The sequence below is a fragment of the Bubalus kerabau genome, chromosome 10, assembly GCF_029407905.1.
Source record: "Bubalus kerabau isolate K-KA32 ecotype Philippines breed swamp buffalo chromosome 10, PCC_UOA_SB_1v2, whole genome shotgun sequence".
Taxonomy (NCBI): domain Eukaryota; kingdom Metazoa; phylum Chordata; class Mammalia; order Artiodactyla; family Bovidae; genus Bubalus; species Bubalus kerabau.
This window is the reverse complement of record NC_073633.1, coordinates 26,004,649-26,264,315: the sequence shown is the minus strand read 5'-3', so window position 1 is coordinate 26,264,315 and position 259,667 is coordinate 26,004,649. Positions and strand designations below refer to the sequence as shown.

The following is a 259,667-nucleotide window of genomic DNA, read 5'->3' as shown; positions in this document are numbered from 1 at the left end:
AAACCTAGAGAAAATGGACGAATCCCTAGAGAATGAGAATTTTCAAAAATGTAAAAAGAAATACAAAACTTAACTGGCCCAATTACCATAGAAAGATTTCAAGAAAGGATTATATAGCTACTATGAATTAAAACCTACGTTTTCAATAACAAAAACAGCTCTTCTACAAATGGCTAATAAGTACATGAAAAGATGTGCAGCATCACCAATCATTCAGTTCAGTTCAGTCGCTCAGTTGTGTCTGACTATGACCCCATGAACCGCAGCACACCAGGCCTCCCTGTCCATCACCAACTCCCGGAGTTCACTGAGACTCACATCCATCAAGTCAGTGATGCTAACCAGCCATCTCATCCTCTGTCGTCCCCTTCTCCTCCTGCCACCAATTCCCCTCACCATCAGAGTCTTTTCCAATGAGTCAACTCTGAGCATGAGGTGGCCAAAGTACTGGAGTTTCAGCCTCAGCATCATTCCTTCCAAAGAACACCCAGGACTGATATTCTTCAGAATGGATTGGTTGGATCTCCTTGCACTCCAAGGGACTCTCAAGAGTCTTCTCCAACACCACAGTTCAAAAGCATCAATTCTTCGGCGCTCAGCTTTCTTCACAGTCCAACTCTCACATCCATATATGACCACTGGAGAAACCATAGCCTTGACTAGACGGACCTTTGTTGGGAAAGTAATGTATCTGCTCTTCAATATTCTATCTAGGTTGGTCATAACTTTTCTTCCAAGGAGTAAGAGTCTTTTAATTTCATGGCTGTAGTCACCATCTGCAGTGATTTTGGAGCCCAGAAAAATAAAGTCTGACACTGTTACCACTGTTTCCCCATCTGCTTCCCATGAAGTGATGGGACCAGATGCCATGATCTTTGTTTTCTGAATGTTGAGCTTTAAGCCAACCTTTTCACTCTCCTCTTTCACTTTCATTAGGAGGCTTTTGAGTTCCTCTTCACTTTCTGCCATAAGGGTGGTGTCATCTGCATATCTGAGGTTATTGATATTTCTCCAGGCAATCTTGATTCCAGCTTGTGCTTCTTCCAGCCCAGCGTTTCTCATGATGTACTCTGCATATAAGTTAAATAAGCAGGGTGACAATATACAGCCTTGATGTACTCCTTTTCCTATTTGGAACCAGTCAATTGTTCCATGTCCAGTTCTAACTGTTGCTTCCTGACCTGTATATGGATTTCTCAAGAGGCAGGTCAGGTGTTCTGGTATTCCCATCTCTTTCAGAATTTTCCACAGTTTATTGTGATCCACACAGTCAAAGGCTCTCGCATAGTCATTAGGGAAATGCAAATTAAAATCATAATGAAATATTATTTTATAGCCATAAAGATGGATATTATTTTTTAAAATTTTCTTGAGCAGATTATACCAAAGTTTTGGCAAGCATATGGATAGATTAGAATTCTGGTGCATTGCTGATGAGAGTATAAAATGATTCAGCCACTGTGGGAAACATTATGGCAGTTCCTAAATACTGTAAACATAGATTTAGTGTATCATCCAGCAATCTCACTTCTAGACATAAACCCAAAAGAATTGAAAGTAAGGACTTGAACACATATTTTTATATCTGTGTTCACAGCAGCACTATTCACAACAGCCAAAAAGGTAGAAACAACACAAATGCCCATGGACAAATGAATGGATAAACTAAATGTGGTATGTACATACATTGGAATATTATTCTGCCTTAAAAAGAAATGGAACTCTGATAAATTAAATGCTACAACATAGAGGAAACTTGAAGACATATGCTAAGTGAAATAAGCAAGACATAAGAGGACAAATACAGTCATATTCCACAATATGAGGTATAGAGTGAGCAAAAAAAATCATAGAGACAGAATGTAGAATGGGGGTTACCAGGAAGTGTGGGTAGGAATAGAGAGTTATTATTTGATGAATATAAAATTTCAGCTTGGGATGATGAAAAAGTTCTGGACATGGATAATGGTGATGATCTCACAACAATGTGAATGTACTTGACACCACCAATCAGTACATTTTAGAATGGTCAAAATGAGAAATTTTATTTTATTATGTATTTTACCCAATAAGAAAAGTACAGATTCCAGGTCAAAAACAAAACTGCATTACTTTGACTTCCTCCCTTTCTCTTATTTCTCAGTCACTCCATCAGCAAATTCTGGGGATTATACATTCAAAATATGTACTAAATCTACCATTTCTTACCACCACCACTACCATTTTTGTCCATATAACCTTCCCCTTCCTCTAGGAAATCCATCGCTACCTGCCACACCAATCCCATGCCCATACCTCTGGAGGAGGACAGGGTTAGCAAACTCAGGTGAGGGGGAGGCGGATTTGCATAGTTAACACGGAGGAAGCCAAAACAACACACCCTTTCTCTCTGAAGATTTCCTGCCAGAAACAGGCCTTATGCATTGATAGAAATACAATTTACTTTAAATGAAGTTCAAAACTTTAAGAATTACATAGGACCGGACAATTAATAAACCCATTCTTTGAATAAATGGTGAATGAAGGACTTCTAAAAGTATACATATGCCCATCATCGCAGCACTGTTTATAATAGCCAGGACATGGAAGCAACCTAGATGTCCACCAGCAGATGAATGGAGAAGAAAACTGTGGTACATATACACAATGGAGTATTACTCAGCCATTAAAAATAATGCATTTGAATCAGTTCTAATGAGGTGGATGAAACTGGAGCCTATTATACAGAGTGAAGTAAGCCAGAAAGAAAAACACCAATACAGTATGCTAACGCATATATATGGAATTTAGAAAGATGGTAACGATAACCCTGTATGGGAGTCAGCAAGAGACACAGATGTATAGAACAGTCTTTTGGACTCTGTGGGAAAGGGCAACGGTGGGATGATTTGGGAGAATGGCACTGAAACATGTATAATATCATATGTGAAATTAATTGCCAGTCCAGGTTTGATGCATGATACAGGATGCTCAGGACTGCTGCACTGCGATGACCCAGAGGGATGGGATGGGCAGGGAGGTGGGAGGGGGGTTCAGAATGGGGAACACGTGTACACCCGTGGCAGATTCATGTTGATGTATGGCAAAACCAATACAATATTGTAAAGTAATTAGCCTCCAATTAAAATAAATTTATATTTAAAAAAGTAAAAATTATAAAATTATACATATGCCCAGAAACTTTGCATTACTGTTCTGAATTTCATACAAGATCAAAGAAGAAATAACTTCATGAAGAAGTTTAAATGAATTTTCAGGAAGGAGGTAGATGGAAAAATGTAAATTACAAATAAAGAATTATTTTCTATAATATGCAAAGATAAATAACCCAACAGATAATTGAGATAACTATATACATAGACACTGACAGTAAAGTAAACTCAAAGGACCAATATAAGTGAAAAGATGCTCAATGATATTAATGGTCATTGTTGTTGTTTAGTCCCTAAGTCTTGTCCAGCTGTTTTGTGACCCCAAGTACCCTACCCCACCAGGCTCCTCTCCATGGGATTTCCCAATCAAGAATACTGGAGTCAGTTGCCATTTCCTTCTCCCAGGATCTTCCAGACTAAGGGATTGATCTCGCATCTCCTGAATTGCCAAGAGGATTCCTTACCCCGGAGCCACAATCTAGTCAAGGTTATTGTTTTTCCAGTGGTCATGTATGGATGTGAGAGTTGGACTGTGGAGAAAGCTGAGTGCAGAACAATTGATGCTTTTGAAATGTGGTGTTGAAAAAGACTCTTGAGAGTACCTTGGACTGAAAGGAGATCCAACCAGTCCATCCTAAAGGACAACAGTCCTGGGTGTTCATTGGAAGGACTGATGTTGAAGTTGAAACTCCAATACTCTGGCCACCTCATGCGAAGATCTGACTCATTTGAAAAGACCCTGATGCTGGAAAAGATTGAGGTCAGGAGGAGAAGGGGATGACAGAGGATGAGATGGTTGGATGGCATCACCAACGCAATGGACACGAGTTGGGGTAAACCCCAGGAGTTGGTGATGGACTAGGAGGCCAGGCATGCTACGGTTCATGGGGTCGAAAACAGTTGGACACAACTGAGTGACTGAACTGAACTGAACTGAAGTGAGCCACCAGGGAAGCCCTTGTACTAATGGTCAAAATAACTCAAGTTAAAATAATAACCCTTTTGATGGTAAAGTATTTTAGACATCTAATCCAATCCCAAAGAAGGGCAATGGTAAAGAATGTTCAAACTACCACAATATTGCACTCATTTCACATGCTACCAAGGTAATGCTCAAAATCCTTTAAGCTCGGCTTCAACCATATGTGAACTAGAAATTCCAAATGTACTATCTGGATTTAGAAAAAGCAGAGGAACCAGAGATCAAATTGCCAACACCTGTTTGATCATAGAAAAAGCAAGAGAATTCTAGAAAAACATCTATTTCTGCTTCATTGACTACATAAAAGCCTTTGACTGTGTGGATCACAAACTATGGAAAAGTCTTAAAGAGATGGGAATATCTGATCACCTTACCTACCTTCTGAGAATCCTGTATGCAAGTCAAGAAGTAACAGTTAGAACTGGACATGGAACAGTCAGTTAATTAGTTCAGTCATGTCCGACTCTTTGCAACCTCCATGGACTGCAGCATGCCAGGCTTCCCAGTCCATCACCAACTCCCAGAGCTTGCTCAAACTCATGTTCATAGAGTCGGTGATGCCATCCAGCCATCTCATCCTCTGTCGTCCTCTTCTCCTCCTGCCTTCAATCTCGCTCAGCATCAGGGTATTGTCTAATGAGTTAGTTCTTTCCATCAAGTGGCCAAAATATTGGAGCTTCAACTTCAGCATTAGTCCTTCCAATGAATATTCAGGACTGATTTCCTTTAGGATTGCCTGGTTTGATCACTTTGCAGTGCAAGGGACTCTCAAAAGAGTCTTCCCCAACACCACAGTTCAAAAGCATCAGTTCTTCAGTGCTCAGCTTTCTTTATGGTCCAACTCTAACATCCATACTTGACTAGTGCAAAAACCATAGCTTTGACTCTATGGACCTTTGTTGCCAAATTATGTCTCTGCTTTTTAATAAGCTGTCTAGGTTTGTCAATGGTTTTCTTTCAAGGACCAAGTGTCTTTCAATTTCATGGCTGCACTCACCATCTGCAGTGATTTTGGAGCCCAAGAACATAAACTCTGTCACTCTTTCCATTGTTTCCCTACCTATTTGCCATGAAGTGATGGGACTGGATGCCATAATCCTTGTGTTTCAGATGTTGAGTTTTAAGCCAGCTTTTTCACTCTCCTATTTCACTTTCATCAAGAGGCTCTTAAGTTCCTCTTCACTTTCTGCCATAAGGGTAATGTCATCTGCATATCTGAGGATACTGATATTTCTCTCAGCAATCTTGATTCCAGCTTGTGCTTCTTCCAGCCCAGAATTTCATATGATGTACTCCGCATATAAACTAAATAAGCATGGTGACAATATACAGCCTTGACATATTTGACATGGAACAACCAGGGAAGTAAAGTAAGTTGTATTCCTTGCAGAGACTGGTACTGCCATACTTGACATGCATTCTAATCTTATTTGATGATACTTTTTCAGGCTTTCCTGGTGGCTCAGATGGTAAAGAATCCTCCTGCAATACAGGAGACCTGCATTCAGTCCCTGGGTTGGGAAGATCCCCTGGAGAAGGGAATGGCTTCTCACTCCAGTATTCTGGCCTGGAGAATTCCATGGACTGTAAAGTCCATGAGTTGCATGAGTCGGACACAAAGAGCGACTTTCACACCTCTTACACAAAGTATCATCTATGCACTGTACATCATGTGAAATGTGAGGCTGGATGAAGCAAATTGGAATAAAGATTGCCAGGAGAAATGTCAACAACTTCAGATATGCAGACGACACCACCCTTATGGCAGAAAGTAAAGAGGATTTAAAGAACCTCTTGAAGAAGATGAAAGAGGACAGTAAAAAAGCTGGCTTAAAACTCAACATTCGGGCTTCCCTAGTGCCTCAGTGATAAAGAATCTGCCTGTCAATGCAGGAGACATGGGTTCAATCCCTGGTCCAGGAAGATCCCACATGCTGCAGAGCCACTAGGCCCGTGTCCCACAGCTACTGAAGCCCAAGAGACCAAGAGTGCATATTCGCCAAAAGAAAAGCCACTTCAGTGAGAAGCCTGTGCACCACAGCCCCTGCTTGCTGCAACTACAAAAAAGCCCAAACAGTAACAAAGACCCAGCACAGCAAAAAATAAAAAAATAAAAAAAAAAACTCAACATTCAAAAAACAAGATCATGGCATTTGGTCCCATTACTTAATGGCAAATGTATGAGGGAGAAATGGAAACAGTGACTGCAGATGGTGACTGCAGCCATGAAATTAAAAGACACTTACTCCATGAAAGAAAAGCTATGACAAATGTAAACAACATACAAAAAAGCAGAAACATCACTTTGCCCACTAAGATCCATCAGGTCAAAGCTATGGTTTTTGCAGTACTCATATACAGATGTGAGAGTTGGATCATAAAGCAGGCTGAGCGCTGAAGACTGATGCTTTCAAATTGTAATGCTGGAGAAAACTCTTGAGAGTCTCTTGGACAGCAAGATCAAACCAGTCAATCCTAAAGGAAATCATTCCTGAATCTTCATTGGAAGGACTGCTTCTGAAGCTGAAACTTCAATACTTGGGTCACCTGATGCAAAGAGCTGAGTTACTGGAAAAGACCCTGATCCTAGGAAAGATTGAGGACATGAGGAGAAGTGAATGACAGAGGACAGGATGGTTAGATGGCATCATCAACTCAATGGACATGAGTTTAAGCAAACTCTGGGAGATAGTGAGGGACAGGGAAGCCTGGGTGCTGTAGTCCATGGATCACAGAGACAGATACGACTGGTGAATGAACAACAACAATGCACTGAGTGCTCCATCAGGACACTTACGGAATGAAGACCAGAATCTCAATGAGAACTGTATTAGCCTCTGGCTCCAGATATCTCATAAGGCTGTAACCAAGGTACAGGCCACGACAGTAGTCATCCCAATGCTTATCTAAGGGAAGATCTGCTCCCATGTTCACTACGGTGGCTGTTCATTGTCATTAAGTCCTTGCTCTCTATTGGCTGGAGACATGAGTCCCTTGCCATGTGGGTTTCTCTAGTGCACAGCTAATAATATGGCTTCCTTCAGAGCAAGTAAGAGAGCAAGAATGGACATGCAAGATGGAACCACAGTCTCTTTGTAACATTCTCAAAAATGACATCTCATCCCTTTCACTGTATTCCATTCGTTAGAAGACTATCACTAGGTACAGCCACACACAAGGGGAGGGGATAACACATGGACAGGAATATCAGGAGAGGGGTCATCAGGGCCACCTTAGAAGCTCTCACAGGCACTATGTCAAATCGATCTGTGACACCAAGTACATAGGCTATATCATGTCTAACTGAAAATTATGGAAGTTCTGGTCAACCAGACGAGGTATACAATTTCTACAAGCACATCTCAGCAGATGCCACCAGTGTGTGCCATGTACACTTCTTAACCTCAGCTATCCAGTCATATGAGCCTACTTCCTATAAGTTATTGATTAGTCATGACTCTTCACCAGGAATAAGGTGACTACACGTGCAGTTTATATGAGGTGACCAGGTGTTTAGAAAGTGAGTTGGTAGCCATCTGACTACATTAAGGATAGCCAGACTCTCAGGAAAGATTACCCTAGTCGGATTAACCCACTAATGCACTTAGAGAACTGAAAGCCTGTCATTCATTTGCCTTTTCAAACACATCATTGGCTCCTAGTCATAATATTTCTGACAGTCATGTTACATCAGCCAGTTTTCCCCAATCCACAGAATAGTTCGGTGACTAAAGAAAGTGGGATTACAAAGTAGTTATAGCTTGAATGGCCCAAGGACCAAGACGAACACAATTTCAACATCCTTTTACAAAGATTCACATAATAGAGAGGATACTCAACGGGTACTGGACACCATCTCTGTTTTGTTCACCACTCATGGTCATCTTCAGTACACAGTATAGAGTCTAGTACACAGTAGGTAAGTAGGTACTCAAGAAACATTTATTGAATGAATGATTAATTAATTAATTAAAGGCCCTTCACCTCCACACACACTCCAATTTATTCTTCAGGTCTCAAATGTATAGAGATGGAAATACCACAACACCTTACATGCCTCCTGAGAAACCTGTATGTAAGTCAAGAAGCAACAGTTAGAACTGGACATAGAACAATGGATTGGTTAAAAATTGGGAAAGAAATACATGAAGGCTGTATATTGTCACCCTGCTTATTTAACTCTTATGCACAGTATATCATGAGAAATGCCAGGCTGGAATCAAGATTGCCAGGAGAAATATCAACAACCACAGATATGCAGGTGACACCACCCTTATGGAAGAAAGCAAAGAGGAACTTCAGACCCTCTTTGTGAAAGTGAAAGAGGAGAGTGAAAAGGCTGGCTTAAAATGCAACATTCAAAATACAAAGATCATGGCATCCAGTCTCATCACTTCATGGCAAATAGATGGGGGAACAAAGGAAACAGTAACAGACTATTTTCTTGGACTAAAAAATCACTGCGGATGGTGACTGCAGCCATGAAATTAAAAGACGCTTGCTGCTTAGAAGAAAAGCTATGACAAATCTAGACAACATATGAAAAAGCAGAGACATTACTTTGCCCACAAAGGTTCAGAGTCAAAGCTATGGTTTTTGCAGTAGTCATGTACAGATGTGAGAGTTGGATCATAAAGAAGGCTGAGCACCAAAGAACTGATGCTTTCAAACTGTAGTGCTGGAAAAACCCTTGAGAGTCCCTTGGACAGCAAGGAAATCAACCCTGAATTATCATTGGAAGGACAGATGCTGAAGCTGAAGCTCCAATACTTTGGCCACCTGATGCAAAGAGTTGACTCATTGGAAAAGACCTTGGTGCTAGGAAAGATTGAAGACAAGAGGAGAAGGGGACAACAAAGGATGAAATGGTTGGATGGCATCGTTGAATCAACGGACTTGAGTTTGAGCAAACTGGGGCGGAGGGGTTGGTGAAGGACATGCAAGCCTGGGTGCTGCAGTCCATGGATCACAAAGAGTCAGACACGACTGGCGACTGAACAACAACAACTTTATGTAACTCGATCAGGAATACCTTTCATCATCCTGCAGTCTGATTCAGGATATCCTCTGAGCTCTTTTTCAGACACTAATCACAATAGTAATCAATATTTATCTGATTATTTCATGTCTGTCTTCCCCACAAGATACTGCCTGTCTGTGGCATCTAGAGCCATACTTATCACACAAAAGCACATCACAACACTTTGAATTAACTGTGTTTCTAAATGAACTTTTTATTAACTGTGTTTCTTTGTTACAGTTAAAATTCATTAGAGGTTTCACAGCTTCTCAGTCAAAACAAAGTAAACTTTAAATCCCAAAATTGAAGAAAGTAAGAGGTAAGGGACCTTCTTAGGTCCTATTACCACTGACGATAATGAATCTCCAGGGAAGCATAGCTCCAACCAGTAAGAGAATAACATGAATCTCTAGATTGGTTAAGTTTGAGCTCTGCACCTTCTGTATCTCTGAGCTTCCAAGGAGACCAAACAGAATCCCAAGCAGTCCAAGACAAAGAGTCTGCCACGATCATTCTACCCCAGAACTCTCTATGGACACCATACACCTGGAAGGGCCAGAAACTTCTTAAGCCCAACTGAAGATGAGTTAAACTAATCAGCATCTAATGATGTCTGTCTCTGACTTACTATATGAGGGATGGAAGAATAATTAGATAGGTTTTCATATCCATTTCCCCAGGAAAGTGGTCCATGACATGGTGATGGATCAGAAAATTAGAAGCTTCCTGAGAAACTACTGAAGTTCTGGGGGATATCCAGAGATTGTTACTTTCTGAGGACAACTGAGAATATGTGGATGGTGAGAGTCAGAGAATATTTCTTAAGAGAGATTGGTTGTTGGAAAATATGGATATTTGCAGACACCTGCATGTACTATATACAAGAGAATAGGACCTGCTTGTGTCCATGACCTGCAGACCATGTTTCAGCTCTGGCGTGTCCTTCACTTTGCATCTCTGGTAAGACTCCAAGAACCGTACTCCTCAGGCAACACTGCAGAGTTGGGAGTTTCCTGTGAAAACCAGGAGTCTCCCCATCATGAGAACTGCCTTGAAGACAACTGAGCATCTCATCTAGTATCTACTGAGGTAGTCTACATTGGTGCAATTTTTGCTGTGGGGAAGTGGACTCTGATTCCCCTGGATGCTCTGGCTGGAAGCCTGCCATCTGTTTTCAGGTGTCCACTGGTGGGCTGTGGCAGAGCTCACTTCTCTGACTTTTTGCATCATTCTCAGTAACCTGATCAAGAACAGCTGATCTCTCACAGAATCATTATGGCTTTCCTTCACTCTGTTCATGGACAGCCATTTATTTCCCCTTTGTCTCTCTCAAACTTTTTTACCCAACTCTTAGTCCAAATGGACTCATTGTGCTGGCTTCTTTTCTGATTTTGAATTTAAGTTACTTTATAAGCAATAATAAAAATAATAAAGAGACGGAAGAAAAATCACCTGCCATCCTCCCATCCTATTATGGCAATTATGCTCATTTTCCTGTGTTCTCATCCAATTCTTCTCCATATAAATACATATTTTACACAGCTATACTGCACTGTGTTATCATTTCTCTGAGGCAGGCTTATCACATTAGTTTCTACTCCTGTCTCAGAAAGAGTCAGCTCTTCTTCACAGAAGCTTGCCTTTACCTGTTGTTTCTATAAAGGACAACCAATGGCAAGAATGCCTACTTCTTTATCCAGATCTCTAAGTGAGTGAAGCCACTCAGTCATGTCTGACTCTTTGTGACCCCATGGACTGTAGCCTACTAGGCTCCTCTGTCCGCAGGATTTTCGAGGCAAGAATGCTGGAGTGAGTTGCCATTTCCTTCTCCAAGGGATCTTCCCAACCCAGGGATCAAACCCAGGTCTCCTGCATTGTAGGCAGACGCTTTACCGTCTGAACCACCAGGGAAGTCAGTAAGACACTGCTAAATAATGTAAGAACTAGAAAAAAGTTATTCAAAGCAAAGACATACTCTAAAATTGAAATTGAACCAATGTACGATTCTAAATATGAGCATTTATCATTATTATTCATTACGATTACTTAGGAATTTATCCGAAAAAAGTAACCGTGATGCCTAATTTACAAATACATGTTTTATTCCCACTGAAGAAGCAGAGTTTGGTGAAGTTAGAGAACTGGCCCCAGACAAGTTAGTAAATGATGGAGCTCAGGTACAAACAGGAAGTCTAACTCAAATGCCTCTGTAACAAGTTCTAGAGTAAATTTTCCATTAGTGCTTTTGATAAAGGCCTGTGACCAATGGATGCACCATTTGCAGAGGAAATATTTTACTTTATTTGAGAGACCACTTAAAACATTTGGACAAATATGGGGGGGGGCGCGGGGAAACATCTGATCAAGATTTAAAGGGACAAACACTTCCTAACAGACACAAGAAAAATGGAAAAAGAATTGGTAAAGGCAAAATTTTCCCCAAAGAATACCAGACAATTGAATCAAAGTATGTAACTTGGTGCTAACTCAGTGAGGGACCTGGACAACTGGCCTGACGAGGGAGGGAAAGGGACCTGCAGGTTGAAGAAATAAAGGATTCCTTCAGCTCAGAATCCCTCTTTCCTTTCAGTTCCAAGTGTCCTCAGATCCCCAGAACATCAAGACTCTGGATGCTGCACATCGCTGATTGGGCATCCCCAGCAGAGGCCAGAGGAGCCACGGGGAACCACACCACTGTCACCGAGTTCATCCTGCTGGGGCTCTCAGAGGCCTGTGAGCTGCAGATGCTCCTCTTCCTGGGGCTCCTCCTGACCTACCTGCTCACTCTACTGAGGAACCTCCTCATCATGGTCCTCACCCTCATGGACAGGTGCCTCCACACCCCCATGTACTACTTCCTCCACAACTTTGCTGTCCTAGAGATCTGGTTCACCTCGGTCATCTTCCCCAAGATGCTGACCAACATCCTGACTGGAAACAGGACCATCTCCCTGGAAGGCTGTTTCCTACAGTGTTTCCTCTATTTCTTCCTGGGCACCACAGAGTTCTTCCTACTGGCAGTGATGTCCTTTGACAGGTATGTGGCCATATGTAACCCCTTGCGTTATGTCACCACCATGAGCAAAAGGGTCTGTGTCCAGCTAGTTCTTTCTTCATGGATCACAGGGTTCCTTCTCAACATCATTCCAGGTTTCCTCACATTTCAGCAGCCGTTCTGTGGTCCCAATATCATTGATCATTTTTTCTGTGACAGCTTTCCACTCCTGGAACTCATATGTGCAGACACAAGTCTGATCGGGCTTCTGGGTTTCATCCTGGCCAATGTCAGCCTCCTGGGCACTCTGTCCGTGACGGCTACCTGCTATGGCCGCAGTCTCCACACCATACTGTGCCTTCCCGCAGCCAAGGAGAGGCAGAAAGCCTTCTCAACCTGTTCCTCCCACATCACTGTTGTCTCTCTCTTCTATGGCAGCTGCATCTTCATGTATGTCCGGTCGGGCAAGGGCGGCCAGGGGGAGGACAGGAACAAGGTGGTGGCTTTGCTCAACACCGTGGTGACCCCAGTGCTCAATCCCTTCATCTACACCCTGAGGACAAACCGGTGAAACAGGTGTTTTACAAGCAAATTTACAAGCTCCTCTCATAAATAGGAGCTGGATCTTAGAGGGTGGAGAAAGTTGGCTCCTTTCCTGAACCTCTCCAAATACTGCTGCTTCCCGATCTTCATGAACTATTTCCTCGCAGACAATTTCTTAGCAAATGCTATAATCTACAGTGGTTTCTTACTGGCTCATGCAATCTTGTCAGAGAGTACAAAAAACTCAGTGTACCACAACTGTGTCTGGTATGTCTTTCTGATCCTAGAATGTATCTTAGTGTTTTTTTTGGTTTCTTTGTTGTCAGGTTTTCGTTTTCGTTTTGGTTGCACTAGGTCTTTGCTGCTGCACACAGGCTTTCTCTAGTTGCACCGAGCAGGAGCTACTCTAGTTGTGGTGTCAGACTTCTCATTATGGTGGCTTCTCTTATTGCAGAGCTCTAAGGTGTCTGCGCTCAGTAGTTAAAGTCCACAGGCTTAGTTGCCCAGTGGCATGTGAAATCTTCCTGGACCAGGGGTAGAATCCATATTTCCTGCACTGGCAGGCAGATTCTTAACCACTGGACTACAAGGGAAGTCCTGCTGTCATTTTTGTTTGTATGTTTTGTTTTCTTTGCCCATGCCACATGGCTTGTGGAATCTTACCTAGCTCCTTGACTAGGGATTGAACGCGGGCCCTCAGCAGTGAAAGTGCAGAGTCCTTAACAACTGGACTGCCCTGAGTTTCTTAATCCGGCCTCATTTCAAATTACAATTTAACATACCTTCTTCACTAAAACCTTTAAAAACCAATGAAAATATTCTCAATGAGAATATATTTATTATAAACTTCAGAATTAGTATGTGTCCAGAAAAATTAATGAGGTGGAATAGCCAAGAAATATTGAACAAAAAAAGTGTCAGGTATTAAAACACTAACTTAAGAACAAACAAATAGAACAGTGGAATTGGATAGTCTAGAAAAATGATGCAGATTAGACATAAAGATCTAATAGAGGATTAGGATAGACTTTCTAGGAAATTCCCTGGTGGTCCACTGGTTAGGAGTACAAGCTTCCATTGCAGGAGGCATGAATTTGATCCCTGGGTAGGAAAGAAAACTAAATCTAGAAAGCCACATGGTGAGGCCAAGAAAATAATAACAACAAAACAAAGTAGACTTTCTAATCTGTAAAAAAGAGACAGTACAATGGATAAATAATACCAAGACTATTGGCTAACCACAATAGAAGACTGTTGTCTTTAAAAAAGATTGGGGTCTAGTACATTACTGGGGAAAGGTTAGAGCAGAAGATCAATTTAAAAGTGATACATGAAACTGTAATCAGAAATCTTCCAGCAAACAAAAGCCCAGGTCCAGACGGCTTCACAGCTGCAATCTACCAAAAATTTAGAGAAGAGCTAACACCTATCCTGCTCAAACTCTTCCAGAAAATTGCAGAGGAAGGTAAACTTCCAAACTCATTCTATGAGGCCACCATCACCCTAATACCAAAACCTGACAAAGATGCCACAAAAAAAGAAAACTACAGGTCAATATCACTGATGAACATAGATGCAAAAATCCTTAACAAAATTCTAGCAATCAGAATCCAACAACACATTAAAAAGATCGTACACCATGACCAAGTGGGCTTTATCCCAGGGATGCAAGGATTCTTCAATATCCGCAAATCAATCAATGTAATACACCATATTAACAAATTGAAAAATAAAAACCATATGATTATCTCAATAGATGAAGAGAAAGCCTCTGACAAAATTCAACATCCATTTATGATAAAAAGTCTCCAGAAAGCAGGAATAGAAGGAATATACCTCAACATAATAAAAGCTATACATGACAAACCCACAGCAAACATTATCCTCAATGGTGAAAAATTGAAAGCATTTCCCCTAAAGTCAGGAACAAGACAAGGGTGCCCACTTTCACCATTACTGTTTAACATAGTTTTGGAAGTTTTGGCCACAGCAATCAGAGCAGAAAAAGAAATAAAAGGAATCCAAATTGGAAAAGAAGAAGTAAAACTCTCACGGTTTGCAGATGACATGATCCTCTACATAGAAAACCCTAAAGACTCCACCAGAAAATTACTAGAACTAATCAATGAATATAGAAAAGTTGCAGGATATAAAATCAACACACAGAAATCCCTTGCATTCCTATACACTAATAATGAGAAAATAGAAAGAGAAATTAAGGCAACAATTCCATTCACCATTGCAACAAAAAGAATAAAATACTTAGGAATATATCTACCTAAAGAAACTAAAGACCTATATATAGAAAACTATAAAACACTGGTGAAAGAAATCAAAGAGGACACTAATAGATGGAGAAATATACCATGTTCATGGATTGGAAGAATCAATATAGTGAAAATGAGTATACTGCCCAAAGCAGTTTATAGATTCAATGCAATCCCTATCAAGCTACCAACAGTATTCTTCACAGAACTAGAACAAATAATCTCACAATTTGTATGGAAATACAAAAAACCTCGAATAGCCAAAGCTATCTTGAGAAAGAAGAATGGAACTGGAGGAATCAACCTGCCTGACTTCAGGCTCTACTACAAAGCCACAGTCATCAAGGCAGTACGGTACTGGCACAAAGACAGAAATATAGATCAATGGAACAAAATAGAAAGCCCAGAGATAAATCCACACACCTAGGGGCACCTTATTTTTGACAAAGGAGGTAAGAATATATGATGGATTAAAGACAATCTCTTTAACAAGTGGTGCTGGGAAAACTGGTCAACCGCTTGTAAAAGAATGAAACTAGAACACTTTCTAACACCATACACAAAAATAAACTCAAAATGGATTAAAGATCTAAACGTAAGACCACAAACTATAAAACTCCTAGAGGAGAACATAGGCAAAACACTCTCCGACATACATCACAACAGGATCCTCTATGACCCACCTCCCAGAATATTGGAAATAAAAGCAAAAATAAATAAATGGGACCTAATTAAACTTAAAAGCTTCTGCACAACAGAGAAAACTATAAGCAAGGTGAAAAGACAGCCTTCAGAATGGGAAAAAATAATAGCAAATGAAGCAACTGACAAACAACTAATCTTGAAAATATACAAGCAACTCCTACAGCTCAATTCCAGAAAAATAAATGACCCAATCAAAAAATGGGCCAAAGAACTAAATAGACATTTCTCCAAAGAAGACATACAGATGGCTAACAAACACATGAAAAGATGCTCAACATCATTTATTATCAGAGAAATGCAAATCAAAACCACTATGAGGTACCATTTCACGCCAGTCAGAATGGCTGCGATCCAAAAGTCTACAAGCAATAAATGCTGGAGACGGTGTGGAGAAAAGGGAACCCTCTTACACTGTTGGTGGGAATGCAAACTAGTACAGCCACTATGGAGAACAGTATGGAGATTCCTTAAAAAACTGGAAATAGAACTGCCTTATGACCCAGCAATCCCACTGCTGGGCATACACACTGAGGAAACCAGAATTGAAAGAGACACGTGTACCCCAATGTTCATCGCAGCACTGTTTATAATAGCCAGGACAGGGAAGCAACCTAGATGTCCATCAGCAGATGAATGGATAAGAAAGCTGTGGTACATATACACAATGGAGTATTACTCAGACATTAAAAAGTTCTAATGAGGTGGATGAAACTGGAGCCTATTATACGGAGTGAAGTAAGCCAGAAAGAAAAACACCAATACAGTATACTAACGCATATATATGGAATTTAGAAAGATGGTAACAATAACCCTGTATATGAGACAGCAAAAGAGACACAGATGTATAGAACAGTCTTTTGGACTCTGTGGGAGAGGGAGAGGGTGGGATCATTTGGGAGAATGGCATTGAAACATGTATAATATCATATATGAAACGAGTCGCCAGTCCAGGTTTGATGCACGATACTGGATGCTTGGGGCTGGTGCACTGGTATGGTGCACCATACCCAGAGGGATGGTACTGGGAGGGAGGAGGGAGGAGGGTTCAGAATGGGGAACACGCGTATACCTGTGGTGGATTCATGTTGATATATGGCAAAACCAATACAATATTGTAAAGTTAAAAAATAAAATAAAATATAAAAAAAACAAATGGAAAAAAAGTGATACATGCCTTAAATATTTATTTGAAATTAAAGCTAGAAACATGTATTCACTAACCTATAACTATTCTTTTCTTTGAGTATGAATATGATGATTGTTGTAGTCTTTTTTGCTTAAACCACATTCACAATATGAAATTTCAGGATTTGCTTCAGTGGTAAAAAAATTGTAAAGATGCCAGAGAAACCATCTGTGAACAGAATTCTAGAATTTTTGCATTTTGTTTGTCTGTTGCCAGTCTTCACAGTCCTTGCCCACACCTCAATCAATAATTTTTTTCATTATCTGACTTTATGGAATCTCTCACAAAGACTCAATTTTGTTTTCGCAGAAATAGCTTTGTTTTTATACTCATATTTCATTGGTTTATCTTTGTTTAGTTAAAAATGTCATTATAGTAACAAGTCCAATTATCAAATCAAGGTTTGGAAACAACTGATTCTTGGTACAAGCTAACTGGTGGGAATAAAAATATGCATGGGTACAACAGACAATTTCTAGCTGCAAAGGCATGCTGTGAACATCAAGGACTTGGGGAGGTAATACAGCACAGAGGCTGAGAACAGATACTAGAAGTCCACCACCTAGGTTTAGATTCCCAGCTATTAGCCATTTGAGCTTAAATAAGCAATACTTTTTGCATCATATATATTGAAGGCAGAAGGAGAAGAGGGCAACAGAAGATGAGATGGTTGAATGGCATTACCAGTCCAATGGACATGAACTTGGGCAAGCTCCGGGAGATGGTGGGGGATAGGGAGGCCTGGCATGCTGCAATCCATGGGGTAACAAAGAGTCAGACACAATTTGGCAACTGAACAACAACATATATATATGGAGATAATAATATATCTACCTCATGGAATCCTTATAAATATTATTAATGTATGTCAGAATGCTTAGCTCAGGGCCTGATAAAGTGCTATGTTAAGTGTCGGGTACTATATTTTACTGAAGGAATAAGCTGCATAAATGAAGATAAATAAAGAGATTACCTAGAACCTTGCAGAAAAAGTTGTTAGATCCTCATCTCATATCTTGCTGCTACTGCTAAGTCACTTCAGTCGTGTCCGACTCTGTGTGACCCCACAGATGGCAGCCCACCAGGCTCCCCCGTCCCTGGGATTCTCCAGGCAAGAACACTGGAGTGGGTTGCCATTTCCTTCTCCAATGCATGAAAGTGAAAAGTGAAAGTGAAGTCGCTCAGTCGTGTCCGACCCTCAGCGACCCCATGGACTGCAGCCTTCCAGGCTCCTCCATCCATGGGGTTTTCCAGGCAGGAGTACTGGAGTGGGGTGCCATTGTCTTCTCTGCATCTCATATCTTAAACAGAAATAAATTCAAGATAATTAAGTAAATAGATATAAACCACGAAAAAGAAAGTTTGGATAAAAATTATCTCATTAAAGATGCATAGGGAACTTCCCTGGTGGGCCAGTGGTTAAGATACTGTCTGCCAATGCAGGGAACATGGGTTTGATCCCTGGTCTGGTAAGATCCCACATGCCATAGGGCAACTAGACCCTGCACACCACAACTGCTGAGCCCAAGCGCCCTACAGCCTGTGCTTAGCAATAAGAGAAGACACCACAATGAAAAGCCTGGGCACAGCAACAAAGACCCAGCACAGCCAAAAACTTAAAAAAAGAGAGTTTGCATACCGTAACTAAAGATCCTGCAAGTGGCAACAAAGATGAAAGATCCCAAGTGCCACAGTTAAGACCCAGCATGCCAAATAAATATATATATTTTTTTAAAAGATGTGTAGAGAGTTTTTTCATTAGAACTATAAACATAAATTTATAAACTTGGCTATATAAATTTTTAGACTTCTTTATGTTAAAGGAAAAAAAACAGTAGTCATGTATGGATGTGAAAGTTGGACTATGAAGAAAGCTGAGAGCAGAAGAACTGATGCTTTTGAAATGTGGTGTTGGAGAAGACTCTTGAGAGTCCCTTGGACCGCAGGGAGATCCAACCAGTCCATCCTAAAGGAAATCAATACTGAGTATTCACTGGAAGGACTGATGCTGAAGCTGAAACTCCAATACTTTGGCCACCTGATTTGAAGAACTGACTCACTGAAAAAGACCCTGGTGCTGGTAAAGATTGAAGGCGGGAGGAGAAGGGGCCGACAGAGGATGAGATGGTTGGATGGCATCACCGACTCAAGGGACATGAGTTTGAGTAGACTCCAGGAGTTGGTGATGGACAGGGAGGCCTGGCGTGCTGTGGTTCATGGGGTCACAAAGAGTCGGACACAACTGAGCAACTGAACTGAACTGGACTGAACTATCTGCCTGAAATCTATTTCCCATTCTTAAAGTAGCAGGTCCCTGACCTTAATAAAGCCCCTCTCCCCTCTCAGTTCATGTAATTGACATGGCATGACGTCATCCCCAACCAGTTAGAGCATGACCATGGCTATTGGCTCAGGAAAGGCCATATCACTAAAATCAGACCAGTGAAGCCAAGCACATCTCAATTCTGAGATACTTACAGGAACTTGTGGAAGAACAGTTGCTCATCTGGACTTGAGGCTGAGAGGATGTTGGGGGAAAAGGACAGAAGACACAAATTACCAATAAGGGGAACAAGTGAGTAGACACCACTATGGATTCCTTAGGCATTAAAAAGTAATAATGGAACATTATGAACAACTTATGGTAATGTTTTTAACAACTTAGATAAAATGCATAAATTTCTGAAAAGACAAACTACCAAAACGGGAACTTCCCTGGTGGTCCAGGGGCTAAAACTTGCTTCCAGTGGAGGGGACCCAGGTTCAATCCCTGGTTCACATGCCACAACTAAAGATTCCACATGCCTGATAAGGGGTTAATATTCAAAATATACAAAGAACTCATAAATCAATAGCAAAAAAAGATAAACAATCCAATTTAAATGGGCAAAGGGCCTGAATAGACATTTTTCCAAAGAAGACACACAAATGGCCAACAGGCACGGGAAAAGGTGATTCATGTGATTAATTACAAGGAAATGCAAATCAAAAGAACAATGTGTTATCACTTCACACCTATTAGGATGCCTCTCACTATAAAGAAAAGAGATAACAAATGCTCTCAAAGATGCGAAGAAAAGAGAACTCTTGTGTACTGTTGGTGGGAATGTAAACCGGTACTATCACACAGAAAACAGTACAGTGATTCCTCAAGAAATAGAACTAGCATAACATTCTGCAATCCCACTTTCGGATACAAAGGAAACAAAAATCGTTGTTTCAAAAGTATCTGCACTCCCATGTTCACTGCAGCATACTCACAACAGCCAAGGAATGGAGACAACCTACGTGTCTACTAACAGATGAATGAATAAAGGAAATGTGGCATATATAAACAACGGGCTATTATTCAGCCTTTATCCTGACATTTTTGACAACATGGATGAACCTGGAGGCCATTATGTCAAGTAAAATAAGCCAGACAAAGACAAACACTACATTGTATCACTTACATGTGGAATCTTAAAAAAAAAAAAAAAAAAAAAGGTTGAACTAATAAAAACAGATAGTAGAAAAGTGGTTGCCAGGGGCTGAGGTGGAGAAAATAGGGAGAGGTTGCTAAAAGGCTGCTGCTGCTGCTAAGTTACTTCAGTCATGTCCGACTCTGTGTGACCCCATAGACGGCAGCCCACCAGGCTCTCCTGTCCCTGGGATTCTCTAGGCAAGAACACTGGAGTGGGTTGCCATTTCCTTCTCCAATGCATGAAAGTGAAAAGTCAAAGTGAAGTCGCTCAATCATGTCCGACTCTCAGCAACCCCATGGACTGCAGCCCACCGGGCTCCTCCGTCCATGGGATTTTCCAGGCAAGAGTACTGGAGTGGGGTGCCATTGCCTTCTCCATGCTAAAAGTCTACGAACTTTCAATTATAAGATGAATAAAGTATGAGGATCTAATATAATGGGGTGAATATAATTGATAACACTATATTGTGTAATTGAAAGTTGCTAAGAGTGTAGAACTCCAGTACTTTGGCTACCTCATGTGAAGAGTTGACTCACTGGAAAAGACTCTGATGCTGGGAGGGATTGGGGGCAGGAGGAGAAGGGGACGACAGAGGATGAGATGGCTGGATGGCATCACTGGCTTGATGGACGTGAGTCTGAGTGAACTCCAGGAGTTGGTGATGGACAGGGAGGCCTGGCGTGCTGCGATTCATGGGGTCGCAAAGAGTCGGACACGACTGAGCGACTGAACTGAACTGACTGAAGAGTGTAGAACTTATATGTTTTCATCAAATAAAAAGGTAAATATATAAGGTGATGAATATGTTAATTAACTCTGGGGGGGGGGGGATCCTTTAACAGTATATACATCTATCAAATCATCACCTCTGTACACTTTAAATACCTTGCAATATTGTCAATTATACCTCAATAAAAAGGGGAAAAAAAACACACAAAGGAGGGAGGGTTGAGAGAAAGTAAAATGGTCTTTGTTTGCAAATGACATAATCATCTATGTAGAAAATCCTAAGGAATCTACCCCAAAATGTTCCTAGAATTAATGAATAAATGTAGTAAGGTTGTAGAATACCAGATTTTTGTGGAGAAACATATGGTCGTGGTGGTTTAGTCACTAAGTCCTGTGTGACTCTCAGGACCCCACTGAATCTTTGCCAGTCAGGAATCTAACCCACGTCTCCTGCATTGCAGGCGGATTCTTTACCACTGAGCTACCTGGGAAGCCCTTATAGAGAAGCCTATGATACTACCTTATATGCTAGCAATAAACAATTAGAAATTGAATTTAAGAAAAAAAACATTTACAACAACACCAAAACATATGAAATACTTGAAGGGGTAAATTTAACAAAAGATTTTTAAGACTTGAATATGCAAGTCTGAAAACGATAAACCACTGAGAAAAAATTAAAGGCTTTTATAATAAAAAGAGAAATACACTCATGAATTGCAAAACATTATTATTATTAAGATGTCACCTCTCATAAATTGCTGGTGAGATTATAAATTGGTACAATTTCAGCCTTGTTGAAGCCAAGACAACAACATGGATCACCAGCAGCTCTACTGGAGCCATCTGAGACAATTCGGCCAGGGTTCTCGCTCTTGCCAGGTCTTCTCAAACCGGCATGGTCTGATCCAGAAACAGGCCTCAATATGTGTCCCTAGAGTTTCCGCCAGCACACGAAAGACATCGGCTTCATTAAGTTGGACTAACTGAACTTCTTTAAATGGATCATCCAGCACAGCTACCTTATGCAAAAACAATACCAGTGCTTTGCATATAAAAGTTTTTAAAACTTCAAAAATAAATAAATTGATACAATTTCATATTATCTAAAGAAGCTGAAGATCTGCATAACCCATAACCTACTAAAACCACCAAACCCAGCAGGTACCCTGGAGAAATTCTTACATGTGTGTCCAAGAGACTTGTCCAAAAACACTCACAGCACACTTCTAGAAATTGGGGGAAGAAACTGGAAACAATTCAAATGTCTCTCCACAAAGTAAAGGATAAAGCAATGTTACATAATAGGATAGTATACAGCCATGAAATGAATGAATGATAGTCACACATTTTAACATGGATGACTGTCAGGAACATAATATTGCAGTCAGAAAAGAATATACACAATTTGACACCATTTATATAAAGTTCAAAAATGTACAAAGATAAAAATGTACTCTTTAGGAACAATATTTCCCATCCCTCTGCCCATTGGTTCCAGCATTCTCAGCCTCTGGGTGCCTCCCTACCTGTCCTTTTATGATGCCACCAGCATCTTTCTTATAAAAGGAATTTAGTCCTTTCCCAGCGTCTCCAGGCTTTAATTCCCACATGCTGCTCAACAAACAACATTCTTAGGATATTCCCTTTTTATAGAGCAATAGGGATTATAAATGGTAAATTAATGTTCCTTCCCATTTTATTATTACACCACACTGCAGACTTCTATCTTAGTGCCCATCTCACTTCCTGCAGTGCTTATCCTTTAGCTTTCTCTAACATTCCATTAGGTACTTGCAAGTCACACTATTTTAGAAATCTAAGAAACTTCACATTGCTCATGTAAAGGGTTTAAGGCCTTCAGTACTAGAAAGTTAATTACAGACATAAGGTGTATATAGTATCTAGCTTTGTTCACACCACAAACCAACTAATCCAAATTCCCTTGGTATGAAATATTCATTCATTCAGCCAATCAGCCATCTATGCATTTGTAACCAAAATATCAACTGGTCCACCAACCCATGGAGATATGTGGCTACATGTGCTCATATTTTTTTTTTCCAGTTAATTATGTAAGCATCCATTTTCTGTATTGACATCAGTTCTAATATCTGTTATTGGGCCTACCTGTTTCTCCCCTAAAGGGTCCCTGAATTCCAGTCCTTACATAGAAAGACAGTTGGACAAGAGCCCACTCTCAGGCCCTGGATGGGGCCCCCTCCCTACAATAATATTACAGAGTTTTAACAGTTAAGTGGAATCATTCTTTGCTTGTTCCTTGGAAAAGAGTTGACTTAAACAAGTGGTGCTGGGAAATCTGGTCAACCACTTGTAAATGAATGAAACTAGAACACTTTCTAACACCATACACAAAAATAAACTCAAAATGGATTAAAGATCTAAACGTAAGACCACAAACTATAAAACTCCTAGAGGAGAACATAGGCAAAACACTCTCTGACATACATCACAGCAGGATCCTCTATGACCCACCTCCCAGAATATTGGAAATAAAAGCAAAAATAAATAAATGGGACCTAATTAACCTTAAAAGCTTCTGCACATCAAAGGAAACTATTAGCAAGGTGAAAAGACAGCCTTCAGAATGGGAGAAGATAATAGCAAATGAAGCAACTGACAAACAACTAATCTCGAGAATATACAAGCAACTCCTACAGCTCAATTCCAGAAAAATAAATGACCCAATCAAAAAATGGGCCAAAGATCTAAATAGACATTTCTCCAAAGAAGACATACAGATGGCTAACAAACACATGAAAAGATGCTCAACATCACTCATTATCAGAGAAATGCAAATCAAAACCACCATGAGGTACCATTTCATGCCAGTCAGAATGGCTACGATCCAAAAGTCTACAAGTAATAAATGCTGGAGAGGGTGTGGAGAAAAGGGAACCCTCTTACACTGTTGGTGGGAATGCAAACTAGTACAGCCACTATGGAGAACGGTGTGGAGATTCCTTAAAAAACTGGAAATAGAACTGCCTTATGATCCAGCAATCCCACTGCTGGGCATACACACTGAGGAAACCAGAAGGGAAAGAGACACGTGTACCCCAATGTTCATCGCAGCACTGTTTATAATAGCCAGGACATGGAAGCAACCTAGATGTCCATCAGCAGATGAATGGATAAGAAAGCTATGGTACATACACACAATGGAGTATTACTCAGCCATTAAAAAGAATACATTTGAATCAGTTCTAATGAGGTGGATGAAACTAGAGCCTATTATACAGAGTGAAGTAAGCCAGAAAGAAAAACACCAATACAGTATGCTAACGCATATATATGGTATGTAGAAAGACGGTAACAATAACCCTGCGTACAAGACAGCAAAAGAGACACTGATGTATAGAACAGTCTTATGGACTATGTGAGAGAGGGAGAGGGTGGGAAGATTTGGGAGAATGGCATTGAAACATGTAAAATATCATGTATGAAACGAGTTGCCAGTCCAGGTTTGATGCACGATACTGGATGCTTGGGGCTGGTGCACTGGGACGACCCAGAGGGATGGAATGGGGAGGGAGGAGGGAGGAGGGTTCAGGATGGGGAACACATGTATACCTGTGGTGGATTCATTTTGATATTTGGCAAATCTAATACAGTTATGTAAAGTTTAAAAATAAAATAAAATTTAAAAAAAAAATTAAATTAAATTAAATTAAATTAAAAAAAAAAAGAAAGATATACTGGAAAAAAAAAAAAAGAGTTGACTTATTATATTTTGGAAAAGGAAATGGCAACCCACTCCAGTATTCTTGCCTGGAGAGTCCCGTGGACAGAGAAGCCTGGCGGGCTGCTGTCCATAAGATCACACAGAGGCGGACACAACTGAAGCAACTTAGCATGCATGCATGCATTGGAGAAGGAAATGGCAACCCACTCCAGCGTTCTTGCCTGGAGAATACCAGGGACAGCGGAGCCTGGTGGGCTGCCATCTATGGGGTCGCGCAAAGTCAGACACGACTGAAGTGACTTAGCAGCAGCAGCAGCATTATATTTCACCTCAACAACCTGGAGAGAAAAAACTTGAGCAAAAATCCAGCTAGCTCCTCAGTCTGGAAGGCTCTTTCCTTGTCAGAAGGCTCCTCCTTAAGAGAATGGAGGTAGGAGCCCAAGGAGTGGCTCTCCTTCCTCCCTGTGCTGATCACAGTGGCTGCCTTGGAGTAACCCTGGAGAGAGGGGAAACAAGAATTGGGCACAGAGAAAACACACTAAGACGCTAATTCAAGTTCTCTTCATAAACACAGTCCTGAATCTTGACTCTCTGGATGACATCTAGGTGAAACCTTCCCTTTGGGTGAAGTGTGCCTCCCTCCAGCGGAAGAAAGGAGCCTCACTTCACCCTGCCATCCTTAGAAATAAGCACTGTGCTCAGTGGCTTTACGTGTAAACAAGACCTTGCAATCATTCATTATTTGTCCCACATTTTTAATGTACTCATTTAATGTAAAATAATTACCAACCTGTGGAGCTGAATACAATTCATAACCAAGATATATTTTAAAAGATTTTCCAATTGTCTGTTTATCCTTCTTAATCCTCCCTATCTTCTTGTCTTTTAGGTCATCTACCCCTTTGCTGTCCAACTCACTGGAAGGAGAGAAAAGGAGTCAGGGCAGGAAGAAGACGTGAGGGTAGGTAGTTTCTAACTAAACTTCTGCAGACAGTACAAACCAGCATTAAAATGGTGATGCTGCCGATGAAGTTATGTAGCATTTCCTAAAAAGGCCTCTTATCAATCAACCAGCAATTATTTATCGAGTCCCTGCCATATGCCTAACATTCAATCACTCATTCAACAGAATTTTGCACTGCCAGGAGCTGTGTTAGGGACTGAAATGCAAAAATGAGTAAGATATGGTATCTACTCTCCAATAGTTCTTTTCTGAAATAAATAAATAACCATAAGACCACCAATTCATACAACTGAAGAATAATCTGTATTAAATTATGTGCACGAGAAATGCATGTCCATAGACAGTAGAGCTCAGTGGACTGAAATTGTAAAGATGAAAAAAAAAACAAAAACCTTCTTAAAGGAGGAAGTGTCTGAAAAGAGCTTTGAAAGAGAAGTAAATAATAGATAAGCACAAGAAAGGAGGGAAGGCACCCCAGACTGTGGGAACAGCTTTGGCAAAAGCCAGAGGCTGAAATAGGCTTGAGATGCTTTGGGAGCAGCAAGGAAATGGAAAAGACAAAGTAGGCTCTTTATTAGCTCTGCAAACCAGTTTAAATCTCTTTCCAAAGGAATGGTGAAATTTTGATAAGATATTGTATGTGGGTTAAGAGTCTTTTAACTGTGGCAGCTTATAATTAAACCATTGTCTCTAGTCATTGTTAGACAGCTACTGAGAAAAGCCAGCTACCCCATGCTAATGTATAACTTCTTTGTTTCATGCAAAATAGTCAGCTCCAGTCTGAAAAAGAGCTGTGTGCCTCTATTGAAGTAGAAATGAATACCTCCTTCTGGTTGGATAATAAAAACCCAGGGCTTTCAAGCTCACAGGGCCTTTCCTGGACACACAGTCAGAGAATCATGTAATTTTCTCTCTTTTCCTTCTATGCATGTAGAAAAGAAGCAAAAATGCTCTGCATGCAGGAAAGTCAAGAATAAGCCAAGACCTGGCTGTCCCCACGCAAGGAATCATGCAGGCAGATGCAGCCACCCATCACAAAGGCAAAGAACGATATCAAGATACACTCCTGAGGAAAGGAAAGGAGAAGAAGGACTTTCAAAAAATCAAAATGAAAGGAAATATAAGGGAAGGGAAATCTAAATCACCAGGAAATGTGTCTGTCTATAAAACTAAAGTTCAGAGAGAACATGTAAAGATTGCGTGCTAAGTCACTTCGGTCATGTCCAACTCTTTGCAAGCCTAGGGACTGTAGCCTGCCAGGCTCTTCTGTCCATGTTTTCTCCAGGCAAGAGTACTGGAGTGGATTGCCATGCCCTCCTCCAAGGGATCTTCCTCAGATAAAGATTATCCAATCCCAATCCTCTTTATCTCTGTTACTCACACTCCTGAACTTTCTTCAGGAGTGATGAGAAAAACTGAAGAATGAATAGGAGAGGCCCAGAAATGAATTTTGCTTTTTTTAATATCAAAAATAAAAATCCTTGACACTAATAATTAGTTAGCTAGCCAAAGTTTTTAATGTTCACCCTAATGAAGCAGAGAAGGCAATGGCACCCCACTCCAGTACTCTTGCCTGGAAAATCCCATGGACGGAGGAGCCTGGTGGGCTGCAATCCATGGCATTGCTGAGGGTCGGACAAGACTGAGCGACTTCACTTTGACTTTTCACTTTCATGCACTGGAGAAGGACATGGCAACCCACTCCAGTGTCTTGCCTGGAGAATCCCAGGGACGGGGGAGCCTGGTGGGCTGCCGTCTATGGGGTCGCACAGAGTCAGACAGGACTGAAGCGACTTAGCAGCAGCAGCAGCACCCTAATGAAAAAGTGAAAAGGGACTTCCCTGTTGGTCCAGTGGCTAAGACTTTGCACTCCCAATGCAGGGGGCCCAGGTTCAATCCCACATGCTGCAACTAAGACCTGGTACAGACAAATGAATAAATATTTTTTAAAAGAGGGTAAAGAAAATTCAGGAGCGATGAGTAACAGTCAGAGAAAAAGAGGATTGGGGTTGGATAGTCTTTATTTCTAAACATGAGCATTTCTTAATGGTGCAATCTGTTATACTAACCATTAGAGTGAGTAACTGAAACACCCTACAAAACCTTTTCTGAGCTTTCACAGTAGAAAGGATCCTCTCAAAAATGACCTATTTTGGTAGGAAAAGTAGAGTATATGTATGTGAAGGATCCTTAAAGAGTCTGGAGCTCTTATGTTGCCAGTAGGAATGTTCAACAGTCTTTAATAAAGATAAATATAAACTTACCACATAATCTAGCAATCCCACCTTTAGATGTTTACCCGGAGGAAATAAAAAAGTATGTCTACTCAAATACTTGTATGCAAATGTTCATAGAAATTTACTCAAAAATAGCCCTAACCTGGAAACAACCCAAATATCAACTGGTGAATAGATAAATAAATCAATGGGATACTCATACTGTTAGGGAAAACACAGCGACTGAAATACCCCACCCTGGCCAAGCACCACAGTAACCATTTGCATGAGTTATTTTACAACAGGAGGCCCTGGTAAGGAACACAGAACTAACAAGTTACCGCTAACCAGAAGTATTCAGGAAAGTTTAAAAGGAGATGTCATGTGCCCTACCAACCTCCCAGAATCCTCACTGGAATTCTTGGTGGAGCAATGCATCCATCACCAGGAAGGACCTTGAGCGAGAATGACTGGCCAGAGACAACCCAGAAACTAATCCTATCATAATAAAACCCAAGACTGCAAGCCATGTGGCAGAGGCCTCCTGGGTTCCCTTACCCTCCTGCTCTCCTCCCGGGCACCCTTTCCCAGTAAAGTCTCTTGCTTTGTCAGCATGTGTCTTCTTGGACAATTCATTTCCAAGTGTTAGAACCCAGTCTCGGGCCCTGGAAGGGGTCTCCCTTCCTCCAGCAATACCACGGAATGCTGTGCTTGCATGCATGCTCAGTTGCTTCAGTTGTATCTGACTCTTTGCAACCTATGAACTGTAGCCCACCAGGCTCCTCTGTCCATGCGATTCTCCAGGCAAGAATACTGGAGTGGGTTGCCATGCCCTCCTCCAGGGGATCATCCGGATCTAGGGATCAAACCCATGTCTGCCTGCATCTCCTGCATTGCAGGCAGATTCTTTACCCACTGAGCCACTTGAGAAGCCCCATGGAATGCTACTCAGCAATAAAAAGTTATAACTAATGATATAGGCAGAAATATGGACTCATTTCAAAAGCATTTGCTAAGTGGAATAATCCAGACACTAAAGACTACATACTGCATGATTCCATTGATGTGACAGTCTGGAGAAGGCAAAGAGTACAGAGATCAGGTTGATGGTTACCAGGGGCTGCGGATAGGAAAAGGGAATGGGTTCCAAAGAGGAAGGAAAATTGGAAGGAGTTATGGAACTCTTCTATATCTCAATTTTGTGTGTGTGTGTTGTATTTTGAGAACTTTTCTCTGCCATGTGGAAGGTACACATATTGACAGCCAACTGAATAGACCAGGATTCTGAGCAGTCTTTTTTCTGACTGTGCCAACTCTCAGGGACTTTTTGAGATCTTAACCATTATTGCATCAGCTATACAGTGAAAGCCTTTTCTTTCTTAGACTATCCTGGGGAATAAATTTTCTGGATCTTGTATCAGTGGCATCCTTCGTGATCTCCTGTGGGTACACCTTTTATCTTATTGGTTTGATTCACTATTAAGATATATTTCATAAATGGCCAGATGATGGATCATTTAAACTGGAGAAACTTCTAAACTGGTAAATTTTTAAAGAGCTCTCATCATAAACAGCTGTTTTATTGGTGGAAAAAAACAAGTTAGATAGTGGGAAAATATATATATAATGGTTAACCTAAGAACTCCTTTAATTTGGAAACAATGGTTTGAGAATCTTTATTTGTGGTCTCTGCTTCTGCTCAATGAGTCTTATCGATGCTAATAAAAAAATTAGGATAATTAATATTAACTAAGTTTATTAGCAGGGAAGTAAGAAAAAACTTAAGTCTAGAGACTTTTTCCCAACAAGGTGGAAATTTTAAAAGAACTCATCACAAAAGTATAAAAATTTTTAGATTATTATTAAGAAATGGAATAAATAAAATAGATGTTAATAGGATTAAAAACAAAAAGTTTTGATACAACACTACCTAAGGTCGAATAAGTCAAAGTGAAGTGAAGTAGCTTAGTCATGTCCGACTCTTTGCCACCCCGTGGACTGTAGCCTACCAGGCTCCTCCATCCATGGAATTACCAGGCTCCTCCCTCCATGGGATTCTCCAGGCAAGAATACTGGAATGGGTTGCCATTTCCTTCTCCAGGGGATCTTCCCGACCCAGGGATAGAACCCGGATCTCCCGCATTTCAGGTAGACGCTTTAACCTCTGAGCCACCAGGGAAGCCCCAAATGGGTCAAAGGGACCCTCTATTGGTCCCTCACTGTGTGGTCAGTCCATTCAAGAGGGCTGTTCTTTTGCTCTCTGTGCCTCCCCTGATTGACAATCTGCTTTACCTGTACCCTACTCACACAAACCTCCTTACCCCTTAGACCAGAAAGGCTCCACCTGCTAGGAAGGAAAACATCTGCCTTCCTAATGGTTGTTAACCTGAGGGGCTATGAGGGATGTGCCCCAACTGCTGGTTTCCCTGGTAACTGATGAGCCAATCCAATATCAATTCCCCCTATAAATGGTAGCCTCCTTCTACCCGCAGCAGCAAAGATTGCTGTTGTGTCCTGCCTGCCACAAACAGTGGGATATCACTTCAGGAACTTGTTTCAGGTATGGAAGATCTCCTGTCTATTAAATCATTGATATCTCTTGCCACTATCTTGGGGCTATTTCTTTGGTCTTTTGAGGCTGGGCAACTACAAGGCTTGCAGGCCCATGGAATGCAACCCAATGCCAACTTTAAAGGGCCCCAAACAAGTCTACTCTATTCACCCCCGTTTAAATATATATTTATATTTAAAAGACTAGAAGAAAATTATGAGATACCTGGCCAATAATTTCTTGGGCCAATTAATCAAGTGAAAAAAAATAAGAAAAAAAATTTTTTAATTAAGTGGAAAAAATTAACTCTTTGGTCAACCAAGGAGTTGGATTGGGGACCCCAGAGCTTTATTATGTAAAATGGTCAAGATAAAAAGGATGGTTTCTGGACTCCTTGTAAGAGTAAAGCTTGTTGATGGGACCTTAATGGAGAATAAAGTTAAAAGTATAAAAGCTGATAGAATTGAGATAAAAGCTTATGAATATGGCATATTTAAATGGGCTTTATATAAGATGGCTACATCTCTTTGCCTAATTATATTGTGGGATAGACATTACATCTTATTGGGAAGTGCTTTTCTGCCTGGTACTATAGGACAGGGCATATGAATCTGATCCTCAGGAAAATCTAATTAAACACACTAAAGGAAATCAATAGGGTTATCTGGTGGTGGTAATTTAATCACTTAAGTCGTGTCCAGCTCTTTGTTACCCCATGGACACCTAGGCCTGCACGATATAAAGTAAAGACTGGGAGCAATATTCAGGGGCTAATAAAGATGATCACAGAGATTTGCTCTGGATTTAGCCAGTGAATTCAGAAAGAGGACCTTTGTTAAGTGCCTTATGCAAGCTTTTGAATGCATGATAAATTAAACCCTAAAATTCTATAACATAGAACTCTGAATTTCAGTTCAGTTGGAAATCCCATTGATACTAAAAAAGCAATAAAAGAAAATATGGTGGGGCAAATCAATCCTTCAATATCATTTAGGCAGCAAACCACTTCTTTGGAGAATTAAAATATAACCAATAGAATGGGAGAAAATATTTGCAAATGATGTGACTGACAAGGGCTTAATTTCTAAAACATACAAACAGCTCATATGGCTCAATATCAAAAAACAAACAATCCAATCAAAAAATGGGCAGAAGACTTAAATAGACATTTATCCAAAGATACAGATAATCAATAGGCACATGAAAAGATGTTCAATATCCCTACTGCTGCTGCTAAGTCGCTTCAGTCGTGTCTGACTCTGTGCGACCCCATAGACAGCAGCCCACCAGACTTCCTCGCTCCTGGGATTCTCCAGGCAAGAACACTGGAGTGGGTTGCCATTTCCTTCTCCAATGCATGAAAGTGAAAAGTGAAAGTGAAGTTGCTCAGTTGTGTCTGACTCTTAGCAACCCCATGGATTGTAGCCCACCAGGCTCCTCCATCCATGGGATTTTCCAGGCAAGAGTACTGGAGTGGAGTGCCATTACCTTCTCCGAATATCCCTACTAGAGAAATGCAAATCAAAACTACAATGAGGTATCACTTTACACCAGTCAGAATGGCCATAATCAAAAAGTCTACAAATAATAAATCCTGGAGAGAGTGTGGAGAAAAGGGAACCCTCAAAAACTGTTGGTGGGAATATAAATTGGTGCAGCCACTATGGAGGACAATATGGAGGTTCCTTTAAAAAAACTAAAAGTTACCATATGAAGCAGCAATCCCCTCCTGAGCATATATCCAGAGAAAACTCTAACCTGAAAAGATACATGCACCCCGTATTTACAATAGCCAAAACAGGGAAGTAATTTAAATGTCCATTGACAGATGAATGTATAAAGAAGATGTGAGATATATATATATATATATATATATATATATATATATATACAAAGGACTATTAGTCATAAAAAAATGAAATACTGGCATTTGCAGCAGCATGGATAGACCTAGAGATTATCATACTAAGAAAGAAAAAGACAAATATTACTTACTTACAGGTATTACTTATATTTGGACTCTAAAATACAAGTGAACTTATTTCCAAAATAGAAATAGACTCACAGACATAGAAAAAACTTATGGGACTTCTCTGGTGATCCAGTGTTGAAGAGTCTGCCTGCTGATGCAGGGGACACAGATCCGATCCCTGGTCCAGGAGAATCCCACATGCCAAGGCGCAGCTGAACCCTTGAACCACAATTACTGAGCCCATGTGCCACTGGGCTCATAGGTGCCCAGAGCCTAGGGCACTGAAGTGCCCAGAGCCTAGGCTCCACAACAACAGAAGACATCACAATGGGAAGCCCATGAGCTGCAATAAAGAGAAGCCTCCCCTTGCCACAATTAGAGAAAGCCCGCACACAGCAAGGAAGACCCAGCACAGCTATAAATAAATAAGAAAAGAAAACAAATTTATGGTTACCAAAGGGGAAAGAGGAGAGGGGGCTGGGGATTAACACACACCACTATACATGAAATAGACAAACAAGGTCCTATTTTAAACATGTGCTTGTGCGATCAGTTGTGTCTGACTGTTTGCCACACCATGGACTGTAGCCTGTAAGGCTTCTCTGTCCATGGAATTTTCCAGGCAAAATACTGAAGCAGGTTGCCATTTCCTCCTCCAAGGGATCTTCCCTACCCAGGGATCAAACCCGCATCTCCTGCATTGGCAGGCGTATTCTTTGCCACTCTGTACCTGGGAAGCCCTACTATATAGCTAGCATAGGGAACTATATTCAGTATCTTGTATTAACCTGTAGTGGAAAAGAATCTGAAAGAATACATATGCATAACTGAGTCACTTTGCTGTATATCAGAAACAACATGGTAGATCCACTATACTTCCAATTTAATAAAAGCTTCCCTGAAACCCACTGGGGACTTTGAATCTTTTTAGCCTCCCCATTCTCCTTGCTTGGCCTTGCAATAAACCTTTCTCCACTCCAAATTCTGACAAACTCTTCTCCACTCCAAACTCTTAGTTTGGCCTCTCTCAGAGTCCATAAAGCATAATTCTCAGCTCTTAGGCTGGGTATCTTTTCATTCAACACACTTTAAGGCAGTTATCCTAAGGATAAAACTATGGTTTTTGCAGTAGTCATGTATGGATGTGAGAGTTGAACTATAAAGAAAGCTGAGTATAGCAGAATTGATGCTTTTGAACTTTGGTGTTGGAGAAGACTCTTGAGAGTCCCTTGCACTGTAAGGAGATCCAACCAGTCTATCTTAAAGGTAATCAGTCCTGAATATTCATTGGAAGGATTGATGCTGAAGCTGAAACTCCAATACTTTAGCCACCTGATGCAAAGAACTGACTCATTGGAAAAGACCCTGATGCTGGGAAAGATTGAAGGCAGGAGGAGAAGGGGCCAACAGAGGATGAGATGGTTGGATGGCATCACTGACTCAATGGATATGAGTTTAAGTAAGCTCAAGGAGTTGATGATAGACAGGGAAGCCTGGTGTGCTGCAGTCCATGGGGTCGCAAAGAGTCAGACACGACTGAGCAACTGAACTGAACTGATCCTAAGGACATAACTGAAGATAATGTGTACAGACTTAATGAAAAGGATAACATTTTATACAAAAGTAAAAAACTGGAGTCAGCTAAATGCTAGCAAAAAATGACTAGTTTATATTATAACTTAGGAAAAGGAGTACATCAAGGCTGTATATTGTCACCCTGCTTATTTAACTTCTATGCAGAGTACATCATGAGAAACGCTGGGCTGGAAGAAGCACAAGCTGGAATCAAGATTGCCAGGAGAAATATCAATAACCTCAGATATGCAGATGACACCACCCTTATGGCAGAAAGTGAAGAGGAACAAAAAGCCTCTTGATGAAGGTGAAAGAGGAGAGTGAAAAAGTTGGCTTAAAACTCAACATTCAGAAAACGAAGATCATGGCATCTGGTCCCATCACTTCATGGGAAATAGATGGGGAAACAGTGGAATCAGTGTCAGACTTTATTTTTGGGGCTCCAAAACCACTGCAGATGGTGACTGCAGCCATGAAATTAAAAGACACTTACTCCTTGGAAGGAAAGTTATGACCAACCTAGATAGCATATTAAAAATCAGAGACATTACTTTGCCAACAAAGGTCCATCTAGTCAAGGCTATGGTTTTTTCTGTGGTCATGTATGGATGTGAGAGTTGGACTGTGAAGAAAGCTGAGCACCGAAGAATTGATGCTTTTGAACTGTGGTGTTGGAGAAGACTCTTGAGAGTCCCTTGGACTGCAAGGAAATCCAACCAGTCCATTCTGAAGGAGATCAGCCCTGGGATTTCTTTGGAAGGAATGATGCTAAAGCTGAAACTCTAGTACTTTGGCCACCTCATGCGAAGAGTTGACTCATTGGAAAAGACTCTGATGCTGAGAGGGATTGGGGGCAGGAGGAGAAGGGGATGACAGAGGATGAGATGGCTGGATGGCATCACTGACTTGATGGATGTGAGTCTGAGTGAACTCCGGGAGTTGGTGATGGACAGGGAGGCCTGGCGTGCTGCGATTCATGGGGTCACAAAGAGTCGGACACGACTGAGCAACTGAACTGAACTGAACTGAACAGATAATGGGATGTTATATAGCCATTAATAATCATGCACAGGGGAATAGTTAATGACATGAAAATATATTCACAATGCCCTAAAAAAAAAAAGAAAGCTTAAAAATAATCTAAAGTATATAATAATCCATTTTTTAATTTAGAAATTAATAGACATAGAAAGTGGCTTTCCTGGTAGCTCAGCTGGTAAAAAATCCACCTGCAATGCAAGAGACCCTAGTTCAATCCCTGGGTCAGGAAGATCTCCCGGAGGAGGGCATGGAAGCCCTCTCCAGGATTCTTGCTGGAAGGAGAATTCCCACAGAAAGAGGAGCCTGGCAGGCTACAGTCCTTGGGGTCGCGAAGAGTTGGACATGACTGAGCAACTCAGCACAGCATAGCACAGGCATAGAAAAGCTCTGAGAGGCCATCATCAAAATGGTAACAAAGATGGCTTTGAGTGATTTCTATTCTTTTCCTTTGTGACCTATATATCTTCATTTTCCATAATAGATATATAGCTTTTCCAAGCAAACTTCCATTTTTATTAATAGTATATACTTTTCTCACACCTCCTAGGAGGCACTAGTGGTAGAGAACACGCCTGCCAATGCAGCAGACATAAGAAATGAGGGTTCGATCCCTGGGTTGGGAAGATCCCCTGGAGAAGGAAATGGCAACCCACTCCAGTATTCTTGCCTAGAGAATTCCATGAAAAGAGGAGCCTGGCAGGCTACAGTCCGTAGAGTTGCAAACAGTCAGACACAACTGAAGCAACTGAATACACACAGTCCACTTTTCTCACAGGGCTGCTATGAGGATACAATAGATAATGCACCTGAGAAGCACTTTTAGTATTGAAAAGCACCATACAAATATTGGACTTCCTGGTGGCTCATCAATAAAGAATCTGCCTGCAATGCAGAAGCCTCAGGAGGCACAAGTTCGATACCTAGTTCTGGAAAATCCCCTGGAGCAGGGCATGGCAACCCACTCCAGTATTCTTACCTGGAGAATCCCATGGACAGAGGAGCCTGGTGGGCTACAATCCATGATGTCGCAAAAAGTGGGACACTACTGAAGCAACTTAGCACAGACGCACATAAATATTATGACCTACTCTACCTAAATCGGGGCTTCTCTCATAGCTCGTTAGTAAAGAATCTGCCTGCAGTGCAGGAGGAGACCCGGGTTCAATTCCTGGGTTGGGAAGATGCTCTGGAGAAGGAAATGGCAATCCATTCCAGTATTCTTGCCTGGAAAATCCCATGGACAGAGGAGCCTGGCGGGCTACAGTCCATGGGGTTGCAAGAGTCAGACACGACTTAGTGACTAAACCACCTCTTTCCCACCATTCATACATAGAATCTGTCTTCCTGTTTGAAATCTCCTTCCTTACAGTCTCTAGGTCATCTCCACATCCATTGACCACCAGACAATTAATTCTTCCCACATTTCTTCAGCCATCTTACCTTTGGCTTTTTTTTTTTTTTTGGCTGCCGAGTTCAGCTTGCAGGATCTTAGCTCTCCATCCAGGGATTGGACCTGGCCAGCCCTCAGCAGTGAAAGCACTGAGTCTGAACCACTGTACCGCCAGGAAATTCCTAGGCCTTCATTCTTTAACAGATTCTCACATAGTTAGCAAACCTTGGTGCTCTATCCTTTTTCATATATAATAGATTATTAAAAACCCAATGATATTATTCTAGTGAAGGGTCACGTTTCCATTTATTCTTTTCCCAACCCTTTCCATCATTACTCTGCTTTGTCTCTTCATATCCTAGCCTCTCCACCATGTTCACCACCCCCATTCCATTATAATCTGCCTAAGCCTGTAACTTCTCCTTTTCTTTCATTCATTCCTTCATCTATTCATACAAAAAATATTGATTGGTTACTTGATATGCAACAATCAATGACTAGTTGCTGGACCATAAAGATGAATAAAATACAAAGGAGGTGGGAAGAAGGACAGCATAGGTGTCAGATCAGTAAAGACTCAGAGGTGGAAAAGAGCATGTCATTCCAGAGACCTAGTTTTATTAGACAGTGAGTGCTGAATGAGGAACTGCTCTTCCCAGAACTGCTGCTTTTAGGAATCTGCTAGAAACTACTACTCATCCAGACCTCACAGCCCAGAATCAGTTGGGGAGCACCACTGCCAGTGTGAACACTCACGTCCAGGAAGCTCACACATCCACTTACCAATGCTGCCAAAAGAGAAGGGGGTAAATGCCTGGGCTTCTCTTCTGCTTTCCACTCTTGCCAAGTGCCACCATTGGCAGAACATAAACTGCAGCAAGAACCATGAGAGCAAGGGCATTTGGTGAATACTGTTCCCGGGTTTCTAGACTTATTGATACAAAAAAAAAAAAACGGGCGGAAGAGGCTCTGACTGCCCAGGGCACCCTTCCCCCAAGCCCTTATTACAATTTCGTTCTTTCCTCCAGAGTACTTCAGGATGCTGGATTCTGCATGTATTTCGTTCAGCCTCCGATTATCACAGCTGCTTTGTTATTCCAACTAGGTTGTGAGACTCTAAGAAGAAAGTCCTCTTGTTTGAATCCTTTCTTTGAATCCCCTCAATGCTTGGCAGGCATATTGCTTTACGTTCGGGAAGACAGACAATACATATTTGCAAGTAGCTGCAAAGTTGAAACTTGAATTTTGACCTTCTGGCTCCCAATTCAGAGTTCCACCCAACAACACTCACTCTTTCTTCATTAACAAGAGGGTTTTTTTTTAATGGGTGTTAAGTACAAGTTTGAAATTGCTTGGTTCAGTTTTGCTTGGCAGAGAAATTCCTCTAGAGTAAAAAGAACTGAATAGACCACAATGATTGAAAAGCTGTCAGCAGACACTGGTTCAGATTAGTGGTACATTAGTACCTATGAAAGCAGTTCCAGCTTCCTGGGGAGGTAATGATGGAAACATAAATGGAACTGAAGAAAACAGCAGCTAAACCCAACCAGCTATTTTTCTAAAATAGACTAACTCAATCTCATCTATCTCAAATTAATGGAGAAGCAAATAGAAGTGATCTCTCTACATTTTTAGTAGTAAGCTCACAATAGAAGAATCAAGACAAAAAAGCTGATGAGATTTATTACAGAATTTTTTAGTTAAGAATGAATCTGCAGCTTAAGATGATAATAACAATCACAACTGCAAACTGATCTTTATTGGGTGCTTCTCATATGCAGGAACCAATCTAAGAATTGTGTGTTGGGGACTTCCCTGGTGGTCCAGTGGCTAAGACTCCGTGCTCCCAACACAGGGGGCGCAGGTTCTGTTCCTGGCCAAGGAACTAAATCTGACAAGCGGCACCTAAGGAACCTGCACGCCATGACAAAGACTGCAGATCCCGTGTGCAGCAACTAAGACCCAGCACAGCCAAATAAATAATTTTTCTTATTAAATAAAATAAAAACCTCATGAGAGCCCCAGGTAGTACTTCTACAGATGAGGGAACTAAAGCACAGAAAAGGTAACTGACATGCCTAAAGACACACATCTAGTAAGCAGTGTTATCAGGATACACACCCAGGCAATCTGAGATGCTTCTCAGGCCTAGCCACTGTTCTACGCAGCCAGAAATGCGAGACCTGGCCAGTTATCTCCCACTGTTAGAAATTCAAAAAAAAAGAAAAAAAAAGAAATTCAAACTACATCTTTCAGATTGTCAGTAATGACTATAACAAACAAATCACTGTAATTAACATTACTCTGGTTCATTAACTTGTTAATTACTATCACCTGTTTACACATGAACCAAAGCATCTCACATATATAACTTTATAACATTAGATAAATGTCATTTAACTTGTCTGAGTTTGATCCCAGACCATCCAACTCTTATTCTTTCTAGTTTATTAAACAAAAATGTGGAAGAGAATCTGCCAAGGAGTTCTCTAAGTTTGCTAATAAACAAACAAGGCAATGAAAGTGGTTGGACCAGATTTAAGTTGAGGAAGATCACACAGTGCTCCTCTGCCCTCCAGAGGCCATTCTGACTCCAGCCTGGCTCAGGAGCCTGGGAATTTCAAGCAGCTTGCGAATTCTAGCCTGACCACAAGGCATCTGGGAAGACCAAATTGATTCCAAAACCGTCCTAAAATGTGCATTCCACTTCAGGATAGACCTGAAAACCTATCTTCCAACCCACTCCAACCAAACCCAGCCTTCCTATGGCAAGCTCACACTCTGGTTCCTATCAGTGCTCCTGCCCCATTCTCGCTGGGAAACTGACTTGAGCTCTATCTAAGGCCCAACAGGAGTGGTGACTGTTTATCCTTCACCACATTTTCTTCCCCACCTGCTGCTGCTGTTTCTCTTTCCCCTATTCTCAGTAAACAATGCTTAATCCTGCAACTGTTCAGTTCAGTTAGTCACTTTAAATCCTTAAATTACCCAGCACCCTGGGATTCTTAAGGGGCTAAACCCAGTGGGTATAAGTTCCTAAAGAGAGTTGAATTCTTATTAAGGAGCCATATCAATATGGCTCTTTGGCCACCTCATGCGAAGAGTTGACTCATTGGAAAAGACCCTGATGCTGGGAGGGATTGGGGGCAGGAGGAGAAGGGGATGACAGAGGATGAGATGGCTGGATGGCATCACTGACTCAATGAACGTGAGTCTGAGTGAACTCTGGGAGTTGGTGATGGACAGGGAAGCCTGGCGTGCTGCGATTCATGGGGTCGCAAAGAGTCGGACACGACTGAGTGACTGAACTGAACTGAAGAGTTAAAATAACAAGATGGCTCTTCCTCTCCCTTCTTCCCTGCACTTCCTTATTGATCTTTTGAAGGTGGCAGTGTGGCTGCCAAAATAACCACAGGGGAAAGTACAAACCAAAGCAGATGCTGGCCAAGGAGATGGCATCAGGGCTGGGACTGAGAAGCTGGCAGGACCAAGAAGAAGGTCAGCCAAGAAGGCAGTCTTTGTGGTTGGGAGATTGGTTATAAACAATGAGAAATAAGCAAATATATGATGATAAGAGCCCAGTTTACAGAGCCTGAGGAGGAATTTACACATTTGGAATGGAGGAACACTAGAAAAAAACTGGAGGCATTGGATTGGAATTGGAGATGTTGGTGTGAACTCATACTTGATACAATAAATAGATGAAAGAAGACTGGATGGATAGATAGATAGAAATAATCAGTGGATCCTTGTGATACATAGTTATAAGCATACTAAACACCAAGATCTTGGTTTCTAAATACCATTCTCCACTAAAAGAAACCAGGGCAGGGGAGGGATAAATTAGGAGATTGGGACGCAGTATGTAAACACTGCTGCTGCTGCTGCTGCTGCTAAGTCGCTTCAGTCCTGTCCGACTCTGTGCGACCCCATAGATGGCTGCCTACTAGGCTCCCCCGTCCCTGGGATTCTCCAGGCAAGAACACTGGAGTGGATTGCCATTTCCTTCTCCAATGCATGAAAGTGAAAAGTGAAAGTGAAGTCACTCAGACAGGTCTGACTCTTAGCGACCCCATGGACTGCAGCCTACCAGGCTCCTCCGCCCATGGGATTTTCCAGGCAAGAGTACTGGAGTGGGGTGCCATTGCCTAGATATAAAAGATATCTAATAAGAACCTACTATATAGCACAGGGAACTCTACTCAGTACTCTGTAATGACCTATATGAGAATAGAATCTAAAAAAGAGTGGATATAGATATATAGATATATATAAAATGATTCACTTTACAGCATAAACTAACATTGTAAATCAACTACACTCCCAACAAAAATTAATTCTAAAATAATAAAAAATAAAAGGAACCAGGGCTCCTCGAAGAAATAACTGATTCCAGGACTAGGGCATAAATGAGTTTGGAACATTCTATTGTATCAGAAAATAAGGAAGTGCTCAAAGAACACTTTGATATGTCCAAAAGACATGGGAGTCAGCTTGAGTGGGTTCACACTAGCCAAAACTGGAACATTCTGATCATTATAATAATGACAGTACCAGATCCTAATGCATTGACTAACATTAATACATCCATGATTCATTCCATACTGATATAAATAAATGAATGAATGAATAGGTGAATAAGAAAGAAGGGAAAGAGCTTTATGACAATTAAATCTTATCTAATCACATAGAAAGAATGATTGACTTTTAAAAATCAACATGTGGCAACCATGATATTAATGGCTGGTTTAGGCAGGAGTCATCAATGGATCCCACTCCAGTGTTCTTGCCTGGAGAATCCCAGGGACGGGGGAGCCTGGTGGGCTGCTGTCTATGGGGTTGCACAGAGTCGGATACGACTGAAGTGACTTAGCAGCAGCAGCAGCATCAATGGATACTAAGATTGGAAAGGTTTGATGAGGAACAGGATATTGAATAGTCTTGGGACTCTCTCCCCAGAAAACACTATTAAATTACAAATGGGAAAATGATGACTTCACAGTAGAGAAATTTAATAGTACTGTAGCAACTTAGCCCAGAGAAGGCAATGGCACCCCACTCCAGTACTCTTGCCTGGAAAATCCAATGGATGGAGGAGCCTGGTAGGCTGCAGTCCATGGGGTCGCTAAGAGTCGGACATGACTGAGCAACTTCACTTTCACTTTTTCACTTTCATGCATTGGAGAAGGAAATGGCAGTGTTCTTGCCTGGAGAATCCCAGGGACGGGGGAGCCTGGTGGGCTTCCGTCTATGGGGTCGCACAGAGTCGGACACGACTGAAGCGACTTAACAGCAGCAGCAGCAGCAACTTAGCCGGGTGATTATGCTTAACCTCATTAGCAATGGGACAGGTTGACATCACATGTTTCCTGATGTGATTCACTGAGATGAGCACGGCACCAGTTCAGAGGTTTCTCCTGCCAAGAACGCATGGCGAGTCTGGACATGAGGAAGCGTCAGACAAGCCCCAGTCAATAGTGCTAACAGAATGAAACGTGTATAGACTTTAAAACTGTCAAGGTCATAAAAAACAGCGAAACATTAAGGAACTATTCTGGGTTGCAGGAGCCTAAACAGACATGACAAATAAATGCAACATTATACTGGATTGGAGTCTAGACCAGAAAAAAGAGGGAGAGAATGGGATAGTTGTCAAAATTTTAACAGGGTCTATGGATTGAATAATAGTGCTGTATCAGTGTTGATTTTCTGACTCTGGTTAGTTATAGTCCTATCAGAAAGTGCTCTTATTTGGGGGAAATAGACTGTGGTATTTAAGGGATGGGTCATTGTTCTCCAACTTGTTCTCAGAAAAAGAATCATCATATACATTAAAGAGAGAGAGAAATGTGGTAAAATGTTAAAAAATAGGGACTCTAGGAAGAGAGAAAATGGAAGTTTTGTATACTGCTCTTGCACCTTTTCTCTCAATTTGAAATTATCTCAAAATAAAATATTTTCAAATGAGATGCCATAATGACTAAATTAAAAAGACTGATAATGCCTAGTGCTGCCGAGCCTGTAGCAGAACATATTTTACTGATAGAGGTATATACTGCGACAACTACTGTGGAGAACTATAAGGCGGTACCCACTAAAGTTGTCATAATATACCCTGTGTGTGTGTGCTCAGTCGCGTGTGACTCTGATGAGACCCCATGAACTTGCAGCCCGCCAGGCTCCCCTGTTCATGGAATTTTCCAGATAAGAATATGGAGTGAGTTGCCGTTTTCTACTCCAGGGGATCTTTCCAACTGAGGGATTGAACCCCATGTCCCCTACGTTGGCAGGTGGATTCTATATCACTGAGACACCTAGGAAGCCCCTCATGACCCAGTAATTCTATTCCTAGGTATATTCCCCAAAAGAGATGACCACATAAGTACATTACACATATAAGAAGATTCAGCCAGCGCTATTTGTGATAGCCAAAAACTAGGGGGGAAAAATCTCTATTAAATATCAATTACTGCCCAAAAAATTACCCCAAAAGTTAGAACCTAATTAACATAGCAGTAATATCTCATTTATCTAACTGTAACCCCTTCAGCTATGACAAACCTAGGCAATGTATTAAAAAGCAGAGTCATTACTTTGCCAACAAAGGTCCGTCTAGTCAAAGCTATAGTTTTTCCAGTAGCCATATACAGATGTGAGAGCTAGATATTAAAGATGGCTGAGCATCAAAGAATCGATGCTTTCAAATTGTGGTTCTGGAGAAGACTCTTAAGAATTCCTTTGACTGCAAGGAGATCAAACCAGTCAATCCTAAAGGAAATCAGTCCTGAATCAGCAACTTATTGGAAAAGACTCTGATACTGGGAAAGATTGAAGGCAAAAGAAGAAGAAAAGGACAGCAGAGGATAAGATGGTTAGATAGTATCACTGACTCAATGCACATGAATTTGAACAAACTCCAGGAGACAGTGGAGGACAGAGGAGCCTGGAGTGCTGCAGTCCATGGGGTTGCAAAGAGCCAGACTTGATTTAACAACTGAACAACAACAACGTAGACATTAATATCTTGCAGATTCCATAACTCAGGAATCCAGTATGGCTTCTTAGCTCAGTCTGTCATGATGCTGCAGTCAAGATGTCAACCAGGCCTGCAGTCATCTCAAGGTTTGCCTGGGGCTGAAGAATCTACTTTCAAACTCACTCATCTCTTATCACTTGGACTTCTGCAGAGAGCTACCTCAAGTCATGGCATTGATTTCCCCCAGGTAAGTAGCCAAACATCCTTGAATGTGAAGTCAAGTGGGCCTTTGGGGACATTTATGGGCTATATGAAGGTCAGGAAGCAACAGTTAGAACTGGACATGGAACAACAGACAGGTTGCAAATAGGGAAAGGAGTACGTCAAGGCTGTATATTGTCACCCTGCTTATTTAACTTATATACAGAGTACATCATGAGAAATGCTGGAATGGATGAAGCCCAAGCTGGAATCAAGATTGCTGGGAGAAATATTAATAACCTCAGATATGCAGATGACACCACCCTGATGGCAGAAAGTAAAGAAGAACTAAACAGCCTCTTGATGAAAGTGAAAGAGGAGAGTGAAAAAGTTAACTTAAAGCTCAACATTCAGAAAACTAAGATCATGGCATCTGGCCCCATCACTTCATGGGAAATAGATGGGGAAACAGTGGAAATAGTGGCAGATTTTACTTTTTGGGGCTCAAAAATCACTGCAGATGGTGACTGCAGCCATGAAATTAAAAGATGCTTGCTCCTTGGAAGGAAAGTTATGACCAACCTAGACAGCATATTAAAAAGCAGAGACATTACTTTGCCAACATAGGTCCATCTAGTCAAGGCTATGGTTTTTCCAGTAGTCATGTATGGATGTGAGAGTTGGACTATAAAGAAAGCTGAGTGCAGAAGAATTGATGCTGTTGAACTGTGGTGTTGGAGAAGACTGTTGAGAGTCCCTTGGACTGCAAGGAGATCCAACCAGTCCATCCTAAAGGATATCAGCCCTGGGTGTTCTTTGGAAGGAATGATGCTAAAGCTGAAACTCCAATACTCTGGCCACCTCATGAGAAAAGTTGACTCATTGGAAAAGACTCTGATGCTGGGAAGGATTGGGGGCAGGAGGAGAAGGGGACGACAGAGGATGAGATGGCTGGATGGCATCACCGACTCAATGGACATGAGTTTGAGTAAACTCCAAGAGTTGGTGATGGACAGGGAGGCCTGCCGTGCTGTAGTCCATGGGGTCACAAAGAGTCAGACATGAATGAGTAACTGAACTGAACTGAAGCAGACTAAGAAAGAGAACCCATTATGGAAGCCAAGTTGTTTTATAACTTAATCTTAAAAGTGAAATTCCATCACTTTTTTCCTATTCACTAGAAGCCAGTCGCTGGATCTAGCTCACACTCAGGGAGAGAGGATTACACAAGGTGATAAATAACAGGAGGTAAGGATTACTAGCAGCCATCTTAGGGACTGTCTACCACACAACTCAAATGTCCAACAGTGGTATAACAGGTAAATTAATTATGGTCTATTTAAATACAGTTAAATATTAAAGAAAACTATAGCTACTTGCATCAAGAAATGACTCACAGGCAAAATGCTGGGAAAAAAATAAGCACACACACAAAATAATCATATGGTATGATTCTAATTATATAATATGGAAAAAAAGGCAAAACTAATCTGTGACAATACAAATTGTATAAAGGTTGCCTTTGCAGAGGAAGGGCTTCCCTAATAGCTCATTTGGTAAAGAATCCGCCTGCAATGCAGGGGACCCCAGTTTGATTCCTGGGTTGGGAAGATACCCTGGAGAAGGGAAAGGCTACCTACTCCAGTATTATGACAGGGAGAATTCCATGGACTGTATAGTCCACAGGGTCACAAAAAGTCGAACATATCTGAGTGACTTTCACTCACTCACTCACTTGCAGAGGAAGGATGGCCTAATGACTAGGAAAGTTGCTTCCAGAATGTCAGTAATGGATCATGACTACATTGGCGGGGGGGTGCGGGGGTGGTAATTTCATAAAACTGGAGAATCTGCTGGTATACTTTTGGTGTCTGCACTCTTCCGTATGCTTACTATACTTCATTTAAAGGTTTTACTTTAAAAAATTAAGTCCTCAAAATTCAGAATTGTATTTATTTGGTAACTTTTTATTTTGATATAATTTTAAGTTTACAGGAAATTCGCAAGACTCATGCAAAGCACTCCAATATTCACCAAGATTCACCAAGTGTTTACATTTTGCCCCATTTGCTTTATTATTCTTTCTTTTAAATATTTACTTTCCACTACATACATTTACGACTGAGCGACTTCACTTTCACTTTTCACTTTCATGCACTGGAGAAGGAAATGGCAACCCACTCCAGTGTTCTTGCCTGGAGAATCCCAGGGACGGTGTGGAGCCTGATGGGCTGCCGTCTATGGGGTCGCACAGAGTTGGACACGACTGAAGCGACTTAGCAGCAGCAGCAGCACATACATTTAGGGGACTTCCCGGTGGTAAGAAGTGGTAAAGAATTATGATGGCTCAATGATAAAGAATCCATCTACAATGCAGGAAATGCAGGAGACTCAGGTTTGATCTCCAGGTTGAAAAGATCCACATGGGTGTGGCAACCCACACCAGTATTCTTGCTGGGAAAATCCTGATTTTTATATATTTATTCATTAACTTGTGTACATCAGTATGCATTCACAGATTCTTATTCTAGTTAGTGGATTATGATGTTACTATCCTTAATTCTGAGATTCTAATTGTTCTCCATTTGGCTATTCAGAGATCTAAGCTAAATTCTTGACCTGATTTATTTATTACCAGCCAAGTGACCTTATATTCTGAAATTCCCTCATAATGTAATAAAAGTAGATTGTGAGTTTGGACTTCACAATGTACCCAAGTACAACAAATATATAGGGGAAAGGCAGTACAACATAAGAAAAGAGGGAAAATTAGAGCAAGGCTATGAACCATAAGTTGAGAAATCTCCCTAGTTTTTATCTTTAAGTTTCAGTAATAAATGGTGAGCTCAAACTAAATGAAAAGAACAGGGATGGGTTTTTAAGGCTCTGTTAAAATATGCCATTTTTGAAATCAGGAATAAACAGTAGTTAAAGTTCACAGAGAAATAACTTCAGGCTTCTATTTTCTTTGTTGTAAAAGCTCCCTTTTCCATTTTCATTTGTCGGACACAACTGAGCGACTAACACACAAGGCTTCGTGATAAGTATCAACTAACAATAGTAAGAACTAGAAGTTCGCCTACAACTCAGCACAATACAAAAAGAAATTGTTTATAAGACCGGGTTGTTTTTTCCCAGTAGGATGTTTTTAAGTAATTGCTCTTTATTTATGGAGAGACAATTCTTCTCAAGTCAACGAGCTCTATTTTCTGCATCTTGAACAACAAACAAAATCTCTAAGAAGCATTCTACCTTTCAAAATCTAGATTATGCTAAATAACTCCTACATTTACGAATAAAAGCCTGTCAAAGAAAGTGGGGCTTCTCACATTGAACATTGGGAGCTGGCACCAAACACCTCCAGCACTCTAAAAACCCGACAAGTAAAATCAACACACACCATTAGGAAATGAAAAGCAAAAATCAGAAGAGAGAGTTTGACCATTGCCCCAGCAATGGAATTAATCTATCAGAGAGATTAGAAATTGAAAGATTTCAACAGAGAATTATAGAATTGGAAAGGTAAGCTCTGTTTAGGGAAAATACTACATAGGGAGCATTAATCTCTTATAGGATTGGTTACTTTAACCAGCCTTGGACACAATCAAATACCTAGACTTTCAAGAGAGGAAGCTTTGACATCACTGCACAGCATCCTACAAAGCCTAATGAACGGCAACTGGCTTCTGGTAACACCCACAACCACTTCATGACCCCTTCAAACTGCGAAATGGAAATGGAAATTAGGCTCAATGACATTTAGTCATCCAAACTGTTTTGAAAAGTTTAGAACAAAAAGATGAGAAGAAAATCATATGTTGTGCTATGAAAATCAAGAGAAGAGAGTTTTAGAAAAAAGGGAGATCAACAGTGTCAAATACCACAGAGGAGCTAAAACAGGGAGGGCTGGGAAAAAGCACTTTTGCCTTGTGATTAAGAAGCCAGGACTGCTATTCAATGAGCAATTTGAATCACAGGGACAGAAGTTGAAGGAGCAGGAGGAGTCAAGAGAGTAGAACCAGGAGCGACTGTGCATTAGAAAATAGAGTTTCATTCTTAAACCAGCAACAATAAAAGGATTAGAAAAGAGGCTAAGAGTTCCATCGAAGTCAAACAAAGGTTTTTGGTGTGTGTGTGTCTGTCTGTATGTTCCAACACAGGGAAGAAAGATTATGTATACAAGCAGAGGAGAGAAGAGGAAATTAAAAGTTCTCAAGTTAGGACTTCCCTGGTGGTCCAGTGATTAAGAATCCACCTGCCAATGCAGGGGCTATAGTTTCAATCCCGGGTCCAGGAAGATGCCACATACTTTGGGGCAACTAAGTCCATGCCACAACTACTGAAGCCCTAGTGCAGAGCTTGTGCTCCCAAACAAGAGAAGCCATCAGTGAGAAGCCCTCAAACCACAATGAAGAGAAAGCCCATAAGCAGCAACAAAGACCCAGCAGAGCCAAAGAATAAATTAATAAACAATACAGAGAATTATTTTTAGTAAATAAACAAAATGAAAGGCAACTTTAAAATTTTTTTTAAAAAGGTGCAAAAAGCTTTTTCACAATGGGTTTGCCACCAGGAACATGTGTCATAAAAACCATCACTAAATCTAAGCCAAAATGGGAAAAGAAAAGATTCATATCCACATTGCTATCACTGGACAGGTAGATTCAGGCAAGTCTACCACTACTGGCCATCTGATCTACAAATGTGGTGGAATTGACAAAGAACCATCAAAAACTTGAAGAGAGAGGCTGCTGAGATGGGAGAGGTCTCCTTCAAGTATGTCTGGGTCTTGGATAAACTTAAAGCTGAACGTGAGATATCACCATTAATATCTCCCCAAAGAAATTCGAGGCCAGCAAGTACTATGTAACCAACATTGATGCCCCAGAACACAAAGACTTATCAACAACATGATTGCAGACATATCTCAGTCTGACTGTGCTGTCCCGATTGTTGTTGCTGGTGTTGATGAATTTGAAGCAGTCATCTCCAAGAAAGGACAGACCTGTGAGCATGCCCTTCTGGCCTATATTCTGAGTGTGAAACAACTACTTGTTAGTGTTAACAAAATGGATTCTACTGAGCCACCCTAGAGCCAGAAGAGATACTACAAGGAAATCATTAAGGAAGCCAGCATCTACATTAAGAAAATTGGCTACAAGAGATACTACAAGGAAATCATTAAGGAAGCCAGAACCTACATTAAGAAAATTGGCTACAACCCTGACACAGTAGCATTTGTGCTAATTTCTGGTTGGAACGGTGACAATATGCTGGAGCCAAGTGCTAACACACCTTGGTTCAGGACTGGAAATTCACCTGTAAAGATGGCAAAGACAGTGGAACCACGCTGCTTGAAGCTCTGGACTGCCTCCTGCCACCAATTTTTCCAACTGACCAGCCCTTGCATCTGCCCCTCTAAGGTATCTATAAAATTGGTGGCACTGGTACTGTCCCTGTATGTCCAATGCAGACTGGTGTTCTCCAGTTAATGTTACAACTGAAGTAAAGTCTATTGAAATGCATCATGAACCTCTGAGTGACTCCCTTCCTGGGGACAACGTGGATTTTGATGTCAAAATATTCACTGTGGCAATGCAGCTGGTGACAGCAAAAATGACCCACCAATGGAAGTAGCTGGCTTAATCAGGATAGATCCGTGCTGAATACACACCTGTGCTGGACTGTCGCACAGCTCACATCACTCGCAAGTTTACTGAGCTGAAGATTGATGGTCATTCTGAGGAAAAGCTGGAAGCGGCCCCTAATTCTTGAAGCAGGTGATGCTGCCATCATTGATATGGTTTCTGGTAAGCCCATGTGTTTTGAGAGCTTCTCTGATTATCCTCCTCTGGGTCATTTTTTACTGTTCATGACATGCAATAGACGGCTGTGAGTGTCATCAAAACAGTGGACAAGAACACAGCTGGAGCTGGCAAGGTCACCAAGTCTTCCCAGAAAGCTCAGAAGACTAAATGAATATTATCCCCAATATCTGCCACCCCAGTCTTAATCAGTGGTGGAAGAATAGTCTCAGAACTGTTTGTCTCAATTGGCTATTTACATTCAATAATAAAAGACAGGGTTAATGATAACACTGCATCACAAAACCTTCAGAAGGAAAGGAGAATGTTTTGTGGACCATCTGTTTTGTATGCGCAGTTTAAAGTTATTAGTTATTAAAATCAGCAATTTTTTATTTGAACATTTTTAAATTCTTATTTTATATTTGAGCATCGTTGACTAACAATGCTGTGTTAGTTTCAGGTGTACAGCAAAGTGATTCAGTTATTCTTATACATGTATCTATTCTTTTTCAAATTCCTTTTCCCATTTAGATTACTGCAGAATATTGAGCAGCGTTCCCTATGCTATACAGTAGGTGCTTGTTGTTTATCTATTTAAATATAGCAGCATGTATGAAAATCAGCACTTTTTAATGGAAACAACTTGACCAAAAGTCTGTCACAGAATTCTGCGTTCCATTAAAACAAACCTTTTATTTAACTTTTATTTATTTTTGGTCATGCTGGGTCTTTGTTGCAGCTCAAGGAAGAGTTTTCTCTAGTCTCAAGGGCTTCTCTAGTTGCAGAGAATGGGCTCTAGAGGATGCGGACTCTAGTTGTAGTGTACAGGCTTTGCACGTGGGATCTCAGTTCCCCGATCAGGGATCAAACCTGAGTCCCCTGCACCGAAAAGCAGATGCTTAGCCACTGGACCACCAGAGAAGTCCTAAAACAAAGCTTGATGAGAGGGAAAAGTGCAAAAGATAGGAGACTTGCTCCCTGCCTCTAGAATTGTATAATCTAGAGGGGGAAACAGGGCTCATTTTCATGAAAAGGCAATAAAAAAACACAGAAAAAAAAGTCAGAAACAAGTGCAAACTAATATAAGCAGAACTCGGTTAGCTTTAGTAGTAATGAAATGTTTTCTGAAGTACAAAAACCTATTCACATAACATTTTAATTCATTTCAGTTATCTACTGCCACACAACAAAGTACTCTAAAACTTAGTGGCTAAAACCACAATCATTGAATTTGCTTGTATTCTACAACTTAGGCAGAGCTGGACAGCCTATCTGCCACACACAGAGTCATCTAAAGTATCAACAGCTACAGTAGAGGCTGAAGAAGCCGCTTGCAAAATGACCTTCTTCACATGGCTGGAGAGTTGGTTGTGACTGTTGGCTGGGAGCTCAGTGGGTGCTGTTAGCCAAGCCCTCAGCCAGGGTTCCTCCATGTGGTTAGGTTGGGCTTTACACTTTACACAGCATGGAAGTCCAATGCCACTTCCCCCTGAATGCAAAAGTAGAAGCTATTAAGCTTTCTTAAGGCATACAGTCAGTAAAGAATCTGACTGCAATGTGGGAGACCCAAGTTCGATTTCTGGGTGGAGACAGTCCCTAGAGAAGGGAATGGCAACCCACTCCAGTATTCTTGCCTGGAGAATTCCATGGACAGAGGAGCCTGGCCAGCTACAGTCCATGGGGTCACAAAGAGTAAGACACGACAGAGCAACTAACACACACACACACAAACACACACACACAGCACAAAGAGTCAGACACGACTGAGCTACTAACACACACACACACACACACAAAAGGCATAGGCCTAGGATGAATTCTAAGGACCAAAGCAAGTCATAGGCCAGCTCAGATTCAAGAGACAGGAACTATCAATGGTGCAAAACCGAGAGGGAAGATTCATTTGGGGCTACCAAAATGCATCACTAAAAACAAAGCTAGTAGAGGTGATGGAATTCCAGTTGAGTTATTTCAAATCCTTAAAGATGATGTTGTGAAAGTGCTGCGCTCAATATGCCAGCAAATTTGGAAAACTCAGCAGTGCCCACAGGACTGGAAAAGGTCAGTTTTCATTCCAGTCCCAAAGAAAGGCAATGCCAAAGAATGCTCAAACTACCGCACAATTGCACTCATCTCACACACTAGTAAAGTAATGCTCAAAATTCTCCAATCCAGGCTTCAACAATATGTGAACAATGAACTTCCAGATGTTTAAGCTGATTTTAGAAAAGGCAGAGGAACCAGAGATCAAATTGCCAACATCTGCTGGGAGAAGGCAATGGCACCCCACTCCAGTACTTTGCCTGGAAAATCCCATGGATGGAGGAGCCTGGTAGGCTGCAGTCCATGGGGTCACGAAGAGTTGAACACGACTGAGCGACTTCACTTTCACTTTTCACTTCCATGCATTGGAGAAGGAAATGGCAACCCACTCCAGTGTTCTTGCCTGGAGAATCCCAGGGACAGGGGAGCCTGGTGGCTGCCGTCTATGGGGTCACACAGAGTCGGACACGACTGAAGTGACTTAGCAGCAGCAGCTGGGTCACTGAAAATGCAAGAGAGTTCCAGAAAAACATCTATTTCTGCTTTATTGACTATGCCAAAGCCTTTGAATGTGTGGATCACAATAAACTATGGAAAATTCTTAAAGAGATGGGAATATCAGACCACCTGACCTGCCTCTTGAGAAATCTGTATGCAGGTCAAGAAGAAACAGTTAACTGGACATGGAACAACAGACTGGTTCCAAATAGGAAAAGGAGTACATCAAGGCAGTATATTGTCACCCTGCTTATTTAACTTATATACAGAGTACATCATGAGAAATGCTGGGCTGGATGAAGCCCAAGCTGGAATCAAGATGGCCGGGAGAAATATCAACAACCTCAGATATGCAGATGACACCACCATGATGGCAGAAAGTGAAGAACTAAAGAGCCTCTTGATGAAAGTGAAAAAGGAGAGTGAAAAAGTTGGCTTAAAGCTCAACATTCAGAAAACTAAGATCATCCCATTACTTCAGGCAAATAGATGGGGAAACAGTGGAAATAGTAGCAGATTTTACTTTTTTGGGCTCAAAAATCACTGCAGATGGTGACTGCAGCCATGAAATTAAAAGATGCTTGCTCCTTGGAAGGAAAGTTATGACCAATCTAGACAGCATATTAAAAAGCAGAGACATTACTTTGCCAACAAAGGTTCGTCTAGTCAAGGCTATGGTTTTTCCAGCAGTCATGTATGGATGTGAGAGTTGGACTATAAAGAAAGCTGAGCGCAGAAGAACTGATGCTTTTGAACTGTGGTGTTGGAGAAGACTCTTGAGAGTCCCTTGGACTGCAGGGAGATCCAACCAGTCCATCTTAAAGGAAATCAGTCCTGAGTATTCATTGGAAGGACTGATGCTAAAGCTGAAACTCCAATACTTTGGCCACCTGATGCAAAGAACTGAGTCATTGGAAAAGACCCTAATGCAGGGAAAGACTGAAGGCAGGAGGAGAAGGGGACGACAGAGGATGAGATGGTTGGATAGCATCACTGGCTCGATGGACATGAGTTTGAGTAAGTTCCCAGAGTTGATGTTGGACGGGAAGGCCTGGAGTGCTACAGTCCATGGGGTCACAAAGAGTCGGACAAGACTGAGCTACTGAACTGACTGACTAAAGTAACAGTCTATCACAGGTTGGTTTTTGGTTTTCTGGTTTTCAATTTTTTGCCAAGTGTTCTATAGCTGTATATTTGCCATTACCTCTGTATTAATTTTTCAAAGCAAGTTTTAAAAGCTTGTTTACAATGACATCCAACATATGTTATTAATATATCATAAAGATTTCGACAATAAAGACCATCAGTTATCTTACACAACAAAATCTGGAGACAGGTGGGTCTAATTCTGATACAGCAACAGCTCAATGACATCATCAAGTATTCGGGGATTTTCCAGGGGATTTTCTATCTTTCCATACAACCATCTTCAGCATGTTCACTTCTCATCTTTAAAGATTTGTCCCCTAGGGGACTTCGTTGGTGGTCCAATGGCTAAGACTCCTTGTTCCCAAGGCAGGAGGCCAAGGTTCATCCCTGGTCAGGGAGCTAGATCCCACATGTCCTGACTAAGAGTTCACATGCTGCAACTAAATACATATTTTTAAAAAAGATTTGTCCCCTCAATGTCACAAGAGGCTCCTCAATCAATCCCTAAGGAAAGCGCAAGATAGAGCCTCCTCTTGACGTTTTCTCTTTTTATCTGGAAGGAAAGTATTTCCTAGAAGCTACCTTCCTTCAATTTCTAATTCCAGACCATTCTCAAATTTCACTGGATCAGTGATTACAGGGGCTTCCCAGGTTGCGCCAGTGGTAAAGAACTTGCCTGCCAATTCAGGAGACATAAGAGACACCGGTTCCATCCCTGAATTGGGAAGATCCCCTGGAGGAGGAAATAACAACCCACACCAATATTCTCGCCTGAAGAATCCCATGGACAGAGGAACCTGGTGGGCTACAGTCCATGGTGTCGCAAAGAGTCGGACACGACTAAAGTAACTTAGCACGCACTGTAATTTGTTGTAGTTCAGTTGCGTCCGACTCTGCGACCCCACGGACTGCCTGCAGCACGCCAGGCTTCCCGATACATTACAATATTACCTAGCAACAAAAAATCAAACATCACTGGATACAGAAAACCCACACCGAGGACAGCCAAGACCCTCTGGAGAGTATTTTTTAGAGAACAGCGGATTTTAAGGATAGAGAGAAAACCGCTCAGGATTTACAGCCATAACAAAACCCGGTTATTAGGCTCTGAACTTCAATCTCCTGAAAACAGTATCAGCGCGATCTCGTTAATGTCCCTTTGCGGCTTCTTACCCACTTCAAATATGGCCGCCAAGCGCCAGTTTCCTTTACCTCTTGAGTGTGGTAAAGCTCTGACTTCACGCCCATTTCCAAAAGGGCTTCCTCCCGCGAGGCTGCGGTTCTCAGAGCGCAGACGCGAACGTACGTCCTCTTCCCGGCAAGATGGCGCTGGCGTTGATGTGCGGACGCCGGCAGCTTCTGCGCTTACTGCGGCCCCAGCGTCAGGTTAGGATACCCCGGAGCCGAGCGCCAGGATGCCTCACTGTCCCTGTGAGCCGAGCCAGGAGTGGCTTGTGCAAACGGGCATGAGTAGACGCTGACCTGCTCACCCGGACCTCCTTCTCGTGGCCTCGGGTCATATGAGGGCGTGGAAGGGTTACGTCCCAGACTCCGCGGGGTCAGCAGCCTCGTATTTTAGTCTGTTCCTGGGACAAGCGTCACCTCTTCTAGAGAAACCTCAGCCTCAACTTCTGGGCCCCGGGGTGGGTCTGCGGTAGCTGAGAAGCAGGACTCACAGCTTGCATGCTTTCAGGCTCGCAGTCTGAGCGCGGGGAGTAGAAGAGTCCTCACCTGTGGAAATTGGCTGCCTGTCTCCTGAGGGGAGGGGTGAGCATAATAAGCGATTTTACCTGATAAAAGGACTCCATCTCCCTTTTACCCACTCAGTTCCACAGCGTCGCAGGGCCCTGCCAGTGGCCCCGGAAACCGCTGACAGCTGGGCTCAGGTTCCCAGCCGACAGGTGCCTCGGGCACCCGCGCTATGTCCTGCTCATGGCCCCAGGCCCCCGCGGCCTCAGTACCTCTGCCGTCTCTTTTGGAGAAGCCCAGGTAAGAGACATTTCGTCCCTGAAATGTTAGGAATGGTGCTTCTTGCAGATTTTATTTTTATTTTGCTTTGATTGGGAGGAGGGGGAATATGGAGCTGTGTTCTTGTCCACACACCACCCAACTCCCCAAATGATAGCATCTCTGCTTGGGATAGATTTTCACATCAGTGGTAAAATTATTGAGAGCGCAGGAGGAAAAGTTTATCTTGTAAACAAGGCGTTGTTTGCCAGAATGGTGGCAAGCCACTGATGGTGAAATAAGATGCAATTCTGTTTGTATATTGGAAAAATTATAATTTGCATGTCAAATGTGGATAAAGAATGTCACCTGCCATATCAGTAAACAAAGGATGTTGAGGCCAGCAGTCCCAGTGGCCACCCCCAACAGGTGCACCCTGAGGGAATTGAGGATGGAGAAACAATACTAGCAGTAGCTAGTTAGGGTACATATTAAAGGAGTGATTTCAGTAAGCCCCAACTCTAGCATCTTTCCATACATAGAAAAACACTAAATTCATTAACTTGAGACTTCTGGTTTTTATTAGCTGTAATTTTTTGGTGTTGTAATTACCTGGTTGGGCTGGGACTGAGGGGCGTTGTTTGGCAAACTCCTGTATATCCTGGCTCCTCCCTTACCTCTTCTGAATAGTCCCTCAGAGCTGAGAGGCTGTGTCCTAGGCTTAAGACCCAAGTAATAATAATAAGTATTAGTCGCTCAGTCAGCTCTTTGCAACTTCATGGACTGTAGCCTGCCAGGCTCCTCTGTGCATGGAATTCTCCAGGCAAGAATACTGGAGTGGGTAGCCATTCCCTTCTCCAGTGGATCTTCCCCACCCAGGGATCAAACCCTGGTCTCCTGCTTTGCAGAGTGATTCTTTACCATCTGAGCCACCAGGGAAGCCCCTCAGTAATGCCCCAAATAAAACACAATTCTCAACTTTTAGGTCTTGTTTTTTTTGCAGTGGGCAGTTTGGGCTACCAGCGAAGGGGCCCAGAGTAGCGTTTTCCCCTTCCCCTGAACTGGGGCCTTGGTACAAGCAGGGGCCTCTTGTGCCTATCCGCCTCCTCAGAGAGTCCAGACAAATGTGGGTGAGTCTCTCCTGGTTCTCGGATCTCCCAATTACTGGTTGATAATCCTTGTATTTGGCAATGTCTAACAGGTACCTGGCTCCCCATTTGAAATATCCTAGGATTTTCTCAGTTGAGAGACTCTGAGCTATCTGAACTGGGTGATTAGATGAGAAGCTGGTCTAACATTTTTTCAGGAAGCCAGCCGGATTTCTGTACTTACACTTACAAGTATGTACTTAATTGGGAATTAAAGAAAATCTTGCCCTGAAAATGGCCAGTATGAGGCTTTTTTATTTTGTATGCAGTAAGAGAAAGCCAGCTTGATAAAACATCTTTTCAGAATTCTGACCTTACGAAGAAACAAAACCCCTTCTAGAGGGAACTTCCATTTTCTGTGTCTTTGAGATGTAAATGTCCTACCTGATCTTAGGCGCCTCAATGTGTGTATGTTTTGAGAAGTTGGTTTCTGCTATCCAGAAAGTACATGTATGGTGTGCATTCAGCAGCCAATCAAATAGACTGAGCTTCTGGGCAGTCTTTTGTCTGACCATGCCAATTCTCAGGGACTTCAGTCATCTTAATCTTGGTTGCATCAGCCTATACAATAACGACCTTTACTTTCTTATACTGTTTTGAGTAAACTTTATAGATCTTCTGAAGGCTACATCCTTTGTACTTTCTTGTAGGGGTACCTCTTTTGTCTTAATGATTTGAGTTATAATTAAAGTGCCACCTGTCAATAACCATTGATGCTTTAAATTGGAAAAATGTCTTCATAGATACATTTTTACAGAGCTCTCATTATATACAGCTGTTTATTGATACCTATGGGAAAAAAAAAACAGAAGGTGACTACACACACACACACACACACACACAGTAGTTAACCTAAGAATTCTGTTAGTTTTTTTGTTTTTTAAAAAAGGTATGGGCAACCTTATTTGTGGTTTCTGTTTCCCTTCAGTGAGTGGGTTTTACAGATGCTAATAAAAACATGAAGATAATTAATGTTGATTAGGTTGATTAACGGAGGTTTAAGAAATGAAGAGAAAGTCTAGAAACTTCTTCCCACTAAAGTGGAAATGTTAAAGAACTCGTGTCCCAAATGGATAAAGAAATCTTTAAGTGGTTATATTAAGAAATAAGATATATAAAACAGATGCTAATAGGATTAAAAAAAAAGGTTTCAACACATTACCTTAGGTTGGATGGACCAACATTATTGGTCCCAGTATTAGCTTTTATTCCCCCTAAAGGCTAGAAGAAACTTACAGAGATATCTGACTAACAGTTGCTTGGAACAACGATTATGGCAATTGATTAAGTTTTAAAAAATTGATAAAAGAGCCTGAGTCCCTTGGCTCAACCTCTCACTGGGAACCCAGAGCCTTTTATACAAAAATAGATCAAATGATTTTATTAAAAAGGAAGTTTCTGGACTGCTTCTAAGACCAAGACTTGATGTGATCCTGACAGAGACTAAAGTTAAAGTTATAGAAGTTGATAGAAATGAGATAAAAATTTATCAAAACTGGTATATTTAAATGGGCTTTATGTAAGATGATTATATTTCTTTTGCCTTATTGTGGGATAGACATCATGTCTCACTCCCCTGCCTGTTATTATTATAAGACAGGGCATATAAATCTGCTCCTCAGACTATAGTAATTAAGCATATTAAAGGAAACCAGTAGGGTTACCAGAGCACACACACCATAATGTAAAAACTGGGAGCTGATGTTCCAGGGCTAGCAAAAATAGTAATAGAGATTTGCTCTGGGTCTAACTGGTGCACTCAGAAAGAGGGCCTTTGTTGAATGCCTTATAAAACTTTTGAAGACATAGTAAATTGAACCCTAAAGTTCTATAATATAGAAATCCTGATTTTCAGTTTAGTTGGAAGTGAGTGATTAAAAAAGAAAACAAAATTTAGTTTGGCCAATCAGTCTTAGTATCACTTGGGCAATTGACCAGTTCTTTGGGAAATTAAAAGCAACTATTTTTGTCTTGAAAACAAATCAGAAATGTAAATATAGCCCCTAAACTAGTAAGTTTATTAATACTTGATTCAAAACTTAAGTTTTTTGTTGTTGTTGTTGGTTGCTCAGTTGTGTCCGACTCTTTGTGACCCCATGGACTGTAGTCCCCCCCAGGCTTCTCTGTCCATGGGATTTCTCAGGCAAGAATACTGCAGTGGGTTGCCATTTCCTTTTCCACAGAACTAAGTATTTTAATGAAACTATGAGATCTCTAGTATTATCTGTTTGTATGTCTGTATATATATTATGGAGAAGGCAATGGCACCCCACTCCAGTACTCTTGCCTGGAAAATCCCATGGACAGAGGAGCCTGGAAGGCTGCAGTCCATGGGCTCGCTGAGGGTCGGACATGACTGAGCAACTTCACTTTCACTTTTCACTTTCATGCATTGGAGAAGGAAATGGCAACCTACTCCACTGTTCTTGCCTGGAGAATCCCAGGGACGGCGGAGCCTGGTGGGCTGCCATCTATGGGGTCACACAGAGTCAGACATGACTGAAGTGACTTAGCAGCATATATATTATACATATAAGATGTCACTACCTCTGGATATACTTTTCAAAATTAAATTTATAAAAGGCCTCTATTTAATTGACTTTAAGTACTTACAAATTAACTCTTTCTAAATATAAAGGAAACTGGCCAGAATGAATTTCGGGTTCATGTGATCTAGGAAGTAGTAAATTAATATCTGGTGTTAAAGCTAGCTTAAGCATGCTGGCTTAATCAATTAGACATATCTTTTATTCTACCTAGGTTTACTAAAAGTCAGTAAGTTCATATTCTTTGGCAACGTTTTCAGCAAGAAAAAATAATAACTTGGTGTTATTTTCATAAGTTAGGAAAGTTCAGCTTCAGCATCAGTCCTTCCAATGAATAATCAGGACTGATTTCCTTTAGGATGAACTGGTTGGATCTCCTTGCAGTCCAAGAGACTCTCAGGAGTCTTCACCAACACCACAGTTCAGAGGCATCAATTCTGTGGCACTCATCTTTCTTTATAGTCCAACTCTCACATCCATACATGACTACTGGAAAAACCATAGCTTTGACTAGACGGACTTTTGTTGGCAAAGTAATGTCTCTGCTTTTTAATATGCTGTCTAGGTTGGAGCTTTTCTTCCAAGGAGCAAGCATCTTTTAATTTCATGGCTGCAGTCACCATCTGCAGTGATTTTGGAGCCCCCCAAAATAAAGTCTCTCACTGTTTCCATTGTTTCCCCATCTGATTGCCTGAAGTGATGGGACTGGATGCCATGATCTTCGTTTTCTGAATGTTGAGCTTTAAGCCAACTTTTTCACTCTCCTCTTTCACTTTCATCAAGAGATTCTTTAGTTCTTCTTCACTTTCTGTCATCAGGGTAGTGTTATCTGCATATCTGATGTTATTGATATTTCTCCTGGCAATCTTGATTCCAGCTTGGGCTTCATCCAGTCCAGCATTTCTCATGATGGACTCTGCATAGAAGTTAAATAAGCGGAGTGACGATATACAGCCTTGACGTACTCCTTTCCCAATTTGGAACCAGTCTGTTATTCCATGTCCAGTTCTAACTTGTTTCTTGACCTACATACAGATTTCTCATTAGGCAGGTAAGGTTGTCTGGTATTCCCATCTCTTTAAGAATTTTCCACAGTTTTTTGTGATCCACACAGTCAAAGGCTTTGGTGTAGTCAATAAAGCAGAAGTAGATGTTTTTCTGGAACTCTCTTTTTCGATGACCCAACAGATATTGGCAATCTGATCTCTGGTTCCTCTCTCTTTTCTAAAACCAGCTTGAACATCTGGAAGTTCATAGTTCATGTATTGTTGAAGCCTGGCTTGGAGAATTTGGGGCATTACTGAGGACTTAACTAGGATGCAAGCTCTTGGCTCTGAGGGATTGTTCCAAAGAGGTGAGGGAGGAGCCAAGGTATATAGGAGTTTTGCAAAACAAACAAAAAGGTAGTTGAAACATCAAAGGATTACTGTTAAAGAAAAACCAAGTGTCTCAAGTTTATGAGTTTAGCACTTTTCTGTGTAAGGAAAGATACAGGAGTCTTTTGTTCAGGTGCTCAGTGGTGCCCACCTCTTTGTGACCCCATGAACTGCACCATGCCAGGCTTCCCTATCCTTCACTATCTCCTGGAGTTTGCTCAAACTCATATCCATTGAGTCAACGATGCCATCCAACCATCTCATCGTTTGCCACCCCCTTTTCTTCTTGCCTTCAGTCTTTCCCAGCATCAGGGTCTTTTCCAGTGAGTTGACTCTTCACATCAGATGGCCAAAGTATTGGAACTTCAGCATTAGTGCTTCCAATGAATATTCAGTGTTGATGTCCTTTAGAATTGACTACTTTGATCTCCTTGCTGTCCAAGGGACTCTCAAGCATCTTCTCTAGCACCACAGTTTGAAAGCACCAATTCTTCGGCACTCAGCCTTCTTTATGATCCAGCTCTCTCAACTGTACATGACTACTGCAAAAACCATAGCTTTGAGTATATAGACCTTTGTGGGCAAAGTGATGTCTCTGCTTTTTAATACATTGTTAGATTTGTCATAGTTTTTCTTCCAAGGAGCAAGCGTCTTTTAATTTAATGGCTGCCGCCACTGTCCACAGTGATTTTGGAGCCTAAGAAAATAAAGTCGGTCACTGTTTCCCTATCTATTTGCTATGAAGTAGTGGAACCGGATGCCATGATCTTAGTTTTTTTGAATGTTGAGTTTTGAGCCAGCTTTTTCACTCTCCTCTTCGACCTTTAGTTCTTTAGAACCTTTAGCCCTTTAGTTCCTCTTCACTTTCTGCCATTAGGGTGGAGTCATCTGCATATCTGAGATTATTGATATTTCTCCCTGCAGTCTTGATTCCAGCTTGAGCTTTATCCAGTTCGGCATTTCACATGATATATTCTGCATAGAAGTTAAATAAGCAGGATGACAATATACAGCCTTGATGTACTCCTTTCCCAATTTGGAACCAGTCTGTTGTTCCATGTCCCATTCTAAGTATTGCTTCCTGACTTGTATACAGGTTTCTCCTTTCTTACAGGAGGCAGGTAAGATGTTCTGGTATTCCTATCTCTTTAAGAATTTTCTGCAGTTTGTTGTGACCCACACAATCAAAGGCTTTAACACAGTCAATGAAGCAGAAGTAGATGTTTCTCTGGAATTCCCTTGCTTTTTCTGTGATTCAGCATGTTGGCAATTTGACCTCTGGTTCCTCTGCCTTTTCTAAATCCAGCTTGTACAACTGAAAGTTCTCAGTTCACATACTGTTGAAGCCTCACTTGGAGGATATTGAGCATTGCTTTGCTAGCATGTGAAATAGGTGCAGTTGTGCAGTTTGAACATTCTTTGGCATTGCCCTTCTTTGGGATTGGAATAAAAACTGACCTTTTCCAGTCCTGTGGCCACTGCTGAGTTTTTCCAAATTTGCTGGCATGTTGAGTGCAGTACTTTCACAACATCATCTTTTAGGATTTGAAATAACTCAGATGGAATTCCATCACTTCCACTAGCTTTGTTTGTAGTAATGCTTCCTAAGACCCATTTGACTTCAAACTCCAGGATGTCTGGCTCAGAGTGATCACACCATCGTAGTTATCCAGGTTGGTCAAACTTCACTGCAAATGCAATAAAAGAGCCCCATATTGGCCATTTTCAGGGCAAGATTTCCTTTAATTCCCAATTAAATGAGTACTTATAAGTTTTGTACATACATAGACTTGGCTAGAGTGTTAGTTGGAGGCAAAGATGTTAGGCCAGCCTCTCATCTAATCACCCAGTTTAGACTGCTTGGTGTCTCTACTGAGCAACTCTCCATCTTTCATCTGGGCTCCCCTAGTATCTTTCAGCTGGGGAGCCAGGTACCAGTTAGACACTGCCAAATAAAACTCAGAATCATCAGGCAGTAGTCAGGAGATCCAAGAATCCCCCTGATTTGTCTGGACTCTCCAAGGAGGCAGACAGTCCCAAGAGGCCTCTGCTAATATGAGGCCGTAAGTCCTCATAGAGTTCAGGTGAAGGAGAGAGGTATACTCTGGATCCTTTTGTAGTCACCAAAATTGTTAACTGTAAAAAGTGTACAACCTAAAAGCTGAAGATTATGTTTTATTCAGTGAACTTGCTAAGGACTTAATCCTGGAAGACTGCCTCTCAGATAAGCTCTGAGGGACTGTTCCAAAGAGGTAAGAGAGGAGCCAGGATATATGGAAGTTTGGGGAGGTGGCGGGGAACAGGTAGTCAGAATATCAAAAGATTTTAAAAAAAAAAAAATAGTATTAAAGAAAAACCAGATATCTCAAGTTGATGAGTTTAGCACTTTTCTATGTATAGACTGATGTAAGAGTCTGGGCTTGTTGAGATCATTCCTTTGATAAGCACCTTAAGTATAGTAAGTAAGTGAAGTCGCTCAATCGTGTCCGACTCTTTGTGACCCCATGGATTATAGCCACCAGGCTCCTCTGTCCGTGGGCTTTTCCAGGCAATAGTACTGGATTGGATTTCCATTTCCTTCTCTAGCGGATCTTCCTGACCCTGGGATCGAACCGGATCTCCCGCATTGTAGACAGACTCTTTACAGTCTGAGCTACCAGTATATAGCACCAATATTCTGTTTTTCTCCATCCTGAATCCCCTCAGGGTATACAGTTGAGGGTAGCTGATGGCTGCTGCACCCTTTGTTTACTCATATGGCAGGCAACATTTTTCTTCCACATAGCGGTCTTTCACAGGCAATCTAGAGAATTTTAGATTATCAACAGGGCCTGATCCAAAAGTAGCAGTTTGAGTAGCCTATCAGCAGAATCTTTGCCAGATCTACACATCAGCCTTCCTAGTGCCATGGGACAAAACTAGTCATAATGCCTCCCAACTTTTGGTCAAATTTATGACCTGAAAAGAGGAAAAAAAGAGAAAAAATTTATGACCAAAGAATTTCACCTGCTGCGTCAGCAAACAAAGTATATCGGGGCCATCAGCCACTGCAGCCACCCCTGTAGTGCATCCTGAGAGGATTCAGGATGGAGAAGCAGAATACTGGCCCTAGAAAGTTAAGGTATATATCAAAGGAATGATTTCAATAAACCAAGGCTCTTGTAGCTTTCCATAAATAGAAAAGCACTAAATTCATTAACTTGAGACACCTACCTGGTTTTTCTTGAATTAGCAGTAATCTTTTGGTGTTTGACTACCTGGTTTTTGGGGGTTGGTTGTTTGTTTTGCAAAAATTCTTGCATATCCTTGCTTCTTCCTCAGACCTGAGAGGCTGTGTCCTGGGCTGTGTCAGTAATGTCCCAAATAAAACACAATTCTCAACTTTGAGGTTGTGCATTTTTTCATTTGACACAATTACAACTTGCATGTCCCTGATTTCATGGACATTAATATTTCTGAGCACCAAGTAGATATCATCTTAAAAACTGAGTTGTTTAAAGAAAAATTATAATAGTTTAAGTGTATGCAAAATTGTGCCAGTGATGCTCATGCAACTGAAATTTGGAAAATACTAATATAAGAAATAACTTCCTAACATGAAGGAGAGTCATGAAGTCTTATTCCGAGTAACTTATCTTCCTGCTTAGAGAGGAAAATAAAATATCCTTTTTTAAAAATAATGAACAGGAATATGTATTTAAAATAAGAAACCTTTACAAAGTAATGTTTTTTGAAAAACTGACAAATACCATAAGCATCATAAAACCTAGAAAAATAATTTTTAATTGACTTCCTGACATTAAATGTTGTTTTTAAGCTTTGAATTCTTTGAACAGTATAGGCTACCATGGGAGAACAAGAAATAGGGAGTCCAGAGAGTAAGTACCCCGGTGTTGGTTATTGTAAGAGGGACCTCGTTTTCTATGTGTCTGCACCCTGCTGAATATAATGTGCTTAGTCGCTCAAGCGACTCTCTGTGACCCTTTGGACGGTAACCCACCAGGCTCCTCTGTCCATGGGATTTTTCAGACAAGAATACTAGTATGGGTTGCCATTTCCTCCTCTAGGGACCGAATATAATACATGACTTTTTTCCCCCACAGGTTCCGGCCCCTCCAGTCATTCCTGCAACTCCCCCACCCACAGCAGTACCTGAAGTGGCTTCTGGAGAGGCCGCAGATATCATCCAAGCTGCTGCGGAGCAGAGCTTCGCTGAACTTGGGCTGGGGTCCTACACCCCAGTGGGACTGATCCAGAACTTACTTGAATTTATGCATGTTAACCTAGGCCTACCATGGTGGGGAGCCATTGCTGCATGTAAGGGGAACATATCTGTACAAGGGTAAAGGAAATGGGGGTTTGGGGTAGAACTTTAAAGATAGCAGCTCTATGCGTGGATAGAGGAAATAGTTGCATAAGTTTATAGCTGAGAAAAGCCGATGATGCAAATGAGTGAAAGAGGTTCATGACACTTAGATGCACGCCACTGTATATCTTGAGGGGCATTTTAAAACCACTAGATCATCTAGGATTTAAGAAGTGTAAGTTTTTGAATGTGAGGGTAGGGTTTAAGTATGGGGACCTCCGTAAAAGTGATGAAGCCTGATTCAAAAGAGCAGAAGGTCAGGTCAGATGGGAAGACACTCACATCGCTCCTCTTATAAGGTTAAAACTGCTTTAAATTCTGTTTTTCCCCATACATTGCTCCAGTGATCTTCTCTCCCCCATGTCTTCAGTTTCTCCATCTTTACTGCCTTCTCTGAACATATAGGTGTGTGCAGGCATACCATGTGTTTCTTAGTAAATTCTTTCCCCTCATCGTTAATTCACTTTTAACTACTACCCTTTCTCCGTCTCTTCATAGCTATCATTTAAAAGAGTATTCTACACCCAGTAGGCTTTTCTCTCTTTCTGTTCTGTGACCCTCAGCAGTCTGACTTATACCACCTTGTTCTAACTGCCAGTGATATCATTTCTTAGTCCACTTTTCACACTTGCCCTTTCTGCATCAGACACGGTCGAGTGTGGAACCTGCCCATTGGCTTTTGCAACTTTCTGTCCATATCCTCCCGTCTCCATTGCTCAGTACCCTACCTGCCCCTTCAGTGCTGGTATTCCCGGTTCTGTCCTTAGCTCCCTTCTCCGTCCACTTCACACCATTTATCATTATGGTGATAAAGCTTAAATGTATATCTCCCCCTTGTCTCTTCTCAGCCCAGGCCCACTTGCTTATCACAGATACCATCAACTAAATAAATATTTGTTGAAATGATCAGGAAATGTGAAATGTAAGAAAAGAAATAGGAAGGAGTTAAAGCAGTAGGCCACCAGATTACCTCCTATTCCAGACATTTCTAGGACAGCATTTTTCAGACTTCATTCCTGGGAGCCCCAGAGTTCTGTGAAAGTGCTTCTGAGCAAAGCAAATTCCAAAGATGGAACAGTCTTAACAGTCAGACAAGCCTCCTCACCCAGGGTAGCTTGATTTTATTTGTTATGTATATTGTGGTTACACTTAGAATTGAGGAAAAAAGGAGTCCATTAATCATAGAAAAGTTTGGAAACCATTGATCTATAAAAGTAGCTTCTGTCACCTTTTTGAGGAAATAAGATTGCTGGTCATTTGTTTGGAGAAGTTAATGCCAGACTTTTGATGTCAAAGCAGAGGACTGAGCCTCAAAGGAACTGAGTCACACCGCACCCTTTGTTTGGGGCCTGTGGGCATGAGCCACAGGGTGGGAAAGTCCAGGCAAGAGACCCTCTCAGGGAGGACCTAGAAACGTTTAGCCCAGCTACAGAATGGCTTGATGAAGAATGCAGAATGTCACTCCACTCCTAGTTTGTGTTTCCAGGCACAGTCCTTGCCCGCTGCCTGGTGTTTCCTCTCATCGTGAAGGGCCAACGAGAGGCAGCCAAGATTCACAATCACTTGCCAGAGATTCAGAAGTTTTCCGCTCGAATCAGAGAGGCCAAGTTGACAGGAAACCACACAGAATGTGAGTCAGTCGCAGAATGAGCATGGGAGAGGACCTGTTTTCCCTACATACAGCTGGGGGCAGGGAGGGGGCAATGGGTAGGAGGGGGAACAACTCAAATTGGGAGTTACTACAGTTGGGCAAGTTCTGAGATACACCTGCTTCTTGGGCCTGTTGCTTCCAGTGCCTGGCCAGAGTCAGTTAGATGTGACTCATGGGCCAGGTTATGAGGATGGTCACCTCCACCAACCTAGCTGTTAGCCCAACCATTAACTTCTACTCCCTTCCCAGTTTACAGGGCCTCCTCGGAGATGACATTCTACCAGAAAAAGCATGATATTAAACTCTTTAGACCTCTCATTCTACCACTGACTCAGGTGAGCAAAAAACATTTCCCCTCTAACTTCAGAAACAATCTGATTAAAAGAAACAACAAAAATTAAAAATCAGATTACCTCCTCTGTGTTTCCCAGGCAATGGCTCCCTACTCCAGTACTCTTGCCTGGAAAATCCCATGGGCGGAGGAGCCTGGTGGGCTGCAGTCCATGAGGTCGCTGAGTTGGACACGACTGAGCGACTTCACTTTCAGTTTTCACTTTCATGCATTGGAGAAGGAAATGGCAACCCACTCCAGTGTTCTTGCCTGGAGAATCCCAGGGATGGGGGAGCCTGGTGGGCTGCCGTCTGTGGGGTCACCAACCCTAAAAGCAGGTTGGCGGTGATATTATGCTACATAAACCCATTATGGGTTTCAATAACGGAGTAATTAAAATGTCCCCTCTGTTAAAGGGTACTGACACTGTTTATCCTGTGTCACAGGCCCCGATCTTCATCTCCTTCTTCATTGCCTTGAGAGAAATGGCCAACCTTCCCGTGCCCAGCCTGCAGACAGGTGGTCTCTGGTGGTTCCAGGATCTCACACTATCTGACCCCATCTACGTATTACCTCTGGTGGTCACAGCTACAATGTGGGGTGTCCTTGAGGTAAGCCTGGGTTCGTCAAGTGCCTGTCCTGCAGAGTGGGGAGTGAAAGGAAAGCAGTTGTATAGAATGGTCATTCTTCACTCCCTGGAGAAACAGAACTGATAGGTAAGAGATCTGAGCCAGGATCAGTGACATGCATTTGCTTGTCAAATGTATGTTCTTCCCTTGCTTTTTTTTTTCCCAGTTAGGTGCTGAAACTGGCATGCAAAGTTCTGACCTTCAGTGGATGAGAAATTTTATCAGACTAATGCCCCTGGCAGTCTTGCCCATAACTATCCATTTCCCCACGGTAGGTCATGGCTTAGGGGCTGTCTCCAAGTCTCCGGGCAAGGTGCCCAGAGATGCAGCTTCTGAGTGCCTTCTCTTCTCATCCAGGCAGTGTTCATGTACTGGCTCTCCTCCAACATGTTTTCCCTGGGCCAGGTGGCCTGTCTCCGTATTCCTGCTGTACGCACTGTACTGAAAATTCCCCAACGTGTTGTGCACGACCCAGAGAAGTTACCTCCACGAGAAGGCTTCATAAAGAGCTTCAAACAAGGTAAGGGCCCGTCCTCTGTGACAAGGACAGGGGGAACGTGGTCTTGAAATGAGTCCAGGACCAATGGTCTTCCTCTCCTTCACACAGGCTGGAAGAATGCCGAAATGGCCCATCAGCTACAGGAACGGGAACGACGTATGCAGAACCACTTGGAGCTCGCTGCCAGGGGTAAAAAACCCTTGCAGGCCAAATTCTGTCATTTGTTTCTTCCTTTTCTTCGTTCATCGGGATTTGTTTTCTCTTCTTCCCCAGGTCCGTTACGACAGACGTTTGCCCACAACCCTCTGCTGCAGCATGGAAAGAATGACCCTCCCAACACCCCCAACAGCAGCAGCAGCAGCAACAAAGCAAAGTCAAAGCAGCCCTGGCGTGACACGCTTGGCTGACCTCTGCTGCCTGCTCACACTGGCAGGAACTCTGTCTCTTCAGAGACTCAGCCTTCGAACACGATTTCATGCTGGGTCTTTGCGCCAGACCTAGAAACTGTGGGACATACTGATGTTCATTTTAAAATTGGATTCCACTACAGACTCTTCCACCTGATTGTGAAAGAACCCTGGGAGCCAGGGGATCTTCCCGTCCGCAGAGTTAGTAAACCTCTGTGCTACAACACTGCTTCCTAACAATTACTAAATGGAAATGGATTGAGCGCTTCAGAAAGAATAGCTTGGGTGATGACTGCTCTTGCTGGCCCACGATCTTAGGAGGCATCTCAGTGTTGTAACAGCATGAAGGGCTAGATGTGTTGTCACGCCCGTATTTGCCCCTTGTCATCACAGGTGTATGCCTGGTAAGTGGTGAATGTATATGGAGGAACCACATTCACTTATCCCAAGATTACGTATAAAATATCCTTCAAGAAGTAGATGTGCTCAATTTCTTAGTGATAAGAGGAACAGAAGTTGATACAGCTTTTATCAAATAACCTAGCATTTTGCTACAGCAGCATAGGTGTTCTCTTGGGTAGAGGCTGATTGCATCAGCCTTCAGCAACTGGGTTAAGAGGGAAGAAATGCTCAGATTCTTTCTAACATAAGATTGTTTTTAGTCTTCCTGCCTGGTTCATGGAAACTATCCCTAAGACACTGTATAAAAAGGATGGAGCCACTCAGAGTTTAGAAGCATACCCTTTTATTGTCTAGCACCTGTGACAGTTTCATGTCTCTAAAGGAGACAGGAAGTTAAAGCATTGTTGGATTTTCCAGTGGAAGAGGAGTGGGCAGGCACACTGGAGGTGAGTGGATATCTTAACACATGGGAATGTGCCACTGGAACATCCAAGCTCACACCTAGCATGCTTCCCATCACAGTCTGCTTTATGTCCCTTTAAAAGAAACCAGGAATAATATGTAGCAAAACAAATAAATTACTCTCCATCTCTCAGAAAGCAAGTTCAGAGGTTGCTGAAGCTGCCTACGAGGCCTCCAAAGAAGTGAGCTTTCCTTTTCAACTTCCTTGCCTCCAGCCAGCAGGAGATAGAAGCCCCTGCTTTCCACATCTCGAAATTTCTTGTGGTTATTTAGACTTGGGATCCTGTTGCTTGGACTGCTGTCCTCCATCTTCCAAATCCATCTCTGCAGCAACTGACATACATAGGACCTGGAGGTACCACGTGACAGAGGCTACAAAGAGAGGTTTGAGTCAGAACTGAGAAGAATTCAAGTCAACTGGACTGAGTCCAAGTGGCACTGAGTGGGGCTGGGCCCGAGGGGACAATTTCAGTTAAACTTCAACAACAGGTAGGGGCTATGGCAGAGGTGGCTTGGGAGAATAAGAGTTGCAAAAGGAAAAAAAACCAACCCTAAGCTGTACAACAGCTGAGCTGACTTAAGGATCCAAGGCTTACCCACAATCCTGCGGAGCCAAAGAGGTCGTTTGTGTTCTGGCACTCTGACGATGAAGAAGTAAAAGGGCAAGCCTGAGAGAGCAATGCCAATGCCGATGAGGGAATTGATGGTATCACTGTAGAGTGGAACAGCCACCAGGAAGACGGTGCAGAGGCAGAAGACAATGGGGAAGAACAGGCTGAGCTGAGGGCCCAGAAGAAACAATTGGAGGTTAAACAGGTCAGGGTGGACAGCCACGATAACCCCCCACTCCCGTAGAGCAGAGTGCTGAGCCTTCCTGTCATCCCCTTCATTTCAATGAGTACCACCCACAGTTCTGGGCCAAGGTTTCTGAGTAGGTGTCAGAATCCCTGGAGCAGGTGCAGCAAATGTGGGATGGAGAGGAACTACCTTGAGAGGACGAGGCCTGTCGGGCTCCTTCCAGCGCAGATAAAGCTGACCCACAATAGAGAGCCCCACGAAGAACCAGTAGCTGAAGCTGTAGTAGTTAATGAGCTTAAAGATGTCCTCCACACACAAATAGATCAACGCCATGAGACCCTGTAGGCACAAGCCCACGTCAGCTCCTGTCAGCCTCTGTCATGCAAAGCAGTTTCCAGTTCCCTTTATCCCACAGATCCACCCCCCTTGTTAAGTCCTCAGTTTCTCCAACTGTCCTTTTCTGTTCCCACCCCATTTGCCACCTTAACTTCATTCATTTCCTATCAAGTCAGTAGCCTTTTTCAGCCCGTTCTTCAAATCCTTGCCAGCTTAATCCTCTATACAACACAGCCCGAAACAATTCCTCAAATAGCTTTTTCCCCAGAACCTCTCCAGAATGGCTCCAACCTACACGTCCAGCTTTTACCTTCTACTACCCAACTCCACACCTCCAGACTGCTGATGCCATTTTTCTAACCTAAAGCCCATCAATATTTGCAACCCTAAACTTGGAAGACCCATTTCAAATTCTCCAAAGTCTGTCTGTCACTTCTACCCCTACAGAAATGACCATTTCTCCCCATAAACACTACATCATCTGCCACAGCAGCCGTTACAATGTATTCCATGACCATTGTGCCCCACCCTAGACGCCGAGGCCACCATTCGTTAGAGAAGGTGGGTTCTCTTCAGAACCACCGCAGCAGCTGGCACAGTGCCTTGCCCATGGTGAACGGTCTGATGATAGTTTTTCTATTAGAATATTTAGAGCTTCTTGGAAGCCAGAACAACTGTATCTATTGTTACTAAAGTTTCCCCATTACCTGGCTTTCAGCCCAACCTTGAGATCACTTACATTGAAGAGAAGAGCTGACACTGGTGTGAACCGCTCCACATGAATCATGCAGATGGTATCAGGGAGATGGCCTTCTCTTGAGCCCACAAAGAAAAGCCTATTTGGGGTAAGATAGGAGAGGCTGAAAAACCTGGGGGGCATGGGTGTGGCCAGGTTCATGTGCCACAAGTCCTTCCCTCCATCAAAAGGGTTTGATTAATTTGGAAAGAAGTTGAATACCAAGATGTGTGAGCACTGGAGGCTGCTGATGGAATTGAGGCCAAAGGGTTGACTATCATTTGGGGAGCATGGTGACTCAAGTGGATCCTGTAAGTCTGGCCCTGCCATAGCTCTTTACAATACTCCTCAGTAAAAGAAGACACTCATACCTAGACGCAGCCACGATGGAGGCATTGAGGCCACCAAAGCAGGATAATGCAACCGCTAACGGAATGGTCCAATTGAATATTCCAAAAATCTGGTCTGCAAAAGTCTAAGGGGAAGAAATGGAGAGGAGTCATTAGCAAGAGCCAACAGAGATGGAAGGCAAGGAAGAGCATGCCCCCTGGTCCCTCTGCTGGCAACCCAACCCTTCTTACATAGCATGGCTAACAGGACCTGACAAGCCCAGTGCCCTAAGCATACTCCAAGGACTACCGGATTTCTGGGACTCTGAGGAGTGACATCATACCCCAGAGCCCACAAACACACCCTCACCCTTCTGCTAGTGAAAATCCTTTACCACAGCAACAGCATCGCTCGCCAGGATGTCCCTCATGTTGAGCACAGTATAATAGGCCACATTGGTCAAGATGTATATGATGGTGACAATGGGCATGGAGATGCCAATGGAGAGGGGCAGATTCCTGCAGCCAAACAGAACAGGAGATCCATTAGTCCCACAGTCTCAGCCCCATTGTCCTTTGATTCTTAGATTGCCCGCACCAATCCAGGGCTGGGGCCTCCAAGGCAGTCCCCAGTGCTTTTGCCTTTAAGTTGGAGAGTGGCTTAAACTCAAGAACTAAAGAGCGTCAGGTGGAAGATATATCAGATTCAGAGAAAGGCCTACACACACAAAAAAGGGGGAAGGATTAACAAATAACCGTGTCACAGTGTGATAATAGCATGGGAAGGTTTTGTTTTGTTTTACTCGAGGTTTCTTAGTATCAGGCTTCCTTCTCCAAGATTATCAACACTGGAAAGTTTGTCTTAAGGTTAAATAGAAAAGAAATTATGGAGGGAAACTGAAATCTAATCTCTCTAGAGAGTAAGACAGGCCCTCAGTAAGAACAATATGTACACCTGAACAAGCAATCAGAAATATGCCCACCCCAGTCCCTTAGTCAGTTTGAGAACCTTGAGTGCTACCCTAGCCCTTGGCCAAGACAGCGCATAGTCCCTCTGGCCCAAAATAAGCCATGATCTTTATAAATGTTCTTTGCAGTGAGACTTGGAGTGGGGCTGGGGTAGAGAGGGGCAAATATTCAAGTCATTCAGCTTCTGTCCAGTAGGTGGAAGCACCACCCAGGCCTCCATCAGCTATTGTCTGCTCCCAGGGTTGCAACACTAGATGTATATCAAGAATGCTCTTGTTTTTCAAAGCCAAGAGGAGTTTATTATTATTTTGACTTAAAAATTTCAGAAACCTCATTTCCTGGCAAATCTTAGTTCCTAGAGTCACTGAATTTTAGAGCCAGGAAAGGCTCTGAAAGTCATATAGTTCAACTCCCTCAGTTATAGATCGGGAGCAGGCAGAGATGGCAGTGAATTCCCTCAAGGTCACCCAACGAATCAGTGGAAAGACAAGTCCAGGCCCTCTGACTCCCTGCCCAGTGTTCTTGTCACTCTCCGTGACTACAGGACAATTCAGTGGTGTCCTGAAACAAACAAATTCCTAAGTCACTTAGGAATTTGAGAAACATGGGATCAGAAGGAAAAGGTTTCTGGTAGTCTGTGACCTAAAGTTATACACATAGGAATAAGGGTGAGTGAAAATCTATCGAGGAAAGTCTATTTTTTTAATTAAAACACAAACACATGATACAGCCTACTTTGATTAATGCAGAAACGCAAGAACAAATGTGAAAAGCCCTATAAAATTTTTTTAGTACAAGAAAGTTCACCTCTTAGCCTTGTTACTGTGATCATGGAAAGCCCAGTTACTCGTCCAGCCTCAGGCCTGTCAAAATGATGCTGACAACACTGACCAGCTGTATGCCATCAGCACATAGTAGGAGTTCAGTAAATGACAGCTGTCATCGCTATGGAAAGTTGAGTGAAGTACCTACCTCTCAGGGTTCTGGATCTCTTCAGTGACATAGTTGAGGGTGTCCCAGCCAGAATAGGAGAACAGAGCCGAGTACAGTGCCAGAGCAATGTCACCCACTGAAAATGATGAACCCTCAAAGGAATTTTCAAAGTGAGTCGAGGCTCCTGGAACCCAGAGAACACAGAAGGCAGAGGGATTAGTGGCCTATACCCCAACTACAAGGTGATTCAGTAAGGGAGAGGAAGAATATGACAATAATAGAATGCCTGTGGTTTCGAACACCTTAGCAGTAAGGGTACCAGTGAAAGAATGGGGAGCAGAAGAGAGACACCTACAGAAATGGGCCAGAGTGCAGGGATCAGCACCCGGATCCTAGCAGGAAGGACCCTGGTGAATTTCTAGGGTAAAGAACAACAGAGCACAAGGGCTAGAGAACAGGAGTGATGCAGTTCTGTCTGCTCCCCTCCTAACGCCACACAGCTGACACGGAGTGGAGGAAGGGCAGGGATCAGTGTGCCCAGTCAACAGAGTAGTTACAGGCGTTCACACCTGGAAACTGGGCAAGAAGTGGGTACCACAGGTTCATTTCTGCCCATGCCCACTCCCAGGGGGAGAACAGTCACTGCCACAGCACTGGACTCGACAATCTGCAAAAGCTGGCTCAAGATCAACCTCCCCTGGGAGGCAGCATGCATAGACATGACAGGACAGGTTCGGGGGTCAGTCTGCCTGGTACAAATTTCAGCTCCACTATTTAAGCTGGGGCTTCCCTAGTAGCTCAGATGGTAAAGAATCCACCTGAGACCCAGGTTCGATCCCTGGGTCAGGAAGATCCCCTGGAGAAGGAAATGGCAACCCACTCCAGTATTCTTGCCTGGAGAATCCCATGGACAGAGGAACCCGGCGGGCTACAATCCATAGGGTCACAAAGAGACACGACTGAGCACCTAGCATGCACTTAAGCTAGGGACTTTAGAGAATTCCTTGGCAGTCCAGTTGTTAGGACTCAGCTTCCATTGCAGAGGGCACAGGTTCAATCCCTGGTGGGGGAACTAAGATCCCACAAGCTGTGGGGCATGGCCTAAATAAAAGGAAATAGTAACAGTACCTATTAAATGAAATCATGCACAAAGGCTACTTAGAAGAGTACAGCTCGTGGAAAATGCTTAACAAACATGAGTTGCTGTTACTATTATTTCTTACCCTGGCCAAGTCTAACAATGCCTGCGATGATGATGGCGATCAGTGCCAATACTTTAGCGTAGGTGAAAACATCTTGTACCAGGGTTCCCCACTTGACATAGGCACAGTTAATGAAGGTTAAGAGACCTGAAAGAAAAATAATGCTGATTGGTGACTGACCCTACCATCCAGAGGGCCTTCGACACCCCAAGCAATTTTTCTAGTACCCATCACAAAACAGACCCTTTGGCCAAAGACAGGTGTTTAGGTTCTGACCTGCTCTGTACTGGAAACCTCTGCCCAAAGTTTCCTCACCATTATCATTCAAAGGCACTTGCTGAGCACCTGGGTGCACAGCAATACACACACACACACACACACCACACACATACACACACACTCCGCACTTAAGAGATACAAAGTGACTGGATCTGCTTACACACAAATGTGCTCACAGCAATAGGAGGCAACTGGCGGCGGAACAGGATTAGTGATGTATTCTGGCTGTTGGCTCTGAAAAGTCACAGTCTCTCCCCAACTCCAGCCCCGTAGCCCCTTATGTGGGCCCAGGAATAAACACTCTCATGCTGTGGATCACTGTTAACCTTGATGAGCCTTGCTGTAACTTATCCAGTGTCTGGACCAGCAGGTCAGGATGTGTGACCAGGATTAGGTTGGAGTCCAGACTTCCTGCCTCTGCTGGCCCGTTCAGCTGCTTGTTTTCACACTTGGAAAGCTTCTTGAAACAGGTTCCTATACAAAGGAAGGGGGCATTTTTCCTGACTGGACAATGCAAAAGTCAGGGCCATGGCCATTCCTCAAGTCCTTCCACCCTGGGGTAGAGGCAAACTCTTTACCTGGAAGAGCTCCAGCAAATTTCATGGATTGCCCTTAGAGCCAGGGTTCTTAACCTAGGGCTTCCACAAGGCCTGGAATTCTCTGTAAAGTGTTATGTTCATATGTTCAAAGTATATGCATTTTTCTAAGAAAACGGGTCCATAACTTCCATCAGAATATCAGAGAAATCCACTATCCCTCTCCCACAAAAAAACCTACAATCTGCTACTTCAGAAGAAGAAATTCTTGAGCAGAAGCCCACACAGGCTGTGAGGTCAACCAGTAGCCCCAGGATGTGGCCTGGGGTGGCAGGGGGGAGGGGGAGGGGGGGAATCAAAAGAAACAATTCTGAAATTCAGCAGAATGTCCCTCAACCCACGCCCCCGAACCTCTTCAACAAGCAGGTAGGCACATACCCTGTAGCTTTCCTGCTGCGGTACAGCAGATCCCGGTACTGCTCCCTCCTTCCCAGCTCAGCAACTGGGGCACCAGGAGGAGGGCTGCCTTCCCAGAGAGAAAGCACTGGGCCTGCCTGCTTCTGGCCCCCAGCTCAGCCCCAGGGACTCCCTGTCTCCATTCTGGCGGTGGTGTGGCCTTTAGGGTCCCCAGCCATCCTGGTTTTTTGTGTCCTGGTCTCAACACACTCTGGCCCAGGACTACTTTCTCCTGAGGGGCAGGAAAGAGCAACCAAGCCGTCTCACCTTCTGTCTCCCCCTCCCTCACTGCCCAAGTCTCTTTCTGTTCTTCCAGAAAGGGGGCTTTCCTGTCCCAAACAAACATTAGGGCTTTCTGCCTAATAAACAAGACAATGAACAACCAAACCTTATCACAGGGCTGGGCAAAAATGCACCCATAACTCCAGGCCAATGCAGTGTTAAGTTAATAATTAAAGACACGAGTGTGTCGTCGCCACAAGCACCCCCACAAAATGGCCAAATCTTTCAGATCTGCTGATCCTCCTCAGCCAGTCACTCATCCTTCACTCCCCACTGGCTTCTGCCTCCAGCCATTCAGCAGCCCTCATGCCACTTCTCCCCATCCTGTAACCTCCACCCCTTACCCTCAGGCTCTGCTGCTGACACACAAATATAACTTAAGCCAGGCTGGATTAGAAACACCAGGACCACTGGAGCTGCCACATTCACAAAGGAACAGGATCCCATAATTAAAATTCACAGTTAGGGACTTCCCCGGTGGTCCAGCGGTTAAGAACTTGCCTCCCGATGCAGGGGATGTGGATTTGATCCCTGGTTGGGCAACTAAGAGCCCACATCCCTCAGGGCAGTAAGTCCGAGCACCATAACTAGAGAGAAGCCCCCACACACAACAACGAAGACCCAACACAGACATTTTTTTATTAAAAAAAAAAAATTCATGGTTATCCCTCAGCATCACCAGGGTGCCAGCACCAAACTGGGATGGGCGGGGACTGGCTCTAGCTCTCAGTCAGTCTGTACCCACGTGCCACAAGGTTCTGTTCTCAGCTCAGTCCAGGGAGCTGGACAGGGAAAAGCCGACCCATTACCCTTTGCTACAGCAAATTCTGAAAAGAAAATACAGGGATCGCTTACATTTTAATCCCTACAGCTTCTCTAGTCTACTTCCATATCCATCCATTCATAGCCTTTTGACTACCAGTGTTTCCTCCTCCCCGACTCCTGAGCCTTTGTTCTCAGCCACAGACCCACCATCACCCCCTGATCTGCTCTCTATATTGAGCATGGGAGGCTCCGTTTGAATGAAGAAGGGAATCCTCTGGACAGAGCGCCAGCCCTCATCTTCCCCAGCGCTCAGCTGCCTCCAGGGCCTCTTGGCCACGAGAGCAGGAAACGGGTCCTGCAGGCAGCAGTGCTGACTGAGCGTCCCCACCCGCAGCGGATACAGCTGACCGGTGGCCCCGGAGCCCAGCCAAGTGCACTGTTCTTGAAGTGGAGCCTGACCTCCTGCTTCAGAGGCAGGGAAGTGGGTGGGGTGGGGCCTGGGGTTAGGATAATATAAGGACAAGGGCATTTAACCTCAAGGATCAGGGATGCCCTACCCTCCTAGGTACAATTCAGTCTCCACCCAGTGCTGGGCGAAGTCCACAGGAAGATGACCTGAAAATCACCTCGGACCCTTGACTCAGGTGCACCTCCATTTCTGCTTTGACCCCTGCTTTCGAGGAAGAAGCAACTGTGAAGAAGTCACTCCTATAATTTCTAAAGAGATGCTCTCAATGGGCGTGAAACCTAGTCTCCATGGACACCTAGAGAAGGAGGCCAGTTCCAGCAATAAGGCCCAGCATCAACTGTAGAACTAAAAGCAAGGAGAGTACCTGCATGGGCTAATCCAGAACAGAACTCAAATGCCAATCAAGAGTAGAATAGCTAAATGAATACAACGGAATACCACACAGAAATAAAAATGAATCATCTACAACCACAGACAAAATCAGGAATACACTTCACGAACATTAAGTGAACAAGCCAGACACGAGAGGACATACCCTTTGTGTCCATTTACATAAAAACAGGCTAAATTAATCTATGCTACTAGAAATCAGAACAGAGATTTCCCTTAAAGTGTGCATGGTGAGCATGGGGGAAGTGACTTGAACACAAGAAAGGTTCAGGGGGCTGCTTTCTACAATCTGAGCACACATCAAGCTGTACACTTATAAAATGTGCACTGTTTCTTCTCTATATATACACTTGAATAAAAAATTAAAATTGAGGTTAGCTTGCTTTTAGCAAATCCATCCAGGTTATTAAAGATCTTCCTTTCTTCCCTTCATATTTTGCTAACCAGTTTTAACAGATGAGCCTAGAATTTGGGCAGGAATCAACCTCAGATTACCAGCGCAGAATGCTCAGAATCCACCTCTTTCTCTTTTTTTTGGAAAGCCAGGTTATCACTTGTGGTGGGCATAGTAGTGACCCTGAGAAGCAGAAGAGTCAGCAAAAGACTTCTGATGTGAGAAAGACTTGACTAGCTACTGCTGGTTTTGAGGATGGAAGGGGGTCATGAGCCCAGGAATCTGGGCAGCCCCTAGAAGCTAGAAAAGGTGAGAAAATGGAATTTCCCCTAGAGCCTCTAGAAAGGAACACGGCAACACTGACACCTTGACGTTAGCCCAGTGGGACCCATTTCAGACTTCTGACCTACTGAACTGTGAAATAATAAATGTGTGTTGTTTTAAACCACTACATAGGTGGCAATTTGCTACAACAGCAATAGGAAACTAATACATCACTCAATAGCTTCCTTTCTACACCCTTCCTATTCTCCAAGATCCTGGAGATGCCTAGTGGTCACTGTCATCACAACTAATTATAAATCCTTTCCATTTGCTTGAAGGGGGTAGTTGTTGTTTAGTCACCAAGTCGTGTCCAACTCTTCACGACCCCATGGACAGAAGCACGTCAGGCTTCCCTGTCCCTCACCATCTCCCAGAGTTTGCCCAAGTTCATGTCCATTGTAAGTGGGTAGTTAAAAACATTTAAAGCAATGGCATGCTTTATTACTATCTCCTCAATTCTCTTGGTCTTGTTTCTTTGTTGGCCTAGATCTATTGGCTTGTTGGGTTTTTATTGAACCCTTTCCTAGGTGAGCAATTCTTCTGCAGGTAAAGTTAGAGAAAAAGTGGGACTGTGGTGTCTCCTTTCTCTCTACCATCTACTATCACAGATCTAAGTGACCCTAGGGCATCCAGCCTTTCTCCTGCTCTTCTGACTCTGAGCATTGCTCTCAGAACCTTTTGTTGACCTTTGTCACTTCTTCAGGTCTTAGTTTATTAACCTTCAGGACACTCTCCTCACAGGTCTGGGCCACTCCTATATTTATTTAGTCTTGATTATGTCATCTCTCATTATCTCTTGTATATCTTGTTTCTAAAAATCTAAGGTCATCAAAAATCAGTGAGTTCAACCACATCATCTTCTTTGGATGATTCCCCTATTCTTCCTAAAAAAGATAATGTCACTATTTTATCAGAGTTTCATTTTGAAGACACTCCTGGCCTTTCTTGTTTTTAAATCCCTGGCTATAAAATATAATTCCTTGCCCTGAATTTTCCTGCAATCTCTTTGCCTAAAATTTAGAGTACATTTTGGAGGAAATTTAGCTTTTTTTTTTTTTTTTTTCTGGGACGTACCAACTCTGAGAAGGCATAGTCACTTCCTCACAAGGATTCCACATTTCCCCTGGTTATAGAAAATAATAATAATTAATCTTTATCCTTTATATATTCACATTGAAGTCTTTATGAACTACTTACCTTGATGTCTTGGATTTGATTTAAATAATCTAGTGGTGGGTGATAAAAGACTGAGTGGAGCATAGACAATGATAAAACAGTGGTGACAGTCACTGATCTGGTGTTTGAACCCTGAGAATTCATTGTATAATTTGCTCTACTTTTGTATATGTGAAAATTTCCACAACAAATCATTTTTTTAATGTAGAGAAGTACTGCTTCTGATAGAAGGCAACTGATTTTGGCCAAAGCAGCTCAGGGAATTGAAGTTTCCATTGCTACCATATCTTCCTTTTGTACAAATTTTATGATTTGTACTTGAGGAAAGCAAAATATTTATTCTCATCTGATGCTGTGCAGTATACTCCCACAATTACATCATTCCCACTTCTTTTTGCTTTTGTCCTCTTGCTCTCTTTACCATGCTTCTTCCTTTAGGGTGAGGGGTTTATTTCCATGCTCTTTACTAAGGGAAACCTTCAGCAGAAATCCCTAGGTAAAACCCAAGAGCCCTCTAATAGCACCATGTAATAATTCCCCCCATGGTAAGCAGACGGGATTAACAGAGGGCGGGCCCTTGGCACCCTTTCTAAGAGATGGGCCACATATCTGTATGAGGAAGAAAGAGACTTCTCCTGCTTACTTGTGAGGAGCAGCCCTCCTGTAGGGAGAGAACTGGAAGCAATAGCAGACAGTATTGTCCATTACATTGTAGGGAGAGTGAAAAAGGAGAGGGAAAATCCTCTCCAGAGGTTTCTGAATCTTGGCCCTGAAATTTCCCTCACTGCAATCAATCCCAGAGGGAGCAGGCATCCCTTATTACAGCAGATCCTCATACAAGTACCTCTCTTTGATATACTACAGCAGTCTCAGCTCTTCTACAGGTCCATCACTTTTGAACAAGGTATGCATCCCAGGTGGCTCAGTGGTAAAGAACCTCCTGCCAAAGCAGGAGATGTGGGCTTGATCCCTGGGTTGGCAAGATCCCCTGGAGGAGCAAATGGCAACTCAGGTATTCTTGCCTGAAAAATCCTATGGACAGAGGAGTCTGGTGGGCTACAGTCCATTGAGTTTCAAAGAGTCGGATACAACTGAGCATATACACGTGCTCTTTCACTGTCATAGTCTTATCAAATATGAAATTGCTTCTTCCCACAGTAAAAGTAAAAAGCAAATGTACTTATTAGCCTCACTGAATGCCGATGAGTCCAAAAGCATCACTCCCAGTCTTCTAGCTTCTGCAAATGCATTACTGAGCAACTTTTCACCTTTATTCTTCTTTCCCTATATCTCATAGCTTCCAAAATACCCAGATGAATACTTTTATCTGTGTATTTTTCTCCTTTCCCCTAAAATTTCAGTTTAAAGTTTTATTAAATGCACCTCTCCCAATCTCTATGAAATCTGCTCCTAACCAGAGTGTCTCTTTCTGGGTGTCTTAGCATTTACATTTCAGCACTCAGTTCCGTGTTCTTTTTCTTCCATATTCACAGCCTTCAAATGACAGAGATGAAGATCCCACCTGCCACTCAGTTTGCTATCTCAGACTTCAAAGTCAGCAGTGACACATCCCACATGCCTTCTGAATGGTGAAATTATTCACTCCTCAGTGGCCAACAGCAGGATAGCAGCCCCTGGGCTTAACTGGGGTGAGCAAGCTCTTTGTCACATGGTCCTCAAGAAAAACCACCCATCTCTGCATTAGGCCAGGCTGTGTGTAGTCAGTCAACTGCTACGGAGCAGCCTAGCCCCTTAAGTGGAACATCCAGACCTGCAAACCCCAGACGCCTCCAGGGTACTCTACCACCGTGTGTCCTCAGGAGGACCAGATGTAAGCTCTCCAAAAAAACCTCAGATCTGCTGCCCTAAGCCAGACATTTCAAGTTTTCCCTCTTTTCTCTCTACTGCTTGTTTTTTGTTTTGTTTTCTGGTTGTGCCACATGGCTTGTGGGATTCTTAGTTTCCCAACCAGGGATTAAACCCAGCGCCATGGTGGTGGAAGCACCAAGTCCTAACCCCCAGACCCCCAGAAGTCCCACCACTGCTGGTTTTGGTTTTTGTTGTCTGATGGTGGTTTAGGACTCTCTCAGGATCTCAAAAATCCCTTTTTCTTCTTAGCTTCCTTGATGGGTTATTTCTTCCTTCCAAGGAGCCACTGTATTTCCCAGATAACAGATGACCCTCAGACTCTTACTTTTACAGGCTACAGAAATTTTGCTTACTGAAGCATCATGTGTGACAGCATCTGGCAGGAAGACACACAGAGCATAAACCCCATGGGTCACTCGATCAGATCCCTCCCACTCTGCCTACTGGACTCAGCATTTCAGTCCCCGTGGCTCCGCACCGCCCAGCGGAGCAAGCAAACTGGCAGGCTCGCCTATTAAACCACTCCATCAGCTCCCATCTTGAAGCTAGCGAGTCCTGGTGAACTGGATTCTTATTGGTTTGCTCAGCTAGGTCCAGTTCAGGTTCTAAGAAACAGGACACCAAGCCCGAGTGAGCATCAGAATGGCCCAAGGAATGTGAACCTACAGCTCTGGGTCTCCACCTCTGAAATTCTCAGAAAGGCTGAGATGGGGCTCCCCTGGGGGAGCCTGGTTATCTGCTTGCCTCAGGCTACCTTAGCTCATGAAACAAAATCATCACATACAGAACTACCCAGATCAAGGCAAGCCCAAACCCTCACTGCTTAGCTCAGCTCTCCTGGCTCCACAGAGGCATCACTTGACAAGCTTTAACAAAGTCCAGTGCTCGGGCCCCACCCAGGCCAAAGCAGCCAAGCTCTGAGGTGGAGCCCAGGCATCGGTATGTTTTTAAAGCTCCCCAGGTGATTCTAAAGCTGACAGTTGATAACCTTTCTTCCCAAGGCCCCAGTTAGTTTTCCTCAGCAGCAACTTTCTGCTTCCTCAAGCCTTGTCCTCCAAGTCTATTCCCATTCTTCTACCCAGTGGTTCAGAGTTATTTGATTGATGAAGAAGAGAGGGAGAGGAAGGGGCCATGAATGTTTTTTTAAACCCCCTTGGTGACTCCAATGTTCAGCTGAGATTGGGGCCCAAGCTCCTTTACCAGCCTCCTCTAGGCCATTTCCTTAACCTCTTCTGAGATGGAGAGAAAGAGAACAGGAAAAGAGATAAAGGTGAACCCCTGAAAAGTCTTGGGGCTCAGGCCAGCACAGAGCCCCACCGCCCTCCCTGCTGGTGATGGGTCTGTTCCAAGGTCCATGGTGACGCCCTTCCAGAACGACTCTAGTCCCTGTGTTGCTGTCAATGTGGAACATGAATTGTAAGCTTCCTCGCCCCTAATGTACAATGGAAAACCCCTCTGGGAGAGGCAACCAGCTTCCAAGTAGAAAGTTCAAAGGGCAATAGGCAGTTGGGGGCCCAGCGTCTGGCTGTTCCACCTCATTAGCCGCAAGGACATGAAGTCAGTGGTTCTGGTACCAGAAGAAGCTGCCCAAGGGCAGGGGCCAAAGCTCTCAGAGACCTGAGGTCCTTGGGAGTCCACAAGCAGCTCAAGCAGTCGCCCTCCCCTCAGCCCACAGCAGCCATCTGCCCCACCAGCACCCTGAGAGCCAAGAGCAGGCAATGCCCTTCTCTGCCAAGATGAACATGGAGCCGGACCTTCTGTTTATTCCTCCAGCCAACATTCACTAAAAAGCACCTGCTGCTGCTAAGTCACGTCAGTCATGTCCAACTCTTTGGGACTCCATGGATTGTAGTCCACCATGTTCGTCTGTCCATGGGATTCTCCAGGCAAGAATACTCGAGTGGATTGCCATGCCCTCCTCCAGGGGATTTTCCCAACCCAGGGATCGAACCCACATCTCTTACATCTCCTGCATTTACCACTAGCACCACCTGGGAATCAGCTATGTGCATACATATAACCCTTTCCTCTTGAGAAAAGCACTTACTACACACAAATCACAAGGGTCAAGCATCAGGGACACCAAGACTATCTGATACTAAAGAGCAGTCTGTTCACAGCTCCCCCTCCAGCCCCACATGTGTGCTGCTAGCCGACCGGTACAGAACACACAGGAGATAAATCATCCCATTGACCAAAGGCAAGGATCTAGACCAAAAAAACTAGGTCAAAGGGAGGGTGAGTGTAGGCAAGACAGGAGCAGAAACATCCAGTGCTGCTAACAATGGGCCAAAGCAGGGAATTCCCTGGGGGTCTAGTGGTTAGGACTCAGTGCTTTCAGTGCCCTGACCCAGGTTCAATCCCTGCTTGGGGAACTCCCAAAAGCTAGAAATCAAAATAAATTAACAATGGACCAAAGCACATTGGCTCCAAAGAAAGGGCAGTCAGTCAGGGCAGTCAGTCAGCTGTGTGGAGCTGGGTTTCTGGACACCTCGTCCTAACAACACCACCTCCACCTCCCCCGCAAAGAGGAAGAGGAGTCTCAGCCATCCCTGCTGATCTCTAAGCTACTTAAGATTAAAACTGCTTTTAATCATCTAAAGACAGAATACAGAAAGTCAAGGTTTTAGAAATTAATAAGATGTATATGACTGTGAGTATAACTTGCAGCAATAGATACCATTTTTGACTGACAATTATGTGTTGGTCACTCACATTCTTACGTGTGTGCATGTGTGTGAGTTGATCAGTCGTATCCAACTCTTTATGACCCCATGGACTGTAGCTCACCAGGCTCCCCTGTTGATGGGATTTCCCAAGCAAGAGTACTGGAGTGGGCTGCTTCTCCAGGGGCTCTTCCTGACCCAAGGATCAAACCCAGGTCTCCTGTATTGCAGGCAGATTCTTTACTGTCTGAGCCACCAAGAAATCCCAACATTGTTACATACATTATCTAATTTAATCAAACAGAGTAGGTTTACTATCTTCAGCTTACAATTGAGGGAACTGAGGCTACTCACTGGCCAGCTCCAAGGCTTGTACACGTTCCACTATACCATATGCTCTATTTGCATGCAAGGATGTGGGCCAGGGAGTGGGACTATTGCCCTCTGGGGTATCAGGGCTTCTGGCTGCAAAGAACTGGAGCAATCCTCAAAGAGCTCCTAGAAGCCAGAGTAATTAGTTTCAGGAGGGACCAAATGCACACCCATCTGGTTGGGAAAAGTAACCATTTATAGCACCCTAGACAGGACAGCAAGGTTCCTTCAGAACTCAGAATTCATCCACTCATCCATTCATTCCCCCATGGATCCAGCCATCCAACAAGCATGTGTTGAGACTGAACCCACTATATTCCAGAAGCTGTGCAGACTCTGTTTTTAAGACCCAGTGCCCTGGGACTTCCCTGGTGGTGCAGTGGCTAGGACTCCACGCTCCCAATGCAGGGGGCCTGGGTTCGACCCCTGGTTGGGGAACTAGATCCCACATGCCATAACTAAGAGTTTGCATGCCGCAACTAAAGATCCCAAATGCCACGGGGAAGACTGAAGATTTCACATGGTGCAACTAAGACCTGGCGCAGCCAAGTAAATAAGTTTTTAAAATATTAAAAATAAAAACAGTCTCCAGCCTTCCCAGAAAAGTGAACATGGACAATTGCAAGAATCAGGTGCTGTAAAAGTCACTGAGAGGCAACCCACCCATTCTGGGGCAGCAAAGTGGGTTCAGGCAGACACCAGGGCCATTGCTACCTGGACTGCGTGTAGAGGCTCCATGCTGGGGTTGAGGGAAGGGAGGCGGAATTCCTGGCAGAGGGAGCACCGTGTATTTGCCCTAACAATGAAATCAGCAATGAGTGGAGTCACTCATGCATACCAACAACTTATTTATGCAATAATCGGTCAATGATTCCAAGATCTATTTGCAATACTAGCTTATCTAGGGCTGTAGTCAGTTCATCAGCAGCTTTAAAGGAAGATTATGCCTGTAAAGGAAATACATGCCACCCCGAAAGAAGTAAAATCTTTATATGCTCTCTCGAAATTGTCACTGATGAAAAGGATGAAAGTATGGTAGAAATATACATCGTGCTTCTAGAGGTAGAATCCCATTCTACAGATGAGGAAATCAAGGCTAATAAATTCAACCTGCCTGATTCCGTGCTCTTACCCACCATGCACACCACCTCTTAAAGGGGTGAGGGGATGCTCTGCACCATTCAAGGGGCAGAGATGCTGACTCTAGGCGCCCAAGCATTCCAATGAAGAAGACCTCACTGTAGGCTAAGAATACTTTATCCAAGTTGAGAAATATACCCCCAAACCAATATAAGGCAGGCCTGTCTTTCCCATAAGCTCCTCCCTCAGCCTGAGCCCCTGCCTCTAACAACTGCTCTTCTTGCCTGCAGAGTCCATCTTTTAGAAAGCACACCTACATTCCCTCACCTGCCCTTGTCTCCACAATGCAGCTCCATGACCCCAGTGAAAAAACTGCCAAAGTGCTCCTTGACTTCCTTCTTCCCAAGTCTAATGCTGTTCTGCTCCTTATCTTACTTAACAGTTCCTCCAAAAAAGACTAATTTTGAGTGCAAACCAACCTCTCTTGGGAGTGCTGCCTTTCTTCTGAACACTTTACATATCTGTTTCTCCCGTCAACTGTGAGCTCTGTGCAGGTAGACACTGGGTCACACTTATCCTTGTATCCCCAGGCCCTAACCCAGAACTAGGCATAGAGTAGATACTCAATAAATCTTGCAGGATGAATAAGCCATCTGTCTGAAATCTAACTCTACCCTCATTGCCCTGAAAGTTCCCTCTCCAAAGTCACCAGTGATCTTCATGTTGATAAATTCAACTCCACCTGGTCCTATCTAGCTTGACCTCTTAGCAGATTGGACACTGTCAGCCACTGACTCCTCAAATTGCTCTCCTCTTCGAAGAATTCTAAGAGTATATCCTAAGCCCTTTTCTCTTCCCTTTCTTATTCTCTCCTAGGATGATCTCATCTCCTACTGTGATTTCAACTATACATTGAGGATTCCCCAAAGTATATCACCAGCCCAACTGTCATGATTCCAGATACCTATGAATATCCAACCACCTACTCAGCATCACCAGGCACAAATTGATCCCAACAATTTCCAGCAAACCTACTGCTCCTCCAGTGCTCCCCCATAAGTAAATGGCAATGCCATTCACCCAGTTGCCCAAGCCAGATGCCAAATCGAAGTATCTTATCATCGACAACCTCTACCTGTATCTAATTGGTATCCAAGTCTTAACCAGTCTCCTCATCCCTAAAACATGACTCCAGTCCAAGCCACCATCATTTCTCACCTCATCATCTCTCATCTCTCTCAATATCATGGCAACAGCTTCCTAACTGGTCTCCCTGCTTTCCATCCTGCAAAGTAAGAATAATCTTTCTAAAAATCACAAGTTCTAAAATCTAAATCACAAATATCACTCCCCTGCTTTGAAAGCCCAAAGAGGTTTTTCATTGCCTTAGAAGAAGCCCACCAAGGGACTTTCCCAGTGGTCCAGTGGTTAACAGGTTAACACTCTGCCTTCTGATGCAAGGGGCACGGGTTCAATCCCTGGGTGGGGAACTAAGGTCCAGGAAAAAAAATGTAATTTCTCCCTAACTTTTAGGACTTCCCTGGTGATACAGTGGTTAAGACTTCACTTTCTAATGCAGGTGGTATGGGTTCAGTCTCTGGTTGGGGAGCTAAGATCCCCCACAGCCTCATGGCCAAAAAACCAAAACATAAAACAGAAGCAACATTGTAACAAATTCAATAAAGACTTTAAAAAATGGCCCACATCAAAAAAAAAAAAAGAGGCAACTCACCAAACTCCTTAATAAAGCATGTGCTATAGATTGTGTTTTCCAAAAATATCAAGGCAATATCTCCCAGCCACGTGTGCTTTTCATATACTGTGATTTTAACACTCTGCCCATCAAGAGATAGGGTCTGTGCCTCTTCTTTGGAAACTGGATGGTATTCTGTGAATGTTTCTACCCACATAGTACTGTAGCAGGAGGGATACCATGCAACTTCAGAGGCTAGGTCATAAAAAGCAAGGCAACTTCCACTTTGCTTGCCTGGATACTCATTCTTAAAGCCTTCGGTCACAAGTAGAACAGTCTGACTGTGCTGAGGCTGTCATTATGGGAGGAAGCTCATCATAGTCCATAAAGAGAGACCACAGGGAAAAGCCCCAACCCAACTTGAGAAAGCCACCATCTAACTACAATCACATAAGGGCCTAAGCCAGAACTGCCCCCACTTCAGATCAGATCAGTCGCTCAGTCGTGTCCGACTCTTTGCGACCCCATGAATCGCAGCACGCCAGGCCTCCCTGTCCATCACCAACTCCCGGAGTTCACTCAGACTCACATCCATCGAGTCAGTGATGCCATCCAGCCATCTCATCCTCTGTCGTCCCCTTCTCCTCCTGCCCCCAATCCCTCCCAGCATCAGAGTCTTTTCCAATGAGTCAACTCTTCGCATGAGATGGCCAAAGTACTGGAGTTTCAGCTTTAGCAGCATTCCTTCCAAAGAAATTCCAGGGCTGATCTCCTTCAGAATGGACTGGTTGGATCTCCTTGCAGTCCAAGGGACTCTCAAGAGTCTTCCCCAACACCACAGTTCAAAAGCATCAATTCTTCGGCACTCAGCCTTCTTCACAGTCCAACTCTCACATCCATACATGACCACAGGAAAAACCATAGCCTTGACTAGACAAACCTTTGTTGGCAAAGTAATGTCTCTGCTTTTGAATATGCTATCTAGGTTGGTCATAACTTTCCTTCCAAGGAGTAAGCGTCTTTTAATTTCATGGCTGCAGTCACCATCTGTAGTGATTTTGGAGCCCAGAAAAATAGTCTGACACTGTTTCCACTGTTTCCCCATCTATTTCCCATAAAGTGATGGGACCGGATGCCATGATCTTCGTTTTCTGAATGTTGAGCTTTAAGCCAACTTTTTCACTCTCCACTTTCACTTTCATCATAAGGCTTTTGAGTTCCTCTTCACTTTCTGCCATAAGGGTGGTGTCATCTGCATATCTGAGGTTTTTGATATTTCTCCCGGAAATCTTGATTCCAGTTTGTGTTTCTTCCAGTCCAGCGTTTCTCATGATGTACTCTGCATATAAGTTAAATAAGCAGGGTGACAATATACAGCCTTGACGTACTCCTTTTCCTATTTGGAACCAGTCTGTTGTTCCATGTCCAGTTCTAACTGTTGCTTCCTGACCTGCATACAAATTTCTCAAGAGGCAGATCAGGTGGTCTGGTATTCCCATTTCTTTCAGTATTTTCCACAGTGTATTGTGATCCACACAGTCAAAGGCTTTGGCATAGTCAATAAAGCAGAAATAGATGCTTTTCTGGAACTCTCTTGCTTTCTCCATGATCCAGCGGATGTTGGCAATTTGATCTCTGGTTCCTCTGCCTTTTCTAAAACCAGCTTGAACATCAGGAAGTTCACGGTTCACATATTGCTGAAGCCTGGCTTGGAGAATTTTGAGCATTACTTTACTAGCGTGGGAGATGAGTGCAATTGTGCGGTAGTTTGAGCATTCTTTGGCATTGCCTTTCTTTGGGATTGGAATGAAAACTGACCTTTTCCAGTCCTGTGGCCACTGGTGAGTTTTCCAAATTTGCTGGCATATTGAGTGCAGCACTTTCACAGCATCATCTTTCAGGATTTGGAATAGCTCAACTGGAATTCCATCACCTCCACTTGCTTTGTTCGTAGTGATGCTTTCTAAGGCCCACTTGACTTCACATTCCAGGATGTCTGGCTCTAGGTCAGTGATCACACCATCGTGATTATCTGGGTCGTGAAGATCTGTTTTTGTACAGTTCTTCTGTGTATTCTTGCCATCTCTTCTTAATATCTTATGCTTCTGTTAGGTCCATACCATTTCTGTCCTTTATCGAGCTGATCTTTGCATGAAATGTTCCTTTGGTATCTCTGATTTTCTTGAAGAGATCCCTAGTCTTTCCCATTCTGTTGTTTTCCTCTATGTCTTTGCATTGATCGCTGAAGAAGGCTTTCTTATCTCTTCTTGCTATTCTTTGGAACTCTGCATTCAGATGTTTATATCTTTCCTTTTCTCCTTTGCTTTTCGCTTCTCTTCTTTTCCCAGCTATTTGTAAGGCGGAGGCGGCGGCGACGGGCGCGCTAAAGCTCGGCCGAGAGGAGCCACCCCACGTCCGACGTCAGCAGCGGCGGCCGAGAGTAAACAGGCTGCGACGGCGCAGGAATGGCCGAGAGGAGCTACCCGGCGTCCGAGGTCAGGGGCGGCGACGAGAGGGGCGACCCCGCGTCCGAGGTCAGGGGCGGCGACGAGAGGGGCGACCCCGCGTCCGAGGTCAGGGGCGGCGACGAGAGGGGCGACCCCGCGTCCGAGGTCAGGGGCGGCGACGAGAGGGATTACCCCACGTCCGAGGTCAGGGGCGGCGACGAGAGGGGTTACGTCGCGTCCGAAGTCAGGGGCAGCGGCCGAGAGTAAACAGGCTGCGACGGCGCAGGAACGGCCAAGAGGAGCTTCCCCACGTCTGAGGTCAGTGGCAGCGATGAGAGGGGTTACCCCGCGTCCGAGGTCTGGGGCGGCGATGAGAGGGCTTACCCCGCGTCCGAGGTCAGGGGCGGCGACGAGAGGAGTTACCTCGCGTCCAAGGTCAGGGGCAGCGGCCGAGAGTAAACAGGCTGTGACGGAGCAGGAACGGCCGAGAAGAGCTACCCTGCGTCCGAGGTCAGGGGCGGCGACGAGAGGGGTTAACCGCGTCCGAAGTCAGGGGCGGCGACGAGAGGGGTTACCCCGCGTCCAAGGTCAGGGGCGGCGACGAGAGGGGTTAACCGCGTCCGAGGTCAGGGGCGGCGACGAGAGGGGTTACCCCGCGTCTGAGGTCAGGGGCGGCAACGAGAGGGGTTACCCCGCGTCCGAGGTCAGGGGCAGCGGCCGAGAGTAAACAGGCTGCGACGGCACAGGAACGGCCGAGAGGAGCTACCCCGAGTCTGAGCTCAGGGGCAGCGACGAGAGGAGTTACCCCGCGTCCGAGGTCAGGGGCAGCGGCCGAGAGTAAACAGGCTGTGACAGCGCAGGAACGGCCGAGAGGAACTACCCTGCGTCCGAGGTCAGGGGCGGCGACGCGAGGCATTACCTCGCGTCCGAGGTCAGGGGCAGCGACGGGAGGAGCTACCCCGCGTCCGAGGTCAGGGGCAGCGGCCGAGAGTAAACAGGCTGTGACAGCGCAGGAACGGCCGAGAGGAACTACCCTGCGTCCGAGGTCAGGGGCGGCGACGCGAGGGATTACCTCGCGTCCGAGGTCAGGGGCAGCGACGGGAGGAGTTACCTCGCGTCCGAGGTCAGGGGCAGCGGCCGAGAGTAAACAGGCTGTGACGGCGCAGGAAAGGCTGAGAGGAGCTACCCCGCGTCCGAGGTCAGGGGCGGCGACGAGAGGGGTTAACCGCGTCCGAGGTCAGGGGCGGCGACGAGAGGGGTTACCTCGCGTCCGAGGTCAGGGGAGGCGACGAGAGGGGTTAACCGCGTCCGAGGTCAGGGGCGGCGACGAGAGGGGTTACCTCGCGTCCGAGGTCAGGGGAGGCGACGAGAGGGGTTAACCGCGTCCGAGGTCAGGGGCGGCGACGAGAGGGGTTACCCCGTGTCTGAGGTCAGGGGAGGCGACGAGAGGGGTTAACCGCGTCCGAGGTCAGGGGAGGCGACGAGAGGGGTTAACCGCGTCCGAGGTCAGGGGCGGCGACGAGAGGGGTTAACCGCGTCCGAGGTCAGGGGCGGCGACGAGAGGGGTTACCCCGTGTCCGAGGTCAGGGGCGGCGACGAGAGGGGTTACCTCGCGTCCGAGGTCAGGGGAGGCGACGAGAGGGGTTGCCTCGCGTCCGAGGTCAGGGGCGGCGACCAGAGGGGTTACCTCGCGTCCGAGGTCAGGGGCGGCGACGAGAGGGGTTAACCGCGTCCGAGGTCAGGGGCGGCGACGAGAGGGGTTACCCCGTGTCCGAGGTCAGGGGAGGCGACGAGAGGGGTTAACCGTGTCCGAGGTCAGGGGCGGCGACGAGAGGGGTTAACCGCGTCCGAGGTCAGGGGCGGCGACGAGAGGGGTTACCTCGCGTCCAAGGTCATGGGAGGCGACGAGAGGGGTTGCCTCGCGTCCGAGGTCAGGGGCGGCGACCAGAGGGGTTACCTCGCGTCCGAGGTCAGGGGTAGCGGCCGAGAGTAAACATGCTGCGACGGCGCAGGAACGGCCGAGAGGAGCTACCCTGCGTCCAAGGTCAGGGGCAGCGACGAGAGGGGTTAACCGCGTCCGAGGTCGGGGCGGCGACGAGAGGGGTTGCCCCCCGTCCGAGGTCAGGGGCTGCGACGAGAGGGGTTGCCCCGCGTCGGAGGTCAGGGGCGGCGACGAGAGGGGTTACCCCGCGTCCGAGGTCAGGGGCGGCGGCCGGGAGGCGAGACCCCACGCCCCAAGCCAGGGTCAGCGGGCTGGAGGAGCTACCCCACGCCCCCATGCCCGAGGCCAAGGGCGGCGGCCGGGAGGACCAACCCCACGTCCAAGGAGCCGTGGCTGCGGGGGCGTAGGAGGGCCTAGAGGAGCTATCCCACGTTGAAGGTCAGGAAGGGCACGGTGAGGAGATAACCCTCGTCCAAGGTAAGGAGCAATGGCTGCGCTTTGCTGGAGCAGCCATGAAGAGATACCCCACGCCCAAGGTAATAGAAACCCAAGTAAGATGGTAGGTGTTGCAAGAGGGCGTCAGAGGGCAAACACACTGAAACCATACTCACAGAAAACTAGTCAATCTAATCACACTAGGACCACAGCCTTGTCTAACTCAGTGAAACTAAGCCATGCCCGTGGGGCAACCCAAGGTGGGTGGGTCATGGTGGAGAGATCTGACAGAATGTGGTCCACTGGAGAAGGGAATGGCAAACCACTTCAGTATTCTTGCCTTGAGAACCCCATACACAGTATGAAAAGGCAAAATGATAGGATACTGAAAAAGAAACTCCCCAGGTCAGTAGGTGCCCAATATGCTACTGGAGATCAGTGGAGAAATAACTCCAGAAAGAATGAAGGGATGGAGCCAAAGCAAAAAGAATACCCAGCTGTGGATGTGACTGGTGATAGAAGCAAGGTCCGATGCTGTAAAGAGCAATACTGCATAGGAACCTGGAATGTCAGGTCCATGAATCAAGGCAAATTGGAAGTGGTCAAACAAGAGATGGCAAGAGTGAATGTCGAGATTCTAGGAATAAGCAAACTGAAATGGACTGGAATGGGTGAATTTAACTCAGATGACAATTATATCTACTACCACGGGCAGGAATCCCTCAGAAGAAATGGAGTGGCCATCATGGTCAACAAAAGAGTCCGAAATGCCGTACTTGGATGCAATCTCAAAAACGCGAGAGTGATCTCTGTTCGTTTCCAAGGCAAACCATTCAATACCACAGTAATCCAAGTCTATGCCCCAGCCAGTAATGCTGAAGAAGCTGAAGTTGAATGGTTCTATGAAGACCTACAAGACCTTTTAGAACTAACACCCAAAAAAGATGTCCTTTTCATTATAGGGGACTGGTATGCAAAAGTAGGAAGTAAAGAAACACCTGGAGTAACAGGCAAATTTGGCCTTGGAATACGGAATGAAGCAGGTCAAAGACTAATAGAGTTTTGCCAAGAAAATGCACTAGTCATAACAAACACTCTCTTCCAACAACACAAGAGAAGACTCTATACATGGACATCACCAGATGGTCAACACTGAAATCAGACTGATTATATTCTTTGCAGCCAAAGATGGAGAAGCTCTATACAGTCAGCAAAAACAAGACCAGGAGCTGACTGTGGCTCAGACCATGAACTCCTTATTGCCAAATTCAGACTTAAATTGAAGAAAGTAGGGAAAACCACTAGACCATTCAGGTATGACCTAAATCAAATCCCTTATGATTATACAGTGGAAGTGAGAAATAGATTTAAGGGCCTAGATCTGATAGATAGAGTGCCTGATGAACTATGGAATGAGGTTCGTGACATTGTACAGGAGACAGGGATCAAGACCATCCCCATGGAAAAGAAATGCCCCCACTTAGCTCTTTTCAAATTCCTGAGAAGAACCATGAAAGAAGAAAATGACTGTTTGAAGTCACTTAGTTTTGTGTGATTTGTTACACAGTGATAAAAACAGGAACAGTTTATAAAGACCTGAACAACTTATCTGAAAGACCTTCATCTACCTCTACAAGCCAACTCTCAACATTTCCTACCTTAAACTCAATATCTGAACCCCTGAGACTCCCCTGGTGGTGCAGGGTTTAAGAATCTGCCTGCCAATGCAAGGGACATGGGTTCAATCCCTGGTCTGGGAAGATCCCACATGCCTCGGGGCAACTAACGCCATGCACCAAGGCAACTGAAGCCCTCACACCTAGAGCCTGTGCTCCACAGGCAGACAGACCACCACAGTGAGAAGCCTGCACACTGCAATGAAAAACAGTCCCTGCTTACAGAAACTAGAGAAAGCCTGGGTGCAGCAACAAAGACCAGTGCAGCCAAAAATACATAAAGAAAAATCTTTTAAAAGTAAACAAATAAAGTTTATTAAAAAAAAAAGACTCCAAGCTTCTACTGCAGGGGATGACCCAGGTTTGAGCCCTGATCAGGGAACTAAGCTCCCATATGCCAAGCAGCCAAAACAAAAACAAAAAAACTTGAAACTGAACTCCTTTCAGTGTCTCAGAGATGTCCTTTCTTGTCTTCAGGGTTTCATACATCTGTTCTTGCTGCTTGAGATGCCCCTCTTCCCTCTGTTGCTGCTGCTGCTAAGTCGCTTCAGTCGTGTCCAACTCTGTGCGACCCCATAGACGGCAGCCCACCAGGCTTCCCCGTACCTGGGATTCTCCAGGCAAGAACACTGCCATTTCCTTCTCCAATGCATGAAAGTGAAAAGTGAAAGTGAAGTTGCTCAGTCGTGTCTTGACTCTTAGCGACCCCATGGACTGCAGCCTACCAGGCTCCTCCGTCCATGGGATTTTCCAGGCAAGAGTACTAGAGTGGGGTGCCATTGCCTTCTCCGTCTTCCCTCTCTACTCTCAGTTAATTCTTCTTTATCTAGGTGCCAGTTTAAACTTCCTTTTAGAGAGTTTTCAAACCCCTAGGCTAGTTCAGTTTTCCTCCTGTAGCTCCCTGTGCCTTGAAAATCACAATGCTTATCATGATCTATTGTAATCTTGAGTTACCCATCCTGTATACACACAAGCACAACACACACTGAGACCTTCATAAAAACAATGACCAGCGCTGGGGAAATGGCAAGTGTTTCGTGAATATTTGCTGAATGTTCAGTCTCAGTCCCATCTCTTCCCTGAGCTCCCAAAGGGCACATCCACCTACCATTTTACAAGTAAATTTCAACTTCAACATGATTCTCTCCTCCCCTTCCCCATAGGTGATGCCACTGTCTACCAGCTGCCCAAACCAGAAACCTCATCTCATCATTGAAAGAAGTATGTATCAAGCTCCTCTCTGTTTCACTGTTGGGTGTACAGTGGATCATAAGACAGGCTCAGCCCCTGTGGCACAGACTCACAGGCTTGTGGATGTTTTCTTCATCACCTGCCTCTCTTACGCTAGGCATTCCAGTAAGAGTTATTGGTTGCACAAGTTATAATTTCTTAATACTCTCCTATCTATCCTGTACACCTCACCTACCACTGCCCTAGTTTTCAGGCTTTTCTAGTTTTGCCTAGATCTCTAAGACAGCTTCCTAACCCATGTCTCTGCCATCAGCCTTGCTCTTATGTCCCACCCTGACTGCATCCCTTCCTCCTTCAAGTCCTGTAACAGCTCCTTGTATGCTTCGGAAGAAAATCTAAACCTACTAGGAAGGTTTGGCCTTGTGCACTAACCCCTTACACCCCTAGTGCCCTCACATCCCACAGTCGCCCACACATACCCCACACCCCGACACTTCTTCTCACCTTATCCCTTTACATTGCCTTTCCCTGTGCCTAGAATTCCTTGCCCCTTCTCCACTTAACAGATATTTACTAAGTACCTAGCAGACATCAGTACACAGCACTGATCAAGGTGCCAGAGACTCAGTAGTGAGCAAAACCAAGTCCTTACTCTCATGATGTTTATACTCTAGAGGGAGAGAGACAATAAGCAAATACATAATCAATGTCAGGTGGTAAGGAGTCTATAGACAAGAGACTTCCTGGCGGTCCAGTGGTTAAGACTCCGCACTTCCACTGCAGGGGGCACAGGTTCCATTGTTGTTTGAGGGAACTAAGATCTTATATGCCTCACTGCACGACCAAAAAAAAAAAAAAACAAACAAACCTCTACAGAGAAAAATAAACCAGCTAGAAGACTGAGAGTAAGCATTTTAGACAAGGCAAGCCTTCAGCAAGGTAATATTTGTGCAAAGACATGAATGGAGTGAGGGAATAAATTCTAAGGGTATCTGGGGGAGGAGTCTTCCAGGAAAAAGGAAAAATAAGTACAAAGTCCCTGAAGCAGGAATGTTCCAGGCAAACTGGAAGAAAAGCAAGGTCAGAAGCTGGAGCAGAGAGTGGGGACAAGAGGTCTGAGGCAAGTTACTGTCAGATGGCATTGGCCTTGTGGGCTGTGGTGAGTGGGTGTTTCATGGGCCCCTTGACTTCTTTCCATCCTTCAGTGTTGAGAGTGGATCTCATCTCCCACTCCCAGAACTCATTAGCCCACTCCTCCCATTCCCAGCACTCATCATATACAACTGACTACTTTTGCTCTTCCAGTCCACTGACTGTGAGCTCTGGGAAGGAAGAGCTCTTACCTTTCAGCTCCATATTTTACAGAACCCACCACATTCAGTAAATTTTCCTCAAATAGTCAAAACTTTCTTTGTTCTGGTTACATGCCCTGCAAACAATTCCCAGATTACAATTAATAGATGGGTTCCCCAGTGACTATAGTATTAGGAAAGGGGTGTCTTGATCATGAACATATGACTTCTGGTCATTAGAAACCATACAGGAACATTCACCATGTACACTAATAGGCTGACATCATCATGGACACATCAGCCTCTTTTTAGGTAAGTGTGGTGGTGATGGTGTAGTCACTAAGTTATGTCTGACTCTTTGCGACCCCATGGACTGTAGCCCAACAGGCTCCTTTGTCTATGGGATTTTACAGGCAAGAATAAAAGAGCAGGTTGACATTTCCTTTTCCAGGGGATCTTCCCAACCCAGAGATCAAACCCACATCTCCTGCATTGGCAAGTGGATTCTTTACCACTCACTGAGCCACCAGGGAAGCCCAGGTAAGTGTGACTTGGTGGGAAAACGACAACTCTGCGTCACAACAAAGGCATGGCTCCTGAAAGGGCATATGAACAGCTCAGCAGAAGCCCCAGACACTCCCCTTCAACCATCAGTCATGACTGACTGCCCACCTCCCTATTTCAGAAGGTAACCCCATCAACCTTCCATCTGTCCAAGGCTGAATCCTTAGCATCATCTCTGAGAGCTCCTATGTCCTCCACAACCAGAATCAGAAATTCTACCTTCTGACTATTTCTTTATCTATTACTTCATTTCCCTTACAGTGTAGGCCATCACCACTCTTCAGGTTTCAGCTCCCTAACCTGGTCTCCCTACCTTCTATCCCTCACTTTTTTCAAAAACATTCTCCACAAAGTCAGAGTTCCTCTTCAAAGCAACTCTGATTTCATGTCTCCACTTAAAGTCAAAAGTTTTTGCCTGCTCTCAAGATAAAGTCTAACCTGTTTAGGCAGCACAAACCACCCCCGCGGAGCTGGCCCTGAGGCTACATTCCCAGGCTCTCCCTTCTCACCCTTCTACCCACATTCCAGCCACATCAACCACCTGGAATTCTTGAACCTGGACTGGTTCTGTGCCTTTTTGCACCCACTACCTTCACACGCAGTTCCCCCTGTGAGAAGTGTCTGAGGAGACAGCTATGTATATATTCAAAATTCAGTGCAGACATCACAGTCCCTGTGCTATCTTCCTAAGCACTCCTCCCCACAAGAAGAAAGCCATCTTGTCTGCTCCTAGAATGTCTCTTTCCTGGCTGCTTGTAAACCTTTTCTTCTCCTTACTTCTTGGTTTTCTCTTGAAGGATTGTTGTTGTTTAGTCACTACGTCGTATCTGAGTCTTTCGCGACCGCATGGACTGTAGCCTGCCAGGCTTCTCTGTCCATGGAGTTTTCCAGGCAAGAATGCTGGAGTGGGTTGCCATTTCCTTCTCCAGGGAATCGTCCCGATCCAGGGATTGAACTCGGGCCTCCTGCACTTCAGGCAGTTTCTTTACGTACGGAGCCACCAGGGAAGCCCTCCTGAAGGGTCATGGTTAGATAAATGACATATTACTGCCTGGATGCTATCTGGACAGAATGTCTTAGCATCTGACTTGCACTGTGTGTGTTCCGTTGCTCAGCCGTGTCCAGTTCTTTGTGGCCCCATGTACTGTATAGCCTGACAGGGTCCTCCATCCATGAGACTGTCCAGGCAATAATACTGGAGTGGGTTGCCATTTCCTACTCCACTGACTTGTACTGAGTGCTCATTAAACAAGAGCTGAAGGAAGAAACTCATGAATCATATGCCCCTAAATTCTTACTTACAATCTCAGTTGCCCTTCTGAACCTTCTTGCAGATCTCTATGTGCCTCTGAAGATTATTAGAGATAGAACACAGAGATAGAACAAAGTCCTAGAAGCAACCGGGAGAGGGCAATTTTAAACATCACAATCATTAAAACGGTACACTTGAGTCATGATCTATGATTTTTCACTGAATCTCATGTCATGCTCCTAGAACCTTGGAAGTAACAAGTCACTACACACAGTTATTGAGCCAGCCTCAAACACAAGTCTGGTATGCTTTTCACTCTATCGGGCTTATCTCAAATATGCCATAAATCCAGGCACAAAACTCTGTCTTTTATTAACCAGGGAGCTGTCCAGACTAATCATAACTGGCTACTTAACATGTATTCTGAGGAGGACGCACATGTGTACCTAGTGCCCAAGAATTTGAGTACCTCCCTACTCCCAAACTAAAAGCAGCAAATTAAGAAGACTACTGAAGGCAGGCCCAAGGTCAGAATCAAGGAAAAATAGCTGTCAGAGAAGACACAGATCAAAATCATGAGAGGAGAAAACCTGAGGCCCTGAAGTCAAGCCAGTCCTCTGAGGCCACTGAAGAAGCAAATATTCATCCCCACCCAGGGGCCTGGAAAGGCCTTCATCATATAAGCTTTGACATGTACAGTGGGGTGACCTAGAGTCACACACACGAAAGAGTCACATTATGCAGGCAAGAACACACAGCGCTGGTTTGAAAGAGATTTCAATCAAGACGGCTAAAGTAGAATTCCAGTGCTTAAAGGAATGCAGCCATCTTGGAAATCTTAGGTGGAATAATCCTTACTCTACACAACATATGTAACTATATGCCCACATCTGAGGGGACTCCAAGACCAACAGATCCTAAAATTAGTTTTATTAGTAAGTCATCCTACCAAATCATCTGTAAATGATGCCAGAGAAAACTACAGATCGCATTTAAGACCTCAAGGGAAAACTCCCTCCTACAACACAGGGCAGTGGCTTTGCCCCTCCCTGAGCACTGCCAGCATGACACACTGCCCCGCACACAGCCCAAGCCCACCAGGGGCACACACAGCGCAGGAGGCCCCACAGAGCACAGCGGCTCTCTGCACAACCATCAAAGGAGGGAGGCTGGAGGGGAAGCTAGTAGGAAAATGGGGCAGCAGAAAACCTGAAAGGGAAGAGCTCACGAGGGTGACTGAGGCTGGTCCAGCAAGCCGACGCCCACCAGGCACACACTCAGCGGTGCCCCATGGCTGCCCCAAATCAGCTTCCCCACAGCAGGGGCAGGGAGGGGTCTCCAAGGTCCTAGGGCCTCCCACACGGGGAGGGCACTTTTCCAGAGCAGAGGCAGCTGAGGGATGGGGCTGCAGAGGATCAGCCCCTGGGCACCCTCACGTGGCTTTGCTAAATGTACAAATTTAAATAATATTTATGAGATAGAGAAAAGGCCAGGGTAGGTTGAAATGATAGTTTTAAGAATCTAAGGACTTCCCTGGTGGTCCAGTGCCTAAGACTCTGTGCTTCTAATGCTGGGGGCCAGGGTTCGATTCCTGGTCAGTAGATTCCACATGCTACAACTAAGACCTGGCTCAGCCAAATAAATAAATATTTAAAAAAAGAAGAAGACTAGCCCACAAAGAATGTAAACTGGTACAGCCACTATGGAGAACAGTACAGAGGTTCTTCAAAAAAAAACTAAAAACAGAGTTGCCACATGATCCAGCAATCCCACTCCTGGCAGATACCTGGACAAAACTGTAATTCAAAATGATACGTGAAGCCCCGTGTTCATAGCAGCACTGTTCACAATTGCCAAGACATGAAAACAAACTAAATGTCCATTGACTGACGAACGGATGCGGTGTATATACACAATGGAATATTAGTCAGCCTTAAAAAGAATGAAAGAATGCCATTTGCAGCAACATGGATGGACCTAGAGATTATCATACAAAGTGAAGTCAAACAAAGACAAATAACATATGAATCACTTATATACGAAATCCAAAACACAACACAAATGAACAGACTCAAAGAGAAAACCTGTGTTTGCCAAGAGGGAGTGGGGAGTGGAGGGAAGGTTTGGGAGTTTGGGATTAGCAGACATCAACTATACATGGGCTCCCAGGTGGCACTAGTGATTAAGAACCCACCTGCCCATGCAGGAGATGTAAGACATGTGGGTTCAGTCCCTGGGGTTGGGAAGAATCCCTGGAGGAGGGCATGGCAACCCACTCCAGTATTCTTGCTTGGAGAATCCCATGGACAGAGAAGCCTAGTGGGCTACTGTCCATAGAGCTGCAAAGAGTTGGACACAACTGAAGCAATTTAGCACCCACACAACTATTATATATAGAACAGATAAACAACAAGGTCCTACTGTACAGTACAGGGACCTGTATTCAATACCTGTGATATTCCATGATGGGAATGAATATCAAAAAGAATGTATATGTATGTATAACCAAATCACTTTGCTGTACAGCAGAAATTAACACAACCCTGTAAATCATACTTCAATAAAATAAGTTGAAAATAAGAAAAGAATCTAGCCCACAAAAAACTCATGCAAACACAATAGGATATTCATGGGAGTGTTATCGGTAAGACTGAAAAACTGGAACCAGCTGAAATGGCTATTAACAGAGGCCTGGTTGGTTAAATAAACAATATAGCCTTAAAATTAACATGGAATAACTTGAAGCTTTTTTTTTTTTCAGTAGATCTGTACATCGAAAAGAAAACTACTGATAAATTCTGGGAAAAAAAATAACTGTAGAAATATATGTGTACTATAACCCCATTTTTGTAAAACAGAACAAAATTATATCTCTTGAAGGTAAAGGTCAGCAAGGGCAGAGACTGTTAATGATGTTTACAGTGAGAAGTTGGAAGAAAGGATTTTTTTTTTTTTTTGGACACTAAAGCCCTTTGAATTTTCACACTTAGCACACACATGAACAACAACAAAATTGTTTGTCCGCGGCATTCCTTTCCAGTTCCTTATCAACTAAGCTGACTCACACCCCATCCCTCCTGCCCCAGCCCCACTTACAGATGCAGGCAGCAGCCAGCAAGCGGACAGCAGCATAGGGGGCCAAGCAGTTTGGGAAGATGGGCTGCACCAGGTAGTTGGCAAAGGTGATGGCGATGACGGCCTGGCTGGTGGGCTCGATGATGAGGAGCGAGGTCCAGAGACGGACGAAGGCAAGGAGTTCCCCAAAGGCCTCAAGGATGTAGGCGTAGCTGGCCCCAGATTTCTTAATGGTGGTGCCCAGTTCTGCATAACAAAGTGCACCGAAGACAGAGAAGAGGCCCCCGATTGCCCAGATGACCAGGGAGAGGCCAAAGGAGGCACTGTAGATGAGCACGCCTTTGGGGGAGACAAAGATGCCCGAACCAATCATGTTCCCCACAATCAGGCACACGCCATTCAGCAGCGAGATCTCCTTCTTCAGCTTCACCTGCTCCGACTTGGGGCTGGCCTCATTGGCCAAGGGGGTGGCGTCCCTCTCATGCTGGGAGGCCACTTCATATTGAACGTCGTCAACCATGGTGGAGGAGAAGAAAGCCTTTACCAGCTTCCTGGCATTGCCCTCTAAGGAAGAAAGATAAAGATATATATCAGGTTGGCAATTACAGAGAACTCTGCGCCCCAGAAGCCAGCATAGGCAATCCACCCACGCCCACCATTTTGGGGACCTTTTGCCTCTGAATGGAATCTCTTCTCCATCTGGCTCATCGAAATGACCCCAACTTGAATCTTGAAAGAAAGGCACTCATTCCCCAGAGAGAAAACATGTTTCTCATTAGGCCGGCGCTTCCTGCCTGATTTACAAAATAGAAAACTAAATCCTGGTTCTATCTAAGCTCACTGGAGACAGGAAGATGAGCAATTTGGCACTTCCGAGGTGTCACTATCATGACGTCAGCCTGCGTTTCAGCCTTACCCCCTAAAAGTCTGTCTTCCCTCCAATTTCAGCCTCATCTGTCACGTGATGAGATGCAACCTTGAAAACCAAACTTGGAAGCAGCTAACCTGTGGGTTCTCAACACAACACTGCCCTTTTCACCCAAGGACCCTGACTCTGGGAAACCTAAAAGCTTCAGAGATCTCTTTCTCTGGAAACTCACAGCCATGCCCCTGCTCAGGGAGCATCCTTTAACAACCATCCGCTGAACTCTAAAGTCCTAGCAAAGCCCAAGCAGCCCAGCCCCATCCAGAAAGAAGACAGGCCCTTCTCTTTTCCATGCTTTTCCTTTCCCAAATACCACAACCCCTAGTACTGCAGGCCTCTAGCCATCAAATCCCTGCATAGTTGCATCACCCAAAAAAAGGACGGATGAGAGATCGGTCCTCCAAACGTACAGTCCAGCTAGAGATGACTGGAGGCTGCTGATGACCACTCCCCACACAGATGTTGCCGCTGCAGAGACAACACCAAAGCCGAGGCAAGGAAACAGCTGAAGGGGTAGCAAATGCCAGGCATCTCAGAGCAGGAAAAGCTAGGAGGAAGACAGGCCAGGCTGGCCAAGCAAGTGGACAGATTCTAGGGCTAGAGGCTCTAAGGAAAGGAAGCAATTGGACACTGCAGAGCAGTAAAGGGAGACTGGGCAAGATGAGGAGGGCTAAGAGGAAGCGGGGAAGCACACTCACTCCCCAGCCCTGAAGGAAGCAGGGCCCCGGCAGCAGCCAGCCACACAGAGACCAGCCTCTGGGAGCTGTGGTCTGATCCCTCCTGCGTTTCAGTAAAAGGAAAGGCTAGGCAAATGCTTGTGGATTTAAGTCAAATCAAGAAGTCAAGAAGGGAGGAGGGAGGAAGAGAGAGGGGTGTTAAGCAACTGTCTGGGTCCAAGGTTCACTGGCCTTTCACATCTACAAGAGGAAGGCTAGGAGCTCTTGGCTCAGCAGTTTCTGCGATAAGAAGGCACTCTCTCAGGAATCTCCTTTGTCAGCTCTGCTCCAGGACTGGGGGCCCAGAAGAAAGGACCGATGGTCAGCTGAGTGCAGTTTCTGCAACCCCAGGGAAGTTCCCCCCCACCCCCACCGCCAGCTGCCATCCCCAAGCAAATCAGCTGAGGACAGGGCTGCGGCCGAGAAGGAAGGCACAGCCCTCTCTCGGTCCTCCACGCCCCACCTTAGCCCCACTTCTCTCACCCCCAACAAGAAAGGCAGGAAGGCGGCACATTGTGAACAGAGGTTTGTTCATATGCAGATTAGAGGAAGTGTAAGTACAGTCCAACTCGTGATCAAGTGTCCTAAGAGAACTCTGCATACTTCCCCACATACAGTGACAGTGGCTGCCCGAAATTTGTGCCATGACCGGAGGGCTGGGCCCAGGCTGTTTCCAAGACCAAAATATGAGACTCAAACCTCTGGCTGCATCTGTGGCCCACTCACATGTCCTTTCATCCTTGAGAAAACATACCAGGATCTCTGCATAAAGTCCTACAAACACCTTCCCCAAATACAAGTTTACTCCAATTTCCTAAAAATATGGGGAAAGAATTTTTTTTCCAGAATTTTATTCTGGAAAGAACCTCTCCAGAGCTATACTGGAGAGGTCCAAAACAGAGGAAGTTGAGCATTTGGGGGAAAGCAAAAATTCTGTTTTTAGGGGCTACTTAAATTTGGTATTCCTGGTTTCTTTTACCAATAGAAATGTGTTCATTTTGAAATGCAACTGTCTTTCTATCCCTTCTCATGCCCTTTCACACCCTCTTTCCTTATTCAATTATCAGAGAACTAAGATCTAAAAAGCCCCAGGGGGCCTTATCTCCACCCTACAACTTCCCAATCTAGTCCCTTAAACCTTTTTTTTTTCCCCCAGGAAGCTGATTCTGCTGTTAGACTCCCCAGAGATCACATGTCTCCCAAGCCACCCTCACAAAAACATCTTGAAATCCATCCAGAAGACTGTCCTTTTTTCCCAGCTTCCCGCTAAATGCTTCTATAACAGTAACTGTCATTTATTGAGCACTTACCTGAGCCAGAAACACTGCTAAACATCTACATGCCTTATCTCATTTAATTCCTCCAGCAGCCCATAAGGCAGACACTAAGTCACCTCCCAGGATGCCAAAGTAGCAAGGTAGGTGGGCAGGCTAGCCAACACAGCCCAAGCTCTGTCTCTTCAGCCGCCCCACCCACTCTGACCTGCCCAGTCTCTAGCCCTCCTCTTAGGCAAGAAAGCACTTTAGATGGCTCCCTAATGAATTATCTAGAGGAGGATGTGATTAGATTAAAAGAAAGTCTCCGCCATCCTTCAGCCTGAAGTCCAGGCTAAAGACTCCAACAAAGCCTGTCCATCTCCTTCCTGATTGCTTCTTCCCTTTCTCATCCCTTTGCAGGGATGAGAGGCAATTACAAGTCCTCCTGGCAGTGCTGCTATTGCTAGGGTGCCCACTTCTAAAGCAAACAAAACACACGGAAACGCATCATCATGCCAGGCTTTTTAAGATCAAATTCCCTGGCACCAAGGATGGGCATGTGTCCTAATGGGACATAGTGGAAAGGGATGAAGGAAACGAGGGAAAGGGAAACTGTGACAGTAAGTGGGAAGAGACATGTGCAGGGTTTAGTTCCTGGTTGGTGGTATCTGAAAAGTGAAATCATCACTCACCGGGGGTGAAACTCACACTCCAGCAAACAGCACACCCTAGTGGTCTCACCAGGAAATGCTATATCTATAAGAGTAGAATCCTCTTCCTAGCCTACTCTTCAATAAACCTGCACAAACTCCACAGAAGAGGCTAACGAGAGAAAAGATGCCCCATCTTTTCTCAGCTACTACCCAGCACCAGCTCTGTGGGCAGGAAGGCACATCCTTGGTGGTTCACATTCCTTCCTAAGACCCCAGCTCTCAGGGTAATGCCTCCAACCATTCAGGCACCCTGGGACCAGCATGACCTGCCCTGAACTGTTCTCTTACCCCAGGCTTTACAAGAGAATCTTGCAAAGTCTAGAACCTCAGAAGACAACCACCATTCCTGAGGTGCATACATCTCTGAGGACCTAGTGGAGATTACAGGACAACACATTCATCCAACAGAAATTTCAGATTCAGGGCTTCAGGGAACACAAGAAGCAGGGCTCAAAGCAGGCAGTGCCAGGCACAGCAGCCAGTGAAGCCCCTTGCCCTGACCCCTCCCGTGAATGGCAAAACCCAAACACACTTCCTCCAGGAACCAGCATACAGTTCCTCAGTCAAGCTCAGGTTGCTAAGGTGAGAAGGTTCTTTCTCCCCCAGATACCATGTGCTGCCATCCTAGCTCCAACTGGACTATGCTGGCTCCCCAAACAATAGAAACAGACAACAGACACACTCTGCTACAGCTGAATTCCCCCATCTCCCCAAGCTGGAAGCTCAGCTCCTCCCTTCCCAGTTCTCCATTTGTTTTTCTGTATTTCACTACAACAGTCCCTTAAAAAAAAAAAAAAAGTGCAACAAGCAAAAAAGGATTTACTTCAATGACCATGGCTTCCACTAACATAGGGCTGAAGTCTCAGGGCAGAGGGCTGAGACTGGGGAAGGCTGAGGCTAGGAAACAAGCAATTTTCAGGACTCACTCCATTCTCCTCCAGCAAGACTTTCCCTCTTGCCCATTGTCCCTCCCATCCCATCACTTACCTGTCTGAGACCTTTGGGCAGGTGCAAGGAGGAACTACCAGCACTCTGGAAGAGGGGCCGGTGCTGGGAAAGGGAACAAGGGGTAAGGCTCAAGCTCCAGCAACTGTTGACTCTGAGGAGCAGAAAAGGCAGAGGGTGACTCCGGGGACCGAAACGGAAAACAGGAAAACACATGTGTGACTCTGGCCGGCAGTGGGGAGGGGCCAGGGAACGAGTTGGAGCTGGGAATGCCTGTTCAGACCCTGAGGACCTCAATGGCTGCCTGCCTCCAGGCACCTTCTCCGCTCAGAGCCTCAGTTCCTCCCCCCAACCTGCCTCAGTCCCTGAACTACCTGGTTGTCCTACATTTACTGAGTTCTTAAGTTCTCCCAGTGACCTAGGGTACTCTCTTGATGCCCTTTGCATGCGTGCATGCTCAGTGGCTTCAGACTCTTTGTGACCCCATGGACCGTAGTCCACCAGGCTCCTCTGTCTATTGCATTCTCCACGCAAGAATACTGGAGAGGGTTGCCATGCCTTCCTCCAGAGGATTTTCCCAACCCAGGAATCAAACCCATGTCTCCTGTGTCTCCTCCACTGCAGGTGGATTCTTTACCACTGAGCCACCAGGGAAGCCCCTTGATGCCCTTTACAACTCCCCTAGCCCCTCATTCCATTCCCTGCTCAACTCCCACTCACATACTATCCTTGGTCCTGTGGAGGGCACAAGATCCATGGTTAGGGCATTAGAACTCTGTGCTCCCATCTCAAAAGCTGCAGCCACTTCAATCCCTATGTAAGGCAACACATGCCAAGGAAGGCCAGTTGTAGGGGGCACAGCCACACACACACCCAAACACTAAGCAAACCTACTCACACCTCAGGTCCCCAACTGGTTCAGGTGATACGTGGCAACCCAGGTAAGAGCCAGGCAAGTGGACCAGAGTAAGCCCTGGCACCCTGGGCAAGCTAATGAGTTGGCACCCCCTCAAACCAAGATTATTTAAATATCTGTTGAATGTTTACTTAGCAGAAGTGGGGGAATACCGACGGAATAAAAATTGGAAGCCTCATTCTTTCTATTCAAGAGTAGAGTTTGAGGCATGAATTCATTACATGCAGTTTTCTGAAGCAGACAGTTTCTTGGTAGGCATATCAAATGATTTTGAATGTAGACAATAGCACAAGTCTCAGGGAGTGGCACTTCACAGCGAGGTGCAGCATTTTCTGAATTCCAGCTGTGACCACTGCCTTTAGGCAACTTGTATTAATACCTGTACCTGCATGTTGCACAATTATTCTAGAGACAGGTGGTCTAGGTAAGCAGTCATCAAGGATTCTTCAGTGGAAGGGAGCCAACTTACAGTTCACCAACAGACAGAAATCAGAGCTCATTGGCTCCAAAAGTCTGAATTACTCCAGGATAATTCAGTGCCCTTTTAGACCCAGGCTGCTTGCCCAGCTGGCCTGCACCTTAATCCCACCCTGGACTCAGGTCCAAGTTGTAAATGAGGGAAATCCTAGGAAGACAGTCCTAAGGCTGCCCCTGTTGGCACTGGCCCCTACTTTCCTCCCCTCACTCCAGCCACGCTGGCCCCCCTTGTTGTTGCCACACAAGCCCTGACATCTCAAGGCGTCTGCATTTGCTGTTCCCTTGGCCTGGAACATTCTTCCCCATGATATTGCTCCTCTCATTCCATTCAGGTCTGTGCTTAAACACCACTCTCAAGAGACCTTCCCCGAGGAGTCTCTGAAGGAGTAGCTTCTTCCTTCAGCCAATCTCCATCCCCTTCACCATGCCTGACTTTTCTTCAAAGGCACTGGCTACCACCTGGAGTTTGTTGTCGCTTCCCCCACTAGAACGCAGCCCCACTAGAGCGTCTTCATTCACCGGTACCCCCAGCGCAGGGTCCGTGTAGACAGTCAAAAAAGGGTTTGCTGGAAGAATAACTGGATGAATAATGCCTTTCTTCCTAGACTGGTTTCCAAGTTGAGCTCCGGGAATGTCTTGCACTTGCTCTTCAGGCCCTGCTATGCTGCTGCTGGCCTGGCTCCCAAGCAACTTTGAAAAGTATCTACTCTTTTTGATAGTAATGGGTTGAAGGGAAGGAAAAAGTATAGTTTTCTCAGTTTTACTGGGAGGCCTAGAATGGTTTGAAAGGGACTTTCTGTTTGATCAATGGGAAAACAAAGACAAAAAGCACCTCATTAACGCGCCTTCCCCGATCGATCGGAAGCTCTGTGCTGCAGTCCCACACCCAGCTCAGGTGGCCGGTCTGGGCGCGGCGAGAACAAGGCGCGACGTCCGCGAAGCGGTGAAAGGGCAGAGGGGACGAAGGCGGAGTGAGGCGAGTGCTCAGGTTCACGCAGATGCAGGTGGATTCGAGTGGAACCGCAAACCCTTCAGCGGGAACTCTTTTCCCAGACCCGCCCCCGCAGAGCCCCGTGCCCCTCCCCCTCTCCCCTCCGCCCCCGCCGGGCCGGCGCGCCGCGCTCACCTTTGCCCGGGTCTCCCACTCTGCCCCCCAGCCTCGCTCGCCGGCCCCGCCCCTTGACGTCGTCCCCGTCGTTTCCCGTTACTTCCCTCTTTCGGCCCACGGTTCCGTGTCTGCAGCCCCAAGGTCTCGCCTTCCCAACCCCGACCCAGCCACCGCCAGTCCCCAAAGCCCTCTGGAGAGCTCGGTTAGCACCCGATGTCCAGATCTGGCTGCGGAGGCCGAGGCGGGCTCTGCGCTGGGGCACCAGGGCCTCACTACACCTGGACCCCTTCGTTCCCTACACCTGGACCCCTTCGTTCCCTCCACCTGGCCAAGCAGCCCCCGCCCCTCCCCGGGCTGCAGGAGGCGCTAGAGGCGGGGTGGGGGGGATTGTGGTGGGTGCAGTCGAAGATCGCAAAGGTTCGAGAACCGAGAGGCCTCGCAACCCGCTCCCCTGCCCTGTCCTCGCTCAGCCAGAGCTGCGCTGCCCTTGGGAAATGAAAATGACCGCGGATACCCTTAGAGGCGTCCTCCGCCCCCACGAGCGCTCAGCTTCCTCTTCCCTCCCTCCCAATCCAGCTCGAGCTTGTCGGCCCAAGGTGGGTCTGGGCGAGAGCCCCAAACCCTGGCAGCCCTGCCTCCAGCCCCGAGACGTTTTCGGCTGAAACTCCGGAGGGACTCTGGACCGCAAAGCCCCGTGGGGGAAGGGAGGGAGATGTTCCCGCTAGGAGCCAGGGGAGGGGTCTCCCGGAAGGGCGACTCAACTCTCCGCCCCCTCGGGGAAGCTGTTGCGTCAGCTTCGAGATCCCAAATTAAAGCAAGTGGTCTCCACCCGGCTGGAAGGTGTCAGGCCGTAGAGCCGCCGCCAGGAGGCAGCACGTAACCAAAGATGTCAGAGCAGAGGCTGGAGTCCCCAACGCACCTTTCTTGGACCCAATAAAAGAGGGAGTTGCTGGGCTAATTCAAGGAAAGGAATCTGGAAATGTTTCACCACGTATTAAAACTAAAAGATGACTTCTAAATAATACAATTTCCTTTTGTATACCTTATGGACAGTCCAGCTTTGACATCTTTTAAAGCCAAAGATTCGCTACAGGGATTCATAGCGAACCAACCACCTTCAAGACCTGTCTGGTGGAAAGGCACATATAAGAGACTTCCCAGGGACAGGCAAGGAAAAAAAAAAAGTGTAGCCCTGAGGTTATAATTTACCCATCTTGAAGCTGGGGCATTTAACACACAATTTAGCCTATACTGAATGAGCAAGGATTTGACAGCAAGGTAAAAGAAAAGGAATATGTTACAATAGATTATATAAGCAATAAGGAAATAATACGCAAAGCTATGTATTATGTGAGTGGGTGGTTTATAACTGTCAGTTCCCACAGTTCTTGCATAGAGTGACAGTGATTTAGATCTTTGTTGAGCTGTCCTAAGAAGGAATGTGAAACAAGACACTTACCAAATAGTTCGCTCTTCTTCAATCTTAGAATTTAGTCACCGAATGCTGAAAGGGGAAGAGGTTGCAAAATGAGGTGGAATTAGCCACCCAGAGTCAGCCTTACTTATGTTTTTTCTCCAAAGTCATCATTACTCATCACAACAGTTTAAAAAGAACCAAAATTATCAGTGCACTTGTACAGAAATTACTGTATACAGACCTGACAGAACGATATTTGAATAAACGTGTTGGACAAAAACATCAGTGGTTAAACAAAATGTTAACGCCAAATACAGGCCACGGTGTGATGCCCTTGAGAAGCAAAGGACTTTTAAGGGGAAAGACATGGAGCTCAGATTCCTGATATTTCTCACCATTGTTACCTCCAGCCTTTGCCAGATGAAGTCCAGAGGTTGAAAGACATTGAGTTAGGGGATGATAAAGCTGCTTTCCTGTGGCTTAGAGTCTGGTGAAGTCACTGAGGAGTGCTGTCCAAGTGCCAAACCCCTCTCCACCCAACAGTGTTCCATAAGGTCCCTGAGAATGTTGATGATGTTAGCTGTCAGCACCTGGAGTTCTCTTTCTCTCTCCCTCTCAAAATCCTGACACCTATTTCCTGCTATTTACAACCCACAGATTGTCCCCCTGCCACATCAGTCTAACCACGTCAAAGGCTGAACTTATCTTCCTTTCCAAGACCTTTCCCCCCCGTATTCCCCAGTTTTTCAGATTTAGCTTCCCATCCTGCCCTGAAATCCTCCAGCCCTGGCTCCTCGACTCCCTCAGCTATTAAACTAGTACATGTGTTCACTTTTGCATGTGGAGTTCATACTGTCTACATTTTTTTCTAACATTTATTTATCTTTGGTGATTTCTTTACAATTTGATTTGATTTATGTCATACATTAACATAATAGCACCCCACTCCAGTACTCTTGCCTGGAAAATCCCATGGACAGAGGAGTCTGGTAGGCTGCAGTCCATGGGGTTGCTAAGAGTCAGACACGACTGAGCAACTTCACTTTCACTTTTCACTTTCATGCATTGGAGAAGGAAATGGCAACCTACTCCAGTGTTCTTGCCTGGAGAATCCCAGGGATGGGGGAGCCTGGTGGGCTGCCGTCTATGGGGTCGCACAGAGTCGGACACAACTGAAGTGACTTAGCAGCAGCAACATGAATTAACCATAGGTGTACATATGCCCCGTCCCTCTTGAATCTCTCTCCCACCTCCTGCCCATTCCCACCCGTCTAGGTTGTTACAGAGCCCCAGTTTAAGTTCCCTGAGTCATTCAACAAATTCCCATTGGCTTTCTATTTACATCTGTTAGTGTATATTCTTCCATACTACTCTATTCATCTCACCTTCTCCCTCTTTTCCCCCACCCTTGTCCGTAAGTCTGTTCTCTATGTCTGTGTCTCCATTGCTGCTCTGAGAAGTTTCATCAGTACCATCCATCTAGAAGTCATATCTATGTGTTAATATATGATATTTTTCTCTTTCTGACCTACTTCACTCTGTACAATAGGTTCTAGTCATCCACCTCATTAGAACTGATTCAAATGTGTTCCTTTTAATGGCTGAGTGATATTCCATTGTGTATATGTACCACAACTTCTTTATCCATTCATCTGTCGAAGGACATCTAGGTTGCTTCCATGTCTTAGCTATTGTAAATAGTGCAGCAATGAACATTGGGGTACATGTGTCTTTTTCAGTTTTGGTTTCTTCAGGGTACATGCCTAGAAGTGGTATTGCTGGGTCATATGGTGGTTTTATCCCTAGTTTTTTAAGGCATCTCCATACTGTCTTCCATAGTGACTATATCAATTTATATTCCCATCAGCAGCGCAGGAGGCTTCCCTTTTCTCCACACACTCTCCAGGGCTTATTGTTTGTGGATTTTTTGATTATGGCAATTCTGTCTAGTGTGAGATGATTTATCATTGTAGTTTTGATTTGCATTTCTCTAATGAGTGATGGTGAGCATCTCTTCATGTGTTTATTAGCTATCCATATGTCTTTGAAGAAATTATCATCTACATTATCAGTTCACCTTAATGCATGTGGCCTTTACTATGATTTTATACCCATAGTGTATGAGTTACTAGAAGACAGGAGTATTGCTGGTTTAACTTCTTTATATAGTGTTGATGGTAGTGCCAGCCTGCTTTCCTATGAATCTTGAACACACCGACTTTATTTTTCCAGTCCTTGGTTTCTACTACTTGATTCTCCAACTGTAAATTAGGTAATGGGATTTCAGTGCTGTCTGCCTCAGCTGCCTCTCAGAACCAGCCAAAGACACATGGAGGCTGGCTTGGGAAAGGTATTACTCAGTCACTGTTGCAACTGTAAAATAAATCCACATCCACATTTTGGTTCAATTTCCTGATCTCTGAAAATTACAAGCAATCTCCATAGTGACTGCTTCCTGATCTGTCTTATCTACTTTATAGTTTTATTATGAAATTTTAAATAGAAGAGCTTATATCATTTATACAGAAGTGTTTTGATAACTGAAAATTAAGTGTACAAATGTAAAATGGTAGTAGTACTCTATTGTCTTACTTTCCTTGCTAAGTTTTTGGGTCCATCCATTGGCTTATAGCCAAGGTTATTTTATTCTCATCCTTTTTTCTAGTTCAGCCCTCCCCTGTACCATTCTTATTGTTATCCAAACAGCTGCCATTTACTTCTTAAACCAGGATCCACCCTTCCCCTCTTTCAAAGTGCAGTTCAGAGCCACCTCCTGTGGAAAAACTTCCCAGTCTTGCAGGAGGAAATGATAAACTTCCAGATAGACCATTACACCACTCCCTCAGGTTTCCCCAGTCAGCATGTATTTAAGTGTCTAGCCTAGCACAAGAGTAATGGACACTTCTGTAAAAGCTTCACCATTTTTATAGCACTTTCACTTACGTTATCATTTTCTAAATGTTTTCATAAATGTGATATATTCAGTTTTGTCAATGAAGAAATTAAAGATAAATGACTTCCCCAGGGTAAGTACAGGCATACCTCAAGATAGTTCAGGTTCAGTTTCAGACCACCATAATAAAAGAAATATCACAATAAAGAGAATGACATGAATTTTTCAGTCTCCCAGTACATGTAACATTACATTTACACTACATTACGGACTATTAAGTGTGACTAGCATTTGTTGTTTGGAGAAGGCAATGGCACCCCCCTCCAGTACTCTTGCCTGGAAAATCCCATGGACGGAGGAGCCTGGTAGGCTGCAGTCCATGGGGTCGCTGAGGGTCCGATACGACTGAGCGACTTCACTTTCACTTTTCACTTTCATGCATTGAGAAGGAAATGGCAACCCACTCCAGTGTTCTTGCCTGGAGAATCCCAGGGGCGGGAGAGCCTGGTGGGCTGCCGTCTATGGGGTCGCACAGAGTTGGACACGACTGAAACGACTTAGCAGCAGCAGCAGCATTTGTTGTTATTGTTCAGTCGTGTCCGACTCGTTGCAACTCCATGAAATACAGCACTCCAGGCTTCTCTGTCCATCACTCTCTCCCTATCATTATATCTTAAAAAAAAAAAACTTTAATTGAAAAAGTGCTAAAAAAATGTCAAAACAAATTACAAGAGTAACATCAAAGATCACTGATCACAGTTCACCTTAACAATAATACCAAAGCTTGAAATACTTCAAGAATTACCAAAATATGACACAAAGGCACAAAGTGAATGAATGCTCTTTGAAAAATCTGGCACTGATAAGACGTTCTATGCAACGTTGCTACAAACCTTCAATTTGTAAAAAAAAAAAAAAAAAAAAATTGCAGTACTTGCAAAGCACAATAAAAGTATGTCTGTAAGTGATTTAAAATAAAGAAGCCACGAGATCGGGGTTTGCCACTTACTAGTACCTGCCTCACAAGGCTTTCGCATGGATATTACACAATGTGTGGTGGTAGCTTTATAAAAATGGAATCAGAGCTTAGCGCCAATTCGGCTTCCTCCAGAAAGCCGTCTTTGACACTATACTCCAGATCAAGTTTTCATATGCTTACAAGCAACACCTACTTCCCTTCCCAGTACTCATCTCAGCTGTAATATTACTGTAATATGTATGATTACTGTCCTCTTTCTCTAGACTTGGAGCATAGGGACCTTTGCTTTGCTCTCCACACTGACTACAGTGCTCCTCACATGTAAGCTCTTCAACTTTGATAAATGAGTGAGAACTGAAACCCTAATTTTGATTCACTGTAGATTTCACTCCGGCTAAGGAAAACATGTTAGAGTGATGCTAGAAGACAGAATGAGGTCACGTGGATGTTACTCAACTGAGATAAATTTCAAAGGACTAGTGGCCGCGGCAAGGACATAGGCTGTGGGGAGACAGTTCAGAACGGTTTCGTCTGAGAGGACGCGACTTCCACAAAGTTGTACCCAACACTAAGAACACATACTCAGAACAACCGCTCTCCTCCAAAACACCCTGGAAGCAATTTTGACCCTCTTTTCCGTACGATGAGCCAAGATGGCGGGGCCCGTGTTTGAATACCAGATTCAAGATGGCAACTTCCTGCTTCCCGCGCAGCGTCGCGCGTGGCCAACGAGGCCACGCCCACTTCCGGCTCCTGCGCCTCAGCATGGCTGCTTTGGGTATGCTGCTCTCTAGTAAGTGGGTGTGAGGTCGGTGGGCTCCGGAGTTTCCCGGGGTGGGCCGCGGATCCCTGGGCTGGCTGCGCGGCCTCTCTCCCAGCTCTGCCCCGTTTTCCCAGCAGGTGTCCGGAGACTGCATTGCGGCTCCGCGGCTCGGGCAGGCAGCCAGTGGCGACTCCGGTGAGTGCCCGTCGGGAAGAAACTGGGGGGCCAGAAGTTGGCCTCAATCCTCACCGAACTGTTTTTCTCCATCCAGGCAGGGCCTTGCTGCCAACCCCTCCGGCTACGGGCCCCTTACAGAGCTCCCAGACTGGTCGTACGCGGGTGAGCGCTGATCTGAAAGTTAACTCCACTTCGGAGATTTTCACCCTGAGGGAACGCCCCTGGACGTAGCGGAGCTGGGAGTGGGGGGAAGGAGTGTCAAAGTGGAGGTGTGTCTGAGCGGACAACTTAATGAACTTTATGTTTGGAGTTGGGAGGGAAGAAGCCCTGCTGTTTAGTTTGTGAATTAAACTACACCTGTGGAAAGGAAAGCTGGACGGAACCTCTCGGCTTGTGGGGATAAGCAGAAAATAATTCTCATTTAGGGGGTCACCGGGGAGAGACAAGACTTTGTGTTGTCAAAGAGAGACGTGAATTTTTCAAAGTTAGGAAGGGGACTTCACTGGTGATTGAGTGGTGAGGACTCCGTGCTCCCAATGCAGGGAGCCTGGGTTCGATCTGATCGGGGAACTAAATCCCACGTGCCACAACTGAGAGTTTGCCTGCAGCAGCTAAAGATGCCGCAGGCCACCCACAACTAAGACCTGGTACAGCCAAGTAAATAATAAAAATTTTTAGAAAGTTAGAAAGAACTGCCCTTCTGTGTGGGGAGTACATTGTTGAGAGTTTGTTATCCTCTGAGAGAGGCTTAGAAGAGTGAGGGCAGAGCATGGTGGGTTCCCTTTGGAAAAAGTTTCTTCCTTTAAAAAAAAAAAAAACGCCCTAAAAAAGAAGGACCTTAGAAAATCTGAAGCCATTCCCCACTCCACTGGAACTCCAGTTCAGAGGTGGGAAAACTGCCTGGGAGCACACAGCTAGGTAATAGCAAAGCCAAGACTAGAACTGGGCAGAGACCAGGCAGGCCCCCTTCAACAGCACAGAGTATAGTTTATAGGAGTATGAAAAAGAAATAGTGAAAGTCAGTCGCACAGTCTTGTCTCACTCTTTGCGATCCCATGGACTCTAGTCCACCAGGCTCCTCTGTCCTTAGAATTCTCCAGGCAAGAGTCCTGGAGAGGGTTGCCATTTATAGGGATATAAACCTATATAATCAGATATGTGGTGGGTTAATCAGATATGTGGTGGCTGCGGAGGATGGTGAAGATTTTTTCTACTTGTTATTTACTGTAGGAAGTCTAGGATTTCTTGAGATATTGGAAGGACTCTGGAATTGATTTTTTTAATTTTTTTTTAATGCGGACCATTTTTAAAGTCTTTATTGAATTTGTTACAATACTGTTTCTGTTTTTTTATGTCTTGGCGGTTTTTTTGTTTTTGTTTTTTGGCCTCAAGACATGTGGGATCTTAACTCCTATTGTAGCACAGCACAGGCTTAGTTGCCCCACAGCATGTCCCCTGCATTGGAAATAGGATTCTTAACCACTGGACCACCAGGAAAGTCCTACAATTGATTCTTAACCCAGGCTTGCTTCTCTACTTGGTAACTTTATGGCCTTGGACAAGTTACTTAATTGTATCTCAGTTTCCACTTCTGTAAAAGGATACCTATCTCAGGTGGTTCTTGTAAGGAGAAAATAAAACATCCACTGTAAAACACCTGATGTACACAGTATTGGTTCCCTTTCTTGATGAATAATATCTCTTCTTTGTCTTGCCTTCGAACTTTGGCAGCATTTTCACTCTCTTTGTAGAAAGTATCCCTTTATTCTCCATTATAAACTACTTGAGATCAAGATACTGCATTTTTCTTTTTTCCAGCAAATCAGCAGATGGTTATGAGATGTTTATTATGTGCCTACACTATTTGTATTACAGTGAAAGTAAGGGATATAGTCCTTGATCCTAAGGAACTTAAAGTCTTAGCTGGTAAAACAAAGCATGATATTTTAAAGATTAATTAATATTTCAATGCTCTGCCCCTTTCCAGAAGAATTTGAGATAGCTAAATAAGACTAAAAATAATCAGTAGTACAGTAAATGTCCCCAAGTAGTAGGTTCCTCTGTCCATGGGATTCTCAGGCAAGGATACTGGAGTGGATTGCTATTCCTTTCTCCGGGGGATCTTCCCTGAGCCAGGGATCAAACCCAGGTCTCCTGCATTGCAGACAGATTCTTTACTGTCTGAGCTACAGGGAAGCCCTTCAGTTCAGTTCAGTTCAGTTGCTCAGTCGTGTCTGACTCTTGGCGACCCCATGAATTGCAGCACACCAGGCCTCCCTGTCCATCACCAACTCCCAGAGTTCACTCAGACTCATGTCCATTGAGTCAGTGATGCCATCTAGCCATCTCACCCTCTGTCATCCCCTTCTCCTCCTGCCCCCAATCCCTCCCAGCATCAGAGTCTTTTCCAATGAGTCAACTCTTCGCATGAGGTGGCCAAAGTATTGGAATTTCAGCTTCAACATCAGTCCTTCCAATGAACACCCAGGACTGATCTCCTTTAGAATGGACTGGTTGGATCTCCTTGCAGCCCAAGGGACTCTCAAGAGTCTCCTCCAACACCACAGTTCAAAAGCATCAATTCTTCGGCACTCAGCTTTCTTCATAGTCCAACTCTCACATCCATACATGACCACTGGAAAAACCATAGCCTTGACTAGATGGACCTTTGTTGGCAAAGTAATGTCTCTGATTTTTAATATGCTATCTAGGTTGGTCATAACTTTCCTCCAAGGAGTAAGCATCTTTTAATTTCATGGTCGCAGTCACCTTCTGCAGTGATTTTGGAGCCCCCAAAAATAAAGTCTGACACTGTTTCCACTGTTTCCCCATCCATTTCCCATAAAGTGATGGGACCAGATGCCATGATCTTAGTTTTCTGAACGTTGAGCTTTAAGCCAACTTTTTCACTGTCCTCTTTCACTTTCATCAAGAGGCTTTTTAGTTCCTCTTCACTTTCTGCCATAAGGGTGGTGTCATCTGCATATCTGAGGTGATTGATATTTCTCTCAGCAATCTTGATTCCAGCTTGTGCTTCTTCCAGCCCAGCGTTTCTCATGATGTACTCTGCATAGAAGTTAAATAAGCAGGGTGACAATATACAACCTTGACGTACTCCTTTTCCTATTTGGAACCAGTCTGTTGTTCCATGTCCAGTTCTAACTGTTGCTTCCTGACCTGCATATAGTCTTTAAATGTCCCCAAATAGACAAATATTAAATGATGGAGATGCATTTCTTTCAGAAGGGAGTGACAGAGTTGAAGAGGTTAGAGAAGGGTGTCTGGGACAAGTAGGGCTGGGGTTAGGCCTAAGAATGAGAATTTGGCTGAAAGGAAAGGAAAAGAGGATATTTCATTATGGAGTGAGATAGAATTCAGCAAGGACTCAGTGGTGAGTAGAACAGTAATCCAATTGCTTGAGTGGAGTGTATCTGAAGATAAAACAGGAGATTCAGCATCACAAAGGACCTTGAATTCTAGGCTAATGATGGGTAAGTAGAGTAGGAACATGCCTTGGAGCTTATTCTTGGTGGTTCTGGCATACTTCGCCATTGAAGATGAAGGAAGTGTTCTAGGGGAATGAAGCTACAGTGAGAGGAGCTTGAGATTGGTTCTTCCCTGTTTTGCTGTCACAGCCACTTGGCCAGGGTACTGTAGGCTCTAACACTTGCCTTTCCTTTCACTTCTATCTGCAGATGGCCGCCCTGCTCCTCCAATGAAAGGCCAGCTTCGAAGAAAAGCCCAAAGGGAAAAGTTTGCGGTGAGTGGCTAGATCTCCAGCCAGGACAAACTGTAACTGGCTGGAGAACATTTAAATTGTAATTTGTCCTGAGTTGGCACCTAAGCTGACACGTACCCCTCACTTGGAGGTTTTATGCACTGAAGGTTTTAACAGTACTGTGAGAAGGGAGACTAGACTGGGGCACTCTTAAGGCAGGAACCAATGGTAGACACCCACTTTGCTTCCTTCCTCCTGCTTGCCAGCGCAGGACCTGGTTCCACCCCTTCCCCAGTCAGTGGTGTCACTTTCCAGCCGAAACCTGACTTTGATGTGTGAATGAAAGGATATATGGTGCAGAGCTCAAGCCCCAGATGTTATCCACACTGTTTTCCTGTCTGTTTCAGAGACGAGTTGTACTGCTGTCACAGGAAATGGATGCTGGATTACAGGCATGGCAGCTCAGACAGCAGGAGAAGTTGCAGGAAGAAAAAAGGAAGCAGCAGAATGCTCTTAAACCCAAAGGGGCTCTACTACAAAACCCAGGACCAAGTCAATAAAAAAGCAACTCCTGTTTCCCTTCCCAAGCCTGTCTCTGGCTTTCTTTTCTAGTACCTGGATGTGTCTTCCCTGCCAGAAGAAAGCCTTATGTTCCCCATCAGGGCAAAAGGGTGGACACCAAGAAGAACAGGCTATAAAACCACTGCCTGGAAGGGTTGACTCAGTCCCCTCACCCCCAGCTCCATTCCAGTTCAGCAGAATCTTGCTCTAGAGTATTTACTCCCTCTTTTACAAGCCATACTGGCCCTACTATGAGCAGTAGTAGCTGCTCTGCAAACATGAAAAAGGGGGCAACAGTTTCCCTGGTTTTAGCCAGGCACTCAAGCCTTTAACAGCCCATACACAGTTGAGGCCACATGCAGTAATGCATTTAATAAATATTTTGATCAAAAGCTTTCTAGCTGAGATCTACTTTTTGGCAAGAAAATAGTATCAGTTTTCCTACACTTCAGATAGATGGCCCTAGAAGATACTCCCACTGGGAAGGCGGACATGGGAAGAGCCAACTTGGGTGTTGCACGTTCTGCTAAAGAGTTGGATCCTGAGGTTTCTGTGGTTCTGACTGAATTCCAGAGGTTGGTTGGTCCAGATTTCCCGACTTCCATTTGTGTAGGGGAGCCCTGAGGTGCTCAGTGCCCCAACAGTCACTGTGTAACGGGCACCTAGTAGCCAGCATGTACTTCCATAAGTCCCTTAGCTGCACAGGCCCCAGGAAACCTTTCATTTTATTGGTCATGGCTCCCATGGATTTCTGAGAGAAAAAGGACAGTACAGAGTACTGGACTTTTCCATTTTCCTGCTGCAAAATGTGATAGTTCCTGGATCTCTAGGATTTATGGAACTTTCTACCTGAAATAATTTATGTCCAGCCTCCTTTATTCCTTCCCTTGTTTTCCCTCCCCTCTTCTCCACCCCCACCCCCCACTACCTCCTTCCTCTCTGGCTGACCAGTGCAATTCTTGGATCTTAGATTTTGCTGATGGTCGACTTTTCTGTCTCCCACACTTTTCCTGCTTCTGTTGTGTTGCTTTTCCAGATCTAGCCCTCAACCTCTTATCTGTCTCCCTTTCCCACTGCCTGCTCTGGCCGGCCCAGCCCCCTTCTCTGCATACCTCCATCTTTTGTTCTCAGAGTCTAGGCCGCCCTTGAAGGAGGAGGGTATGCTCTCTAAGGGACCGTCTCCTTTTCCAGTGTAGAGGTGGAACCCCCATAGTCCTGACTCCCAGCCCCTCTTTTCTGCAGTCTTACCAAACTTCATTTGTCTTTCCCCAGATGCCATGGCCTTGCACTCCTTTCCCGCTGTAGTTTAAGGGGCAATAGATCACAAAGGGCAATAATAAAGGGAGCACATGTGTCTTTCTACAAAGACAGGACCTCCAGATCCAATGTGGTGGGATTTGTCAGTGGGTAGTTGCATTTTGTTATTGTTGCATTTCCCCCCCCCCCACCCCCCGCGACCCCCTGCAGGGGAGGGACAGGTGGTTGTCAAGAATAAGGGACAAAAAATTCGATATGGTCAAGCCACAGGTCCCAGCAGACAAACCCCCAAACCAGGTCTCTTGAACATGGAAGACCCCACCACCACCATCCCAGACTGAGCTCCTTGTTTGCCCCACCACTGAGCCTAGCACTTCCCACGGAAGTGAGACAAATGCTGAAAGCAGAGGAATCAAGCCACCCAAAATATGCTTAGAAGGAAAAAGTGTCCCACATCCCGTCCCGAGTGCCCCCAAGCCCCCCGCTCTCGGCCTCAACCCCTGCAGATGGCAGCCTCCACCACAGAAAGGCAACTTAGGAGTGTTTTTTTTTTTTTTTTTTAACCCGACTTTTGGCTGTAATTGGATTCAGGCTGAAACAACCACGTCCGCACTGGGAAAGGAGGGCATAGGGGCGGGGGCGGAGGGAGGCTGTGGAAGGGAGGGACCAGAGAAGAGAGCAAGAGAGGGCTCGCAATCCAGTTCGCCGACTAAGCAGAAGAAAGATCAAAAAACGGGAAAGAGGGGACGAGCAAACAGGCGCCTTCAAGACCGATCCCCTCATCTCCACGTGGACAGCGCTCTGGGAATCCAAATTCAGTGCCTACGGAAGACAAAGGCGCCCGGAGGGAGTGGCGGCGCGACCCCAGGGCTTGGGCCCGGCCGCGGAGCCCGCTTGGCCCGGCTGCCCGGACAGTCGTGGACCATGTCTCCCGCCCCACGACCCGCCTGCAGTCTGCTGCTCCCCGTGCTCACGCTCGCCTCCGCGCTCGCCTCCCTCAGCTCTGCCCAGAGCAGCTTCAGCCCCGAAGTAAGTGAGCTCCTCCGGCCCTGTCCGGAGTCGCGCCCGGGGAGGCGAGCCCGGGGGTCTCCGAGAGAGCAGCCCCGGATCGGAGGGGCGAGCGCTCCGGATGCCGGCTCCTCCGGCCTGCAGGTTCCCCCTTCCTCTCCACTTCCTCTCCTTTCCGTCCTCATCTCCAAACTTTCAAGTCCATCGACTTTGCCTCCTCCAACCACCCCCCACCCCACTCACTGCGCGCTGCCGACTTTCTGTCCCGTTCCTTTCCTTGGAAGAGCCTTCCAGCCGGAGCCCCCTCCCGACCCCTCCCCAGCTCCCCTGGGCTCTAAGCTCAGTTCTGGAACGGGTCGGGAGCCTGATAAATATCTGGACTCTGCTCAGAGCCCGCGCTGTCCTGGTTTCTTGTCCTGTGCTAGTTTGTTGTTCCTTCAACTTTCCAGCTCGCAGGCGCTCGGCCGGCCGCGAGGCTCAGGGGATCGCGGCCCGGGCCCCCCACGCTGCGCCCTCCGCCGCCGCCTCCCGGGCGGTCCCGACCCTCTTCGGACACATCGGCTGCCAGGTGCGGTCGGGGGTGGACGGCGGAGCGGCCCCGGCCCCCAACCCACCCCCGCCTTCCCGAGAGGTCCCTCAGCGTCCCGGCCCGCAGCCTTGGCGTCGAGGGTCACGGCGCTGGCGCCCTGGCCCGCGTTTCCAGACACACAAAGCTCTCCTTGTGAGCTGGGGGCTCGACCCGGCCGCCGCCGCCTCGCCCCGCTCCCCCTTCGGCGCCTTTAGGCGTTTTGGTTAATTGCTTTTTTGTGTTAATTGCACGGAGACTTGGGGGCGTTGTTCGGGGAGCGGGGTGAGGGCCTGGTCCAGGGCGCCCGCACAGGTCTTCGCTGACTCGGTTGCCCCCCGCCTCTCCTCCCCGAAGCTGGCCCACCGGGCCCACCGGAAGCCGCGTGGGAGTTGTCTGAGGAAGTTTTTCCTCTCTCTTTTATTTTGGGGTGAAGGTGGGAGACGGATTTGATCAGTTTCTTATTTTGGGCCATCCCAACCCACTCAGCTCGGCCAGGGCCTGGGTGCGGTCGGGAGGGGCAGGGAAGGGCCCCTGAGCAGGGGGAGGGGATCTGGACTTGGCTTCCTCCCTCCTGGTCCCGGCCCTGGTCCCACCCCCGGAGGAAACCTCTCCAGAAAGAACACACTATGTCTGTCCTGAAGGGATCTGAGGCTGACAGAAGTGTGGCCCTCGGAAGGGGGGCGACCTGGGAGAGTGAAAATCTGCCCGGGCTAAGCCTGACTTGGTCCAGGAGGAGGCACACTGTTTCCAGGCCTGGAGTCTTCATCAGAGGCCTAAAGGGGAGGGCTCCTAACAAAAGGAGCCTGGGCATCTGGGGGTCTTCCCGCTGCCAACTTCACCAGCCCTGTCTTCATTCCCTCCCCTGCCCCACTAGGTCCCCTAGAGGAGGGGCGGCAGACCTGGCTCTGTTTTAAGTGGGTCATGGGCAGTTGCAATGCCAGATCCACCGTTTGCTTCTGAGCCATGGAGGGGTGGGAGGTAGAAGGAGGGGTGGGAGGTAGAAGGAGGGAGGAGCAGGCCCAGAGGCTGGGATCCAGGGGCCTGCAGAAGAGCCAGAGATCCCCCAAACTCCTTTCCAGGATGCTTAGGCCAGAGAAGTGGGCCCAGGAGTGGAAAGGGGTTCCTAGTCCTTGACTTCCCCCTAGGGGAATACCTTGCACCTCTCAATTTTCAAGACAAAGCCAGCCAACTGAGTTCTCTGATCCTACCAAGTTGCTCTCTCTCCGGGCCTATCTGGAGGGAGAGAGAGTTGGGGTGGCCCAGGCCTCAGGCCGCCGGCTCCCTTCTAGCACCTCCGGAGTCCTGCACCAGCTCCCGGATGGACAGCCCTCTCCTCCCCTTGGCCAATCTGGCACTTGGCCCTTCCCCCACTCGGCCGCAGACACAAGAGTCCTCTCTTCTGTGGTTCAGACCTCATAGTCTCCTCTGTGGTTCTTGCTTTGCTCAGAGCCTAGGCCTGGGAGGAGGAGAGGAATGGGGGGCACTTCCTTTCCAGGACTTGCGGCTCACTCGACTCCAGAAAGTCCCTTTCTTGACTAAGTCCCCACCTTTCTCGACTGGCTATGGATAGGGTGGAGGTTGGTGGGTGTGAATATTCAGACCTGTCTGCCTCCTTGAAAGACTCTTCACGATGAGGGATTTATCCCAGAGCTCCCGGATGTGGGTTCCCCCCACCTCTCTGCTGCCCTCCCTTCTGTCATCCTGACCTAGGAGCTTTGCCCCCCTGAGGGTTTCAGGGCCTGACCTCCGTCTTCCTGCCGGCTCCAACAGTGGTGGGCCATTCCCATCTTTTCTCGAAGTTGAAGCAGCTGCTCCCCTAACAGAGGGCATAAGCCCAGGGGTGTGACTACCCTACAGGTGAGGCCAGGGGCAGAGGGAGTTTCCTGCATACTTGGGCACAGGGCCACAGCAGGTCTCTTGCAGGCACTAGCTGTGGCATCAGTCAGCACAGGTCAGGGCAGGTTTAGAGCTCCCCAGAGAGCAGCCCGGGGATAAGAGCCTCCTGCTCTGCTCCCCAGAGGTTAAACTTTGCTCCCCCTCCCCCACCCCGAGGAGGGGCTCTCAGAGCGGGTGGTGCTGGGGTTGTTCTGGCCAGGCCTGTTGGCTGAGGAAAAGCTGGGTTGTTTACATCTTGATCCCTAACTCCCCGTCATCAGCCTTGGGGGATCACTTCCCAGAACCATGTTGCAATTCTTGCCCCTGCGGGCTCAGGTCCCGTCAGCTGCTCCTGAATCACCCCCAGCCCCAATGCAAGCGCACTGCTCCATCCCTAAGGCCTGGCCCTGGAGGCAAGGGCCACATGTAGAGCCATCCTAATGACCTGGAGTAGGGGATGCACCTCTGCTCCAAGTTCCCATCCCAGGAACCTGCAGCCCCTCACCCTGGACTCTTTCAAGAAGGCAAAGCTGGAGCAGGGACTAGAGTTAGGGTTAGGGTTAGAAGTATCTCCCCATCGAGGCTCTGAGCATGTTTATGTTCCATATATAACTTGACTCATTTTACTTTTCCAACCTTAAGCAAACACTCTGTTGTTCTTAGAATAAAGGCTGACTTTTTCCTCAACAGGGTTTTGCAGTGTGTGTACCTTTCAATCAAACACCAAAAATATAACGTTGTGTTAAGGCAATATGCCACCCTTTATATTATGAACAATTCAAACCATGCCTGAAATAAACTACAGTCACCAAAATACTAAATAAAATACTAACCCTAATGCTAACCACCACCTCAATCTCCCACTCCCTCTTTTGAGAACCTTAAATGGGATATTAGGTCCCAAGTCCTCAGTCTCATGCTACCTGGGTAGAGACAGTGGCAGGATCCTGGCTGTTTGTCTAGTCACATCCCCACCGCCTCCAAAGACCCCAGCTTCCTCTGTCAGCAGTCAGCCTGAGCCCTAGCTTCTTTTCTGCCCTCTTTCCAAAAAGATCTCAGAGCTGTGTATATCCTGGAGGGATGCCTGTCCCAGGAGAACCTCGTGCCAGGCCTCAAAGTGGAGCCCCCTCAAGCCTCTCCCTTCTCCATCTACCATGGGACATACCCCAGCCTCAGGTAGAACATGCAGTATTTACAAGAACACTGACACAGAGGAGGAAAGACCTGGAAGGGATCTCGGCTCTTAGAAGACATCCTAGAACTCAATTAAACCACCAGGGCTCCCATCAAAAGAGTTACAGCCAAAGCGTGGAGCTGTGGCTCCCCACCCCTCCAAGAGGATCAGCCATACTAGGACCTGGGCCAGAGTTTGGGTCCAGCCTGGGAGTTCTTCCAGACCCACTGCCAGAGCCAGGCTGGGAGCTCATGGCTCTTTCCACGCCAAGCCAGGCGTGTGTTCCAGGTGCCGTGAGAGGCAGGGGCTCCCCTTGGGCCAGGTGGGGATGCTCCAAGCCACACCCCTTTCCCCACAGGCCTGGCTGCAGCAGTATGGCTACCTGCCCCCTGGAGACCTGCGGACCCACACACAGCGCTCACCCCAGTCCCTCTCAGCTGCCATCGCTGCCATGCAGAGGTTCTATGGTCTGCGAGTGACAGGCAAGGCTGATGCAGACACCATGAAGTAAGTGCTAGAACCTGGCAGGAATTCTGCCCAGCACCCACCCACATGACACAGCAGAGAGGTTGCCACCTAAATGCCTAACCCTACCCCTGTACCTCATCCCCACAAGATGATCCTGACCCTCTCCTGTTCACCCGAACCTCATGATCTTAACTCTTCCCCACACGGACCCTGGGGCCAGACATTCCCCCCTCCTCTGAAGACCGATGTTGTTCTTTCATGTACTCTCCTGACCACAATCCCCACACCCCAAACCACCCCAGGGCCATGAGGCGCCCCCGCTGTGGTGTTCCAGACAAGTTTGGGGCTGAAATCAAGGCCAATGTTCGAAGGAAGCGCTATGCCATCCAGGGACTCAAATGGCAGCATAACGAGATCACTTTCTGGTGAGTCCAACAGGCAAGCGGCCTTTCTCACATCACGTTACCCTTCCCTATCAGAGATGCTTAGAGACTCAGAGGCCCCCTTCCGTACTCACCCCTGTTCCTGCAAAGCATCCCTGGGAGTAGGGAGGAAAATGGCTCCCATCCTGGAGAGAGGTGCAGTCCCTGGAGGGTATATTCCAGGGCCAGAAGGCCCTCGGTTCTTGGGGCAGAGGCATCGTGAGACGGCAGGAAGCGCCGGGTCAGACAAAGATGGCTGGGCGGCTCAGTCAGACCTGGGAGAGTACAGGGAAGGAGAGTTTTGCCCCTAACACACTCCCATCCTCTCCCCACGTGGCTGGACCTCAGCATCCAGAACTACACCCCCAAGGTGGGCGAGTATGCCACATTCGAGGCCATCCGGAAGGCATTCCGAGTGTGGGAGAGTGCCACGCCACTGCGCTTCCGAGAGGTACCCTATGCCTACATCCGTGAGGGCCACGAGAAGCAGGCCGACATCATGATCTTCTTTGCTGAGGGCTTCCACGGTGACAGCACGCCTTTCGATGGCGAGGGCGGCTTCCTGGCCCATGCCTACTTCCCAGGCCCCAACATTGGAGGGGACACCCACTTTGACTCTGCCGAGCCCTGGACTGTCCGGAATGAGGATCTAAATGGTGAGCGAGGTAGCCCTGGGTCTCTTATCCCTCGGAGAGTCAAGAGTCGTTGCATGCGGGTTCTCTGGCCTCCCCAAACCTCAGACACCCCCCCCCACCTCAAATCACAGGGCTTGTTGGGAACCACAAAGATCTCCTGGTCTGACTTCCAAGGAAGGCAGGAATCCTGTTTTGACCTATTTACATCTGGTCCCTTCTCTCACCCAATAATTAAAGACTTTGAAGCATCTGCATCAGCCACTTTTCCAGGCAAATGTCGTGTCTGGCTCCTGGGAGAAACTGAGGCCCAGATAGGACCTCAGCTTCTCTTAACACAACCCTCGCTGGAACTGGGATCTGGCCAGTCTGTCCTCTACCCAGAAGAGTTGCTGACTGGCTTTGTGCCTCATTTGCCAGACATGAGGCTGGAAATCAGGGATTGGTCACTTCGGGTAGAAAATTTGGCAGGCAGGCTTCACTGTGAAACTTCTGATGGGGAAGCACAAGTCTGAGGGGAGGGACCCGGCTGCCATCATAACCAGCCCCATCCCTCCAGGGAATGACATCTTTCTGGTGGCTGTGCACGAGCTGGGCCATGCCCTGGGCCTTGAGCATTCCAACGATCCCTCGGCCATCATGGCACCCTTTTACCAGTGGATGGACACAGAGAACTTTGTGCTGCCTGATGACGACCGCCGGGGCATCCAGCAACTTTATGGTAACTAACCTATGCCCACATCTGCTCCTTTCTTTCTGTTGCTTGTCTCCTCCAGCTCTCTCTGGCCTGGGCATTTCCCCCTCCCTCATGCCCTACAGTCTTCTCGTTCCCCCACCCCCACCCCATGACTCCACCTCCATCGCCCCCACTTTGGACCCCACCCTTTCTGTCCTTTCCCAGCTGATTGCTTCAGTCTCCCCCCAGGGTGTTTTCTGCCCATGAGTCTGTCCTTTCCTCCTTCTCTGCCAAAGTCTGAAGTGCCCCTCATGTTCCAGGGAGTAAGTCAGGATCCCCGACTAAGATGCCCCCTCAACCCAGGACCACCTCCAGGCCTTCCGTCCCCGATAAGCCCAAAAATCCCACCTATGGGCCCAACATCTGTGACGGGAACTTTGACACCGTGGCCATGCTTCGAGGGGAGATGTTTGTCTTCAAGGTAAGAGGAAGAAGTGGGCTGGTGTGGGGGACAAAAGGGCTCTGGTGTGGGGGACAAAAGGGTGGCAGGGTGGACACAGAAGCAGGAGGACCAAACATGGTGAAAGTGAAGTCGCTTAGTCGTGTCCGACTCTTTGTGACCCTGTGGACTGTAGCCCACCAGGCTCCTCCATCCTTGGGATTTTCCAGGCAAGAATACTGGAGTGGGTTGCCATTGCCTTCTCCAGGAGATCTTCCCAACCCAGGGTTTGAACCCGGGTCTCCCGCATTGTAGGCAGACGCTTTACCGTCTGAGCCACCAGGGAAGTCAACCTATAAAACTGAGGCAGTGGGGGAGCTTTGGGGACTGAGCTGGAGGACAAAGCTAAAGACTGAATGAACTGCCTCCCAGGAGCGTTGGTTCTGGCGTGTGAGGAAAAACCAGGTGATGGATGGATACCCCATGCCCATCGGCCAGTTCTGGCGGGGCCTGCCTGCATCCATCAACACTGCCTATGAGAGGAAGGATGGCAAGTTTGTCTTCTTCAAAGGTAACCAGACATTCTGCCGTAGTCTTTGGGTGTGGGCGGGGCTCCCTGGAGGAGCATGTTCCACTTGGCTCCTCCAAAGACCCCAGGTGGAATGAGATCCTGCCCTCCCCTCCCCGCCCCAGGAGACAAGCACTGGGTGTTTGACGAAGCTTCCCTGGAGCCTGGCTACCCCAAGCACATTAAGGAGCTGGGCCGAGGACTGCCTACTGACAGGATTGATGCTGCTCTCTTCTGGATGCCCAATGGAAAGACCTATTTCTTCCGAGGAAACAAGTAAGACTTCGCCTTCCTCCACACACCACCCACCAGATTCCCTCAATTCTAGTGGAAGACCCACTTGCCCCCCGAGATGTCTCCCTGAAGAAGGCACTGGCTGAGCCTCTGCTGTTGCCTAGCAACAGGCAGCCTCCATTGGGTGCTGAGTGACTGGGATATGACCCGGTCACCATCATTTTAGACCTGGTCATTTGACGCCTCCTGCCCCCAACACCATGCCTCCGCCCCAGCTGCCAGGCACTGTCATTAAGGGCTGCTGGTGGCTCCTTGCAGCTTGGGCCCTCCCTTCCACCCCCAGCTTCCGCTGCTTTCAGCTGCAGGCCCTCATTAGTCAAAACCCCTGTCCCCCACCCTTTGCTCACTGGTGAATTCAGTCCCAGGTCACTCCCCTTGGAGGATGTGCCCAGTGTCAAGCCGCTTCCTTTCCCCGCCTCTCCCCTAGGTACTACCGTTTCAACGAGGAGCTCAGGATAGTGGAAAGCGAATACCCCAAAAACATCAAGGTCTGGGAAGGAATCCCTGAGTCTCCCAGAGGGTCATTCATGGGCAGCGACGAAGGTGAGAGGGGCACGGGAGGTATCGGTGAAGGGAGGACAGGAACAGGGAGTTAAGGAAGAGCGGGACGAAAGACCGAGAGTGTCGGGTAGAAAATGGATGATGCTGAGAACCAGGGAGCCCTGTGCCAGGCCCTAAGTGCTTTCTGCGCTTCAGACTCTTCAATCTGCCCCACTCTCTCAGCCTGGTGCTATAGTTACCCGGCTTCACAGCTGAGGAGACGGGCACTCAGAAAGATGAGGAGATGAACTCAGCGAGCTTGCACACTTAACAGTTTTCTTCCGCTCTGCTTCTCTCTTTGGCTCTTCTCCGGACACCACGTCTACCTCGTGGCTTCTGTGCCACCCTCTTGCTGAACCCTGCAGTCTTCACTTACTTCTACAAGGGGAACAAGTACTGGAAATTCAACAACCAGAAGCTGAAGGTTGAGCCGGGCTACCCCAAGTCAGCCCTGCGGGACTGGATGGGCTGCCCATCATCGGGGGGCCAGCCGGATGAGGGGACTGAGGAGGAGACGGAGGTGATCATCATTGAGGTGGACGAGGAAGGCAGCGGGGCAGTGAGCGCGGCCGCCGTGGTGCTCCCTGTGCTGCTGCTGCTCCTGGTGCTGGCGGTGGGCCTCGCCGTCTTCTTCTTCAGACGTCACGGGACCCCCAAGCGACTGCTCTATTGCCAGCGCTCCCTGCTGGACAAGGTCTGACCCCCACTGCCGCCCGCCCACTCCTACCACGAGGACTTTGCCTCTGAAGGCCAGTGGCAGCAGGTGGTGGTGGGTGGGCTGCTCCCGCCCGGCCCCGGCCCCATCCCCAGCCCTCCCCCTGTCCCTTTTTCTCTGTCCCATGACTGGCCTCTCCCACCTTCCACGCTGGCATTGCTTCTTCCCTAGATGGGTCCCCCCAGGGGCTGAGCAGGGGCCGCCCTCCCAGCTCCTGCCCCTCAGGGGCCCCCATGGCTTGGTGTGTGTTCAGCCCCATCTGAATGTCTGGGCTCTGCACTTGAAGGCAGGACCCTCAGACCTCGCTGGTAAAGGTCACATGGGGTCATCTGCTCCTTTTCCATTCCCTGATATACCTTTAACCTCTGAACTCTGACCTCAAGAGGCTCTGGGCACTTCAGCCCCGCAATCCCCTAGGTGTACCCAGTTGGCAGCCTCCCACCACTCTCTCTGGCTAAAAGAAATCTAATCCTATTGTGGTGGGAGGAGACCCTGAGTGAGAGAGTGTGGGTTACACAGCCACCCTAAGACCTTGGGAGGAAAGCTAAGCAAGGGCCAGTCCTCTCCTCAAACATCTGCCTCTGCCCCACCGGCCCCTAGAACTTCCACAGAAGGAGCCTGAGCCATTAGGACTAAACTGGGGCTGCATAAACCCTTGACAGCCCTACCCTCCCAAACCTTAGCCTCGGATGGGGATGTCAAGGTTGGAAGAGCTTAGACTAGGGGTGCAGCCACCAGGGTGGGGCCCACGAGCCCCAGGGGGTAAGCCTGGGGGCCACAGAGAAAGAACCTCGCTCATAATGCAGGCAGCTGAGGTAGGAACCCAGGGGCAGAGTAGTCAGAGGGGACAGGGCAGGACCAAAAGGCGAACCAGGGAGGCACAACAGGAGTGGATGGCTGAGGGCCAGGCAGGGCCGCCACAGGGTGGGCTGTGGTACCCGGGAGAGGGCACTTTTCATTGGCGCTCTCAGGAAGGGCTCGAGAGAGGCACACCTGCTCCTGTTTGGGTGCCCTGGCTTCAATCAGACAGCGTGGAGGGCAAGGCAGGCAGCCAGAGAAAGGGGCAGAGAGGGTGCCCGTCAGGGATCGGCGACTCGGGACTTTTATGAGAGCAGCCACCTCGTTAGGGAGCCGAGGATCAGCCTGCCTCAGCCATCTTCTGCAAAGGGGCACCTGCCTGGGCATCTCCATCAGGTTAGCCCCTCGCTTCCCAATGCCCCCCGCCACTCGGCCCTTCCTACAGGTGCCCTGCCCCCACTCCCACCCAGCCCACCTGTTTGAAGTCTCCTTCGGCCACCGAGGGTGGTCATGGTACCAGAGACTCGGGAGCATGAGAGGCCCTGTGGGGCAGTGAGAGGAAAGGGATGTCAGGGGTAGGGGGGCAGGGGGGTGGGAGAAATGGGGTGAACGGTGCTGGCAGTTCGGCTAAAGTTGTCTTGTTTGGGGTTTTTGTTTTGTTTAATGTATATTTTTATTATAATTATTATATATGAATTCCCTTCAAATCGTTCCTTTTTGTTAACAAGGGGCATGGGGTGGGGTGGGGGTGGGGGGCAGAGGCATCCGACCCCAGGAACCTGCAGGGCGGGGCTGGGTCATTGCCCTCTAAGGACATTTTTGACCTTGTTCAACCTTTCCACGAAGAATAAACAGTGTTTCACATTCTTTGTGTGGCTGCAGTTTGTGTGCCTGGGATGTGGCTGCGAGGGGAATGGAAAGCAGGGGGGGCCCTGCAGTGTTTTCCGTGAGGCGGGGTTTTGGTATTTTTCATAAAGGAATATGTTTATTCTCAGTGGACGAAAGGGATGCAAGGTCCAGAGCCGGGGGGGAGGCAGGCATGCTTTTGGGGGGCAGGGGAGTGGTCCACAGAGGCCAGCTAAAGCTACTGTACCCCAACGTGGCCTCTGAGGCCCAGGACTACAAAGGCAAGAGGAAGTGGCCAAGCTGAGGCTACTCGGAAAATCTTCCTAAATTGCGTTACCCTGTCGTGTGACCCAGCCGCAGACCCTCTGTTTCCTCAGGCCTCGTGCTGGCTGCTGGGGGATCCCCCGTCACAGTCAGCCTAAGGCTCGGGGGCAGGCCCTTCTCCCCAGCCCTCAGGACCTCAGCCTCTACCAGGCCCGAGGCTCCCCTGCAGGGGCAGAAGAGACAAGAAGGGAGAAGGTTACCGCATGGCCAGTTAGGAGCAGCCTATCTGGCCAAATGAGAATCTCACCCCAGTTGCCCAGGAGAGGCAGGATGGTCAGATAGGAACGGCAGAATGACAAGGCTTTGTTTCCTCTTTCCCTAGAAACTGATGCCCTAGACAGGGTTCCCAGGCTGTTGACCCACCCTTCCACCAAAGCAGCCTGGAGGGAAGAATCAGCTGCTGAGTCAGCTCAGCTGAAGGGGAGCAGCGCTCATTCTTCCCTCCTTCCCTTCCTGCCTCAGCCCGGCCCTCCCCGGGCTCCAGCCCAGGCCCCCTCCACGGCCTGCCTCCAAGAGCCCGGGCCCCACCTAGGCCAGGCGTTCTATCCAGCTGCTATTCAGGGCTGGCGGGTGTGATTGCTTTGGCAGAAGGGGTACCCCACCTTCCTGCCAGCCAGGAACCCTGACCCTATGCCTGGCCTCCTGCACCTCTCCTGCCAACAGCTGTTTGGCACGGCCTGTGCATCTCTGTGGAGTTGGATACCACCTCCCCGCCACCCTCACCAGAGGGGATGGGGACCCTGAGAAGTCAGGGGCGTCTGGGGGCAGTGGGGCCCATGCGTGTGGCAAGGAGCTCAAAGATGAGCTCATGGCCCCTTTGTGTTTTTGTGGCTCACATCTGGAGGCAATTACAGATGTTATCCAGTGGGAGTTCTGCAAAACACAGCTGGAGCCAGCAGAGGAGCACGGGGAGTGGGGGACTGCCAGAGGGAAGAGCGGGGGGAGCCTGGGGCTCCCGTGGCTGGACTGTGGTTTCCCCATCACGAGGAAATTGTTTGGCCCTGATTCTGGAATCACAAGATGCTCTCTGAAGCCAAGGGGGAGAGATGGAATGGAGGACCAGAGACAAAGGGGGAAGAGGTGGAAGAGGCTTCGCAAGAGGGAGAATTGCAGGGTGGAGGCCGCAAGTCCCGTGCTTCTGACGTGCCTTGGGTCTGAGGGATCCAGCCCAGTGAGGCAGCTGGGGGACCCCACCCGGCCCCAGCTGAGTGAACCATCAGGTCAGGCTGGTGAGGGGAGACCAGAGGCCCCGTGGCTCCCGAGAGACCTGCAAACACTGCATTCACTGGCCCTACCCTGCTTTGTCCATTGGGCCTGACCCAGTTTCTATGGTTCCAAGTTCCTTTATTCGAAAGCAGCACATGTGAGTTAGAGCAGCCAGGAGGGAGCCAAGGGGAATCTGCAAGGAGGTTTGGGCAAAACCCAGGGAAACGGGCTCTCGGGAGACTGGACTGGGGGCAAACACAGAACACAGGCTATATACTCTGCCCACCACAGCACCCCACACATTTCCGGGGGAGCCACGGACACCCCTGGCATTGCCTCCCTCCTGGGGGTTCCTGCTACCATCTGGGCCTATGCCTCCAAGGCTGCCAGCCAGGCAGGCGCTGGGTCCATGGGATGGAAAAGAGAGGGGAAGCCCTAAGCGGAGCTGAGCTCTCTAGAGGAGAGGGGACTGAGCAGAGTGACCCCCACACACAATCTGGCAGCTGTGCTGGTCCTTCCCCGTCCTTCTCCGCCAGCCCTCATCTCCCCACAGTCTGAAGGACTTCCCAGTCCTCTCTCTACTTTGCACCCCCACTTCCTTTTCCAGCTAAAGGGAGGTGGTGGGAAACTAATACTTGCTGAGGTCCTCACACAACACTCAAGGACACAGGCACTGACATTGCCCCCATTTTACAGATGTGGAAACTGAGGCCCAGATAAGATTTGCTCAAGCTCCCAGCTTGGTAGTCCAAAATTAAAACCCAGTCCTGTCTGACTTTTTTTCCTATACAAGCAGATTCTGACCATGTCTCTTTGGTGTCCCTTCCAGTGTGAATCCCCACATAGCTGGGCATGGGCATGGCAGTGTGCGTTCTGTGGAATCTGTCAGCATATGTGTGCTTGTCTGCTGTGCTATGTCACAGGAGCACAGGGGAGAAGGGCTGTTCCTCAGGAATCTGCTTGGCCAGGAGTCATCTTCCTGCTTAGGGGCAAGAACAGGTATTCTGACGGAATGGAAGAGGCATAGCATTGAGAAGCCAGAAGAACTGAATGGGACAAAGGCAGCAGCTAGGGGAGGGATGTGTGTGTGTACTAAGTCACTTCAGTCTTGTCTGACTCACTGTGACCCCATGAACTGCAGCCCTCCTCGGTCCATGGGATTCTTTATGTAAGAATACTGGAGCAGGTTGCCATTTCCTCCTCCAGGGAATCTATCTGACCCAGAGATAGATCGAACCTACATTTCCCGAAGCTCCTGTGCTGCAGGTGGGGGAGGGATGAGGGAGGTCAGAGTCTGAGGCAGGAGCCTAGGGGAGGAGGAGGCCTTCAGGGTGGTTCCCATACCCTGAGGCTCCAGGGAAACCCCAGGTGAGGTTGCTCCATTGTTCCGTGGTCCCCATACCCCCACTAACCCACCCCACAAGTCTCTGCTTGCCTCCCTCAAACAGTCTTGGGAAACTGGGGAGACCCAGAGGCAGCCTTCTTCGAGGAGGCTGAGCAGCCAGGGCTTGGAAAGGAGGCAGGCCTGACTGGCCAGAAGCCACCTTCCAAATGAGCTCACACACATATTTTCCACCCTGGCCCAGGGCCGTGGCTGGGTGCCTTCCAGGCCAGCCTTCCCCAGCCAGGCCCAGCCCCCTCTGTCCTCCCCTATCCCTCACCAGACCTGGACCCTGCGGTTCCACAACAGTACTGGGCACCCCAGGCCCGGGGCTGTCACCACACCCCAAGGGAGCAGATTTTCTGCCTCCAGACTAAGGCCAGGTCTCCCCAGATTCCCTAACTCCAATGGGACTTTGTGGCTTAGGGAGGAAAAGACCAGTTTCCTGCTCCCAAAGACTCACACCTGGATAGGCATGAGGATAGTCTGGAGGGGCCGTAGAGGGGAAAGAAGAGGTGACCACACTGTAGTGACTTGAAGGAACCACGTCCTTAGCCTCAAGTAGCTCACTGACTCAGGGACTGGGCCAGATCTGGAAGCTGCCTCACCATGGATCACTTCCTGCACCCTCACTTGATTTCCCGCTAGGGCCACTTCCCTGCTCTGGGGCAGGATGGGGTCTGGGCAGCGCAAGGCCAGGCTGACCACAAAGCAGGGGAAGGACGGGGGCCTCAGAAGAGCCCAGCAGATTCACACACACGCGACAGGCTCCAGCTCATTTCGATCCAGCCTGTGGTCAAAGACGTCACCCTGCGCCCAGCTTCCAGAGACATGTAGCCCCAGGCCAGCAAGCAAGATCAGGCCAGCAAGCAAGATCAATGCCTCAAAACACTCTCCTGGGCTGCTCAGTGCCTGGCTCTGTGCTAGGAGCGTGGCTGCCCTGACCCAATACTCTGGGTCCCACAATGTCTTCCTGAGGTTCCATGAGTTTGTATATTCAGACACAGCAGATATTTCATCCCATTTTGGATTCCAAGAATATGGGCACTGCAGGTAGATCATACAGCCAGCCATTGCCCTTTCTGTGGAGGAATGACCAAGATTCGTTAATACCACTGATCCCATCACAGCCACCGGACAAACCTTCTGTTCTCACTTCCTTAGAGAAGAGTAGGATGGTGCTAGGTACACAAGAGCCCCTCTTGATAAAAGTTTGCTGACTTGAATTGCCAGTGAGAGCTGTGATGTACATACATAAACAGCTGTAGTTACAGACTTCCCTGGTGGTCCCAAGGCTAAGACTACTACGTGGTCCCAGTACAGGGGCCAAGGTTTGATCCCTGGTCAGTGAACTATACCCTGCATGCCACAACTCAAGATCCCATGTGCCGAAACAAAGATCCAGCACAGTCAAATAAATAAATATTGTATATGTGTGGCTGAGTCCCTTTGCTGTGCCCTTGAAACTATCACAACACTGTTAACTGGCTCTACCCCAATACAAAATGGCTTCCCAGGGCAAACAATCTGTCTGCAATGCAGGAGACCCAGGTTTGATCCCCGAGTCAGGAAGATTCCCTGGAAAAGGGAATGGCAACCCACTTCAGCATTCTTGCCTGGAGAATTCTATGGACAGAGGAGCCTGATGGGCTACAGTCCATAGGGTTGCAGAGTTGGACAAGACTGAGCAACTAATGTGCGCATGCAATACAAAATAAAAAGTTTTCAATAAATATTTTTTAAAAAACAGCTGTAGTTGTGAATACATAAGTATTCTATACATGTGCAAGAAGTATGTGACATAGTAAATATATAGGTTACAAAACCTATATGAGCTATATGCACTTACGTTTATTACACTTTTAGAAATTTTACTGTATATTTCACCTCAATCTTTAAAAGGTTCAAAAAAGAAAGAAACTGTATTGAGGGAAGAGATTCATATCTCCAGAACAGCTGCTCTGTCCCTACAAACCTCCTCATGTGCCAACCCTACCCACTGCTGTGCTTAGTCACTCAGTTGTGTCCGACTCTTTGCAACTCATAGACTGCAGCCGGCCAGGCTCTTCTGTCCATAGGCAAGAACACTGCAGTGGGTTGCCATGCCCTCCTGCAGGGGATCTTCCCAATCCAGGGATCGAACCCAGGTCCTCCCGCATTGCAGGCAGATTCTTTACCATCTGAGCCACCAGGGAAGCCCTAACCCCACAGCCTGCCCTTAATCGGAGGATGATTGGTATTGGGTTGTGTCAGCCCAGCTCTTCTGGAAATACCAATCCTCTAGGCTGCACACTCAGGACAGCCGGCACCAGGACCCTGGAGCACCGGCAGGAAGGTCGCTCTTCCCTTCATCCCTCTAAGCTTCATCCCAGGTGTCCTCAGAGTGTCTTCTCCACTCTACTGACCTGTGCGCCAGAGGTCCTCCCAATTACCTCACGCCTGCACAAAACTGCCCATAAATTCTGGAGGGAAGAAAGCTGGAGAAGGGGACCAGAGGATCCCACACCATCCTCTCAGGCTAGGAGCAGCCCAAACTGCAGCAGAGACCGGCTAGGCAAGGTTTGCAGGGTGGTAGCGCCCCCTCGTGCCAGGTGTTGGCACTGCAAACCAAGCCCGGAGAACTGAGAGGCGGAGGCAAAGCCTGCCACGCTCAGGGCCAAGGATACCGCCGGCCTGTCCCTTCCCCCTTCGCACTTTTCACACTTCCACCCAGGCCACCTGTACTTAAACGGGTGGGACTATGGGCGCGACAGGATGACAAGCCTTAGTCTTCCAGCTGCAGAGAGGAAAAAGTCAAGAGCTTCCGTCGTCTGTCCCTTTATGGGGGTTGGTGAACAGCCCTGGAATAACTCCAGGAAGGAAGAGGGGAGGAGAGGGGTTGCAGGAGAAGGGTTCTGATAGAGAAAGTAAGGGGGTACTGGAGTCCTGGCCTCTGAGTTGCCACACTGCCCTCCTGTGGACGCCGCAGGCACTGACCCCTCCAGGATGCCTGGACCCTGGCCTCTTCAGGTCAGCGGCAGGTGGAGCTGCACTCCTGGATCTCAGGATGCTAGGGCAGAACCGCCTATGGCCAAGGCAGGCAGGCCTCTGCGACTCCTGTAAGAGTGGGACATTTCTGTGCCACTTCTCTGAGGCTTTTAGAGGTCATGCCCAAGCCTTCTAGGGGGGTTTCTGACCTGCACCCATCCTTCCAAAGTCATCCACACTCTGGGGCCAGGACTCCTTTACTTCCTGTCTTACATTGATAAAAGTCTTAAATTTTGTAGTTCAAAAAAATGCCTGGAGGTATATTGTGAATATCACTCTATTCTTGTCTGTTTATGCTAAAAATTTTCATTTGTTAAATATAAGCATTTAAAATACACCAAATATTTTCAAAACAATCTTAGTTTTTAAATTTTTCAATATGCTACAGGCAGTCTAAATGGACATGATTGAGGTTTCTCTCAAACCTCCAAGGGTGTCCCCAACCCTGCATCTCATTCTTTCCAAAGCACAAGGAAACTTACTCCTGACACCATATGGTAGAGTCTTTAATCCCTACTCCCTTCCAACACAGAGGTTTCCCCATCTTGAAAAGCTCTCCTGGATTCTGCTGCGGTCTTGAATGATTTTTCTCATTTTCCCCTTTTCTCTCAAGCCAAAGTTTTCCAAAAGCTATCTGCATTCCTTCCCCAGTCATTTCTTTCTTTTCTTCTTTAATTTTTTGGCTGTGTGGCATGTGACATCTTAGTGGCTCGTGAGATCTTAGTCCCCCGAACCAGGATCAAACCTACACCCCCTGCATTGGAAGCATTGAGTCTTAACCACTGGACCACCAGGGAAGTCCCCCTTGTCATTTCTTTTTAATCCAACCTCTGCATCTGCATCCCAATCAGGAATATACTGAAACTTCTCCCGAAAAGGCCCTCATGATGACCCCTTTCTTCTAACCCCAAGCCTATTCTCTGCTTTCATTTCTTCGGCCTTGTATCAGCTTTGGACTTGCTTCAGGAAGCTCCAATGCCCCTGTCTTCTGAGAAGTTCTGCCATCCTATAGTCCATGAATCACACTGTTGTCAAGGAGTCCTGAAAGCCCAGGACTTGTGTCCCTCTGCCTCAACCCTACCTGCGCCCTCAGCTTCTGTACTTTGCTCAGGGACTGTCTTTATTTGTTCTGTTAATTCTAGTTTCTGCCCTTCAGACTGTACAGAATAAACAAATTCTTGTTCCACGCTACAGCTCTTCAAATATTTGGGTGTAGTTTCCATATATACAAACGTTCACTGAAGTTAAGCTTTTTATGGGTGAAAAGCCTTTCTCGTCCCATAAACAGCTTTCACATGAAGTAGCTTAGAGACCCCCCCCACCATTCCTATCACCAATCAGTCTTTAAAAGCGTAGCTTCATAGAGAAGTAGTACCACACAGCAGTTAGGACAAGGACTCTAGAGTTACATAATCCAGGTTAGGATCCAACCTTTATGACTTATCGGTCGGGTGACCCTCAGCACGTTATGTATCTTCCCTGAGCGTCAATTTCCTCATCTTTAAAATGGGGTTAATAACTCAAAAGGTAGTTGAGTGGGTTAAAAGACATAATCTATGTGATGCCTACGATTGGCAGTCATGACTCACTTATTCATTCATTCATTCAACAAACATTTATTGAGTATTTGTTTTATGCCAGACATCGCTTTTGGCACTGGGGATTCACCAGTAAATGAATAGGCCCTTGCCCCCTGTGGAACTTACTTCTTTTTTTTTTTTTTTTTAAGAATTCTTTCTTTTTAAAACATATTTATTTGGTTGTATCCAGGATTTTTGTGGCATCATGAAGGATCTTTCATTTTGGCACATGGAGGATTCTCTAGCTGTGGCACGGGCTTAATTGCTTTGTGGCACATGGGATCTTAGCTCCCTGACCAAGGATCAAACCTGTGTCCCCTGCATTGCAAAGCAGATTCTTAACCACTGGACCACCAGGGAAGTCTCCCCTACGGAACTTATATTCTTGTGAGCGTGCAGGGAACAAACATGATAAATGAGTAAAATATAGTATGTTAGATAATGATAAGAATTTTCCAAATTTTTAAGTTCTGAATCCTATTTGATAAACAACTGCACCTTTAAATCATTTTTGTCTTTTACTATAAGCATCCAAGAGAAACCAGGATGCTTCTTCAACACTTTGCTTAGAAATTTCTTCAGCCAAATATCTAATTTCATTCCTCACAAGTTCTATTAATACCTTTCACCAAACACTAGGACACAGCACAATTCAACCAAGCTCTTTGCCTGTTTATTAAAGATCGTCTTTCCTCCGGTTTCCAACATGTGTTTCTAATCTCCATCTGAGACCCATCAGAACAACCTTTAACATCCATATTTCCACCAACATCCTGTTCACTTAGGTATTCTCTGAGAGATTGAGGCTCTCTCAATAGCTTTTCTTTTCTGAGCCCTCATAAGAATCACCTTTAACAGTCCATTTATGGCAATATAGGCTTTCTCTAGCATGCACCTCCAGTCTTCCATTCTCTGCCCATCACTCAGTTCTAAAGCTGCTTCCATATTCTTATGAACTTGTTACAGCAGCATCCCAGCTTTGTAGTACCAAGTTTTGGTCTTAGGCCACTATAACAAAATACAACCAACTGAGTAGCTTATAAGTAACAGAAATTTATTGCTCACAGTTCTGGAGACTGAGAAGACCAAGATCAAGGTGCTAGCATAGTCACCTTCTGGTGAGGGCTCTCTTCCTGGTTCACAGCCAGTGCTTTCTGGACATTCCGTCACAGCCAGAACTTCATCACATGATGGAAAGGGCTAATGATCTCTCTAGAGCCTTTCTTACTAGTTCCACTCTGAGGGCTCCACCTTCAGAAGGAAGCATCCCCCAAAGCCCGACCCCTAATACTATCATCTTTCAGTTCAGTTCAATTCAGTTGCTCGGTCGTGTATGACTCTTTGCAACCCCATGGACTGCAGCACGCCAGGCTTCCCTGTCCATCACCATCTCCCGGAGCTTGCTCACACTCATGTCCATTGAGTCGGTGATACCATCCAACCATCTCATCCTCTATCGTCCCCTTCTCCTCCTTCTTCAATCTTTCCCAGCATCGAGGTCTTTTCCAATGAGTCAATTCTTTGCATCAGGTGGCCAAAGTACTGGAGCTTCAGCTTCAGCATCAGTCCTTCCTATGAATATTCAGGACTGATTTCCTTTAGGATGGACTGGTTTGATCTCCAAGATGTCCACTATCACCTTTGGAGGGTAGGAAATCAACATGTGAACATCAGACCCAAGCGTCTTGGCTGCTGCACATGCTAATAGTTTGATCTTGAGCAAGTTATCTAATGACTTGCTTAGTTTATGACTATCTATTACTCAGTTTCCTCAATTATAAAATGAGGACAAAAGTAATACCTACTTCCTGGAGATTTGGTGAAGATTAAATGAGGTGATACATGTGCAGTGATGAAAACAGTGCCAAGCGTATGGTGAGTACTCTTTCAAAGTTAGATATTGTCATCTTTAAAACCAGAAATCTGCCCATTTTTCAGTACTTCCACTATTTTTCACAATTTCTGAAAGTATTCCAGGAACATCTTCAAAGATCCATTTCTTTTTTTTTTTTGTATTTTTTTCTCATTTCTTAAATTAATTTATTTATTTTAATTGGAGGCTAATTACTTTACAATATTGTAGTGGTTTTTGCCATACATTGACATGAATCAGCCATGGGTGTACATGTGTTCCCCCATCCTGAACCCCCCTCCCACTTCCCTCCCCACAAAGATCCATTTCTAAAAGTACTTGATGATCTATGGGGATTTATACGGGCCTGAACACTTCAACTCACTAATCAAATTAAAGCTTAAACTCGTTATAAGCACCTAGGTTCTCTTTGATTTCTTCTCATCTTCTTTTGGCTCAAATTCACTCTTAAATATTAATCCTCATGGCTAGCACAGGGCCTTGCACTTTGAAGGCACTCTAATAAATATTTACAGAGTGAAAGTTTGTTCTAACTTGGTGCCATTTCTTTCTTTCTGATGATGACTGCTCCCAACAGCCTAGATCTTGATTTTTTTTTCTAACTCTTAGTTTATTCAGTATCGCAGACCATGGTCTCTCTTCCTCCTTCTCTTGCCCCTTAAAACTCTACCCATCTCACCATCACTTTTCCTGTTTCACTTTTAAATTAACTTCTAAACTTCCCACAAGTATACCTCCATGGGTACTTACCATGGCTGTCTGACTTTAAATTTATGTGTCTGACCTCTCTTTTTTCAACTAGACTGTAAGCTCCCTGACATTAAAGTCTTACAAGTTTCAGGCATCTGCCAAGTACCCAGCATAGAGAACATAGCCAGCATTTAACTAAAACTTCTATGATCACTTTCAGAACTTAAATATTTTTAATTTCCCCAGCCTCTTTGCCCTGCTTCTGGCAGTTCAACACCATCCTCCCACATTTAGGATTCAATTTCACCTATCATAATCCCAAGGGTTGCAGTAGGGAGTATAGAGGGACTAAGGAACCAAGTTCTTTGGCATGGGACCAAGATCCAAGTGGAAGAAGGGCCTTTTTATGCCCAAATTTATGGCTTCAGGCCCTGCTGAGGTCTCAGTTTTGAATACATCAAAACTGATGTCAACAACAAATGTCACAAATAGAAAATTGTTTGTACCATTTGTAGAGAGGTTCTGAATGTACACTAGGTTCAAACCCTTGTTTCAGCATTTACTAGATCCATGGTCTTGGGCAATACCAAACCTGTCTGTGCCAGAGTTTCCTTACTTGTAACATAGGAGTAACAATAATAAGTACCTCACAAGACTATGCATATGTTCTAAATTGCTTCAGTTGTGTCAGACTCTGTGCGACTCTATGAACCGTAGCCCAGCAGGCTCCTCTGTCCAAGGGATTCTCCAGGAAAGAATATTGGAGTGGGGTTGTCATGCCCTCCTCCAGGCGATCTTCCCAACCTAGGGATCGAATCCACATTTCTTATGGCTCCTGAACTGGCAGGAGGGTTTTTTTTTTTTACCACTCTGGCCACCTGAATTAAAAGAGGAAATACTTGAAAAGTGCTTAGATCTGTGCTGAAATGTACAAAAAAGCTCAAAAACTATCTGCTATTCTTATTGTTTACTATTATTACCTGTAAGTGCTATAGGAAATCAGCAATCCCAAGCCCACATAAATTAGAAATCTCTCTTGTGACTAATAATAATTGCTAGCAGGTATGAAGCACTTCCTAGATGTTCAAGTTCCATTACCTCCCTAAATGTTGACAATAACCTTAAGAGGGAATTGTACATTATTAACCCCATTTTGAGAAGCACAGAGAAGTTAAACAATTTTCTCAAGGTCACAGAGACAGCAAGTAGAGAAGGCACCATTTATTCGTTTGTTGAATTACTGTGTCTCAGCAGGCGAGAAGCATTGTGGGTACAAAGGTAAACAGTCTAGGCCCCAACCTACAGGAAGTTTCAGTTTCCACAGAAGGGGCGGGGCGGGGCGGGGGCGGGGTCAGGAAAGAGTAAACAAATAGTTATAACACGGTGTGGTAATTGATGTAATAGAGGCGCACGAAAAAAAAATGCTACCGGATCCCAGACATTGGGCCGAGAGAAGCACCAAGAGCTTAAGGACCCAAAGGAAAGACATGACAGTTACAGAATAAGCAGTGGTCCTCTGACAAACGTGTACTGTAACGTTACACGGAAAGGACTAAACAAAGCAGAGTTAAAAGTAGGGGTGAGAGCCTTAAAAGCCAGCGTGACAAGACTCGGCAGAACCGAAAAAGGGTTAAGACGGGTAGGTGGGTGGGCGGGGCGCGCGTTGATTGGCAGGGGTGTGGCCAGGCTCGTCACCCGCCCCCTCCTCCGCCCGGGCCTCTCCAACCCTAGGGCCGGCGGGGGTACCGTCTGGGCAAGGGACTGGGCGCTGGACGGAGTCGCCTGACCCCTCCCCCACTCCTCTGCCGCGTTCCGCGGGCTGGACGCGCTGGAGAAGTTGAGCAGCGCCCGGGCCGGCGCTGGGGGCTGATAGTCGGTAAAGTTTGGCCCGAAGAGGAAGTGGCCTCAAGCCCCGGCAGGTGGCGGCCAGGCCTGGACCTGAGCGCTCGCGGCCTGCGGGCGGGCTCTAGGCGAGGGCGCGCCCCAGCGTCAGGCTTTGAGCCGATTTCCGGGGCTTCGGGGACTGGCCTCGGAGAGAGCGCGGCGGCGGCCGGGAAAAACAACTCAGAAGTTGGCTAGAGGCACCGCCCCTGCACCCGGGCCGCTGCCTCCCCCAACCCGTCCCCAGCCCTGGCATCTAGAGCATCGGTCGGGGAGCCTGGGCCATGGAGCCCTCTCGGGGAGGCGGCACCGGGGAGCCAGGACGCCCGGAGCGGCGCCGCCTCCCCACTGAATAAACGACGGAAGCTCCGGGACTGTTCCTGCACCTCCGGACGGCTCACGATGCTGCCGGCCATCCTTCTCCTCTTCCTGGGTAAGAAACCGAAACAAGACTACTCGCCCAGCACCCCGCTCCCAGGGCTCTCACCCGGCCCAGAGAGCTCTAGCTCCCTTCCTGCTACGCGGCTCCTCACCTGAACCTGCCCGGTCGTGCCCTCCACCCCCTGCCGCCGCCCTGGCACTATCTGCCCCAGCCTCGGGGAAATCTCCAGCCGTTCCCCCAGTCTCCCCCTGACTTCCGTAAATCACTGTACCCACTCCATAGGCCGTGCTGCCCTACCTTCTTTCGAGGTCACACACCGCTGTCTTCCTCTGCTCCACCACCCTTTCCTGTAAACTACCCGGAAGCCGCAAATGGCTCTTTTTCCTCCTAGAGTTGCTCAGGTGAGGGAAACTCGGAAGCATGACTCTTGCCCTTTCTTGCTCTTCCTCTAGGAGGCACTGTGGCCCACCCAGATAGGATCATTTTCCCGAATCCTGGTGAGTAGAGGATGCCCCAGGGGTCCCATGGCCTGGGTAGGTAATAAGAACTCAAGACTTTCTCTTCCTTGAATTCCTCTAGTACCTACCATAGTTTTAGAGTGGACGTCATCCACCCTTTTTTTTACAGATGGGGAAACTGAGACCCAGCGTAAGCCCTCAGCTGGTAGTTATGTACTTTTTTCTTTTTCCCCAAATATCCATCCTTGATCTGCCTAGCCAAAATGTAGTTTCTCTGAAGATAGAAACAGTATTTCCTGTTCCTTCTGGCCCAGTGGCTGGCACAAAGCAGACCTCATGTTGTTTGTGGTGTTGATATGTAAAGTGGAATTATGATGAGGGAAGAGAGGGGGCTGCCTGAAGACTATGCCTGTAGTGTGTGTGTGGCTAGGGCGGGGGAGTGTCTGTGATCCTTGCGAAGAGCCCAGGCCCTCAAAGACCTCAAGCCTGGACAGGGGTGTGATGGTAAGGGGCTCTCGATTGATGCCCCTACATTCCTCTCTTTCTCTAGCCTGTGAGGACCCACCAGCGGTGCTCTTGGAAGTGCAAGGCACCTTACAGAGGCCTGTGGGCCGGGACAGCCGCAGCTCCCCTGCCAACTGTACCTGGCTCATCCTGGGCAGGAAGGAGCAGACGGTAACGGTCAGGTGAGTGCAGGCACAACCCTATACCTTTCCCCTATGCTATGCTATGCTAAGTCACTTCAGTCGTGTCCGACTCCGTGCGACCCCATAGATGGCAGCCACCAGGCTCCCCCGTCCCTGGGATTCTCCAGGCAAGAACACTGGAGTGGGTTGCCATTTCCTTCTCCAATGCATGAAAGTGAAAAGTGAAAGCGAAGTCGCTCAGTTGTGTCTGACTCTTAGCAACCCCATGGATTGCAGCGTACCAGGCTCCTCCATCCATGGGATTTTCCAGGCAAAAGTACTGGAGTGAGGTGCCATTGCCTTCTCCGACCTTTCCCCTACTCCCGCGCCTTTACCAGGGAGAAGCCTCCGGGGAGCACTTCTCCATGGAGCTTCCATCCTGTCCACAGGAAAGAGGAGAGTTAGATTTGGCATCATCTGCCCTAAAAGCCTGGCTTGTTTGGGGCCAGACACAATGAATTGCAGGTGGACTGGAGTGGACATCTAGCTTGGGTCCTGTCATCTCTGAAGGACAACAGTCACTCCAGAACCTTCCTCAGCCTCCTCAGATCTTTTAAACAGTCCAGGTCTCCCTGGGCTCCTCCAACCTTGGGCTGTGGGGTTGGGGCCCACGTTAAGTACCTGGCTGTTTGCTTCACACAGTTCACTTCCCATAAGTTTACCCAGAAAAGAATAAGGGAAAAGAGAGGCCGTCTGGGGAGAGCTTGTTGGAGCAGAGGGATCAGAATGCTACAGCGATCTCAGGTCTCACCACTGGGCACTGGGAGGGATGGTGAGTTCTGGTTAAGTAAGCTTACGGTAGCCGCCGGCACCATGCTTGGGTGACAGTGCTGCAACAGCAGGAAAGCAATGACTCTAACTCGGTCCAGAGCACAAGGCAGTTTTTCCAAGAGGCTCTAAGATGTACTCATGGTCTCAGGTACCATGGGCCTGTTAGGGCTGTTGCCTTGATTACAAAGGAATTTGGCCAACTCCATTTTCATCTGACCGTTTGGATTGCGGGTAAGCAGGTGTTTGTGCTGCTTGGGGTAGAAGAGGCTTGACAACTGTCGGGGGAGGACGAAGCCAGCAGCGGTCAGGAATACCTTACGTCCTGCTCTCCTTCACCCCTGTAGGTTCCAAAAACTGCATCTGGCCTGTGGCTCAGAGCGCTTAACCCTGCGCTCCCCCATCCAGCCGCAGATCTCCCTGTGCGAGGCACCTGCCAGCCCTCTGCAACTGCCTGGAGGCAACGTCACCATCACCTACAGCTATGTCGGGGCCAGAGCTCCCATGGGCCAGGGCTTCCTGCTCTCTTACAGCCAAGGTGGGCTGGACAGGGCTGATGTGGCACTTAGAACAGGCAATGGAAGCCCCAGGGAGGAGGGGAGGATCCGGCCTGCCCCAGTGCTTCACAGCCCCTCTCCGTGGTGCCTCTGCAGATTGGCTGATGTGCCTGCAGGAGGAGTTCCAGTGCCTGAACCACCGCTGCGTGCCCCTGCTCCAGCGCTGTGATGGGGTCGACGCCTGTGGCGACGGCTCTGACGAGGCAGGTTGCAGCTCAGACCCCTTCCCTGACTTGGCCCTAGCCCCTGTCCTCACCCCACCCTGCAATCACACCTTAGAAGACTTCTATGGGGTCTTCTCCTCCTTCGGATACTCACACCTGGCCTCAGTCTCCCACCCCCAGTCTTGCCGCTGGCTGCTGGACCCACGTGATGGCCGGCGCCTGGCAGTGCGCTTCACGGCCTTGGATCTAGGCTATGACGATGCAGTGCGTGTATATGACGGCGCGGGGCCCCTCGAGACCCTCCGACTGCTGCGCAGCCTCACCCGCTTCAGTAATGGCAAGGCTGTCACTGTGGAGACGCTGTCTGGCCAGGCCACAGTGGACTACCGCACAGTCCCTTGGAGCACTGGTCGGGGCTTCAATGCCACCTACCATGTGCGGGGCTACTGCTTGCCTTGGGACCGACCGTGCGGCTTAAGCTCTGGCTTGGGGGCTAGCGAAGGCCTCGGCGAGCGCTGCTACAGCGAGGCACAGCGCTGCGACGGCTCATGGGACTGTGCAGATGGCACAGACGAGGAGAACTGCCCCAGCTGCCCACCTGGACACTACCCCTGTGGGGCCGCCGGCACCCCTGGGGCCACAGCCTGCTACCTGCCCGCTGACCGCTGTAACTACCAGACCTTCTGTGCCGATGGAGCAGACGAGAGACGCTGTCGCCACTGCCAGCCAGGCAACTTCCGGTGCCGGGATGAGAAGTGCGTGTATGAGACGTGGGTGTGCGACGGGCAGCCGGACTGTGCTGATGGCAGTGACGAGTGGGACTGCTCCTACGCCCTGCCCCGCAAGGTCATTACCGCCGCCGTCATTGGCAGCCTCGTGTGCGGCTTGCTGCTGGTCATCGCCCTGGGCTGCACCTGCAAGCTCTATGCCATTCGCACCCAGGAGTACAGGTCAGTGGGAGTGCAGCTGGCGGTAGAGAAGTGGGCCCTGAGGGTGGGGCAGGGCCCGTGTGGCCACAGGAGGCCTGAGGATGTGCACGTGGGGGACAGGCTCTGTGGCCAGCTGCTGGCTGCACTCCTGGGGCTCTCACTTGGGGGCAGGTGTGCTCCCCTGAGGGAGGGACAGATCTAGATCTCGAAAGCCACCTCAAGGAAGGAGGGAGACCTCAGATGACTTTGGAGAGCCAGGGCATAATGCCAGGTATCCTGGCCTGGGTGTGGAGTAAAGAGGCCTGTCTGGGCTGAGATAGGCAGCTCTGGTCACCGGCACCTGTGACTGAGCAGCCCTCATGCCTTCCAGCATCTTCGCCCCCCTCTCCCGGATGGAGGCCGAGATTGTGCAGCAGCAGGCGCCTCCCTCCTATGGGCAGCTCATTGCCCAGGGCGCCATCCCCCCTGTAGAGGACTTCCCTACAGAGAACCCTAATGATGTAAGTCACCCTCCCCAACCAGACCACCTGCCGCTCCAGACCCCTGTGGCTGTTCCCACCCCTTCCAACTCTGATGTCTTCCTCCTCTCCTTGCAGAACTCTGTTCTGGGCAATCTGCGTTCTCTGATACAGATCCTGCGCCAGGACATGACTCCAGGGAGCACCTCTGGTGCCCGCCGCCGCCAGCGGGGCCGCTCTATGCGCCGCCTGGTGCGCCGTCTTCGCCGCTGGGGCTTGCTTCCCCGAACCAACCCTCCAGCCCGGACCCCTGAAACCAGATCCCAGGTCACACCATCCACTGCTCCTCCTGAGACCTTAGATGGCAGCACAGGTCCAGCCCAAGAGGGCGGGGCAGTGGGTGGGCAAGATGGGGAACAGGCACCCCCGCTGCCTGTCAAGGCTCCACTGCCACCTGCCAGCACATCCCCAGCCTGCCCTACTGTCCCTGAAGCCCCAGGGCCACTGCCTGCGGTGCCCTTGGAGCCATCACTGCTGTCTGGAGTGGTACAGGCCCTGCGAGGCCGCCTCCTGCCCAGCCTGCGGCCCCCTGGACCAACCCGGGCGTCACCTGGACCCCACACAACAGTCCTGTCCCCAGAGGATGAGGACGATGTGCTGCTGGTGCCACTGGCTGAACCTGGGGTCTGGGTGGTCGAAGCGGAGGATGAGCCACTGCTGGCCTGAGGTGACCTAGCTCCCTTGGGCATTCTGTTCACAGGGACAGCAACCCTACAGAGGGCAGCTCAGCTTCCCATCCACTACTTCCCTCCCTGTCCCTCAGTCTGAGGGGACTTGATGGGCCTCCTGTTGATCCCAGGTAGCTGCTATCAAGTTAGGTGTCCCTCAGACAGGGAGAGGGCCCTCACAGAGCCCCCCCTGCGCGTGGCCAGAGACCACAGTCCACCACCACCCTCTCTCCACACTGCCACTGGTTGGTGGCTGTTTTTAAAAAGTAAAGTTCTTAAAGGGTCATGGGCCTGGACACTCCATCCTTGCCAAACCCATCCAAAAGTGGCCTTAAGCACCAGAATGCCAACTGGCTGGAGACCTCCAGCCCCCAAGGGAGGATTTGGGCAGGGCCTGAGGTTTTGCCAACAGTGATCCCTCCTACAAGGCCTGGCTCATAAAAAGAGCACAACAAATGCTTCTGTCCCATAGCTAGGTTGTTGCCCAGGAAGCCAAGGTTGAAAAATAAAGGAATCAGAAATTTCAGACTGTAAGTGAGCTGTGCTCCTGGGCCCCGCCTCTCTACCTAGCTCAGCTTATGCTCCCCTCACCTTGCTCCTCACTATGAAGGCCTTTTCTCTGCCCTTTTCCTGTTTATCTTCAGATCACCCATCCTTAGTTTTTATACCACTCAGAGGGTAAGAAAACTCTAGGAACCCCAAGAGTAAGCCTCTCCATCTCCACTTACTGCCAGGGGCCCATCTGTATAGTGCCTGACACCAGCAGTGAGCACCAAGCCTCCTTACTGCCAGGCTCTCAGAAGTCGTGAGCCAGCGGGGCCTTGCAGCTGGGAAACTTCCCATTTATGGAGAACTCTCAGATCACTTATCACAGAAGCAGACTGTCCCTGGTGAAGCACTCTGCCCCCCATCCTCCACCCCACCAAGCATTTCAGTCTGCCCTAAGCAAGACAGATGAACTCTCGTCCAGCATGCCCCAAAGCAGACAAAGATGCGTCCAGAGAAAAATCATCATTCAGGGTATGAAGATGCTAGCATCACCTTGGCCAAATCCAAGAGGTCTTTCTGGAAGAGGGTCCAAACTAGATCCTAAAGAATGCTGTCAATAATTGGAATAGAGTTGTGGATTTTAGGCAAGGTGAGAGGCCACAGGATAAGCAAACTAAGCAGACAGTGAGGGCTAGGGCTGTAGGAGGGCCCCAAAGAGCTGGAGAGGGTAATGGAGGGAATAACCGTGAGAACTTCTGGGACATACGCTTGCTTACCAGTCTGTGGTAGGCAAGGTGACAGAACTGTCCCAGAGTTTAAAAGGAAAATTAATGGGGACAAAGGATTTAGAAAGAGCCTATGAAAGTTGGTGTGATGCCTACAGAAGCAGAGCTGAGGCATTCCCTAACAGAATCAGTCCCCAGAGAAATGGGCTCCCCCTTAGGTTCATTTTCCCCTTCCTGCCTGGCCTGGCCTATCCCCACCCCTCTGCTGGAGGGGCCCTGTTGCCTACACCCTGTTAATGTCCTCACACCCAGCACTAATTGTTCAGCATTTCCTTCCAGCAAGCAGGAGCCTAGGGAAGCCCCAGTGGCAGGGAGACGGGGTTGACCTTGTACTGGCATAATGGGATATGACGACAGAGGCTCATATCCAGGTAAGGGTGAGACACTGGGGGGCTGTCACCCAAGTTTATTTTCACCATGGCCCAAGGAAAAAGAAATGAGGTGACTCCAAATCCTGTCAAGATAAGATACCCTGTACCAGGGCATGGGACTCAAGCAAAGGCCCTTGGTGGGAAGGAGGGAGGTGATCTCAGTTATGAGATGGGAATCAGCCTGAGAATCAGACAATCTGAGCAGATACCAGAATTTGGTTCTTAAGGAGCAGAATCTGGGCCTAAAGCAAGCTCCAGGCCGTGCTGGGAGGGGAGAGGGATACCCAGCCACACAGCCTGAGGCTGTGGAGCACCAAATGGCAGGGGAACCTGCTGCTAGACCCTTTATCGGGTGTAGCTAACCCTCACAACAAAGCTGTGCCATGGATACCACAGCCCCAATTCACAGGCTCACAGCAGCTTCAGAAGAATTACAAGACTGGTCCAGTCTCTATTGAGAGGCAGAGTTAAACCTGGATCCGCTCAGTTTCAAATCTTAGTCTGTCCCATTATTATACAGAACCTCCAATTCCTGAGGGAGCATCAAGCCGGGCAAGTGCACAGCCACTTACCAGTGGGATGAGAGAGATGATGGTTCAAGGTGAAACCCAGCCTGCATCTGTGGCCTGAGGCTAGATTGAGAGCCAGCAGAAGTCATGGTCAAGAGTCCTCGCTGGGCTCTGCAGACACTGGCACTCTTATCTAGTATCATAGAAATGAATTCTACCATCTAAATGAGCTTTCCAGATATATAAAGCTCACCCCTTTATAATTTAAAACTTTAAAAAAACTCATTTTGGAAGGAAGTCATTCTAAAACATTACACTCATCTTCAGCACTTCTGCAATATAACATAAATCCTTCTGGATAGCTGAGGATCACTCAGAAACCAAAGAACTCTGCAGCAGTGTCTTCAGAAGCTGTGAACAGTGTCAGAAAAGCTATTCGCCTTAATGCTAGATGACCTTAGACCACTTTTTAAAAGGACTGCTTTAAAAGTTTTCTGTGATGTTGTTTCTCTTACTATTAGCTACTGTAGGGGTCACTAGCTGCTATAGATGTACTTCTAATCTTCAAGTACAGGAACACAGGTGGAACATTAAAATTGTGAATAAAGTTAAGGACAAGTAGGCTGTGATTGAGGACTGTAAGTCTATCCTGTGAAGTACACGAGGATTGTAGCTGCTTAATAGTTCTGCTTCCGCTAGACCCTACACTGTTGCCTGTAACTGACCTCCATCCACATACTGCACTAGTAATCCCCATATCACTATTTGCTTCAATCGGAAAAATCCACTGAAGATGGCAATAAAGATTGTTCCCAATAATAGGAGACAGCTGGAATATTTAAGACAAAGACAGAGATGAAAGATAGTCTCTGGCACTGGAAGGATCTGGGTGGGAATCATGGTGTCCCCATTTTCCAGCTGCATGATTGATTTGGAGGACAGGCTACTCACCTATCACTCTGAGCCTCAGGGTCATGAGGATGAAAGATAATTCAGGAAGGTGCTTAGCACAGCATCTGACAAAAATGGGGTGAGAAGGGGCCAGTAAATTGAAATGCGTGTTTGGGTCCTTGAGGATGTCAGGAAGACAAGAATGGGAGCCTAAAGTGAAAGGGCCCTGGCAGAAAAGGCACAGTAGAGCGGTGCCTCTATCTTGGCTTCCCCCAGAGAGGTGGGTGTCACTGTGTCCGCCCGGTATAGCCCAGAAGGCCTGGGGCTGTTCCAGAGAGCACTGAGGGGGCTTGCCCACCTCTGGACTGGGAACTTCCAGATGGCTAGCTGCCCCTCCCCTTTTTCCTGCTCTGATTAACAGGAGCAGGTGGGCCTGGCACGGAGGGACAGGTGGGAAGTCTCCACAGTGGTTTGTACCCACTGGAACCAAGTAAAAAACCAAAGCTGCCCAAACAAAGCGCCATGTCCCCCTCCTCAAAGCCCCCATCTGCCTAGCGGCCAGGCTGGGAAATGGGTACTTTTGTGGGTCTTAGCCCAGAAGGGGCGACAGGTGGAAGGAGGGGGCAACAGAAAAGCTTGGTGGCAGGGTGGCTGTCCTGTCCCTGTCTTTTTGGTTTCTTCCTTTAGCCCCTCCATCTAGCTACCGGGCACCCACTCTGGGCTGAACGTTGGGCTAAGGGGTTGGGATATGCAGACAAATGACACATAGTCCTAGCTCCTGGAGAAAGACCACCCAGGTCCTGGATCCTTGCTTCCTCCCATCCTCAGCTCCTTTACCCATAACCCCTCTCCCCACTTCTCTGAACCTGTCTCTTCTGCCCCTCTGACTTTGTTCTGTTCACATGTTAACCAGACTCCGCTGTGGGTGTGCTCCCAGAAGGAAGCTACACAAAGGAAGGGGGGGCAGAAAGGAGGGAATCCCGCTGACATCACGGTTTATTAGCATATGTGACCTCATCAGGGGGCGGGGCTATCTCCCCAGGTGTGGGGGGTGGTGAGCATGGTGGGGGGGGTGGTATTTAAAGGGAAAAGCTGACAGTGCTGCTGAGTGAGCGAGCGGGTGCTGCAAGCTGCCGGGCTGCACACGCACAACGATGCATATGGACTTCGACACCGACATGGACACCGACACGGAAACCACAGCACTCTGCCCCTCCAGCAGCCACCGGGCCTCTCCTCCAGAGACACCCACACCAGGTGAGAGCTAAGCTGCAGGTTCTGGCTGAAACCATGCGGGTGGGAGCTGAAGCTTTGGTGGGGAGGTCAGAACTAGGGGTTGAAGGAGCTTGAACCCAACAAGAGGGGAAGAGCCACTGGAGAAATGAGGGAGCCACCTGCCCACACTAGGGCTGGGCTAAGTAGCGGGGGTAGAGGGGGGCTGCCTAAATGTCCCTTCACCCATCACCCAGGGCTTTGCTGGAGAAACTGGTACTTAGCCCCTAGGTCTGCCTCATTACTGAGAGGTTGGGATGGGCAGGAGGGAAAGGGGAAAGACAAGGGGCAGCCAGCCCACAAGCCTGGGAATCACGGGCAGGGGGACCCTGCCCTGGGGGACCTGTTGTAAGGGTTTCTCTGGCTCCTGGACGCCCTGGCTGCCAGTCAAGTATTGATCCTGGGCTATTTCCAGCCTCTCTGCATCCCCCTTTGTTGTGTCTCCTTCCTCCAGTTACACTGACCCATGCACTGTCACTCTCCCTGCTCCCGCTCTCTCGCTTTCTCTCCCTCCCTCCCTCCCTCCCTCCACCTAGCCGTGAACAGAATATTGTCTGGGACTCACAGGGACAGCCAGGGGTGCAGTAAGACTCACACACAGCCATGCACCGGGGCACGTCCCTACAGGGCCATGGGAAGAGGCAGCCCCTCCCACACACCCATGGAGACCCAGCACACACATATCAGAGAAAAGGCCCTTCCCTGGGAAGCGGTTCCCCACAAAGTTTTTGACTCTTGTCAGTACCCACCCCCAGAACCAGGGCAGTAGCTTGTTTCCCATGCCCTGGGCCCCTCCCCAGTGTGGAGATCAGCCGGTGCAGGAAGCGGGAGAGGGCAGGGCCTCTCAGTGGAAGGAGTGGCAGCCCCTCTCCCCAACCCGGCCAGAGGCCTAGTCTGGGGGTGTGACTGTGTGTCAGTGTGAAGTGTGAGTGGGTGTGTGAGCCTGTGCACAGGTGCCTCCCCTGCATGAGGCATGTTTTGAACAGGTTGTGGCTGGAACCACGCTGGGCAAGCCTTCAGGTCAGCTCCTGGGAGCCCCACCAGTTCAGGCTTCTGGTGTTCTATGGAAGAGGTCAGACAAAAATTATCAGCTCCTTCTGGGTCATGGTCATCGATGGGGCCTCTGAGGCTGGAACAGCCAGAACTGAGCCTGCTGCAGATGGCTAGGCCTACCCCACTCACAGCTTCCTTCTCTTTGCCCCCCCAGAAGCAGATGCCACACTGCTGAAGAAGCCAGAGAAACTGTTGGCAGGGTTGGACCGGGGCGGGCCACCCCCTGCCCTAGGGGCCCCCAGACGAAGAGGCAGTATGCCTGTCCCCTACAAGCACCAGCTGCGGCGGGCCCAGGCTGTAGATGAACTTGACTGGCCACCTCAAGCCTCATCCTCTGGCTCTTCTGACTCCCTGGGCTCAGGGGAGGCAGCCCCCACCCAAAAGGATGGCATCTTCAAGGTCATGCTGGTGGGGGAGAGCGGCGTGGGCAAGAGCACCCTAGCAGGCACTTTTGGTGGTCTCCAGGGAGACAGTGCTCACGAGCTGGAGAACCCAGGTATTTGGGGGAGCCCTGCAAGGGTTGAGGGCACCTCTGGAGCCCTAGTCAGGGATGGAAGAGCTCAAAGCATGTGCAGTCCTGGAGCCCAGAACCTAGAAACTGTTCCAGTGCTTTCTGTGGCAACCTCTCTGGAGGGGGTCCCTGTTTACCATGTCTTACAGGTGTTGGGGAGCCTCCTAATGGGCTCTCTTCCTTGTCTCTATTTCCCAACAGAGGACACCTATGAGAGACGCATCATGGTGGATAAGGAGGAAGTGACTCTAGTTGTTTATGACATCTGGGAACAGGTAAGAACTAAGATGTGGCTGCAAGCAGATGATGAAACCTGGAAGAACTGAGGAGGGGCAAAGTCTTGGCTGAAGGCTGGTACCCTGGTTTTAACAGTAATGGAACCTGACCCTTCATATATATGGTCTCAGAGAGCAAAGGCTGACACCCATGTACACACCATAGCATTGAGAACTGCTGTTTGGTTTCCAGGATCTTCTGACCCAGAGGGAATGTTAGGATCTGAATTTGACAAACTCTGCAGCTGGAAGCCAGGCTGGAAACCCTGAAATAGACCCACTCTGTACCTTTTTTAGCCTAGAAGAGACTGATCTGACAGGACAGGAGCTCGGGGCTTTGTAATGTCAGGGAAGGAAAAAAAAGTGAGGCCCTGTGACTATATGGACATAAATGATTACTATGCAGAAATGAGGGGCCAGATTGCATACACTTGAATAGCATTCACTTTTGAAGAGCTTAGGCATAAGAAAGTAGGATGGACTACCCTAGTCTAGGATCCTATGTCCCCCATTTGCCCATGTGGGGCTCACATTACAAACTTCTCCCCCCTCCACAAACACACTCAGTACTGGATGTGTTTGGCAGAATGCTCTGTGTCCTAAGCAGATGGCTTTGCCCTCACATCCTGGTGCCTCATCCCTGAGGTGCAGGTGCTGGGCAGGTTCTTCTGTGCCCCCAGCCCTGACATCCCACAACTCTCTGCCCATCTGCAGGGGGATGCAGGGGGGTGGCTGCGGGACCACTGCCTTCAGACGGGGGATGCCTTTCTCATCGTCTTCTCAGTCACCGACCGACGAAGCTTCTCCAAAGTTCCAGAGACCCTACTTCGGCTCAGGGCTGGGAGGCCCCACCACGACCTGCCTGTCATCCTTGTTGGAAACAAGAGTGACCTGGCCCGCTCCCGGGAGGTCTCCCTGGAGGGTGAGTACCCTGAACCTCATCCATATTTGCGATCTCAGAGGGGTCTCTCCTTTCCAGGTCATCTCTTCTCCATAAGGCCCTTTTACCCTCCAAGGTGCACAAAATTGCAGTTGGCCCCAGGTTAAGGGCAGACTTTCAATGCCCACCCACGCCTAGGGCTTGAGACCCTCTCTTCACTCCCCCTCACCTCTTCTGAAGGCCCTTTACTCCCTCCCCTTCCGCATTACCATCGCCCTCCAATTGATCCTTGCGTGTTCCCTCTGTGCAAGAGACTTGCCCCAATCCCTTTTCACTGCATGCCCTGGAGCCCCCAGGTCCAGCCTCGCCCCCATCCCGGGCCCAGCGCAGCCCAGTGGGCGGGCGGGCGCCTGAAGAGGTCCCTTCCTGTAGAGGGCCGCCATCTGGCAGGGACACTGAGCTGCAAGCACATCGAGACGTCGGCCGCGCTGCACCACAACACGAGGGAGCTCTTCGAAGGAGCGGTGCGCCAGATCCGGCTGCGGCGGGGCCGGAATGGCGCCGGGGGCCCGCGGCCCGAGTGGGGCAGCCCCGAGGGCCTCGCTCCGCCTGCGCGTCGCGAGAGCCTCACCAAGAAGGCCAAGCGCTTCCTTGCCAACCTGGTGCCGCGCAACGCCAAGTTCTTTAAGCAGCGCTCCAGATCGTGCCACGACCTCTCCGTGCTCTGAGCCGTGGTCGCCATGGTCACCGCGCTCTCTACCCGCCCCCTAGCCCCGCCCCGCCGTCGCCCGGCTTCCTCCATGAAGACCGTCTAGGAAACCAAAAACTGCCGGGACACCTGGCTGTGACCGCGGGAGGCGGGCCCCCCGCCCCCAGACCCCGGCGGGCGTCGCCCCACCCGCTCCACGCGCTCTTCGTTTACCTCCCGGCTTCCAGGCTCCTGGAAAGAGAAGACGCGGACCCGGGGAGGGCGAGCCGCGGCCAGTGGGCGGGGCGGCTTCCGGCGGGCGGGGGGAAAGTAGTTTTGCAAGGGATTTTCTTTTTTATTAATTCGCGCTTGACCACCTCTCCTGTAAAGAGATGCTAAAAGCAAAAACTGGAAGAGAGCTTACTAGACTTCTTTAGTTTCCCACCTTTGTACTCAGCGCGAACATGCCTCATCGTAAGAGATTCTTAAAGTCACAGAGCCTCTTTGAGACTTTCCTACAGCGTCCCATCTCTGATCTGCTGCACTTGTCCACTTTGCCCTTAATAAGTTCTTAAAGGCAAGGGCCTGGAACCGGTGTTCTTCAGATTCTGGGACTTAACGTGGCACCACGGCACTTCCCCTTTAAGGTTATTAAAGGTAAGGCGCGCAGAGACTTTTGCCTGAAGACTTGAGGGGTGGCAACCTGCCTTTGGCCAGGACCCAGGAGGCACCACCAAGGGAACCACCTTTCTCTTTTCAATAAAGAATTTTTCTACTGCACTTGCTCACTTTGACTCTCTGTTCTCAAAGCTCCTAAGAAAGGGATGAATGGATATAGGTTCCCTGCACCTATGAGCCTAAGTTTTCTTGTCTAACAGTTCTAGGGAGGCTCCGGAACTTAGTCTGAGTAGTCCATGACAAGGCGAAAAAGGTCCCTAGAGAACAGAGTCCAACTTGTCCGTTTGCCAGTGAAAAAACAGGCCTGGAGAGGAGTAGGGACCTGCTAGAATAATTCGGTAACTCAGTGATCAAGTCCCCATTTCCTTACCCTTAATCCTGCAAGGAGCAGGCTGGAGGCTACATTTTGTGCCAAGAACTACTCTCAGCTGTGACCTGGGATGGTTCAAGGTGGGGCCCACCTCCAACAGGGAGGCCCATCAGCTGGGGTTTAATGGGGTCGTCCTGCACCTTCCCTGGCAGGGCCCCACCACCCCAGCTGTCACCTGCAAGGCCCGTGTGAGTACTGAAGCTGTCAGTGCCTCTCCTGGGGACACCCACGCCTGCTGCTGCCTGAGCCTTGAGTTTGAACAAAGAGCAGAGGCAGCAACTCCCTTCACGCCTACACAGAGGATACAGCTACCTGAGCATCTGGGGGCCAAGGGGAACCAGCCCAGCACGGATGGTGAGATGATGATCTTAGGACTTTATTCACTTTATCTCAATTCTTGAATGACTATAAGGTGTTACTACCTCTTTTACTTGCCTGAGGTTAATAAGCAATAGAACTGGGATTCCACTCATGTCTGCTTGATATTTAATGGTGATTGTATCTAACTTTGCACTTGAGGTTCATGAATTTCATCAGATTTCCAAAGGGGTCTGTGACAGAACAAATCACCAGCCAGGATGGTACTGATTACTACTGAGAAGGGGAAACGGGTAGGGGGAGGACAGGTTCGGAGGTTTACTTTTCATTGTAAGCTCTTTTCTCTGCCTTTTGAGTTTTTACCTATGGCTAAATAAACTAAATAATTTTAAACAAAACAAAGCTTCATTGTTCCAAAAAAGAGGGACCAAAGAGAGTGTCCTGAGCACAGGCAGATGAAGCACAGTAGGGATGTAGCTGCCAAAGAAGTGGTGGCCACTGCCCAGGGAGGAGGGTTACCAGTGGTCAAATGTCACTGGAGGAGAGGGTGAGGAACTGAAAGGCCTAGTGTCTTTCATGTGGTAGAATTCTAAAGATGATGATGGCAGGACCTCCCCCATAAGGGAGCCACACACGCTACAAGCTTCCCTCCCCCCAATTCAGCCAGTTCCATCAGCCCAACCCATCTGTGTGTTCCCTCCAAACGCCTACAGAAGAGCTCAGAACAGACGGAAACTGAAGCCCTGCTCCTGCCAGACTTCAGAGAGATGGGGTCTTCTCTGAGAGCCTGGCCAGCTCTTCATCCTCTCTATGATCAAGGCGAAGTAAGAGCAGGCTGTTGACCTGGGCTACCGTTAAGAGACCAGCAAAGGGGCCTGGAGCCGAGCTGCCTGAACCAGGTAAGTTCCTCTCTGCCCTCATATCCTCTTAACCACTGTAATTTTATCTTGGGGTCTTTGCTCCCTTAGCCCAGCCCCTGCCCAATCTCTATGAACCCCACCCACCCTGGCCCACAAGGCCTCCTCATTGGCCAAGAGCACTCTGCTCTAGGCCTGTGCTTACAGTTCTGCCCTGCTACATCTAACTTTCCTCTAGAGACTGGAGCAAGGTCTACTGAAAGGCCACCAGAGCCCTGGAAGGACGCTCCACAAGTCTTATGGGTTAAATCCTCACTCCCAGAAAGTCCATCCACACATACATCTTTTAATTTATCTAACATTACTCCAATCTGCATCAGTCTAAGTAAAATTTTCCTGGACTTTTTAATCTTTAATCTACAAATGCTTGTTCCACTCAAGTACTGTATATGCAAGTCATTGCGGTGGGCCCTATGGAGAAAACAAGACGCTATCCCTGCCCGCAGGCAGCTTACAATCGTGCTGGAGAGCAGGGACCAGGTGGAGGAAGCACTGACACGGCCGGAGCAGCAGCAAACTACACCACATTCTAACTGCAGGCTGTAACAAGCACTCTAAGAAGTCTGAATGAAAGAAAAAGAACATTTGGAACACATATATTAGGAACTGGGCCTTGAAGGTTATACATAGGCTGTAGATAGAAGGGGGAAAGAAGGAAAAGAAACACCTTGTGGCAAAACCACATGAGAAAATGTTCAAAAGAAATGGTGGGCAGCCTGCCACATGATGAGGCAGAGACCCTCATTGTATAGAACAGAGCACAATTTGGGGGGGATGGTGCATCCAAGTTGTAAAAGGGCCCCAAAGCCAGATTAAGAGCATCCTGCTTCTTAGTCCTCTATCATCCGGGGGCTCTCAGATGGATATACTCAAGGAATTTGAATCTTGATGTCATGCCTTTACAACCTAGAGACCATGTAAACTCCAGGTGAGAATACAAATTTGATGGAGCTATGCAAGCCTTTTTAGCTGGCACTCAGAAGTCTATGGAGAAAGTCACTATTAACCTCTCCTGTCTTTCTGAACCTCAGCTCTCCCAATTTAAAATGAGGATAACGGTGGTTCAGTGGTTAAAACTCCACTCTCACTGCAGGGTGCATGGGTTCAATCCCTGGCCAGGGAACTAAGATCCCACATCCTACAAGATGTGATGAAGGCTAGATAAAATGCAAATATCTTCATAAGTAAACAAGTGAGCAGTGAAAATTATGCTTTTTAAAAAAAAAATTATTTAAAATTTTTATTGGGGTATAGGGAAGTAATGTTTTTTGGCAACCTGTGTCCGGCCCCTTATTCAGGCACCATGTAATGTTCGAATCTCTCAAAGCATAGCCTGCTCTGGGCATACACGTTTAAGTTGCGGTCCACAGAGTCCAACATACCTCCCACAGGACTCACGAGACCCATTATTGGATTTCTTTCTTGGGGAGTATTGAGGGGAAGATTGGCAACTTTAGCCTAAGGATGGTCTTATACTAGTTTCCCATTTTTTTGTTCCAATTATAACCTTAGGCAGAGGACCAATGCTGATTTAAAATACTTACTCTGAACTGCCAGAGCAGGTAGAGTTAGGCTCTGGAAACCAAGAAAGACAGGTGCTATAGGAATGCTTGGGGGAGATTAGGAGGGCAGTTTACAAAGGACGGTAACAGAGAATGCTCTGGGATTTTCCCAACCCAGACCAAGCAGAGGGTGCTAGGTATCCTGAAGGTACCTGAGGGACTCACCTTGATTTTCCAAAGCCATCTGGTTGTAATCCCATTGTAGAGTTTCAAGTATAAAAGGAGATTGGACCAGTGGGATGACTGGTTTTCCTGAAAGCTAGCCTGACTGTGGGTGACCCGGGGCCTTGTGAGCCTGGTACTTAAGCCCAGAACAGTTCAGGTTTATTTTCATCACTGCCCTGTCATCGGTAGGGCCCTATCACCCCCTGTAAATCTCGAGCATTCTCTGAGGCTGAAGCAGGTAGAAAGCCAAGTGTGGAGACATTCCCAGGAATGGGAATGAGGACAAACCAGCCAGTTCTAAGCCCTCTCCATGCATCATTTCAATGAATCCTCAGGACATGCCTGCAACAGGAACTTTTGTAATCATTTCCTTTCTACAGGTGAGGAGTCTGAGTTGCAGAAGTGAAGTAACACCCAAGCTGACTCAGCTGGTTTGTGGCAGGAGAGAGATCTGAACCACATGGTGGTGTTCCACGGTATGATATTTCTGCTGCAGGGTGGAGGTACCCTGTCTTGGTCAGGTCTAGGAAGTGGGAGGAGGAGGCAGATTCTCAGCACCACTCATTTTAAACAAGCAGGTTTCAAGATGCTTGAAAGCTGATTGAAGTTCCCATCCTTTCTGGAATACTGGCAAATCTGACAAGTTCTCTGATTGCCAAGGTCATTGTTTCCCTTCTTTTGCAATCCAGCACTGACTAGCTCCTTTACAATCTTCATGCACCTCATCCACCCAATGCCCTCAAAAATAACTGCTTAATGGGTCTCCAGTAACTCCAGCCAATTCCTTAAGGGCTCTTGAGAGCAGATCATCTGGGAAAGCCAAGAAAATTCATCCAACTTTTAAAAGTGATCTTTGATCAGATCTTTTCTTGCCTCCATCTCCTCACATGACCTGAGTTAATTGGTCTACTTCACCTCACACAGAGCTCTTTCAATCAAGAACACATATTGAGAGCAATCAATTCTGGATATAGTGTATAAAAGTTGGGAGGGAAGAGGGGATAATTGAAGCCAGAAAATTCAGATACACAGCTTCTCAGACCAGAGTTCCTTTCCTGCATTCAGCTCATGCCTACTGACTTCACCTGGTTGCCAAGGAAACATCAGTCTCTGATGGTGGTAGCAGCACTTTAGACAGAAAGCATCATAGGCTACCATGGTAACCCCAAAAAGAGTAAAGCTGCCTTCTCTTTTAGAAGGGTGAGGAAGAAATGGAAGAGGCTGCTGAGCTAAGCAGGCTACAGGGGATAGCTTTTGGGAAGCCTAGGTCTGACTTGAACTGAGAGGGGATTAATTTAACTCAACAGATACAAAATATGTGCAAAGACAACAATAATGAAAATAACACATCTATGGTTGACTTCATCAAGATATAACCACCGAGTAACAGTTTACAAAGAACTGTAAATAAAGTCAGAATAAGAACTATAATAGGACCAAGAATACTGAAAGGAAAATAAACTTCAACTAGGAAAACATCAGAATCTTAAAGAGCAGGATTTTTGACCAGCAGAAAGAATAAGACAGTGTAAGACAAGAAAGAACAAGACAGTAGACATGGAGTGGAAAAAGTCAAGACATACTGAGAAGTATGGATATAGAGACAGAAAAAGTGACACTTCCCCATGACTCCGAGGCTTTGGCTTTCACAGTGATGCTGAGAAGCAGGTTAAGATCAAGGGATCTGAAGCTCGACTGTCTGGACTGGGATCCCAAACTTGTTAATTACATAATCGAGGGACAAGTTAGTTAACCTTTTGGGTGTCAGTTTCCTCAGTGACAAAGTGAAGATGATAAAAGAATACTTCAGAGAGTCCTTGTGAGGATTAAATGACTAAAATGATTAGAGCAATGCCTAACCCACAATAAATGCTGCATAAATATAAATTCTCATTATTGTTAACTACCTCCCACCACTCACTTTTCACAGCCAGGATAGCCTCTTCTCACTGTCCAAGTAACACTTCCTGATTCACACCAGATTTGAAGAGAAAAGAGGGGCTATGACAGAGTATCTTCCTTTAAGTTTTTATTAGTTCATTTCCCTTTTTCGTACGTGCAAAACGCAAAGACTTAAGGTTCGTAAGTCACAGCACTGCTTCCATGGTAGCTCACATCTAGGAGTGGTTAGAGTCTAAGAAGGAAATAGGATGAATCCCAATGTCAAGAATACAGCAGTTTAAAGAACAGGGCTGCCTCAGAGAAGACAAAAGTGGAAGCTGTAAGCCAAAAGTCAGATGAAAATCCCCTTTAGAGCTGAGGATTGGTGGGGAAATCGTAACTAAACTGGGAAAGGATTTGAACAGTCTCATCTCTCCTCTCACCTTAGCCACCATGCTCAGGCAGGAGGTTGAGGGAGGCTTCTTTACATTAGGCTGAGCTAAGGGGTTATCTACTGCCCCCTTCTCTACACTCCAACCACCCCCTATAGAGTTATGAATAATAAGAAGGCCTTGAGTCACAGGCAGTGACACTGTCACCCATTAGATGTTGTCACCTTATATGGGTTAACACTAGAACAGAAGTTGTCTTAGACATCCCCTTACTTTCATCCTTGTCTTTCTCCTGCAAAATGTTACATGAGGATCTGAGAGCAAGGAAGAACTGAGGTGGAAGGACCCACAGTGCAGGAAGGCAACACAGCCAGGCATGGAAATATAAGGAAACTGAGTAGTGATTGGGCCACCTGAGGCAGGAGGCAAGGCCTGTGGGTACTTGTAGTCTGAAGGCATTTGAGACTGCCATGAGGAGACCTGGTCCACAACCTTAGGATGATGTATACAAATAGTCTGTACTGAGCTCAGGATGCATTAGCATCCCAATCAATAACTACATGGGGACTGGGCCACAGCCAGCTGCTCCTACCTAAAAATAATGCAGCCTCCTTCCCTTCTTCAGGTCCAGAGAGCAAACAAGGATAAGGAGGGGGTAGGGGTGACAGTGGGTGAGGTTGCAGCAGTCTAGAAATCCCTCCGGAGTCCCAGTGGCATTCTGTGCCACAAGTAGGTTTCATGTACTTAACACTTCAGTGTCAAGAGCAACCTCAGAAGCTCACCACCAAAAAACCAGCACTCTGTTTAGAAGCCTTAACTGACAAATTAAAAAACCTAGCAGCAATTATCCATATTTTTAGCATGACAATAAAGCCTTAACATTGTTGCCATAGAGACCAGTAAAGAATGGAGGAGGCCCACAGGAGGAAGACAGGTCTGAGGTTCAGCTCTGTCCCTGGAACCTCAGACCTTCTTCTCTTGGCTGGTCCGCAGTTGGTGACCCAGGCTCTGGGCTTGCCCCCTGTCCTAAGCCTTACAAAGCAGGCAGAGGAAGGTGTGCCTCACCTTTGGTAAGGCCATGCCTAGAACACTCAGCTCCCTGGAATGCATGGATCAGCCCAGGCCTGTGTTGTCCCAGGCTGAGCCATACGGGAAACAAGAGTTGAGGGGACTGAAAGGACGAACAATTACAGACCTAAGGCCTAGGGGAGCCCTGATGTATAATGCCCAAACCCCTTTGGATACTAGATTGGATTTCTACACAAAGAGGTCCAAAGGCAGGCCACAGAGATCAAGAGGGTAAGAATGGTGAGCTGAGGAGGCTTCTTTAGTACTTACGCTTCTCAGGATCACAACCCCCCCACCCCCACCCCCACCCGCCCTCAGAAGGGCAGAATGTGCTACTGTCACACTGCCATCTGGTAGAAAGGCAAGATCTGTCCCCAGGTAGAGCCAGAGCTGGAGAGTCTGTCCAATGGGCAGGTATGTTTAGAGATAATTAAGATAAAGACAGAGGTGGAGACCACAGGGCATGAAGACCATGGGAGTATAAAGCAGATACAGACAGGGTGTCTGTCTTGTCTGTTTTTCTTCCAAAAGATCAGATTTTTTAAAAATTAAGGAAAGAAAACACAATGACATTACAAATGTTTTATATCCCAAGAACCATTTGTGGCGTTGGCTCAGAAGTTAACATCAGACAGACACACTAACGGACTGAGACCACACACATATGGGCAGCAGCCGCCACAACAGTGGGACATGCCTTTTGTACAAAGTTTATATATATATATATATATATATATATATTATTTATATTTATGTACACAGACACAGGGTATAAAATCCAGTGAGAAGGGCTCATGTGTGTCCAGCGAGGGGACAAGAGTGGCTTTAACAGCTGGGCCTGAGCCCAGTCTCCAGAGGCCCAGGGAAGTGGTGGAGAGAAGCAGTCTCCCCTCCATACTCCCACCCTGGGCCAAAGGAAAAGACAACTACACAAAGCTGGATGGTACCAGAAAGGTACCTGATCTTTCATTCAACTCCTGAATGCCCCCAAAGACATCCAAAATGGCTAGCAGATTATTCCTGCACCTCCCAGCAAGATCCTGAGCCCACAGAGGCAGTTCTGGCCCCAAGGTGAGGTCTAAGGCAGGCTTCCCAACGCACACGTCCGAACTACCTTCCAGGGCCCTGTAGCAGCAAGGTTCAACCCCTCACACTCCAAAGTCCTCACAAACCAGAGGTTTCAGGGGATTTCTGTGACAGATTGCAGGATAAAGGTACAGAAGGAGAGCAGTTAGTTTCTTCAGTTAATGCCCTATGGCCTTCCCAAAGGGGTAGGACTCGAAGAATCAGTAAGAGGTGGTTGGGAAGGACAATGAAGGTCATCCCAGGAGATGATGAACACAGAGAAACAGATGTTCAATGCAAATGAAGACGCTGTTCTCTTCGATCAGCAGCTTTGATCAGCAGAGTCTATTCCCACCAGGGCTGTGGTGGGTAGGAGCCCTTCTTGGTGCCTAAGGGGGGCCCCAGTTCCCCCACCGTCAGTGTTCATGCCCTCAGAATGGCTTGGTCCACAAAACGGAGAGAAGGGGCCATGGAAGGGTAGATGTGGAGCAGGGAGTGGCAGGATCCAGAGGCACAGGGAGGCAGTGGACCGAGCCACTAATTTACCTGTGGCAAGGAGAAGATGTAAATAGAAGCTGAAGGAAAGAAAATAACTATAAACACTGATGCGAGTTGGGCCTTGTGACTCACATGGTTTGGGGGGTAAAGAGGCTGGAAAGCTGGAAGCACTGGGAGGCAATTGCCTGGGAGGCGAGGTTCAGGGCCGGACTCAGAGCTGGAACAGAGAGGCACGGAGAGTTAGCAGAGTATTCCTGCCTTCCAGGCCTAACCCTTCTCTCCCTTCCCCAAGTTCAAGTCTACCAGTCACGGCCGCTGGGTTCAGGGCACCCAGGGGAACTGCTCCATTCAATTGCAGGGCAGCAGCTTGAGCAGCAGCAGCTTGGGCCACAGCAGCGGTAGCAGCAGTAGTGGTTGGCAGCTGGATTCCAGAGCCTCAGAGGGAAAGAAGAGACGGGGTTAAGTCCTAACCCTGAATGTAAAACTCAACCCCACGTTCTTCACTCCACAAAGAAACCTACCTTCTGCCAACCTGGCCATGAGCTGCAAATGTCCACCCGCTGATCCCAGGTCTAGCTCCTGGTCTCCATCAGGAAAAGTGATATCTGTGCCACCATCCGGTCGCTCGGTCACGTGGCCAATCCTCATAGGTCGACCAGCAAGCTCAAAGCCATTCAACTGTTCCAAGGCCCGTCGGGCACACTCTGAGTCAGAGAACTACAAGAAATCCAGGCCGTATCAGGTACCTCCTGGCCACAGACATGCTCTCAAAGCCCCACGAACACTCCCTAGTCCTAATGTCCCAAGAAAATCACATGCTTATTGTGGCTCAAACTTTTCTTTCCCAAGGAATGTCACCTAGGATCCCATCCTCCCAAATGGTTCTCTGACAAGAACCCTTTCCAGCTGACTCAAGGGCAATCACTTTTCAATCTTCCAGCTCCACTAAGAACCTAACAGTGTGTTATCTGTAGGGAACCTCGCCTGACTGGCTGTTTCACAAATGGGTATATATCAGATGGAAGTAATACAGGCTGAGATCCAAGGCTCCTGAGTTTCACTTCAGCCCTCAGGACTAGTAAGTTTCAGTCCTTAGTCAAGAACTAGGAAAGGCACGGCCTCAAGAGGGCACACAGCCTGGTACTGAAAGCAAGACTGCATTCCCACTCCCACCCCACTTCTCTGGCCTACTGGCCACAGGGCCTCTAACTCTCTAGTCCCTTTCAGCAGCAGCCTGACATAATGAGGATTCCTAATCTGCTGTTTATGTGTCAAGGGTGTTGACCTAAAAGGCAGTAACACAAGGGCAGAAAGATGCCAGAGGAACCTTTCTGAATCTGAGTCACGTGTGGAGCTAAAAAAGGTACTTGCCACCGTGAACCTCACAGCTGGCTTTATTTACTCTGGTATTACCTGCCCTAGGGCCTGGCACGTGGTAATGACAGTTCCTAGGCAGGTGGTGTATGTAGGTGGCTTGCTTTTACTGGATACTTCTGTGATGAGCAATTCCCATGGTAGAACATAACCTACCTCCCCTCTGCCCTGCAGGCAACTGTGGGGGTGTAGGCTGCCTGGATTGAGCCCAGAACATAGCAGCTTCTATCAGACTTTGTGGCTGGCAACCAGTCCTCAGCCTGGAGTCACATGGAAGAACCAGTTATGGGAGACAGTTTTGTTGGAGTGTCAGGAAAAGGTGAGACTTGCCCACTATTAGGTGGCCTCACTATTTTCCCTACGATAGTATTTAAATATGAAAGTATTTTTCAGTGGAGAAACTGCTTCAATCAGGGTAGCAACAGAGGGAAGTATATAACTTCTTATTCCCACCTCATCATGAAAATATACCAAATCTATAACACACATCTACAATAAAGCCCATACCTGACCTCCCTCATCCCCCAACCTCAGCTGCAGCCTGGAATTATTACTATTACCCAAAGAGCAAGTTGTAGCACCAGGGAAGCTGGTTGAACTCCTGGACACCCCATACCAGTGCCACTGACAGAGTGTGGGAGCAAAGCCAAGATCTCAAGCAATGCATTCATCTCAAAGGGCAGAAGGCTAGTCCAAGCTTCAGGCAGCAGGGTTTATGGGTCATTAAGACCGTTCCTACGGGAGGAGGATGAAGCTGAGCTACAAAATCAGACAAGTGGACAAACCTAAACTAAAATTAAAAGTTAAAGACTAGAGACTCACCGTAATAAAACCATAACCTTTGGAACGGCCTGTTTCTGAGTCCTTCATCAAGACAATATTATCAATCTGCAAAATAAAGAGAAATAACAATCTTCTAGCTAAGCCACACCTTTGATCTTTCCTACCCAGACTTTTTTTCGGCTGTGCTATGCATAGCATGTGTAACATAGGACCTTAGTTTCTCCACCAGGGATGGAATCTGTGATCTGTGCCCTGTGCAGTGGAAGCACAGAGTCTTAGCAACTGAACCACCAGGAAAGTCCCCTATTTAGATTGTTCTAAACACCTCTATCTTTCTAACCAACCTATTATATCTCTCCAAATCATTTTAAAAAGAGAGACAAAAGCCATTTCTTTCTAAAACACTTTTGCTGACTCATCTTACTTAATCTGGACCCCACTATTTGATTTCACAGTGCCTAATTTATCTCCTGAGCAGTAAGAATACAGAGATGGAGCCAACTTTCCCAGGAGGGACCCACATGGCCCTTATGAAACATGCAGTGGGTTAACCATGATCAGACAGATGAGGAGGTACACTCACCCTCCCCACTTTTCCCAACTCTCTTCAGAGGTTCCCCTCTCTTTCTACTCACTTTGCCAAAGGGCTCAAAGATGCCCCGGAGCATGTCCTCGGTGATATTGAAGTGTAGGGAGCCCACATAAAGGCGCATTGGTCCACCACTGCCCTTCTGCAGATTATTGGCCATGGCTGCCAGGCGGTTTTTCTCAGCCTGTGGAAGGAGGAAATGATAGGTTACGCTCACACCTACCACATTCAACTCCATCTTCTCAAGTCCATTTCTCAGGCTGCTCACCTGTGAGGCCTGTACAATGATAGGCACTCCTAGCAGCCGCTGCCCAGTCAGCCCAATGGCCAGCGGCACAGACTGTATCTCACAGAATTCTACATAGGCAATGCCTTTAGACCGACGTGAGTTCCGATCTGAGATGATACGGACATCTCGAACCTATCCAGGGCAGAACGGAAATCCTGAGTTGGGCATAAAGGGGGATGGATAGAAGACAGGCTACCCCAAGCTAACTAAGAGGGAGAAGAGGGTTACCTTGCCAACAGCAGAGAAAAAGTCCTCCAGGTCTCGAGGCCGAATGCGGGCAGCTAACTGCATGCAGAACACCGTGCGGGCGTCCCGCTCCTCTGGACTCAGGTTGTCAACAGGCTCCCTGCAGAGCACAACTGCTGAGACCGTCCCTCCCAATACTTGGTCATCTTTCTTCAGCTGCCCTCAAGATCTACACATTCCTGTGGTTTGCCTCAAACCACTTTTTATTCATAATTCACAGTCCCTGAAAGAGTGCTCATTATCAACTCACCTGACTGGGCTCTTCTCTCTGAAATGAGGACTCTTACTGTGTCCATACCTATGCCTACAGAACAGAGAACAACAAAACTGAAAACCACCTCTATTCACATTGGCCCAGTGCTGAGTCTTCCACCACGAGAAAAAAAGATTACAGCACCTCATCACACATGCAAGTTCTGAGTATCACCCCTCCAGTAACTGGGTCTCCTGCCCATCCCAACAACAGGATACAGGCACCCTTAAGCAGGGACCACGGTGCACTTGGTTTTACCCAGAATACAAAGGTGATCTTATTAGCAAAAGGTGATACCCAGCGGCAAGCGGTGGACTCCTGTAGTGTACACGATCCTCACGACGCCAGTCTCGACTTCGTGACTCACTACTATGTCGACGATCCCAGCTACGGCTGCGGTGGCGACGCTGCCGATCTCGACTTCGGCTCCGACTATTTTTCCGCCTGTGACGATCCCGGTCTCGACTACGACTATGGATAAAAATGAATATTAAGTTCCTTAAAAAACCAACCAACCTCCTCTGGCCTTTCATGTATAGCTTTCCCTGGTATCTTTCCATTTATAACTCTCAAAACCCAAGTGTCCCCAGAATGACTGACCTTCGTTTTCTCTCCCTGCTTTTACTATGGCTCTGACTCCTCTTCTTCCTGTGAGAAAGTATCAACTCTTATTACAGAGGTTTCATTATCTCTCCCAAGGAAACCAAATGACAGTGAGGCTAGGGTGAAAAAAAAACCAGCAAAAGACCAAAATCTAGAAGACAGTATGGCAGGAGTTCATGACAATGGTATGACATCAGTTTACAAACAGCCCTGAACACTGTCAGGTATATGAAATGGCCATTTCCCCTCCATGGAACAGAACAGTATCTGGTGTTTTCAAATCAGAGATCCTTTTGTTATTTTATTCAAATGAAATACATCAAAACTGGGACTGATCCACAAGTCTACACTGGAAGATCATTACACCAAATCACCATTATTCCCATAACCCAGTGGAGCCATTACTCAAGTAGAAAGTCTTATGAACAACCACCTCTCTGTTCCAGCTGTTTCTATAATGGACAAAGCTGTTTTCCCTCCCCAAGTGGCCAACCCACTTTCCCCATGCCACACTTACTTGCTTGCCTCCCCACTCATGCCATTCCCATTGGTGGCATTGGTCCCATCAGTGACGCTGCTCCCGTCGGTACCACAGCCACTGGTGTCAATGCTGCTGGTGCTGTTGGTCGTGTTGCTGGGACTGTCCTTTTTAGCCTCTTTCCTTTGCTGCCCATCCTAAGGGGTTCACCAGGAAAATGCCACAAGGCATCAGGTGGCAGACACACAGATTCCATTGGGCAAGGAAAGAACAAAAGTGGACAAGAAAGCTCATGAAATTAAAACTCTCAATTATCTTAACAGTTTCTGAGCACCTAGATCTCCTAACAAAGAGAGTAAGAGAAGGATGGAAACTACCCAAAAAGAAGAGATGAGATTTTAATGTCAAACATTAGTTATCCAACATGTGTTCATTCCACCAACACCTATTTCCCAGGAGAGTGAGAAATGAGTTACGTCTGAGATGTAGCAACTTTCTTCTGTGTCACTGACAGCTGTGAGCAAAGGGTTCCCATCCCAACTTTATGTTGCCCCCTCACCCCCAGTTTTCGGGGCCCTTTCTGCAAGTATGGCCTTTGAGCACTGGTCTCTAGCAGTGACTACTGAAAGATTATACCTTTCATGAATAGCCACTGTACATAATAAATGAACAGAGAAAGAAAATTCCTAAAACATTGAAACTGATGAGCCACAACTGCTTTTTCTTACTAACCCAATTCCAAGAGTGAGATAGGGAATATTACCTCCTCTTTTTTATAGGGAGCCTCCAGCATGGCCTCAATCACTATATCAAAGTCATCGGATGCCATTGTAGCAGATCTGGGGAAAAGATATCGATACATAAGAACCTCATTTATATTTTTCCTTCCCTTCCGGCACCCCACATTCCCTCCCCCTTTGAAGAAACAGACATCAGAATATACAGTTTTGTTTCTCGAACTCCAAAGCAAACATCTTACCAGCTGTTGTTTACCCTACATTTATTTTTGCATCTTACAGATCTGAACTAGTTCTGCTTTGTGGCTCATAAACGGTCAGGGTCTAGAAGAAAATTAGATGTCTAGGGAGAGACAAAATATAATATGGTCCTTCCTTTTCCTGTTAAAAGAAAATGCAGGTACTCATACTTACTATTTATAGTGGGCACTTGGCCTCCATTCCACTATTCAAAATTCTGAAAAAATAATTGCTTTAAACTTAAATTGGCACATATTCCATTAAAAAGGTAAGACTACAAGAATAAAAATTAAAAGCAAGACAAAGTAATACCAGAATAATGCAGATTTGTCCTAAGCTTTTCCCCACATGCCTGACCCAAACACACAAAAATGAGGGGATTCATCATTAAGCATTTTCTGTACAACACCAACTAGAGTTTGGGTACTTCAAAAAGACTGTGATTAAGATGGCTTAACCAGTCCCACTCTGAAGCATTTCTGTCTCGACACATACAGTAGGACTTCTCGCCTACCCCTAGCTCTGATATTTAGCAATGGTCTTTCTCAAGTCTGTTTGTCACAGGTCTGTCAAATAAAAACAGAAGATACCAAACGAAATCAACAGGATAAATTATTCAAAGATTACTGCTCCAAAATTATCAAAATATGTAACACAGATAAATCTCAAAATAATTACACCACCAAAGTGTACACCTTAACATGTATAGTTTTATTCTATGTCACTGATATCTTAATAAAACTGAAAAAAAAAAAAAAAAAAAAAACTAATCTGAAGAATTTCTATGCAGAGGCTAATTATAATTAAGACTTTCCATATACACAAGATATGTAAAAGCAGCTTTTTAAAGCAGCTAATGCATCATCCAATCATGCTGTCTTGACTGGAGACAGAGTCCACAGCCTATTTTGATGATTTAATAAAAGTAATCATATTTATCAGTTGTAGTACCTGACATTGCTGGGCACTATGCTAAACATGTTACAAAGGTAAGATTCTTGGAAGCGGCCAACATTAAACTTAGTTGGACCCAAATTTAAGGCTTAAAATAGAAACCAAACCAAAATCAAATAGGTGTCTAAAAACCAGTGAACTCAATCTCTTATCTTACATTTATTTAGTAATCAATGGTAACATATGCTACAGGCAATACTGGATCTAATGCACAGATGAAAAAATGGAGGTTCTGTGAACAGCCCAAAGTCACAAAGCTCAAATGGAGGAGCTGATCCTTGATCAGAAGTCTTCTGACTCTAATGTTCAGGTTACCACTCTCTCATGTGGCTTGTAACTTAAACTTAAAAGGAAATTTCTTAAAAAAGAAAAGTACACAGCATGCCAAGATGTCTATTTTTAAATATACACTCATCTGGAGAATTAATGTCCTTATAGGTATATGAAAAGAATCAGTCTCATTAGTCACATCTTATTGTGTGGCTTATATAGATAACCAATTCACAATAGTATATGCTTCAAAAAAAAAAAAAAAATACAGTATATGCTTCAAAATATTAGGAACCAGGCTGATTTTAATATATGCTATCTGACCTATAGTGGGGGAAAAAATGGCTCTATAAATAAGTTTTTGATCTACAAACTCTGTTCTTTTCAGTCATTTGACTGCCAAGTCTATACAAATTTTCTAAGTGTCATAACACTCCTCTTTGTTTTTTATAGCCTGCCTTTCTAGTTTCAAGCACTGCTCTTTGTTGAGTGCTAGTACTGTGCAAGGATAACTTAAGATATGCAACAACTTTCACATAAGTTGACAAAGGAACCCCTACGTGTGGAATAAAGTTTTCAGACCTAAGAAACAAATGAATGGATATATTTAGAAACACACATATATAAAACACTAGCACACTTTGAAACTTGGAATCTTGCTGGGTTTAGTCTATCTTTCTGCTGCTGCTGCTGCTGCTAAATCGCTTCAGTCGTGTCCGACTCTGTGCGACCCCATAGACGGCAGCCCACCAGGCTCCCCCGTCCCTGGGATTCTCCAGGCAAGAACACTAGAGTAGGCTGCCATAAAGTACCAAACACTTGTGCGCTTTCAGGTCCGGAGTTTTCGAACTCTTCAAGTTCTAACTTATGGGTCAAAGTCCATTCAATACCATATCTTAAAACATTATACTGCTTTCTTCCAACCCTGCTCCAAAAATTGCATTAGGGACACACCATCATGATATTGCGTGGACCTTGTCACAGCACAGACTAGACCCAAGGCAGCACTTAGGCCCCAATGCAGCCGGGCCACAGGAGAGCGAAAATATAGTCAGTCCCAATCAGACAGAATTCATTCACCAAACGCTGGAGTCCCAGGGGTGAGGGGCAGCGCCACCTCCTGGGTCTGGTCACTGAGCTGGGCACAAACATCTCCAAACTGAAGACAGCTTAATTAAGCACAAGAACAGTGAGAAAGACAAAAACATTCCCATGTGTAACAAACCAAGGCCACGCTTCAAAAAACGGTCCTACAAGTAAGTAACTGGCAGCATCTCTGTGAGGGCCAGCGTCCCGATGCTAAAACCTCCTCTGTGGCCCCCCTATGCTCCTCTACCGCCACGGAGTATGTGGGCAGAGCCGCCAACATAGTGAACGTAAGTCTTTCACATAAGGAAGACTGAGGAAGAAAGCTCAATTCCCTCATCTCTCTCTGGCGCCACTAGGGGTTGAAAACGGATCCCACGAGTCCTCTGAGACCGCGGTAGGTCGATGCTCCCTCCACAGTGTGGAACACCCTGAACGTCAGGGCTACGGGGACCAAGAGACCAGTCATTCGGATCCTTGAAACATCTTCATCGCTTAAGGATACAGCCACGAGGGTGCCGATTCCTAAAATCGTGCCAGTGACTAGTCAGGCAGCGAAGAGTTCCAGGTCAAAATAAACAAAAACTTTTATTTTTTTTATTTTTTTTTTATTTTAAAAGTCTGCCTGACTCTGCTCTCGACTCCATTTTCTGCCTGTGACGTCAAGGGGAGGGGCCGCGCGGCAACGTCACGCACAGGTGACGTTGCGGGGGGAACCCGGTTTCGGGGTTTCTTACCAGTTCCGGGTCCCCGCAGCGGGGGTCCCGGTTCCCCCTGTTCCTTTGGGTGTGGCGGGGTACACGAAGCACCGCTATCTTCCAGAGACTCGGCAGTAAAAGCAGCACTAGAGCCGGAGCCGCTCCTCTTCCCGCAAAATGGCGGCAGCCCCACTATCTTCCAGAACCTTCCCCAATCTGCGCAGGCGCCGAGACAGTCGGCCGCTGGAATTTATCTCGCTGGTTTCGCGGCAACAGTCCAAAGTACAGATTTTCATTGGCTAAAATCCTAAGTGTGGGTGGAGCCAAACTCAAAGGTCTCTTAGCAACAGTCAAGTTCCCATTGATTGGTTAACCTTGCCGGGACTCAAGGAAAGCAGAAATGTCCTTAGGTACCCGCCTATTGCTCTCATTGGTTAAACGATTTGCGGAAGGCGGGGAAACCGGTCAGAGAACTGAGACAGAACCGTCCTTCCCAGCTCCCAGCACAGTGGTAGTCTGGGCCAACACCGCGAGGTAATGAGGTGCAGTTGAGGTCCTTGCCCATCCTTACTGATTTGCCAAGGAGCTCAAGTCGGGCTTATCCAGAACAGCATTGTGGAGAGCAACTGCACTTGCTTCCCTAGGGGAGGGGTGTTGAGCTCCACATCCCCCATTCTGTCTGTACAACCTTCCCAACCGCTGCCTCCTGCCCTCAGCGCTTGGACCTCAAGTCTGTGACAGGTTTATCTTCCACATCTCATATACTTTTCAGTTGAAATCAGTGCCCCCAACAGCTCCCACTGCAAGGGTAAACTTCAGGCAGTTTCTCAGGTGACTGGGTGCAGCTGTACTCAGCCGTCTATCTGACGTCCACCCTCACATTCCAGGAGCCTCCAGAACTCCCAGAGACAACTGCCTAATACAGCTGCCAAAAACGTAGCTGATTAAAACATGGGAGACGGCCATGAACTCACAGGAACCGTTTGAGTACTGATTTGAATATTAACTTTTTATCATTATACCAATTCCTTTTCTGTAAAAATGTAGACTTGAACTAGATTACCTCTTAGGACTTCAAACTCTAATCCTGTGTTTTTATCCAAACAAAATAAATGGCTTCTTGCTGGAGAAGTGTGGATGACTTCCAGTTAACACTCCCAAGAGGTAACAGAGGAGCTGGTAGTGCAGCAGCTCAGGAAGGTGGAAGGGAAGCTGGCTTCACTCACTACCCCATCTCTCTCCGCGGCAGCAAACTCCATGCCTCCTCCCCAGAAAAGAACCTAACCAGGTCCTAAAGGACAAGACCTCTCTGTAGCTGGTCAGAAAGGCTTGTACCTGGGAGTCCAAGAGTCACCACTAAGCTTCTTAAATAGGAAATAAATCTAGGCCCCTTCAAGTACTGGATAAGAGCAAAGATCTGAATATGCGTAAGTAATAGTTGAAGCAGCAGAGGCAGGGGGCAGCAGAGTTGGAGCAGGAAAGACCATAACCTCATTTTATTTGTATTTCCTCCTTACACAAAACCATCAAAATAGAAACATAGATGGACAGGGAAGAGGGCTGAAAATTTGTTCAATACACATGTTCTCAGAGCTATCCCAGGGAGCCCTTGAGGCTGAATGCCTGTTGGAGTAGCCACAGATCCAACATGAATTCCTCATGCTCAGGCCTGAAGTCTTCACAGATACGTGGCGTGAGCCCCACAATTCTCCTCCTTTGCCATCTTGACATAAGGTAGGAAAGCAGACTGAAATGTTCCTCTCTGATGGGCACGGCAAATCAGAGCCCATGGTGTACTGCACCTTCTGTGCTACAGGAACAGAATCTGCAGCTGCTTCCAAGGCTCCAGACACTTGCAGGCAGGGCTAGAGGCCAATGGTGTAAGAGCGGCCTGTGGGGTTGTGAATAGCAGAGCAGACCGGTGCCGTCACAGCCCACTCATACCACACCTTCTTAGAGTTGCTGCATCGCCAGAAACGTACACAGATGGTCTGGCCTTCACGCACAGTAATGGGCTGCTATAAGAAGAAAGATAGGGAGGTTCAGGGTGGAGCTAATAAATTTTACATGGCAAGGTACTAAGCTAAGTGTGGAGATAATGATCAAACATAACATTCCAACCCTCATGAGGTTTGAAATCTATCAGAACAAATAATCAGAACTGAACAATCTGACACTGAACAAATAATCAAAAGTAGGATGAATGCTGTGAACAGGGACAGTACCTATGAAAAGTAATGCTAACCTAGTCTATGAGGTCAGGGAAAATTATCTGACAATAAGAATGTCTAATAAGACCTGGAAGATAAAGTCACCTGGGTCAGAAAATGAGTCAAGAACTTTATAGGCAGAGGATAAAGATGTGAAACCCTGAGGCAGGAAAGAACATGGGGTATTAGAGGAACCAAAAGAAGGTCCAAGGACTGAAGCAATGTAAACAAAGGACAGCAGCTGCAAAGGCAGGTGAAAACTAGATCACACCAAGTCTAAGGAAGATTTAAGACTTTATCCTGGGACTTCTCTGGCGGTCCAGTGGTTAAGACTCTGCATTTCCACTGTGTGGAGCGTGGGTTCAAGCCCTGGTCAGGGAACTAAGATCCCACATGCCATGTGCCAAAACAGACTTTATCCTAAGGGAACTGGAAAGATATTGAAGGGTTTTAAAAGCAGGAGAGAGAGACAGGATCATATTTGTGCTTTTAAAAGAAGACTCTTGCTCCAGGTACAGAATGGACAGAAGAACAGCCTAAGTAGGTGTGGGAAGCCAGGTGGAAGGCCACTGCAAATATCCCAACATCTACAACTGCACGTGAGAGCCACAGAACAAGGGTCACAGCCAAGCGTTATCCTGGGAGGAGGAAAGGGGCAGAACATCAATGCCGTAAGTTACTTTTTAACCCGAGGAACCTTAAGGTGAGACCTACCTTAATGGGGAAGAGGATGGGAAACCATGAAAACATCCCAGGAGAGTGAGTCTCTGGACGGATACCTAAGTGGACAAAATAATGATAAAAATTGAGAATAACTGATTGCTGTACACCTGAAACTAACACAACATTGTTTTAACTATATTCCAATAAAAATTAACAACAACAACAAAATGAGGTCTCCGTGACAGTTTTTTGCCTAGGTTGAGGACAGTCTCATCTGTAAACGTGGAAACAAGTCATCAAAGATCTCCATTCACTGATTGCTCAGTACCTTGTGACTCTAAATGCAACATATATTAAATACATAAGCTGCCCAGGTAGCATACTCTTAAACCCCCATCCACTGCCCGACACTCACTCAGAGTGATGTCCTGATAAAGCACAGTCTCAAAGTAGCCTGCAAAACCATGCAGCACTGTGTTCACCTCCACAGGAAACTCCAAGGTACAGTAGCGATTGTTGTCAATCATAGGATCTGTCAGGGAAGAGCTGTGTGGGTGATGAGGAACCAGAAACCGTAGACAACTTGGTAAAGCATAAGCAGGAACCAGGAAAGGAAGCCTAGATAAGAGGCCAGATAGACCCAGGACAGCAAGGGAAGAAACCAGAGAGGTGAGCTCCCCATTCAGTCAGAGGACAGCCATGCAGGAACCCACCTCTGTTAGGATGGCTGAAGGTAAAACAGGGCTGGGGTGCAGACAGCTGGTGGAAATTGTGCAATCGTACCACATAAGGCATCTCAAACTGGGCCTGTCCCAAGAGAGAAAAAATGATATCTGAAGAAGACAGGCGAGCGCTACCTAATTCCTCAGGGAATGCAGCCCAAGCTCTAACGACACGGACAAAGATAAAAACGTAGTTTCACTTCAGTTACTTTCCCACATCCCCAACTCCTTCACCTCTTTATCTCCTCCAGTGGAAGAAAACAGTTATGCTGACAGAGAAAAAGAAAAGCATTAAAGAGAGAAGAGACCACCAGAAGAGAGTGGCTCTTTACCTCAGGGTCACGGTCCTTTTCCCGACAGGCTCGGACCTCATTGTATAGCTTGGAGGAGGAGATGGGAGCTAAAAAGGAGGTGTACTCCCCAGGAATGCTCACGCCATCATCTGCAGAGCAGAAGGGGCACATTACTTCCCAGGGGATGGAAATGGTGCATCTGTACTGAAGGCCCAGACCTCCCACATCAAAAGAGACCCAGGCAGCTCCATGTTGTCACATTCCCAGGCCACCCTGCCCTGTGTTCATGCCCTAAAGCATTCTACTTGCAGGTTAATTTAGAGTCACATAACAGTAAAACTGGAAGGAACCCAAAGTATTCTAATCTAATGGTCCTTAACTTTCTTTCCTTTGAGCTAGTGATGAAAGCTAAATCCAAGGTACATATCATGGCAGTTCAGGAAGTCCACAGATCTCAGACTAAGAATCTGCTCTGGGGGCTTTCCTGGTGGCTCAGTGGTAAAGAGTCCATCTGCCAATGCAGAAGACATGGGTTCGATCCCTGATCTGGAAAGATCCCACATGCAGAGGAGGAACTAAGCCCACGCACCACAACTACTGAGCCCACGCGCCCCAGAACCTGTGCACTGCAGCAGGAGAAGCCACTGCAATGAGAAGCCCATGCATGGCAACTAGAGAGTAGCCCCCGCTCTCCCCGAGTAGAGAAAAGTCCATGCAGCAACGGAGACCCAGCACAGCCATAAATGACTAAATAGTTTTTAAAAGTTTCTGCTCTGGTCCACTCCCCTCATTTTACAGATGTGAACACCCACACCTGAGGTTCAGGGAGATTGTGTCACTTGCTAAGGACACTGACCCAAGTCTGCCCTGCCTCCCCTAAACTCTGTAACCTCTTCTAAGCTGCTGCCACACCCACCCCTGCCCAACCCCAGAGCCTTCCCAGTTGATAATCCAATCCCCTTATTCAGTACACCCCAGCCTGGAGGCACCTTTTAGGAAGTGCTGGGCTCCATCCAGGCACTCAGGTGACAGTTCATTGTCAGCAAAGGACCCCAGAAGCTCACTGACAATGATATCTGCTTTCTCTGGAGCCACCCACTCCCGCATGTCCGATGAGACTACTGTCACCTGGCTTCCCCATTCTTCAAACTGCCAGTTCTCCAGCCTGAAACAGATAAAATGAGTCAGGAGAAGAAAGAAAACTGGCACTGGGGCCAAACTTCCCAGCATCAAGGTTGCTACTCACGTCACCACAGCATTTGGGTTCTTCTCCACAGCGTACAGCTTTATCCGCCGGTCAGCCTGCTTGGCGGCCCGCAGGGAAGCATTCACCAGGGGCCCCCGGCCTGCTCCCAGCACCATCAGCACTCTAAGAAACAGAGGGAGCAGTCAAGCTGACTGTACATGTAGAAAGGCAGGCACACACATCTCTGGGAATCAGGCAGAGAGCACTCACTGGATGTTGGTGTCCTTCTCTTCCTCTGGCACTCGATCTAACAGACATTTATAGATGGCCTGGGGGGCAGGAGGGAAGACCCTGTGGCTATAATGCCATCTTCACCCAGGTCATCCCAGCCCTTTGCCTGATACTGAGACCCACACTGTACCTGCTGATACTGAGAGTATTTGATGGGGTCCTTTTCAAACACTTCGTATGTCTGAGATTCCAGGTTATCCATCAGTGGCTGATGAATGAGACGAAAAAGACAGAGTAAGTTAGCCACTTTTTGGCAAGGACAGTGCACCAGAATACCAAAACCTTCCCACTGTCCCCTGAGCTCCAGTGAGATTTTATGGTACCTGCTCTCAAGATACATTTCCTCTCCCCACCTCCATCCTCTTAGTGCACTCCAGACCCACCTGGAGTGGGGACTGCAGGTAATCTTCATAGCCCTTGGCAAAGAGTTCGTAGGCATTGGGTGGAGGTCGGTTCTGGCTCAGGTATTCCAAGTATTGGAGGTAGGAGCAGAACTCCTTCTCTGAGTGGTGGTTGGTGCCTGTGATGATGAACTGTACCTCCAACTGTGAGAATAAGTAAGACCATCAGACACAGTCCTTGAACCAAGAGGGTATTATTGAAGCTTATGGTCAAAGAGCTCCAGCATAAAATAAGGCCCAGATCACCAAATACCTCTGAATACCAACAAAAGCACCAAGAGCCCTCCTATACCACATAAGCATCACCTGGCACAAGGGACCCCATGAATCATTGCTGGAACTTCTTAGATCAAACTTTCTGCAAAGTTCTCATGATACCCGATTCCTTTTGAAATGTTTCTGGGGCTTCTACTGCTATTTGTTCTTTTGTTCTCAAGGCCCCCAACTTTGCTGAAACTGCACTCCAGAAATTAGAGAGGAAGAGTCAGCCCCACAAAGGAAAAAAAACAAACAAAAAAAAATCCCATCACACGTATGTGAGTAAAACAAGATTAGCTGGAACACCGTTAGAACCCTTCCACTACACACCTTGAGAAGTCGGAAGATCAGCCTCTGGTGCATCTTAGAAAGAACAGGAAATCCCTTCTTATTGGTCAGGAAAATGCTAGTGGGGAGAATGGCTGCTTTGATGGGCTCCCCAAGCCAACGATCAATGACATGATTAGATGGGAGGTCAGCACCAATTTCAAGAGCTACAAAAGGGAAAACAAAGACCTGTCAATCACACAGGCCAGAATCAAGATCTGTCTCCTCCTTAAGAGCAAGTCAGACTAAAGCATGGAGAAAGTATGCTCCAGCAGCCAAGTATACATGAGACTCCTGATTTTTAGTCACAGGACTTCAGAGAAGGATAACCTATCCCAGGATCTTTGTGGACTTACCCACTGCAATCCTCTTGCTGTAATCACACAAGGTCCGGAAGTTGTGCCACCTGTGCAGAGTCAAAACACAGAAGTTAGTGGCTCAGTCATGTTCAACTCTTTATGACCCCATGGAGTGCAGCCCTCCAGGCTCCTCTGTCCATGGAATTTTCCAGACAAGAATACTAGAGTGGTTTGCCAATTCCTTTTCCAGGGGATCTTCCTGACCTAGGGATTGAACCCAGGTCTCCAGTATTGCAGGCAGACCATTTACTGTCTGAGCCACCAGGGAAGCCCATCAAATACATATGGCCCACCAATCACCACACCTCAGGGAGCCCTTCCTACAGGTTCCACTCTGTACTTCCCTCCACCCCAGGTATAGCGGCAAAAGGAAACATACCACATCCATGTCTTCTCCTCTCCACTGTACTCCTCTGTGTGTGAAGTTGGTGCGTTCTCAATTATATCATCTCTCAGGTCCTCTGGTGCCACCAATGGCACCCGCATCCAGAACTGCACATGAATAATAAATAGGTTCAACACCCTATTTACAACTGTTTTGAACCCATTGGGTCCAGAAAGCTTCCTTCAATTAAAAAGATCTTGATCCAGATTTCAAGCTAATCCCCTTATATCCTTTTCCAAAGTTGTGATTATATGTTGTCTTTTATCTCTGGAAGTTGCGGGAAATAACTGATATTCTGTACGTTTTATAATACTTTGCTTACCACTCTTATTGTGGGTAGGCAGTACTGACATTTCAATTCTCCCAAATGCACCCTTTACTGAATGGCTAGGAACCAGAAGATACTTAGCACAGCCTGACTATCATAATATGCAGCAGGAAAGGAAGCCCTCGCCATACCATGGAGGAGTGGTGGCCAGTATGGATGTGATTGGTCAAAACTCTCGCCAAGTTTGTGTTATCTTCCTGATTTAGGGGCAGCAGGAAAGCTGGAAGACCCAAATATGCCCCAAAATTCAGCTCCTGTAACATAGCCTGGAATAGAGATTAAAAGGATAAAGTTAAGAGCTAGCAGCTCAAATAGCTTTAATTGCATTATATCAAATTTACTAAGTTACAGAGTAGGGAAAAAGTGCTCTCCCCACCCAGCTTGTTTACAGATATTTAGAGTCAGTGAAGAGGTCAGTCTTACCGCCTCAGAGTTCCTGCGTATCTTCTCCACTTTTGAGTCTGGACGAATCCATGGAGAAAGCTTTCCCACAATTAGTGTATTCCAGTCTGCACTCCCCCACCCAAGAAAGACAAAGACTAAATAAGGTTCAGCACTTTACTCAATTCAATTTCTAGTTCTTAACAGGGAATAGAGTTAGAGATGAAAGATAAAGTCTTTTTCTATCACAGATACAGGAGAGCCTGACAGAATAGGGAACTAAGGCTTTTAGTAGGTAGGTAAGCAGAGAACACGAGTTATCTATATCCGTGGGGTGAACCAATATATCCAAGTCAAGAAAGGAAGAGGAGGAAGGCACTGACAAAGCATAAGTTGTTACTGCCTCTAATAATTAAGGGGCATGTGGGATGCTCCCTACCCCTTCCTGACAGCAGTAGGTCTGATCGTGTCTGGGGGCCCGGCCGACTCTTAGCAGGTTCCTGAGTGAATTCCCTCTTGAAACGCGGGTGGAACACAGGCATGCAGAGGAAATCAAACCTACAACCGCGACAGACCCAGAATCGTCATGTAAAGACAGCAGCAGTGCCCAGAGATCCAAGTAATTGGACTGGCTCTCTTGATTCTGCACAACCCTTTCAGCTGCCACCAGCGACCCGACTAGACTGCTGAATTCAGCCAACCTTGGGGCATATCACTTCCGCTGCACTGTGCCTCAATTTCTCGCCAGGACACAGCCATGGAAAAGATGAGTTGAGAGAAAAGATGAATATCCACACCACGTGGACTTTCTACTCTGCTGTCACTGGTTTTCCGAGACTGTCACATCCAGATCGGCAGCAGTACTGCCCAAGTATCCCCCGTCAAGGTTTAGCTCTCCTCTCCCTAACCTCCTATGTCTCCCAATCTCATACGGTAATCTCGCTCTCCAGGGCCCTGGAGGTCTCTACGCCCCCTTTTTGAGTTTACCTGATAACTCCTCCGACTTTGGGGTTCAGTGACCACACGCCCCCAATAAGTTTCCCGCCCTCCTCTCAAGCTCCAGGGCCCGAGGCTTCTCCTCCCGAAGGACTAAATGGTTTCTCCCGCCCTGGTCTCATCCACTTCGACCCCCTCACCCCTGCCTCTCGGGGATGACTGGTCTGTCCCTCTCGGTCCCCGAGTTCGGACCCCGCATTCAGCTCGCAGAGGTCCAGGCCCTCACCCCTGCTTGGCCACAGCCCCCAGTGTGTCAGCTATTTCGGGGACGCAATTCAGGTCCCTCCCGCTGGACACGCGGCTTCCACCGGCACCACCGACCGCCATCGCCGCCATCTTTTCCCTCGCGCAATCCACGCCGAGATTCCCTGAAGCTAGCAGCCAATCACAAAGCCGGAAAAAAGCCCCCAGAAGGCGGGACGTTTCACCTTAACAACCAGAGCGTCTCCCACGGCTCTGGAGCTGGAGGAGGAGGGGTGGGGAGTGGCTCTTCTCGCCAATCCGCGGGCTGCACAGTGACGTACGGCGAGGCTTCGGAAAAATCACCAATCTCAGGGTCTGGTTCTTGACGAATTTAATCTCCCATAATGCTTCGTGTACTCGTAGAACTCCGTGCAGAGACTACACGTCCCATGAAGCCCTGCAGTATAAGCTTGAAGTGTCATCATTGGGGCCAGCACAGCCGTCTCGGGGCCAGTGGCGCAATGGATAACGCGTCTGACTACGGATCAGAAGATTCCAGGTTCGACTCCTGGCTGGCTCGGTGGGACGCGTGCGTTTTTGTTGCATCCCATGCAATACTGTCATAAGCAGTATTTTGGAAGTCTCCCGTTCTTCCCTTTCTAAATTTCCTTATAATCTCCTCTTACCCTCATTTTTAGCTCATAATTTTATTGCTTTCTGCAGCCATTTTATGTCAGCTTTTTCCATTGCCTAATTCAAAGGTGGTTCCTGTGTCTCTACTTAGGTGCTTCAAAATCCTGAGAAAATTAAGGTAATGACTAAACTGGGCTTTGTGTGGGCCTCAGTATATTTTTAAATAGATTGTGGCAATTTAGCCACCAATTCCTTTCTATTCTATATTTCAAACAAACAAAAAGTAAATAAATATCTAAACACACACTAAGATAGGAAGGAAAACAAAACAAAACAAAAAAAAACAAACTCATGGTGAGGAATTACAGTGGAGAGGAGTTATGAACAGCCTGGCGAAGACCTGAGAGAATCTCAACATTTTCCTTTTGAGAGAATCTCTACATTTTCCTTTGTGAACAGCTGCTACAGGGATGGAAAAGAATGAAGCCAAGAAAGATAGAGGGAGGAGAAAGAGAACCTGAAGGCAGGGGCCCAGCGGTGTTGAGGGCCTGGCAGCGAGGATGGATAGAGAACACAATACGAAAGGCCCGAGGCAGGAGATCACTTAGTGACCGACTGACAGGAAGCCTGATAAAGGGAAGTCTGTGGGTGAAGCCCAAGATTTTGGCCTCTTTGAGTGCTACAGGAAGTGAGAAGCTCTTTTAGGGAGAATCAGGGTTTCGGTTTGGAAATGCTGAATTTGACGCCTAGGGGGCGCTGTGTAATAGAGAGTTGGATGAATAGTGATCTGAACCAGACGAGATTTGGAAATCGCCAGACGAGAGGTAGTGACTAGCCACGAGACTGGATGAGATGACCGTAGCCCGTGGGGGATCAGAGTTCTGAGAAATACGGAATGGGTGTGGATAGGATAAGCTATAAGGAGTCCTGGGTGCAATGTATTTAGTGCGTGCCCCCAAAAGATAAAGCTTAAAAAAAAAAAAAAAAGAAAAAGCTTAGAAAACTAAAGAAATAAGAAAATGCCTATGAAGCTTAAGAATTGGAGGTACTTTTATCCTATCTTCTTCTTATTACTAGACTTTATTTCTTAAAACAGTTTTAGAATTATAGAAATATTGAGCAGGTAGTACAGCACAGCCAGCTCTCTCATGTCTTCCTACAGCTTTCTCTATTATTAACATCTTAACATTAGTGTGATACATTTATTACTATTGGTGGACCAGAATTGATGTATTATTATTATTATTAACTAAAGTCCGTATTTAGATTTTCTTAGTTTTTACCTAATGTCTTCTCTTTGTCCCGCCATCCCATCCAGGATACCATATTACATATAGTTCTCATGTCTGCTTAGGCTCCTCTTGGCGGTGACAGTTTCTCAGGTGCTCCTTATTTTTGATGACCTTGATAGTTTTGAGGAGTACTGGTTAGGTATACTGAAGGACATGTCTCCACTGGAATTTGTCTGATGGGGTTTTTCATTAGACTGGGGTTATGGGTTTGGGGGAGGAAGATCACAGAGGTAGAGTGGCCATTTTCATCACATCATATCAAAAGTACATACCATCAACATAATTTTTGACTGTTAATATTGACCTTTATGACCTGGTAGAACTAGTGTTTATCAGGTTTCTCCACTGAAAAATTACACTCCTCCCCCCCAGCCCCTTCCATCCTGTACTCTGGAAGGAAGTCACTATGTGCATTCCACACTTAAGGAGAAGGGAGTTATTCTTTCCCTCCTTTAAGGTGAAGTGTCTACAGTATTTCTTTGAATTCTTCCCTGAAGATCTTAAGAGTAGGGAGTTGACGGGAAGTGGGTGATTCTCTGCCGACATTAGAAGAAGAAGAGTTGTTGGGAAAGCCTGCTTGTTGTTCTCTGCCCCAGCTGTGCCCAACCAAACTCTATATTCACAGAAGACTTATGAGATGTTCGTCTTCAGAAAAAGTTAATTATCTGGGCTGTGGACCATCTGTGTTCCTAGCATTCCTCCTGATGTCAAGCTGGCTGGTGGCTGTTCTGTTGATTGTTAACTAACCCATCCATGGGTGAAAGGGAGAGAAGAAAATCTATGAAATCGTAATGTCAGTTTTGTCATCAGTGAAAATAATTTTCAAAAGGTTTTGTGTTAAAAAGAGCCTAGAATTTCTGACTGACCTTAAAGTAAGTTTAGATTGGCTGAATTTCATTCATCTGAGATGTTTTTGCTTTTTCATTCGAAATGATCTCTACTATGTGGCAAGCATGATGCCAAAGGTTCCAGGTAATTCCACACCACATTGCTCTCCACCTCTTCTACAACACTTTGCTTTGTCTTAAAGAACAGCACGGACTGTGGGTCTGTCTATATGAGCTACAGAGGAGCAAAAGGGAATGAATGAAAAAGAAATAGAGAACCTTTTAAAGGGCTTGGCCCTAGGCGTAAAGTCAGAGTTAATCAGTTCTGTCTTATCCTCTGCTTCCCTCTCCTCTGCTCTCCATGCTGAACTTTTGGGCTCAGAACTATGTGAGTCACTGTTACGCTATAGCATGTAGGCCTTTACTGGAATGAAGATAGGGATTTGGTGGGTGAGAAATAATGTTGCTTTCTCCAGGAGCCAGTGACTAACAGGTCAGAGCTCTGGAAATGTTTCTGGAAGGAAAGGAGTACCCACTTCCAGATAATCCTCCAGCATTCCTCATCTTCAGGCCCAGTCCTTCTACCTGCTCCTGTTTTTCTGTCCTTGTTTAAATACTGCCAGTGAATTGTAAACTCTCCTTTCACTTTCTCTTGGGCTCTCCTCCTCCCTCAACACTGGTCTCCTTCCCCAGGACCACCTTCACTCACCTCTGTGCCTGCCCAGCCAGCCGCACTCTTCAACCCCAAAATAATGGCCCGTTTGACCCTCCTACTGCTCCAAATTGCTTCTTCACAATCAAGGCTGTCCTCCAGCTATGAAAGTGGCAGAGTTACTGAGGCAAAATAATCTGTGCCAATTTGCATTCTCTTCCTTGTCATCTCTATTATACAGTATTTATCTGTCAAAATGAATAGAAAGTAGAAACTGTTCTGGAACATAGAAAAAGACGGAAAACTACCCAATTGTTTAGGAGGCCAGAATATACCTAATATCAAAACCTGTCAGAAGGAGGACCTTCCAAAAGAGCAAACCTATAGACTTACCTAACTTAGGAATATAAATGTAAAAATCGTATAATATTTGAGATTAACAATAAATGTCAATAGTATATTAACATAATAATAATATACCAGAAACAGGGTTTATCCCAGGAATTAACACAGGTTAGGTATTAGGAAATTTATTTATATGATAAGTCAAAAGTAAAGCAAACAAGAAAAACATTTGATCATTTGTAATAGTCATCAAAGAGAACATGGTAAGTAAATCCATTTTCTAAAACATTCTTTTTTTAAAATTATTTTTATTGATTTATGTATTTGGATGGGCTGGGTCTTGGTTGCCACATGCAGGATCTAGTTCTCCGACTAGGGATTGAACCCCAGCCCTCTGCATTGGGAATGTGGAGTCAGGGACGTCCCTCTAAAACATTTTTAATAGTCTTAATATTCTTTATATATAAACACATATATATGTGTATGAAGTCAACAATTCATGTAAATATAAAATAATACAAGAATGTCTTATCACTGTGTTATTTAATATTATTCTAAAAAAAATCCAATACAATAAGCCTGGAAATTTTCAAAAAGGAGTTATAACTTTTAGAAAGAGAGAGGCAAATTTATCATTGTTTGCAGATGATATGATTGTGTATATAGAAAATCCATGAGAACCAATTCAAAAATGATAAGAATTAATAATGGCATTCAGAGACACCACTTGATACAAGACAAATATAAAACATATCTTAGCCTTCTTATAAACTAAGAACAACCAGTTAAAAGACATAACTAATAAAAATATTCCAATAACATCGTAGTTAAGGTCATAGACAGTAGAGCCAGGTGACAAGAGGTTAAAGCCCTATTTATCCATTTACTAACCATTTGAACTAACCCCTCTGGCCTCAGTTTCTTCATCCACAAAATGAAAATGTAAATTATAGTTATCTCATAAAGCTATGATGAACATTAAATTAGTTAATACTGTAAAGCATTTAGAACCTTTCTGCACATAGGAAGCTTTCAATATACATTAGCTATTGTGATTAGTTTCTTAACCATTCACAGAGGTAACAATAATATCACCATAAAATACTTACCTATAACCTTAGTGGAAAATATGAAGAAACTATATATAGAAAACCTAAAATTTTGCTGACAGATATAAAGACTGAAAAAATGGAAAGACAAGCCATGTTCTTAGAAAAAAATGAATCTTATAAAGATGTCAATTCTTAATAGTTTCTCACTTTTTCTACATTTAATCACAAGTCTAATGGAATCTTTTGTTACTTTATTAAATGATTCTACCATTCACTGGTGAGTTTCCCAGGTGGCGCTACTGATAAAGAACCTGCCTGCTAATGCAGTAGATATAAGAGACGCAGGCTCAATCCTTGGTTTGGGAAGAAATAGCAACCTACTCCAGTATTCTTGCCTGGAGAATTCCATGGACAAAGGAGCCTGGAAGGCTATAGTCCATGGGGTTGCAAAGAGTCAAAACACGACTGAAGCGACTTAGCATACATACATTCATTTGTTTTTTTGTTTGTTTGTTTGTTTTTTAAAAAAAGCAGACAAGAAACCAAAGAAAAATTTTTATAAAGAAGAGGAAGGAGAGGGAATTTGGTTGACATTTTTAGTCCATTACTTCAAACCCTTTATGAGAAAAGCACTGTATAAATAAATAAAAGGCCACGATGTGCAGTGGGTACAAGAAGAGACAGAGTAAAAAGGCTAAACTAATAGTCTAGAAACAGACCAGTTGCTTGTGTATATATGTGTGATAAATATATGAATTCAATTTATGATAATAATAACAGCTAATATTTATTGAGCCCTTATTTTGTGTCAGGTTCTATGAAAAGCACTTTACATTCACAAGAACCTGGTGATGTAGGAAATGTTAATCTATAGGTAAAGGAACTAAGTCTTAGAGAGGTTAAGTGACTTGCCCCTCTAAGAAGGGGTTTAAATGGGGTACAAACCTAGGTCAACTGACTCAGAGCCTTTGATCTTAACCTTAAGACATACCATCTCTAATTTTCCTTCTAGAATGCTATCCTAGACAATATTCACAAACTAGATCAAGGACAGACATGGTGTGGACCTCACAGAAGCAGAAGATATTAAGAAGAGATGGCAAGAATATGCAGAAGAACTGTACAAAAAAGATCTTCATGACCAAGATAATCACGATGGTGTGATCACTCACCGAGAGCCAGACATCCTGGAATGTGAAGTCAAGTGGGCCTTAGAAAGCATCACTACGAACAAAGCTAGTGGAGGTGATGGAATTCCAGTTGAGCTATTTCAAATCCTGAAGGATGATGCTATGAAAGTGCTGCACTCAATATGCCAGCAAATTTGGAAAACTCAGCTGTGCCCACAGGACTGGAAAAGGTCAGTTTTCATTCCAATCCCAAAGAAAGGCAATGCCAAAGAATGCTCAAACTACCACACAATTGCACTCATCTCACGCGCTAGTAAAGTAATGCTCAAAATTCTCCAAGCCACGCTTCAGCAATACGTGAACTGTGAACTTCCAGATGTTCAAGCTGGTTTTAGAAAAGGCAGAGGAACCAGAGATCAAATTGCCAACATCTGCTGTATCATCGAAAAGGCAAGAGAGTTCCAGAAAAACATCTATTTCTGCTTTATTGACTATGCCGAAGCCTTTGACTGTGTGGATCACAATAAACTGTGGAAAATTCTGAAAGAGATGGGAATACCAGACAACCTGACCTGCCTCTTGAGAAATCTGTATGCAGGTCAGGGAGCAACAGTTAGAACCGGACATGGAACAGACTGGTTCCAAATAGGAAAAGGAGTACATCAAGGCTGTATATTGTCACCCTGCTTATTTAGCTTATATGCAGAGTACATCATGAGAAACGCTGGGCTGGAAGAAGCACAAGCTGGAATCAAGATTGCCGGGAGAAATACCAATAACCTCAGATATGCAGATGACACCACTCTTATGGCAGAAACTGAAGAGGAACTAAAGAGCCTCTTCATGAAAGTGAAAGAGGAGAGTGAAAAAGTTGGCTTAAAGCTCAACGTTCAGAAAACTAAGATCATGGCATCTGGTCCCATCACTTTATGGGAAATAGATGGGGAAACAGTGGAAACTGTGTCAGACTTTATTTTTTTGAGCTGCAAAATCACTGCAGATGGTGATTGCAGCCATGAAACTAAAAGACACTTATTCCTTGAAAGGAAAGTTATGACCAACATAGATAACACATTAAAAAGCAAAGACATTACTTTGCCAACAAAGGTCCGTTTGGTCAAGGCTATGGTTTTTCCAGTGGTCATGTATGGATGTGAGAGTTGGACTGTGAAGAAAGCTGAGCGCCAAAGAATTGATGCTTTTGAACTGTGGTGTTGGAGAAGACTCTTGAGAGTCCTTGGACTGCAAGGACATCCAACCAGTCCATTCTAAAGGAGATCAGTCCTGGTTGTTCATTGGAAGGACTGATGTCTAAGCTGAAACTTTAATACTTTGGCCACCTCATGCGAAGAGTTGACTCATTGGAAAAGACTCTGATGCTGGGAGGGATTGGGGGCGGGAGGAGAAGGGGACAACAGAGGATGAGATGGCTAGATGGCATCACCGACTCGATGGACATTAGTTTGAGTGAACTCCGGGAGTTGGTGATGGACCGGGAGGCCTGACGTGCTGTGATTCATGGGGTCGCAAAGAGTAGGACATGACTGAGCAACTGAACTGAACTGAACTGAGGACAAAGAGTCATTAAGAGAAATGCTTAGTGCGACATTTTTCTGTGATTACAAAAAATGTAAAACAAGTTGGATATCTTATAGGGGTATGGTCAAATAAATCATCCATGCAATGAAATCTTAAGCAGCCATTAAAATCAGTGTTGTCAGAGAAAATTTAATAATATGGAGAAATGTTCATGATACAGAATAACTTTAGTATGTGCAGAGAAAATGTATTTTCCAAGTTTTCTATAGTAAGCATGTTTTTACTATATGGGAAACATTTTTTTCAAAATGTATAAAATCTGTGATCTTTCCTTGGTCTTTCTGCTTGTTTCTAGTCTTCTTTCTTTTGAAGACCTATGAAAGGTCTCTCTCCTCTGTAGGACCCTCTAGCTCTCCGATCTTCAGCAGTCACTCTCACTCATAGCAATGCCTTAACAGTCCTCCTCCACAAGCTACTAGTTTTGGATTTGTTGTTTGTTTTTCATTTTTTTTCCAGTTTTATTGAGAAATAATTGACAACCTCACTGTATAAGTTTAAGGCATACAGCATGACGGTTTGATTTACATACATTGTGAAATGATTACCACAGCAGGTTGGGCTAACATCACTTTATATAGATACAGTAAAAAGAAAAGAAACAAGAAAGGAAAAAATGTTTCTCCTTCAGATGAGAACTCTTAGAATTTACTCCCTTAACTTTTCCTATGGACTGAGAAGCCTGTTAGGCTGCAATCCATGGGGTCGCTAAGAGTCAGACACGACTGAGCGACTTCACTTTCACTTTTCACTTTCATGCATTGGAGAAGGAAATGGCAGCCCACTCCAGTGTTCTTGCCTGGAGAATCCCAGGGATGGGGGAGCCTGGTGGGCTGCCATCTATGGGGTCGCACAGAGTCGGACACGACTGAAGTGACTTAGCATAGCATAGCATATATCATACAGCAATGTTAACTATAGTCACCATGTTATACATTACATCCTTAGTAATAACTTATAACTGGAAGTTTGTACCTCTTTTTTTTTTCTCTTATTTAACATATAATCATATTTATGTATTTTTGGGTGTGCTGGGTCTTCGTGACTGCGAAGGCTTTTTCCTAGTTGTGATAAGCAGGGGCCACTCTCTAGTTGTGGTGTGCAGGCTTCTCATTGGGGAGGCTTCTCTCCTTGCAGACCATGGGCTCTAGGGTGCCCAGTCTCAACAGTTGTTGCCCACAGGCTTAGTTGCTCCGAGGCATGTGGGATTTTCCCGGATTAGGGATTGAGTTCCTGTCTCTTGCATTGATAGCTGGATTCTTTACCACTGAGCCACCAGGGAAACCCCTAGAAGTTGGTACCTCTTGATCATCTTCCTCCAACTCAGCCTTCTCCCACTCTCCACCTCTGGCAACCACAAGTCTGATCTCTTTTCCTATGAGTTTGCTTTTTAGATTTCACCTATAAGTGAGATTATACAGTATTTGTCTTTCTCTGGACAGACTAATGTTTATTAAGCTCTACCACATGCAGGGTACTTTACATATTAATATATTATCTCACCTAAGGCTCAGGACATACTAGAACTTATTAATATACCCATTTTGTAGATAGAAAACTGAGGTTAAGTGTTTTGAACAAAGTTATACTTCAGCTATATAGGAAGAGCCAGAATAAGAATCCATTTCTTCTGATTCTCAACCCATTGCTTTTTCTTTTACAATATGATGTTTCCCCAAATGTGGTATAAGGACCCTGGGGCTCTCTTAGACTCTTTTAGGAAGTATATGAGGATCTCCTCCATGTCTGTGTGAGACCAGATTTGACTTACTTTATTCAGTTAGAGCCACTTATTGTAACAGAAAGCAGATATGAGAATCCAGCTGTCTTCTATTAAGTCAGATACCAAGGAGATTTGCAAAAATATAAAACAATATCACTCTTCTCATACATTCTTTTTGATTCGGAAAATACAGTTTTTTAATTAAAATGTATTATTTAATGTTAACATGCAATGGACATTTTTTTAATGAATTAATATTTAAAATTTTTTCAGTTTTTATTTATTTACTTATTTTTAATTTTTAAAAAACTTTTTATTTGTACTGAGGTATAGCCAATTAACAAATAATGTTGTGATACTTCCAAGTGAACAGTGAAGGGACTCAGCCATATATACATGTATCCACTCTCCCCTGAACTCCCCTCCCATCCAGGCTGCCACATAACAATGAGCAGAGTTCCATGTGCTATACAGTAGGTCCTTGTTGGTCATCATTTTAAATATAGCAGTGTGTACACGTTCATCCCAAACTCCCTAACTATCCCTGCCCCTCATCCTCTCCCCCACCCCAACCCCTGCAACCATAAGCTCCTTCTGGAAGTCTGGAAGTCTGTTTCTGTTTTATAAGCAAATTCATTTGTGTAATTTCTTTTTAGATTCCACATGTAAGGGATGTCATAGGATAGTCTCCTTCCCTCTCTGGCTTACTTCACTCAGTATGACGCTCTCTAGGTCCACTGTTGCTGCAAATGGCATTATTTCATTCTTTTTAATGGCTGAGTAATAATTTCATTTATTTCATTCTTCTTAATGGCTGAGTAATATTTCCATTTAATATTACTGGATATTGGAAAGTACCACATCTTCTTTATCCATTACTCTGTTGATGGGCATTTAGGTTGCTTCCATGTCTTGCCTATCGTAAACAGTACTGTAATGAACACTGGGGTGCATGTTTTCTCAGTTTTTGAAACCTTTTTTGATCAGGAAAATATTCAGCTTCTTAAATATTGTGAATGTCTGGACTGTCAGATACATCATCTCAACATGTAAATGTCAAACCATATTTCAAAGCCAAATGTAATTTACCTGGATTTTTTCTTTGCTTTTCTCTAGGACAACTAAAACCATTCTATATTGTATTCATCTCTTCAGTCTTTAAATAGTTTTTAAAATAATGTTCAAGTAAACTTCCAGCAATTATCTTCAATGTTTTCTGAATAAAGAGTTCCCATTCTTAAGGCCTGGTGGTCCAGTGGCTAAGACTCACACTCTCAATGCAGCGGGCAAGGGTTTGATCTCTAGTCAGGGAACTAGATTGCACATGCCACAGCTAAGACCCAGTGCAGCCAAATAAATAAATTTATATATTTTTAAAAGACAGGCTTTTAATTCATTTACTTGATATTACTCAGTGGCATTTTATCTGTAGTAGGAGGAGGAAAATAAAATTTCAAGGAATATTAGAAAACCATTTAAGCCTTCCTCTTTGCTGCCTCCTTACGTGTGACATGTTCATAAAGCTCTTTTGGAAAGACAAATATCATATGATATCATTTTATGTGGAATCTAAAAAAAAGATACAGATGAACTTACTTACAAAACAGAAATAGACCTACAGACATAGAAAATAAACTTATGGTGGGGAAGGGGGTTGGAGATAAATTAGGACTTTGGGATTAACATATATACACTACCATATATAAAACCGATAACAAGAACCTACTGTATAGTACAGAGAACTGTTTTGTAATATTACAAAATATTAGTATTTTGTAATAATCTATAAGGAAAAAGACTCTGAAAAAGAATGTGTATGTACATATATATACAATATATGAATGTATATATACATTCTTTTTATATATATATTCATATATTATATGAGTATATATATATATGAATCACTGTGGTGTATCCCTGAAACTAATACAACATATACTTCAATAAAAAAATTTTTTTATAGAGCACTTTCAGTTCTGTGTTTGCCAATAGGGATTGAGTTCTGCTTTTATAAAACCGAGATCTAATCAAGATCATATTTAAATATCAAAGCAGTTGTGACTAACTAGAGCTCAGATACTGCCTAACTCCATCTCGGCAAAGAATTATATTGAAAAAACCTCTGTGTTTAGTAAAACTGAATAATTTTTTTTCCCTGATATCCTTCGAAAAGACTGATGATAGTCTCTCAGTTTTAATTTTTAATATCATAAATATCTATACATAAGGCTTAACATAAATAAAATCTCTTTTGGTGTCCTTAAAAATCATAGAGAGTAAAGGAGTCCACAAAGACTGAGGACACATGCTTTACAACCAGCGGCCCTCTGATGTTGTAGATAAGATTAAACATGCTGCCCAATAGGTGATGAAATTCAAGGTCTGGACAACAGGCACCTTAAAGAAGTGGATGTAAAATGACACGGAGACCTTTTCTAGTTGGAATGATAATGGGGAAACAGAACTAGAGGTGGGCCTCCAAAATGATAGGATTTTTCCAGCAGAGGATAGAACCAGCCAGGTAGGTAGAACCATAGCAAGCACAGAAAAGCATGGAAGGATGAGTAAGCCCACTGGGGAGGTGACTTAGGGTGAGCAGAAAACGTGTGTGGTGGGAAAAGTTTGCAAAGTCAAGCTGCACCGTGAGGGCTTGAATCCCCAGCTCAGCCATGTGTGCTATGTTTGGTACACAGTAGGGTGACCTGATATAGTTTCAAGAGAGAAATGACAACATGAAGTGCAAATCACAAACTACCTGTGAATAGCTAATCAGAATCATAAACATTAACTTGGCAGTGTTGTATGAGAGGAGGAAGAGTTAGAACAATTTGCAGGGACACAGAATGAGGACCTGAGTCGGGGCGGGAGGGCAGGGGCAGGGGAAGGGTGCCTGTTAGCATGCCGACAGGTCTCACAAGGTGGCAGGATTCTGGGGAGATCTTCTGGTTCAGGGCCTGGCTCCAGCTGGGTGGTCTGGAATCTCTGGAGAGCCCTGATCTTGTTCTTTGGATAACCCTCTTCTAAACTCGGGGTTAATCATTTACGTTTGCTTTACATTCTCTCTTCAACAGGCATAGTATGTTTAGGTTTCTCTACATTTCACTTGTACTTTTCTGAGACCAGGCCTTAGCCACTTTGTGGCTGGACCTTGGCCACTTGAATATAAAAGATTCTTTAGGGTAAATTCTTTTTACAGGTTTGTAGGACCTGTTCTGTTAATATAGGATGTGCTTTAAAAATCTTTGTTGAGTAATTTGCATGTAAAATCGGAGAAGGCAATGGCACCCCACTCCAGTACTCTTGCCTGGAAAATCCCATGGACGGAGGAACCTGGTGGGCTGCAGTCCATGGGGTCGCTAAGAGTCGGACACAACTGAGCGACTTCACTTTCACTAACCTCATTCATGATAAGTTGACTCCTTGGTTCTTGATCAGATGGAAGAGAGACAAGTCAAGAGAGACAGAGGTGTGGGAGAATGAAGGAGAGACTGTAAAGGCAAATCTTTTCCGAAAAGTGTGAGGGGGAGAGGTGCAAAGAAGGTCCAAGATGCTAACCCTCAGCTCTCACTCAGCTCCTTTGCTTGCCCTCCCCTCTCACCTCCACAACAGAGAAGTTTCTGCCTACTAACCATCAGTCACTGTGAAGAAGGAAAGGGCCAAGACAAACCATAGAGGGCTCCCTTCAGGAGCACTGAACACTCTTTGTGCCCCTTTGCCACTTTGTGTCCCTTCAAACTGTGCAACTGTTTTGAAAGACTTTTTCTGCCAAATTACCTTCATAAGCTCAGGAATTAATTCACTTTTTCATGAAATAGCTAGAATTAATATACCAATTTACTATAATACCAAAAAAAGCAAAGGCGCTTGAGCAAGATACATATGCAATGATATCCAGTGAAACATTTTTGTAATAGAGCAAATTGGGAACAATCTAAATATCCATCATGAAGGGAAGTTAAATTATGATACAGCCATACTTTAACAGTAATATAAGCTGATAATTCTGTATGTTTGCTTGCATATTTTTAGAAAAAGTCTGGTGCTATATGCACCAAACTGGTTGCTCTAAGGAGGTGGATAGGAGTAATGGGGTGTGTGTGTGTTGGGGGGGGTGTGGTTCAGTCTTTTATGCTGTACACTTCTTTTATTTGTTTGGCTGTGTCGGGTCTTAGTTGCAGCACGTGAGATCCTTGAGGGCTCAATAGTTACAGTGCCCAGGTTTAGCTAAACCGGAGTCGGACACGACTGAAGCGACTTAGCAGCAGCAGCAGCAGCTCTGGGGCATGTGGGAATCTTGATTTCCAGACCAGAGATCAAACCCACAGCTCTCTGTTGCAAGGCAGATTCTTGACCACTGGACCACCAGGGAAGTCCCTGTATACTTTTGTTTTGAATTTTTAAAAAAAATTTTTCAAAGCACAGTATTTTTGTTTTTCAGCCTATGAAGATTTTTTGTAAGTAGCTTATGCACCCCTGTGGCAGGCAAATGTTCAATTTTCATCAGGCTTTTAGAAACAGAAGAAACACCTGACTGTCCATCCCCATGCCATTTAAGGAGCTTAGGCTGGGAACAACTGCCTTAGAAGCCAGTTTGCTTTCTCAGGAGGTTGGGTATCTAAACATTTCTCCAACACCAGCTTTCCAGAGTTTTGATTGAAGCCATGGGACATGTTTCTAGAATTTTATTAACTTGGGATGACAAACAAGGCTTTCTTTGGTACGTGATTTGCTCCTTCCTAACTCCATACCTTCACATACTACTCCTTCCCTTTTCTTCATCTTTGTCAGTTTTTCCAAAATTCTATCCCAAACTTGCCTGTATAAATCCGAATCAAATCTGCCTTTCCCTACCACGGCTCTACCTTATGATTCCTGATTCAATTCTCTTGGTTTTTAGTGACATTTATTTGCACTTTCTGTTACTTGATATCCTTAGGTGTTTTTTGTGTGTCTACTATTGTCTATAGGTTATGAATATTGAGGACAGGGTCCATTTCTTTTTTCATTATTATCTTTATTATTTCAAATACCTAAATCTAGTATGGTTCAAGATGAACACCTAATTAAATGAGGAAATGCTGAATGCCATAGTAAATTATCATGAAGAACTGTCTTGAGATGATTGATATTCATTTCCAGATGCTAGCTGCAAAAAGGAAAATGTGCTTTTATTTATGAGATACAGCAGTTGCCACCTTAACCAAGAATCAAACTCAGCGTCAGTAATAGTGAGATATTCTGACCTGATGTGGCTCTAGGGTGATGTAATGTGAAGTACGTAATATCATCTATTAAGTATTCTTTGCAAGAATGTTTAAAGTGAATCTAATAAAGCCTGAAGACCTACTTCCAGTTTACAGGAAATGTAGGCTTATAGCACTATGTCCAATAGAATTTTCTGTAATGATGTAAATGTTATCTGTCTGCACTAATACAGTAACCACCAACCTGCTGAAAGTTTCATTTTATTTCATTTTAATTAAATTTAAATAGCTACTTATGGCTAATGGCTACTATATTGGACAGGAAAGGAACAACTTTGCCACCACAGGAAATAGACAATGGGACATTCTATAAGGTAACTGGCTTGGATTTTTCAGAAAGTTAATTTTATTAAAAAAAAAAAAAGTGGGAGGAATGATCTATTTAAAAAAAAAATTAAAGAAACCTAACATTGTACAAGAGACAGGGATCAAGACCATCCCCAAGAAAAAGAAATGCAAAAAAGCAAAATGGCTGTCTGAGGAGGACTTACAAATAGCTGTGAAAAGAAGAGAAGCGAAAAGCAAAGGAGAAAAGGAAAGATATACCCATTTGAGTGCAGAGTTTCAAAGAATAGCAAGGAGAGATAAGAAAAGCCTTCCTCAGTGATCAAAGCCAAGAAATAGAGGAAAACAATAGAATGGGAAAGACTGGAGATCTCTTCAAGAAAATTAGAGATACCAAGGGAACATTTCATGCAAAAATGAGCTCAATAAAGGACAGAAATGGTATGGACCTGACAGAAGCAGAAGATATTAAGAAGAGGTGGCAAGAATACACAGAAGAACTGTACAAAAAAGATCTTCATGACCCAGATAATCACGATGGTGTGATCACTGACCTAGAGCCAGACATCCTGGAATGTGAAGTCAAGTGGGCCTTAGGAAGCATCACTACGAACAAAGCAAGTGGAGGTGATGGAATTCCAGTTGAGCTATTTCAAATCCTGAAAGATGATGCTGTAAAAGTGCTGCACTCAATATGCCAGCAAATTTGGAAAACTCAGCTGTGCCCACAGGACTGGAAAAGATCAGTTTTCATTCCAATCCCAAAGAAAGGCAATGCCAAAGAATGCTCAAACTACTGCACAATTGCACTCATCTCACACGCTAGTAAAGTAATGCTCAAAATTCTCCAAGCCAGGCTTCAGCAATACTTGAACTGTGAACTTCCAGATGTTCAAGCTGGTTTTAGAAAAGGCAGAGGAACCAGAGATCAAATTGCCAACATCCGCTGGATCATGGAGAAAGCAAGAGAGTTCCAGAAAAGCATCTATTTCTGCTTTATTGGCTATGCCAAAGCCTTTGACTGTGTGGATCACAATAAACTGTGGAAAACTCTGAAAGAGATGGGAATACCAGACCACCTGACCTGCCTCCTGAGAAACCTATATGCGGGTCAAACAGTTAGAACTGGACATGGAACAACAAACTGGTTCCAAATAGGAAAAGGAGTACATCAAGACTGTATATTGTCACCCTGCATATTTAACTTATATGCAAAGTGCATCATAAGAAACACTGGGCTGGAAGAAGCATAAGCTGGAATCAAGATTGCCGGGAGAAATATCAATAACCTCAGATATGCAGATGACACCACCCTTATGGCAGAAAGTAAAGAACTAAAGAGCCTCTTGATGAAAGTGAAAGAAGAGAGTGAAAAAGTTGGCTTAAAACTCAACATTCAGACAACGAAGATCATGGCATCTGGTCCCATCACTTCATGGGAAATAGATGGGGAAACAGTGGAAACAGTGGCTGACTTTATTTTTGGGGGCTCCAAAATCACTGCAGATGGTGACTGCAGCCATGAAATTAAAAGACGCTTACTTCTTGGAAGGAAAGTTATGGCCAACCTAGACAGCATATTAAAAAGCAGAGACATTACTTTGCCAACAAAGGTCTGTCTAGTCAAGGCTATGGTTTTTCCAGTGGTCCTGTATGGATGTGAGAGTTGGACTATAAAGAAAGCTGAGCACGGAAGAATTGATGCTTTGGAACTGTGGTATTGGAGAAGACTCTTGAGAGTCCCTTGGACTGCAAGGAGATCCAACCAGTCCATCCTAAAGGAGATCAGTCCTGGGTGTTCATTGGAAGGACTGATGTTGAAGCTGAAATTCCAATACTTTGGCCACCTGATGAGAAGAGCTGACTCATTTGAAAAGACCCTGATGCTGGGAAAGATTGAAGGCAGGAGGAGAAGGGGACGACAGAGGATGAGATGGTTGGATGGCATCACCGACTCAGTGGACATGAGTTTGGATAGGCTCAGGGAGTTGGTGATGGACAGTGAGGCCTGGCGTGCTGCAGTTCATGGGGTCTCAAAGAGTTGGACACGACTGAGCACCTGAACTGAACTGAATATCCAAATGTTATGTATGAATCTTTATTAGAACCTAGACCAAGAAAAAAACCTAGAGAAATCTGAATATGACTGAATAATAACTATTATGAAATTATTGATTTTTTTTCCCTAGTTTTTGGCTGCAGTGCTCAAGATCTTAATTCCCAAACTAGGGATCGAACCCAAGCCCCCTATAGTGCAAGTGCAGTGTCTTAACCACTGGACCACCATTTTATTAGTTATACAGGGAGTCCCCTTATTTTTAGGAGTTGCCTGCTTAAGTGTTTACAGAATGAAATGTCAAGATGTCTTCAACTTATTATAAAATGGTTCAGGAAAAAAAAAAAAGTCTACATAACTCTATAAAGAGAGAGTGGGCTTCCCTGGTGGCTCAGTTGATAAAGAATCCTGCTTGAAATGCAGTTGACCCAGGTTCAGTCCCTGGGTGGGGAAGATCCCCTGGAGAAGGAACCCGCAACCTACTCCAGCACTCTTGCCTGGAGAATCCCATGGACAGAGGAGCCTGGTGGGCTACAGTCCATGGGGTTGCAAAAAGTCAGACACAACTTAGCAACTAAACCACCATAAAAAGAGAGGAGGGAGGAGACAAAAGAGGGAGAGAGAGAAAGAAAAGCAAAATGTTAGTCATTGTTGAATATAGATTAAGAGTATCCTGGTGCCATGAAAGATGCTCAATATTGCTAATTATTAGAGAAATACAAACCACAAGTACAATGAGGTATCATCTCACACGGTCAGAATGGCCACTATCAAAAAATCTACAAACAATAAATGCTGGAGAGGGTGTGGAGAAAAGGGAACCTTCTTGTGCTATTGGTAGGAACGTAGATTGATACCAGCCACTGTGGAGACGAGTATGGAAATTCCTTTAAAAACTAATAGAGTTACCATATGATCCATCAATCCCATTCCTGTGCATGTATCTGGAAAAGATGAAAACTCTAATTAAAAAAGATACATGTGGGACTTCCCTGGTGGTCCAGTGGCTAAGACTCCACACTCCCAATGCAGGGGGCCTGGGTTCAATCCCTGGTCAGGGAACTAGACCCCATGTGCCGCAACTAAGATCCAGTGCAGTCAAATAAATTAAAAAAAAAAAAAAGAAAAGATACATGTACCCCAATGTTCATAGGCGCTCTGTTTACAGTAGCCAACATGTAGAAGCAAAGTAAATGTCTATCGACAGATGAATAAAGATGTGACATATATATATACATATAAATATTTCTCAGCCATAAAAAAAGAATGAAAAATGACATTTGTCGCAACATGGATGGACCTAGAGATTATCATGCTAAGTGAAGTAAGTTGGAAAGAGAAAGATAAATACCATGATATCACTTATTTGTGAAATCTAAAACAATGATCCAAATGAACTTATTTACAAAACAGAGACAGACTCAAAGATGTAGAAAACAGTCATATGGTTATCAAAGGGAAAGTGGGGGGAGATAAATTAGGAGTTTGGGATTAACAGATATGTGTAAAATAGATAAAAAACAAGGACCAACTGTATAGAACAGGAAGGCTGAATCACTTTTTGCTGTACACTTGAAACTAACACAACATTGTAAATCAACAATAACTTAAAAATTGAAGAAAGAAACTTCCTTGGTGGTCCAGGTAAGACCCTGTGTTTCCAATGGAGGGGGCACAGGTTCGAACTAAGATCCCACATGCCACGTGGAGCAACCAAAAAATAAAAACATTTTGAAAGTTAAAAATTGAAGAATAAAAAGTATCCTGGTGCTTATCATACTATTCTTTCAACTTTTCTGTAGGTTTGAAAACATTTCCCTGAAATAGGTTAAAAATTATACATATAACTAAGCAATGTGGACTGTTTTATTAGAGTTTTTACATTAATCGATACTGGGCTGACCTCACAGGCCTGCAAGCCTCATAGTAGCTCAGCCTTGAAACCAAAGAAAGAGCCCAGAGACAGTGACAGAGACAGGCTTCTTGGACAGGGAATTTTACATATCCACAGCCAAGGGTGCCAGAGAAACACCCCCCACCCCTGCAATGGCAGAGGGCAGGCCGGACATGACAGCAGTCTTCACTAGGGGGAGGAGGAGGTTACCATTTATAGGGGGAATTAAGTCAGGCTGGCTCATCAGTTACCAGGGAAACCAGTAGCTGGGCCACATCCCTCCCAGCCCCTCAGGTTAACAACCTAGAAAGGCAGATGTTTTTCTTTAATAAGCTAGCAGGCGGAGCCCTTCTGATCTAAGGGGTAAGCAGGTTCATGTGAGTCGGGTGCCGGTGAAGCAGGGACTGGTCAAGCAGGGGAGGTACAGAAAGCAAGAGAACGGCTATCTTGAATGGCCTGACCACACAACCTAAATGCTTGTTCATTTTGTGTGGGCCAGCACTTACAGATAAATGGAAGCAAGCACAATGTACAGAAAAATTTAAAGCTGAGTCAAAGACCTTAATTTTACCTATGATCAATCCAAAACCATCATTATATGATCTTAGCAAAAGAGCATCTTGAGACAGTCTCCCTGGAAAGTGGTTTGAGAAGCTGAGTCGGGCCTTCTCAATGAGGGTGGTCTTGGGCTTCTGCTTGCAGCAACTCCCAACCTCAGCATTTTTTTAAAGCTGACATCTTTATTTCCTGTTCAGATTTTTTTTGAAGTGGGTTCCCCCACCAGGGATTGAACCCACGCCCCTTAGAGTGGAAGCATGGAGTCTTAACCACTGAACCACCAGGGAAGTCCCCTGTAGTCCCCACCAGTCAGGGCCCTGCCTTTTTCTAAGCTAAACAGACCAGGGAACTTGGTTCCTCAGGGTAATCTTCTCCCACCCTCTGCTCTCAGAGAAAGAAGTAACCCTCAAACCACGTCAGAGGGAAGAGAGAACACAAATGCCTTGTGTCCCTTCCTGTAACCTAGCTGGGTACCCAGCAGCTTTATCATTCCTGCCCCACTTAGAGCCACAGTGACAGAATAGTTTCCTATCCATCTGAGTATCTAGTACTAGTCTGGAGACTAATTCTTCAAGAGCAAGCCCAGTTTTAGTCCACTTCTGCTATCTAAGAATGAAGCCTCTAAAACCCCACATGCCAGGCTGGCCCTTTTACCCCTCACCCTTCCAGTAAGCATTAGGGAGCCATCTCTGCATGCACTCAAGTCTCCCTCTTTATCCATATAGACTTTGATGTTCTTTTTCTATCTTTGTCCAAACAAAAATGACTTAAGTCCTAAGGTACAACATCACCACTTTATTTAGGAGATAATCAAATAGGATACAGGGCTGACACAAATCACTGTACATAAAATGATACAAATCTGTTACATTTTCTAGAAGAGACTCAGTCCTTATAAACAAGGAAGAAAAACCAGAAGAGTGCCTAAAGGACTCTGTTTTGGACAGAGTTTTGGATAGTGTTTTGGACAAGGGTCCCCACACGCCCTTGAGTGAAGGTGGCCTCTGGTGGAGGTGGTCCTTTCAACAGGAAGACAAGCAGATGGTTCCTCTGCAGAAGCCAAGCCTCCTGGCCCCACCCACCCTCAGCGGCAGGCCTTGTTGAACTCCTGGAGGGTCCAGCGCTTGTTCTCAGTCGCCTGCTTGAGTTGGGTGTACTCTTTCACCAGTTTGTCAAACTCCTCCCCGAGGACCTCATAGGTGTTCAGGACCTGTCGGGACTTCTCCATGTCCTGCTCTTGTAGGCGAATGGCCCCCTCCAAACGGTCCCTAAGAACCCAGGCACAAGAGATACAATAGAAGGATCTGGCTCCTCAGAAAATACACAAAAATGGGAAGGCACAAAAATGAATGAGTCTGGAGAGTGCGGGGTGTGTGGAAGAGCCGTATCAGGCTTTTGGGAGTTCTCACCTAATGAGACGATGAACTTCCACTTTCTCAGCAGTGTAAGTGTCAGACAAAATCTTTAGCTCTTCCATCCTGACCAGGGGAGGAAAGAAATGTCAAGCTGAGGATCCTGGACAGCAGCAGACTTAGGAATGGGACACAGGACCTGCCCATGGTCAACGTATGGGTTGAGCAGTGACAAGCAAAGTCATTCCAAATTCCTGAGCAATTTAGCTCACAGCAAAGCACCTATTTCAGAAGGCTTTAAAATGAAAGACCCAAGAATGCTGACAGCTTTAGAGTAATCCAAAGGCTAACAGGGCTATGTGACATTTACTGCAGCACACCCACAGGGTGTCAGGCACGGCAGGGAGGAAAGCCATGAGGGAGAGGGCTGGAGGGGTGGGGTGTAAGACGGAGTCTCTCAGATCCACAGGGGTCACAGCTCACCGCAGCTTAAGGATCATGGCACTGCACTTGATCTCCAGGTACTGGGCATTGATGCGGTCCAGCTCAGACTGAGTCTTCAGCCGGTGCTCCTGAAGAAGCCTCTGCAGCAAGGCCAGGCAGCGGAGTAGCACCTGAGCCCCCAGGAGGCAGGAGGAAGGGGGCAGCCACAAAAGACAGCAGAAAAGAAGGCAGATCAGAAATCCCTGGCTTAGGAATTCCCTGATGTCCAGTGATTAAGACTCTGTGCTCCCACTGCAGAGGACACGGGTTCGATGCCTGGTTGAGGAAGATCCATATGCCACTCGGCATGACCAAAAAAAATCCCTGGCTTCCCTAGAGGGGCCCCTGGGGTCAGGGTAAAAGAGAAGGGAGGCTACTCCACTGCCCTGCCAGACCTGGGAGTAGGTGGCACTCTTCTTCTCCAGCAGCACCATCTGCTCCTTCTGCTGGCTCTTGGCAGCCTGGCACTGCTGCTTCTCACCTGCCAGAACCTCGGCGAGGTTCCACACCTTTGCTGCTTTCAGGGTTTCACTGTCCAAATCTGGGCAAAGAAACAGAATGCTGGATGGGAAAACCCTAACTGCTCCTGCCTTTTGAAAGCCATGTCTCAGTACCCCTCTCCTACATCCAGCCCTACAGATACTGTCTTCCTTACAGGTTGTCTTCTGATGGCCTGATAAAAACAGCCCAGTTCTCATAATTAAGTTCTCTCCATCTGTCTGCAATGCAGGAGACCGGGGTTCAATCCTTGGGTCAGGAAGATCCCCTGGAGAAAGGTATTCTTGCCTGAAGAATTCCATGGACAGAGGAGCCTGGCAGTCACAAAGAGCCGCACACAACTGAGTGACTTCACTTTCACTCTTACTCTGAATTCCAGATGTGGCCCTTGACTCTTAAATCACAGAAATAAAGACAAAACAAGAGGCTTCCCTGGTGGCTCAGTGGTAAAGAATCTGCCTGCCAATGCAGGAGATGTGGGTTCCACCCCTGGGTGGGGAAGGTCCCCTGGAGAAGGAAATGGCAACCCACTCCAGTATTCTTGCCTGAGAAGTGGACAGAGGAGCCTGGTGGGCAACAGTCCGTGGGGTTGCAAAGAGTCAGACACGACTTAGCAACTTAACAACAAAGACAAGGTGGACACCTATTAGCCTGAACTTTCCTCCCTGCTTCATTCTGATTCTCTTAAGAACTCATCCTTCCGTGTAGCAAGAGGACACTGCCACTCAGCACTGGCCAAACGAAGGGAATCCACACAAAATTCCTCACTCCTGGGGGGGCTGGGGGTGGGGATAAAAAAAATAAAAAAATTAAAAAAAATTCCTCACTCTTATTCTACCAGCAAGGGAACAAAAAAGTAAGCATTTCCAATGCTTCCCAGCTTCTGTCCCAAATCTAAAACTCAAACACATTATTCTCAAAAGAGCAGCCCAGGAACCCTGAAGGCCAGCTGTGAACAGGACACAGCCGGCACGCACCTGAACTGGGATTGTGGTAGCAGAGCACAGTGAAGCATTTCTTCTTGAGCTGCTCCTCCACTTCCAGTGGGAGCCGGGCTCTCATACACACAAAATCCTGCAGCCACAGAAGAGAAGGGGGAGATGCAGACAGACAGCCGGAACTTGGAAGATCCAGTCAATGAATACGTGATGATAACAATCTCAGTGATAACCAAAGAAAATGCATCAAGGGACTTCCCTGGTGGTCCAGTGGCTAAGACTCCGTGCTCCCAGTGCAGGGGGTCTGGGTTCAATCCCTGGTCGGGGAACTAGATCCCACATGCTGCAACTAAAGATCTTGCATGCCTCAACTAAGAACAGGCATAGTCAAATAAATAAAATTAACAAAAAAAAAAAAAAAAAGAAAATGCATCGAGAGTCATCAGGGAAATTTAATTTCAAGTCACCAGGGAGATTAATGTTAGCAAAGACTACAGTGGCTGTCAAGATCCCATGCTGATGAAAATGTGGGGACCTAGGGCACTGGAAGTGCCTCTCGGCAGTGTGCCAATATGTACCAGTGTGTACCATGTGTGTGGCCTGTGACCTGGTGATCCCACTTTAAGGACTAACACTTGAGAAATAATCATACAAAGACACGTATGAACTAGTACATTCCTATCATGGTGTTTCTACTAGCAAAAATGTGGAGACAACCTTAAATTAATATCCATCAATAAGGGTGAGCAAATTATGCTACATCTATACAATGAAATCCATCTGTGATTAAAACTGGTGATATATAATAAGGACACTGAGCACTAACTATATGCCTGGATACTGTGCAGAGAGTGCTTTAGGAAGGGGAGAGGAATAAATTAGGATCTTGGGACTATCATATACATACTACTATATATAAAATACATTACCAACAAGGACCTACATATGGCCCAGGGAACTCCAATATTTTATAATAACCCTTAAAGGAAAAGAATCTGAGAAAGAATTGATATATATGGCTTAACTGAATCACTTTTCTGCACATTATAAATCAACTATACTTCAATTAAAAAGAAAAAATAAGAGTGCCTTAGAGGATATCATCTTGTTTACAGTAATTTGAAAAGTAATATATATTTGAAAATAACCATATACTTGAAAATAAGTCCAAAATATATTGAGTGAAAACAGATTATATTCTATATATGCACAGGAGGTATAATACCATTTATTGGGTTAGCCAAAAAGTTTGTTCAGGTTTTTCCGCAACATCTCATGGAGAAACCCAAATGAACTTTTTGGCCAACCCAATATTTCAAGGTATATATACTAATACTGCATTTATTTCTAGACTTAGCATTTCAGCTCTTACTTTCTTCCTTGTAATGTTTTTCTTTCTTATTTACTTGAGTTCTACCACCATGAACAAGTGTCATTCTCACAGAAAGTTTAACCACGAAATGTTTCAATACATGGGAGAATTTAAGCCATTTCCCTTCTTTGGTGCCAACATCTGTCCCCCCAGCCCCTGACCTCTGAGGGTGGCATGAGCTCCAGAAGGTCCGCCTTCTCCAGCCCTAGCAGTGGGGGCACCTCCCTCTCCTGGCTGGGACCTAAGAGCCGTGTCAGCTCGGTCACGAGTAGCCGCTGTTCAAGGGTCTCGTGAAACTGGGAGAGAGAATAAAAAGTAAAAAAGAATTTACTATAAAACTTTCCCCATTCCACCTCCTCCATCCTCATGAGCAGTTCTTCACATCTTCAAAGTCCTCAAACATGTCATCCCCTTTGGCAACTTTCTAGCTGCCAGTGCTTTCTCCTGTCAATCCTCCTTTTCAAAACCCTGACAACACACTCCCCTCTTTCCCCATAACTACAGTCCCTGTCTTTCTTGATACCCGTTACTCAAAACTCCCATTTCCCCCATATCACAGAATCAAAGGAAGCCACAGCTGTCCCCGTCATTCCTACAGCTGCTCCCAGCGCTCACTTCCTGCTTCCTGCCTCACCTTTCTGTCCTCAGAAGTTAAATCTGCATCTTGTATCTTCACATAGTAGTCCACAAGTAGCTCTTGAATGACTCTCTGTAAAATCTCAGACCTTAACCATGTAGTCTTATGCAGTCGAACATCCTTCCAGGCCTGGAAAACCGAAAAAATCCCAGGTGGGAGCCCCTCTCTCTCAGAAGATTCTTTTCTTCCTCCCAGTCAGCCCTTCTCCCAGTGCCCTTACCTGAGCCTGCTCCTTTGCCAGGGTGAGGCTTAAACCACTCTCGTCCACGTGTTGTGAGAGACTCAGCAGTAGTTGGCTGAAGTGTGGGTTCTGTAACAGGTCCTCTTCACTCAGGTTACAAGGAGGAAGCTGTTTGCTGCACACTTAATGAGACGTCCCCCATAGGGACCAAAAAGCAAAGATAGTAGTATGGATTCAATTTATATAATTGAGCATAAGATATGGGAAGGTAAGGGTCAGTAGCTCAGTCATATCCATGTTCAGTGGACTACTCATGCTCAGTCATGAGGATTCTTTGCGACCTCATAGACTATAACCCGCCAGGTTCCTCTGTCCATGGAATTTCCCAAGCAAGAATACTGGAGTGGGCTGCCATTGCCTACTCCAGGGGGTTCTCCCAACCCAGAGTTCGAAGCAGCATCTCCCTAGGCTTCTGCATTGGCAGGCAGATTCTTTACCACTGAGCCGCCTGGGAAGTCCCCATAATTGAGCATAACTCTCAGCTTAATACTCACTTCCAAAAAACCCTTAGGTTTTTGGTAGGGAAGTTTTCTAAATCAAATGAAATTTTTTTTTTTTAAATAGGGAATTCACTGGCAGTCCAATGGTTAGAACTTCATCCTTTCACTGCCAAGGGCCTGGGGTTCAATCCCTGGTCAAGGAACTAAGATCCCTCAAGCCTTGTGGCACAAGTAAAAAATTTAAAAATCCACAAATAAACTAAAGGCAGTTCTCAAAGTAACAAGCATTTATATTATATACAAGGATGTTAATCAAGAATTAGAGAAAGAGCCTTAAAAAAAGCTAAGATCCTAGAAAATGGAAATACAGTTGGAAAATATTAGACAAAGAGACTCAAGAATAAGGGACTCTTTGGTAGAACTCACCACACTACCTAAAATGCCTCATTCACACATAATAACTAGAGTTTTGGGGGACGGAAAAAAAACAACACATGTACAGTTCCAACTTGGGATGTGATCTCTGGTTGCATAAGCAAGACTGAGAGAGGGTATATTCTTAAGAATAAATAAAAAAATTAACTAACTAAATTCTCCTTATTGTAAATAGACTGAGTACCCCATGTGGATGCAGAACAGTACATGCATGAGAAAAAGTGCAAGAAGCCTGGTTGTTGTTCAGCTGCTAAGTCATGTCTGACTCTTTATGACCCCATGGACTGCAGCACGCCAGGCTCCTCTGTCCTCCACTATCTCCCAGAGTTTGCTCAAATTCATGTCTATTGAATCAGTGATGCTATCTAACCATCTCATTCTCTGCCACCCCCTTCTCCCTTTGCCTTCAATTTTTCCCTGCATCACGGTCTTTTCCTTTGAGTCGGCTCTTCACATCCGATGGCCAAAGTATTGGAGCTTCAGCAACAGTCCTTCCCGTGAATATTCAGGGTTGATTTCCTTTAGGATTGACTGGTTTGATCTCCGTGCAGTCCAAGGGATTCTCAAGAGTCTTCTCTAGTACCACAATTTGAAAGCATCAATTCTTTAGCTCTCAGCCTTCTTTATGGTCCAACTCTCACATCTATACATGCCTACTGGACAAACCAGTAGCTTGACTAATAGCTTTGACTAGATGGACCTTTGTCAGCAAAGTGATGTCTCTACTTTTTAATATGTTGTCTAAGTTTATCATAGCCAGATTCCATATACTCAAGGGCTTTTTTTTCCATCTGTTTTCCCACATGCTTTCTGCTGGGGTCTTCTATTTTACTTTCACATAACAAATACATTTTAATTCTATGGACCATCATACCAAAGTCCTTTTAGAAAATTAAAAGTCTCTCTTTTTTCTCCCAAGGCATTAAAAAATCAATATGGAAATGGTCAAAATATAGAAGATTTACATTTTCAAAGGACTCAAGATAGAGAAAACATCTGCAATAGGCAAAGAATTCAAATATGGAAGGATTCTGAGATTTTAGAGGTTAAGATATGAGAAAATTCAAGAGACAGCTTTCAAAAGTTCACTGGCCACCCATGTCATCAGGATATGCTTGCCAACACAGCATGGGAACATCTTGAAATTTTAGTCTATTGCACTAGCAGGTACTGAACAGGCGTTTGTATAATCTGTCTTTCAATAAGAGTGTTTAAGAATCTTCAAGGATTCTAGTTTCCCTAGGAACTTAGGCTTCTGTGAGAGAAACCGTACTGGTGAACATTATAAGTCCTTTTTATTTTTTTGGCCACACCTCGAGACATCTTATTTCCCCAGCCAGGGGTTGAACACGGGCCACAGCAGTGAAAGTGCCAGTCCTAACCACTGAACCACCAAGGAATTTCCCCTTTTTATTATAGAAGACAATACCCTAGATAACACCATTTTGGGACTTCCCTGGTGGTCCAATGGTTAACAATCTGCCTGTCAATGCAGTGGCCATGGGTTCAATCCCCGGTCTGGGAAGATTCCACATGCCACCGGGCAACTAAGGCATGGGCCACAACTACTGAAGCCTGCGTGCCCTAGAGCCTGTGTTCTGCAGCAAGAGAGGCCACCGCAATGAGAAGTCCTTGCACCCCAACTAGAGAAAGACCACGTGCAGCAATGAGGATCCAGCACAGCCGAAATTAAGTAGTTACTTAAACAAAAAAAAGACCACTCTGGATAATTCTTTAAACCTCTTGCAAATGACTGCCCTTACCTTGTTGTAGCATTTCCATCCCTTCTCCGGGCGAGCAGAAATCCCCGGATGCCATCTGCTTTTCTGGTGATTCTTATCTGTTCAACTGAGTAAAAGAAAGCAAAAAGATAAATAAACTGGCTTGGCTGCCCCAGAGAAACAACTACCTTGGGTTCAAATTTCTGTTGTCTACAAGCTGGGGAGGAGGAACACCTCTTACAGGGAGGGACTATATCACACATCCTGGGTCCTGTCTGAAAAGAAGCCTCCTTGGGAAAGAAAACTTTCCAATTCACTAAACAGAAGGATGCCCCATCCCCCACCCCCACCCCACACTCCCCTACTATTATGTCTAAGGTTAAAACTGAGCCGCTGCTTTCTAGCTATGAGTGAGCCGGGGAAGGGGAGGGGGGAGAAATCCGTCTGGTTTTTTTTCCTCCAAATAACTCAGCTATCAAATTCCACAAGAGTTACTTGTGCTTCTTTAACTTGTCCTTTCATCTGAGATCTGGTGGTAGCTTTTGATCATTAGCTCTAGAAACATCCTTCAGGAGTGACACATCATTCCACACTTGAACGAAAACAACTGGTTTTCACATAACAGCATTAGGAAAGAGCACCCGGAGGAAAGAGCAAGACAGGAAGACTGACAGGGAGGTCAGTGCCAGGAGAGGAACGCAAAGGTGTGTTCATGTGGCTGAGGCCTGGACACGTGAGCCCTCAGCCCTCAGTGTTTAGTCAGAACCCCGAGTACACTGAAAAGAATGCCAGCTACACAAAGAGGAGGTAAGGATGGGCACAGTTTAGACTCTAGAGCCAAAACTTTTCCCTTGACATTATTCCCGCCACCCCCCTCCCCTTTTTTTTTGCTCCAACCCCCCTCTCTGTAAGGTATCAAACTCTTGAAAGAGCAGCTGAGCCTCCCAAAACAGAACAGACATAGGTTATTAGGATTTAACACTTCATGTTCACAGAACATTTGGTTTACTTCCTGGTTTTATGAGTAACATCAAAGTAACTACTCATTTGTTTTGTAACATGGTCTAGAGTGGGACGCAGCTGAGTCGGAATACTTAGACTTAATTTGCAGCTCAGCCTAGTTGCCTCTGTGTGAATTTAAGGGAAATGCTTTTTTGTGCCAAACTTTTTCCCACCTGCAAAACTGAGATAACGACTCCTGCCTTGGATGAGACATTAAGAATTAATAACACAATCGACTTGTCAACAAAAGCCACTACTTAGTTAAGCTCAGTGTTTTAGCGATTCTGTTTATCAAGGATCTAAGCCTGCAAATAAATTCTGCAGGCGCAAACTTCGCTCACGGAAATGAGGACCAACCCAAATTTCAAAAAAGTCAGCTGTTCTTCCCTCCCTCGGGGAACTGCCCTCTTGGGGTTTTTAGGGTGATTTTCTTTACCCTTTTAAAGTCTTACAGGGCGTGAACGGTGGGGGCAATCAGGCTCGATTCTCCACCCTTTGCACTCAGACGTGTTAAAACGCTCCTACAAGGACCCAAGCATTTAAATGTTCTGACTCAGGCGTCTTTTAAATTCTTAGAGCTGTCTTTACACGCTGCACTGAACGTTAAATTGATTTTACAGGTATTTTCACAAGATGTGACCCTTACAGGGCCCGAGATGAATCAAAATGCGGAGCGGGCTCTCCGGCGCCTACTTTCCTTCCGTCTGGGTAGCCAAGGATTCCCAAGGGCGAGGGCGGTCTCGGCGGCCGGAGACCGAGGACTGGCGGGCTTGACTCTCCCAGCGCTCCTTCTCCCCGCAGCGCCACCCGCTGACCCTCCGGAGCAAACCTGCACAGCAAGCGGCAGCTAAAGCTCCCGAGGCGGGCAGGTGGGCAGCCGGTGGCCGCAACACTGGACCGCCGCCCGCGCCCGGCCTCCGAAACCTCTCGATCCGGCCGGGCGCTGGGGCTGCGGGAAGCTAGGCCTGGGCAGCCAGCGCGGGAGGTCGGGGGAGGGGAAAGGGCCCCAATCGCCCAAGAGGCCGCGTGGGAGGGAGGGGCGGCGCCACGCTCAAGGCGGGAACGGCAGGCTCCGCCTCCAGCCGGGCGCGCGCCCTTCGTCCTCCAACGGCCAGAGGACTGGGTGTTTGGAGTCCGAACTGGGAAAGGGAGTCATCGTAGGCAGACTTCTTTGCCCTTTATCCTAGGCACCTACCCCACGTTGAGGGAAAATGTTGAGAAGATGGTAATAATTGCCAGCTTTTACTGAGGGCCCACAATGAGTCAGACTACGCTAAATGTTTTACTTGCCTTGCCCTGCCCCGTTTAGTTCTTGTGACCTACGAGGAAGTCACTATCATACCCATTTTACAGAGGGGAAAACTGAGGCGCAAAGAGGCTAACTGGCTTATTCAAGGTCGCTGATTGCAGTGTAAGCCTCGGGGACCCCTGAACTGTCCCAGACATGCCGCTCATCTGCAAGTCTCCTTGCTCAGGCGCTGCCAGCCCTGTCTCTTGAGAGGGCTTCTCCAGTTTTGCTACCCCAGGTTCCTCCTCTGCTCTCTTCTCATCCTTCATCAAAACTTCTGTCTTCTTTTTTTAAACTACACGGACATTTATTGTTTGCTTAACCAGAAATCTGGAGCTGGGGGTGGGGGTGGGTCCTAAGACGTCTTAGGCTTCCCTGGTGGCTCAGTTGGTAGAGAATCCACCTGCAATGCAAAAGACCTGGGTTTGATCCCTGGAGAAGGCAATGGCAACCCACTCCTACTTGCCTAGGAAACCCCCTTAACAGAGGAGCCTGGCAGGCTACAGTCAGTCCATGGGGTCACAAAGAGTCCATCACAACTAAGTGACTAACACTTTCACTTTTCAAGACTTTTTAGTAGCTCCCTGATCTCAAGATTGTTTGCAGTTCTCTTTGCAATCCCCTCATAGTCAAAAGGTGGCTTCAGAAGTTCAAGAAGTACATCACATTCTCTCAACAGCATCCCGAGCAGGAAGGAAGGAGAAGAGCCTTCTTCCTGTAACAGTCTGAGAAGAAAATCTTTTCCAGAAGCATCCATGACTTTTCCATATGTCTCATTGTCTCATTTTTGGGTCACCTGCCCACCCTTAGCCCAGTGAGCTGGATGTCTTCCATTTGCCCCCTAGATCCACTTTCAGCTCTTCAACACCCTATGTAGAAGGTAAGGACTACTCAGTATCCGTATTCTCTGACTGCTTTCAGTCAATGGGGGAATCCCAGCAGGAGGTGGTAGGGAGAGAAATGATGGGAAGAGGAGGAGGATTCCCCTGACATCCTCTCTGGGTTTGACCTCAGGCTGGCTAAGGTTCCCCCCACATCTCTCTGTTTTAACCACCCCCCACCCTTTTTTCAAAGTCAACTGGAATCTAGTCATTAGGTTCAGTTCAATTCAGTCGCTCAGTCGTGTCCGACTCTTTGCGACCCCATGAATCGCAGCACGCCAGGCCTCCCTGTCCATCACCAACTCCCAGAGTTCACCCAAACTCATATGCATCAAGTCGGTGATGCCATCCAGCCATCTCATCTTCTGTCATCCCCTTCTCCTCCTGCCCCCCAATCCCTCCCATCATCTTTAACAATGAGTCAACTCTTTGCATGAGGTGGCCAAAGTATTGGAGTTTCAGCCTTAGCATCAGTCCTTCCAATGAACACCCAGGACTGGTCTCCTTTAGGATGGACTGGTTATTAGGTGAATTATTTTAAAAATATCTATTGCTAAGTAAAGTGCACCAACATTATGAAATTTCTTGCATCAGAGAAGCAGGTGGGGAGGTGGGAAAGAACTCTCAGGGCTTGGTGTGCTGGGTGGCAGAGAATTTAACCTTTTCTTTTAATACCAACTAGAGAATTCTGCTAGCAGCAAAACAGAGAAATAGTGTGATCCAGTGCAAAAATTTTATGTCGCTGGTCATCTTGTCAACTGCCACCTTTCGTGCTTAATGTTAAAATGCTGTCATTTTCTGAGGCTTTTAAAAATCATTTCTGCTTCCTCAGTTCTGTAGTGCAGCATCATTAAATACCAGGCATAATGTCCCTAACAAATGGCAGTTGGAACAAAACAGCAAGGATGCTTTGGTGACTCAGAATTGATCAGAAATCTACTGAAGTTTCATGTATCCTATATTTGCCAAAATTTCTAAAATGGTACTATAAAGCTTTGGCTAAGTAGCTCTAAAGTACTGGAGGAGTGAGGGGGTGAAGGATACAGAGGCCTGTCTTGAGGTAGGAGGCGGGAGGGGAGAGCCATGGCAAGTCGTGAACTGGATCAAATCTTCATATGCAATTATCTGTTCCATCTCTGTCTCTAACAAACTGTGTGACCTTGGGTTTCAGGTTCCTTATCTGTCAAAAGGAGGAACTAACATATTTCTAGCTCGTCCAATCTCACAGTGTTGATGTAATGATCAAATGAGATAATGGCTGAGAAAGTGCTTTGGAAAGACTATCAAAGTGAGGTGTTTTTAAATTGACACTTATTAAGCACTTATTAAGTGCCTTGGGAGAGACACAAAGAAAAATAGAACTCAGTCCCTTCCCTGAATTTCATAATCTAGTTCAGAAGATAAAACATACACATGAAAAGCAAATAATACATGGCAGCAAAAAGGTGTCAAAAGAGCAGTTTAAATTATAAATACCAGAGAAACCTGAGGGAGGTACAGAATTCTTTCTGCAGGAACGGATAGGGAAGACTATGAAATGAATCTTCTCAGCCAGGCCTGAACGGAGAGGAAACTTAGATCATTTAGAATGAAGGAAACATCCCAGCAAGTGGAGGCAGAGACAGGGAGTCCAAGCTGCATTCTGGGCCCAAGAGACCAGACCAGGTGAAGCCAAAAACTTTATAGTAAGACAAGACAGTTGAAGCCTATAGACCATCCTTGCTGTTGCAGAAGGACTTCCCTGGCCATCCAATGGTTAAGGATCCACGCTTCCACTGCAAGGGGCACGGGTTTGATCCCTGGTGGGAAAACTAAGATCCCACATGCTGTGTGCATGTATTGAGGCAAACAAACCAAAAACCCCTGCAGCAGGATACTGAAAAAGAATCTTAAACAACATCATCTGGTGTCCTTGAAGAAAGAATTTCAAGAGAGGCCCTAGAATTCATTCTCTTTCGCTCCCTTCCTATCGCTTTATTATGGACTTAAAAAAAAAAAAAAAAGAAACTTTTATTGAGGTATTTTGGCATACAATATTTAAAGTGTACCACTCATTAAGTTTTGACATAACTATACATCTGTGAAACCATCAACCATAATCAACACAGTGAACAAAAGCATCATTCCCTAAGTGATTACCTGTGCCCTTTTATATAATACCTCTCTCTGGCCCCTCCCAACCACCCATCTCCTTTCTGTCACTATAGATCAGTTTGCACTTTCTAGAATTTTACATAAATGGAAACAAATAAAGATGTACTCTTTTCTGTGGTTTCTTTCACTCAGCATAATTAATTTTGAGTTTCATGCATGTTGTTGCTCTTCTTAGTGATTCATTTTTTTTCAGTTCCTGTCTTATTATTGTTGAGAAGTATTATAGATCCTCTAAAGCCTTAATTTGTTTGAGTTTGTATTTAAGGAGGTGCTTCCTCCATGACCCCAAGGTACTTAGCATCACACAGAGGCACTTTTTTTTTTTGATGGGGCTGCTTGGCTTGCAGGATCTTAGTTCCCCCACCAGGGATCAAACCCATGTCCCCCTGGGGTGGATAAGCAGAATCCTAACCACCGGACCACTAGGGAATTCCCACGTTATTTGTTGAAGGGATGAATTTTGACCACCTCAACAGTGCCTAATACCTTATATAGTTTTGTTTGTTCCATGGAATGCTTGATCTCTGTAGGCCTGTCTCCTCATGATGGTGTTCATCTCACCTTCTGCTATACCATATGCAAAATAACAACCACTCACTTCTTAAATGTTTTTTAATGATAAAGCCAAGAACATACTCAAGTATTCTTGAGCTAGACTCTGGGGGAAGGGGGAAGGTGTTAGGGGGGTGGTGGAAAAAGATAAATTAGGCATCACTCCTGCTCCCAATGTAGCTCTACCTTCTTGAAGTCACTTCTCTTGATCAAGTTTTCAAAAAATGTTTTAACTTGATAATAAATATAAGTGGGAGTCTGAGAAAAAGTCTATTTAACCTTTCAGACTTGGGCCATCCCTTTGCTGCATTGTTTAGAATTACAGAGAAGAGTAGAGATTTGCTGAGAATATTGCAGGGACTCTGCCTCCCATACTATAGCCAGGAAGCAAAACCATGCTCCAAAGATAGAGATTTCGGGTGAGCAGTTAGTATCCTACTTATCTAACTAATGGAAAGGTTTAAGAAGAATATTTTCTCCCACTGAAAATTTGGGCTTAAATAACCAGTTTCACAGCTAGGACATTAAAAATAGCCATTGAATTATGGAACCATGCTTAACTGAGCAATTGTTTAGAAAAGAATGTTTTAAAAGCCATACCATTTTAGGGAATTCCTGATTGCCTAGTGGTTAGGACTTGGTGCTTTCAGTGCAGAGGTCTGAGTTCGATCCTGTTCAGGGAACCATTCCACATGCCTCATCAGTTCAGTTCAGTTCAGTCACTCAGTCATGTCCGACTCTGCAACCCCATGAATTGCAGCACGCCAGGCCTCCCTGTCTATCACCGACTCCCGGAGTTCACTCAAACTCATGTCCATCGAGTCGGTGATGCCATCCAGCCATCTCATCCTCTGTCGTCCCCTTCTCCTCCTGCCCCCAATCCCTCCCAGCATCAGGGTCTTTTCCAATGAGTCAACTCTTCACATGAGGTGGCCAAAGTACTGGAGTTTCAGCTTTAGCATCAGTCCTTCCAAAGAACACCCAGACCTGATCTCCCTTAGAATGGACTGGTTGGATCTTCTTGCAGTCCAAGAGACTCTCAAGAGTCTTCTCCAACACCACAGTTCAAAAACGTCAATTCTTCGGCGCTCAGCTTTCTTCACAGTCCAACTCTCACATCCATACATGACCACAGGAAAAACCATAGCCTTGACTAGATGAACCTTTGTTGGCAAAGTAATATCTCTGCTTTTTAATATGCTATCTAGGTTGGTCATAACTTTCTTTTCAAGGAGTAAGCATCTTTTAATTTCATGGCTGCATTCACCATCTGCAGTGATTTTGGAGCCCAAAAAAATAAAGTCTGACACTGTTTCCACTGTTTCCCCATCTATTTCCCATGAAGTGATGGGACCAGATGCCATGATCTTCGTTGTCTGAATGTTGAGCTTTTCATAGCACTTTGAAAGTATCTGAAGACGAGTAGCAAGAGTATTATGGTATTATGGACTCAGAAGCTAGTTTCAGGAAAAAAAATTTTACAGACAGTCAAGAGATTTCAGAATTATTTTCAAGGGTGTTCACTGGAAAATGAAGGTATTCAGAGCCACAACTATTGATGATTAAGCTAGAAAATTTCATGCCCATTGTAAGTACATGATTTAGGAAGAAAACAAGTGAATAAAGAAAATATGTAATCAACCTATGACATCAAATGAAAATTTAAGAACAAATGTTCATAATGTGCCATTTTTGCAAATGCTTAACCCTTCTAAGGGGATTTGAAACCCAGCCCTTGTGGCTTCAAGGGTTGCCTGAATGTTCATGGAAACTTTTGTTATGCAGACTGGAATGAGCCTGGTTTTACTCTGAGACACTATTGCAAACCAGCATGTAAACAAGGCCCAATAGGAAATTTTGGATCTCAAAGAAAAGCTGAGAAATTTGGCTCAAAAAATGGGACAGATTGAAACCATTTTTACCAAAGGAATATGAGACAGTTAAAAGAAATTGACTCCTCAGAAAAAGACTCCTATCATTTTGAAAAGCTAGACATGAAGCACAACGTGTTCAGTTCTTGTTATAACCGACCGAGTGTGCTGCTGTAATGCGCAAACACGTGCCAGGCTGATAAAGTATTTCCCTGGGTTTTAAACTGATGATGACACTGTCTCATACTGAGCTGCATATGAAAGAGATTTTCTCCTTTAAAAATTGTGTCAGAAGCAGTGGGAGAAACAGACCTACAAAGGGCATTTGGAGGTTCATGCTTGGGAAGAACATACACTGTAGATTTTCAAATGCCTCCTAAGATTAAGGTGTTATGGGGGGAAAAAAAAAAGCAAAACCTTGAGGAAGTTAGCAATGTGGTATACTTTCTATATTCCATTACCAAAGAGAAATTTTGCCAAACTAATTTATAGTGTTCAACCACGGTAGCTAAGTAGATTAAGAGTCACATCTGGGTTTCTCATGACTGGGTTGCCTTATAAAAACCCAGGCACAGATATTTCTGGAAAGCATGCTTTTCTTGGGCAGCTTTTCAAAACTAATTTATTGGTATTTTCAAATGATTAATAATGGGAGGCTCTAATATGGATGTGAGAGTTGGACTGTGAAGAAAGCTGAGCGCCGAAGAATTGATGCTTTTGAACTGTGGTGTTGGAGAAGACCCTTGAGAGTCTCTTGGACTGCAAGGAGATCCAACCAGTCCATTTTAAAGGAGATCAGTCCTGGGTGTTCTTTGGAAGGAATGACGCTAAAGCTGAAACTCCAGTACTTTGGCCACCTCATGTGAAGAGTTGACTCATTGGAAAAGACTCTGATGCTGGGAGGGATTAGGGGCAGGAGGAGAAGGGGACGACAGAGGATGAGATGGCTAGATGGCATCACTGACTAGATGGACGTGAGTCTGAGTGAACTCCAGGAGTCAGTGATGGACAGGGAGGCCTGGCGTGCTGCGATTCATGGGGTCGCAAAGAGTCAGACACGACTGAGCAACTGAACTGAACTATGGATGGGGAGCCCTTGATCTTCCAAATCAGGGGTTACTGACTCAAAAGTCCGTGGGAGCCAGGCAGGTAATTAAAGTGTGCACAGTCCAAAGAGGGCTGGGGACTGTAACAAACCAAGGGAAGAATACATCAGATAAAGGAGCAGCCTCATTCAGTTCCAGCCAGTTGTTGCCTTGTGGGAATGGAAGCCCAGGGGTGACAGATCTTCTCAGTATGCAAAAAACCTTAGAAACCCCGCTCTTTGTATATAATATCCAGATTTTTATGTGAAATCTCTTGAACTGTGAATGCTGGCAACCAGTTATCTTATTCGTAACAGCTTATTGTTATTACAGGGGCAGGACACATGCATGGTATGTATAAAAATAGAAAAATGTAGGCCAACAGCAGCAAAACATTTTCCCACCTCTCAGAGAGCACCACCATTAACACCTTACTGCATATCCTCTCAGGTCTTTTTTATTCATAGATATGTAGACATTTTAAAAGCAAAATGTGATTACCCTGCACATGTGGTTTTGGAACTGGTATTTTATTAATGATTTTGACCTTTCCGTCTCAGTACATTTTCACCCCATCTAATGCCCTCTCCATATTAAAACATTTCCAGTTGACCACAAAGTCCTTTTGTAGCAATTTGTTTAAACCAGTAGGGAACCCAGGACCATGTGTTTTCTTGCTATTGTGTGCCTTGTCTGTGTGCGCTCAGTTGCTTCAGTCATGTCTGACTCTGCAGCCCTATAGACTATAGCCCATCAGGCTCTTCTGCCCATGGGCTTCTCCAGGCAAGAATACTGGAGTGAGTCGCCATGCCCTCCTCCAGGGGATCTTCCCGACCCAGGGATCCAACCCAAGTCTCCTGCATCTCCTGCATTGCAGGCAGATTCTTTACCGCTGAGCCACCTGGGAAACCCATTGTGAACCTTAAGTCTTTTCAATCTAGCAGTTTAGGCTTAAAATTATACATCTACTGACTTGCTGAAGAGAGCAGGCAAGTTCCCCTGCAGACTGCCTCACCTCCTAGTGTCCATTAGTTTGCTCCCTCTGTTTCCTGTAAACTGCAGGTTATATCTAATACTTCTTTTGGGGTGGGGAGAATATATGCTAGGTTGGGCTATGTATTTGCCTCATACCAGAACTAGTCTATGGGTTAGCGATACCAGGATGGTTTCCAGGAAATGAATGATGACAGTCTGATCCCTCCAACATACACTTACATTTTTGGCTTCAAGACTATAAACTGATAGTGTTACTTAGCGCTGTATGAATGTACAGTTGTCTCCAGTCTTTTCACCTATAGTTTAAACACTAATTAATAATTTTTGCTGGCTTCCCCTGTGGCTCAGCTGGTAAAGAATCCACCTGCAATATGGGAGACCTGGGTTCAATCCCTGGGTTGGGAAGATCCCTTGGGGAAGGGAATGGCTACCCACTCCTGTATTCTGGCCTGGAGAATTCCATGGACTGTATAGTCCATGGGGTCGCAAAGAGTTGGACACAACTGAGCGACCTTCACTTCATTCAATAATCTTTGCTAGGACCAAAAATTTTTCTAGAGTTCACAAAATGCTGTTTTTCCAATTCTGTCATTTTTCTACATTTATTAGCATTTTTTCCCTCTTCAACTAGGATTCAAATTAATACTATAAAAAATAACTCCCAATGGGCCAAACTCAATGCCTATGGGCTGCTACCTTCTGATCGACACTTTAAGCCAGACCAGTCTCACCGCTGTCAGCGGTACCCTGTCTCTTTATTTGTAACACTCAGGTCTCTTTATTTGTAACATTAGGTCTCTTATTTGTAACACTCAATTTCTTTGCACTTGTTGACATGTTGTTTGTAATCTTCTCACCGCCTTTTATGTGTGTATTTATCTCCCTGGCTAGACTGTGACCTCCTCAAGGACAGGGACTCTCCTGCAGCATATTTCTTTTGCTTCTCCTAATGTGCTCTTAAAGGTACTTTGGTGATTGCTAATTCTAATTAACAAAAAAGTACTAGGAAGAACCCCAAATTTTCATATTGTCTCTTGTGTTCCCTGGCTTTCCCACTAAAACTTGTCCTAATTATCTATCATAATGAAGTGCTTGTCTCATTTACTTATGCCCTCGAAGTCCCTGTGATGAAGGGGAGGAAAGAGGGGAAATAAGCCCTTTATTAATCTTCAAAAGTTGGAAAGCCAATTTCCAGCTTTGTGACCTTGGGTAAGTTCCATCATCACTCAAGAGTTTCTATGTCTTCACTCAGTAAAATGAGGTGACGGGGTTATCTCTGAACTCACACCTCACTTGGCTCTAACACTCTCAGATACAAATCTAACCAATACCTTTTAGTAGGTGCTCCTCCTAACCCATCTCTCGCTGCTTGGGTAGCACCTTGGCTCCCTTTATATGGGTCAACACTATCCTTTCTAAGATGAGATGAAGTCATACCCATGGTGGACAGAATTTGCCTCTGATGACTTCCTGACCATCATAGTTAGACTGGTCTAATCTCTATACAGTCATCAAAAACAAGACTGGGAGCTTACTGTGGCTCCTTATCGCCAAATTCAGACTTACACTGAAGAAAGTAGGGAAAACCACCAGACCATTCGATGAAAAAGTGAAGTGAAAGTGAAATTTGCTCAGTCGTGTCCGACTCTTTGTGACCCCATGGATATACAGTCCATGGAATTCTCCAGGCCAGAATACTGGAGTGGGTAGCCATTCCCTTCCCCAAGGGATCTTCCCAACCCAGGGATTGAACCCAGGTCTTCCGAATTGCAGGTGGATTCTTTACCAGCTGAGCCACCAGGGAAGCCCCTAGACCTTTCAGGTATGACCTAAATCAAATCCCTTACAATTATACAGTGGAAGTGACAATAGATTCAAGGGATTAGATCTGACAGATAGAGTGCCTGAAGAACTCTGGATGGAGATTTGTAACATTGTACAGGAAGAAGTGATCAAAACCAAACCCAAAAAGAAATTTAAAAAGGCAAAATGGTTTTCTGAGAAGGCCTTACAAATAGCTGAAAAAAGAAGAGAAGTGAAAGGCAAAGGAGAAAAGGAAAGATATATCCATCTTAATGCAGAGTTCCAAAGAATAGCAAGGAGAGATAAAGCCTTCCTAAGTGATCAATGCAAAGAAATAGAGGAAAAGAATAGAATGGGAAAGATTAAGAGCTCAAGAAAATTAGAAATATCAAGGGAACATTTCATGCAAAGATGGGCACAAAAAAGGACAGAAATGGTATGGACCTAACAGAAGCAGAAGATATTAAGAGGTGGCAAGAATACACAGAAGAACTCTACAAAAAAGATCTTAAGGACCCAGATAACCACTATGGTATGATCACTCACCTAGAGCCAGACATCCTGGACTGTGAAGTAAAGTGGGCCTTAGGAAGCATCACTACGAACAAAGCAAGCTAGTGGAGGTGATAAAATTCCAAATGAGCTATTTAAAATCATAAAGATAAAAATAAAATAAAATAAATAAAATAAAATCATAAAGATAATGCTGTGAAAGTGCTGCATTCAATATGCCAGCAAATTTGGAAAACTCAGCAGTGCCCACAGAACTGGAAAAGGTCATTTTTCATTCCAATCTCAAAGACAATGCCAAAGAATGTTCACAGTACCGCACAATTGCACTCATGTCACACGCTAGCAAAGTAATGCTCAAAATCCTCCAAGCAAGGCTTCAGTAGTATTTGAACGGAGAACTTCCAGATGTTCAAGCTGGATTTAGAAAAGGCAGAGGAACCAGAGATCAAATTGCCAACATCTGTTGGGTCATAGAAAAAGAGAATTCTAGGAAAAACGTCTGCTTCATTGACTGCACTAAAGCGTTTATCTGTGTGGATCACAACAAACTGTGGAAAATTCTTAAATAGATGGGAATACCAGACCACCTTACCTGCCTCCTGAAAAATCTGTATGCAGGTCAAGAAGCAACAGTTAGAATTAGACATGGAACAAAAGACTGGCTCCAAATTGGGAAAGGAGTACATCAGTGCTGTATATTGTCACCCTGCTTATTTAACTTCTTTGCAGAGTACATCATGCAAAATGCTGGGCTGGATGAAGCACAAGTTGGAATCAAGATTGCTGGGAGAAATATCAATAATCTCAGATATGCAGATGACACCACCCTTATGGCAGAAAGCAAAGAGGAACTAAAGAGTCTTTTGATGAATGTGAAAGAGGAGGGTGAAAAAGCTGGCTTAAAACTAAGCATAAAAAAAACAAAGATCATGGCATCCGGTCCCATCATGACTTCCGGTCCCATCACTTCATGGCAAATAGATGGGGAAACAATGGAAACAGTGAGAGACTTTATTTTCTTGGGCTCCAAAATCACTGCTGATGTTGACTGCAGCCATGAAATTAAAAGATACTTGCTCCTTGAAAGAAAAGCTATGACCAACCTAGACAGCATATTAAAAAGCTTGCCGACAAAGGTCCATCTAGTCAAAGCTGTGATTTTTCCAGTAGTCATGTATGGATCTGAGAGCTGGACCATAAAGAAGGCTGAGCACTGAAGAATTGATGCTTTTGAACTGTGGTGTTGGAGAAGACTCTTGAGAGTCCCTCAGACTGCAAGGAGATCAAATCAATCAATTCTAAAGGAAGTCCTGAATATTCATAGGAAGGACTGATGCTGATGCTGAAGCTGAAGCTCCAATACTTTGGACACCTGATGTGAAGAGCTGACTCATTAGAAAAGACGCTGATGCTGGGAAAGATTGAAGGAAGAAAGAGAAGAGGACGACAGAGGATGAGATAGTTGGATGGCATCACGGACTTGATGGACATGAGTTTGAGCAAGCTCTGAGAGTTGGGGATGGACAGGGAAGCCTACCGTGCTGTGGTCCATGGGGTCATGAAGAGTGGGACATGACTAAGTGATTGAACTGAACTGAACTGAATCTATGCATCCCAGGAACAGTCTGCTCAGATTCTCCAGGTCAAACCCTAGGACCTCCTTCCCAACCAAGGCCAAGTGTGGATACCAAGGGCCCTACACAAGCAGTTGGCACAGCAGAGGCTCAGTCTTAGGTCTTCCTTGCTGCAAGGGAGGAGAAGATGGAGAGAACTGAGATTGGTTATACTCTTGTCCTTCTTGTAGTGTCTTGCCTTTAGGCTTCTGAATGCCCCTAGGTCAGCTCTGGGGTATGGGTCCTTCTAAAAAAAAACACAAAATAAAAATGCTTTAGCTCACTACTTTTTCCCAATTCTTTTCTCTCAGTCCTGTAAGTCTCCTTCCCCTCTTTTTGTTCCCTTCCATATAGGTGCAGTCTCAGAAACCTCATCCAACTAGCTTTCTGTACCCAGTAACAGCTATTAGGTCCACCTTGACTGAAGACGTAATCAAGAGATAAATGGAGCCTTACCATTTCCGTGGCCTTGAGCACTCCAGGTGGAAGGGGGAAGCAGCCAAGTCTCTAAGGAGTCAGGGAGAGACCCTCCCCCGGGCTGCCTTATTCACAAACCACATTTGGGCCTGTAGCAAATAGGGTTGGCCAGCCAGAGCACATAGCTCAAGCATGCTATGAAAGCCTGACCCCTGTCCGTGACTCTCATCTAAAGAGACACAAAATGGATTCATAATTCTTCCTTTTCTCCTCTCCGCCTCTCAGACCTAGTGGCTGTTGATGAAAATCAGGTGGTGGATTGGCCAAACAAGGTCCACCTGTTGCTGTGTTCTTGGCGGCATCCCATGAACCTTTCAGCACCAACAGGAAATAGCAAACAGAACTACTAAAGATGAGCCATCGCCCCGTGAACAGGAAGAAGGGAAGCTCTTAACATGTGGGCTATGCTTGGAGCTTGCCAGTGATGCCATGGGGCAGCTGGAGCTGCTCTTATGCCATGGTCTGCCTTCCCTGGGCCCGTCTTCATCAGACCTTACCACTTTTCCTCAGAAAGGAGGGAGAAAGTGGCCCCTGTGGCAAAGACAGAATCTTGGGGACCCCCACAAACAGGGGTAGGACATATAAGCACAGACCTGGAAAGGAATCAGCCAGTCAGTGATGGAGGTCAAGATTCCCAAGAGTAAATGAACTGAAGGAGTTCAAGTCTGGTGCTCTGTGACAACCTAGAGGGGTGGGATGGGGTGAGAGGTGGGAGGGAGGTTCAAGGAGGGGGCGTATGTATTATACCTATGGCTGATTCATATTGATGTATGGCAGAAACCAACACAATATTGTAAAGCAATTATCCTCCAATTAAAAAAGAAAAAAAAAAAAAAACTGAAGGGATGGAGGTAAGGCTACACATGCTTGTCTGGATTTCCCAGGCCTGGAGTACCCTGATGAGAAATTTTCCCGGTCACAGAATCTTTGTATTCTTATTTAATAACAGTAGTTCGGAAGAAGCAATTCCAGCTGTGCTGTGCTGTGCGCTTAGTTGCTTAGTTGTGTCTGACTCTTTGCGACCCCATGGACTGTGTAGCCCGCCAGGTTCCTCTGTCCATGGAATTCTCCAGGCAATACTGGAGAGAGTTGCCATGCCCTCCTCCAGGGGATCTTCCCAACCCAGGTATCAAACCTAGGTCTCAACCCACATTACAAGTGGATTCTTTACCATCTGAGCCACCACGGAGGCCCAATCCCACCTGTAGAACAAGTAATTTCAGAACATCTATCCCACCAAAAACAAAGTGCGTTTCCTCCCTTTCTGGCACTCTGGTGTGAATCTCTTCCACTCGCTCAGAAGCGTCTATTATGCAATTCCCAGGTTGGCTGGCAAAGTCATTAGAATCATCCCTAAATGTGAGTTATTTCCAATATGAAACTAAGTGGCATAGAATGAAGACTAAGGATCAAAGGTTATCAGATTAATTTGCCTAAAACCAATTTGCCTAGAGTCTCAAATATTTATCAAATCTGCAGCATTTCAAAAGAATTTAGCAGATTCACTCTCACTTTATGATTTATAAAATAGCTTTCATGTATATTTATTAAACTTTAATTTTCACAAAATTGATGTCTTTGCAAGCCTTCACTGAATAATTGTGAAAGTTGATCATATTTATTGCCACAAAAAAAACGCATTTTAAAAAGGAAACTTGCACAGTCAACAATATTGGACCAAACTAAAGAATAAAACTTATTAATAAAAAATATTTAATACCAGTCATTGATGACAAAAGTTTCTCTCTCTTTACAAATGCCAACTGGTATAAATTTTTAAACTATGGAACAAACAATTTACTATATTATTATTTTGATTGCCTGTAGTTTTAAAAATCAATCTGACAAACAAAAAATCAATCTGACAAGAAGTTTATGCTTTAAAAAAAGTAAGTAAATACCATCTAATTTGCCAAAGTGCAACCAGCGATATTTAACCTGTTACCTCAGGAGCCAAATGTGGAAACCTGAGTTAGTACAGGATTTCGTATTTAGTCTGGTAAACGGTTTTGTTTTACGTGTGGTGAACACTTTGTCCTGTTGCCATTAGCCCTCTGCCTCCTTGTTCTGGGTAGGCCAGAAATCACAGCCCTCAGCAGGCTTTTCATCTTATTTATCAACCTCTCGAGAGAGTGCTTGATTCCACCTCTATTAATTGTCATTAGTTTCACATGCTGTTCTAAAGAACTCCCTTCCATATGCAATTGGGGCCATGTGAATAGGAAATTGAGAAATATCTGATATTTCCCCTTACTTTGTCATAATCCAGAGCAACCATCGTTTGACCAGTAAAGCAACACAGCATGTGCAGCAGCTAGACACACGGACTTTAGAGTCAGGTGAGTCCACTGAGTGTGAATGCTGGTCCCCTCACTTCCAAACTGCTGGTACTGGGGAAAGTCACCTAAGCTCGTGAAGACTCAGGATGCAAGTATAAACCGCAAAGAAAACCAGCATCTTTCTTCACCCTTTCACTTTCTATCGCTGTTGTCTGTACAACCTTTGTTAGTCAACTGAATAGGCCACATGCTTGTTTGTTGAGAATGTACTGATTGGCCTTTTAATAGAACGAATGTAGTAGACAGACCTAGGCATCAAAATCATATTGAGTTGTATTTTTCAAGGCATATAATTTGGAAAAGAATATTGGATTAAGAAACACAAAAAATGATACACGAAATGTTTGTACCAATTATATTTATTGCTGGAAACTTTATACTTAAAAAAAAAAAAAGTTTGGGATGTCCCTGGTGGTCCAGTGGTTAAGACTCTGAGCTTCCAATGCAGGGGGCATGGGTCTGATCCTCGTGGGGGAACTAATCCCACATGCCACATGGTGTGGTCAAAAAATTAAAAAAAAAAAAAAAAAAATTTGTTTAATGTTTGAAAAGTAGGTTAACATAGAAAAAGATATTATCCACAAAGGTAAGAAGCAATCCAATCATTTACAAAGTGCTGCAAATCTGATAAATTTATGTTGCTGATAACTCAAGAGTACTCTTAGATAAAAAGATAAAAATCTGAAATACCCAAGAACAGAACAGAACAACGAAATGGCTATAAAAATACCCAAAAGAGAACTGTTTTTGGCAACCTGGTCATTAAGAGAAATGAACTTTAAGTAAACTTTCAGTGAATTGATTAAGAGGTCTAGCCAAACATTAGAACCAAGAGTTTTGCCTCTCTGGCTCCCAGAACCTCAGAGCTTGGGAGCTGCAATGGATAATCCTGGTTCCCTCTAAGAGGCAGCAGATCCAGAGAGATGAGCTACTTCTAATGAACCAAGTGTAACAGTCACTAAGGAGAGAGAGTGTGTGTGCACACAAATGTATATTAGATACACAGACCAGAATCAGACCTTTAGAAAGTATTGGAACCCACCTGTATGTGCCTGTCACATGCTACAGCGCAGTCTGCACACATGGAACGAAGGCCAGTCACCCCTACCATGGCAACTAGAGGGCTCCTCCTCCACATCCATTTGGAATGTCTTTTTTTCTAAGAAAAAAATTATGTTTGGCTGTGCCAGGTCTTAACTGCGGCACACGTGATCTTTGATCATCACTGTGGCACATGGGATCTTTAGTTGCAACACGCAGGATCTTCAGCTGTGGGATCCAGTTCGCTGACCAGGGCTCGAACCCAGGCCCCCTGCGAGTCTTAGCCACTGGACCACTAGGGAAGTCCCCCATTTGGAATGTCTTGATCTTTGGGTCTCTGGCCGTTGGGGCCCTCCCTAGGGGACTCTCCTGCCAGGCCTGCAGTGCCTTTCTTGCCTTGGCTGGCCTCAGAGGGGCCCACTGGCCAGAGGAATTTGTCAGTGGTGGTGTTGGCAGCAGTAGTGACTACATCTCAGATATAATTGGCAGGGGGCTGCCGGGCACTGAGCCTCTGCATGTGACAGCCGTGGCAGAGCAAGTGCCCATCTAGAGGGAAGCAGCAGCAGCCTTCCTCATCACTCAGCTGCATCCGGCAGTCCTAGGAAAGAAAGACACCTAGTTCAACTCAGCCCGGGCACCCTGAACATTTGGGGAGTCTGCCTTGTGCAGCACTGAACTCCCAGTGACTGGAAGAAAGCGGGTGGGGTTGGAGGGGATGAACACCCAGAGAAACCTGGGGAAATACCGCAGCTGAACACCAGGTGTCGCTGCTACAGCAGAAATAATGAGACAGGATCCCATTTCCAGCTGTTACCAGGAGTACCTAGTTTTAGGAGTCTTGACTCTAGTGACGCCTGATTTAGAAAGGACTAAATGACCAGGCCCAGAGAGAGTGGCTGAAGGGCGAGAAAGAGACTAGAGATGGGTCAGAGCACCTTCCTGGTTTCCCACGGCCTATACCTCTCCTACAGACAACGACAGTTTTCAGACTTCACTCCCCCAGCCCCATTTCAGCTCTGGGTGCCCCAGCCCCCGACACTGACCTCGCAGTGGTAGCATTCAAAGTGATAATCTCGGTCCATGGATATCACCCTCACGATGTCCTCACAGCCCTGAAATAATGCACACCCCCGTGGGCATGAAAGCAGCTTGACAACCCCAGCTTCGCCCTCCCCACCTGGCCCCCTCCAAACGAAAGATCACACAGAGGCCTCCAGATCCTCTCTGCCTCCATCTGTAGCTTTTTCCTCTTTTGGCTGCACTACTGGGCACATTGAACTTCTCCAACCAGGGATCTATTGCACCTGAGCCCCTTGCAGTGGAAGCTCAGATTCCACTGGACCATCAAGGACATCATCCTTCTGTAGCTTTGAGATGGCCTTTGCAAACCCTATGGGAACTTTCCCCTTCCCCGTCCTTGGCGCCGCCTCCAGAAGGGCAGTGTCCCCTCTTGGAGCCTCCCCTCTGTCTGGGGGCTCAGGCCTTACAGAGGGAAGGGGCATGCAGCATAAGTAAGTTAAGCCGGGGACGAGGAGACCCTGCAGGGTCTGGGTCCTCACAGGCTTTTGGCATTTTTCCCACGGCACACACAGTGTAAATCATGTCTGACCCCTTCCTAGCAGCCCTGAGGATTCTTCCCCACCTTTTCCCGGCCCCTACATCTGGGAGCTGATGACCTTGACTTCAGAGAAAGTCTCCTTCTCTGGACTGGGAGAAAAGAGATGAAGCCTGGGCCCAGCGAGGCTGTCGGACAAGTCCAGGCCCGGATGTTGGGGTCAGGGTGATGACCCAGAGAGCAGAGTCACACGGGAATCTTCGAGGAGTGCATTCCTCAGCACCACCGCCTCCCATGAGAGGCCAGGCAGCCGGTCCCCAGTCCCTCCCCAGAGGCGGCAGCCCTGGCTGCCCTGTAGGAGAACCCAGACACACTGACCTCTGAGGGGAGGATGGGTTGGCCACAGGCTGCGCACTTAGGAGCGTAGCTTCTGTAAGGGAGAAGACAGAGGTGAGCCGAGGTAGGGGGCTCCCTGAGCAGGGTTCCATACCGCAGCCCGAGGGCCAGACTCACTTGTGGTAGTCAGTGACACAGTACACCTGGTTGGAGAAGTCCACGGTAAAGGGAATGCCGTCCAGGCATTTGTTGCAAACGATGCATCGGAAGCAGCCGGGGTGGTAGGACTTTCCCATTGCCTGGAGGATCTGGTTCATGGGGTGGGCGGAGAATCAGTCTCTGCTCTTCAGCTACTGATGAGGCTCCCTGCTGCTCCCCTAACCTCATCCAAGCCTCTGCTCTCCTCCCTCCGCTGTGGAATCCAGGAGGACCAAGCAGTCTTAAAAATGGATGCAGAAACCCTGAAAAATGTCTTAGGGAGCATCCAGGCCAGTGTTTCTCAGCCTTGGCTGCATATCAGGATCACACAGGGAGGATTTTAAGCCCATCCGTGCCTGGGTCCCACCCAGAAGTATTCACCACAGTCTCTGGAGATGACCCAGCCCTGGTATTTTCTTCTGTTCTTCCCAGGTGATCTACTAGGCTGCCAGGGCGGGGAACCACCAGCCAAACCAACTCCTCCTTACAGAAAAGAAAACTGAGCTTCAACTGATCTCAGCCAGTAGCAGAAAGAGGATTAAGACTCAGGACCCCACACTCCAGGCTCAGGCGGAGGGCGGGGCTGTGCCTGCAGAGTTAGGGAGGGGCTAGATGGCAGGCTGAGCAGTCCAGACTTGATCCCACAAGCAAAGAGAAGCCACTATAAACAGTTGTTTGGGCAAAGAATGGGATGCAAGTGATTGCTGATGGGTTTCTCCCCCAACTTTTTCTCAGGATCCATTTAGTTCCTGATTCCGCCCCTCGGCCCAGCAGCCTCACAGTCTCAGCTGAAGACACTTCGCTTACCTTCTCCAAAATCAAGTGACCACAGACACAGCACTTCTCAGCTGCCTCCTGGAACCCTGAAAACTGGGAAGAGAAGACCAAGGGAGGGCATTACAGGCTGAGAACAACCTGAGTAGTGGAACCCCAGCCGGCTACAGAGCAAGGCGTGGGAGCCAATTCCAGACCCAGGGGACCTCTCACTCACCAGATAGTCTTCCTCACAGTACACAGAGCCATTGACGCTGTAGAAAGCCTTGCAGCGCAAAGTTCGTCCTAGAAGCAGCAGAGAAGACGCTGGAGTCTCTCGGTGGTCCAGGCACAGGGCATCCCCATGGCGGGGTCACTGCTCTCTGATGTTTCATGATTCACTTTTTTTTTTTTCATGATTCACTTAAACCTGGACTTTAGCGCTTGTCCTCCTAACTGCTGTCTGCCCCACTTCCCCACACAAATACCCCATCTGATGCAATTCCCATTTGCTTTGGTCTCATTCCTGCCAATTCCCCACTCCTTTGCTACTACTTCTCCAGCTCCCGCCTCCTCACCAGTTTTCTATGGCCCTGCTATACACGAATGCCTTCTTTCCCAGTGTCTGGGCTTGCTCAGGGAGCCACCTGGGAGAGCAGAGCCCACCACAGGTTGGGGACAAGGTTCAGGGGCTCTGAACAAGATGCCATACGATGTGTTCAAACGCAATCACACTGTCATGGACTCTGCCCTCTGGGACCTTTCAACCCAGAAGCCTCCACACAGCTCTCCTCTGAGCCCTGTCTCCCAGGGATAAGCTCGGTGGAGGTCAGGACATACTGGAACTACCACTGGGGACAAAGTGCTTTGTTTGGGAGCAAAGTTGGTCCCCTTTCCTGCCACACTAGACTGTTTCCCCAATTTTAGAGGAACCCAGAGTCTCTGGGGTCAGAAGCAGCCCAGGATCTTCTGCAAGCAGACAAGGCAGGACGATTCCCCATGAAACCAACACCCAGGAACTGCTCCAGGGTGTCTAAATTATCAGGGATCAGGAGGAATGAGACCAGGGCGGAGAATGGGCAAGTTGCCCATATCAGCCCTCCTCTCATCAAAATCTCCACTTCCAGCTCTCCCCAGTGGTTCAGAAAAGTTGATTTAGAAACTTGTGAGACACAAGGGAGTAGAAGGAGGGAAACAGACATTCCCAGAAGAGGCTCTATAAACAGAAGGACAAATAGACAGATGAACCTAAAGGGAGCCAGGCAGAGGCTGGGAGTGGCGCGGAAAGAAAAGCTGAGTGCTGGAGTCAGACAGGCATAGATAGGAGATTAAAAGGTTCAGCAAAGGAATCAGAGTGGGTAAGGGCGGGGGTTGGGGGTGGTAATGAGGGAGGTGAGGGAAGGGCTGGGGAGTTGAAGCCACTGGGAGCACCCCCCTCCAGGCGGGCCTCCTGAGCTAACAGCAGCGGGCATTCCTGGAGCGTGATGTCATCAGCTTGGCATGGCCTGGTGGCCTGCACTCCAGCGAGGTGGCTGAACTCTGACCAGCCAAGAGAAAACCCCCCCTCTCCGCCCCCCACAGCTCCCCACTCCCCCAGCCCACCCCACCCTTCCCACATTCCAGTCTTTCACTGTCGCCCCAGGCAACTCGGGCTGCCCAAGACCAAGCCCCACCAAGGAGAGGCCAGAGGGCTGGGAGGGAGTCCAGACTGGGCAAGCAGGAAGGCAGAAGAAAGGAGGAACAGAGCAAAGGAAACAGGCTGAAGAGACGGAGCGCTGACTCTGGCTAGAAAGCTGACCCGGCGTGCGGCGGGAGAGCCAGGTAGCGCACAGAGTAGGGGAGCAGGAAAGAAGGCGAAGGCCAGGCCAGTAAATGCAGAGGCACAGCTCTGCTTTCCCTGGGCACTCATGCGTGTGTCCGCGCTCGAGGCCTCGGGCCTTGTCCAGAAGGTCTCTCTGGGGGCCGCACTCACCACAGGAGCAGCAGACAAAGCACTGGGTGTGATAGAGGCTGTCCAAAGCCTGACAGGCGTTGCTCTGCCCGTAGATGCCTTTGTTGCACTTGATACACGTGCCTGAGAGGAGAGAACAGCTTGTCAGCATCACATCCCACGCCCCCCTCTCAAACCCAGGCAGTCGCCATCTTTCCTGATGGCAGAAGACCACCAGCCACAACCTCCGTTTGATGGGCTCCATTCTGGGAAGAACGAGTAAATGGGATGCAGCCAGGGCTTGGCTGGACAGACTCACTCTTGTTGACTGATTAATCAACAGACATTATCTGAACATCCATTTAGCGCCAAGCAAGAACACTGTGCCCAACACTGTGGAAAACTGGAGAAAGTCAAAGGTCTCCGGCTTTCAGACGCTGGTTTCTGTGGGGGAGAAAAGACTAAAAAGGCAAGGTCTGATCCCTGGGGCACTGTGTAGACAGAGATGCAAGTCCATAAGGGCCCAGCAGCAGCCTGGAAAAAATGTCCTAGTGAAAGGAGGCCAGGCCCAGAAAGCCTCTCCAGGACCTCAGTTTCCCCATCTGTAAAATGAACTGCTGTTCAGTTACAGAAAGAGCTCTGCTCCATACCTCTAAGCCTCCAAAGATGGTGAGAAAGATGTGGCTCAGCCGAGGGCCCTGTGGAGACAGGACCATGTGAGTGTGACTCCTCTGGGTAGGTGGCTGCTTAGAATGCAGGGTGTGTTCCAAGGATTGAGGGTTGCAGAGGAAGAGGGGGGAAGGGTGGCAGAACCCCTAATGTCTCCCTGTCATCTTCTATAATAGAAGAAACAAAGCTGAACTGCTCTTCCCCAACATCTCTCCTAAGATACATAACACTAGGCTCTGGCACCCGCCTTTCCTGGGTGTGTTCTTCCCTCCTTCCACTCCCCAATTCCAGGCCCATGAGTGAGGGCCAGGGCTTGTCTTTGGGGAGCAGATCCCAACCGGCCCGCCTCACCCCTCGCTCTGCCCCACCTCTCCCCCTCGGCACACTGCCACACTCCTTGCCTGTTGGGGCCCATCCCAATCTTTGCCCAGGGGCTTGGGAGCCCGTGCAGCAGCTGCAGCAACTGATGGGCCCAGGCCTGCCCTGCTCCCACCCACCCTCTGGCAGCTGGGCAAGGCTGGAGCCAAGGAAGAGGGCCCCTACTAGGCACAGGAGTGGGAGGGTAGAGTTAGGTTGGGGGTTCTGTCAAGAGGAGGCAACCTGACCCCTAGGGAGAGAGGCCCCTCCCCACCCACCCTCCTCAGGGAGGGGAGCTCTACCCCCCAAGAGCATCGTGCCAGGGGGCCCTATTAGAGCCACTTTTGGGGGAAGCATTGGACATTATGGGAAGATGAGAACCAATTGCTCAGGCATGTCCGACTCACCACCTCTAACCTAGCACATCCACCTCTAAGTTCTTCCTGCCATTTTTACAGCACTCTCTCCCAGCAACTTTCCTCCTTTTGGTTCTGATGGCTTAGCTGAGGAGACCACCCATCAGCGGGTCTCCTGGCCTCAAAAGGAAACTGCTAAAAGGTTCCCTTGACTAAAGGGTTATCTGCTCTGGGTTTTCTCAGGTGGGGGCAAACAGGGAATGATTAGAGTTGAACTAAGCAGGGCCCTTTCAGCCTTTAGCCCCTGCTACTTCTGAACCTCCTCCCAGTCTTCCTTCCCTGGCTGGGTTCCTCTCCCTATTTACATTTCTAGCCAGAGTTCTAGAGCTTGGGGTCTACCGCAGGAACATGGATGGTAAGAGGTGAGAAGGCGCTGCGAACACTGAACAGGCTCACAGACCTGGGTGTGAGCCCTCCACTTCTTTCTGTACTTCCTATCGCAACCAGATCCGCATTTTTTTAATACAGTGAAGTGGTGTCTGTGGGTCTTGGCTAAAAGATCATTCAAGACCGCAATACCCTCCCTAAGCTGAGACGTACAATAGTTAATATTTCTTGAAGTTAACTGCGTCGGAAGAGGGGCAGAGACCAGATTTCTTTAGCAACAGAAAACTAAGGATTCTGAGCAGGTTATGACCAAAACTGATGGCCAGGTTATTTCTGGCAGTTACACACAGTCCTCATCCATCCAGGGCCATCCAGGGGTGATGCCGTCCCGGGTGGTCAAGGCTGCTGTCCTAACTTCCGGATGATGGGAAAAATAGAAGCTGACTCCACTGGGTCTGGACTTAAATGCCCACGCACGCACGGAGCCAGCAGGACTGGGGCCAGCCAGCAGCAGGGTCCCTGCTTTCCGTCCAGGGCTTTCTTCCTCCCCCCAGGCTCCATTTCCCCGACAGCGGCCACAGCTCCGCGCGTGTTAGGAAGCAGCTCCCCCACCCCCTGCACCCCACCTCCGCCCAGCGTAGCGCGGCTGGCCCCGCCCGCGGGCACCTGGAGCGCCCGGGCAGGAGCCGGCACGCACGCTGCTCGCCCGCCCCGCCCCCCCACCCTCGCATTCCCCGAATTCCTGCGGGCGGAGCCTGGGCCCGGGTGGGGGCGCGGAGCGCAGGAGCCTGCAGGGGCACGGCCGTCGAGGGGGGAACATGAAGCGGGATGCTCTCACCGCCTCATTTGCCCCCCAGCCCCCGCAAGGCCTCCTACCGCGAAAACACCCAGGCTCTAAAGCCTGAGGAACTGGGATTCACGAGATCATCGGGGCGGAGGTGGGGAGGGGGAAGCGGTGAATTTAACAGGAATAAGATGCCCGTGGTCCATTTGAAACCCACTGGGTGTGGGAAATTCCTCTTGCTTCTTTCCTAGCCCCGCGTCTCTGCCTCCGACTTCCCAGCGTCAGCCGTCGGGGCAACAGGCAACAGAATGAAGCGACCTGTCCTTTCCCGACCCTAACCACTTCTCTCACTCACCAAAGTAGTCCTCTCTGGACTCTGGCTCCCGTATCCGGGCCCGGGCGGCCTCTGGAACAAACGCACCCGGCGGCTCCTCGAGACCCGACGCCTCAATCCCCGCGGATTCTCCGCGGACGCCGGCTTCTCGCCCACCTGTGCCCACCGTCAGGCGCAGCAATGCTGTTAGTTCATCCTGGTATCGGGCGCCCGCGGCGCAGTCCCCGTAGCCAGTCACCGAGTGTCGCCCAGGTTGCGCCCCTCTTCTCTCCAAGGGCCCTGTCGCTCCCACCCCGGCCCCGGCTAGAGCTCCCGGGCTGCCCAGGGCCGGGGGATACGAGTGGCGACTTTCCTGGCAGCCGAACCCCGAGGGCCGATGAGCGCACAGTCGGTCCAGGGCAGCGTGGAGCTCGGGGTAGGCGGACGGCACCCCTCCAGAGGAATAGCCCGCCGGAACCCCGGTCAGGGGTGGGCCAAACAGGCATGGCCCGGCAGGCAGAGGGCTGCCGTGGCGCTGGTCGTAGCCCATGCTGATGCCGCTGGTACGGTTGCTGCAGGGTCGGCTACCTCCGGCTCCACCAGCCCCCGCCCCGTCCAGCAGCAGACTGCCCCGGGGACTGGACGGCTTGCTTGCGTCGCTGGCTGAGCTACTGGCGAAACTGGAGCGGGGGCTTAGGGCTGGGGCCGTGGTCTCCAGCCGAAAGTCGGGGGGCAACGACTGAGGTAGAGGCAAGGCCCGGGAGGGAGGCGGTCCCCCCGGAAAGGAGCCTTCGTAGCGCGGAACCTCAAAGGAGCCGCGCGGGTTCCGCTCAGCGTCCAAGGGGCCTTGCTCCCGGGCTGGCTCCAACGGCTCATCCCCAGGTCCCCCAGCAGCTCCACGGGGCCCTGATTTCCTTGGTCCCCCCAGCCCACTCAGGCGTCCCTTGCCCGGCCCGGGGGTCCCATCAGACCCAGACCGGCTAGATTCACCCTTTCTGCGGCCGAACTTCGCGCTGCCGGAGTCCGAGAGTCTTAACTTCTCCAGCAGGCGACTGGCTTTCTCCCCTAAACGCTCCATGCCCTCGGGTCTGGGGCGTCCAGCCCCCTCCCCGCCCGGCACCCTGCAGCGTCTCGGCGGCCGCTTCTCTTTCCCTGCGGCCGGACTCCGGATCCCGAGGGGCACAGGATAGGCACAGGGGTTTAGCGGGCGGTCCGGATGCCCGGCGCCAAGAATCCCGCAGCATCCCCCAGCGAGAGGGGTTTCGTCCCCCCGCGCATCAGGGGTTAAGCGGGGCTTAGAAGGGCCTACGGCCGCGGCTGTCCCGTCCGCAGGTCTATCTGTTCACGCGTAGACTCGCCCGGCAGCCCCCACTCTCTCCGGCCCCCGCCCCCCTCGCTCACACTCAGCACCGACTCAACTTCTCTCCCAAACTTTTGTCTGCCTGGCCGGATCTACTTTCCTGGAGGGCGGAGCGCCGAACGCGAGAGGAACAGGGGTGTCGGCGCAGGAATCCAGTGCACCGGTAAGGGGTAGGGGGGGCGGGTGCTGATGCTAAGTGTCCCAGAGCTGGAGATCCGCCGACTGGAGGCGAAAGGAGGGCGGGGGGCAGTTTAGGCAGTTGCTACTACATCACTCAAGAATTAGGACAGGAAAAAGTGGGGGAGGGGAGGGGAACTCTTTGTTCGCAGTTGGAATGCGCGGAGGGGCACGGTGGAATGTCGCGATGCGAGAGCGGGCGACGCGAGGCTTGTTCTGCGCAAACACCGTGACTTTGTTCCTAGTGTGGGGACTGTGGGAGAGATGAGCAGAGGCTGATACAGAAGTACTGTCGTGAGATAGAGAGAGGGAAGAAAGGCAGATACATAGAGAGGTTCAGAGACGCGAGACGCGCAAGAGCCAGGAAAGCGAGGAAGCTTATATAGAGAGGTGGTGGAAGACAGGTATGGAGAGGAGAGAACGACCAAAGGGGATCGTGAGTGGTGCGGGGATCGAAGGCTGGATAGACCTAGAAGGTGACAAATTCGCGCAAATCCAGGGAGAATGAGAGAAAAACAGATAAGCTGAGATAAAAAGACAACTCTCTGAACCTAGAGCTCTGTAATGGGTGGGAGTGAGCTTTAGTGTGTGAAAAAGGAGAGGAAAAGGCTGGGGACTAATCTCCACCTTCAGGGTAGGACAGATAGGAGAGACAGACACCCCCTGGTGTTGGGAAATGAGATTTTTAGCAAATATAGCAACTGACGGGATAGAAGGCCTGGTTTGAGGGTTAGCAAACACCCTTGGTTGACCCATAGGAGACTGTTGATCAAGAGTAAGTACTAACCTAAGAGGAAGAAGGGAAAAAAAAGTCATTTAGAGGCGATAGCAAGTGAAAATGATCAAGGTGGAAAAGGAAAAGAAGCTGATCTTGGAGGTTCAAGAATAAGGAAAAGAGGAAGCCATGGCTAAAGCTGAATGCACCTAATTAAATATCAGCCAACTGATTTTGCCCAGACTAGCACATGGGGCGTGGGGGAGGGGAACGGAGAAAGAAATGACTCCTTTGTATTTAGATAGTAAATTAGTATGAAAATGATATGCAAACAAATCATGCATATATTTTCATCTCAACATTTTGAACACCTTTTATAATCTTAGTGTAGCCTTAGGGAATGAAGAAAGAAAGGAGGTTAATATCTTTGGGGGAATCAATTTGGCACAAACTATTAGGCTTCTTTGTTGTAGCTGTACTGTTCTCTCTGACCTCATCTCTCTGGAAAAGCAGCCTGTTTCCCAGATCAGGCCTACAGCTTTTCTCTGATCCAGAGGAGAGTTTACTCTCAGACTGGAAGCATGGAGAAGGAAAGCATTAGTAAGAGAGCTATCAGGTTGCATCTAGAACCTGCTGTGAGCTACGTCTTCAGGATCAACCATAAGGTTCTCCCTCCTCTCCTGTCTCCACATGGGGAAGAAGAACCTGGATTCTTCCTTCCAATTACTTACATCCTCCAATATTTGGGAACTTTGCTCCTCTGGGGTTAGAATGGGAGAGTAAATCTTATGAGAAGTTGAGACGCCATTAAAGGAGGCCCATCCAGGAGTTGGTGGTGCAGCAATGGGCAGAGTTGGGATCAACAACCTGTGTTTTCAGGGGATAACAGAAAGCAGACACAGATGACGGGAGGGTGTGGTGTGCTGACAGGGTATGCTCCAGTAGTGCTCATGACCTTGGAGTAGACACTCCATAGTCTGAACTGGAGCTAGGAGCTCCACAGGCCCTACTGTCCATGCCCTTAATTAAGCTCTATATACACTGGTGATTCCCAACTCCACCTCTCTAGCCCAGACCTTCTTGGATTTAAAAATCTCAGCTGACGACTAGCATCTTTACTTGGTTGTCTCAAAGGCACACAACACTCTAAACTGACTTCACCTTCTCTGCCTCCCAAAACTGGCTCCTCCAGCATTTCCTGAGTGAATGATACTATTTTTTTAACCACTTAGCTACCAACGCCAGAAACCTGAATATCAACCTTACGTCCTCCTCCCTTAACCTCAAATCCAACTGAATCCTATCACCATTTATCAATTCTGCTTCTGAAATATCTTTCAAATCTGTCCTTTCCTCATCACTACTATATGTATGTGTCCTGTATCTCAGGCCACCATCTTTTCTCTCCTGGACCACTGCAAAAGTCTCCCTGCCTAGGCTTTCTCTCCTTCCCATCCATTGTATACACTGAAGTGAAGTGATTCCTCAGAAACACAAAACTGATCATCTTATTTCCCTGTTAAAAACTTGTCAACGAGCAAATTCACTGACCATGGTTAAGACTCCATGTTCTCACTGCTAAGGGCCCAGTTTCCATCCCTGGTTGGGGGAGGTTAAAATCCTGTAAGCCCTGTGGCATAGCCAAAAATATATATTTTACAGAGTCTGTCTGCCCCTCCACTCTCTTCTCTTGGCATCATCCCCTCCCTAAATGGTTCTGCAGCAGAACTGCGCTTTGTCTGTGCTCTCTTTTGCCTCTAGACTTCTGTACTTGCTGTTTTCCCTAGCTTTGGAACACTCTCTCTGCCTCCTCTTCCTTCCTGGTTAACTCCTCCTTGTCTTCCAAGCATCTGTCTAAACACTCCTCTGAGAAGCCTTGCCAGACCACCAGAGCAAGTTAGCTACCCCTGTGGTACACAGCCATGGCATATACACACCCCCATCATCACACTTATCCCAGTTCATTTCGTTGCCTACTTAAATGCCTGGTTTCCTGACTAGATGATAAAACTGCTCAGCATCTAGCCTGTTCAACAGAGTATCCACAGCACCTAGCACAGTACCTGACACCTAGTAAGCAGTCCATATGTTACATGACGGACTGAACAAAGAGAAAGCCATGTTTACGTCTCAGTTTATCCAAAAATGCACACGTTCTCTGCGTTTGTGTGTATGTTCTGAATTTGTGCTTATGCATACACAAACCCACATACACACACCTTCTTCAAAATAGTTTGGCTGACAGAACTAAGAAATAGCTACCAAGGTGCATATACTGCTTGGTCACACGGTGGGAAAGCAGCTGTTGGTGAGACATAGGAATTCTTTAAACCTTAATTTCCTCATGTGTAAGGCAGGAATAATAAATGCTTCCTTATTTAATTGACTACAGCCCACCAGGCTCCTCCGTCCATGGGATTTTCCAGGCAAGAGTACTAGAGTGGGGTGTCATTGCCTTCTCCGATAATTGAATAAACAGTAGCTATTACTTCTAGATCCCACCTCCCAAATAGGTACGGAGCTTGTGCTCTGCTCAGAAGCATCAAGTCCATGACTGAAACTGTCCACCAGGTGGGAGTATTACCCTGGCCTGGCGCTGTGCTGCCTCCACTGCAGAGCAAGACCAGCAATAGGGGGAAGTCGAAGCTACCACCAGGGCCACTTGCTTCCCCAGAGCTTTGAGTGAAACTAGCAGAAAAAACAACTCAGAGACCAGGGCACATGTCAAGAAGGCCTGTTTCTTTGACCCATACTCCTCCTTTTCTCATCCTAGGCTCTTCAGAGGCACTGTTTATGCTTAGGAATAAGCATTTTCTGGCTTGCCATTCACAGTGGGGGGGTGTTTTTCCCCCATGAAAATAAGTCCTTTTATCCCACCAGAGCTGCTAGCTTCTACTTCCAGCGGAGACTGTGTTAAGAGAGGCGGGTTTGCTTCCTCTGACTGCAGAAGACATCTTATTATTTTGGGAAGCCCTGTGGCCACCCCTTTCAGGGACATGGGGAGTGGCAGATGCCAGAGTTATTCTTGCTTTTAGATCTCACTCATCCTTTTCCACCTTGATTTCAATGAATGAGTTCAAGTCAGGACAGCAGGTTTTGTGGGCTTGGTCAAAAGATGGGGAGACAGGGCCATTCTCATCACCTCCCTCATCCTCCTCTTCTTGGAAATTAGGATTATAAAGTTCCGGTGGAAGAAGCTGGGCCTCAGCAGAAGGCAGACGGTCTGAGGGAGGCCCATATACACGGTTGGCTTTGGTGCCGTGCTTAGAGTTGGCATCCAGGTGGTAGCAGAGCTGCGTGAGGCGCTGGGCCCGGAAACGGGGAGGCCGGGCCACCCAGACACCTGGCTCATTAAGACTGTCCTCTTCATCTGACATCAGCTCTTCTGTCACATCCTTCCACAGACGTTGGTCCTCAGGGCCAAAATGCCTCATGATGCTGGATCGGTTGGCAAAAAGCTAAGGTAGGAGCCCAGGACAGAGGTTAGGGAGAGCAACAAACCACGCATTAGGTTTGGGGAAAGGGTTTGGGTAGGAGGAAAGCTGTGAAAAATCTGTGCCTGAGAGAACTAAGTTCCCAAGAGAACCCAAATCAGATCTTAGAGAATTGGCTCCTGTCTTCCTTCTCCTCCACTCAATCCTGTTCTCAGAGGCCACACCCTCCCACTGTGGCTTATTAGGGTTTAGAGTTTAGCATCTTTTCTGAAAGGAAAGCCTAGAAACCTACCCGGTATCTGCGACTTCGAAGTTTCTTCTCCTCTTTCTCCTTCAGGCCTTTAAAGGGGTTTAAGGAGTTGCGGTACTCACGCCTCTTAGTAAGGAAGTAGGCTACACAGGCTCCTGGTGGGGGGGAGAAGGGAGGCAGCAGAGAGCAGGGGTCCTCAGCCCCTTTTATTTTTGCTGTAACACTACCAGGTGGAAGAGGGGAGAACCACTTTTACACAATGGGCTTTCTGGTCATATCCATCAGCATCTATTCCTTCCTCTCTGGTGTAGCTCTCTCTGCCCCTCTACATCTCTAACAGGAACTCCTCTCACTATAAAAAGACAACTCTGATGCTTCTGCGAATTCCCTCCCCCAACCGCAGTCAAACCTACCCCATTCTACTCGGCTGACAGCAGATCCCAAGTACTTTTTCAGCAGACGCTTTCTTAATGCTACAGACAAATAACAGAAGGGCACGAGAAGTAGGAAACCCGGGACTCGATATGTAGGACAAAAGGGGAGGCCTGGATTCTAACCTCCTTTTCATAATACCCGACACTCGGGCTCTGTATAAGCATCATGCATGATGGTGTTCTAGCCCCTTCCTTCTCCCATTTTCATTTCAGACTGAGAAAGGGAATAAAAAGACAATCCTAGGTGAAAAAATAGCCAAAACCAATTTTTTAAGTCCACTATTTTCAAAACCACCTAAATCATGTCCATAGGCCTCTCTCCTCTGGTCAGGAACAGGGGATGAAGAAAGGCTGGGGTGCAAGTTAACTCAGTCTTTCTCACCTTTCAGCTCCTTGTCAGTGTAATTGTGGGGACTTGTTACCAGCTCTTGCTTGAGCTTTTCCAGAAGGAACTTCACTACGGAAATATTCCAAGAGGACTTGATGCTGCCACAAGAGAAGAAAGTAAATAAGACAGTCAGCATTTTAAAAGCTAGACAGAGATTCCTCCACTAATCAGCTTTGTGGGAAAGTCCTCCGTGGCCTAAGGCACAACACAAAGCGCAATGGTGAGGTGGAAGCCCTAGCCTAAGTATAATATTGGAGCAGCCCCCCTCTACTTCCCTCTCCTTGGCAAAGTTCCTTATGATCTTTTCCCTCAAGAGGATCATACCTTTCAGACCCATTGAATCTCTTGTCATTGGTGATATGGTTATGCACATTATGGACCAATTTCTAGGGGAAACAAACAAAACACAGAATCAAGCCAGGGAAAAATATGATGAAATCCTTCTCTGGTCCCTATGGGGTTTTCTGCATGAATCTTGCCCATAGCCTAGGTACCATTTTCTGCTGATGCCCTTTTTTAGCCAGAGAGCCTACCCACGTTAGTGTCTCTAATGGACACTCCCTCCCCACTTTTTTTCCTTTTTTAATTTATGTGGAGCTTTCAGAATTATTCCGGGTCTTACTCTTGTTCTCAGGGAGTATGATCACTAGAATACAGGTTTTCAAACATTTCCACAAACATACTTCTAATAGCAAGGAGAGAGCAAATATACAACAGGGCTACTTCAAGTAGACATTTCTCGAAGCCCCTTTAGTCAGTCAGTAGCTCAGTCATATCTGATTCTTTGTAACCCCATGGACTGTAGCCTGCCAGACTTCTCTGTCTGTGGGATTCTCCAGGCAAGAATACTGGAGTGGTTTGCCATTTTGTCTCCCAAAATCTTCTAGTAAAACTGGTGACCCAGGAAAATGTCCCAGGTATATGCCTTTGCACATTACCACAAATCCCAGGGGTCCTCATATCATGGTCAAAAAAACACAAACCTGAAATAACAGAAATGTGAAATGAAAGGGAACTTGGAGACACTGTCACCCAACCATCCGTTTACATCATTAAACAGGCTATCTTTCAGCTTTGCTTACATACCTTTAATGATGGCTTCTCACTAGTTTTTGACTCAGCTACTATGAACATCTCTAATTGTTAAAAAAAAAAAAAAAAATTGCCTTAGATACTCCAAAATCTAACCCTAGTTTTGCCCTAATAGCACCTCAAGTACTTGAGGACGGCTTCCATGTTCTCCTGAGGTCCTCTCTTATCTGGTCTAAACACCAAGTCTTTCAACCGGTCCTCATGACATAGTTGCCAGACAGACTCCTCATGAAACTATGACGCTCTGGTTTGCCAGTGTTCCTCTTACAACATGGCACCTGGAACTGAATCTAACTCAGCCACTGAGGTCTGGCCAAAGGGAGCATTACTTTCCTGAGTAGAACTCTAAACTTCTAGGAATGAAACCCAAGACGCTGTTACCTTTCTTAGCAACCCCATCGCTACTCAGTGTCACAGGGTTCATTCACAGTGAGCCTGTAGTCAGCTCAAGTCCATTTTTCACACAGATTACTATTTCCACCCTTCTCCAACTGTTTTGGGTTTTTTTTGTACTCTAATGCAGGATTTTACATTTCTTCCTATTAAATTTAGTTTTGCTGTTTCTGATTATATTTTCATCCCAAGGTCCTTTAGTCAATGGAAATTACCCAGTCCCAAACTGATGGGATGCTGATCTCAGGATTTCAGCTTCGTATTCAGAAATGCCCAATTTCGCTTTTTACTCCTATGGCTGACTCACCACATCAACTTAGGAAATTACTGTTAACTCTTTATGACTAGGTTCTCCACTCTATTAAAAAAGAGTTGTACTAGCTTCATATCTGATATAGTTATTTTACCTTTTAGAAGTCCAAACTTGAGAAATCACAAGGGGATGGGTGAATGCTTCGGAAAGAATTTGAAAGAGTTGCAAAAAAAGAAAAAAGATGGAGGAGGAGTTGCATAGCTTTCCAATTCAATTGACTTGGAAGAGATCAGCTGATAAAAATCAAACCAAGCTTGAAGTGAAAAGGGAAAATACTCTAGCCAATAATAAGTGTTAAGACTAAAGGATGCTGGCTCACCTGCCTCCCGAGCAAACTAAAAATAAATAATTTCTCCAATGGGTGGCTGGATCTGCAGCAGTCCAAGGAATTAAGGTTCTGATTTGGGCCTTTTGGATCCCTGGCAGAGCAGCAACCCACAGCAGCCTCAACAGATTGGAGAAATGCCTCTCAGATTCCTTCCCAGAGCTAAAGGTTGGAACAGTGAAGATCTGCAACCATCCCTCTCCCTCTGAACCTACAGACTCACACAAGAACATTTTATATCTTTCTCTGTGATGGGTAGCAAGACTCCCTGACTGGTCCACTTGCCCCTCTTCACATCCTACAACACGGAGCATGATGGCTGAGCATGCTTCCCAGAAGGCACTGTGCCAAGCTCTCCAGAGGGCAGGAGGAAGCCCGGCCTCGCCACTAGACCTCGCACTGTAGGCAGTAGGCACAAGAGGAATAGAACTGACCAAGAAAACCCTGATTTTATGCAAATTGTAATTATCACACATATATTCTGATTTAAACACTAAGAATTCAGGGGAATTCTCTTGAAATGTACTTCTAGGTATAAGCCTCCATTTCTGCCACTGGCAACAACAGTGTCCTGTTGGATTAGAAATCCATGACAGAGAAACTAAACCTACTCCCCATTCTTGATAAGTGACATGGCATTAAACGTAACCAAAATCTGAAATAAAGATTAGAAATCAGTTGATACTGATTATGAATGGTGTCTTCTGGAAGGGAGAAAAAAATATCAACGTAAAAACAAATGAAAGAAAAAGAGTAGGATATCTTAGAAAAAAGGAGAAAGAAGTAACATAAATAAAGGAGGTATAAATGGTAGTCAGCCACTGTCAATCTTTATTAAGGCTGTAACAAGGAGAAATGGGTTCTATACTCTGATGAGATTTCTCTGGATGTCAGTGGTGACGACCACCCTTGACCAGAACTCTCAGGTTACCTCATAAGCTATTATCCAGAGACCCATTACAGTCTCCATTAGAAAGATGTCTTGGTGTCTTGGATGACAGAGCTGATCCAAAGGTCTGTAGTCACCCTAAAACAGGGTTTCTCAACCTCGACTCTAATGATGCTGGATAACGGGGTTGGGGTTGGGGCGGGGGATCCTGTAGATTGTGGGGTTATTTAGGGATGCACTAGGGCTCCAAGCCACTGTAAGGTTTCAGGCAGAACTGATTCGGGCCAGTACCTTCCCTGCCAAGAGCTCTGAGAATCACCAGAATCTTCTAACCTTTATCCTTGAGCTGAGTGTCTAGTGGTCCTCTGCATCTTTGGGGGATGGTACCACCTCAGGACACCTTGGCCTTTCTGCCCAAGGGGCCCCTTGCTGCTTGCCCTGAACACTGGTTATTTGCAGGCAGTTTCTATGCTATCCTGCTGCAGTCAGTCTGCTGAACCCCATAAAGATCTTCCCATCAGAATTATGAGATCACCAGGAGACAGGACATAATTCCCTTATCTTTAAATGGAAGATATCAATCTATCCGGAAAAGCCTAAACAAGTTCCACTGATAGCAAAGGGACTGTCTGTCCCTGGGGCTAGGGAACAGTCTGTCTCCTTCTTGCCCTTCCCACTCCAGCAGGCTTCAGGATACCATTCATTCCACATGGGATGTTTAAAATCAACCCACATTTCACTCTTCACTTATCTCTCCAAACTGAAGAAAAATGTATAGAAATTGAGCTCACTCACAGAGAGGACCAGATCCCGCTTGCGTCTGGAGTTCTTCTGCCCATTCCCTCTGGTCCTGCATGGGGAAGCAGTGAACCCTAGAGACTGTCTCAGCTCCCCAGTTCCCCCAGGGCCTGACTCTTCTGAAGGCCCTTCCAGGGCGGCAGCAGCACTGAGCATGTCCTCAGGGCGGGGTGGCAGTAGCTTGGTTCCATTTTCTGGCCCGGTCTCTGAGGTTGCCCGCTGGATTGCCAGTTGTGTGACTGGTGAAAGCTGCTTGGCATAAGCAGGCACCAGCACCCGCTGCACTGCACCTTCAGAGGCCACATAATCGTCCACCAGCTAAGAACATATGGGAAAAAAAAACCCTATTAGCCAGCCAGGCTTGTGGGAACCTGGTCAACCATCATTCACTGGTAAGTATGATGAACGGGAGTGGGGAACAGGGGGGAGTCTAGCCCAGTCTTCAGTGGTTCATGGCTTGTTTCTCTGGGACTCTGGTGGGAGCGTGGGGCAAATATTTCTTGCAGATACAGGGCTTCTTGGGCTTCCCTGGTGGCTCACACAGTAAAGAATCTGCCTGCAATGCAGGAGACCTCAGTTCCATCCTTGGGTTGGGAAGATCCTCTGGAGAAGGGAATGACTACCCACTCCAGTATTCTTGCCTGGGAAATCCCATGGACAGAGGAGCCTGGCGGGCTAGAATCCATGGGGTCACAAAGAGTCAGACACAACTGAGCAACTTTCACTTAACGGGGCCTCTCATCTTGGGTCATTACCACAGGACTGATTGTAAGGACAAGGCTTGTTTCTGATGCCTATTTGTGAGTAGTCATTTATGCTTTGCACCTGAGCATAGGTAAGGTAGCTAGGTAAGTGTTTTGCTTCAAAGGGATTGAGGGAGAAAGCGATGATAAAACCAAGCAAGAGGAGTGAGAAAATAAAATAACAAGAAGAAGAAGGAGAAATAGAAAAATGGGAGCAAAGGAGGGAGATATAAAGTCAGAAACCTCTAGAGAGGCTGGTACTGCCTTCCCCCTCCCCATGCCCTGCCCTCTTTCCTTTGCAGGTCCAGCGGGTGCCCTCACCTTGATCCTGCCCTGGCTACATCTGACAGTCGCTGCCCTGACATCGGCTTGCCTGCCTGTGCCCTCACTCAAGGACACACAAGGTAGGGGAAGGAAGGAGGGAGGAAGGGAGAGAGGGAGAGGAGAAGAAAAGAGTGGGATTTCTGCAGCCAGGAAAACAAAACAGTGAAAGTGGGGGAAAAAACACAGAAAGAAGCGGGGGAGGAGGCTGAGATTTATAGACCTGTGAGCTGCTTTCTGTGCTGTGAAATCTAATTCCATCCTGTCGGCTTGGAAGCCTTCCCTGCCAGAAAGAACCACAGCTCAGGGCACTGCCGGGCCTGGTACCTCCCTGCCTCCTCCCACCTTCCCAGCAGCTCCTCCGACAGCCCCAAACCAAGTCTAGTCCCTGGCCGGGCAGACTGGGGCGAGCCTCGGGGCCATCACCCACCCGTGTGGCTAGGCCTTGGTGGAGCAGTGACCAGTTTCAGTATGACCCTGGAGGCGGCCTTCATTGCTCAGATCCAGCAGATGGGCTCGGAGTCTCAGCCCCCCCGTTCTGCTGCTCTACTCTTTCCTGGGTGTCTGGGCCTTGTCGTGGGGGGTGGAGGAAAAGACAGAGGGCAGAAGGAGGATGCAGTGGAGGAGAGGGTGGATGGGAGCTGACAGACCTCCCACTGTCTCTCAAGTGGCAACACATCTGTTAGCTTCACATCTCTGAGATCTCTAGAGTTGCTCCATCTCCTTTCCAGACTTCCATGTGACATTCTTCGGTTTTTACTCTCCTCAGCCAGGATTTTCCTGCTCATATGGGCCCTGAGCAGTAAAGAAGCTGAAATATCAGTGTATTTCTATGTCTTTTCCGGCTCACAAAACAGGCCCGTTGGCTTCCCTCTTCCTCTGTATGCGTTATTATCCTCTTAGGTAAACTCTCGACTGCCCATTTTTCCTCATTTTATTTCCTTTCCTCTACCTCCCTCCTACCTTACCTCATATTCTCTCCCTTGCATCAAATCTTCTTCCACTTAGGTTCATCTTTCTCCTCTGCTCTTTGTCTCCATTTTTTCTCCTTTCTGAACCCTTCATTTCCAATGGCCCCTTTCCCTTCTTGCACCTGTCAGCTACCAGCTTTGCCCTTTCCCTCCCTCATTCCCTGCTCTCCCTCCCCACCTCTGCCTCTCTCTCCTCACATCCCCATCTCTCTCCTAGTCCTGAATTCCTCTTGGCAAGCAGAGGGCCCGTGATCAAATATGAATGAGTCGTCTGCATGGCAGGCATCCTCGCCAGGAGAGGCAGAGCCCATGGAGCTGTCAGGCAGCTATGGAGAAGGTGCCATGCGACACAACAGAGTGGGAGGGCAGGGCAGCCCCAATGCCACTCATGCCAGCAATGACCTTCTACCAGAAAGGCCACGGGGTCAGAAAAAAACAGGAGGGTTAACTCTCCCTGACGACAAAGGAAACTGGGTACCCTGCTGTTGCATCACTGATACCACCAAAAGACAGGCTGAAGGATGGAGAGGAGAGAGAAAGAGAGGAAGGCCAGGAAGGGCACAAGGGAGCAGCTCGGCTCCTGTCCTGTGCTGTGTACTCACGGGGTTGAGCATCGGGGGCCCCTCGCCAGCAGTCAGGGCACATCCCGGGAGCCGCACATCTCTCTGAGCTGCCGGGAAGCCCAAGGGTCCGGGCCCCCCAGCCGAGGCCGCTCCCAGCTGCCGCAGCTCCTCGATCACCACCTGCACACCACTGCCCACACTGTCACACTCCTCCTCCACAGCCGGAGGCACGGCCCTGCCGGCCTCCCCGGGGCTCTCCTTGAGGGGCCCGGGCTCCTCCAGCGGGGATCCGTGTGCCCGACTCTCCCTGTCTTCATCCGCGGCGGGCACCTTCCCTTGCCTCAGCTCACCCACTTCCTCCTGGAGTCGTTTTAACAATTCGTTGTTGGCCCTGGCGAGACTCAGCGCCGCCTCAGCCAGACCCACGGCCTTATCCACCCGCTGGTAGATAATATGCAGGAGCTGCTCGGAGCTCTGGACGGCCAGGCCGTGTCCCGTCACCGTGATCGGGGTGCTGGGAGGAGGATTCCCGCCCTGACAGCCTGAGCTGGCCCCACTTGTCTCGTTCTTACACGCACAGCAGCAGCATCTGGCCTCGCTGCCACTGGGAGGGGAGAAGAGAATGGTGGCGCTGAAGGACATGGTTGTCGAGGCGGGAAGGGCGGTGCTCACGCTCCTGGACTGCTCCAAAAGTGTCCCCAGCCGACCGGACCGCAGGAAGCGCTGGCCTCTCTGGATTCACTTTCCTTCCTCATGGAGGGTGGTCAGAGGAGCCTGGGCACCCGGTGTTAGGTTCTCTGAAGGAGCAGTGGGCTAGCCGTGAAGGCGCACACAGTCCATGGTTGCCTCTTCTCGTCCTGCAGAGTGGAGAGGACCTTCTCTGTGCAGATCCTGGGCTGCCCTAGTCCCACACACTGGGGGGTCACCCTCACCCCTTCCCCATAGGGTGGGCCCACGAAGGCCTTCCCAAGGAACTTGGTTTCAGAGGGTGGAAGGCATGAAACCCCCCACCACTCCAAAACTAAGGAACAGAGAGGGGACTCTAAACGACCCACGGGCATCTGGAAAGATTAGAAGATTAAGGAAGAAAATGTAGATCTGTCTTCTCCGCCTCTCTATCTTGGCTGTAATAACAGTATTGCATTTTATTGCTTTGACATCATTCCTTAAGGAGTTCAGAACACTTCACGTAGGTTAATCTCATTCACACAACAGCTCTAGGAAACACATATTAACCCAGGGCCAGAGAAGAGATATGCAGAGAACTTATATATCTTTTTCAAGGTCAGGGGAAGACAGCAGAAACCAGTTATTGCTACTTTCAATCTAGTGTGCGTGTGATTTTTTTCTTAAACTGATACCACTTTTTGTTGACATAAAGAATGATGATTCTACGGTCTCTATAATTTGCATACAGATGCATTCAGAGTAAGACTCCTAAATGAGGAGGAGGCCAATCAATGCAGCCCCCAAGACGCTGCCAACCTCACACTATTATATCATTAATGCTTTGGGGATGGGCAGGGAAATGAAAGGAAAACCTGGATGGGAGAACTGAGCTTCCCTAACCAGGGCTGCAGAGACCCCTACTCTCACACTTTGTACACCTGGGCCTCCAGCCTCTGCAATAGAAGCTAACTGTTCTGAATGCTCCAGCTGGAAGCCCAGAAAAATCACCTCCAGGGCCCCTCATCTCCACTTCTCATGCTGCTTAAGGGAGCAGCAGAGCTGAACGGGAGTTTCTAAGTAGCTCCATGCTGCCACTCTGCCCACACAACCAGTCCCCAAAAAGAGAGATCAGAATATCAATGATAAACCAAACTGCCTCTCCTCTGAATCACTGTAGTTAAACGACTAAACTACTCCAGGAAAAAAAGAAGAAAAAAAGTGTGGGAGGGTTTGTACCACTGAGAACACTCCAAGGAACTTCATATTGTCATTTTCTAAATGACACTTGATTATAGAAAAAAAGAATCTTTCTGCCCGAAGCTCCCTAAGTGACAAAATCTTATGTTTACAATTTCCTCAAGAGATACATTTCTATCTTACCCTGTAAATTATATCATAACACCACAATTAAAAGGAGAGGAGGAGGTTAGGAGAATTTCCCACATACAGAAATTTGGGGGTTTTTTTTTTTGTTTTTTTTTGAATCAGCAATCTCATTTCAGAAACAGGCAATATCAATGCCTCTGAGGTACTAAAATGTAAATCTGACAATGCATTTTAATTACATTTGGTTATTAAAGAATAGTCTTTAATTTGCTCTTTCTACCCTTTATATCGAAGAAATGCTTTTCTATGCTAGATATTCACTTCTTGAAATAACGTTAACTCAAATCCATTTACTGCTTCTCTGTCATTAGAGTCACTGGAAAGCAGAGCTAAACCTAAAAAACTAAAGGTTAAAGCCAAATTAAAACTAAAGGTTAAAGGAAAGCACTAAGCAATTCCCAAGTCAATTATGAATGAATCATTAATATATCCTTTTCCTTCTTAAATAAGGGCCTACACGCTCCTGTGGGGTTTTAACTTTTTTAAAACCAACATCATGCAAAGAGTTTAACCTGAAACGTGGATGCTGTAAGAAAAAGAAAGTTATGTAAATGATAATATATAAATGATCGCTCACTTGGGTTTAGGATTTGTACAGTAAGAAATTAAGACCTGCCACTTATGTAATATTTTACATCAACTATAATTCAGTTAAAAAATTTTTTTGGCAGCACCACTCGGCTTGTGGGATTTTAGTTCCCCAACCAGGGATTGAACCCAGGCCCTGGGCAGTGACAGCACACAGAGTCATAATCACTGGACCACCAGGGAATATACCCCCAAATTTAATAAATCAGTAATGTATAAAATAAGCTATAAGGATATGTGTGTATGTGCATACTCGGTCATGTCCAACTCTTTGAAACTCCATGGACTATGCCAGGCTCCACTGTCCATGGAATTTTCCAGGCAAAAATACTGGACTAGGCTGCCATTTCCTACTCCAGGGGATCTTCCTGACCCAGGGATCAAATCCGAGTCTCCTACATTGGTAGGCAGCTTCTTTACCGCTGCGGGACCTGAGAAGCCTAAGAATATACTTTACAGAAGACCATAGCTACAAGAATATACTTTACAGGGAACGTAGCTAAAGTTTTTATAACAACTATAAATGAAGTACAACTTTTAAAAACTGTGTACCACTGTATTATATACTTGTAACCTATAATATTGTACATCAGATAAACCTCACTTTAAAAAAATTTTTTTTAAAAAGAAGGTGCATCAGGTTGGGACTCTGGGTAGCTATCCTTCCTGGGATCAATCAAACACAACTGCTACACTCTTGCCCCAGATACTCTTTCTTGCAGGAGGCCTTCTCCCCTGCTGGCCTTGTACCTGCCTCAAGCCCTTCTGTCCCTTTAAATGGTCTTTCTTAGGTCATCTTCCCAAAACAGCACTGAGATCGGAGTAATAAATAAGTAAATAAAATAAAAAATAGGGTTCTCATCATGCGGTACCACTTAAGGGCTATTTGAACTTGGGCCTCAGTGTTTTCTGGGGCTATCTACCTCCTCTCTGCCCACTTGGAGTGTTTTTGTGAAGATTATTTATAATAAAGGCACCAACAGAGTGCTGGCACATAGTCAGTCCTCCACACATAACAGCTGGATTCCTGAAACATTTTGTGTTCCTATCTTGAACATCCATGCTGATGTCCTCATTTTGGGGAAAAAAACAGGCAATGGCTTGAAATAGAATTTGGGGAGCTTCCCCTCTAAAATCAATACCAGATTTGTAAGAAATTAATTCAAGTCTACAAAGATGCCTTTTATCAGTACAAAACCTTTTATGATGCAAATTAGAAAGGTAATTGAGAAAACAGTATTGGTAACTACTTGCTATCATGACCTGGCTTTAGACTAACAATACTGTTCAACTTTACTCATTTTTAATTTTGTTTATTTATTTATTTGACTGTGCTACATATAAGATCTTAGTTCCGCAACCAGGGATGGAACCTGTGCCCCCTGCAGTGGAGGCTCGGAGTCCTAACCACTGGACCACCAGGGAATTCCCAACTCTGCTTGTTTTTAATGTGCTAAATATATGTTCATATTTGTGTTGACATAAAATATCATGATACTAACCTACTCTACAATTCTGTCCCTCAGTTTCTTTCTGCTTTTCAACTTTGGGTATTACCTAACTTCATCCATTTTAGAATGCTACATTCAGGGCAACAAATACGTGTTTTCTTGAATCACTCTGTCTATAAAAACCTGGTACAGTGCAGTGTGGCACCGCGGGCATTCAAATGACTCTTTGGGGGTATCTATGGACATCATTTCTGATTTAGTTTTCCTGGGTCCTGCTAGAGTCTCCCACATAACCTCTAAGACCCTGAATAAAAAGATAAGGAAACGGGTTGGCAGGTATTACAGGAACATTTCACAATTACATTTACTAACCAGATACCAATTTAAAATGCTAATATCATTAGCTACATATATCTTCATTAGGGAAGATGAGCAAGTTATATATATAAAAACAAGTGTTTCTAAAAATTCTGTCTATATAAGGCCATGCTAAAGGATGAGTCACCAAAATGGATTGCCACCTCCAAGTACTCAAGAGAAAGGAAGATAAAGTCCCTATACACAAGGAGCTTACAGTGCATGTGAGAACTAAAGTCTAAAGAACAAAGCAAAATATACACAAGTGGCTAAAAATATAGTACAGAATAGAAATATCTTGAGTTAGTTCAAAATTATAGAAAGATCAACAGAATGAAATCACGTGAGAAAGGGGTCTTATCAAAGAAAAGTCTCCAACTGACACTTGGGCAAGGTATAGAATGAACGGTACCATGGTAAGAACAGAAGGTGAGTGAGAGGAAAAAAATCAAACATTACAGCATTAACAGGGTACACGTGAGAGGTCAGAGCAAAAGGGCTTATATACAAAGTACAGAGAGCTGACAGTGGGCTTTGAAAACCAAGTTAAGGAAACTAGGTCAGGGATCAGCAAACCTTTCTCTGGAAAGGACTAAAGAAACTTAGGTTTTGCCGGCCATGTGGTTTTTGACACAACCATTTGACTTTCCCATTGTAGCACAAAGGGGCCATTGATGATACATAAATATAAGTATGGCTGTGTTCCAATAAAACTTTATTTATTAATACAGAAACGTCACAAAATATTAATTTTAATATTCATATTAAAAATATAAAAGCCATTCTTAGCCCATGGGGCCAACAAAAACAGGTGTAATGCCAGACTTAAGACTACGTGCTATAGTTTACTGACCTCTGTCTTAGACACTTAAAGTGGAACAGTTAGAGATTAGAAGGCTGTTTAATCCTGGAGAGAAGTGATAAGAATGAACTTTTGTGAATATGAAGGTTCAACACCCTGGAGAAAGGACTGATCTTATTTCTTAATAAATATGCGGGATAGAGAGATTGGTTAAGACAACTTTAAGACTGTAAACCTAAGGGTCAGAAGATGGTAACACTGACAGAAATGAGGAAGCTGAGAGGCAGCACCAGCATGTTTGAAAAGATGTGTATTAATATAACACGTTAAAATATCAAACTGATGGCAGCATCTTTAAATGGAATGTTCCAAAACCAACTGACTAGGACTGAAAAACAAAAACAGAGGAAGGTCAGAGCTGGAATGCAGACTTGGAAACTTTAGCAGGAGGTTAATTTGAACCTCAGAGAGTGAATGAGCTCTCCAAGGAGTATGTATAAGGTCCTCGGCAGGGGCCAAGGACAGCACTTGGAGCCAATCCTTGGAAGAGTCTTCATTAAAAAAGAATGTTCAGTAAGATGGAATAAAAAGTGTTAGGAACACCAAAGTAGAAAGAATAACAAGAAAGTGGGTCTAGTCAACTGTGACAAGTGCAGCAGAATGGTTAAAACAAAATGAAAATTAAGGAAATGCATGTTATTTGTCTGTGATGGTCACTAGCACTGACTAGTAAGTTTTTTTTTTTTTGGTAGTGGAAGTAATACTATGCATTAGATGAAAGAAATTGATGCAGAGAATATGGAAGCAAGACATGAAGTCAAGTTTTCTAGAGTATAGATATGAAAGGAAGGAAGCAGGAAGTCAGAAGGGGCACTACAGCCTCAGTATATTTAAAAAGCAGAAAAAAAATAAGGTGAGTGAAAAACGAAAGGATGAACGTATTACGAAAGGATTTAGGTTTTCTTCTAGCAAGGATCCTCCCAATGTGAGAAGGAAGGCAGGTGAGCTCTTCTCTGAGTCAGCAGAGAAGAAAAAAGATGAATGCAGGGGCAAAGATTCACTGATGTGGAGCAATGAAGACAAAGATGTAAGCTATTGAGACATTCTTTTTTTATGGACCTTCCTCAGTATGAACAATTCAAACTGATAAGAGAACTTTATTATAGATAGCGCTGCATTATTTGCTGTTACAACCTATTAAATCCTTCTTTTCTAACATTGCAGACTTAACATAATCATTCTTGCTTTTTTCCATAACTAGTTTAAAGTTTCAGAGCCCCTTTAACTTGGCCAACGTTATTAACATACCTAAACTTTATTCTGGCATCTTTATTTATTCTGGTATCTTTATTATACTTCTCAAAATGTGTAACTGTTTAATACCTGTGAAGCAATCCATGGAATGTTTGGCAAAGCAATGGTTAATAAATTATCCAAGCAGTGTCTATACCATTATTATTAAACATTAATACTGTCAACTTTTGCAATTGCAGACTGCTGATTTATTTTAAAACCAAGTTTGCATTTTTGTTCAAGAGGAATGAACAAAGACTGACCATCACTGAAGAATATATATGCCTTTTGCAAAATGCTATCAACTTTTAGAACTGGAATGTTAAGAAAATGATCTTCAATCCTATGATGACTTGCCAACACAAAATGACAATGTCAAACTTAAGCGTGCATAAAATCTGTGTTTGGGGTTCATCAGTATCAGTCTAATTTTAATAATGTGAAAGGAGCCTAGAAAATGTACTTTTCAATACTTTTGTTATTTTTTTCATAAATATTTAGATAAAGAGTGAAAACTCATCTTTGGACAGACAGTTCAGGGTAAGGCTGTCCATAATCTTAACTATCCATTTCCTCCCAAGTCACATGCATTTTTGTTAGAACTAAATATATCATACTCTTGGCAGCTCCCTTGCTTGTTTCAACCCATTCTGAGCTTGAATTTTCTGCATGACTGAGTTCACCTCCAAACTAGGAAAAATAAAAGTTTTCTATCTAATAGATGTGTAGTCTATGGTATCACTCAGAAGATAAATGTTTTTATAATGGGCCCTTGACTCATTCAGGGTCATGCCAGCAATGGACTTCCTTAAATGCGATTACTGAAAGCATAGCAATTCATACCATAATCTTCATTTTTAGAAATAAAAAGGAAAATGGCCACTTAAACCTCCTGCTGTGCCAGTCAGCCCTGCTCCTCCACCTGAAGGTGCAAAATGTCTCATCTGCTAAAAAATGTCTCACTTCTCAAAAAAATCTACTTCTCTCAGAGATGAGCTCTTTATCACACAAGAGCAGGTAAGGAAATACCATTAATAGTCTTTTTCTACATTTTGAAACACTGACCCAAATAGAGATCAACAAAGAAAATCTAAGACCTTGTTTTTTAGGGGTAAAAAAGAGATGTGGACCCAGAGGGCAGAGTGAGATCCTAAGAAAAGGATTTCACATAATCCGAAAATTTCAAGTACATCTGTACAGTAGTACCAGAGTTTTCAACCCAGTGTTAAACCGCGTCTTTTCTTTATATTTGCTAAAATGCAACTTGGTGAGATTAAAATGACCGGTGTAAGCTTTTCATAACCATATACCTGACATAAACGGCTCTTCCTGCATTTCCGGAGAAACTGAAAAATGAAAAACTTAGCTCCCAAAGTTGGCGTCGTATGCCCAGCGAGCCCTTGGTAAATGTTAGCTGATTAAATATTAGTCAAAGATGACAAGGTGGGCACCAGGGAAAACAGAACCATTTCCGAAGAGAGTGTTTCAACTACAGGTAGGGCGAGCGCAGCAGCGCAAAGGGGGAACAGAGCTGAGCTCTTCCCTTGGGGCCGCAGGGGACAGGGCGACCAGTCACTGAGCCCCCGGGTAGACGGTGTGCCCTGGGGGTCTCGAGGAAGGGGTGTTCCTCACAGCGCCGCAGACAGCCGACTGACCCGAGGAGATCTAGCTGGATCACCGCGGGTAACTGCCACGGGGCCAAGAAAGCGCTGAGGATGGCGGGGGAATTCCCGAGGAGGTCCAGCTTTGGCTGCCCTACTGGTGTCCCACCGCGTGTGCCCCTCGCGCCGCTCCAGCCGACTCGGCTCTGCCGAGTCGCGCGGCTCACTGCCAGGGAAGGCAGTGTCTGCTCGTGTACCCTGCCAGCGCGCGCACGCGGGGAGGCCCCGCCTCACCAGTCTCCAGGCTCCTGGTGATTGGCGGTTGGGCGATGGGGCGGAGCAAGGCCGGGGACCTTACTGGCCGCAATCCACAATCACTCAACAAGTCAGGGAGGGGAGGGGCCTCTTTAGGGAGGGACACGACTGTGAGGCTTTTTCAAGGCCGCCAGACGCCATCTTTAGCTTGATTTTTTTGTTTGTTTGTTTACTCCCTTTTGTTACCTGCTGCTCATAGAGCTGCGTGTACACGATTATAGGTACATTGGCTACAGATCGGCCTCATACATTTGGTGGTGGAAGGCTTTTCGTTCCTGCCGGCCTCAGCTACAGATTTTTCAGATAACACTATCAAGGTAGCAGTTGCCCTTGGTTCAAGTAAGTTTTCATCTCTATGGGCCCCGCAGATTCCAGAGCAAAATCAACCGACTTTAGCTTTGCTTTGCCTTGGTAGGAGGGCCAAGCCAACGATATATTCGTGGGAGGAATCCTCTTACCAAGAAATTCAAAGCAAGAATACTGGCTAAGAGCCTAAATTCTTAGTAAAAATCAATTAACCTAGGAAGACAGGGGCTTGGGCTGTGTACCTTTCTAGGAAGAGCTGTCTTCTCCGAGAAGATAAAAAGTATACGTGATGACGTACAATGAAGGGGGAAAAGAATAAGAAAGAGCAAAATTCCATTAATAATCCCAGCACTACTGCCATTACAAAGGCTACTTTAAGACTCTGACTAGATTTCAGATATGCAGGTCTAAACTTGTGGAATGCTCCACATTTGAGACTGATCTAACTTGTATTGTTAGGGAATAGAAATGCACTCAGTACAGCTAAGAAACCCAGAGAGCTCACAGTCTGCATTCATTACAGTGAATGTCAAGACTTGTACAAATAGTTTTATCGCAGTTGTTAGGTGTCCTAAATACAACTTGAAACTGAGTGGGACGCAAGCTGGGGGATGGAACTGTATTATCATCGTACAGTGGTTTTGTTCTCCTGAAATTTGAACTCTACAGTAGATCTTTTTTTTTATCTCGTGGTCACTATTTAATATGTGACATTCTAGTTTCTCCCTCATCACCGCCATGTATTTCCTATCCTTTCGCTCCAATCTGCCAATACAGATTTGAATACGCTTTCCGTATGACTCCTAATAGGAGACAGTGGTTCTATAACAGAATTAAGTGAGAAAAGGGCTCCTATAACCGGAGGTACTGCTCTGAGCCTGTTGCCCTCTAATTCATACACTTCTGTCCATGACTCTTATCTTAGGGAGAACGTTTTTCATTCCAAAAACGCAACACGGTAACCAAATACATTTCTTATCCCTCCTATGTATTATTTGCCTTTGCCTCCTCTTGGCCCCCTCCCCCAACACCACCATCAAGAACGGTTTTAGAGAATTGGACTTGACTGGATTATTTTCCTTATATTTTGCCAGCTGTGGAGTTATTCAAACAAATCCCAACCTATAAACGACCATTTTTGTCAAAAAGCCAAGAGAGAACTTCCCTTCTGAACACACCAACCAAACCACACATAAAGGCCAAAATATACACAGCTGTACATTTAGGAACGTGAGACAATAAAAAGCAAAACCACTTAGGCAAAACAGTCACTAAAGAAGGCTTTAAACCAGAGTCAATAAATTGCTTACCCTCATTTGCCACGTGGACTGTATATTCCCTAGCAATTATTTAATTATTCAGTAAGCTGATACTTTAGTAGAAGAGCAGAAAATACAGAAAATGCACGTAGAATCAAAGTACCTAAGTAATTCTATGCATAGGATTTCTTCTAGGCTGTAGTTTGCACATGAAATCCTGTCTGGATCACATTTGGGAACACAACAAGGAAAAAAAAAAAATCCACATCCTAGGGGCTGCTTTGCACACATAAAACCAAAGGCAGTAGCTTTTAAAAACAAAATCTGATACGGCACATATACACACTGTACATATACACAAAGTACAAAACCCCAAGATAAATCTTTACGAACTTCTTTGCTTCAAAACACACACACACACACAGTCTTTATGAAAAATGTGGGTAAGACACACTGTAAAAAGGGCTTTGACCCCTCCCCCAGGGAAATGAGTGTCACAATTATAAAATACAAACATTTTTAACCTATTGGCCTTGGACAATTGCCACATTCAAGCCACTTGGTTTTGGTTCTGGAAGAGGGTGTGTAAAACGCACGCAAACAGCTCTGTGAGGGAGCCTCAAATCTGTTTACTTCGACGTTGCCTGTGGCAGAAATTTACATTATCCCTTCGGCAGGCTTCAAAAAGAAACCTCTACTTCCCAAGAGGCTAAATTTTTAAAAACCCCTCGACTATAAAAATTTACCAGTTCTTAAAATGTGATAGCAAAAATAAAAAAAATCTCTATAAATTTGGCTGGAAACAGTTGTACACGGCCATCCTGCTTCTCAACTTCTTGGTATATTTAAAACCTTGACCAGGAAAAAGAAAGAGGAAGAGAGACAGAAAAAGAAATGGGGGAAAGCGCACATTCCCCTTAGCAACAGTTTCCTCACCCCAGCACTGCCACAGATCTCTATTTTTTTAAAAACTTGAATACACACACAAGATTAAGGAGGAAAAAAAATGGAAAAAGGATACCCGAAGGTCGTATGGCTCTTTGTATTCGTGTGTGTGCAAAAAGGAGGACTCGCGGAGCCCGAGCCAGCAAGCCCCGCCCCTCCCCGGACGCCAGCCCGGATTGGCCATTGGCGGCCGCGGGGCGCCCCGCCCGCGAGCACACGCGCAGCGCCCGAGGCGCGGGCCCCAGGGGGCCCCTAAGGGCCGCTCGACCCCCGACCCCAGGCACCTTCCCCTCCGACCCGGGCGACCTGCTTGGCACCTTCCTCACCTCTCTCCCCTTCCTTTCACTTTTCAGCCTCCTCTCACACTTTCCCATGTTTTTTCACCAGTGAACCCTGGCCCTTGTCACCAGCATAAATAACAGTCCAGTAAGCGAGCACCTTCTCTGACAGTTTGCTAAATTCGGTTAACTAGTAAGTAAAATTCTAGAATAGGATTAAGCATCAGGCAGCCAGTGTGTGGGGCGAGTTCATGATTTCCAGGTGGAACTCTCTGGGTCACGTCTGTTGTTAACCCTTCCACCTTTAAATGAACCTTCACACACGTATGTGCCCTCCTTCAGGGGAAAGACAAAGTAGCCTTACACTTCTGGTGTGGTTTTGCTCAATCTTCTCCCCCAATTTTTTCTCTATTTGGTTAACACTGCATTCTCAAGAACCTAAAATGGTCTCCCTTTACCTCCTGCATGAAGACCTGGTTGGTTATACCTGCATTACAAACCACTCATAATCTGCAGGTCCTAAGCCCCTGTTTGTACTTATTTCCTACTGCTCTTGCTTCTTCACTTCTGTAATATTCCTTTGCTCACGT

General features: G+C 46.1%; 12 protein-coding genes, 4 long non-coding RNA genes, 1 other non-coding gene and 1 pseudogene across 43 annotated transcripts; 11 read left to right on the top strand and 7 right to left on the bottom strand.

Annotated features, from left to right (window-relative positions):
• The first annotated feature begins 11,784 nt into the window (after window positions 1-11,784).
• On the top strand, window positions 11,785-12,720 carry LOC129620435 (olfactory receptor 49-like). Its single transcript, XM_055536281.1, has one exon. It carries the CDS (start codon window positions 11,785-11,787, stop codon window positions 12,718-12,720), a length of 936 nt encoding a protein of 311 aa, XP_055392256.1.
• A 9,130-nt stretch (window positions 12,721-21,850) lies between these two features.
• LOC129620434 (40S ribosomal protein S29-like) lies at window positions 21,851-22,029 on the top strand (annotated as a pseudogene).
• Window positions 22,030-30,419: 8,390 nt separating this feature from the next.
• LOC129621083 (uncharacterized) lies at window positions 30,420-47,037 on the top strand. Its single transcript, XR_008699005.1, has 3 exons — window positions 30,420-30,489; window positions 43,489-43,681; window positions 46,616-47,037. It is a non-coding gene; the product is annotated as an uncharacterized LOC129621083 (long non-coding RNA).
• A 7,324-nt stretch (window positions 47,038-54,361) lies between these two features.
• OXA1L (OXA1L mitochondrial inner membrane protein) lies at window positions 54,362-68,511 on the top strand. The gene is made up of 10 exons (XM_055537098.1): window positions 54,362-54,518; window positions 54,960-55,121; window positions 64,253-64,466; window positions 66,002-66,145; window positions 66,416-66,501; window positions 66,944-67,108; window positions 67,293-67,397; window positions 67,484-67,646; window positions 67,734-67,814; window positions 67,899-68,511. Exons 1-10 carry the CDS (start codon window positions 54,456-54,458, stop codon window positions 68,030-68,032), a joined length of 1,317 nt encoding a protein of 438 aa, XP_055393073.1. The 5' UTR covers window positions 54,362-54,455; the 3' UTR covers window positions 68,033-68,511.
• Window positions 68,512-68,761: 250 nt separating this feature from the next.
• On the bottom strand, window positions 68,762-107,810 carry SLC7A7 (solute carrier family 7 member 7). 3 transcript variants are annotated; one of them, XM_055537096.1, is made up of 11 exons: window positions 107,605-107,810; window positions 105,422-105,533; window positions 100,846-101,388; window positions 74,221-74,346; window positions 73,037-73,181; window positions 71,491-71,614; window positions 71,138-71,241; window positions 70,770-70,866; window positions 69,884-70,033; window positions 69,493-69,676; window positions 68,762-69,268 (listed from the first exon to the last, which is right to left on the bottom strand). In XM_055537096.1, exons 3-11 carry the CDS (start codon window positions 101,342-101,344, stop codon window positions 69,162-69,164), a joined length of 1,536 nt encoding a protein of 511 aa, XP_055393071.1. In that variant the 5' UTR covers window positions 101,345-101,388; window positions 105,422-105,533; window positions 107,605-107,810; the 3' UTR covers window positions 68,762-69,161. The 3 variants fall into 3 exon arrangements, with proteins under 3 accessions (XP_055393071.1, XP_055393070.1, XP_055393072.1); XM_055537095.1 differs by lacking the exons at window positions 105,422-105,533; window positions 107,605-107,810 and adding an exon at window positions 103,776-103,911; XM_055537097.1 differs by lacking the exons at window positions 105,422-105,533; window positions 107,605-107,810 and adding an exon at window positions 102,448-102,524.
• Window positions 107,811-113,748: 5,938 nt separating this feature from the next.
• MRPL52 (mitochondrial ribosomal protein L52) lies at window positions 113,749-118,414 on the top strand. Of its 9 annotated transcripts, none has more exons than XM_055537099.1 (5): window positions 113,868-113,962; window positions 114,067-114,127; window positions 114,204-114,271; window positions 117,805-117,869; window positions 118,235-118,414. In XM_055537099.1, the coding sequence occupies exons 1-5, from the start codon at window positions 113,935-113,937 to the stop codon at window positions 118,385-118,387; spliced, it is 375 nt and encodes a 124-aa protein (XP_055393074.1). In that variant the 5' UTR covers window positions 113,868-113,934; the 3' UTR covers window positions 118,388-118,414. The 9 variants fall into 9 exon arrangements, with proteins under 9 accessions (XP_055393083.1, XP_055393074.1, XP_055393082.1 ...); XM_055537107.1 differs by having other exon boundaries at window positions 113,869-113,962; window positions 114,070-114,127; window positions 117,805-117,876; window positions 118,235-118,344; XM_055537101.1 differs by having other exon boundaries at window positions 113,870-113,947.
• Window positions 118,415-120,283: 1,869 nt separating this feature from the next.
• Window positions 120,284-130,690, top strand: MMP14 (matrix metallopeptidase 14). Its single transcript, XM_055537087.1, has 10 exons — window positions 120,284-120,674; window positions 124,629-124,777; window positions 125,041-125,163; window positions 125,509-125,816; window positions 126,352-126,513; window positions 126,789-126,949; window positions 127,340-127,478; window positions 127,601-127,751; window positions 128,197-128,312; window positions 128,675-130,690. The coding sequence occupies exons 1-10, from the start codon at window positions 120,570-120,572 to the stop codon at window positions 129,007-129,009; spliced, it is 1,749 nt and encodes a 582-aa protein (XP_055393062.1). The 5' UTR covers window positions 120,284-120,569; the 3' UTR covers window positions 129,010-130,690.
• An 8,533-nt stretch (window positions 130,691-139,223) lies between these two features.
• Window positions 139,224-143,414, bottom strand: LOC129621079 (uncharacterized). Of its 2 annotated transcripts, XR_008699003.1 has the most exons (3): window positions 143,310-143,361; window positions 141,396-141,553; window positions 139,224-139,825 (listed from the first exon to the last, which is right to left on the bottom strand). It is a non-coding gene; the product is annotated as an uncharacterized LOC129621079 (long non-coding RNA). The 2 variants fall into 2 exon arrangements; XR_008699004.1 differs by lacking the exon at window positions 141,396-141,553 and having other exon boundaries at window positions 143,310-143,414.
• LRP10 (LDL receptor related protein 10) lies at window positions 141,966-148,294 on the top strand. Of its 2 annotated transcripts, XM_055537080.1 has the most exons (8): window positions 141,966-143,063; window positions 143,465-143,509; window positions 143,640-143,675; window positions 144,021-144,156; window positions 145,272-145,462; window positions 145,578-146,595; window positions 146,945-147,074; window positions 147,171-148,294. In XM_055537080.1, the coding sequence occupies exons 1-8, from the start codon at window positions 143,033-143,035 to the stop codon at window positions 147,756-147,758; spliced, it is 2,175 nt and encodes a 724-aa protein (XP_055393055.1). In that variant the 5' UTR covers window positions 141,966-143,032; the 3' UTR covers window positions 147,759-148,294. The 2 variants fall into 2 exon arrangements, with proteins under 2 accessions (XP_055393055.1, XP_055393056.1); XM_055537081.1 differs by lacking the exon at window positions 143,640-143,675 and having other exon boundaries at window positions 141,968-143,063.
• Window positions 148,295-148,436: 142 nt separating this feature from the next.
• REM2 (RRAD and GEM like GTPase 2) lies at window positions 148,437-156,064 on the top strand. Its single transcript, XM_055537093.1, has 5 exons — window positions 148,437-152,062; window positions 153,285-153,626; window positions 153,843-153,916; window positions 154,631-154,838; window positions 155,229-156,064. The coding sequence occupies exons 1-5, from the start codon at window positions 151,960-151,962 to the stop codon at window positions 155,522-155,524; spliced, it is 1,023 nt and encodes a 340-aa protein (XP_055393068.1). The 5' UTR covers window positions 148,437-151,959; the 3' UTR covers window positions 155,525-156,064.
• Window positions 156,065-158,083: 2,019 nt separating this feature from the next.
• Window positions 158,084-174,330, bottom strand: RBM23 (RNA binding motif protein 23). Of its 5 annotated transcripts, none has more exons than XM_055537089.1 (14): window positions 173,038-174,330; window positions 169,777-169,852; window positions 169,053-169,210; window positions 168,533-168,580; window positions 168,230-168,403; window positions 167,930-167,983; window positions 167,662-167,779; window positions 167,413-167,565; window positions 167,191-167,328; window positions 166,595-166,660; window positions 164,920-165,115; window positions 164,702-164,833; window positions 164,531-164,615; window positions 158,084-158,330 (listed from the first exon to the last, which is right to left on the bottom strand). In XM_055537089.1, exons 2-14 carry the CDS (start codon window positions 169,840-169,842, stop codon window positions 158,297-158,299), a joined length of 1,422 nt encoding a protein of 473 aa, XP_055393064.1. In that variant the 5' UTR covers window positions 169,843-169,852; window positions 173,038-174,330; the 3' UTR covers window positions 158,084-158,296. The 5 variants fall into 5 exon arrangements, with proteins under 5 accessions (XP_055393064.1, XP_055393065.1, XP_055393063.1 ...); XM_055537090.1 differs by lacking the exon at window positions 158,084-158,330 and adding an exon at window positions 163,562-164,446; XM_055537088.1 differs by lacking the exon at window positions 158,084-158,330 and adding an exon at window positions 163,562-164,026.
• Window positions 174,331-174,466: 136 nt separating this feature from the next.
• On the bottom strand, window positions 174,467-182,244 carry PRMT5 (protein arginine methyltransferase 5). Of its 4 annotated transcripts, none has more exons than XM_055537084.1 (17): window positions 182,227-182,244; window positions 181,242-181,360; window positions 180,845-180,930; window positions 180,553-180,687; window positions 180,088-180,200; window positions 179,706-179,755; window positions 179,353-179,516; window positions 178,747-178,908; window positions 178,494-178,571; window positions 178,343-178,401; window positions 178,133-178,255; window positions 177,876-178,051; window positions 176,926-177,035; window positions 176,585-176,678; window positions 176,287-176,403; window positions 175,923-175,987; window positions 174,467-175,016 (listed from the first exon to the last, which is right to left on the bottom strand). In XM_055537084.1, exons 2-17 carry the CDS (start codon window positions 181,342-181,344, stop codon window positions 174,864-174,866), a joined length of 1,788 nt encoding a protein of 595 aa, XP_055393059.1. In that variant the 5' UTR covers window positions 181,345-181,360; window positions 182,227-182,244; the 3' UTR covers window positions 174,467-174,863. The 4 variants fall into 4 exon arrangements, with proteins under 4 accessions (XP_055393059.1, XP_055393057.1, XP_055393058.1 ...); XM_055537082.1 differs by lacking the exon at window positions 182,227-182,244 and adding an exon at window positions 182,025-182,178; XM_055537083.1 differs by lacking the exon at window positions 182,227-182,244 and adding an exon at window positions 181,939-182,051.
• Window positions 182,245-182,488: 244 nt separating this feature from the next.
• TRNAR-ACG (transfer RNA arginine (anticodon ACG)) lies at window positions 182,489-182,561 on the top strand. Its single transcript has one exon. It is a non-coding gene; the product is annotated as a tRNA-Arg (tRNA).
• A 19,510-nt stretch (window positions 182,562-202,071) lies between these two features.
• HAUS4 (HAUS augmin like complex subunit 4) lies at window positions 202,072-211,409 on the bottom strand. Of its 5 annotated transcripts, none has more exons than XM_055537074.1 (10): window positions 211,057-211,409; window positions 209,451-209,535; window positions 206,792-206,934; window positions 206,569-206,700; window positions 206,096-206,230; window positions 204,602-204,698; window positions 203,522-203,667; window positions 203,127-203,257; window positions 202,701-202,769; window positions 202,072-202,559 (listed from the first exon to the last, which is right to left on the bottom strand). In XM_055537074.1, the coding sequence occupies exons 2-10, from the start codon at window positions 209,503-209,505 to the stop codon at window positions 202,376-202,378; spliced, it is 1,092 nt and encodes a 363-aa protein (XP_055393049.1). In that variant the 5' UTR covers window positions 209,506-209,535; window positions 211,057-211,409; the 3' UTR covers window positions 202,072-202,375. The 5 variants fall into 5 exon arrangements, with proteins under 5 accessions (XP_055393049.1, XP_055393051.1, XP_055393053.1 ...); XM_055537076.1 differs by having other exon boundaries at window positions 211,104-211,409; XM_055537078.1 differs by having other exon boundaries at window positions 211,240-211,409.
• Window positions 211,410-224,049: 12,640 nt separating this feature from the next.
• On the top strand, window positions 224,050-229,981 carry LOC129621072 (uncharacterized). Its single transcript, XR_008699002.1, has 3 exons — window positions 224,050-224,215; window positions 225,913-225,982; window positions 229,848-229,981. It is a non-coding gene; the product is annotated as an uncharacterized LOC129621072 (long non-coding RNA).
• Window positions 225,576-236,086, bottom strand: AJUBA (ajuba LIM protein). 2 transcript variants are annotated; one of them, XR_008699001.1, is made up of 9 exons: window positions 234,704-236,086; window positions 231,838-231,939; window positions 230,104-230,171; window positions 229,920-229,982; window positions 229,092-229,222; window positions 228,957-229,008; window positions 228,067-228,135; window positions 227,025-227,621; window positions 225,576-226,459 (listed from the first exon to the last, which is right to left on the bottom strand). XR_008699001.1 is itself a non-coding variant. In XM_055537073.1 (8 exons), exons 1-8 carry the CDS (start codon window positions 235,737-235,739, stop codon window positions 227,496-227,498), a joined length of 1,647 nt encoding a protein of 548 aa, XP_055393048.1. In that variant the 5' UTR covers window positions 235,740-236,086; the 3' UTR covers window positions 225,576-227,495. The 2 variants fall into 2 exon arrangements, 1 of the variants encoding a protein (XP_055393048.1); XM_055537073.1 differs by having other exon boundaries at window positions 225,576-227,621.
• A 3,545-nt stretch (window positions 236,087-239,631) lies between these two features.
• On the bottom strand, window positions 239,632-258,919 carry C10H14orf93 (chromosome 10 C14orf93 homolog). 3 transcript variants are annotated; one of them, XM_055537072.1, is made up of 7 exons: window positions 258,876-258,919; window positions 247,867-248,684; window positions 245,227-245,547; window positions 241,744-241,805; window positions 241,414-241,517; window positions 240,640-240,752; window positions 239,632-240,371 (listed from the first exon to the last, which is right to left on the bottom strand). In XM_055537072.1, exons 2-7 carry the CDS (start codon window positions 248,467-248,469, stop codon window positions 239,952-239,954), a joined length of 1,623 nt encoding a protein of 540 aa, XP_055393047.1. In that variant the 5' UTR covers window positions 248,470-248,684; window positions 258,876-258,919; the 3' UTR covers window positions 239,632-239,951. The 3 variants fall into 3 exon arrangements, with proteins under 3 accessions (XP_055393047.1, XP_055393045.1, XP_055393046.1); XM_055537070.1 differs by having other exon boundaries at window positions 258,791-258,900; XM_055537071.1 differs by having other exon boundaries at window positions 247,867-248,888; window positions 258,876-258,896.
• Window positions 245,485-255,052, top strand: LOC129621070 (uncharacterized). The gene is made up of 3 exons (XR_008699000.1): window positions 245,485-245,621; window positions 246,275-246,376; window positions 254,574-255,052. It is a non-coding gene; the product is annotated as an uncharacterized LOC129621070 (long non-coding RNA).
• Window positions 258,920-259,667: the final 748 nt, after the last annotated feature.

Bases quoted from the DNA above. Each gene is read 5' to 3' on its own strand.
- C10H14orf93 (XM_055537072.1), bottom strand. From the start codon at position 248,469: ATGTCCTTCAGCGCCACCATTCTCTTCTCCCCTCCCAGTGGCAGCGAG. The intron at 245,548-247,866 runs GTGAGTACACAG...ATATGTTCTTAG, and splicing joins GGCCCCCGATGCTCAACCCC to CTGGTGGACGATTATGTGGC. The intron at 240,372-240,639 runs GTAGGTTTCTAG...CTCCTACCTTAG, and splicing joins TTCGAAGTCGCAGATACCGG to CTTTTTGCCAACCGATCCAG.
- AJUBA (XM_055537073.1), bottom strand. From the start codon at position 235,739: ATGGAGCGTTTAGGGGAGAAAGCCAGTCGCCTGCTGGAGAAGTTAAGA. The intron at 229,983-230,103 runs GTGAGTGAGAGG...TTCTCTTCCCAG, and splicing joins ACTGTGAGGAAGACTATCTG to TTTTCAGGGTTCCAGGAGGC. The intron at 229,223-229,919 runs GTAAGCGAAGTG...CCCATGAACCAG, and splicing joins GTCACTTGATTTTGGAGAAG to ATCCTCCAGGCAATGGGAAA.
- LOC129620435 (XM_055536281.1), top strand. From the start codon at position 11,785: ATGCTGCACATCGCTGATTGGGCATCCCCAGCAGAGGCCAGAGGAGCC.
- RBM23 (XM_055537088.1), bottom strand. From the start codon at position 169,842: ATGGCATCCGATGACTTTGATATAGTGATTGAGGCCATGCTGGAGGCT. The intron at 169,211-169,776 runs GTAATATTCCCT...TGAACCCCTTAG, and splicing joins CTCCCTATAAAAAAGAGGAG to GATGGGCAGCAAAGGAAAGA. The intron at 164,616-164,701 runs GTAGACTTGAAC...TCTCTGTTCCAG, and splicing joins GAACCCAGCGGCCGTGACTG to CTCTGAGTCCGGCCCTGAAC.
- LRP10 (XM_055537080.1), top strand. From the start codon at position 143,033: ATGCTGCCGGCCATCCTTCTCCTCTTCCTGG. The intron at 143,064-143,464 runs GTAAGAAACCGA...CTCTTCCTCTAG, and splicing joins CATCCTTCTCCTCTTCCTGG to GAGGCACTGTGGCCCACCCA. The intron at 146,596-146,944 runs GTCAGTGGGAGT...CATGCCTTCCAG, and splicing joins ATTCGCACCCAGGAGTACAG to CATCTTCGCCCCCCTCTCCC.
- MRPL52 (XM_055537099.1), top strand. From the start codon at position 113,935: ATGGCTGCTTTGGGTATGCTGCTCTCTA. The intron at 114,128-114,203 runs GTGAGTGCCCGT...TTCTCCATCCAG, and splicing joins GGCAGCCAGTGGCGACTCCG to GCAGGGCCTTGCTGCCAACC. The intron at 117,870-118,234 runs GTGAGTGGCTAG...TGTCTGTTTCAG, and splicing joins CCCAAAGGGAAAAGTTTGCG to AGACGAGTTGTACTGCTGTC.
- REM2 (XM_055537093.1), top strand. From the start codon at position 151,960: ATGCATATGGACTTCGACACCGACATGGACACCGACACGGAAACCACA. The intron at 153,627-153,842 runs GTATTTGGGGGA...ATTTCCCAACAG, and splicing joins TCACGAGCTGGAGAACCCAG to AGGACACCTATGAGAGACGC. The intron at 153,917-154,630 runs GTAAGAACTAAG...GCCCATCTGCAG, and splicing joins TTTATGACATCTGGGAACAG to GGGGATGCAGGGGGGTGGCT.
- PRMT5 (XM_055537082.1), bottom strand. From the start codon at position 182,134: ATGGCGGCGATGGCGGTCGGTGGTGCCGGTGGAAGCCGCGTGTCCAGC. The intron at 181,361-182,024 runs GTGAGGGCCTGG...TCGCGGTTGTAG, and splicing joins GGGGCTGTGGCCAAGCAGGG to GTTTGATTTCCTCTGCATGC. The intron at 178,572-178,746 runs GTGGGTCTGGAG...CTCATTCATCAG, and splicing joins ACCTGCAGTCCCCACTCCAG to CCACTGATGGATAACCTGGA.
- MMP14 (XM_055537087.1), top strand. From the start codon at position 120,570: ATGTCTCCCGCCCCACGACCCGCCTGCAGTCTGCTGCTCCCCGTGCTC. The intron at 120,675-124,628 runs GTAAGTGAGCTC...CTTTCCCCACAG, and splicing joins AGAGCAGCTTCAGCCCCGAA to GCCTGGCTGCAGCAGTATGG. The intron at 128,313-128,674 runs GTGAGAGGGGCA...TGAACCCTGCAG, and splicing joins ATTCATGGGCAGCGACGAAG to TCTTCACTTACTTCTACAAG.
- OXA1L (XM_055537098.1), top strand. From the start codon at position 54,456: ATGGCGCTGGCGTTGATGTGCGGACGCCGGCAGCTTCTGCGCTTACTG. The intron at 54,519-54,959 runs GTTAGGATACCC...TTACCCACTCAG, and splicing joins TACTGCGGCCCCAGCGTCAG to TTCCACAGCGTCGCAGGGCC. The intron at 67,647-67,733 runs GTAAGGGCCCGT...TCCTTCACACAG, and splicing joins CATAAAGAGCTTCAAACAAG to GCTGGAAGAATGCCGAAATG.
- HAUS4 (XM_055537074.1), bottom strand. From the start codon at position 209,505: ATGGCATCCGGGGATTTCTGCTCGCCCGGAGAAGGGATGGAAATGCTA. The intron at 206,701-206,791 runs GTAAGGGCACTG...TCGGTTTTCCAG, and splicing joins TGGCAAAGGAGCAGGCTCAG to GCCTGGAAGGATGTTCGACT. The intron at 203,668-204,601 runs GTGCGTGCCGGC...TTCTTTGCCCAG, and splicing joins CTACCACAATCCCAGTTCAG to ATTTGGACAGTGAAACCCTG.
- SLC7A7 (XM_055537095.1), bottom strand. From the start codon at position 103,800: ATGTTTAGCAGTGTTTCTGGCTCAG. The intron at 73,182-74,220 runs GTAAGAAATAAT...TCTGGGTTCCAG, and splicing joins CATTGTTAGACTTGGCCAGG to GAGCCTCGACTCACTTTGAA. The intron at 71,615-73,036 runs GTAGGTACTTCA...GTTTGGCTGCAG, and splicing joins GAGATCCAGAACCCTGAGAG to GAATCTGCCCCTCTCCATTG.